This window comes from Grampus griseus (genome assembly GCF_964374135.1).
Source record: "Grampus griseus genome assembly, chromosome: 11".
Classification (NCBI taxonomy): domain Eukaryota; kingdom Metazoa; phylum Chordata; class Mammalia; order Artiodactyla; family Delphinidae; genus Grampus; species Grampus griseus.
In genome coordinates this window covers 7,194,152-7,455,816 of record NC_139005.1, presented here as the reverse complement: position 1 = coordinate 7,455,816, position 261,665 = coordinate 7,194,152, and the positions used below count along the sequence as shown (strand labels likewise).

At 39.8% G+C, this 261,665-nt stretch overlaps 4 protein-coding genes, 1 long non-coding RNA gene and 2 pseudogenes across 12 annotated transcripts; 4 read left to right on the top strand and 3 right to left on the bottom strand.

Annotated features, from left to right (window-relative positions):
• Positions 1-41,266: 41,266 nt before the first annotated feature.
• On the top strand, positions 41,267-81,872 carry LOC309829430 (alpha-2-macroglobulin-like). 2 transcript variants are annotated; one of them, XM_082665315.1, is made up of 36 exons: positions 41,267-41,384; positions 43,598-43,781; positions 46,360-46,519; positions 46,681-46,733; positions 48,400-48,420; positions 48,675-48,843; positions 49,289-49,373; positions 50,704-50,824; positions 51,589-51,703; positions 51,850-51,959; positions 54,017-54,178; positions 55,558-55,785; positions 56,028-56,091; positions 57,217-57,359; positions 58,397-58,546; positions 60,449-60,616; positions 61,792-61,900; positions 63,473-63,593; positions 66,664-66,892; positions 67,625-67,751; positions 68,104-68,225; positions 68,621-68,672; positions 70,609-70,692; positions 70,964-71,140; positions 71,462-71,549; positions 72,521-72,677; positions 73,441-73,515; positions 73,962-74,142; positions 75,414-75,637; positions 77,257-77,475; positions 77,635-77,762; positions 78,655-78,745; positions 79,847-79,915; positions 80,784-80,886; positions 81,320-81,361; positions 81,702-81,872. In XM_082665315.1, the coding sequence occupies exons 1-36, from the start codon at positions 41,293-41,295 to the stop codon at positions 81,716-81,718; spliced, it is 4,440 nt and encodes a 1,479-aa protein (XP_082521441.1). In that variant the 5' UTR covers positions 41,267-41,292; the 3' UTR covers positions 81,719-81,872. The 2 variants fall into 2 exon arrangements, with proteins under 2 accessions (XP_082521441.1, XP_082521442.1); XM_082665316.1 differs by having other exon boundaries at positions 41,268-41,384; positions 63,527-63,593.
• LOC309829432 (non-histone chromosomal protein HMG-14-like) lies at positions 44,319-45,578 on the top strand (annotated as a pseudogene). The gene has a single exon. The product of its transcript is annotated as a non-histone chromosomal protein HMG-14-like (transcript).
• Positions 81,873-84,877: 3,005 nt separating the features above from the next.
• Positions 84,878-122,295, bottom strand: LOC309829433. The gene is made up of 4 exons (XR_014297407.1): positions 121,939-122,295; positions 119,882-119,949; positions 117,486-117,646; positions 84,878-85,028 (listed from the first exon to the last, which is right to left on the bottom strand). It is a non-coding gene; the product is annotated as an uncharacterized lncRNA (long non-coding RNA).
• A 530-nt stretch (positions 122,296-122,825) lies between these two features.
• On the top strand, positions 122,826-133,469 carry M6PR (mannose-6-phosphate receptor, cation dependent). 4 transcript variants are annotated; one of them, XR_014297454.1, is made up of 8 exons: positions 122,826-122,980; positions 128,014-128,187; positions 128,975-129,141; positions 130,188-130,297; positions 130,574-130,704; positions 131,260-131,386; positions 131,846-132,023; positions 132,958-133,032. XR_014297454.1 is itself a non-coding variant. In XM_082666451.1 (8 exons), exons 2-8 carry the CDS (start codon positions 128,015-128,017, stop codon positions 133,115-133,117), a joined length of 987 nt encoding a protein of 328 aa, XP_082522577.1. In that variant the 5' UTR covers positions 122,826-122,980; position 128,014; the 3' UTR covers positions 133,118-133,469. The 4 variants fall into 4 exon arrangements, 3 of the variants coding, with proteins under 3 accessions (XP_082522577.1, XP_082522579.1, XP_082522578.1); XM_082666451.1 differs by having other exon boundaries at positions 131,846-131,964; positions 132,958-133,469; XM_082666452.1 differs by having other exon boundaries at positions 122,887-122,930; positions 131,846-131,964; positions 132,958-133,469.
• LOC309829970 (small ribosomal subunit protein eS6-like) lies at positions 125,430-126,185 on the top strand (annotated as a pseudogene). The gene has a single exon. The product of its transcript is annotated as a small ribosomal subunit protein eS6-like (transcript).
• A 94-nt stretch (positions 133,470-133,563) lies between the features above and the next one.
• Positions 133,564-154,973, bottom strand: PHC1 (polyhomeotic homolog 1). Of its 2 annotated transcripts, none has more exons than XM_082666087.1 (15): positions 154,860-154,973; positions 151,919-152,076; positions 150,705-150,815; positions 149,818-149,898; positions 149,178-149,327; positions 148,297-148,452; positions 142,080-142,569; positions 139,912-140,690; positions 139,195-139,342; positions 138,744-138,955; positions 138,028-138,142; positions 137,067-137,175; positions 136,709-136,859; positions 136,014-136,245; positions 133,564-134,550 (listed from the first exon to the last, which is right to left on the bottom strand). In XM_082666087.1, exons 2-15 carry the CDS (start codon positions 152,030-152,032, stop codon positions 134,396-134,398), a joined length of 3,003 nt encoding a protein of 1,000 aa, XP_082522213.1. In that variant the 5' UTR covers positions 152,033-152,076; positions 154,860-154,973; the 3' UTR covers positions 133,564-134,395. The 2 variants fall into 2 exon arrangements, with proteins under 2 accessions (XP_082522213.1, XP_082522214.1); XM_082666088.1 differs by having other exon boundaries at positions 148,297-148,428.
• A 36,272-nt stretch (positions 154,974-191,245) lies between these two features.
• On the bottom strand, positions 191,246-232,934 carry A2ML1 (alpha-2-macroglobulin like 1; the record flags this gene model as incomplete). The annotated part of the gene is made up of 35 exons (XM_082666973.1): positions 191,246-191,286; positions 191,719-191,821; positions 195,905-195,973; positions 196,280-196,370; positions 196,552-196,679; positions 197,062-197,277; positions 199,867-200,081; positions 201,993-202,149; positions 202,327-202,401; positions 205,024-205,180; positions 205,546-205,627; positions 205,790-205,966; positions 207,590-207,673; positions 208,035-208,086; positions 208,655-208,776; positions 209,920-210,046; positions 210,214-210,442; positions 211,058-211,166; positions 211,800-211,887; positions 213,168-213,359; positions 213,943-214,092; positions 214,552-214,697; positions 214,926-214,986; positions 217,360-217,587; positions 219,119-219,286; positions 220,293-220,402; positions 220,737-220,851; positions 221,334-221,460; positions 221,954-222,038; positions 222,677-222,836; positions 223,557-223,577; positions 230,951-231,003; positions 231,728-231,890; positions 232,201-232,384; positions 232,870-232,934. 35 exons carry the CDS (start codon positions 232,932-232,934, stop codon positions 191,246-191,248), a joined length of 4,350 nt encoding a protein of 1,449 aa, XP_082523099.1.
• Between the last annotated feature and the right edge of the window lie 28,731 nt (positions 232,935-261,665).

Here is a 261,665-nt window from a genome sequence, read left to right as displayed (position 1 = left end):
GCTGGAGGAATCAGGCTTCCAGACTTCAGACTATACTACAAAGCTATATAAATCAAGACAGTATGGTACTGGCACAAAAACAGAAATATAGATCAATGGAACAGGATAGAAAGCCCAAAGACAAACCCACGCACATATGGTCACCTTATCATTGACAAAGGAGGCAAAAACGTACAGTGGAGAAAAGACAGCCTCTTCAATAAGTGGTGCTGGGAAAACTGGACAGCTACATGTAAAAGAATGAAATTAGAACACTCCCTAACACCATACACAAAAATAAGCTCAAAATGGATTAAAGACCTAAATGTAAGGCCAGAAACTATCAAACTCTTAGAGGAAAACATAGGCAGAACACTCTATGACATAAATCACAGCAAGATCCTTTTTGACCCACTTCCTAGAGAAATGGAAACAAAAACAAAAATAAACAAATGGGACCTAATGAAACTTAAAAGCTTTTGCACAGCAAAGGAAGCCATAAACAAGACAAAAAGACAACACTTAGAATGGGAGAAAATATTTGCAAATGAAGCAACTGATAAAGGATTAATCTCCGAAATTTACAAGCAGCTCATGCAGCTCAATATCAAAAAAACAAACAACCCAATCCAAAAATGGGCAGAAGACCTAAATAGACACTTCTCCAAAGAAGTTATACAGATTGCCAACAAACACATGAAAGAATGCTCAACATCATTAATCATTAGAGAAATGCAAATCAAAACTACAATGAGATATCATCTCACACCAGTCAGAATGGCCATCATCAAAAAATCTAGAAACAATAAATGCTGGAGAGGGTGTGGAGAAAAGGGAACCCTCTTGCACTGGTGGTGGGAATGTAAATTGACACAGACAGTATGGAGAACAGTATGGAGGTTCCTTAAAAAACTAAAAATAGAACTACCATATGACCCAGCAATCCCACTACTGGGCATATACCCTGAGAAAACCAAAATTCAAAAAGAGTCATGTACCAAAATGTTCATTGCAGCTCTATTTACAATAGCCCGGAGATGGAAACAACCTAAGTGCCCGTCATCGGATGAATGGATAAAGAAGATGTGGCACATATATACAATGGAGTATTACTCAGCCATAAAAAGAAACGAAATTGAGCTATTTGTAATGAGGTGGATAGACCTAGAGTCTGTCATACAGAGTGAAGTAAGTCAGAAAGAAAAAGACAAATACCGTATGCTAACACATATATATGGAATTTAAGAAAAAAATGTCATGAAGAACCTAGGGGTAAAGCAGGAATAAAGACGCAGACCTCTTAGAGAACGGACTTGAGGTTATGGGGAGGGGGAAGGGTGAGCTGTGACAGGGCGAGAGAGAGTCATGGGCATATACACACTAACAAACGCAGTAAGGTAGATAGCTAGTGGGAAGCAGCCGCATGGCACAGGGATATTGGCTCGGTGCTTTGTGACAGCCTGGAGGGGTGGGATGGGGAGGGTGGGAGGGAGGGAGACGCAACAGGGAAGACATATGGGAACATATGTTTATGTATGACAGATTCACTTTGTTATAAAGCAGAAACTAACACACCATTGTAAAGCAATTATACCCCAATAAAGATGTTAAAAAAAAAAAAAAAAAAGAGTCATGTACCAAAATGTTTATTGCAGCTCTATTTACAATAGTCAGGACATGGAAGCAACTTAAGTGTCCATCGACAGATGAATGGATAAAGATGTGGCACACATATACAATGGAATATTACTCAGCCATAAAAAGAAATGAAATTGAGTTATTTGTAGTGAGGTGGATGGACCTAGAGTCTGTCATACAGAGTGAAGTAAGTCAGAAATAGAAAAACAAATACCGTATGCTAACATATAGATATGGAATCTAAGGAAAAAATAAGGTCATGAAGAACCTAGGGGCAAGATGGGAATAAAGACACAGGCCTACTAGAGAATGGACTTGAGGATATGGGGAGGGGGAAGGGTAAGCTGTGACAAAATGAGAGAGTGGCATGGACATATATACACTACATTTGTTTTTAAAGTAAAAAGAGTCATGGAAATCCTGTCTTGATCCACTAGTACAGTCTGAAAGTTGTCTAAGGAATAACAGCTCAGAAACCTGAATCCAAGAGTCTATTCTCTGAGGTATCAAAGTTCAGAGGATGTAGTAGAATCCTTTCCAGAATCCTTCAGCAAGCATCAAGAAGCAGATACCTGCTTGATAATAAAATTACTTAATTTATCACAGTAACCAATAACATCACATGAAGGATGGCAAAATTTTCTGTAGTCATACTGCACATAGCTATTTTATAGTTTTCATCAATGTTTTCTTAAGAAAACATTTTCTTAAGTATATACTATTATCAGGGAAGACATTGACAAATCTCCAGAACCTTCACATAAAAGGTACAATTTCTGAAATATTTATATTAATAATATTCTACCTATACAAACTTAACCTAGGGAAGGCTGAGTGTATCTTCCAATTTGATCATTTTTCCCATGTATCTCTTACAACACTAATAAGCTAATTAATAAATATAATGAAAACTATGCTGAATTTAATTGTTTTTAATTTAGGATTCAATCTTGGAAGGAAAAAGAGAGTTGCTAAATTGCAACTGCTATCTAGATTAAACAGGGGAAGCAATCCTTTATTACCTATTATTTAATCAAAGTGATAAAATATTTTTAACTTAAAAGAAGATAACATGATTGTAAAGCCAACACAAAGCAGAGAGAAATATTCTGGTGCAATATTGAATAAATGTTATCTGGACACATTGCAACAGAAAAAAATAATAAACTCAACCATTGTTAAGAGCAAAATCTACTAAATTGAGAGTTAGATACAGCATAAGTAAAAGAAAAAGGACTTTTCTCAGATTCATTAAAAACACAATATATTTAAATAATACCTACTATATTCCAGATAAATGACCACAATTTACTTTCTGAAACCAATATACCATTTAACAAAGAGAAACCCAAATTTTAGCTTCACATTAATATATTTTATAGTAAGTTTCACAAGCTTTTTAAAATTCTGTTAGTTGTTTTCTTGCTGCTTTTATAGTTCTTCTCTGTCCTTCTTCTACTCCGTTCCTTTGTGGTTCGGCGACTTTCTTTAGTGTTGCGTTTAGATTCCTTTCTCATTATCTTTTGTACATCTGCTATAGGCTTTTGCTTGTGGTTAACTTGAGGTTCACATATAACAGTCTATATATGTAACAGTCTATTTCAAGGTGTTAGCAAGTTAAATTTGAACACATTCTTAAAAACTCTACCTTTTTACTTCCCTTCCCACAGTTTATGTCTTTATGCCATATTTTACACCTTTTTATTTTGAGTTTCCTTTAACTTGTTAACTACCTACTTACTGTGGTTGTTAATTTTACTCTTTTGTCTTTTAACCTTCATACTAGCTTTATAAGAGCTTAACCCACTATCTTTACTATATACTTGCCTTTACCAGTGAGATTTTTACTTACATATGTTTTCTTATTAGTTAGTACCTTTTCTTTCCAGCTTAAGGAAGTCCCTTTAACATTTCTTGTAAAGTTGGTTTAGTGGTGATGAACTCCTTTAGCTTTTTCTTCTGTGGAAAACTCTTTATCTCTCCTTCAGTTCTAAATGATGGCCTTGCTGGGTAGAGATTCTTGGCTGGAAGTTTTTTCCTTCACAACTTTGAATCTATTGTGCCACTCCCTTCTGGCCTGCAGAGTTTCTGCTGAAAACTCAGCTGATAATCTTAGAGGTTTCCCTTGTATGTAACAAGTTTTTTTTTTTTCTCTTGCTGTTTTTAAGATTCTTTAACTTTTGATATTTTAATTATAACGTGCCTTGGTATAGATCTCTTTGATTCCTCTTATAAGGAACTCTCTGTGCTTCCTGAACCTGGATGTCTCTTTCTTCCAGGTTAGGGACGTTTTCAGCCGTTATTTCTCAAATAAATTTTCTGTCTCTTTCTCTCTCTGTTCTCCTTCTGGGACTCCTATAATATGAATGTTATCCTGCTTGATGTTGTGCCTCTTAAACTATCTCCACTCTTTCTAAATTCTTTTTTCTCTTTGCTGCTCTATTTGGGTGAGTTCTGCTGCTCTGCCTTTCAGGTCACTGATCCGATCTTCTGCTTCACTTAGTCTTCCGTTAAACCCCTCAAGCCTATTTTCAGTTCATTTATTATATTCTCCAGCTCTGTGGCTTCTGTTTGGTACTTTCTTACATCATCCATCTCTTTGTTGAAACTCTATGTTCATCCATTCTTTCCTAAGTTCAGTGAGCATTTTTTGACTATATGAACTCTTCTTTTCAGATAGATTTCTTACCTCCATTTTATTAAGGTCTTTTTCTGAGGTTTTGTTTTGGTCTATCATTTGAAGCATCTTCCTCTGTTTCCTCATTTTGCTTGACTCTCTGTGTTTGAGTCTACATATTAAGTGAAACAGCTAACTCTCCCAGTCTGGAAGGAGTGGCTTTGTGTAGGAGATGAAACTTAGCATTTATCCTTGCCCTAGTTTTTGGTTATCTCTCAAACCTGTGTGATTGTCTAAGTTTTGTTCTTGATAGGTCCCAGTTGTTGAGGGTGTTTCAAGACCTGTCTGTGTTCCAAAAAGAGTGATCTCAGTCAGCACCTAGTTTCAGGCTGATCAAAAGCCAGATCCTCGGGCAGCAGCTTTAAACTATGTAAATATATATAGTTCTGTGGGTCTGCAATTGTTGACCCTGCTGACCTCCAGACCAGGAGATCTGGGGATATTTCCCTAGGCAACAGTTGCAAAATTGAGGTTTCATATGAGTGTATATGCTCACTTCTGGAAGATACCAGCAAGCCATGGCAAGGCCAGGGGAGGGTGCCACGATGATGTCTTCCTGCCTATGTTCCCCACGAGTGGGTCTGCAGCCTCTAGATGAGTGGCAGTCCTGAAGCATGTCCCCCAGGTTGAAGTTCCAGGACAAGTAAATGCCTTTTTCACAGCAGACTGTGGGTATGCTTCTTTCTGCTGTCTGTGCAGTGCCCTGGGTGTGGTAGCCTACCTAGAACTGTCTCTCTAATTGTCACAGACTTGTGGGGCCCAGGGAGGTTAGACCCTCTGGCCACCAGCACCAGGTGATCAAGAGGTGTCCTGTGCAAACTGTGCTTACCACCCCCCCAGACCCCAGCCTTAGCAAGGCTGCAGGAGAGCATTGAGGGTGGGGCACATCTGCAGCTTTGGTGATGCAGGGGAAGAGTGCTGGGAGCAGGGCTTGCCTGCAGCTTGAGCGAGGCCAGGAGAGAGTGCTGAGGGGAGGGGTGCAGGGGGCTTGTGGGGGACACCTGCAGTTTTAGTCATGCGCAAGCACTTCTTTTGAATTACATTCTCCCAGGGCCTCGTACTCAATCCTCTGTCAAGAAATCCCCCTAGGACTTCCCTGGTGGAGCGGTGGTTAAGAATCCGTCTGCCAATACAGGGGACACGGGTTCGATCACTGGGCCGGGAAGATCCCACATGCCGTGAAGCAACTAAGCCCATGTGCCACAACTACTGACCCCACATGCCACAACTACTGAAGCCTGCATGCCTAGAGCCCGTGCTGCACAACAAGAGAAGCCACTGCAATGAGAAGCCCGTGCACCGCAACGAAGAGTAGCCCCCGCTCACCTCAACTAGAGAAAGCCCACGTGCAGAAACGAAGACCCAACACAGAGAAAGATAATTAATTAATTAATTAAAAACAAAGGTTCTTTCCTTAAAAAAAAAAAAAGAAATCCCCCTAAAGTTAAAGTTATACCTCACTCAATCCCAGACATGAATCTGTATTATGAGTTACTGGCATAGTGACATGTCCCGTGACCTTCAAAGATAGCTTTCTTTGACACCTGCTTGTAAGAATTTTGAAGGCGTTGAAGAAAGGTGGATTGAAAGTTCCTCATCAGGAGCTTTGCTGTCAAAGTTAAAGAAAGTTCATTCTCACTAGAACATAAATTTTATCCTCTGGAAATGACTCAGAGCCTGTCAGACAGAGTTTAGCCTTGAGAGTAATGAGGCAATCGCTGAGAGCATCAACCCTTTCAAGGGACCTGTGCCCAACTAGAACTCTGTTTGGAGGCATTGGGGTGGAGCTTGTTTGCAAATAGCAGCCACATAAAGCCTGGTAAATTCGAAAGGTCTCAGGGACCAGGCTGAGAGCTGGGAGCTGGGCACGATACGATACCTGTGATTTGTCCCTCACTATGGGGAAAGGCAGACTTCTTCACTCGTGTCTCATGTTATTTCTTCTCGTCCTGCTTTCTGCCAACACCTCAGATTCTGCAGAACCGTAAGTCTCACCGAAAGTCCCTTCCTCAACAGTCTGTTTTTTATTTCAGTCTCTCCCTTATATGTTTGCTTTGCCTTTCCTATTAAATGCTACCCTTCCATTCCTTAAGATATCTTAAAATTATAATAGAGTAATACATTTTGTCTTTCATCTATCTTACATTCTTGAAATAATGTTTTTCATTGGGTCAGTAACAGTCATAAACACAATATGTAGTCATTAGGAAGCATGATTTGATTAGACACCAAAATCTCAGACTCCACCCTCACAGAATCATTCTTTCAGATGGAAGGTATTGACTACAAAAATACTTAAAATGTACAGTCAGGAGTAATTTTAACTCATATTGTAGATTATATGTGTACAGAAAGTAATGAATGTGTTAAATTAGATCATGAGCATATAATTTGCAAAATCCATACTGTGGAAAACTGACAAACAATTTGATTTATCCAACAAATAAAATGTCCCAGAAGGAGAAGCAGAGAGAGCCTATGGAGTTAAAAAGATATAAAAGGCACATCAATCAATCAATCACAATGTATAGACCTAATTTCGATCTTGATTCCAAAGACATTTTTTAAAACATCATGACATTTTAATAAGCAGTTATAAATTTTTACTGGCTGAATATTTAAATATTTGTGATATTAAAATATTTTGCTAAATGTTTATGTATAATAATGATAATGTGTTTTTGCTTAAAAATAATCCTTTTCTTCTGGAAATACGTATTGAAATATTTACAGGTTTTGCTTCAAAATTATAATGGGAAAGGTGAAGTGGTTAGGTGAATGTAGATGGGAATGTGGCTGGGATTTAGGTAAGGCAAGAGTGTACATAGATTGTTGGATATTAGAACTGCGCATTGTGAGTCTAGTAGTTTATTATATTAATATAATATTGTGGATATTTTTGGATTCATTTTATTATTTTGTCTAATTTTATGTATGTTTGAAATTCTCCACATAAAAACTTTAAAATTAAAAGGAAATAACAATAAAAGTTACAAACATTTAGAATTGAACAAAAATTAAAACATTACATATCAAATACCTAATTTATTTGTTTAAATACCTGATACACATAGAAGTACATTTTATAAACCTAAACTAACTATATGTATGGAAAAATCAAGAAAGATTGTTAAATGGATGAAATGAGTTAGAAGAAAGGCTAGAAAAATGAGAAAAAAGGTAAATATAAAGAATGTTGACAGAAATTGTGAAGAACAGAAATTAATAAAGTGGAAGTCAACAAAATGATATAATCAAGAAAACAAAGAGTCAGTATTCTAAAGTTTAATAAAACAGATATCTGGTAAATTTGAAAGCCTCGATGAAAATTATAATGCTCTAGAAGAATAAAAAATTATACAAATTATCAATCATTAGAGAAATGCAAATCAAAACTACAATGAGATATCATCTCACACCAGTCAGAATGGCCATCATCAAAAAATCTAGAAACAATAAATGCTGGAGAGGGTGTGGAGAAAAGGGAACACTCTTGCACTGCTGGTGGGAATGTGAATTGGTTCAGCCACTACGGAGAACAGTATGGAGGTTCCTTAAAAAACTACAAATAGAACTACCATATGACCCAGCAATCCCACTACTGGGCATATACCCTGAGAAAACCAAAATTCAAAAAGAGTCATGTACCAAAATGTTCATTGCAGCTCTATTTACAATAGCCCGGAGATGGAAACAACCTAAGTGCCCGTCATCGGATGAATGGATAAAGAAGATGTGGCACATATATACAATGGAATATTACTCAGCCATAAAAAGAAACGAAATTGAGCTATTTGTAATGAGGTGGATAGACCTAGAGTCTGTCATACAGAGTGAAGTAAGTCAGAAAGAAAAAGACAAATACCGTATGCTAACACATATATATGGAATTTAAGAAAAAATGTCATGAAGAACCTAGGGGTAAAGCAGGAATAAAGACGCAGACCTCCTAGAGAACGGACTTGAGGTTATGGGGAGGGGGAAGGGTGAGCTGTGACAGGGCGAGAGAGAGTCATGGGCATATACACACTAACAAACGCAGTAAGGTAGATAGCTAGTGGGAAGCAGCCGCATGGCACAGGGATATTGGCTCGGTGCTTTGTGACAGCCTGGAGGGGTGGGATGGGGAGGGTGGGAGGGAGGGAGACGCAACAGGGAAGACATATGGGAACATATGTTTATGTATGACTGATTCACTTTGTTATAAAGCAGAAACTAACACACCATTGTAAAGCAATTATACCCCAATAAAGATGTTAAAAAAAAAAAAAAATGAAAAATTGAATAAACCATTGACCATAAATGAAAGTGAATTAGGAGTAAAAAGTATTCCTTCACTTACAAAAGAGAGTAGCGTAACAATACTTTACAGAAAATTTTACCAAGCTTTCAAGGAAATGATAATCCTTATCCTAAAAACACTATTTAGAGAGCAGAAAAAGAATACCTATACAAATCATTTTAAGAGTTTAATATCACAAGAATCACACACAAAAAAGAAAAGAAAATTAAATATCAATCTCACTTATGAACACAAATGTAAAATGCAAAATAAAATATTTCCAATTTGTTTCAGCTGTGTATTTAGTTAATTTTACATTAGTTGCTTTAACAGTAAACCCTAAAACTCAGTGACAAAGCACAGTAACCCAAGCAGATGGAGGCTTTGTCATTTTCAATGTGTCACTTCCAAATACTCATCCAGCAAGCAAACAGTGAGAGTGAAGGCGCCCACAGGAAGTTTTAGTATGGCAAACCTGGATATGATGTACGTCACATTTACTTATACTCCATTAGCCAGAACTCAGTCATATGATGAGACAGTCAATATGTGTATTCAGAAGGAAAAGGAAAGAAACTTGGTGCAGAACTAGCCAGTCTCTGCTACAAGTGTGTGTATGTGTATGTGTGTCTATGTAGCTATATGTTCCAGTATCTACCTAGAATGTAATGAATTAAAACAATAATTTATTATTTTTCTCTCACGGTTCTATGGTTTAACTGGGTTCACCCTACAGGGCAGTATTCGCTTTGACTCTCTCTTGCACTTGAAATCAGATGTTGGCTAGGACTGTGGTCCTCTGAAGATTCGACTGGACTGGGTATCCAGTATGTCTCCTCAGATGGCATGCTGTTCATGCTGGCCATCACCTGGTGGCTCACCTAGAAATGTTGACCAGAGTGTCAACACATGTCCTCTCCAGATGGCTCAAGATTCTCACAACATGGCAGCAGGATTCCAAGAGACTGTGCCCCAAGTACGAGCATTCTAGGGAACCAAGGCAGAAACTGAAAAGTCTCTTAGGACCTAGCTTTGGAAGTCACATAGTACCACTTCCATCATTGACCCTTTTTCAAAAACAAGCCATAGGGCAAGCTCAGATTCAAAGGAAGGGAACCACATAAGGCTGTGAATACTGGAAGGTGTGATTTATTGAGGAACAATCTTTAGCCACTAGCTTTCATGATCTTCCATAAGGCCCCTACTCATCTGCATCTCTCTTACATGTAAAAAACACTCATCCGTGTGCCCTTCCAACATTAGATGTCTTGTCATATTATGACATCAGCTTCAGGCTTGAAATGCAGGATCCTGTCATCTAAATTAGGTCCAAGTACAGATGAGACTTCTTGGGGTCATCTGCCTTAATTTCAGTTCCTCAAGCATAGTTCATCTCAATCTGAAGATCTGTGACCTAAAGAGAAAAATTATCTATTGCCACTCTGCTGGGGACAATCACAAGACAACTGTAACAGGTATTTCTGTTCAAAAAAGTAGAGAACAGGAGACACACATCAGTTAATGGTCCATAGCCACTCTGAAATCTAACCAGGCACATGTCGCCAGTTCTCTAATTAGGGTTCAGTCTTGCTTCCTCAGAGTGCTTCTCTGTGGCTTCAGAATCCATTCCACACTCTAGTTCATCCTTTATTTTCCACGAGAAAGGACGTGTTTTCAGCTGAGATATATTCTCAGTCTTCTTCCTGTCTATAGAAGTTTGAGGGCTCTGAAATCTCTTTTCATTTTGAACTGTGTCTGTTCTTTAATGTCCCATCTGGCAGTGCTTCTGTTACTACAACTGTCTTTTAAAATGTCATGGGTTTCATATCAGTCTAAATGAGATTTATTCCATGAGACAAAAGCAACACCCACAAATCGCTCCAACACAGGCACCTCTACCTTAGGTCACCTATGAGGCTTCTGTGACCAAGACTATTAGAATTCTTATTCTCTAGCAAATACAGTTGGAGAGGAATATTCCTAAATTTCTTAAAGTCATTTTTCTCTACTTAAAAGTACCTGTTAGGCATACCCTTATTTAGTTCTGAATGTTAATGTTGGATGCTACAGTCAAAACTCTGACTTCATTTTTATTCCAAGGGTACATTTATTGTCCTGGATTTGATTTTTTTCATGATGCCCAGGAATAAATGTTAAAGAAATGTTTAAAACATATATAAGAAAAACTTTAGTAATGAAGAACACAAAAAAGGACTTGAACAAATGTTAAAACACACTATATTTTTGGATAGGTTAAGTCAGCATTATAAAAATGTCACATGTCAATTCTCCCTAAATTTATTTATAAATTTTATGTAATCAGTTCAAATTACATTAGGATCAGAGATGCTGATTCTAAAATTCATATTTAAAAAACCACACAAGATATGTAAACCTATATATATATATCCCTGGTTCCTGGCACAGTGCTCATAAAACCCTTGTATAAGAGTACTTGGAGAATCTTTTGTTCGAATATTGGGTCTTTGACCCTAGTTTCTGACACAGACCTCCTAAATCCACTGGCATTTTTTAGGTGATAGGGTATCTTTTCTTCTAATGAGGCAACTTTTAGTGGGCTCCTGGATAGCTTCAGGATGGGGTCTGGTCACCGGAAAGAGCAAGCCATGATTAGAATCTATTCCTGCTCAAAATAATGGCTTCAATCTCTACACCTCAATGTTCTGGGCTGCTGCGCCCCCTGCTGTTTCATCCTTAGGTATATTCCTCATTCATTTCAGTTAATTTGCAAGAAACTTATCCATCAACCTGATGAGGTTGTCTCTCATTTTCAGCCCTACTGTGGGTTTCTATCTCTGTCTTCAGCATCCTTTAAATGGGCCATTAGTAAAAGAAAAGGAGAGAAAAGGATGCTCATTTGATTCAGAAGTCCAGTTTTGTTTCAGTTGCTATGCTTTTGGTTAGAGAATTCTCAACCTACACAACCTACTTGTGAAGGAATTTTATCCATTCATTTTTAATTTTTATATGGGTTTTCTTTTCTTTCTTTTTTTCTGGGGAGGAAAACAAATATTGATGTGATTTTATATTTGCATGGTATTTTAAACATCTCAGAGACTTTTCTATACATCTCATTTTATCTAAACTGTTCCAGAGAAAGAGCCAGAAGCAATGTAAGAAACTATTCTCCTTGGCCTTACTGTAGACCATAATCACAAGGCACAGGTTTCACAATGGAAAACTTGGAAGAAATCTTTGAAGATGATCCAAAAGATCCGATTTAGAATGTGAGAAAGAATTTTGTATAAAACAACGGATTCTCAATCACAGGGATTACATAGGCCAACAGGAGGGAGGGTAGAAGGGCAGGTCAGCCAGAAGTCTAAGAATTCTCTCCCCAGTTCAGACCACTTTTTAAATTTCATCTTCATATTTTCCAAAGAGAGAAGAAGAAACTGTGTACTAGTCCCTTTTCTCAAATGACGCATAGAGTACCACTTATTACTATGTATTTTGATCCCTTTTTCATAAGGTCAAATATTGCTGATGCATTTTTTCATAAAGAATGGTAGAAATAGGAAACAAAGATAAACACCTTTTCCCAACATCTTGCTGCTCCCAGAAAAAACAGTTAAGTTTCAATGCTAGTGCTCTTTACTGAATCCTGGGATTAAAATTCCAGATTTCCAGAACCGTATATATATATATATATATATTTTTTTAAGCGGTACGCAGGCCTCTCACTCTTGTGGCCTCTCCCGTTGCGGAGCACAGGCTCCAGACACGCAGGCTCAGTGGCCATGGCTCAAGGGCCCAGCCGGTCCGTGGCATGTGGGATCTTCCCGGACCGGGGCACGAACCCGTGTCCCCCGCATCGGCAGGCGGACTCTCAACCACTGCGCCACCAGGTAAGCCCCCAGAACCATATTTTTGCTGGCAGAAGCAGAAAGAATATATATGTGTGAGGCAGTGATGGCATTATCATACAAGGACCAAAGAAGAAACTGGGAGAAGGGTCATTTTATTCACTATTGTATAAAAAATTTATACAGAACAACATAAGTCTCTACATGTTTTTATTCAATAATATGAGGTTGGGCTTCCCTGGTGGCGCAGTGGTTGGGAGTCCGCCTGCCGGTGCAGGGGACGCGGGTTCGTGCCCTGGTCCGGGAGGATCCCACATGCCGCGGAGAGGCTGGGCCCGTGGGCCATGGCCGCTGGGCCTGCACGTCCGGAGCCTGTGCTCCGCAACGGGAGAGGCCGCGGCAGTGAGAGGCCCGCGTACCGCAAAAAAAAAAAAAAAAAAAAAAAAAAAAAAATAATATGAGGTTATGGAGATATATACATATGAAAACAGGAATTTTCCAAATAATAACAAGACCCGCCTGCTCTTCCCTGTCCCTTTATCTTTTTTTCTTTTTTTTTTCAAAAAAAAAGTTACACAAACAAACCTTAACTGAAAGTATACAAGCCCACTTTTCTTTTCCCAAAATAAACAAAACATCTCTCAGTTTTCCCAGCATTTTCCCCTTCCTAATGTGGAAGAATAATTTACTAACGTATTAACCAGCGTTTTGGTTTCACTGCTGAAAAGGATTTGGAAAGAATGTGATCTGTGCTGATTCTTATCCTCTGGTATTTTTCCCTTCCCTGTTTCAAAAGTGTAGCCTAATCCTTGTGTCTTTTGCCTAAAGAACTTTCAAGGTTAGAAGCAGAGGTTGCTTAAAGATAACTTTGTGAAAACCCTGGCTACTTGGACAAATTACTCTAGGTGCTCCTGAGGAAGAGGAAAAAGAAGTCTTTTGCAGGGAGGTTAGAGGAGAAGCCCCAATGGCAGGAAGAATTCAAAACCAGGAGGTGGGTGGAGGTTTATGGGACCCAGGATAGTGGGCACCTGGGGCCCCTCCATCATTGTACCCAGGGTAAAAGCTCTGAGTTAAATGGCTGTGTGAGGCCAACTCTCGACCACAGAGCTCCCAGTCTCAGAAAATATTCCTGTGTCCAAATATAGCATAGAAGCAGCCAAGCAGCCAGGCTTCAAAGTGGCTGAGGGGTTGGACAATGGCATGGTCATATGAGGAGTAACCAGTTTCAAGCAAAGACTAAAGCAATTTCTGCAGTAGTATATTTCTCTTTTTTAAATTGAAGTTTAGTTGACCTACAACACTATGTTAGTTTTAGATGCACAACACATCTGATTTGATACTTCTATACACTACAAAATGATCACCATGATAAGTCTACTTACCATCTGTCACCATAAAACATTCTTACAATATTATTGACAATATTCCCCATGTTGTACATTTCATCCTCATGATTCATTTATTTTCTAACTAGAAGTTTGTGCCTCTTAATCTCCCACACTTATTTCACTAATCCCCCTACACCCCTTCCCTATGGCAACCACCTGTTTGTTCTCTGTATCTATGAGTCTATTTCAGTTTTGTTTGTTCATTTTTTTCCAAATTCCACAGGTAAGTGAAATCATATGGTATTTGTCTTTCTCTGCCTGACTTATTTCACTTAGCGTAATATCCTCCAAGTTCATCCATGTTGTCACAAATGGTAGTATTTCATTCTTTTTATGGCTGAGTAATATTCCATTGTATTTATATGCCATATCTTCTTTATGCATTCATCTGTTGATGGACACTTGGGTTGCTTCCATATCTTGGCTACTGTAAATAATGCTGCAATGAACATGGGGTGCATACATCTTTTCAAATTAGTATTTTTGTTTTCTTTGGATAAATAGGAATGGAATTGCTGGATCATATGGTAGTTCTATTTTTAATTTTTTGAGGAATATCCATACTATTTTCCATAGTGGCTGCACCAATTTACATTCCCATCAACAGTGCACAAGGGTTCCCTCTTCTCCACATCCTCACCAAGACTTGTTATTTTCTTTTTGATAACTGCCATTTTGACAGATGTGAGGTAACATCTCACTGTGATTTGATTTGCATTTCCCTGATGATTAGTGATGTTGAGCACTTTTTCATATACCTGTTGGCCACTTGCACATCTTTTTTGGAGAAAAGTCTATTTGAAGAAATAGTCTTTTGTCCATTTTTTAATCAGATGATTTGTTTTTTTTGCTATTGAGTTCTATGACTTCCTAATATATTTTGGATTATAAACCCTTTATCAGATACCTGATTTGCAAATATGTTCTCCCATTCCATAGATTGCCTTTTCATTTTGCTGATGGTTTCCTCTGCTGTGCAGAAGCTTTTTAGTTTGATGTAGTCCCATTTAGCTATTTTTGCTTTTGTGGCCTGTGTCTTTAATGTCATATCTAAAATATCATTGTCAAGGCCAATGTCAAGAAGCTTTTTCTCTATCTTTTCTTCTATGAGCTTTACAGTTTCAGGTCTAATGTTAAAGTCTGTAATACATTTTGTGTTGATTTTTTTGTATGGTGTAAGATTTGTATATGGATATCCAGTTTTCCCAAAACCGTTTACTGAAGAGACTATCCTTTCCCCATTGTGTATTCTTGCCTCCCTTGTCAAAGATCAATATACTGTAAATGTGGGGGGTTATTTCTGGGCTCTCTATTCTGTTTCATTGGTCAATGTGTCTGTTTTTATGCCAGTACCATCTTCTTTTGATAACTATAGCTTTGTAATATAGTTTGAAATCAAGAAATATGATGACTCCTGCTCTGTTCTTCATGCTTAAGATTGCTTTGGCTATTCAGGATCTCTTATGACTCCATGTGAATCTTAGGATTTTAAGTGGCCAATTCTAATATCTTGTCGCTCAGCTAGTCCTAGAATTCCTACTTTAGAAATATATTGTCAGAAAGTTGATAAATGAAAAGACTTTTATAAATTTTCTATATGGCATTAGTAGTCTTTGCATCTTTTAGAGAACATAAAGGAGTTTCTGAAGGAGAAAAAAATTAATATAATGTTTCTTTCCTAAAATACCAGCAATGAACAAGTAAAATATAAATTTGTAGGACACAGCAAACACAGTGTTTAGAGGAAAATTTATAGCATTGAATGCATATATTCTTTAGAAAAAAATAAGCATCTAAAATCAGTAATCTAAGCTTTCATCTTAGGAAACTAGAAAAAGAAGAGCAGATTAAATCCAAAGCAAGCATAAGAAAAGAAATATTTAAAAATTAGAGCAGAAATCAATGAAACTGAAAAGAGGAAATCAATAGAGAGAATCAATGAAACAAAAAACTGATTCTTTGAAAAAATCAATAAAATGATAAGCTTCTAGCAGGCCACCTAAGAAAAAAAGAGAGGTGACATGAATTGCTAATATAAGAAATGAAAGAGGGGACATCACTAGAGATCTCACAGACATTAAAAGGATAATAAAGGAACACTAGGAACAATGCTATGCCCACAAATTTAATAACCTAGATGAAATGGACTAATTCCTTGAAAGACAGTTCTGCCAAAACTCCCACAAGAATAAATAGACAATTCAAATGGACCTATATCTACTGAAGAGATTGAATCAGTGATTAATAACCTTGCAAAACAAAAACCACCAGGGGTTCACTGGTGAATTTTATCAAACATTTATGGAAAGAGTTACACCAATTCTCTACAATTTCTTCCAGAAGATAGAAGAAGAGGAAATACTCTCTAACTCATTCTATAAGGCCAACATTAACATAATACTAAAACTGTACCAAAATATACAAGAAAATAAAACAACAGACTAATATCCCTCATGAACATAGGTGCAAAAATCTTCAGAAAAAATTAGTAAATCAAATCCAACAATGTATAAAAGAATTATACACAATGACCAAGTGGTATTTATCCCAGGTATGCAAGTCTGGTTCAATATTTGAAAATCAATTAATGTAACCTATCACATCAACAGGCTAAAGAAGAAATTGATATTACATGATATCAATAGATGCAGAAAAAGCAGCTGACAAAATCCAACACCCATGCATCCAACCCACTCTCAGCAAAACAGAAATAGAGGGGAATTTCTTCAACATGATAAAAAACATTTACTAAAAACTTACAACTAATATCACACTTAATGGCAAGAAACTAGAGCTTTCCCACTAAGAACATGAACAAGAGAAATATATCCCCTCTCATCACTTCTTTCCAACATCATACTAGAAGTCCTAACTAATGCAATAATACAATAAAAAGAACTAAAAGTTTCACAGATTGAGAAAGAATAAATAAAGCTCTGTTCAAAGATGACATGATTGCCTGTGTAGCTATCTGAAAGAATCAACAACAAAAAAAACCCTCCTGGCCTTCCCTGGTGGCGCAGTGGTTGAGAGTCCACCTGCCGATGCAGGGGACACGGGTTCGTGCCCTGGTCTGGGAAGATCCCACATGCCGCGGAGCGGCTGGGCCCATGAGCCATGGCCGCTGAGCCTGCGTGTCTGGAGCCTGTGCTCCGCAACGGGAGAGGCCACAACAGTGAGAGGCCCATGTACCGCAAAAAAAAAAAAAGAAAAGTAAAAAAAAAAAAAACCCTCCTGTGACTAAGATCAGATAGCTACATAGAGTGGTAATAATAAGGTTGCAGGATATAAGGTTAATATAAAAAGTCAGTTGCTCTCCTATATACCAGCAATGAACAAGTAAACTTTGAAATTAAAAACACAGTATCATTTGCATTATCTACCCCCAAAAATGAAATACTTAGGTATAAATCTAACAAAATGTATACAAAACCTATAAGAGGAAAACTTATCAAACTCTGATGAAAGAAATCAAAGAAGAATTAAATTAACGGAGAGATATTCCATGATCATGGTTAGGAAGACTCAATATTATCAAGATGATAGTGCTTTCCAATTTGATCTATACACTCGATGTAGTCCCAATCAAAATCCCAGAAAGTTAGTTTTTGGATATCAATAAACTTATTCTAAAGTTTATATGGAAAGGCAAAAGACCAAACACAACATCTAAAGAAAAGAACAGAGTTAAAGGGCTGACACTACCCAACTTTGAGACTTACTGTAAAGCTACAGTAATCAAGAGAGGGTGGTACTGGTGAAAGAAGAAACAAACAGATCAGTGGAACAAAATAGAGAACCCCAAAATTGACCCATATAAGTACTGTCAACTGATCTTTGAGAAAGAAGTAAGGGCAATACAATGGAACAAAGATAGCCTTTTCAACAAATGATGCTAGAACAATTGGACATCCATATGCAAAAAAAGAAAGAAAAGAAAAGAAAAATAAGGAATCTAGACACAGACCTTACACTCTTCATGAAAATTAACTCAAAATGTATCATAGACCTAAATGTAAAATACAAAGCTATAAAACCCTGGAAGGCAACATAAAAGAAAATCTAGGTGACGTTTGTTATGGGGATAACTTTTTTAGCTACACCACCAAAGGCACTATCCATGAAAGAAATAATTGATAAGCTGAACTTCATTACAATTAAAAATCTGCTCTGTGAAAGACTCTATCAAGAAAATGAGAAGACAAGCCACAAAGTGGCTTTTCTATTTATTTTAACTAGATACTAATTAAGCAACCCCTGAAGGAATTGAACTTAATTTCCTCACAGAATAAATAGCATTTACCAAGATAATCCTGTTTATCTGTCTAGGCTTGTCTGTTTGTTTATTTTTCTTTCATTTTGTTTATTTTATAAACAGCACATGGCTACTAAAGTAAATTTGAAAAATGTAGCAAGCCACAAAAGAAGTTAAAAGTCAGCTCTGCCTCTTCCCTTCATTTTCTGAATAATCCAGCCCAACACCACTAGATGGGGCTAGATAAGATAGATATCACATGGGGTTGAAGAGAATTAAGACAGTAGATGGTGGGGTGTACAACTTGGACAATGGTGAGAAGAAGGTTCTCAAAGGAGGGTAGCCTGGCTCAAGCTGTCAGAGCCAGAGCAAGAGGAGGAAGGTGTCCTTATGGAGGGGTAGTGTATGTGTGGGACATCAGAAGCCAAACAGAGGATGTATGAATGTGTGTACATGTTTATGTGTTTAAACATACATAAACTCTGCAGCTCTATTTGCTGAGAAAGCCTAGTAGGGACACCATAAAAATAATGGGCATGCCTGCAGCCCAGTTCTTGATTTCTAATGTCATTTGCTAAAAAAAAAGAGGAGGAAAATTATAAGATGAGCCTGAAATATCTTGGGACAGAAGATAATTGCTCAAGAAGGATGAGGACATGTCAAAAGGACCCAGAAGCCAGCTTAAATGGACTTTTACTGGCCAAATCTGAGACTATTTGAGCATCAAAATAATGAAATAACAGATGATAACCCATTAAATAAATTAGGAAAACATGACTATACTGGCATAAACAAATAAATAAATACATTTACATAGTCTGATAGTACCTCCCCATAAAATATTTATTAATTACAAAGGAAAAAAATAACTTTATAGACAAGAAGTCTGGCACATATCACCTTAATCAAGTGATTGAATTTAATATCACCCAAAATGGGAGAAATGGAAACATGTGCCACCTGATAGTTACAATAAGAAGAACACAGCATCACCCTGGGATATCCCTGCTGAAGAGGTAGGACGCCTTCTGGACATCTTCTACCTGGATGTCTTATAACCACATTGCCCTCTTCTCACTTTTCCTTTCCTCCTGTATGAACTATCTTGGCAATGGCATTATCATCACTAACTCAGCTAAATTTGCTCTCCCTATCTCCATTCTAAATCTTAATCTGAAGCACCATTATCTCCCACCAGTGCAAGAACAATCTTTTTGGTGTGACATCAGCATCGTGGTGGTGTGAGATGCTCTCTTTATCTCTCCCCTTCAGTCTACAACCAGTAAAACATCCACAGCTAAACAAAGGTGCTTCTGTCCAACACACCAGGACATCAGAGAATTTCAAACATCTATACATCTAAAGGTGGGTGGACTGGGACACATACAGGAGGCAGAGCCAGGGCAACACTGGAAGCAGTGCCTGCAGTCTTGGACCGTCAGCCTTAATGGCTGAGCCCGCAGCCCCAGACAACCTGGTAGCATCAGGGGAAGAAGCGCACTGGCCTCCTGGCTGCAGAGGCACCCGCAGTCACAGGGTATTGGACAACAGTGGCAGCAGGGACGGTGACTCTGTTCCTCCAGCCACAGAGGTGCCTGCAACTCGACTCCCACACACACACAGTGGCAGCACCCATGACCCAAGAATCCCAGCCATGGCAGAGACACCCATGACCCTGGATCCCCACCTCTCCTCCCCTCACAGCACCAGAGCTTACAACCCAGGAGGCCCTGGATGTGTCAGAAGCACCTGCCATCCTGGTGCTCCAGGTGGTGATGCCAGTGACACTGGAGCAGCAAGGCACCCATGATCCTGGAGGCAAGAGCGGCGACAATGAGGGCACCAGGCAACACCTCTGACAAAGGCAGTGGAGGGTGGAAAGTGCCCATTCTCAGATACAACTGGAGGCAGTAGTTCAGGTAAGAAAACGCAAAAAACTTGTGCTATAGCGCCACCCACTGGAAAACAAAAGAAACTCCTCGAATTATTAACCAATTGAATCTTTCTAATTAAGTTAAAAAGAAAAAAGTTTTACTTAAAGAAGAAAGGTGTTTGCTACTTCACGTGTCCTGGCAGAGGAACAACTCATCAAGTACCATGAGGAGCCATGGTAACATGATATCAGAAAAGGGAAATGACAATGCTCCAGAACCAAACTTAAAGTCATGGAATATTGCAGTCTAACTGATAAAGAATTCAAAATAGCTGTTATGAAGAAACTCAAGGAGCTACAAGAAAACTCAGAAAGGCAGTTCAATGAGCCCTGGAATAACATTAATGAACAGAAGAAATACTTTATCAAGGAGGTTGAAACTCTAAAAAGGAACCAAACAGAAACTAGAGCTGAAGAACTCAATAAATAAGATGAAGAATGCATTAGAAAGCACTGGAAATAGAGCAGACCATATGGAAGAGAGAATTAGTGAGCTCAAAGATGGAAATCTAGAAATGATACAGGTGGAAGAGGAGAGAGAAGTAAGATCTTTAAAAAATGAAGAAATTCTAGGAGAACTATCCAACTCTAGTGCTTTTATATTTTGCAAGTATAAAATTATCTTGTATTTAAATAATGCTAACTTTACCTTTTCCTTTATACTTATTACCTATTTATTTTATTTTGTTTTGTTTTGTTTAGTTTTATTTGTACTGAATGAAACCTGTAGAACAAACTTAAAGAGTAGTGGAGATACACTTTTTGTCTTACTTCTGAACACTTTTTGTCTTACTTCTGACTTACTGTAAATACTTTAATGTTTTCTTATTAAGCATGGTACTGACTTTCAGTGGATATTTAACTTTGTCAAATGCCTTTCTACATCTACGGAAATAAAATGAACTTCGTCATGGCATAAAATCAGTAATTCTTTAATGTGCTGCTGGATTATGTTTACTAAATTTTCAGTTAAGACATTTAATTGGTATACATAAGTGAAATTAGTCTCTTTGTGCTATCTTTGCCAGGTTTGGAAATCAATGCTATCCTCAGTTCATAAAAAGAATTTTGAGTTCCTTGTTTTTCTGTCCTCAAACAATTTTGATATTATTGGATGTGTCATTGGTACTTTGCTCTAAGAAATTGCTCCAGCAGTGTCACACTGACTGTCATGTTTGTTCAAGTAATATCCAGGCCCCAGTTGTCAGTGCTTTCTTTATGTCAACATTTTACACCCACATGAGTTCACAAAGAAAGAACCTCATTGCATTTTCAGGAAGAGTTATTCACCTTGAACTCAGTGTGTGTGCAATTAATGTTATGGATGGATAGACGGAAATAAAGGAAAGGAATAAATTACTGATAGCATAGGATGATGAAGTTGCCATTGTCTAATGTAATATTGGCAAGGAATCTAAAGAAACCATGATGTCTTTATAAAAAACAGAGAAATGTGAATTACATAGCTGTTAGTAAATTCATAGCTTAATTCACAATCAAATTACTGTCCCTAGAATGTTAATAAATACATTTTAACTTGGAAAATGTTCTCTAATAGGAGACATCAAGTCCTCAATTCTTAGCTTTTTCAGCTCTACATGTTCTATCAGTGACTAAATGCACAAAAGGAATGCTTATCAGTTTTGCAAATAACTGTGCTGGGAAAGACAACTCTGTGGACATTGGAATCACATTTGAAAAACTGAATATAAAGACCAACATTTGCCAAAACAGTATTCTTTTATATATTAATTTTAGTCCTTTTTTCCTTCAAGAATTATTTATTGGGCACCTAATATAATAACTGGGCACTGTTCTGGGTATTAATACATATATATACTATATAATAGTATAGTATAATAGTAAATATATATGTGCACATATATACACACATAGTATCATATAGTTACATGTAATATATTTTATGTCATATAGTCACTTATATTTATATACGGTGTTATATGGTCACATATATATGTGTAATGAAATATGCTGTGAAGAATAAAAAAGAGGGTAAGGAAATAGAGGACAATGTGCAGAGGACTGCTATTCTAGTAGAGTGGTCAGGAAAGGCCTCTGTGTGGAGGCACTGGTACAGAGAAATGAATGAAGTAGAGGAGAAAACGTTATGCATATTCCAAGTGCCCCAGGAAGAGAAAACAGGGAGTGCAAAGGTCCTGAGAAAAAGCAGGATTTATGTATTCTAGAAACAGGAAAGGGACCAGCGTGAGTGCGGCAGAGTGAATAAGATAGGGTCAAGAAGTGAGAGAGAGGCATGGACATATATACACTACCAAACGTAAAATAGATAGCTAGTGGGAAGCAGCCGCATAGCACAGGGAGATCAGCTCGGTGCTTTGTGAGAATCTAGAGGGGTGGGATAGGGAGGGTGGGAGGGAGACGCAAGAGGGAGGAGATATGAGAACATATGTATATGTATAACTGATTCACTTTGTTATACAGCAGAAACTAACACACCATTGTAAAGCAATTATACTCCAATAAAGATGTTAAATAAATAATAAACTTAAAAAAAAAGAAGACAGGGTCAAGCCATAAAAATGAGATCTGACCGTGGGAGGGAAATAGCCAAATCCTGTAGGGTCTTGTAGGCTTTGATAAAAATTTTGGACTTTATTTTCAGGATCATGGAGCACTGTTAGAGGAGTTTCCCAGGGCATGATGTAATTAGATTTTTATTTTAAAGGATTTATTTTGGCTTTTGTGAGAGTTAGGAGACCCTTGCACTAGTAGAGGCAAAGGATGATGGTTGTTTGGACTAGAATGGCATAGATGAAATAAAGAAAAGTGAGCATACTAAAGATATATTCTGACTTGCTGTTAAACTTTAGGTTGGAAGTAGTAGAAAGGAGAAACCAAGGATGAATCCACATATTTTTGGCCCGAGCAACTGGTTTAATGGAGATACCACTTACTGAGAGGAAAACGACTGGGAAGAGAAGAAGAGTGCGATGTTTAATTCTGAGCTTGTTGTATCAGGTGCCTATAAGACTTCAGTGGAGAGTCAGAGTAAGCAGTTCTAAATACAATTCTGAATCAGAAGGGAGCAATCAGGGATAGATACTTTGCAATGAGAAATTGTTTGAGAATGAGAGTTTAAATAATCTCTAAATACAGCATTTAAAGCCCTAGGACAAGGAGAGATCCCTTTGGAGAGAATGTGACTTGAGAAGGGATGAAATTAGAAGACTGAACTTTGAGACACGACAACGTTTAAGTGTCAGGAAAACAAATAGTAAAAGACTCTGAAAATGATTGACAGAATCAAAGTGCAGGATGTTGAAATTCAAGTGAAGATATTGCTTCAGGAAGGATTTCAAGAACAGAGTGAGCAACTATGTCAGTTGCTTCTGAAAGATAGAATAAAATGAGAACTGAGAATTGACCACTGAAATTGGCAACATGGAGATCACAGGTGACTGATGGGTGGAGATAAAGCCTGATGAGAGTCAGTTCATGAAATAATGGGAAAAGAAGTGGAAGTAGTAAGTTTGGACAAATATTGAGAGGAGATTTGTGGAAAAGGGAACAAAAAATGGGGAAGTAGATAGAGGGATATGTATAGTCGAGAATTTGTTTTCTCACAGATGAAATATATATTTATATGCTAATGAAAATAATAAAGTTATGGTGTAGTAGAGAGAGGTAAATCAATCTAGTAACGAAGTTTTTGAGTATGCAAAAAGGAACAAGTTCCAGTAAAAAAAGTAAAATGATGGTTTGGATTTAGATGCATATACAGTTCACCCAGTGCAACACAAGAGAAGACAGAGTGCATAAGTACACATGCAGATGAGCTTGGTAGTTTCAGTATTGGTGAGCTGATCAGAAGTTTTACTTCTGATCGCTTCTATTCTCTCAGTAAATTAAGAAGCGATGTCATCAGCTGAGAGAAAAGAAGGCATTGTTTACAAAAACAATGACATGGGAGAGTGAGAGGATAAAATTACTTGAGCAATATAATAGCACTGCATGGAGGCTGTGTTTGTACCAAAGTCTATAGTTGTGAATTTAAAGTGAGATCTGTCAGCATGCTCACATGCTTTTCACAAGCCACATTCTTAATTTTGATGCAAGTGAATGTAAACTCCCCAATGGCAGAAACATATGGTCTCTGTTAACCACAGAACAGTGTCTGGTACAAAGCATGCATTAAAATATATGTGGACTGATTAAATAATATCCATCTTCTCCACTTGACTGCTTTGCTTCACCACATCCCAGTACTTAATACAGAGTCTGTTTCATAACAGGCTTAAATATTGACTGAATGGATGAATGACCCAATTAATCAATCTCTTTTTTTTCCTTCACTTCTGAACTTTACACCCAACTCCCTACTGAATAGCTTCGCTGAATTTCACGAGAGCCTCAAATCCAACATATCTAAGACTCTACCTGATAGTTTCTCTACATCTGTTACTAGCAAGATCATCCACTAGAGCCCTAGTGAGAAACCTATAGTCATTCTCTATTTATCATCTCTGAAATGGATAAGTCCATAACTGTTTTATAAATTTCTGAGCAAAATAAGTGAAATACAGTGCTTAGCACAATGCCAAGCATATAGTACCTACAAATATTAGCTATTACCAGCTTTTAATGATTCTAAGATACACATCTTTTCACATCTCTTTAATCATGACATATTTTACAATCAGTAGTGTATCATAATTTAATCAGATGAGGTTTGTTTAAGTAGCATATTAGATAATGGTGTCATTTATATCAATAGTGTATCAGGCAAGACAAAATGCAGTACTGTAACTTTTCTCTGCAATATGCTCACCAATATTAAACTAGTAATTGAGTCATGTCCAGTACACTTCAAATCCATATTTTTCTCCCTCTCCCTATTGTAAACTTACTTTAAGTCCTTGCTTTCTCTATCCATTTAGAATGAATTTTTCATCTGTCTGTGTATCAGCTAGGAATCCCTCTGGCAATAAATAACAGAAAAGCAACTAGCAATTGCTAAACAAATAGGGAAGAAGTCCATAGGTTGACATTCCAAGGTTGACAAAATTACCCAATAATACTGGCAGAGACCAAGGCCCTTTCTATCTTTTGGACTTGCTTTAGCATGCAGACCTTGATCCTCCTGCTTGTTGCTTTGTCAGCTCAAGATGGCCATTGAAACTTCAAGCATTACATCCATTTTCCATGCAGGAAGAATAAATAAAAATGTTCATTGGTGTGCCTACTGAAACTTGCTCTTTTTATTAAGAGAGCAAAAGTTTTCCATAAACCCCACCCAGAAGTTTTCCATTTATATGTCACTGGCCAGACTAAATCAAAGAGCTACCCATGGTTTGAAGATGGCTAGGGAGAAAGATGCTGTGTGAGTAGTTAAGCCAATGAGCATTGTCTGCCATATTTTGGCAAATATCTTCTCAATTTTTGAGACTTAGTTCAAGAGTTATATCTTATCTATTTACTTATTTGTTTACTTATTTGTTTGGTTGTTGGGGTTTATTATTCATTTACTATTTATTTAGCACCTAGCATCTAGTACATACCAGGTACTGTTATAGGCACTGGGGATACAACGATGAGCAAAATCCCTTCCCTTGTCGAACTTCCATCCCAGCCTTGACCTTTTTAAAAAAAATTTTATTGGAGTATAGTTGCCTCACAATGTTGTGTTAGTTTCTGCTGTACAACGAAGTGAATCAGCCATATGTATGCCTGTCCCCTCCCTCTTGGACCTCCCTCCCACCCCACCCCATCCCACCCATCTAGGTCATCACAGAGCACCGAGATTTCCTTCTCATTTAGCTCACCACAGAGCATTGAGTAGAGTCCCTTTGCTATACAGTATGTTCTCATAAGTTATCTATTTTATACATAGTATCAATAGTATATATATGTCAATCCCAATCTCCCAATTCATCCCACCCTCCCTTTCCCCTTGGTATCCATACGTTTGTTCTCTAAGTCTGTGTCTGTATTTCTGCTTTGTAAATAAGATTGTCTATACCAATCTTTTCAGATTCCACATATATGCATTAATATATGATATTTTTTTTCTTTCTGACTTATTTCACTCTGTATGACAGTCTCTAGGTCCATCCATGTCTCTACAAATGACCCAGTTTCATTCCTTTTTATGGCTGAGTAATATTCCATTGTATATATGTACCACATCTGCTTTATCCATTCCTCTGTTGATGGACATTTAGGTGGCTTCCATGTCCTGGCTATTGTAAATAGTCCAGCCTTGACCTTTTGATTCAATATTTCTACTTTTAGTAATTTACCATACAGACTACTCTGCAATGACAAGCATGCTCATTGATGCAATAACTAGAAAACAGAAGACTGACAGGTTATCTATATGATATTGATTTATTATAATATGTATATATAAGGTAATTATTCAAAAGAATATACCTCTCTTAATATAGATATTTATGCTGACATGGGAAGTATCTCCAATATATGTTTTAATGGAAAAATTGCAGAGCAAAATGTATGGTGTAGTAAAATCACACTTTTGAAAGAAAATTTATCCTAAAATTCATGTGGAATCTTGAGGGACCCTGAATAGAAAAAGAATAAAGCTGGAGGGTTTTCCCTTCTTGGTTTCAAAACATTACAAAGCTACAGTAACCAAAACAGTGTGGTACTGGCATAAAGACAGACAAATAGATCAATGGAAGAGAACAGAGAGCCCAGAAACAAACCCTCATGTATATGATGAAATGATCTTCAACAAGAGTGCTAAGACCACTCAATGGCAAAAGGACAGTCTCTTCAATAAATGGTGTTGGGAAAAGTGGATATCCATATGCAAAAGAATGAAGATGGACCCTTATCTTACACCACATACAAAAATTAACTCAAAACGATTAAAGAAATACATGTAAGACCTAAACCTATAAAACTCCCAGAAGAAAACACAAGGGAAAATCTTCATGACATTGGATGTGGCAATGATTTCTTGACTATGACACCAAAAGCACAGGCAGCAAAAGCAAAAAGAGATAACTGGAAGCTACATCAAACTTAAAAACTTCCATAGATCAAAAAACACAATAGACAGAGTGAAAAGGCAACCTATGGAATGAGAGAAAATATTTGCAAATCATATATTTGATAAGGGGTTAATATCCATAGTATATAAAGAACTTCTACAACTCAACAACAAAAAATCAAATACCTGGATTTTTAAAAAATGAGCAAAAGACATGAATAGGCATTTTTCCAAAGATGATATACAGACAGCCAATAAGCATATGAAAAGATATTTAGCATCACTAATCATCAAGTAAATCTAAATTAAAACCACAATAAGATATTATTATTATTGTGGTTATATCCATTAGGATGGTTACAATAAAAAAAAAAAAACCCAGGATATGGAGAAATCAGAACTCTGTGCACTGTAAGTGGGATTGTAAAACAGTGCAACCACTATGAAAAATACTATGAGAACTCAAAAAATTAAAACTAGAACTACCATATGATGGGGCAAACTCACTTCTGGGAATATATCCAGAAAAACTAAAAGTGAGGTCTCAAAGGGATGTTTGTACACCTATGTTCATGGTAGCATTATTCACAATAGCCAAAAGGTGGAGGCAATGTAAATGTCCACTGATGGATGAATGGATAAACAAAATGTGGTATAAACACACCATGGAATATTATTCAGTCTTAAAAAGGAAATCCTGTCACATTTACAACCTGGATGAATCTTGAGGACATTATGCTAAATGAAATAAGCAGGCCACAAAAAGATAAATACTGTATGAGTTCACTTGGTATCTAAGGTAATCAAAGCCAAAGAAACAGAAAGTAGAATGTGGTTATCAGGAGCTAGGACAAAGGGGAAAAGGGGAGTGGTTGTTTAATGAGTATAGACTCTAAATTTCAAGATAAAAAGTTCTGGAAATCCGTTTCACAGCAACTGAATGTATTTAATACTAATGAAGTGTACATTTTAAAAAGGTCAAAATGGTAAAAAAAAGGAAAAGGAAAATTTACAACTGCCTCTTCATATATATTATTATATACAATAATACCTAAAGACTGGAAATATATGGAGTGGAAGATCATGTGTTGTTTTCTATTTTCTTCATGCCTATATTTTTACATGTGCATTATTTTTATAATCAGGGAAATATTTGAAAAACTTGAAAAATGAAAAGTTACTTTCTTCTCTCCAATTCTTTTCTTAAATAGTGACTGTTTATTTGCGCTTACATTATCACCAACAGAATTTATCAATCTAATGTTTGCTGAATGAATTCATAAACTTATCATCAACTAGTGATGATGAATAATGCCTTCAACAACAATCTATATTTAGCATCAATTTAAGAATTAAATTTAATATGGTTCTTCATTTAATAAATATTTGTTATTAAATGTCTATGATGAGTCAGACTGTGTAGGTTTTAAGTAACTAAATATTATTGTTTTTTGTAACCATCTTCTGCTGAAATAAGAGAGGAAAAAAAGAGAGAGAAAAAAGAGGTTATGACTAGTTGATAACATTAAATAGCAAGCCACCTAGTGAAATTCTGTTAACAAGACAAGATAATATAGTCCAGGTGTGTAGTTTTCCAGTGGTTTGGTTTCACAAAAGTTAGAGCATAAATATACAGGGAAGTGAATAGATTCAACATCCTTTAAAAGTGTAACTGAAAGGATGAAATATCTTCTGACTCCAAACACTCCACCCCAGCTTCTGCCAAAGAAAACCGGTGGAAGAATAACTGTCTCTTGACTTAGAAATTAATTGCATTCTTAACGAATTATAAGAATTTTTGTGGTAAATTATGCATTCTTCTGTAAAAATTAAGGAGTCTATGTTAAGACCAGGTTAATACAAAGATGAGCCACAGGAGAAACAGCAGACAAAACTCAAATTTTCCCCTCAAAAGGTCCTATGTCACATGAAAAGCTGCTTCATAGAGTAAATTTTGTTCTAAACATAAAATCTTAACACTTGTTACTCCTCTGAAATAAAGTTTCAATGGAATATCATGTTTACATAACATTTAAATGAATTATAGTAAAAACTTTAGTCTTCACTTAAGAGACTCACCAGATGAAATAACATTCTTCATTTCAGAAAACAAAACCAGTGAAATGTTAAAGGCTTGTGGCAAATAATAATCTCTCAAAACCTCACAGTTTTGCTCTTAACAGTCAAGTTTACATGCTTACTCAGAATCATTGTGGTTTATTGCCAAATCTGCATTACTACAATTACAAATTTTAGTGATAAATTACACAAACTGATAGAGTATAAATATGAAAAAAATCTCAGTTTTTACATAAAAATTGGGTTGAAGTTGTTGGAAATAATCAAAGGAAATTAATATTTTAAAATACCATTAATTGGACCTAGAGGAAATAACTATAAATTTTAAAGAGAAGTGTAAAGAATTTAGGAAGATTCTTAACTCCAATTAATTCACAAACAAGAGAGAACCTGAAACTAGAAATGTAGTCAATGTATTAAGATGTGCTTTATGCATGATAGTGCAGCAGATTTAATCAGGTCATTTAAGCTCCATTTATAAAATTATATCATAAAATATTTATACCAATAACAAAAAATCATCAACTTATTTCATCCAATAAAAATTAACATTTTTTAACTTTCTAATAAAAAATAAAATATGTGAGTGCATTAGCAAGATGGCAGAACAGAAGTCCCCAGCCCTTATCCTCCCACAGAAATACCAATCTGAAAACCGTGCACAAATAAAAATGTCTTTGGGGGAGCTTTGGAATCCAGGTAGAAAGTTGTAGCACCCCAGTGGAGCCAAAGACTGAGGAAAGCTGCCTTGAGAAGGCAGGCTCATATCCTGGGAGCAGACCCATTGACCATGGCCCTGGCTGTAATCTGGTAGTAGCCCTATCTCCCTGTGGATTCAGCTCCAGTCTTGCTTGTCCATGGTCCTGCTACCAGACCCATGTGTCCCAGAATGAACTATGCCCAACTGTGACGCCAGTAGCAGGCCTACCTACCATGGACCTGACTGAAACTGGTAGCATCCCTGTGATCCAGATTCAGCCCCACTCAACCAGAGCCCCGAAGGCACTCCTGTCCATCCAGGGACTCTGGAGGAGCAACATCTGTCTGTGCCCCATGGTAACAGGTCTGGTGACCCTGGAGTCAACTGAAGATCCAAAGCATCCCTGAGACCTGCCTCCAGCCCACTTGACCATGACCTCAGTGATAGTCCCATCAGTCCAGGAACCAGGTAGGAGAAGGTCTTCACCTGCTAAAACTAGTCTGTAAAGACTGGAAGAGGTGACTGCTCATTCAAATGCAGAGACACAAATTCAAGTCTTCAAGGATCACAAAGAATCAGACAAACATGACACTACTAAAGGAAACAAATAAAGGTCCAGTAACCAATCCTTAAAAAATGGAAATTCATGGGGCTTCCCTGGTGGCTCAGTGGTTGAGAGTCCGCCTGCCGATGCAGGGGACACGGGTTCGTGCCCCAGTCCGGGAGGATCCCACATGCCGCTGAGCGGCTGGGCCCTTGAGCCATGGCCGCTGAGCCTGCGCGTCCGGAGCCTGTGCTCCACAACGGGAGAGGCCACAACAGTGAGAGGCCCGCGTACCGCAAAAAAAAAAACAACAAAAACAACCACAGAGGTGGTTATATATCAGACAAAATAGATTTTAAGCTAAAAACTGTCTTAAGAGACAAAGAAGGTCATTATAAAATGATGATCGTCAATTCCCAGTAAGATATAATGATTAAAATATATGTGCACCCAACATCAGAGAACCTAAGTACGTAAAGCAAACATTGAGAAAACTAAACAGAGAAACAGACAGCAATACAATAATAACAGGATAATTCAATACTCCACCCCCTACAATGGACAGATCATCCAGATAGAAAATCAACAGGGAAACAGCAGAATTGAGCAACGCCATAGACTAATTGGGCCTAAAAGACACATGCAGAAGATAAATGCATATGTATAACTGAATCTCTTTGCTGTACACCTGAAACTAACACAACATGTTAATCAACTATACTCCAATATAAAATAAAAATTTAAATAAATATATAAAACTGCCATGGGTGCTCGGGGCAAAAAAAAAAATACTGTGCAACTCATTCCTCTCAGGTGCACATGGCACATTCTCAAAGATAGAGGATAGATCTCTTACTAGGTTGCAAAACAACTCAACAAATTTAAGAAGTACCTTTTCCAATCACAATGGAATGAAACAAAAAATCAATAATAGAAAGCAAGTGGGAAAATTCACAAATACATGGAAATAAAACAACACACTTTTTAAAATAAATTTTATTTATTTATTTATTTTTTGGCTGCGTTGGGTCTGTGTTGCTGCGTACGGGCTTTCTCTGGTTGTAGCGAGCAGGGGCTACTCTTTGTTATGGTGAGCAGGCTTCTCACTGCAGTAGCTTCTCTTGTTGCAGAGCATGGGCTCTAGGCTTGCAGGCTTCTCACTGCAGTGGCTTCTCTTGTTGCAGAGCATGAGCTCTAGGCTTGCGGGCTTCAGTAGTTAGAGCACGCAGGCTCAGCAGTTGTGGCACACGGGCTTAGTTGCTCCGCAGCATGTGGCATCTTCCCGGACCAGGGCTCGAACCTGTGTCCCCTGCATTAGCAGGTGGATTCTTAACCACTGTGCCACCAGGGAAGTCCCAACTACACACTTTTTAACAACTATTGGGTCAAAAAAGAAATCCAAGGGAAATTAAAAACTATCTCAAGACAAACAAAAATGAAATGCAACATACCAAAACTTAAGGGATGCCGCAATAGCCATACTAAGAGAGAAATTTATGGGAATAAATGCCTATGATATAAAAGAAGAAAGTCATCAAATAAACAATCTAGCTTTACACTTCAGGGAACCAGAAAATGAAGAACAAACTGAACCCATAATTAGCAGAAGAATATCATAAAAATTAGAGAAGGAATAACCGAAATAGAGAAAAGAAAAACAATTTTAAAAATCAATGAAACTAAGAGTTGTGTTTTTGAAAAGATAAAATTGACAAACCCTTAACTAGTCTAAGAAAAAAAGAGTATTCACACAATCAGAAATCAAAGAGAAGATATTACAATTATTCTCACAAATAAAAAAGATTATAAGACATTATGAGCAATTATAAACCAAAAAATTGGACAATCTAGAACAGAGAAATTTCTAGACATAAAACCTAACAAGACTGAATCATGAAACACTGCACAAATCTTTTTTTGTGTTTCAGTTGCATTTTTACCTTTCTTGAAATAATAAAGCATAATATGCCAAAAATGTTGCTTTTTTTCCATCTTCAATATTAAAATGGCTACACAAAAATTCACCAATTTTGATGTTTTTGTTTAAATGCACGCTGATATGACAGCTGTCACAATACAATCTAACAAAATTGTTTCGAATGAAGTTAAAGATAACTAAGCACTACTAGAGCCATCTTACAGAAAAAAAAGAAATGAACTCTTTGGCCAACCCAATAGAAGACAGCTGCCCTAAAGCTTCCTAGGTTTCTAATATCCTTACATTAGATCAGCAAGGCCAGAACAGTCATCTTTTGGTCCAAATTCAAATTTCAAGATGGAGAATCCATATAGCCCTGTTTGGGTCAGGCATCCACCCCTGCTCTGATACACTGTGGTCAGATAGACATGATCAAGGTACAGTCATGACTTTTAGGCACCCACTTCTATGGAAAGTCCGCCTTCTCTGTAAATTGCCATCTACAACAAAAGGAGTTCACATCAACATTATGTAGCGCTTTAAGTTTACCAAGAACTTGCACATTCTTTAACTCATTCAATTCATGTAACTGAGCAGGACCCTATGAGGCCTTCCCAGAATAGACCCACACCCATGTCTTCTAACTGCCTTTTGTCTGTAGAAAAACTTTAGTCAAAGAATAAATCTAGGGGCTTCCCTGGTGGCGCAGTGGTTGAGAGTCCGCCTGCTGATGCAGGGGACACGGGTTCGTGTCCCGGTCTGGGAAGATCCCACTTGCCGGGGAGCGGCTGGGCCCGTGAGCCATGGCCGCTGAGCCTGCGCGTCCGGAGCCTATGCTCCGCAATGGGAGAGGCCACAACAGTGAGACGCCCACGTACCGCAGAAAAAAAAAAAAAAAAAAGAAGAAATCTAATCAGAGAAATAAGAAAATGCAGAAAGGAAAACAGTCAAGCAAGACAAAATAATAATACTTTAGCCATTAAACAAAGTCAAGAACTTTCAGTTCTTCCTCAAGGACTATAGATGATATTCTGAGCCATGTCCTTTGAGCTGTTTTGCAGATACTGAAACCCCCACCAGGTGAAAGAAGTTAACTGTGTGCTGCCCACAAAGCAGGTAGACTCCAGACTGATTGGAACCAGAAGGTTGATGATGTTGACTCCCAATTACATCACCACCAGCCAATCAGAAGAATGCCCACCAGCTGATCACACCCTGCTCCTTGAACACTATAAGACTCCTTGCCACTCTTATGGAACATAGTACTGGAAGTCCTAGCCAGAGCAATTAGGCAAGAAAAAGAAATAAAGGCATCCAAATTGGAAAGGAAGAATAAAACTATCACTATTTAAGGATGACATGATTTTATATACAGAAAATCCTGAAGATTCCACCAAAAAAAGCTATTAGAAATAATAAATACAGTAAAGTTGCAGAGTATAAAATCAACATACAAAAATTTGTTGCATATCTACATGATAACAATGAGCTAGCAGAAATGAGCCAGAAAGCTAAGAAAACAATCCCATTTACAACTGCAACAAAAAGAATAAAATACCTAGTAATAAATTAAATCAAGGAGGTGAAAGACCTGTAAACTGAAAATTATATGACTTTGATAAAAGAAATTAAAGAAGACACAAAGAAATGCAAAGATATTCCATGTTCGTGGATTGGAAGAATTAATATTGTTAAAATGTCAATATTATCTAAAGCAACCTGCAGATCCAGTGCAATCCTTATCAAAATCACAAGAACATTTTTCACAGAAATAGAACAAAAAAAATTCTAAAATTTATATGGAACCACAAAAGACCCAGACTAGCTAGAGCAATCCCGAGAAAAAAGAACAAAGCTAGAGGTATCACACTCCCTGATTTCATACACTTTGCTTCATAAATAACAATTTTACCTCATATTATATTTGATTATTTCAAATGAAGTAATAGGAGATTGTGTGTTTATAACTTGCTATGAAAACACATAAATTTAAAAAGCAATACCATTTAAAACTTAACAGCTTTAATAGTATCTTACAAAATATATTCCATAATTTTTCTTACAAAATTTTATATTACTAGAAATTGTGTGTTATTTTAAGAACCTGTGATTCAATAACATTTGGGCATAACAAAAATCAAATAAATTAGAGCATCTAAAGCTCTTAGAACATTACTCAGCACAGTCATATAAATAGTAAGCACTATGTAATTACGAGCTATCATTACTGTTGTTGTCCATATCATCATTATCATCTAAGTAATTAAATAAAACTTGACAAATAATTTTATCTTTTCCTATTAAAATCTGATTCTATTGTTCGCTCCCAGACTAAATATAACTCTCTCAAACAAAAGTTCTGACACTGAAAAGTTCCAGAGTGAACATGAGAGTCACAGAGAACAAAGTGGGTTCATAAAGTAAAGAGTCATGAAACAACCCTATGCGTGTGTGCATGCACACACACACTCACACACACATTTTCCATTCACCAAAGGAAAACTCACCCTGAAACATATTCCCTACCTAGTCTCATATTCAAAAATAAACTGTATAGGGTTAGAGATAAAAATATGAAGCACAAATATTTAAATTAGGAAAAACATGTAGCATAGTTTTACAATTTGGGGGTCCAAAAGGCCTTCCTAATCAGAAAATAAAACCCCAAGACAAAGTTAAAATACAAGCAACAGAGTTCCTACAAGTAACAGTGATATAATACATCACTAGTAATCATAAACTTGAAAAAGAAAAATATATGTCACGCACCCCTCCCTATCAGATTGGGAAATTTTTTAAAGGCATGGGAAAAATGCAGTTGTAGACATTGCTGGTAGAAGATAATTGGCAGAGTTATTTGTTTATTGGGGTATAGTTGCTTTACAATGTTGTGGTAGTTTCTGCTGTACTGCAAAGTGAATCAGCTCTATGTATACATATATCCCCTCCTTTTTGGATTTCCTTCTCATTTAAGTCACCACAGAGCATTAAGTAGAGTTCCCTGTGCTATACAGCAGGTTTTCATTAGTTACCTATTTTATACATATTAGTGTAGATATGTCAATCTCAAGCTCCCAATTCATCCCACTCCCCCTTTCCCCCCTTGGTGCCCATATGTTTGTTCTCTATGTCTGTGTCTCTATTTCTGGCAGATTCATTTCAGAAAGGGGATGTAACAGTACTATAAAAGTTTTAAATGTGTATACTCTTTTACATAGCAAATTTACAGCACAGGTTCATCATACGAAAATACTTCTACATGCCCCAAAGTATGTATATGTAAGGACAGACATTGAACTCTATTGTTTGTAATAAATTGTTTTAATTCGGGCACTAATTCCTCTGCATCACAATGTAGCGTCTAGTAAAAAAGATTAGATTTGTGAATATCAGTACTCTTTAGAAACTTAAAGGAACAAGTGGAGTTTAATTTAAAAGATAACGTGCTAGGGACTTCCCTGGCGGTCCAGTGGTTAAGACCACGCTTCCATTGTAGGGGGCACAGGTTCAATCCCTGCTCAGGGGAACTAAGGGAACTAAGATCCTGCATGCTGCACAGCATGGCCAAAATAGATAAATAAAGCTTGAGAGTCATCAGATCAATCTTAAAAAATAATAAATTAAAATAAATTTAAAAAAACAAAACAAGATAAAGAACAATTTAAAAGATAACACACTAAAATTTTGATAATTTTGAGAAACTATGGCAAGTACATTGTTTAGAAACGATCTGAGGATTTGTTATGCTTTTTATCTTTGTACATTCAAATATTTTTTCTCATTAAAAATTAGAAAGGAGCATTGAGATGGCATAAATGAGAAACACTCTGATCTTTGAGAACATCTCTGTAGATACACGTTGCCGTAACTCCAAGTTTGCCCTAGATATTTACGGAAAGGTAAAGCAAGTATACTGTCTGATAGAGCGAATGTGGTATTCCAGTAACTGAGCTTTCTGATTTTTGAAAGTGGTTAATATGTAACCAGCTGAAATGTCCTTCATTATCACTTATTAGGAACTACGGGTAGCGTATGTGTAACCAGTGGTGCCATTAGAGAAACTACATTCAGTCCCCAGCAAGCACTACAGCAATACAGGGGAAACATTTTTTTCTGTTTATTTTTGTTAAGGCCCAATACCTCCTAATCTTTTTTCTCAATTCCCAAATGATTCTCCTTGTTCTATTTTAATGGCTTTTTCCTGCATTTTGCTCCCTTTACCTTCTTTACCATAAACTGCCTTCCTTCTTTCCCTTATTTTCTTTTTTCTCTTAACCCTTTACCTCTTTGCTAAATGCCTCGAAACTGTGCAGAACTTGTCCAAGTTGTGTGCCGTCATTTCTGTCAAGGACTTGGTATTCAGGTAGCCTAACTTTCTTTATTTGGATGCTGCCCTACATCAAAGCCCACAGCAGACAGGTGAACTAGACCTCTTTCTCAGTCATTAAGATTCAAAATATAAATATTAATTCTGACAGGTACAGTAAGGTTCACAGTTTTAAAAACGGTTCCATATAGCATCTTGTATAAAAGTACCCCTTGGAGCTGACAGGACAGATATTATTAACCCCATATTTATCTGTGAGGAAGCCGAGGATCAGAGCAGTTAAATGAGTTACCCAGGACCTTATAATGAGTCAGAACTAGGGCTCAGGTACCCTGACAACTCATCCAGTCATTTTTTCCCCCCTCAAGCTCATTTTCTGTCTTCCCAAGAAGAGAAAGCTCTGTCTTCGTGAAGGGAGCATTTTAGATAAAACGTTCCTCTTTATCTGCGATTATACTGAAGTGGTGTCGCTTCTCCTGAGGATAATTCCGCCATCCACTTACTTAATACGTCCACCTCACGCAACCTCAAAGTTCTCTCTCTTGGGACTATCACTTCTCACTCACAGTGTTCAACCTCTCCCTTTTATTTGATCGTCAGCATTTACAGAAGCAGCATTTCATTTAAACTTGTTCAAGTCTCTCTCCTCTTAAAGAAACCTCCCTCTCAGCCCGACATCTCTGCTGAGTACTGCCCTATCATTCTCTTTCCCTTCACATAAACTCAGAAACCTCCCTCTCACTCCCCCTTGAGCTGCAGTCAGGCTCTGCTCCACACAGACCCTTAAAGCTGGGTCCCCATATTCTTCTTGTCCCTCAATTCAGCAAAAAAAAAAAAAAAGATCATTCGATCTATTATTTGATTTCACAGTGAGTGGCATTTGACACAAATAGCCAGGGATTCAGCAATAATCTTTACAGATGCCCTTTGTAATTTCTGATAAGGCCCCCTAATGAATGCTATTAATTATTTCTTTAAGTAATTAACCTTGCAAATAAGTGTTTAGTTATTTCTAGTTTCTTAAAATCCATTTAATTTCTGTTATGTTTTGAATCAATGTATTATAAAATGATGCAAACTTTTGAAATGATTTTTTTTAATTTTGTATGCTATTAACATTGATGTGTTGGCATAAAGCTCCAATCACTCTGACTAGTAAAAACCTTCTCTTGACCATTTTCTTAAAATGTCCCTTCTTTGGGACTCAGAGATCCCACACTCTCCTGTGTTTCTCTCTCTCTGTCTAGCCATTCGGGTTACATTTGGGTGCCCTTGCCTAGCTCTGTCCTGGACTATTTTCTATTTTCATCCCATATTATCTATTTCCATGGCATCAGCTCTCCCTATAAGCTGATAAATCTCTAATCTGTACAAATAGGCCAGATCTCAGTAAACTGGTGGTGTTCAGATTGCTTTAACTTTAACCTACAATAAGAATTTTGTATATTTTCATGAGACAGTTTGCAATGTAACACTGAAATCACATTTTCACAATGTAACCTTTACATTGTGACTCAGGACACTCATAGTTAAAGATAGAGATGACAGAGATAGTAATAAAGAAAGAGAAATTATATTAGTTAGGATACAAGTTTTACTGCTCGAACAAAGATATCTCAAAATGCAAAGGCTTTTAAATAAGAGAAAGTGTTTTTCTCTTACATGAAAGTCCAAGCTAAAATGGCCTTTGGATGATTCAGGGATTCAGTCTATGCCTCCTTTTTTCTTTTTTTTTTTTAACATCATTGTTGGAGTATAGTTGATTTACAATGGTGTGTTAGGTGCTGCTGTATAACAAAGTGAATCAGCTCTACGTATACATACATCCCCATATCTCCTCCCTCTTCAGTCTGTCCTGCTTGTTGTTCTGCCTCCCTTGACACATGGCTTCCATCTTATTACCTACAATGGAAGATGGGACAACCGCCCACATGTCCACATTCCAGCCAGTGGTAGGAAGCAAAGGGAGGCACAGAACCTAGCCCTTCCTTTTTAAATCATGAACTGAAAGTTGCATACATCACTTGCACTCACATGTCAATCACCAGAATTTAGCCGTATACCATGCCCAGCCTTAAAGGAGAAGGCTAGGAAATGAAAGTTTTCAGTGAGGCAGTTTGTGCCCAGAGAAAACTCAGGTGTTCTAGTATTAAAGACAGAATTGGAGAAGGGGTAATAGGACACAACCAAAGTTTCTGCTGCACAACATTGAAACGAATATTTCCAAAATCAATAGTTTCACTTATTCTGTTTGGTACACTGTGTTTTCTATTTTATTGTGTTCTATTACTTTTTTTTTTTTTTTTTTTTTTTGCGGTACGTGGGCCTCTCACTGCCGTGGCCTCTCCCGTTGCGGAGCACAGGCTCCGGACACGCAGGCTCAGCGGCCATGGCTCACGGGCCCAGCTGCTCTGCGGCACGTGGGATCTTCCCGGACCGGGGCACAAACCCGCGTCCCCTGCATTGGCAGGTGGACTCTCAACCACTGCGCCACCAGGGAAGCCCTCTATTACATTTTTAAAACTCTTGGTCATGACTCACTGATCATGACATTACAACTCACTATAGATGGTGACCCATAATTTGAAAAACATTGCTTTAAACCTGCTATGTCTAATCTGATAACCAGTAGCCACATGGGCTATTGAGCTTTTGAAATGTGGCTAGTCTAAATTAATATGTGTTGTAAGTGTAGAATTCACACCAGATTTCAAAGAGTATGAAAAAAGAATTTAAAGTATCTCATTAACAATTTTTATATTGATTAAATGTTGAAATGATAATGTTTTGGCAATATTGAGGTAAGTAAATTATATCATTAAAATTAATTTAATCTGTTTCTTTTTGTTTTTCAATGTGGCTACTGGAAAATGTAAAATTACATAGGAGGCTCACCTTATATTTTTATTAGATCACACTGCCTTAAGCTCTAGATGCAAATGTTAAACTCCCTACGAATATTATTACTGGACTATCCCACAAGCACTTTCTAAAACTAGACTCTTTCTCTTCCCAACCCTCAGCCCTCTGTTCTCCTTCCCACCCTGTTTCCTGTGTTTCACTCAACCAGTTAAAGGCAATGCAAGTCACTCACTCAGTGACCAACCAGGAAAACTGAAAAGCACATTCTCCTTTACCCATCACATTCATGTATTCACTGTGTACTATAATTTTACCTCTTAAATATGATATAAATCTGTCAACCTCTATCCAATCTCATTATGAACACCCTAGCTCAAAATATCATCATTTCTCACCCATATAATTGTGCAACTCCTACCCTGCCTCCTGGATTGCCTCCTTCCAATCAGTCTTCCAAATTTCAGTAAATGTGATCTTTCCAAGAAACAAATCTGGGGAAGTCACTTCACTGATTACTCCCCAAATACCCTAGTAGTACCAACAGGTTCCTTTTTAATTTGAAGCAAGCTTGCTTCACCACTTTTCTAAGTATACAGGCATTTTCTTCATACCAAACACTTTTCATTTTACCAAACATTTCATGATGGTTTTTACCTCCTGTGCCTTTGTTTATGTCATTCCTTATGTGCTTAGAATGCACTTTTTATCTCCTACTTCCCTCTGGCTAACCACCATCCACACTCTAGAACTTGATTTACATTTTGCTTTACCTTAGATTTCCTTTCCAAGGCCCAGGTTTGCATTGTGTGTCCCTGTTCAGTGCTCCCAGAGCATCCTGAACTTCTCCAATAATGATGTCTGGCTACTGTATTTTTATTGCTTATTTGTCTGCTTTTACACCTGCAAGAATGTGCAATCTGTTTCTTCATATTTGATCATCCATCTCCATGATTTTGTATGATTCCTAGACCAACTAGGCTCAATAAACACAAAACAATCAAACAGTTGGATGAATGAATGGATGAATGGATGGGTGCATGGATGGACAGATGGATGGATGAATAAAACAGTTAACACGATTAAAGATTGAAGGGGAGTTGCACATTTAGAAGGCAGTAACAAAATGTGTTTGTATAGTAGATGATAAAGGCAATTGGTATCTTTGTTAGGCACAGTAAGTCAAAGCTTGTTTCTGAGGTCCTGCTACTTCTCCTTTCATCTTTTCACTTCCTTAATACAGGAAAATATTTCTATCATCATTCTTCCACAACCTAGCTCTTTATCTGCAATCCAGTAAAAACCCCAAGCTCAAAAAGCTATTCTTTTAACCCAATGTCTTTTGCATAGAGGACTGCTGAATTCTGAAACTGCTTCAACATTTGAGGTAGACATATCTGATGGAGGACTTGCAGGCAGACTGACTTGTAGTGAAATACCTATTTTGAGCCTGTCTTGTGTTGCTTAAATTATAGCTTCCCCTGCCAGCTATTCATGCAAGAGATGTGAGGAAAGCCATACAAGGCACTATGGGGAAGTGGAAAGGAGGGAGTAAGAGAGAGAAGGGGTTGAAAAGCCGATTAGCTGCTTTACGGTAAAACCCAGGGAAAGTGAGCACTAATGGGAATGTGGATTTTATCCCTCCAGGAATCCTATTTAGCCCACCAGGAATTAACCTTGACTGTAATTAAGTCCCTGAGAGCAATGACCCTTTCAGAGAATGTTCAAAGACCTCTACTTTGTTTAGACACCTTGTGTGGGTGGAACTTCCTGTTTACACAGAGAACAGCATAAAGCCTAGTTGCTCTGAGGAATGTTTGGGACCAGACCAATTGCAGGGAGAAAGGCACAATACAGTCTGGTCTCCTCTGGTCCCTTCTCCCTGCAGCATGGGGGAGAAGAAGAACAAACTCCTCCATCCAAGTCTTACTCTCCTTCTTCTGGTCTTCCTGCCTACAGATGCCTCAGTCTCTGGAATACCGTGAGTTTCACATAGAGCATAAACTTGAAGAGTCCTTTCCTTTATTTCAAATCCTCCTTATCATTCATTCGTCTTCCCTATGGAACTGTCACCTTCTTATCTTTAAGGTGTCTTCCAATTATGAGATTTTACAAATCTGGTTTATTCAGTCTTCACTTATTCTTAACCATTTTTCTCCAACTCTCTGGATCTCTGAATCTCTGAATCTCTAAATTCTCTGGAGATATACAAAGACTTTCTAAAGGGCATTGGAAAGTGATTCTTTTAAAGGAATCAATTTTCAGATCCTCACATTCATATTGATCTGCTTGAGACCATGCTATTTATCCTTTCTTACCTCCCCTGTCTTAATTTCCTATCTTTCACTTTAAAAGAGAAAGACAAACCTCCCTCAATCAGATGTTACTGTAGAACACTGTTCTGGAGTATAAAAATCCCTAGGGTGCCAAATAAAGGAGCAATTTGAAATACCGATGTTGATGTTGAGAAAGCAAAGGACTCTAATGACAGGAGAAAAAATCCTTTTGCAGATCTTGTGGCGACGAATTCTTTGTTTCAACAAAATTGAAGGAAGATCTAAGGGAAATACCAGCTGATAAACAATTAGAAGCAATTCTTGATAATAGGGCACTGGGTGATCTTTGGCATGTAATGCAGAAGGAGTTACAAGAACTGGTAAAAATGATATAGTTGTTTCATCTGTCATTTATTTACTTTTAAGTGAACAATTTTTCATGGTACTTATATCTACACAAACGAAAAACAGCAACAGAGTTAATGTTAGACCTTATTTAATTCTTGCAATAAGGAATATCCATCCATGGATATATAAGAACTCATTATTTTCATTAAAGATGTACTTCAAAAGTATTTTGATTTTATATATAATAAATATGAATCATAATTTGTAATATACTTATTTTGTTTTGATCAGTTGTATACTAGTAAGACTTTTGAAAACAATTCAATCCAGAAGAAAATGTTTAACATTTACAGCTTTAAGGTCACATTAAATTTAAAAGAAGAGTTGAAGTTAAATTTATATACCCACATATAATATTTCATATATATGTGTATATATATATGCATGTGTGTATATACATATATGTATATACACACATATATATATATAAACAAAGAAGGAAGAGTGATCCATAAAATATTTTGAAGCATAGAAATGTTAGGACAAACTTCTGTGTGGTAAATGGCATGAAAGTTCACAGAGGAAAAGGGGGAAAGATGCTAAATTTCTGATCATTACAAAAAGAACATTTTGATGTATTTTTTAAATAGATCATACTGGATATCTTATCACTATGATATTTAAGAGTCGATGGGAGATGTACAAAAAAGTAATGTAAGTTTTAATTTAAAATTTCATCAAAAATAATATATTTTACTATTGTTTAAACTTGTGATAAAAAATAGATGTTTACTTGAATACATGTAAGGAGGGCGTAGTGTCTAAAAATAGGAATTCTGTGAGCAAAAATGTTAGAAAACTCAAGTGTCAATAAATTATATATGAGAGCATTGAGAAAGTTTCTGTTCTGTTCATGAGGACCCCAAATCCAATCTCTAGAAGATCACTCTTGAGTAGACCATTTTTGTCTACCCTGAGTTGAAAGGCAAATATTTAATATGCAAACATCCAGGGTTAGGGAACACACTAAGATTTCATTAGTTGCTTAACACGCTGAGACTTTAAGGACTCTCTTTAAGCCTCAGAGTGGAAAGCAAGAACTTGCCATTCCATTTTTACAGGCTTGTTTTATATATATATATAAATAAATAAAAGTTCTGTAAGTGGATTGGTTTCTGTAGTGTTCCACATGAGAACTTGCTTGCTTTTTACAGCAACCCTAATGTAAAATAGATTTACAGCATAAATATATATAATTAGCATATTTTTATTTGAATTCAGATGCTCACAGATTGATATTTGGGTTCCTTAAAGTGAGGTACACCTGCAAATGTTAACCTCTTAAAGCCTCACTTCAAGTAAAATGTTCACTGACATGGCACTGACGATGGAAAGGGGAGTAACTCCCACGCATGCCCTCCAACGGCAGAGATCAATTTCATGCTTATCAACATGTCTTCTCTTGGCATAGAACTAACGATAGTAACAAGAATTATGGCGGAAGATAGTGCTGCTGGTAATAATGCCTCGCCTCCTACACTCTCCTCTAACTGGATTCCCCCATCCCCAGGCACTACATGGTGCTGGTCCCCTCCCTGCTCCACACTGGGACCCCTGAGAAGGGCTGCCTCCTTCTGAAGCACCTGAATGAGACGGTGACCGTAAGCGCCTCCTTGGAGTCCCTCAGAGAGAACAGAAGCCTCTTTACTGATGTGGTGGCAAAGAAAGACTTATTCCACTGTGTCTCCTTCACTGTGAGTATGGCTGTTTGACTTAAAATACTTGTTTCTATCGGTTGGGAACATAGGCAACCAGAATTCAGTCAAGATAAGACTTTGAGAGGCTGGCATGGACTTCAGGAAGGAATCTAAATGTAGCGACTAAGTGTAGAAATTAAGAAGCAATGCATGAATTTCCAATATAAATAATAGTAGACCAATATTTATAGAGATTAAAATCAACTTAATGATTAGAGAAAATTCCTATTAACCAGAAAAAAAAGAAAAGCAGTATGCACTAGACAAAGGGAAAATATGAGTTCTCCTGAAAATTAAAATGGAAAAAATACTAACAAAGAAAACTAGGCCAGTGTTTAACATAAGCCCCAGTAGTGGGCTGACAGGAACACACCACCCCATACTCTTTCTAAGAGTGAACTTGTAGAAATTACCATGAGTGACTATCCAATAGCTCTTCAGAGTTGCCCATGTATAGAATCCTTACAGCGTACAGCCAATAATATGTTGCAGTTTCCTTTCTCATAGCCTTAAGAGATGCTTCTACCATGCTCTTTTACCACATAACATCAGTTTGGTAAAGTTCAGTGTATAAGTGAATCAAAACTGTATTAGCGAGCTCGGGCGGCGGGAGGACCGGCAGAGGCCAGGCAGCCCAGCTTCGCCAAGGCTCTCGGTGTGCGGGGCTCGCAGGCCCCCGGCACGTGCCAGCCCCACCGCCACCATGGCCAAGAGGAAGGTCAGCTCCGCCGATGGGGCGGCGAAGGAGGAGCCCAAGAGGAGGCTGACAAGGCTTTCAGCGAAACCGGCTCCTGAAAAAGTGGAAACGAAGCCAAAAAAGCGGCAGGAAAGGATAAATCTTCAGACAAAAACGTGCAAACAAAAAGGAAAAGGGGAGCAAAGGGAAAACAGGCCGAAGTGGCTAACCAAGAGACTAAAGAAGACTCACCTGCAGAAAACGGAGAAACTGAAAACGAGGAGAGCCCAGCCTCTGATGAAGCAGGAGAGAAAGAAGCCAAGTCTAATGAATATCACACACTTGGTCCTATCAGTGGTTCCCGTTTCCCTTCTTGTACAATACAGAGGAATATTTTTATCAACTATTTTGTAAATGCAAATTTTTAAGTAGCTTTAGAAACATTTTTAAAAAGGAGGGAATCCTACCTCATCCCATTTTTTAAGTGTAAATGCTTTTTTTTAAGAGGTGAAATCATTTGCTGGTTGTTTACTTTTTGGTACCACCAGAAAATAGTGGGATATTGAATGTGGCAGGCATTGTCTTGGGTGCCAGCTTAACATTCCATAGATGGGCGATATTTTATATCCTATAATACAAAGCATACTAAATGGCAGTTTGGAGTCAGTTGTGCATTTAATGCCTTGAACACTTTAAATTACTTCTCCTCCCATGTTGTTTTTGGTAGAATTATTTCCTAAAGCAAACCACTCACCCCTTGATCTTGGCTCTCCTGGTCAGAATTTTGTGCACTCTGTAACATCTTTGGTCGTGGTAGTCCAGTTCTTCTAGTAACTTTGTTAATGTGCTATGAACGATTGACAGTTTGGGTATGTAGTGTATATGATATTAAATTGTGAATTAGTGGGACTTACGATGTAACAGCATATCAATATTTGAAGGTATTGGTACTTGATAGCCTGTCAAGGAAAATTTGCCTCCAAATTTTAAGCTGGAAGGTCACTGGAATAACTGTTCAGAAAAGAATCACAACTACATGATTTTTTAGATTTTTGGTATGTATGTTAAGAATTGTGTACAAATTGAAATGTCTGTGTACTGATCCTCAAAACAACCAATAAAACATCTCAATTATGAAAGAAAAAAAAAACTGTATTAGCTGATTTGCAGCAACCTGGATGGACCTGGAGATTATCATACTAAGTGAAGTAAGTCAGACAGAGAAAGACAAATATCATATGATATTGCTTATATCCAGAATCTAAAAACAAATGGATACAAATGAACTTATTTACAAAACAGAAACAGACTCACAGACTTGGAGACAAACATGGTTATCAGGGGAAGGGTGGGGAGGAGGATAGATTGAGTTTGGGATCAACACGTACACACGGCTATATTTAAAATAGATAACCAACAAGGACCTACTGTATAGCACAGGGAACTCTGCTCAATATCCTGTAATAACCTCAATGGGAAAAGGATTTGAAAAAGAATAGATACATGTATGTGTATAACTGAATCACCTCGCTATACACCCGAAACTAACACAACATTGTTAATCAACTCTACTCCAACATAAAATAAAAATTTTAAAATGAATAAATAAAGCAAAAACATTTTTTAAAAACCTGTATTGGCTGATCTATAAGGAGATGTGAGTATCATTTATGACCTCTCTCACTGATGTAATTTCCTCCATCCTGTGTTCTGTCTTCCCATTTGTAAATGACAGAAGTCATTCTGTCTGTGAATTCCTGTCCATGCCAAATTTCCCTGATGAGAATGAGAGAGTGAAATTAAGTAAAAGGGACAAGATTCCCAGGGAGAAGTGGGACAGGGACTGGAGGAAGAAACTTGGCAGATGAACGGGTTCTCAGGATCTCTCCTATATTTCAGATCCCAAGATCTCCATCCAATGAGGAGGTAATGTTCCTCACTATCCAAGTGAAAGGACCAACGCAAGAATTCAAGAAGCGGACCACAGTGTTGGTTAAAAATGAAGAGAGTCTGGTCTTTGTCCAGACAGACAAACCCATCTACAAACCAGAGCAGACAGGTACAAAAAGGCCTATGGTCAGGACAACTTCAAAAAAGAAAGATCTTCCTACCCTGTGTATTCCCCAGTCAAAGGAATCCTGGTTCCCTTATAGTCTGTCTTACTAGCCTATAGGCCTGGCTTCAGGTTTCCGGGACTCATGAAAAATATTTCTGTTTCAGTGAAATTTCGTGTTGTCTTGTTGGATGAAAATTTTCACCCCCTGAATGAGTTGGTAAGTGTCCTAATATCCATCTAGAATTATTATCTATATAAACAGGCTGAGAGTTTGTTTTTGGTGTTGGGAGAGAACCAGGGAGAGGAAGAATCTGGTACTGAAAGCAGTACTTTCTGGCATTGCCATAGTGCAAGATCCTCATTTAAAACAGTATTCTGGGTCAAGAGAGTAGCTGATTCTTTCTTGGTACTGATACTTGGTCAGTTGTCACACAAACTTACTCTTTAGAAAATTCTCAATTAGCCAAACTAGAAAGATACACTATATAATACATAAACCATCAAAAAACTTAGGTTTAAATGACTTCTCAAAGATTCAAACTTTTTCTAAACACAAAACCCCTCCTATAAAGGAAGGAGAGTGTAATCAATGTTTGTTCCTCAAGACTAACACTCTCAATTTTAATGTAGACAAGAAACCAAAGCCTTAATTTTTCTCTCCTAGATCTACTCCTCAACCACATTTTCTTATCTCAGAAAGAGGCAATTTTCAATGAAAAGCCAAGGACTCTGTTGACTATAGCCCCTCCGCCCCCAACTTCCTTTTCCCCTCTTAAAAGTGTTCTCTTTCCCTTGCCATAGAGTTTGCAATTCCCTGCTGATTCTGATCAAACCCATCTTTGCTAGGGGGTGAAGAAGGGAAAGGGATGGGAGAGAAAGAAGCAACTTTTCTCTTCTAGCTCCTCAGGCAAAGGATTAAGGCATATTCCTTCGTCTCACCCACATCCATTTCATCAGAAAATCATGTTAGTTTAAATATATCCAGACCATGTTTTACCACATGAATTGCTACGACCTTGTCCTGACCAGTATCACCTCTAAACAAGACTATTACAATAGCCTTGAAATTGGTCTCCTGGTTTCCACTTACACTCCTCTATCTAAAATCAAACACCTAGCCCTTCACTCTATCAGCTTAACTCTGCTTTGTTTTTATTTCTTGACATTTACCACTACCTCAAATCTATCTATCTATATCTCAAATATATATATAAAATATATGTATCTCAAATATATATGTCAAACATATATATCTCAAATATATATCTATATATATCAAAAATATATATTTCATATATGACTGTGTTTCTCATGTATCCATCCCTATTAGAATGTAAGCTCCATGAAAGCAGATCTGTTGTTCTTTTGTGCATTGCTCTGTTCATAGCACCTAGAATGATACACAGCACATGTTAGGCACTTAATAAATATTAGTTTTAAAAATGAATAAGCGTTGATAGTAGAGGAGCTATTCCCAGTCGTCCTTATTCTTAGAACTACCTAAGAATTCTGTGACCCACCTTAATATTTGGATCTGAACATGGTTACTTATAATTCCATTAGTGTTGATTTCTCAATCTGTAAAATAGCACAGCAAAGGAATGTTCTTCACTGGGATACTGTAAGCATTTAAGTCATATCAGTAAATACCATTCCTAATGAATGGCACGTATGCATTTGTTGCTCACACCCAGTAAGTACTTAACATTACTTATTAATTGCTTGTAATGGATTAATCAAAAGTTCTGTAAAACTTAATCTGGAACTTTTCTGTGTTTTACTACAGATAAAGTTATTCTGCATAAGGCTGTCTTGCTTATAAATCAGAACTGCGAATATCTAAGAACAATTCTAAACTCCTTTCTCTCTCTTTTGTCTTTCAGATTCCACTAGTATATATTGAGGTAAGCAATGTGAAACATTCCATAATTAGACACAAATAATAAACTTAGGGAAAATGTTCTTATTTGAGAGATTCTTACAATATTTCAGAAACTTGTCATTAAGGGAGAAGACTTCAAACTCATGTAACACTAGATGGTTCCAAGTCATCTCCCTTCCCCACCTCTTTGTGGATAACATAGGAGTCCCCATAGATTTCCTTTATTGTCTCTCATGCTCTGGGCTCTTTTGTAAATTACAATTACTGTGTCCACAGGACCCCAAAGGAAATCGCATCATGCAATGGCAGAACCTCACGGTAGAGAGTGGCCTCAAGCAGTTGACCTTTCCCCTCTCATCAGAGCCCTTTCAGGGCTCCTATAAGGTGGTGGTACAGAAGGAATCAGGTGAAATGGCAGAGCACCCCTTCACCGTGGAGGAATTTGGTATGGATTATGCAAAACCATGGAACAGTTTTTTCATATTTAAACTTCTAGGGCCTAGAATTTGAGTTTCTTTGGAATTACTTTCTATTTCCCACGGGTGAGATTAGGCTTGGAGTGGAACCAATTACTTCTAATCCAATGAGGACCATCAATGATTCGTGAATAGGATGTCATATAGCATTTTTTGTAGCAATTTTTAATCTTCAAAAAAAATGTAAAACATTCTTAGTCCAGTGGAGTCTCCCATAATTCATTAAGGTTACATTGATCCATCATAGTCCTTCAACCAGGATCTCCATTTGAGAGAAAGGTGGATATATTGGAGAAGTGGGCTACCTTTTCAGGGCCCTAAAATATGATTAGAGAATTGTTATGAGAACCTGGAAATACCAATTCCCCAGAAGTTGAAAAACAATCACCAACTTCCTTTACCTCCAATCAACAGTGCTTCCTAAGTTTGAAGTGCAAGTAAGAGTGCCAAGGATAATCACCATCTTGGAAGAAGAGATGAATGTGTCAGTGTGTGGCCTGTGAGTTTATACTTTTAAAAAATCTTTGGCGAGGGGAATTATTTAAAGGAGACTCACCCTTTGGGATATTTTAACTAGCTTGTCTAGAAGCAGTGCAGCACAAATACCTTAAATACATGGGAGCATCCCCATCTCTAGAACTTTCCTCTCCTGTTGCTTTTCTATTTCCCTTCTTATTTTCTTTCATGTCCTTTCCAACATTATTATAACTATCATGGGGCAGGCAACTGTTCCTAGAGCTAAGCTATGCTAATAGGATTGATTCTGAAAGTAATAAAGCTACTCGCGCATGCACGTACACATGTACACACACAAATGAGATAGTGTTGAAGTGTAGTGATTTTCCCTTTACCAGGTTGTAAAGTAAATTCAATCATCAACAGATCATTTACTTGACCTTGGATACATAGTGGAAAAATAGCTCAGATTCAGAATTTGTAGAGATAGGCGTATTACAGAAATGTCGTCTAACTCATCTGTCTACCTAAGGCATGTCACATACTTCTCTGAACTGCCATTTTCACTGATGAGAGTAGACATGATCTCACAGTCAGTCTTTTCCAACCTTGAAAATTCATGTTTCTAGGATCTTATTGCTCCCATCTCCAGCAGCCCAGCAGTAGCAGTACAGAAAGAACAGCCAGAGTGAAGAAACCAGTCCTAAAGACCTTCAGCTGGGTCCCTGCCCCAGCACTATCTCAGAGTAAGGTCACCAAGCTCCTGATCCCACAGAGCTGGTGAACCAGTACTCTTGCAAATATAGATATAGAGGGTATTTTGAATAGGGAAGGAACAAATACCCTCAAAACCACAGCAATTATCAATGATACATTTATAGCACAATCCCATTTTTGTAAAAAGTAAACAAGTAAAAGTCTATATGAACAGAGATGGCTACACATAGGAAGAGGATGATGGAAGGAGAGATACCATCATATTAATAGTTTATATTCCTAGGTAGAATTGAGAGCATTTATTTCTTGTCTTTGTTTTGTTTTGTTGGTATTGTTTTTTCTCTTAAGATCTGGTGTAGCTTTGGCAAAAGAAAAATATTTTTTAAAAGATGAAACTGAAAATTAGAGATTAAGAAAAAAAAAAAAGACATGGTAAAAGAAGACTGAAGTAAATTCCAGCATGTTGCACTGGAAATTTCTAAAAGAGAAGGTTCGTTACTTAGTTTACTTGCCCTCAACACTGTATAAGCCCTGCAGAAATCAGAGGGAAGTACAGAGTCTAAAAATATACTATAGCTAAAGGGAAAATATAAACAGGTAGAAAATGGGGGTGTTCAATGTCTGATTTGATCCATTTGGCAATGTTCTTATGACAGATACACATATGGGAAGCCTGTCCCAGGACATGTGACTATAAACATGTGCAGAAAGTACAGTAACCCTTCTAACTGCTTTGGTGGAGAATCACATGCTGTCTGTGAGAAGTTCAGTCAGCAGGTATGTGGGAAACTACTCCTAGGGATTAACAGCCCAGGCACTGTTGATGAGCAGTGAGTTACAACATGGTGGTAACTCAAGAAGAGACCAATCTGTAAGAGAATTCTATGCTAGCTATAGTCGTTTTTTAAAAATCAGTGACTTACCACAATAGGAATTATTTCTTGTAATTGTCCATTGTGGGTATTCTTGGTGCACCAAGCACCCAGGATGATTGAAGTTGAACCATCTCCAGTACCTGGTACCTAAAGCCGCCTTGAGTATCCATCCAATTATGTAAAGGAAGGAGAAAAAAGCATACAAATCTTAACCACCTTGGCTGGGAAAGGTGTCAGTTTTTCTCTCTTTCTATGAGCAAGAGCTTGTCACATGGCCCCACCTAGATGCCAGGGAGCTGGGAAACACAGTGCCCAGATGGGCAGCCACTTCCCAGCCACAGCTGTAAACTATGGAAGGGAAGCCAGGCTTCGGTGAAGAGTTAGCTGCCTGCTACAGTAAGATCACCCCCCAAGTTTTAAGGCATTTCTTCATTTCTTCACCTCATTCACTCTGGGGAATATCAGATACTAAGGAATACACCTGTCAGTTATAAGCCAGAAACTGTTGTGAGATGTAATTATAATTAATCCCCAGAGAATATTTATTGTGTTCTCATCATACAAAATTCCTAGGTTATGTTGCCTCAAAAAAAAAATGCCACCAGATTAACTGACCACTGATTTGTCCAGTCTTATGTTTTTGTATTTTATTTCGTCCCCTCCTAGCTAAACAGCCAGGGCTGCTTCTCTCAGCAAGTAAAGACCAAGATCTTCCAAATGAAGAGACAAGAGTTTGAAATGAAAATTGAAGTGGAGGCCAAGATTCAAGAAGAAGGAACAGGTGTGTATACCTCATGGGTATGGGAGGAAGAACAATGGACATGGATTTAGTTCCTTTGCCAAACAGTGAACTGAAAGGGAGGAAGTAGTATAAGTTCAGGGAGAGCATCCTTCCAAAAGTGAACTTATTTTTTCCTTCTTTTTCAGAGGTGGAATTAACTGGAAAAGGGACCACTGAAATAACAAGAACCATAACCAAACTCTCATTTGTGAAAGTAGACTCAGACGCTAGACGAGGGATTCCCTTCTTTGGGCAGGTGAGGTATTTTTCAATTCACAAATCAAACTGTACTCTCACCTAATACGTACAACATATTCTGCTAAAACTATACCTGGTTAATATTATCTGTTGATTAATATAATCAAGGGTATAAACCCACATAAAATAGATTTGTTCCTCTAAATTTGTACATCAAATCTATAAAACCATTCTAAAGCACTATCAAAATTAGAAGGTTTTGGGAACAGCACTGAGTGATGTCACTCAATCTCTTTCCCATGGGGTTTACCAGGCAGTCTCAGATTTTTATAATATTTTTTCACAAAGTGTCTCGAAATTCCTGATAGCCAATCACATTATCCTTCTAACATTAACTTTGTATGGAAATGGGTGGGTAGGTGGCTTTCATTTTTATTTTGAAATATAAAAGATTCTGCTGTACCTGGTGTTTCTTTCATGGATATTACATATACATTACTTTTTCAAGTATATTTTATTTTACTCAAGTATACTTATTCAAATATATTTGTTTTATTTTAGCAAGTATATTTTAAAAACAGTACACAGAGGGGTAAAATACTGCTATTTAAAGTATACCCAGGGCTTCCCTGGTGGCGCAGTGGTTGAGAGTCCACCTGCCGATGCAGGGGACACGGGTTCGTGCCCGGGTCTGGAAAGATCCCACATGCCACGGAGCGGCTGGGCCCGTGAGCCATGGCCGCTGAGCCTGCGCGTCCGGAGCCTGTGCTCCGCAACGGGAGAGGCCACAACAGTGAGAGGCCCGCGTACTGCAAAAAAAAAAATAATAATAAAGTATACCCAGATTTTAAAGATATAAATTTTTTCTCTCAGATCTACAAAAAAAATCTGCTACTGTTATTTTTCTGCTTACTGTTATAAGCAGATGTGCTAATGGACCTTTCGGACTCCAGAAGTCTGAGATGAGAGTTGTATGTACCTCCATGCGTAATTACTGTGCATCCTGTTTTTAATGGAAATATTATAAGATGTCAGCTGTGGAGAGTGTAAAAGACAGAGGGACCAGGCTCCACAAAAAGAGTAGTGGAATAAATTTTAGAATGTCTTGATTATGCTATGACAGCAAACATGTTCAGAAACTTTGGTGACTTCCTAAAATGAAAGTTCACTTCTTTAAACTTCTCAGAAGTATATTGTACTTTTTTGAGATTTTATTCCTGCTAAATAACTATCCTATTATCATAAGACTCTCTCACCAAAAGTGAAAGAATCAGAATTTTGTACCTATCCTGGTATACAGCTGACATTTCATTAGCAAACTTAGATCTTGTTAATCAATTACAAATACTAATCCAAGTCTGCTGGTTGTGCTTCCTTCTACCAAAAGTAGTTTATACTGAGAAAAAAAATCACCATCTTTAAAATCTGAACTGAGCTACTAATCTTCTGGGTTCAGTATTAGCTGTAATTTGACTTTAGGCCCTTATTTAATATTCTATGCTTCTTTTCAATTTTACATTTTTCAGATGGGAAGTACCTCATAAAATCTACCTACCTTCCAAAAGTTTGCAAATCTAGGTCAAGAAGCAGATATCATATATAAAACTAGAGGAGCACACAGGACAATATATTAGCAATTACTAATATTAAATCTCAGAACACTAATCTGTAGAAAGGGAATGGTCTGCCATAAAATAAGTATTTGAGGCTCAATTAAATTTGACTAATGGGTTAAAAATTTTCATTATGGCTCTTGTGGTCTGTGACTTTCCAAAAGTTATATATAATATATAGAGTTTTCAAAATATCCACAGAATACATTTCTCAGGTCACCTCTATTATCTCCATCATTCTCTACCCTTTTACACTATTTTTCGTCTTAGGACTGATTACCACTAAATAAGTATATATTACGCATTTATTTAGCAGCTATCTCTTTTACTGGACCGTATGTTCTATGATAGAAGGAACTTTGTTTTGTTCACTGCTGTAGCCTCAATGCCTCGAACCATGTCTGACATATTGGACACACTCAATAAATATTTGTAATAAAATGAATGTTTGGTGTCTATTGGATATTAGCCACATAACTGATCTGCAGCTTTTAATCTTCAGGTGCGCCTAGCGGATGGAAAAGGTGTCCCTATACCAAATAAACTCATCTTCATCACAGCAGAGGAAGCCCACTATGACTCCAACGCCACCACTGATGAGCACGGCCTGGTGCAGTTCTCCATCAACACCACCAGCATCACGGGCACCTCCCTCACTGTCAGGGTAAGTTTGGAGGGAAGTTACCAACGATGTGAAGAAGTCTTGGAAGAAAGGTTGCAACCGAAAAGTGATGGCATTTCCAAGTTGTGTTTAGTCTTAGGAAAAAAAAATGCGAAACTAAAAACCAATTCAAGGTCAATTTTGAAAAAGTTTGTTAAAAGGAGGCAGTATAGTGTTGTGGCTAAAGTGGGGGCTCCACGTGTGCACATGAATCGTGCAAACGCTGTGGGAAGCAGCATGGCAGTCCCCCCAAATGAGAACTACCATATGATCCAGTATTCTAACTGCTGAGTATACCTTCAAAAGAATTGAAAACAGAATCTCAAAGGGATACTTGCACAGCCCTGTTCATAGCAGCACTATTCACAGTAGCCAAGAGGTGGAAGCAACCCAAATATCCATCAACAGATGAACAGATAAACAGAATGTGGTATATATGTACAGTGGAATAGTATTCAGCCTTAAAAAGGAAGGCTGTCACAGGCTACAGTGTGGACGAACCTTGAAGACATTATGCTAAGTGAAATATCCAGTCACAAAAAACAAATCGCGTATGACTCCACTTGCATGAGGTATCTAAAGCACTCAAAGCCATAGAAATAGAAAGTAGAATGGTGGTTGCCAGGGGTTGGGAAGAAGGAGAAATGAGGAGTTGGTATTTAATGGGGACAGTGTTTTAGTTTTGCAAGATGAAAGGATTCTGGAGATGGGCTGCATATTACTTAACACTACCAAACTGTACATTTTAAAATGGTTAAGATGGTAATTTATGTTGTGTTCTTTACCACAATTTTTTTAAGTGCAGGTTCCAGAATCAGATAAATTAGATTAAAATCCTGGCTCAACTCTATATTAAGAGCAAATAACTAAGAGCTGAGTATAGACTTCAACTACTTCACTAACTCAACTCTTGAACCAATGCTGTTTACAGAAAGTGTTCTCAGACCCCTAAGGTTGCAATATTACATTTATTCATAATACCCATTTGAAACCCATCATAAATGAGGCACCTACTCTCTGATATGCAATTCTTCCGTTTCTGAGGATTAGTCTCCTCAGTGAGGTTTCATAGCTCCAATGTCTCTGTCTGAATAGGTAAAGTAGCCAAAGAAATGTAAGCCAAGCTAATCAGAGCAAAGGATGCCTCCTTTTATGCTCTTCACAAATGTAAAAATCAATACCAACTCAAGGAGCCTCCGCCCTGTAAAGGCCTGCAATACCGATAAACAAAATAAGGGACCCTCCTCTCTCACTTTTGAGTGTGGAGCACCAGATTTCTAGGTACTAGTTAAGGTAGGATACTAAATGCATGCAATTCTGGAGCACACTGATTCTCTATGACATATAATCTATAAGATAATATTGTTTTTCTAATTCATTAGGTCAGACACAAGGATCATAGTACCTGCTATGGCTACCAGTGGCTGACAGAGGAGTATGAAGAAGCTTATCACACTGCTAATCTTGTATTCTCCCAAAGCAAGAGCTTTGTCCACCTTGAGCCCTTGCCTCGTGAACTGCCCTGCGGCCGAGCTCAGACAGTCCAAGCACATTATATGCTGAATGGACAGGCCCTGCAGGAGCTGAAGGAGCTCGTGTTCTATTACCTGGTGAGAAGGAAGGCCACTACTCTGACTCATCTGTAAACTCCTGTGTGAGCAAGGATTTATGAAGCTCTTTAGGCATCACAACTTTGACCTCTTATCCATGTTCCTTTTGAAAGTCTGACTTCTCTCAGGGCTAATTATTGCCAGCAGGGGCTCAATAAAACAAGCATATCACATAGAGAGCAAGACTTGGGGTCAGATCTCTATCCGGCAAATTAAATCCCTTTTCATTTCCTTTTTTGCAGGTAATGGCAAAGGGAGACATTGTCCGATCTGGGACTCACGTACTGCCCGTGCACCAGCGAGACAGTGAGTATTTCCATAATTCCCCATTTCTGCCATACTCAGTCACTTGCAACCTTACGCTGCAGAAATACCAGGAATAGCTTCAAATAAAGAGAGAGAATTTTCATCTAACCCCAATAAAGAAGTTGAAAGGGGAAAGCAATAATGTTTCTTTCTTTTTTTAAACCCTTTATCAAATATTTATTTTCTTTTCTTTCAGGTTATTCTGTTCAGATTATTTAAAGTGTTTAGTTGTTTCATAATTTATGCTTATTCCAAATTTTCAAACCATAAATAGTCATGGACCTCCTTCTCAAAATGACATTTCAAAATTGTTTTAGACAATGGAGAGAAGGTAAAACTTTGGAGTGTCTTCTATATGTTAGGTCTTGTGCTGAGTCATTTATATCTTTACATCATATTTCCCTTTTGAAGATAGCTATGATTTTATGAAGAGGTAAACTGGACTCTCCCCAGGAACAAATGTGGAACAATATAATCCTCTGAAGGTTTCACCTATCCTAAGGGAGTCTAAAAGTTCCCTTAAGAAAATTATCAGTGAACTACTCTTTTGTTGCTACTTTGTAGCAACACAGAAGCACTATAGTAGAGAAGTTCGATGCAACTTCTAACAGTTCTATGTAGGCACCAAAAAATAAGTTGCAAAGGAGCTCAGTACTCCTCTTAAGAAGAAAGAATAGAATATCTGGTTCATAGAAAGTTAAAGAGGATATAGGGGTAAATACAATGTGTTAAACTCTTACTATTACATCTCACAACTTCAAGTACTATTTCCCTTCTCTAGTGTAAAATCTAGATCAAATGGTAGCCAAATGGATGTCTCCACATCCTTAGATAGCATCAGAACTTTGTATAGATGAACTCAAGCTTAAAACTGGGGAGAAATCATTATGCGATTTTGAGAGAAGAGGGGGGCTATGATAAGGTTGTTGTTGTTTTTTTAAGCCAGGATTCTTAGAGATAGTCATCCATTTATTACACCTGCTATTTCTTATATCTGTTACATCTACTAATAGAGTCATCAACCAGACCAGGCTCCTAAAATGACATTGTACAGCAGAAAAGTGTTATTTCAGCCCTGAGCTGTCTAACCCATGACCACTTCCTTTCATTCTCTCTGTGCTCCAGTGGAAGGCCATTTTCCCCTGTCAGTCCCTGTGGAGTCAGACATTGCTCCCGTCGCTAGGTTGCTCATCTATACCATTTTACCTGATGGGGAAGTAGTTGGCGACTCTGCAAAATATGAGGTCGAAAACTGTCTGGCCAACAAGGTGGGTGTTTTATATCATAAATTTTTCAACATTTAAAACTAGAAGTTACTATCACTATCAATTATTTTCTACATGCAAGCACTGGGGCCAAAAGGGTTAAATGAATTCACCAGAGGTTTTCAGCAAGGTAATGGCAGATCACACTAAGAAGCCATGTCAAGAGAAAAATAAATATCATATATTAACACATATATGTGAAATCTAGAAAAATGGTACAGATAAACCTATTTGGGAATAGAGGGCAGGAACAGGGACACAGACATAAAGAACAAACATGTGGACAAGGAGGGGGGAAGGGAGGGTGGGATGAACTGGGAGATTGGGATTGACATATAAACACGACCGTGTGTAAAACAGATAGCTGGTGAGAACCTGCTGTATAGCACAGGGAGCTCAGCTCGGTGCTCTGTGGTGACCTAGATGGGTGGGATGGGTGGGGGGGGGGCGTGGGAGGGAGGTTCAAGAGGGAGGAGATATATGTATACATATGGTTGATTCACTTTGTTGTACAGCGGAAACTAACACAACATTGTAAAGCAACTATACCCCAATTTAAGGAAAAAAAAAAGAAGCTATCCATGTCACTTGACTCCTAGTGCAAAATTCTCATGCATTGTCTCTTACCATATGATACAGTTCAGAGTACCTTGTTCCCTTCTCTTACGATGAAATGTTGGGAAACATGTAACCAAGTTTATAAGACTACAAAAGGGCCAAAAGAAAAATACAAGAGCATCTAGAACCATTTGCATTCCGCCCACAGTTAGTTAATGAACACCTCACTATGTATCAAAGGTAAAAAATGGCATCTCCAATTTAATAACTTATAAAAACAGATATCATTATAATAGCTCAACTGATGAGAATCAGAGTGACAAAATAGGGAACCAAAGGCCTCAAGGCTTACATGGTGCCAAACATCAACAAAGTCAAACAAAGCGATTATGCATTGAATTTGCGGAGCACCCAGGAAATGCTGGTGAATGCATGGGTAAATCAGGAAATTTGTTTTTCTGACTTTGTCCCCAATTCCACAGGTGGGTTTGAACTTCAGCCCAGCACAGAGTCTCCCAGCCTCCCACGCCCGCCTGAAAGTCACCGCTTCCCCTCGGTCCCTCTGTGCCCTCCGCGCCGTGGACCAAAGTGTGCTGCTCATGAGTCCCGAGGCCGAGCTCTCTGTGGCCACGGTGAGTTCCGTCAGCCCCAGGGGTCAGGAAGGGCCACATCAGGGACTCAGAGCAAGAAAAAACCCTGAGTGGGATAGCATCCATTAAAGTTATATTTATCTAGGAGTTAATAGTTTTGAGCTCTTTCATGTGTACTTTTTCTTGGTGAGGAAGATATTACATATGAATATCAATGTATAAATCATGCACCATCCAAAATCCCTGAAATCCTAGAGCTTTATGAAACCAATAGTAGGAGTTTTCAGACTAGTTTTAATATTTCAAAAAGTCTAACAGAAATGGTACATATACCTGCACTTAGACTGCACAGGCTAAGTGAAATATCAAACTTCTTTTAATAAGAATTGTATCAGTTGAAACACTGCATGCCCAAGATGAACACAGTTTCTGAAGGAAGATCTGTATTGTCTCTGATTAATAAAAATTAGGAAAAATTAATTACCATGTGATAAATGACATTAATAAATGAAACCTTTTCAAATACAGGGTTAACAGGAAAAATAGCAAAAGGGTATGCTTAGTATAACAACGGGAAACTACTTAATGTGTCCTAATAGTAGTTTGCCCATTACTTCAAATTTTCAATGAGGGCAATTGGAATAACCTCTTACTGAAGTTTTTTTTCACTACCAAAATTTTATAAAGGGAAAGTTACGTTTTTACTTCCCTACAAGAGAAACTTAAAAGAAAAGATCTCTTACTTTCTGGTCCTTCCAATAGTATTTAATTAAAAATATTAGAATACTTCTAAAGGAGATATTAAGTGCATAGTGGAAGCAAGGGAATATGTGGAACGCTAACATTAATGTTTTATGTTTGTATAACATAATTTTATAGTTCTCAAAGTTGTTTTCAATTATAACAATCCTAGTGGATAGATAAGGCAGAAAATTCTATTAGTTTGTTAATAATAAAGCAGAAGCTTTCATGTATCTAGTAGTAGACCTGGGTTAGAACAAGGGTTCCTCTCAATCTTTGATAATGTTTCATTAATGAAACACTTGCACCTAGTAGCATAAGTCACTCATTCAACACATATTTATTTAGTGCCTACTGTGTTCTGGGTGTGTCCTAAATTCTGGGGATCTCATAGTGAACTACTAGAAAGAAAAAAATCCATGCACTCATAGAACTTAATAGGTGAGACAGACAATAATTATGTGATATGCTTTGGAGAAAAATAAAGCAGAGGGAGGAGATGGAGAATGCTAAGAAGGAGCTGCCTTTGAGAAAGTGCTTCATTTCATTGTGCTACTCACTTTGCTAATCTATTCTTATCAAACAGTTTTGAACTCCTATAAATATAAAACACCTACAGAATTTTTATGTTTGTCTTATTCTTCCCGTTGAAGTGAATTTGAAAGTATCATTTTCAGTATTCTACAAAGTTTTATGTATTTTATAAAGATATGGAGCATTTAGTTCCCATGAGTAATACTAAGAAAATACTGTCCTGACCTATACAGAGGATACATGCTTATCCATGTGCCTGTTTAGAACATGTTGTCCATTTACTTTGTTAAACACTGAGTCAGTTGCTAACCACCAGATAGAGACGAAACTATTACCTAATTCTGTCATCCTGAAGCGTTGCACAATGTCTCAAATATAGCAAACCTCAATTTCTCTTAATTAAGTTTTATTTCATTCCAGCAGAGTCTAGGGTTTGCCTCTGAATTGCATAACAAAAGATTATGATCCTGAGTACTTAGATAGGAATGTTTTAATTGTTTTTTTCCCTAAAATTGTTAAACGTTTTCAAAATCATCTTCTCTGTAAATTATCTAGGCAATGGAGCCACTCAAAGAAAGTCTGGTAGTGATTATTCTTTTCTTTCCTCCCTGCACTTAAGAAAAATAAGCCACAAGTAAGTTTGTCCTTTCTCCCTTTGCATTTGTACAGGTTTATAACCTGCTACCAGTAAAGGACCTCAATGGTTTCCCTGACCGTTTAAATCAACAGAAGGAAGACAATGAAGACTGCATCAGTCACCGTAATGTCTATATCAGTGGGATCATGTATTCCCCAGTATCAAATACAAATGAAAAAGATATGTATAGCTTCCTAAAGGTAAGTCCATTATATTGCTGATGGTCAGTTCTTAAGGTTCACAAAATATTATATATGGAAAAAAATATTTATTTTAATGCTTCCATATTATAGTTGAGGATAATGGGACATAGAGAGGTCAAGTGACTTCTCCAAGGTCACTAATAGTAGCAGATCTACTAATAACAACAGAGCCAGGACTGGAACTTTGGGGATTATTAAGCAAGTTTTTTTTCTTCATTCATTTCATTCATTTATAAATATTACACATGTAAAATAATTACTGTTGAAAAGGTTTAAAAACAGAATGAAATTATCTCTATAAGTATATCAATTTCCTTTCTACTCATGTGAACATTAAAAGTTTAATATTAGGGCTTCCCTGGTGGCGCAGTGGTTGAGAGTCCGCCTGCCGATGCGGGGGACGCGGGTTCGTGCCCCGGTCTGGGAGGGTCCCGCATGCCGTGGAGCGGCTGGGCCCGTGAGCCATGGCCGCTGAGCCTGCGCGTCCGGAGCCTGCGCTCCGCAATGGGAGAGGCCACAGCGGTGAGAGGCCTGTGTACCGCAAAAAAAAAAAAAAAAAAAAAGTTTAATATTAGGGAGGGCATATCTGTATGTGTATGGCTGATTCATTTTGTTGTGCAGTGGAGGCTAACACAACATTGTAAAGCAACCATACTCCAATTAAAGTTTTTTAAAAATGGTCAAATATCAGTAATTTCATATGGTTCTACCTGATTAGAATCATTAGACAGCTGAAAAACTGTAATATTTATACATCAAGTGAAACAATGCAAGCCTTTGTATTCCAAAGAAAAAAGTCTTTGCAGGAGAGAATGACCTCAGCTACTCTGAAATGTACTTAAACCACACATACTCAGCACCAGGGCTTATGGCGCTAGCTTCCCATGTTTAAGGATGCCAGTGGTGAGGCTCAAAAGTTGGATTCTGACTGAGCTTCCTCAGTGCACAGTAAAGACGGGTGTTAGAGCGGGTGTTAGAGTAACAGTTATAGGTAACGCTGGGGTGACAAGAGACAGGGACACTGTTTGAAAGAAACAACTTCCAAATCCAAAAACACAAAAAGATTAATATTAAGCTAGTTGGACTGTTTGTTAAATTCAATGAAAAGAAGTATGTGTATATACATATTTTATGATATTTGTGTACTGATTAGGTGATGATTTCCTTTACAGGATATGGGCTTAAAGGTATTCACCAACTCAAAAATTCATAAACCCAAAATATGTCCACAGCCTCAACAATATAAAATACAGTCATCTCAAAGACTGTTATCTTCTCCAGGTAAGAAATTAAGAAAAATTAATTGCCTAATATATTGAACCAAATAAAATAATTCTTTAAAAAAGATAAAATGTGATGAAATTAATTAAAAAGGACTTGTGATTTCAGACATAGAGAACAGATTTGTGGTTGCCAAGGGGGAGGGAAGAGTGGGGGAGGGATGGACTGAGAGTTTGGGGTTGGTAGATGCACACTATTATATTTAAAATGGATAAACAACAAGGTCCTACTGTAGAGCACGGGAAACTATATCCAATCTCCTGAGATAAACCATAATGGAAAAGAATATAAAAAAGAATGTACGAAAAAAAAAAAAGAAAAACAAAAAAAAAAGAATGTATATATGTGTATAACTGAGTCACTTTGCTGTACAGCAGAAATTAACACAACATTGTAAATAAACTGTACTTCAATTTAAAAAAAAGAACTTGTGATTTAGATATATTAAAGTTCTTGCTCAAGGTCACATAGTGATACAAATCAAAAAATTCTGTTTGTGTCCAGCTCCCACGTATGCAGCTGGAAAGAACACAAGGCAGGCTGTAAAAAGCGTTATAAGACAGGTGCAGATATGAAGAATAAAAGAAAGGATTGATTCTGATTGAGGAATCAAGAAGTCATTCATATAGAATTTACTTCTAGTAAATGGAGATGTGTGAGTTTTAAAAGGGAAGGGAAAGTTTCCAGGCATAGGATAATGTAAACAGAAACAGAAATTCACAAATTGGGACTATATTCTCACCAGTCAAGAAAAGAAGCTCTTTAACTTCCCCAAAACATCAGCTAATATCCATATTGAAATCACACTCATTTGTCAGTGATATGGGCTACTTCTTTGATGAATCATATAGTAATCAATCATTTATTTATTTATGGTCTGATACTGTCAAATCATGGTTGAATATAGGTTGAGTACAAACAAAAGAGTCTGTCAAAAATCAAGGTAATCTTTCAGTGAGAATCAAATGGCTATACGGAATTTAAATAAAGATCATTGTACATTTTTATTAGTATTTATAAATTATATCCTTTAATCCTTTATCAATAAGATTTGTAGTAAATTTATGTATGAACAAGTGTATAGATGGACAAGATTTGTCCCAGTGACAAATCTTGTCTCTTGTGTCTTATCTTCTGACACATTTGGGAATAAAGGGTCACATTAGGGAATAAAGAGCTTTTTAAATTCTTGATTCTCTCACTCCTACAAACGGTTTCTCAAAGCCACTGTCAAAATGTCTGGGTATGATTTTTCTTTGCTCTCACAGAGGTGCAGAAGCTGCAGAGCCTCCTTTCTGCCTCTAGGTTTCTTTCACAGGCAATCCAAGACTCGTCCTGCCTCTAGGTCTCACTGTTCTCTGATTGTGATTCTCTTCCCCCAGCTCACTCCTAGCTTACTGTAATGCTTCAGAATTCATCTGAAAATGCCACCTCCTCCAAGAAGCTTTCCCTTAATACCCAAGTGTCCTCTCCTGGTTCCTATCTATTTCATCACCCTATTTCTTTTGTAGCACTTACTACAATCTCTCATAAGCCTTATCTTTATATTTATTGTTTCTGTCTTCTCCGCAGTCGTAGCTGAAATGGGAAGAATTCATGAACTTATGCATATAATACATATTTCAGAGCCTCCCACAGAGACTGTGCGAAAGTACTTCCCTGAGACATGGATCTGGGATTTGGTGGCAGTAGAGTAAGTAACTTCTTTCATATATAAGATGCAACAATATAGATTCCTCACAATTTTCAATTTTTAGCTAGTTTTTCAATATCCAAGTATATCTTTTGGACACATTGCTGTGTTCAGGAGAGGTTTAGTATAATACTTCTGTCATGAAGTCTCACTAATCTAATTTAGTATCAGAAATTTTGCACAAATGTCATTCTAAGATTTCCAGAAAATGAGCATAAGGACTAAATATAACCAAGCACTGCACAGATTAACACCTATAAGAGATCCTTCATTGCTCGGCAGTCCTGAGTTAAGCACAGGGTCAGTCAAGCCAGCTCTACACAGTAGTAGTAGAATTTAAAATTATAAACCTTCCCTCAGTGGAACAGTATTTTAGAGAAAAAAATTTAATAACAATCTAAAACTACATATTTATCACTATATTGTCTATAACAGATTATACTACAGCTACATGTCTAAGGAGAGACTGATATAGACTAGAATTGAAAACAGATTTGGAAAAAGGGACTTATACATTCCCATTTCAAGCCTTGATTATACTCTCCATTATTGGTATTTCTACTAAGTGCATTCAAGTCATGACAATAGAATCATTTATATAGGGGTACTCTTCCTAGAAAGGATTTACAGGTATACCTCAGAAATATTACAGGTTCCGTTCCAGACACTCCAATAAAGCGAATATCACAATAAAGTGAGTCACATGAATTTTTTGGTTTCCCAGGGCGTATAAAAGTTATGTTTACACTATACTGTAGTCTATTAAGTGTATAATAGCATTATGTCTTTAAAAATGTATATACTTTAATCAAAAATACTTTATTGCTATGAAATGCTAACCTTCATCTAAGCCTTCAGCAAGTCATAATTTTTTGCTGGTGGAAGGTCTTGACGTGATGTTCATGGCTGCTCACTGATCAGGATGGTGGCTGCTGAAGGCTGGGATGGGGCTGTTCCTTAAAACAAGACAGCAATGAAGTGTGCCACGTCAATTGACTCTTCCTTTCACAAACAATTTCTCTGTAACATGCAATGGTGTTTGATAGCATTTTAGCCACAGTAGAACTTCTTTCAGAATTGGAGGCAATCCTCTCAAACTCTGCCACTGCTTTGGCAACTAAGTTTTTGTAATATTCCAAATCCTTTGTTGTCATTTCAACAACCTTCACAGCATCTTCCACAGGAGTTGCTTCCATCTCAAGAAACCACTTTCTTTGCTCATCCATAAGAAGCAACTCCTTATCCATTCAAGTTTTAACAGGAGATTGCAGCAATTCAGTCACATCTTCAGGCTCTATTTCTAATTCTGGTTCTCTTGCTGTTTCCACCACATCTGCGGTTACTTCCTCCACTGACGTCTTAACCCCTCAAAGTCATCCATGAGGGTTGGAATCTACCTCTTTCAAACTCCTGTTAATGTTAATATTCTGACCTCTTCCTATGAATCAAGAATGTTCTTAATGGCATCTAGAATGGTGAATCCTTTCCAGAAGGTTTTCAATTGACGTTGCCCAGATCCATCAGAGGAATGACCATATACGGCAGCTATAGCCTTACAAAATGTATTTCTTAAAGAATAAGACTTGAAAGTCAAGATTACTTCTTGATCCATGGGCTTCAGAATGGCTATTGTGTTAGCAGGCATGAAGACAACATCAATCTCATTGTGCATCTCCATCAGAGCTCTTGGGAGCCCAGGTGCATTGTCAATGAGCAGCAGTATTTTGAAAGGAATCTTTTTTCCTAAGCAGTAGTTCTCAACAATGGGCTTACAATATTCAGTAAACCATGTTGTAAACAGATGTGCTGTCATACAGGCTTTGTTGTTCCATTTATAGAGCACAGGCAGAGTAGATTTAGCATAATTCTGAAGGGCCCCAAGATTTTCGGAATGATAAATGAGCACTGGCTTCAACTTCAAGTCACCAGCTGCATTAGCCCCTAACTAGATAGTCTGCCTGTCCTTTGAAGCTTTGAAGTCAGACATTAACTCCTCCTCTCCAGCTATGAAAGTCCTAGATGGCATCTTCTTCCAATATAAGGCTGTTTCATCTACATTTAACATCTGTTATTTAGTGTAGTCACCTTCACTAATTATCTTCTGGATAATTTGCTGCAGCGTCTGCATCAGCACTTACTACTTCACCTTGAGCTTTTACGTTACAGAGATGGCTTCTTTCCTCAAGCCTTATGAACCATTCTCTGCTAGCTTCAAACTCTTCTTCTGCAGCTTCCTCACCTCTCTCACCCTGCACAGAACTGAAGAGAGTTATGGCCTTGCTCTGGATTAGGCTTTGGCTTCAGGGGATATTGTGGCTGGTTTGATCTTCTATCCAGACCATTCAAATTTTCTCCATATCGGCAATGCGGCTGTTATGCTATCTTATCATTCAAGTGTTTACTCAAGTATCACTTTTAATTTCCTTCAAGAACTTTCCTTTGTATTCATAACTTGGCTAACTGTTTGGTGCAAGAGGCCTAGCTTCCAGCCTATCTCAGCTTTCAACATGCCTTTACCACAAGGCTTAATAATTTCTAGCTTTTGATTTAAAGTGAGAAGTGTGCAATTCTTCCTTTCACTTGAGTGCTTAGAGGCCATCGTAGGGTTGTTAACTGGCCTAATTTCAATATTGTTGTGTCTCAGGGACTAGGGAAGCTCAAGAAGAGGAAGAGGAACAGGGGAATGGTTGGTCAGTGGAGCAGTCAGAACACACACAACATTTATCTATTAAGTTTGCCATCTTATATGGGTGCAGTTCATGGCACCCCAAAACAATTACAATAGTAACATCAAAGATTGCTGATCACAGATCATCGTAACAAATATAATAATAATTTAAAAGTCTGAAATATTGAGAGAATTACCAAAATGTGACACAGAGAGATAAGGCGAGCAAATGCTGTTCGAAAAATGACACCAATAGGCTTGCTTGACGCAGTGTTGCCACAAACCTTTAATTTGTTTAAAAAACACAGTATCTGTAAAGCACGATAAAGCAAAGTGCAAGAAAATGAGGCGTGCCTGTATTTAACTGCTTACTTTTTGTTCTGCACATTGCCACCTCCCCAGCTCCTCAGGTGTGGCTGAAGTAGGAGTAATAGTCCCCGATACCATCACTGAGTGGAAGGCAGGGGCCCTCTGCTTGTCCAGTGACACTGGACTTGGTCTCTCTCCGACTGCCTCTCTCCGAGCCTTCCAGCCCTTCTTTGTGGATCTCACGATGCCCTACTCTGTGATCCGCGGAGAAGCCTTCACACTCAAGGCCACTGTGTTAAACTACCTTCCCAAATGCATCTGGGTAAGGACTTCTCTTTATTAACTTGAACACAAGGTAACAGTCAAGTAAATTAAAAACTGCATTCCTGGGAATACTGACAAACTCCTGTGTGTAAGATGGGCTCACCAGGAGATAACACTGTCAGAGATACTCGTATGTTATATGACTATGGTTGCTGGTATCTCCAAATACCAAATGACAACTTAAAACAAGGTTCTGACCCTTATCATAACCCTTTAAAGTTAGGAAGTTTGTGTAACATGAAGATTTCTGACATGAACAACAAAAACCAGTATGCTGATTCTCATGTCTTATACTCTCCAAGGTTTCAACCTCTACATTCCCATATATTTAACTTTTCTTATATGACTAACTGTATTAAACTTAACTTTTAAAGTTATTTATGTGCATCTCCCCATAATTGTTTATAAATCTTGTATACTCTGCTGGGAGGGCTGAGGGTATGGTCAAGATCCTAAGCCAAAGGAGTAGAGCTTCCACAGGCAACAAACATACACCATCATGACTTTCCTCTCCTCTGCTCCTACCACGTGAAAGAGCAGATTATCCCCAAATACTAGTGTTTAGATGTCAGATCCACTTATAAGATGCCCAGTCTTCATTTATATTATCTTCAGTATTAGGCAACCTGAAATCTACCCAATCCCTCAATGTGCTTTATTTCAAGCCATTCTTCCTTTGGCCCCCTTTCCCTCTGGTCTATTTGTCTTTTTGTCTCATGCGTGGTTTCAGGTCAGTGTGCACCTAGAAGCCTCTCCTGCATTCCTAGCTGTCCCAGGAGAGAAGGAACAAGAGACTCAATGCATCTGTGGGAATGGCCGGCAAACCATGTCCTGGGCAGTAACCCCAAAGTCATTAGGTGAGAGACAGCCTCCTAGAGGCAGTTCTCTACTCAACGACTGTGTGTGTCTGTCTATGGGATCCTCATATCCAGGCAAAGACGCCCCCACCCCCCACCAAATGGTAGAAGTTTTTTCTTTGTCTTTCATTCTAGGATGTCTAGAAGGATATACCCGCTTCCCTCACCTCCGGCTCCACCTTGGATTCCCAGTATCATTAGCCTCTAGTCTATGTTGCTTCCATTCCTGCTCCTATATTTTTATAAAACAAAAAAATAAGGTCACAAAGCATTAAACATTTATAAATCTTGGGGTTTGGAGGCATAGAGGAAGAGAGAGATGGTGCTCATCTCTACTGGCCCCTTTTTCCAGGGAATGTGAATTTCACAGTGAGTGCAGAGGCACTGGAGTCTCAAGAGCTGTGTGGGACCGAGGTGGCTGTGGTCCCTGAACATGGAAGGAAAGACACAGTCATCAAGCCCCTGTTGGTGGAAGTAAGTAAGCCTGCCCATTTGATAAGTCACAGTGAGTCAAGAAAAACAATGGTGAATCCAGCTGGGGTTCCAACTTTTAGGTAAGAAGGGCTAAAAAATAGATATATGAAAAAAGAAATATATATATATATATTCATGGGATATTTCACAATATGATTCTCTCTCTGTGTGCTTCTCTGTCTCTCTCTCTTGATTTTACTTTGTAATTTTCTCCTCCCTTTCTCATCTGTCAACCTGTCTCCTTCATATTACTTATAGAATTTGCTTCTATAATATATTTGAAAATCAGTTCCAATCCTTCTCTTCATCAAGAAACCTGTAGTTCCCCTATTAACACACATGTCCTGAAAGTCAGTCCATTCTCATTTCTAACTTTTCTTTCTTTCCACCTAAAGCCTGAAGGACTAGAGAAGGAAGCAACATTCAACTCCCTGCTTTGTCCATCAGGTAAGACTCAGTCATCATAATTAAAACAACATTGACTAGAATATAATATTTGAAGTTCAAAGTATTTTATATATACCATTCCTACACTTTCCCTATGAGGTAAGCAAGACCCGAAGAACCATCAACCCATTTCGTAACTGAGGAAACTGGTTTTTAGAGAGGCCAAGTAATTTGATCAGCTGAATATCCGTATCCCAGGAATCCCGAGTCTTTATTTCTTAAGCACCTGTGCAAACATCAAATTGTCCTTCTGACCAGTGTATGATGTGGTTATAGGTAGAAAGTGGGTAGATTCAAAATGAATACTGCCAAAGGGGATATTTCCTTGGATATTTAGTAATACCACACATGGGTAGCTGAATTCAAGCCCCTTCAACACTGAGTTTTGCATAGCTAACCACACTGGATAATGAGACTATGCTATTTCCAGAAGAAAAGGTTGCCATAGCCTTTACCATTTGTCATGTCAATATTTGTTTGGTGCCAATCCTATACCTAGTATCCTATCAGTCATTGGGAAGGGACTAAAGAAGCTTACAGTAAAAGATACAGTTTTATCTTTGTGGAGAATTTCCTAAACAGAAACATTTATAGAAATTTAGTACACGAAGAAATTTATCAACACAATGTGTTCTCATCTCAAACCAATGTCTAATCAACATCATGTGTTCCTTACCTTTCTGTACCTACTAATTTCTGTTTATTACCTTTTTTGTCATGTCAATACTTAAAATATATAAAACATATTCTAAAAACATAATTGCCTTATTATTTAGCCTTATTTCTACATTTAAGTGAATTTAGTCCTTACTACCAAATCCATATATGTCATGTTTTCTTACAAAGCTTTTTTTGAAGAGAAGTTTTTGACATACAAATAATACATACATAATTAATATAACTATGTATTTAACACATAATTATATTATGTATTTAACTACATGATTAAACTTAATTATATAACTATCAGTAATTAATATAATTGATAATACACACATAATTAATGTATACAACTTAATGAGTTTGGAGATAAGTATACACCTGTGAAACTGTCACCACGATCTATACCATAAGCCTATCCATCACTTCCAAAAGTTTCCTCCCACTCTCTTATTATTATATTTTTATAATATAAGATCTATCCTATTAGCAAATGTTTAGGTTTACAATACAGTATTGTTAACTGTAGGCACTATGCTTTACAATAGACCTCTTGAATTTATTCATCTTGCATAACTGATAGTTTGTACCCTTTGACAAAAGTTTTATTATTAATCTTATGAAGACAGGATGCAGTATAATGATAAATACATTTTTCTTTTTTCATCTTCATGTAATTCACTAATATTAAAATGCCAGCAAATGTATGCTTATCAGCAGCAGTTAATTTATTTTCACTGAGTCAAATACTGTTCATCTTCACCCCTAGCCCCATGTCTAGCAGTTCCATTAAAAATACTGTCTTCATATCTGGTGAAATTTGATGGAAGTAAAGACGGAGCATTATGGTAGAATTCAGGAACTTTTTGAAGATTTTTCCTTTGCTTATATATACATAGTGGGTTTTTTGCATACAACTATTGTGTAAGGAGGCTGGGGATGGACATGAAATATATCACCTTGTGATAACAATCTTGTGTTAGCCATAGGATGATTACAACAGAATCACAACATCACAGGTACTTGTCAGTTTGTAGCCTTCTTTTGGAATGCAACTCCACATACAAGGAGGTTGGGGAAGGAAAGTTCTAGAAATCTCAGAATCCCATTCATATATGTTGAAGGTATTTTTTAAAACTGGAATATTAAAAGAGGGACAACTTTTCAGAAGAAGTTTAGGTACAAGGCATAGTTCTGGCTTCTGGGTCTTGGAACTCTTCAGGAAGATATACAGCAGAAATCATCTTCATTGTGGCTGATTTGTTTCTTTCTCTAGGTGCCGAGGTGTCTGAAAAATTATCTCTGAAGCTGCCACCAAATGTGGTAGAAGAGTCTGCCCGAGCCTCCTTCTCAGTTTTGGGTGAGTCTCCAGCCCTAGGGGACTACTGTACTATATTAGACAATGTCTACTATATTTTTTCCATAAATACTTTCTCAAAATAACAGCTATACTTTTAACTTCTTTCTTCTTTGGACTTATTTATTGCTTCCAATCATACTTCCGTTCCTTGAAGACACCCTTCCTAAAATTCCTCATTTCTTTACCTTAGCTAATTATTCATTTCTTCTTAATGATTCTGATAGATTATAATCTATAAGCTTTATGACTTCCCATCTCTCCCATTTCCTAGGAGACATATTAGGCTCTGTCATGCAAAATACACAAAATCTCCTCCAAATGCCCTATGGCTGTGGAGAACAAAATATGGTCCTCTTTGCTCCTAACATCTACGTTCTGGATTATCTAAATAAAATACAGCAGCTGACTGCAGAGATCAAGTCCAAGGCCATTCGCTACCTCAACACTGGTGAGTCACTGAATAAGGGAGTGAAAATTTCACAGTGCAATTTTAACAATAGGTTGGAATCCCCAATAGGCTTGAGTTACTTATCAATTCTATGATATGTAAATTTATCATACTATGATAGTTACAATAATAATACTATGACAGTTGACTTCATGGTACCTAGCCAGTGTCCAACCTCCAATAAAATGTTTAGGACTCAGAACCATCTAACACATTGCAGCAAAATTTAGGAACTATCACAAGATGCCAAGGCATTTTGTTTATTTCTCTGGCTACAGAATGTACAACCCGTCATGTTGCTTCATTAACCTTCCATTCCAGGTTACCAGAGACAGCTGCTCTACAGGCACTATGACGGCTCTTACAGCACCTTTGGGGAGCAACATGGCAACAATGAGGGTAACACCTGGTAAGGGAAAGACAGTTTTTTGAGCTCCTGTTTTTGTGTCAGATCTTTTACATATATTATCAAAATTATATTCCCAGGAACCCTATCAGATATGTATTATTAAGCCTATAGTTGGTTATACTAGATAAATATACCAAAACTAGCAAGGTAACAAGCAAAAAAGCTGAGATTCAAACACACGTATGTTAGATTTGTCCCCAGAATTCATCCTGTTCATAATACACCAAGGTATTCTTTCTGAAATAGCTATTTTTTTTTCTAAAATAGCCCCCATAACCATGATTTTTTTAATGAGATAGCCAGCAAACATATCATATAACTTCTAGATAAACCATGCTCACTTCAGTTTATGTTTTTAGATCATATTCATCTTAATCACTAATAAATTCAATAATAGGAGGAAAGAAATGAGATGGAGCCAGTGATATGAAACACCGTTTTAAAATCCCTAAGGCAAAGCAATGTCAGAAGTTACTGCATGTAAGAGCTGTGTATGAGAAGATTCTGCCATCTACAAAGAAAATCGCTAAAGAAAAGATTTAAAGCCTTACTCAAATAAAATAAAAAAATAAGTAACATTAGTACAGTTGACCCTTGAAACACATGGGGGTTAGGGGCACTGACCTTCAGCAGTAGCAAATTCACATATCATTTTACAGTCGGCCCTCGGTATCCCCAGTTGTGCATCCACGGATTCAACCAACTGGGGATCATGTAGTATTGTAGTACATATTTAGTAAAAAAGAAATCCATGTGTAAGTGAACCCATGCAGTTCAAACCATGTCGTTCAAGGGTCAGCTGTACGAGAGCTAGCAGAGTCATCAAGTAAAGGCAATGGGAGCTCTAAGTAAAGAATTCCTGTTAGATGACTAACGTCAGTGTGAGAAGTGTCCTATGAAGCCTGTTGCTGTGATGTGGTTATAAAACCACTGTAACAACGTAAATGTGATCATCACTTCCTCCCCTTCAGGCTCACAGCCTTTGTACTGAAGAGTTTTGCCCAGGCTCGAACCTATATCTTCATTGATGAAGCACATATTACCGAAGCTCTCACCTGGCTTGCCCAAAAGCAGAGGGACAGTGGCTGTTTCAGGAGTTCTGGGTCACTGCTCAACAATGCCATTAAGGTGAAGTGTTCTCGGAGCTAGTGTTGATTTGTCCATTACACTGTTCTCAAGGATGAGGAGAGGAAGTGATAACATAAGAATTCCTTAAGGAAGGTATCAGAAGAAAATAAAACCTGGGTAGCACCAAGAAAGAGGGGATGGAACTTAGAGTGACTGTGATACTTTGCTTCATGGGGATGTATATGGGTAAGGACAAATTCCATGACAGCAGAATACAAGGAGCTGATTAAGAGCATTCTCAAAAGTTACTGGGAGTTTTTAAATTACTGATTCATTTTCAGTACCGGTAATTGATCTGTTCATATTTTCTATTTCTTCCTGGTTCAGTCTTGGGAGATTATACCTTTCTAAGAATTTGTCCATTTCTAGATTGTCCATTTTATTGGCCTATAGTTGCTGGTAGTAGTCTCTTATGACCCTTTGTATTTCTGTGGTGTCAGTTGTAACTTCTTTTTTCATTTCTGATTTTATTGATTTGAGCCCTCTCCCTTTTTTTTCTTGATGAGTCTGGCTAAAGGTTTATCAATTTTGTTTATCTTTTCAAAGAACCAGCTTTTAGTTTCACTGATCTTTTCTATTTTTTTAATTTTCTATTTTATTTATTTCTTCTCTGATCTTTATGATTTCTTTCCTTCCTAAACCTTATGCTTTAGGCATAAGGTTAGGTTGTTTATTTTAGATTTTTCTGGTTTCCCGAGGTAAGCTTGTATCGCTATAAATGTCCCTCAAATTATTCAAATCTGTCTCTCTCTCATATTTACAGGGTGGAGTGGACGATGAAGTGACCCTCTCTGCCTATATCACCATTGCCCTTCTGGAGATTCCTCTCCCTGTCACTGTAGGTGCCCTTGCTGAAGCCTCGTTCTAGATGCAATGAAACTGCTGACCTGATGTCTGAAACAACACCCCACTAAAAACCAGTTGTCAGCATTCCTTCTATGCAATGTCAATGCTTCCCAGATCAATAGAGAATTTAGTTAGTCCATTAAGAAAGATTTACACTTCCCCAGTGACGACCCTAGTCTATTTTTCCCCTAGCAACCCTACTACCACCATCACCACACATGCAGAATGAATTCTAAAGATATGGTCTATATTCCTGCCTTATGAATGTGAGACTAACAGATTAAAAAAAAATACTATTCTCTCTATCCGTAAGAATGAGGCTAGAAAGACAAGTGCTTTCCAACAACTTCCTGACCTCTGTGCTGTGGTCTGTGTTTATCCGGGAGCACTAGCCCCCCTATTCACACAGCTCGCTCCCTTCTCGCTCTGCCTTCCCAGCACCCTGTCGTCCGCAATGCCCTGTTCTGCCTGGAGTCAGCCTGGAAGTCAGCCAAGGAAGGATCCCGAGGCAGCCACGTCTACACCAAGGCACTGCTGGCCTATGCCTTTGCCCTGGCAGGTAACCAGGAAAAGAGGAGAGAAGTCCTCAAGTCACTTGATGAGGAAGCCGTAAAGGAAGGTGAGAGCACACCCGGGATCTTTCTCCCACCCCACAGTCTCTGGATCAAGGATTCCATATCAAAAATACCCCATGACTACCTCTCAGGACCCCTTTCCCCTCTCTTCTTTTGTCTATGTCATTATGGACTCAAGGATTTCTTACTCAAGTCACACATCCAAAGATAAGAGGCAATGTACTGTATATATACAAAAAGGCATAAAGAATAATAAGCAAACACCTTTAATACTTCCCTTCCAGCTTAAGAAACAAAATATTACCAATGCTGGAAAAATCCCTTGTGTACCATTCCTACCTGCAAAAGTAATTGTTATCCTGAATTTGTCATTCCAAACTCCATGGATTTCTTTATCTTTTTACTGCATGTGTATCCCTAAATAATATTCAGAATGTTTACATTTTTCCTCTTTAGATAAGAAGTATCATCCTTCTGAGTATTTCTGCTTGATCCTTGTCTGTCTGTCTGCCTTTTGCTTTTTAAGTTCAACATTAGGCAGGCTGATAGGAGTCTCCTGTATGGGTATGTTCATTTTCACTGCTGCATGATACATTACAATATATTAAAAAGGCCATAATTTATTTAGAGAGTCTCTCCTCATGGATCTTTTCTTGTTTCTTATTTACTTCTATTGCAAACCATGCTGCAATGAATACTCATATACCCATCTCCTTGAGGGTGTGTGTGAGTTTCTCTAACTTGTACTTAGAAAGCGTAACTGCTGATTAGCGGGCTAAACACATCTTCCCCTTTGCTGGATATCATCAGATTACTCTCCAAAGAGCTGTTTTCTTCCCACAGCAGTGTAAATCCGTTCCCGTTATTTCACACCCTGTCAGCCTTTGCTATTTTGAGGATTACTCTATTTTTTTTTTAATCTAATGAGTGTACACTCCATTATCTCATGTGATCTGTGATCCTCATAAGAAACCTCTGAGGACAGGCTTTACAGAAAGTTGAACAAGCCCTAGACAGGGTCTGGATAACCTCAGATGTTGGAAATTACCACAACCAGTCAGAGAACTTGCTCTGCCATTTCTCTCTTCCACCAACGCAACCACCGCAACCATTTGAAAACCTAGTGGCACAGCTTCTGACTCCTTAGCCCAGATGAGACAAGCCTCGTTCAGCTGTCTGTAGGCAGGAAGTCGCCAGATAAGATTTAAGAGATTATCACTGGAAGGCAACCCGCACTTCAGCACTGGCCCTTGTCCTTTTACCTGAAGTTAAATATGAACATGTGGTCACTTGCAAATCTTTTTCTCATCTCCAGATAATTCTGTCCACTGGACACGACCTCAGAAACCCAAGGCACGAGTGGAGCAGTTGTACCAACCCCGGGCTCCCTCTGCTGAAGTGGAGATGACAGCCTATGTGCTCCTCGCTTACCTCACTGCCCAGCCTGCCCTGACCTCGGAGGACCTAACCCCTGCCACGCTCATCGTGAAGTGGATCTCAAGGCAGCAGAACTCCCAGGGGGGCTTCTCCTCCACCCAGGTCTGTGGTTAGCGAGAGCCTTTTACTTTACCTTCAGGTAGAAAAATGTTTGAACAAGATGCAAACACATACAAGAAGAAAAGAAATGAAGATAAGAATAACTTGAAATGAGAAGAATGTTATTAGTATTCAAGAATGGTGAGAAATAAGAAAAAATGAGAGTCAAAGAGGGCTGAGGGGGCTTCCCTGGGGGAGCAGTGGTTGAGTCCACCTGCTGATGCAGGGGACATGGGTTCGTGCCCCGGTCCGGGAAGGTCCCACACGCCGTGGAGCGGCTGGGCCCGTGAGCCATGGCCACTGAGCCTGCGCGTCTGGAGCCTGTGCTCCGCAACAGGAGAGGCCACAACAGTGAGAGGCCCGCGTACCGCAAAAAAAAAAAAAGAGGGCTGAAAAGAAAATGCCAATTCTGCCCCACCCCCATCCCATATTTTTATCACAGGCTCCTATTTCCAGTAACAACTCTACATCCCTAAAGCAATAGTGGGGCACCAGGACCCTACACACAATGGCCACAGCAGAACGAATTTAAAAATCCACCATTCTTCTGGAAGTTCTAAGAGTCCTTTCAAGTTGTTCCCAGAAACACTATTCAGAAACCAATCACCTCTCCTTGCAAAGCTCTCCATTTCTAGGTCCACTTTGACTGGCTTCTTTTAAGGCTGACACATTTCATGCTTCCTCTATCCACCTCTTAATATACAAACATTTGTTCATTGGGAGCATAAAGAACTATCTTTATTCATCCAACCTCCTGAGCCTAACTATATAACCTTATATGTAAAAAATTCATCAATATAGACAGAGCAGGGAGTTTCATCTCCAGAGAATTCAGAGGTTAGCGTATGCACCCTAAAAGAGAAGCAGAATGTGACAGAAAGACATTCCATCCTTTTTCCACTGTATTTAATCTCTTATTTTTCCATATAAATGGAGAAAATAATTTTGTTAAAAGTTATCATTCATTTCTTAGAAAATTATTATTTGAAGGATGCCAGGTTCAATGTGGATGAGAATTGAGAATATGACCTGCCCGCTGGAGGGGGATCCAAACTTCTGATGAAAAAGAGAGAACCAAATAAAAATGTCAACAAATCCAGAATATAATTATAATTATTCATTTTTTATTTCCTCTGGAGAAACCGAAGCATGACCCTGATCATGGCTGCAAAGGACCCTGGGTTTTCTCAGGGCACTGACCTCAGCAGCAGAGCAGAGTGTAGCTTGGGGTGAGCGCCAAACTAAACTTTGGTTGGGTGGTGACAGATATGACCACAGTTATCAAGAAAGACATCTTAGGCAAACAGCTAATGCTAATAAATAATTCCCATTCATATATATTCTCCACATTGTATACCTCACATATATTTATAGAGAGAAAAGAATCGATTTTCTGAGAAATAAATTTCTAAAGCATATAGTACAAGGCAGATATGTGAAGGTTATGGTTCTGTCATCTATCTAAGGATTACAATCAATCTTGAAATGAGAACCTCAATATTTAAGCAGTGAGGGAAACAGGAAATAGGAAATCAAAGCCCCTTTTGTGGCAGCTAACATGGGCCTTTGGGTCTTCAAAGGGTTGTCATGCCTAAGTGGGTTCCCTCACCTGTCTCTTCCAGGACACCGTGGTGGCTCTCCATGCTTTGTCCAAATATGGAGCAGCCACTTTCACCAGGACTGGGAAGGCTACACAGGTGACCATCCAATCTTCAGGGACATTTTCCACAAAATTCCAAGTGGACAACAGCAACCTCCTGTTACTACAGCAGGTTTCATTGCCAGAGGTGCCCGGAGAGTACAGTATGACAACGACAGGAGAAGGATGTGTTTACCTCCAGGTGAGATTCCAGGGGCAGGTGGGGACAAAAGGTCCAGAGTAACATTGTCACTGAGAAGGCCTAACACAGCAAATGATGGGGCAAATCAAAGAAAGAGTTGAGGAAGTTGGGAGGAATCCTGGGCAAGGGAAAAATCACAGATTTTTGTCTGTTCCACAGACATCTTTGAAATACAATATTCTCCCGAGAAAGGAAGAGTTCCCATTTGCTTTGGAGGTGCAGACGCTGCCCCAAACTTGTGATGGATCCAGAGCTCACACCAGCTTCCAAATCTCACTGAGAGTCAGGTAAGATCTCTGATTGCATCATGCAGTTCTGGGTATAACAACCAATCTTCTTACTGGAACTCCACATTAAGCAGAGCAGGGTGACAGTGAATGTTTGTTCTACCTTTATTGAAAAAGCAACGTGTTCTCGTGTTGACACAGAATCTCTCAGTGATGGGGCTTACATTGTACATCCCCCAACTCCAGGATCTATTAGTGTCTAGTCTCATTATTTACAGCTTATTAAGTCCCCTCAATAATAAATAAAGAACCTCTAACCTGAATTCCTGACTTTATTCTAATGTAATTATTCATCCTGATTTCATTCTATTGTAATGAAATCCTATATTATTCTTGCTTTATCTGGGACAGAAGTGGAGACTTCTTGAAAAGCGCGAATAGAAGGAAGTAGTGACTCTCTAGTTAGAATTCCTACTGGTAATAATTAAATCTCAGATTATATATAAAATAATCAATTTTGGGGAAAATACATACATAAGCAGCCATATTCAAATACCTACAGGGCTATTTGTGTCTGTCCTCAAGAATATTATAACCTGGTTGGGGATACTATTCAGGAAAAAAGACAAAGTATATGTAACAAATAACTGCGACAGACTAGCAGTCTCATGCCCAGCTAAGCATCACTTACAGAGCTTCCTTAAAATGCAGATCCTCAGAGTTCACACCCATGAAATTCTGATTCATCAGGTCTAGAGTATAGGCCTGGTCTCTGTGGCTTTAACAGGCTCCCCTGAAGATTCTAATGCACAGCCAGTTTTTTGAGCTACTTGGTAGGAAATTTAGGAAGACTTCTGGTACTTTTCAGGGCTGTTGAGTGCTTACTGTGGACATAGAAAAAAATATTTAATAACACAGAAAATCCTAATTCCTTTCTTCCCTGGATCTTTAGTTACACTGGAAGACGTCCAGCCTCCAACATGGTGATTGCTGACGTGAAAATGGTATCTGGCTTCATTCCCTTGAAACCAACAGTGAAAATGGTAGGTTTACTATAAGCCCAGGAGACCCTATTTTATTTAATATTTTATGTATCTCTAGACTAAGAAAACATTAATATAAAAATACTATTAAATTAACTTCTGTCAAAGACATTACTGTCTGCAAAAGGAGAAATATAATTTAGCACATTTATATGGGGGTTTGTTTGTTTGTTTTCTCATTTAACTTTGTTTAAATGGGTCTCAAAATTTTATGATGGATTTTTGGTCAAGTTTCCATTAAGGTATTAATAAAAATACTAATTTTAAAAACTAATAACTCAAAACTGCCGCCCACAGAAAAACAAATGATCCATAAAACATTCTCCTTTTCTTCTAGTTTTACGATACATTGTTATCATTAACCAGTCTTTCACTACTAAGTTCAATGGTCAACTCAGACGGTTTTGAGACTGGGCTTCCACCATTGATCAAACTGGGGTGGCAGGTATTAGGGATCATACTCATTTAGCCTTCTGAACTATCTGGGCAGACCTGGTGACCTTGCCAGCTCCAGCAGCCTTCCTGTCCACCGCTTTAGGGACACCCACAGCAACGGTCTATCTCTTGTCATGAACAGCACTTTGCTAGGAGCCACATCTACTAGGAAAAAATTGTCAGCAGGCTACTGCTTTAATGGAGCTTAGAATCTTCAGAAGATAAAGCATACACACATGAACTAGTGAAAAAAATATGAGAAAGATTGATTGACATAAACTAGAACTATTACAGAAGTACAGAGGAAACTGAGATTGCTACAAGTTATAATAAGCAAAAAAAGTAAAAAAACAAAAACCTCCTTCATGAAGGAATGGAATGTGAATAGAACCTTGAAATATAGGTAATTTCCAAGTTTAGGACATTTAGTTCCCTTTTCTTCAAATAAATCAATTTACACATAGGTCCTGTGTCGTATTAAAGTTAAACCGTGCATCCCAATTATCTTTCATTTTTAATTCTGCCACATTATTGCCTTTGCTTACAAAAAGCATTTGAAGAAATTTTACCCTCAGGCTTAATTTGGTAATAAACATTCTTCTTTTCTCTGGTTCCCCAGGGTTTTCTTCTGTTTATTAACATTTGTGATGTCTTAATTTTCTTCAGCTTGAAACATCTAACCACGTGAGCCGAACAGAAGTCAGCAACAACCATGTTTTGATTTACCTGGATAAGGTGAGAGCCCTGCCATCCTATCCAAAAAAAATATGGATAATGAGCTACCTGGGAAGTGAATGAAGGCATTTTGGAGACATCACCTCCATGCTAAAAATTTGAGAATTCTAACACTAGGTCCAGTGAATATTCTCCTCTCCTTCTCTATTTATATTTCATCTGGGACTATGGGAAGAAATGACTTGTTATAATATTGGGATATGAATATTTCTAGGACCCCATAAGCAAGAAATTCTCCACAAAAGGTGCTCATTATGTGCACAAGTTATTTTGAAGACACATATAAGGAAGTAACCATTATTAGTCAACTATTGTATCAACAGCACATCAAAAAGACAAAAGGGCGATATGCTATCAATCTCAGCAAGGACTTAGACCATAAAACAACAAGACCAGTGCACCAATAAACCAATCTGATTTTACAGTTGTATGTTGTTGCATAGTTTATTCATTCCTACATTGACGGATATTATAGTTTACGAATTTTATGAAACATAGGCTGCAGTGATCCACCTTTTATATTCCGTTTTGAGTCGACACAAGTATTTCTACAAGATAGAGTAGTGAAGCTGTACTAAATCTCTGATACTTAAAAATAAACACAGCTATTCAAACAATAAAAAGCCTGCACCATTCACCCCTATGAACAGAGCTATGCACTCACATTGACGGGAGTATATGAATAGTTTTAGTTATTTAAGAAACAATTTGGGGAAGTTTTCACCTACTCTGAGAGCTTTTGGCCCAAGTTAAGTACCCTGTTAGTTGATAAAAAGTTTTTCCCCAAAATAGATGAATACTTAAATTCACTCAAAGAAGAGAGAGGAAAGCTCCCTGGAGAGTCATTTAATTCCCTTTTGCTTTATAGGTGACAAATCAGACCCTGAGCTTGTCCTTCACGGTTCTTCAAGACATTCCAGTAAGGGATCTGAAACCAGCCATAGTGAAAGTCTATGATTATTATGAGACAGGTGAGTGAAAGCTAAGCTCACACAGAAATTAAATACCTGATCACAAAAATTTAGATTTGAGAGATGTGTTGGGGCAATTCATTGCACTAATCACTCTCATCACTTCATTTTGTCTCTATCAAGTCTGATATAAATATATTATTACTAATACAAAGCACCTGTAAGATATTTAGTTCCCTTTTCTTCAGATAAAATCAACTGTAGGACAATATGAAATTTAAATAAGTGTAATCTGTACTCTTACCCTTCAGGAGTTTAGGGTAAAGGAAAGCATAACATAAAGTATTTGAAAATATAAGACAGAAAGCAGCACATCAAATGAATTCTGCTGAGGTTTCTGATGCAATTCTTCCCACAATAAAGATTCTTTCACTGACCTGTAACATAGATGTTCACTTTCCCTCTCACTTCTCCTATTTTTGTTTTTATTCAGATGAGTTTGCCGTTGCTGAGTACAGTGCTCCTTGCAGCAAAGGTAAGCAATTCATACTCCTTCCAGATGGAGTCAGAACCCCTTTGGCTTGTCCCTCAAATCTCCTCCATAAAATTCTAGCTCAATATTTCTCATAGACATCATACTGTTCACAGTGCAACTTATTATAGAAAAATACATTTATTGGGAAAGGGCCCCTGATAGTCATACCTCAGACAGTTCACAGAATTGCATATTAGATAGTTTTAAGTAACGGATCTCATTTCCCACTATACTAATTGGATTTCCTCAGGAACCATGCTACCCAGATCTAAAGGAAGGAATATTCACTGTTCTGGAAACCCAAGTCCATCTTAATTTTCTATTCTTTCCACTATCACAGACACTGGAAATGCTTAAAGACCACATCAATGAAAACTGCTTTGCTGGAGTCCCTGTTCCACAGACTCAGATCTCCATGGAAGAAAAGAGTTTTTATATCTCTGAAGGCTTGTTGAATAAAGCTTTTTCTCTGGCCAGCCCATATTACTGTTTACTCATTTATTCAATAAACACTTATTACACTTCCATGTGATTCCCAATAGACTCCTGAGATAAAAATTCACAGCAATCAAGGGCTAAAGGATTTCAAAAAATGAAAAACATTACAGAGGTGGTGGTCACAGTAGGCTTCATTTAGAGGTTGCAGGGAAAAGAAGAAAGTATTGGATTATGTACTAGGAGCATGTAAAGTGAGTTTGGTTATAGGATTACCCTAATAAAAAGCTGAAGAGTGGATTTATGAGAGAATAAAAGGCTGACTTGACAAAGAAAGACTTTCTACATTAAAGGGAAATATGAAATAGAAAGTTGAATATGTCCAACATTGGGAGGCAGCATAATTAATTGGGACTTGATTTGAATTGGAAGTTACGTGACCTCAGAACCAAATCTGCCATTGACCAATACAAGTGATCAGTCAGTTAACCTTGGGTTTCAGATTCAAGAAAGGATGACAGATTGAAAATGCTGAAGAGGTGATTCAAGTAGAAGTGAGTTTTCCTAGAAGAAAGAATATATAGGATTCAAAGCCCAAATAGGACTGTTACATCTTTTTTCTGCAACTTTGAGCCAGAACCAAAGGATGGATACAAACTCAAGAAGGTATTCAGAGGCATTAAGTATTAAAATCATCCATTATATGGATGGAGGGGCAGAAGCTTCTGGAGTTTGAAGAGATGGTCCTGAAAAGTCCTAGAGTCCTAGTCTTCATCTGGTTGAGTCTGACAGAAGCCTGGATGCTATAAACTAAGAACTCTAAAGGACTTGAAGTTCAAGCACCCTTAGCTCTGTCTCCAGGCTAGGCAAAATTGAAAGATAAATGTTTTCACCTTTGTGCTAGATTCTACTCTAAGCACCTCAGAGGTATTAATATATCAACTCTATGAAATAGGTATTCTTATAACAAATGAGGAGAGTGAGGCACAGAGAGGTGTAACTTGCCCTAAGCTACTCAGCTAGTAAAGGGCTGAACCAGAATTCAATACCAAGAAGTCTGGTTTCCAAGTCCACACTCATAACCTCAAACCATGCTGTCTCTCCAGCCCACTTCAGACAAGAAAGCCAAGAAAAAAACATATTTCAGAGCTGAATAAATGTTATAATTAGTATCAATTAAGCATCCATCCAGGGCATGAAATATTTAAAAAATTAGGAGTATGACAAAAGAAAATAAATTAACAGGATTAAAATAAATTCTACCTGTTAGTTCTAGTCCTTTTTTCTTTGTTCATTGCAAATCATGACTGCAAATGTACTTGAAGAGTACACTTGTTGCAAATCAATCATTGTGTCTCCTTGGACCAAAAAGATTCATTCCAGAAACACTTCCTGATTACTTCCTGTGTGTCAGGCACTATATTCCATGCTATGATACAGAATTCAATAAAATGGGATTCCTTCCTTAGAGAAATTATACTGCAGAGTAAACGAAAAGGATACATATTTGGCTTATTATAATACTACATGATAAGAACTGCAAACTATTTATTACCAAGATGGACTCCAGGCACAGTGACCTTCTCAAGTTTTGACGTACCACATCCAAGGTCTGATATTCTTGCAATTATCAAGCACTCTCTATGAATTCATTTATAATTTGCTTCATTTTTCTTTCATTTGTATTGTAAGATTTTGGACACTATTTTTGTGACCAGGAAAACCTGGACCCGTGCATCCTCTTGAGCCATGAATTTTCACATTGTGTTCTTTACCCTGGGGAAAGGTCTAATTATAATTGAAAATGGATTTGCCACCAGCCTACTGATATAGGTAGAATTTTAAAGAGTGACATATCTTGACTACATCGAATTTTGTGAATTGAGATTTACTCTTTCTGTAAAAGGATGTGGAGACATGACAGTAAGTGAGATAGAGATGTTCAGGGGTCAGTTTATACAGAGTTTTATATTTTATTTTTAAAAATAATAAGGTCCGGTCTTCCCTGGTGGAGCAGTGGTTGAGAGTCCGCCTGCCGATGCAGGGGACACGGGTTCGTGCCCCGGTCCGGGAAGATCCCACATGCCGCGGAGCGGCTGCGCCCGTGAGCCATGGCCGCTGAGCCTGCGCGTCTGGAGCCTGTGCTCCGCAACGAGAGAGGCCACAACAGTGAGAGGCCCACGTACCGCAAAAAAAAAAAAAAAAAAAAAAATAGATCTTCCCGGACCGGGGCACGAACCCGTGTCCCCTGCATCAGCAGGCAGACTCTCAACCACTGCACCACCAGGGAAGCCCTATATGCTTGCATTTTCTCACATTTGCCTCATCACCAAACTCATCCTTCCCCACCTTGAGTGACTTGGTCAGAGGCAAACCTGTGCCTCAGGGAAATTGGGTGGTTATGGCAGGAATTCAAAGAGAAAGAAATAGAATACTTGATCCACCTTGCAAGAATAAATGACTTTTATGTTTATTTAAACCCCACTGATAAATCAAAAGTTAATCCTGGAAGATTAGAGTATGACAGTTTACTGTATGAAAGAGGTCACAAGAATTCAGAATATGTTAGGAAACATCTAAATGATGGCAAAATATGTGGCTGGAAGCAGAATGAGGAAGCACTCCATGTATCATTAAAGAAATATCCCCAGGATTATACTGTTAGGAGAAAACAGTAGAGCTAAGAACAGGGTACATATTATGGACTCATATTATAATAAAAGGGTGGGAGAGGAAATAACATGTCCTTTTTTTTTTTTTTGCACTTAAATAAACTAAGACTAGAATGATACCCACCAGAAAAAAAAAAAAGCTACTAAAAAAGTATTTATCTTCCTACAGAAACAGTATAAAGTAAGTGGAAGTTTTCAAGGATGGGAAGGAGACCACTTAGAGAATACCATTTAAAATTATTTGACTACTGAACTGTTTGAACATATTTACTATTCTGAAAAGTAAACTAAAATCCAGTGAATAAGAAGCTTAAGTCTAAGAAGAAATACTGAATTCAGTACCTGCCAATCTATACAAGGAGAAAGAATACTTACTCTATAAAGTACAATTAAAGATATCTTACCTCATAATCTTCATTTGGTCTTAAATCCCAAATACTCTTCGTATCTTGTTTTGTGAAAAGTATTTTCTTGCTCTTGCTTCCCTTTTTCCTCCTTGTATTTGATTTCTCCTCATCCTTTCCCCAAATGTTTATCCATTTCTTCTCAGCCTTTGTCTACTTAAGAAGACAAGAAACAAGTTCTTTAAAATTGAACAGCACACGTTCACCCTGATCCATCAAATAGTCTTACAATAAAAACCTAACACCTTTACTCCAGTCAGTTCCAATTATCTTATTAGGTTATTTGTGGTAGTAGTTCATTAGTTTCTAGTCATTTGGTTTTCAAAGTTTAGTGTGCATCAGAATTACCTAGAAGACTTGTTAAAACATGTCAAAGCACTTGAATAGATATTTCTCCAAAGAAGTTATACAAATGGCATATAAGTACATGAAAGATGCTCAATGCTATTAGTCATTAGGGAAACACAAATCAAACCCATAATGAGATACCACTTCATACCTAAAAAATGGCCATAATTGTTTTAAAAATTAACGAGTGTTGCCTAGGATGTAGAAAATTGTAACCCTTGTTCCCACAGCTGGTGGGAATGTAAAATGGTGCAGCCACTGTGAAAAAGTTTGGTGGTACCTCAAAAAGTTAAACATAAAATTATCATATGATTCAACAATTCTGGTCCTAAGGACACACCTCCAAATAATTGGAAAAGGGAACTCAACCAGTTGCTGGTACACCATTGTTCATTGCAGCATTAGTCACAATAAGGTGGTAATCAAATGTCCATCAACAGGTGAATGGATAACTAAAATGTGGTATATACCTACAGTGGAAAATTATTCAGCTATGAAAAAAGATAAAGTTCTGACATTTCTACAACATGGATGAAATTTGAAAACATTATGCTAAGTGAAATAAGCCAGAAACAAAAGGACAAATATTGTATGATTCCACTTACATGAAATATCTAGAATAGAAAAATTCATAGAAACAGAAAGTAGATTAGAGGAGACCAGAGACTGGGGGCAGGTGGAAGATTGGGGAGCTATTGTTTAGCAGGTACAAAGCTGCTCTTAAGAGTAACAGAAAAGTTTTGGAGATAAATAGTGGTGATGGTTATACAACATTGCATATATGATTAAAGCCACTGAACTGTGTATTTAAATGATGGTTGAAATGGCAACTTTTCTACTCTATATATTTCACCATAATAAAAACGCAAAAATAAAAAATCCAGTGCTAGGCATATCAGAGTGAAAATTTCGAAAACAAAGACAGAGAACATATATTAGAATGAACAGACCACTCAAAAGCAATAATTGAAGCCAGAAGATAGCGAAATAATATACTCAAAAGATTGAGAGAAAATAACTTCAAATCTAAAAATATATACCCAGATAAATCATCACTTACAAACAAGGGTCAAAAAAAAATTTTTAGATGAACAAAAGACAGACTGGGAGAAGATATTTTTAATTCAAATAAACAATAAAGTATTAGTGTCTAACAGAGAACAGACTTGTTTAGGGGGAGGGGGTCGGGGAAGGGATGGCGTGGGAGTTTGGGGTTAGCAGATGTAAGCTATTATATATAGAATGAATAACCAACAAGGTCCTACTGTATAGCACACAGAACTATATTCAATATATGATAAACCATAATGGAAAAGAATACTAAAAAAGAATGTACATATATATAACTGAATCACTTTGCTTTTTACAACATTGTAAATCAACTATACCTCAACAAAAAAAGTATTACTGTCTACACTATATCTTTTAAAGGCTATAAATCATCATGAATAAGACAAATCAATAGAAAAACGGACAAAGGACATGAAACAGCAGTTCACAACTAAAGGAAATATAAGTGGTTGGTAAACACAGGAGTTACCTAGCCTCATTAGTAATCAGAAACATGCAAATTAAAACATTATACACATCACATCAGGAAAAATTTTAAAGCTTGGTAATATTAAATTTGGCAAGGTTGGGACTTCCCTGGTGACCTGGTGGGTAAGACTCCACGCTCCCAATGCAGGGGGCCCAGGTTCGATCCCTGGTTGGGGAAATAGATCCCACATGCTGCAACTAAGAGTCCGCATGCCCCAACTAAGAAGTCCGAATACTGCAGCTAAGAAGGCTGCATGTCACAACTAAGAGTCCATATGCCGCAACGAAGATCCCGTGTGTCGCAAATAAGACTCAGCACAGCCAAAATAAAGAATAAATAAATAAATACTTTTTTTTTAAATTTGGCAAGGTTGCAGAAAGGGATTATATACATCGAAGGGCAATTTGTTAGTATTCTAAAATATGCATACACTGGTAACAATTCCACTTCTGAGCATCTGCCATAAAGAAATATTCCATATGTAAATAAGGAGACTACACAAGAATGTTCATTACAGTACTGTTACTAAGAAAAACTAGAAACCACAGTTGGAGTATTAAAATGGCTAAATAAAATGTAGTATTGTGCCCTGTAATACTACAGAGCAGATAAAATGAATGAACTGGCTCTGAATTAGAACATTCAGAAACTCTTCTTCCATTAGATAAAATTCTTAATCCTTTACACATAAATGGCAATTTTTACCCAGATGGATCAAGGAAGGAGAGAATCACAGCAAAATCAATGGAAAGTTTATATAATCCCTTAGGCAAAAAAAAAAAAAAAAAAATTGATTTTCACTTGAAATGTTCAATGAGTAAATTTGCTTAATTTACCTTAAAACTCAGAAGAAACAATTTAAAAAAAATAGTAAAGCCTGGATTTGAATTCCAGTTTTTTTGTTTTTCTGTTTTCTTTAATCCCTCTACAATGTTAACTGTATTAAAAGATGTCCTTCATGTATCCTTAAAAAAAATGCAGTGTGGCAGAGAAAGAACTTTAGCAGGGGAATAAATGAGCCATTATTTTCACTGGACAATGAGCTTGAGTCCTTTTTGGTATAACATTAAAGATACAAGATTTTAATTTCCAGAAGTTGACACTCTTACCGATGTACTTTATTTTTCAGGTCATTTTTAGAAATGAATGAAATTACCTTAATTACCAAGTTCAGCTAAAAAAATTAATGAATTATAATTTTATGGATAACAATAGTTTAAAAAGTGTTTATTATGTTTTTCACTTTGTGTATTCTGATTAGTTTCTAATTTAAAACTAGTAAGGGCTTCCCTTGTGGCGCAGTGGTTGAGAGTCTGCCTGCCGATGCAGGGGACACGGGTTCATGCCCCGGTCCGGGAAGATCCCACATGCCGTGGAGCGGCTGGGCCCGTGAGCCATGGCCGCTGAGCCTGCGCGTCCGAAGCCTGTGCTCAGCAACGGGAGAGGCCACAACAGTGAGAGGCCTGCGTACCGCAAAAAAAAAAAAAAAAAAGAAAAGAAAAGAAAACGCAGTGTTTATCGGAGCGATTAAAAATGAGGCTTGACAGATCAGTTGAGACTGATTTATCAAGGGTGTTCAAAGAAGTCTATGTTTTATCCTGTAAGTAATAGGAAGCCAATGGAATCTTTTAAAAACAGGATAGTGGCATGATCATATTTGATTTAAGATGGTAACAAGAAGCAGAAAGGGGCTAGAGTGGTAGGGACAGGTGGTAAGGAGACAATTACAGTAGCCCTTATTTCTCAGGAAAAATGTGTGTGGAAAATGGGCTGTGAATATATTCTACTTCTTAAAACTGATTCTTTCATTTTTAACACTTAGAGAAAGCCAGAATGCTTCGCATTAATATAACAAGTTCTAGACCAAAATGAAAGTCTACAAAGAAATTTTAATATATGGGCCTACTATAAATAGGTTCAGCTTCCTATGCAGTGTTTTTTCGAGTCCATTAAAAGCCATAATTGACACTAATGGCAAGTTAGGATCAACAATTAATGTGATTAATTATGCATCTTAGTTTGAACTAAGAGGAGGAATGGGGGACTACTAAGATAAGGTTAGACATAAACTAAAAGGATTTTAAAGGACAAATACTGATACATAAGAGACACATACAGCATATACTAGATTCATGCCTCAGATTCTGAGCATTATAGTGAAAGACCATCTCGGATGTTCTGCCAATTTTTTTTTTCTTTTTTAATGTGCTTCCCTTATGCTTGTCCCTAATCTGATACCTTAGCAGAAGTTCTTAGATGCCCTCTTTTCATGTACAGTAATGAAAGATAGCCACAGGGTGGCAGCAAAGGTTAAAAAATATGAGTACTGCTGCTTTATTAACTGTAAAAAAACTTTGTAAAAAAAGGCAAAGAGAAGAGAGAAGGAAAGGAATAAAATAATCATGGAAACTTATAGTGAGAAGACAACAAAATAAGGTAACTAGCACACAAATTGTCCTTACTGGTCCACAGAATTGCATTCTGGGAATAGTGATTTTGTTTGTGTGTGTATGTGTGTATGGCGGAGGGGCGGGGAGGGAGGTTGGTTGGTTTTCTTAGAATCAGTATATTCTACATGAAATATTACATTTCTTTGTCTTCTGTGAATGAAATGTGACTCTAAACCCCAGCCCCATTAGACTACAGGAAATTTATCTCAAATATTCTGGGGTTCTTCCTACCTGGTGATCTAATACAGGGTCAAGGTATTGCATCCCACCCCACGGCAGTCATCTGTCTTTAGTTTACATGACTGTTTTAGATCCACCACCCTGTGGCCTCCCTGTTGTTCAAAGGGATAGGAATATTTGACAAAGAACAAGTGGCTGGGCCTGGGATCCAGCCTTCCAGGTGCTCCATGCAAACCTTCTCTGTTAATTCCCCCAAGGAAATTACTGACCTCTCTGCCCAGCCTGGAAGAATTGTTTTGGTCTGGGGAAATGTTTTAAGCATTTAGTCATTCTAGTTAGAAACCTTAGTCTCTTAATTGGCTTTCTTCCTTCTTAAATTGTTATTCCCCTGTTTATTCTTTTAAAATCAAAAGACAGGAAACCCTGCCCCAAACCTCCCTTGAGGTTCAATTCTTTCAAATTTTCTACATAGACAATCACATAATCTGTGAACAAAGACACTTTTATTTCTTCCTTACTAATCTGTATAGCTTTTATTTCCTTTTCTTGTTGCATTAGCTAGAACTTTTGGGACAATGTTGAAGAGAAGTGGTTAGAGGGGACATCTCTCTCTTGTTCCAAATTTTAGGGGAAAGCATCTAGTCTCTCAGCATTAATATAATTAGATGTGGGGTTTGGGTGATTTTATTTTATCAAATTGGGGAAGTTCCCCTGTATTTGTAGTTTGGTGAGAATTTTTATCATAAATGGGTGTTGGGTTTTGTCAAACGCTTTTTCTGTATGTATTGTTATGAGCATATGATTTTTCTTCTTTAGCCTGTTAATGTGGTGGATTACATTCAGCGATTTTCAAATGTTGAACTAGCCTTGCATACCTAGAATAAATTTCACTTTTCATGATGTAGAGAATTATCTTTACACATTGTTGGATACAATTTTCTAATATATTGTTGAGGACTTTTGCATTTTTGTTCATGAGAGAGTCTGTAGTTTTCCTTCCCTGTAATGTCTTGCCCTGGTTAGGGTGTTAGGAAGTCTTCCCTCTACCTCTATTTTCTGGAAGAGATTGTAGAGAATTGGTATTATTTCTTCTTTAAATGTTTGGTAGAATTCACCAGTGAAAACATTTGGGCCTGGTGTTTCTGTTTCAAAAGGTTGTTAATTATTGATTCAAGTTATTTAATAGATATAGACCTATTCAAATTATCAATCTTCTGGGAGAACTGGCCCCTTTGGCATTATGGAATGCCCCTCTTTATCCTTGACTGTTTTCCTTGCTCTGAAATGTACTTTATCTGAAATTAATATAGCTGCTTCAGGCTTTTACAAAATTAACGTTAGTGTGGCATATCTTTCCTTTTAATCTATCTGTGTCTTCATACTTAAAGTGGGTTTGCTGTAGACAACATATAGTTGGGTCTTGTTTTTTTTTATCCTCTGTAGTAGCATCTGTCTTTTAGTTTATGTATTTAGACCATTCACATTTAAGTTGATTTTTCATATAGTTAATCTCTAAAATATTTAAACTCTTTTCTATTTATTGCTCTTGTTATTTATCTTTTATCATCCACTCTTTTTTCGCCTTCTCCGATTTCAAGTGAGCATTTTTTATGACTCCATTTTCCCTCATCTCTTAGCAGATCAATTATTCCTTTCTCTTTTTCTTCTCCTTCTGGTATTCCCATTACCTGTATGTTACACCTTTTGTAACTGTCCCACAGTTCTCAGATATTCTGTTCTATTTTCTTTTTTTTGAAGTACAGTTGATTTACTGTTCTATTTTTTTTAATCTTTTTTTCTTTGACCTTCAGTTTGGGAAATTTTCAATTCTGTTGACAAATGTTTTGAATATCCTGATACATGCCAGTTTATTGAGCTGTTTGATAATTTCTCTCAAATATACAGCTAGGATTGAAATTGTTGGGTGAAATGATATATACAAACTTAATTTCAGAATTCAGCAAGAAAGTATTCTAAAATGGCTGCAACCAATCTATACTCCCTCCAATAGTACATAAAGGATTCCCATTTCCATTATATTCTTGCCAACATTTAACCAACTTTCTAACTTTTGCACTATTTTTAAATAAAAAGTCTTATTTCTTGATTGCTTTAATTTTTACTTCTCTGATTACTAGAGAGGTGGAGCATCTCTTCATATGAGCCATTAACATTTCTTCTTCTCCAAAGTACTTATTCATGTAATTTGCATATGTTTCTATTTTTGTATTTCATCAATTCTAAATTGCATATTCTTCACACCTTAACCTCCCTGAAACTGGGATACATCCGACAGTTGATAACATCTATTTTATTTATCTGTTGCTGCATAACAAACCACCCCAAAATTCAATAAGTTAAAAAACAACAGGGCTTCCCTGGTGGCGCAGTGGTTGAGAGTCCGCCTGCCGATGCACGGGCCACGGGTTCGTGCCCCGGTCCGGGAAGATCCCACATGCCACGGAGCGGCTAGGCCCATGAGCCATGGCCGCTGGGCCTGCGTGTCCGGAGCCTGAGCTCCGCAACGGGAGAGGCCACAACAGTGACAGGCCCACATACCGCAAAAAAACAAACAAACAAACAAACAAAAAAACAAAATCACATCTCTCCCCCACATACAAAATACACTTAGCCTCTCCCCAGAAAATCTCATCCGATTATGGATGCTCTAGGATCTCACCATCTAAATCAGGTGTGAATGGGGTTTGGGGGTGAAGTTCCTTAGGTAGTACTCCTCAAGTATAGTTCCTGAAGAAATCTGTTTTTTTGTGTTGTTTTGGCCTCACCACACGACTTGTGGGATCTTAGTTCCCCAACTAGGGATCAAACCTGGGCCCTGGCAGTGAAAGCACCGGAGTCCTAACCACTGGACGGCCAGGGAATTCCCTAGTTCCTGAAGAAATCTGAACTTACAAGATATCTGCCCTACACGAAAACTCAGTAAATGATAGTGAGACAAAGAAAGGATAAGTGCAACAAATATTCAATCTAGAATGAAGAGTAGGGAAAATGTGCTCTGCTTCTTGATGTGGCAAGGACACAGTGCAAAAGAGCTTGTGGCTCACTATTTTGTACCCTTCAAATATGTGTAGTTTATGGTACATCATTTATACCCCAATAAAGGCATTTGTTTCTTTGTTTTTAAAGAGCATGTTTGATGGAAGACATGCAGCCACCTTTGGAAACACAGTCTGCCACAGTATTTTACACAGTAGCTGTCAGGCGGTCGTCATTCCTTGTTCATGTATGAACTTGGTTGTTTTCCCATTGACCTTTCCATTAAATGACTTTAATCTCTCAATGGTTTAGTTAATGAGTCATTTGAAAAAGGAACTGGAATTCTGATTGTTGTTTGAAACGCTCCCTTGACATCTTCTAGTAAGGTCAAAACAGTGTTAGCATGAAGACCTACTGAATGGTTGTCAGCTTGGCAAACAATCTCAGAGACAATAGTGAGGTCCTCTTTGAGGAAATGCTGCATTACCAGCAGCGCATGATGACACAGAACACAATATTGTATATAAGAACATGGAGTATAAAAGTGATTCAGGGGGCTTCCCTGGTGGCGCAGTGGTTGAGAATCTGCCTGCCAATGCAGGGGACACGGGTTCGAGCCCTGGTCTGGGAAGATCCCACATGCCGCGGAGCATCTGGGCCCGTGAGCCATGGACACTGAGCTTGCGCGTCTGGAGCCTGTGCTCTGCAACAAGAGAAGGCCGTGACAGTGAGAGGCCCGCGCACTGTGATGAAGAGTGGCCCCTGCTCACCGCAACTAGAGATAGCCCTCGCACAGAAACGAAGACCCAACACAGCCAAAAATAAATAAATAAATAAATAAATAAAATAAAAAAATAAAAATAGATAAGCAACAAGGACCTACTGTACAGCACAGGGAACTCTACTCAATATTTAAAAAAAAAAAAAAGTGATTCAAAAGAAATGCACTCTAAATGAAAATAAGTTTTAGGAACACTGAATGCCAGATGTAGGTATGGGAGGGAGGCACAGAACAGAAAAGGTAGCTGACATTGCAAATATGTCATTGCTATGTATCAACCAAATAGTGAAAGAGCTCCTGATTTCCAGCCAAGTGTTTTCTACAGAACACTAAAGAAAGATTTCCTGATTTGGATAACCCAACACAAAAGGCACTTAAACAAACAGAAAAATGGATAGCATGGCTTTTGTCTTTCAAAATGGGGTAGGGGGTTAAATTACATTTTATTCCTTAAGGACAGAAAAGGACTGGGGACCTAGCACTGTGTCTGTGGCTCTGATGATTCTGTGCCATATACTGGAATTATGTATATGTGACTATGAACTATTCCAAAATGATAACAAGATTAGCACTTAATTCTACCCTACTTCTCCTTTCTCTCCTACTTTTCAGAAAGCTTCATTTTCTATAATCAAATGTCATCTTTTTATTAAAAATATGATGTGTTTTTGTTTTATCCTCTTCTGTTCTTTTCTTCACTACTGATACTTTTTACTGATACTTCCACTTTCCTTGCTACTTAATGTAATCATGTTTTTTTGTTCTTATTCACTCACTGTCATTCTAGGACTAGTGTCTCTAACTGGCAGTGACCTGAACACAGTGTACAAGCAATCCTGTTAATCAAATGATCCTAGACTTCTATTTTGAAAATGTACAGTGACAAAGGGAATGATTTGCCACAAATGAACTCTTCGTATCTGAGTAAAGTCAAGGCAAGAATTTTTCTAGAATCAAGGTAATAAGAAAATGTTCCTTCCTCTAGTGATTGGATATAACAGATTCTACCCATGATTGGCCATTTAAAAACAAAACAAACAAACAAACAAAAACCTGGAATAATGGTCTTTAACTCAGTACCCTCTGAAATGGCCTTGAACTGAATGCTTTAGCAACTCTTAGATCACTGCAATCATCAACTTTGACCACAAGAGGGCAATTAAAATCACAAGAGATTATCACGCATGTTTTTAAAGTGGATGACTTGGGGAAAGAAAAGGAATGAAGGACAAGGTACTGTGATAGGAGAAAATGAATTTTGAATTTTTAAAAAAACCCTAAATTTATACATGTGCAAAAACCAAATAAGACCATTCTGTCAATCCTCAACTTCTGTGTATACAAATTGATACCTGAAAACTTTAATACAGTCTAAAACAAAATGTCGATCTTATAACCAATTCAAAATTTCTGCCTATGTTCCTCTCAGTTCTTAATATTTATTTATTTATTAATTTTGGCTGCACCGGGTCTTAGTTGTGAGACCCGGTTGTGCAGGATCTTCGTTGCAGCATGTTTAGTTGTGGCATGCAGGATTCTTAGTTGCAGCATGCATGTGGGATCTTGTTGCCCTACCAGGGATGGAACCCGGGCCCCCTGCATTGGGAGTGTGGAGTCTTACCCACTGGACCATGAGGGAAGTCCCCCGTCTCAGGTCTGATTCTTGTTTCCACAGACCAACAGTGGGGAAGTGAGGCATCCCTCTAGCCTCAGGAGATGGGGATTGGAAGAAAGAGGCAAAGTCTCTCTTTCTGGTACTCTGTTATCTGGCTTCGCTTTGTGTGAAGGATATCTGTGATGGTCGTTTGATGTGTCATCTCAGCCAGGCAACAGTCCCTAGTCATTCAATCAAACACTAGTCTAAATGTTGCTGTGAAGGTATTTTTTAGATGTAAGTAAAGTCTATAACAAGTTGACTGTAAACAAGGGAGATTATCATAATCTGGGTGGGATGGGTTCAATCCGTTGAAAGGCCTTAAGAGCAGAGGTGAAGCTTCCCTGACAAAGAAGAAATTCCACCTGTGGACAGCAGTGCCAGCCCCTGCTGGAGAGCTCTAGTCTGCCCTTCCTGACAGCCTGCCCTTTGAGCTTTGGACTTGCCTAGTTGGCTCCACAGTGGCATGAACCAATTCCATGCAATAAATTTTTAAAAATATATCCCCTACTGGTTCTGCTTCTCTTGTTGAACCCAGACTGATACGATACCCAGATACTAGTTATCTCTTGTGGGGCACTTCTGTGCGTTTTAGGAGATCCCACCCAGATAAATACACCCTTGAGGAATTTCTGCACTGCACCATTTCCTGATACAGGTGATATGCTCTCTGGAAGGCCTCTTAACTTTACCTTAACTCTCAACTTACGGTGAAACATTCCACAGGACCTCTTTCTTCTGGGGTCCCCTTGAGAATAAAGCCCTTTGTAGACAACTCAAACCCCATTACCTTCTTGTGCTTCCTCCTATACCCACTGAACAAATGGTGAAATTGTGATGTGCATCCACTGCATCTACCCCTCCTTACCCTGACATTAGGGGCAATTTCAGCTAGCTTCCCACCACCAGACCTCTCCAAGCAACATTCAGACAGAAGTTTCTCTGCCGTCCACAACAGGGTACTTAGGTCAAATTCTTCCAAGCACTCTTGTTCTCCAGTCAGCCCCGGATCTACAAGTTTCCATAGCTGAGCAACACAGACTGGGGAGTAAGACTGTGTCCACCTGCAGCAAACAGGGGCCCTCCAGTTCCTCCCCCACTTGGCCTGGGCAGAAGGAGGGGAAACAGGCCAGCAATCTCATCATCTACAAATTCCTTCAAAGAATTTGCCTCTGTAATTAGTCTTGAACTTTTCATTATGTGGGCTGTTGGTAACTGTCCCCAGATGAGTTTGGAAAGTCCTATGGGGTGTGTCTAAAGACTCTCTTTGGAACATAGGTTTAGATTTCAACCAAAATTTTGAGACCACAGAAAAGAAGTCTCTCTCATCACGGGGGAAGTTTTTGCACTCTCACAAAAATTGATTATTCATAGGTGAGCTCCTATCCAGAATTTTATATCTTTAAAGAATATTCCCAGGCTGCTCTAGTCTCTCAACAACATTTTCCACTAGTAGCTCGGTTCTGAGTCTAGGGATATTTGATGAGTCCCCGAGTCTGTCAGTGAATGCTATACACTACAGACTCTTAAAGTCTCCTGGATGAGCCTTCATAAATGTAATCACTGTGCTCATTTCAGTGTTTCACTAGCAAATGCACCAATTTTCTATCCTTTTTGACACAACAATGCTAATTCCAGTTAGTTCCTGGTGCTTCTGTAATTATGCTCTTCACTAGAGGTCAGTTGTCTTATACTTTCCCTTAACTAATTTAATCTTAGAACAGAGAATGAAGGATTTCAAATGATATAAAGAGAAAAATTACAAACTAGGACAAAATATTTTCAGCCTGTATCACACATAGATGGCTCATTTATTTAGTATATAAAAAACTTTTTCCTCACTAATTATTTAGGAAAAGATCTATCACCCAATTTCTTTATAAAAAAGGATAAAGGCTATAAACTGTCAGTTCACAGAAAAGGAAATACAAATGGCTAATAAGCATATGAAAAGATGCTCACTATAATTCTTAATAAGAGGAATACAAATTAAAACCACACTAAGTGGGACTTCCCTGGTGGCCCAGTGGTTAAGAATCTGCCTGCCAGCACAGGGGACATGGGTTTGATCCCTGGTCCAGGAAGATTCCACATGCCGGGGAGCAACTAAGCCCATGTGCCACAACTACTGAGCCTGCACTCTTAGCCCACAAGCCACAACAACTGAAGCCTGCACAGCTAGAGCCTTGCTCCGCAACAAGAGGAGCCACCGCAATGAGAAATGAGAAGCCCTCACGCAGCAACAAAGACCCTACACAGCCAAAAATTAATTAATTTTTAAAAACACAATGAGAAACCGTTTTTCATCTCTTTAATTATTAGCAAATATCAAAACATTTCATGAAAAACTGCATTGGTGAAGATGTAGAGGAAAATGAAACTATCATTGCTGGTGGGAGTGTAAATCTGCAGATTTATGTAGAGCAATTTGGCCTGTCTACAAACACTCAAAAAGCACAAAACTACATCTGTAGAAATATAGTCATTGTAGCATTGTTTGTAAAGGCAAAAGAGAGGAAATGATCTAAACTTCCATTAATAGGAGACTAGCTAAATAAATTGCTAAATCCATAAAATAGAATTCAGAATAAGACAGTACTAATGAGTATTAACATAGAAAGAGTCAAGATATACTGTTAATTGGGGATGGGGAGTTAAGTTCAGAACAGTGTGAATACTATGCTACAACTTGTGTGTATTTGTGTGTGTGTGTATGCACACTCGTGTACATAAATGCTTATGAATAGGTAACATCTGGTAAAGAACATAAGAAGTCGACAGTATTTTTCTCCAGGGAAAGGAACTGGTAAGCTGGTAATCAGAGGTGGAACAGAGACTCTTTTTTCATGGCTATATATCCCTTGTAACTTTTGAATTTTATACTGTGAGCATGCACATCTTCAAAACATGATAAATAATAATTTGAAAGAAGTAACACATAAAGAAGAGAATCACAAACTGTGACAAGAGCTTTGAAGAAACTAAACAAGTGGATGTTGCAGAGAGTTAGGAGATAGGCTATTTTGGATAGAACAATCATACAGTATGGCTCAATGTAGTCTCAGAGAAATTAAGCATTTTGCCTAAAGTCACACAGCAATTATTAGAAAAAGGATTTGAGTAAAAGTTGGTCTTATTGACTCCAGCATCAGTGATCTTCCTACTATGTTCCCACTGCTCTCAAGAGGGGACAGGCATTTTCTAAGGAAAAATATATGGCCAAAGAACCAGTGTAACTAACAATTTTCAGGAAAGCATTTGAGCATTCTATACCTGTCACAGCCAGGAGCATTTAGATGCAAATAGTTGGTTACAAGTCATGCCAGGACCTTGCAAGTCATGAACATTACTTAAGCAAAAAATAGGAAGAACTAAGGGGAAGAAACCCGCTAGCTCTTTACTGGGGATCTACAGAGCACATTCTAGCCAATATGTGGAGAGACATCACATATATAACAGTTTGGGACATGACTGTAGCTAAGACAAGCCAAAACCTAAGAGCAGTCCCAGCATCCATGACAAAACTTGGAATGTGTGCAGTGAGGTCACTGACCCTATGTCCATGTAACCAAGGATGTGGCCCTTTTCAAGACAGGCAGGACCTGTTCTGAGGGGACAAAGAAAGAAAATGCAACTTTTGCGAATAGATTTAAAAGCGAGAGAGAAAGGAGAAGGTGCGTTAAGCAGTAATCCAAAGCACAAATGGAGCAGCACAATTACAGTCTAAGCCTCCATCCCCAGAGCAACAGAACCAAACTAGTCCTCTGCCTGGGATGAGCTCAGAGAAGCCCCAGAGAACAGCCTAACACATTGTCAAGGCCAAGCTACCTCACCAACATAAGAGCTTGACAGTGGGGTTAGAGGGTGCAGACTGGTTTCGTTTTGTCTTGATTACTACTGTTTTCTAGTTGCACAGTTAAAAGATAAAAACATTCTCATTTTAAAAGGTTTGTTCTCCAGAAGAAAAAAGAAAGCAAAAGGAGGTTATTTATTTAATCATTTTGATATTGATAGATATTTGAATTGTTTCTTTGTACATAAATCTTTGTGCATTTGTACAAACAATTTTTTAGAATCTATTGTTAGCAGTGTAACACGTCTACACGCTGACCAGGCCAAAAGCAGGAAGAGTAACGTGGTATGAGATACTATTAGTGTCTAGTCTGAGTCTGTGGGAAAGGCTCATGCCTGTCCTTGGTACTTGCCCATGCCCTTGTCCCCATCCTGATCTGGGTCCCACACAGTTTGACCATCCTCTCACTGCCCCTGTCCGTAAACCCTATCTGGTGTGCTCACTATAACCCTTGGACATCGAAAACAGATTACCCTGTATTATGATCCTTTATGCAGAATATTCCCACGCTTCTTTGACTTAACTGCAACCCTGTTTAAACTGTTTTTTTTAAAAAATCATGTCCTCTCATGATGAGTCTGCTAAATTTCCCACAGAGTTGGAAGGGGAGTACAAGTGGCAAGAAGAGGAAAGTCTGCATTTTGCTGTTGTTGTGTGATTGTTCCCTTTGCTGATTCCAGACCATTATTTCTTAATCATATAAAAATGCCTCCTTGAATAGATAGTGGCAGATGGTTGCACAACATCGTGAACATAATTAGTGCCACTGAATTGTACAGCTAAAAATAGTTAAAATGGTAAATTTTATGTTTTAAATATTTTACTACAATTTTTTATTTTTTTAATATTTTATTTATTTATTTATTTATTTTATTTGGCTGCGTCAGGTCTTAGTTGTGGCACGTGGGATCTTTCGATGCAGTGCGTGGGCTTAGTTGCCCCACGGCAGGTGGAATCTTCGTTCTGCAACCAGGGATCAAAACCCACGTCCCCTGCACTGGAAGGCGGATTCTTAATCATTGGCCCACCAGGGAAGTCCCTACTACAGTTTTTAAAAATGGCTCCTTTAAGGCACATGCCATATGCCCACCTCATACTCAACTCCTTGTCACCAGCGTTCTCAAACCTGTTCTCTCCCTCACAATAATCCAGGACTTAGGCCCAGAACTCAGTCATCCTCTCAGTTCCAAGTTAGACCTCTACTCAGAACAACAAAAAAAATGTATTCATGATTAAAATATAAAACAAAATAACAATAATAATAATTATATAAATGTATTAGAAAAAATTTTGGAAAAATGTATGTATAATCCCAGGTAGGAGATTCTGGATGGAAAACCAGAATCCACAATGAGGGAAAAATAAGAGGCTTGACTTTATTAAAACTTAAAATGCATCAATAGAAAGAAAAAGATCTCCATAATGTTTAAAAACACAAATAACAAATAGAAGGAAAATAATCGCAAGACATATGACTGACAAAAGGTTATCCCTAATATACAAAGAGTGCCTACAGATTGATAAGAAAAAGACAAAAAAAAAAGAATGATAGCATAAATGGCCAAGGGATATAAACAGGTAATTCAGAGGAAATACAAATAACAGATTAATATAAGAAGATTCCCAAAGACACTAGCAGTTAGGAAAACACAAACTAAAACAGGGATATACCATTCCTACACCACTCCCCCAGCCCACACATTCACACTAATGATAATAACGAGCCAAAATTTAAGACATTGAGAATATGTGGAGCTGAGAAGGGTGGAGGACCAGTAACTCATCCATTGCTAATGGGAGTAAAATTGCTTCAGTCTTTTTGTAATCTGGTAATATCTATAAAAATTTAAACTTGCTATACATTTTGGCCCATGATTCATGTCACCTTTATGAATCTATTGTAGAGAAACAGGATATATGTACAAAAATGTTCACAGTACTATTTATTTCTTCTTCTACACTATTACTCCCAAATCTTTTCCTATCCGTATGTTCCTTACTTTGGGGTCCCTATTCTTTAAGTTTCTTGTCTACTTCTGGCGACTTCTATTTTCTGACACATTTTTTCTCCCCTGAAACCACCCTGTAAAATCCCCACCGTTCATCATTCCTACCATTTGACTTCTCTGTTATCACAACTAGTCTGACATGGGCTGTTGCCAATAATCATGTAATAATGCAGACTGAAATCCCTGAAAATGTGTGGCCTCTTGCTTCACCTGAGTGCTTGGTGCAGACCGGCAAATGCTGTGTCTCTAAGCGGATGTCTGTCTTTTCCCTTTGTGATTATTCTAAAATGCAGCCTTCCACAGATCCCAGACTTCTCACTACCTCCCTCATTCTTAGCTTTAGGACCTTGTCTTTTATCTCACTGAGAAGATGGAATTCACCAGACAGGAACAGTCTACATTTTCTTCCCTACCCCTTACACAAACCCTGTCAACATCCTCACCCATCCTCCCCACTTCCCTGAGAAAAGGGGGCACCCTTTCCACCCACGGTCATTTCTTCCAGTTGTGCGTTGGGTCTCATATTCATCGACTGCCTCAAGGATTTGTCCTGCATGTGTTTTTAGTCTCTCCCATTCAACTGAAATTTTCACGTCAAGCTGTAAACGTGCGCTACTCTCTCCTATCGATATGTAAAAATATATTGGCCTTACATATAACCCTTTCTTTAGATAACATCGCCTTCCTTCCTGCCATCACAAAACTTCTTAAAATAGACTTCTAAACTCATTGTTTCCACTTCCTTACCTTCTACTTATTAGTCAGTTCACTGAAATTTCACATCTTTCACCAGCACACCAATGAAGGATGTGAACAATGACCTCCACACTGTCAATTTCATTGACTAGTCTCCTCTCATTATGTTACCTTACATCTCTTTACCATTTTATACTTTGAATGCTCCCTCCACCTTGAAAATCACTCCTTCCTTAGCTTTTATCACATTTCTTTCACACTCTTTCCTGTATGCCAGCACAGGAGTTTTCTCCCCTCCCCTTCATTTCCTTCCCCATCTCAGTACTAATAGTGAAATAAAGACCTTATTATCATCGAAGTTTTGCTATGAGAGAAGACCATTACTAGCAAGGAAAAGATCTGTCTTATAGATGTCCTAACGTGAAGAAGATGAAAGACCTTCTCCTAAGTAAAAACTCATCACCTTTCCAGGATACAGCTGGGAGTGAAAAGTCATCATGATCTTGAGGATCCTGTGGTTCACTTCACCTTTGCTTGATGAGGGTATAGAGAAATAGGCCCTTTAATTCATACATTGCTGGGGACTTTAAACTGGTGGTCCCATTTGAAAGTATCCATTGACCCAGTAATTCCCTCTGATATATTCATACATGTACAAAATAACATATGAACAGGATATTTATCTAAAATCTACAGGAAAAACCATAGGACCTAGAAAAGCTAAAAGAATTTTGAAAAAGAAAAATGAAATTGGGCAACTACATGACCCCATTTCAAGACTTAGTATAAAGCTACATTAGAGTAGAAGTGAAACAAATAAATAAATGGCACTGAAGAGAAAATGCAGAAATTGACCTACATGTATGTGATAATTGATTTTCAACAAAGGTATCAAGGGAATTCAATGAAAAAAGGGGTAGTTATGTTAATAAATGGTGCTAGAATAATTAGACATCTTTAAGAATAATAAAAAAAAATGACCTCAACTCATACCTTATACCATACATAAAGGTAAGATCAAAATAGATCACACACCTAAATGCAAAACCTAAAACTACACAATTTCTAGAAAAAAACATAAAGGCAATCTTTGTGACCTTGGACTAGGCAAAGAGTTCTTAGACAACACACAAAAAATACAAATTAGAATACAAACACTGATAAACTTGACTTCATAAAAATTTTCAACTTCTGTTCTTTGAAAAACACTGTTAAGATAATGAAAAGGCAAGCCACAGACTGAGAAAAAAAATATTTGCAAAGTATATATCTGATAAGAACTTGTATTCAGAATATATAAAGAACTCTGACAACTCAATAACAAGAAAACAAATAAATTGGCAAAATATTTGAAGAGATACTTTACCAAAGAAAAATGTATGAATGATAAATAAGCACATGAAAAATGTTCAACATAATTAATATTTAAGGTAATGGTAATTAAAACCACAATGAGATACTACTAAGTACCTATTAGACTAGCTAAAATTAAAAAGAGACTAGCTAAAATTAAAGACTGTAGCACAGTACCGTTCTTGGCCCAGAGAGTCAGTGCAAAACAAAACAAAAATAAGTAAATGAACAGACCTATGTTTTCAACAATTATTTTTTAAAAGCTTTGTAAATCTAATCACTAGTCCAGAAAAACATGTATTTCTTCAGTTTCACTGGCACTGCTCCAAATTCATCTAGAAAAGCTACTTAAGTAAAGGACTGAGTGTACCTGAGTGTGTGAACATTTTGTTCCTTTGCCAGAAGAAAGAGAAAGATACAAAAGGACAGTAGGAAAATCCAGTCATCAGAAAGGAGAGAACCAAAGGAAAAGGCAACTGTTCCTGGCAAGATGAAGCTGTTTTCTTTACATCGTTTCTCTTCACCTTTGAGGAGGTTCAAATGATCTGCCCACAATCTTGGACAGCATGCCCTTGCTTCAAGTCAGTCACCTGGCCTCATGGGGAGAAAACTCACTTCACTACTGACTCAAATGCCAGTGCTATCGCTGGCAAAATTCTGTATTCCAAATTCAAACAGTAATAGAATTTACAACATTTTGAGCTAGGATCACAAAGCTTAAATTGAGAAACCAGCCTGGTGGACGCTTGGGTAATATCCTTTGTGTTTGTAGAAGTCTGACTAGCAACTACTGTCAATTTCTGAAAGCATGTTCACCCTGGAAAAATAAATACCTGCCAAAATGCCAAAAAAAACCGACTGACTATACCAAGTATGGTTGAGAATGTGAAGGAAATGGAACTCTCATACCTGTTGGAATAGAAAACGGTACAACCATTTTGGAAAAGAGCTTGGCAGTTTCTTAAAAAGTTAAACATATATCTACCAGATGATCCAGCCATTCCACCTCTAAGTATTTTTACTCAAGAGAAAAGAAAACCTATCTCCATACAAAGATTTGTATCTAAATGTGCATAACAGCTTTATTTTTAGTAGCCAAACACTGGAAATATCCATCAACATGTGAATGGATAAATAAATGTGTCACATCCATATAATAGAACATCAGCAATAAATAGGAGTAACTATTGATACACATGACAACGTGGATAAATCTCAAAATAATTATGCTGAGTGAAAGAAGCCAGAAAAAAAAAAAGAGTACATACTTAATGACTCTGTAAAACTCTATGTACTGTAAAACTCTAGAATACAATCTAATCTCTAATGACAGAAAGTAGGTCAGGGTTTTCCTGGGGTGGGGGACAGGAAGGAAAGAGAGGGAGGAATTACAAAAAGCATGAGGATTATATAGTGATATATTCACTATCTTGATTGTGGTGACAGTTTTATGGGCATATCCATTATGTCAAAATTTAACAAATTTTACTCTTTAAATAAATTCAGTTTATTGTGTGTCAACTGTACCTCCATAAAACTGTGGGGTTTTTTTCGGGGGGTGGGCAGTAACAAAAGAAGCTGTCATAGTAAGCTAGGTGAACAACCACTGTGGCTTGGACTAGTGTTAAAAGTGGAGATGGAGAGAAGTGATGAGATTTAGAATACACTTTGGTGGTAGAGATAAGAAAATGTGTTGAGGCACTAGTAAATGGAAAGAGAAAGGTATCAGAAAGCTCCGCAGTTTGGAATCTGAACAACTGAATGGATGGTAGGGCCGTTTCCTGAGATGGGGAAGACTCGGGAATAGGGACATGTAAGAGGACATTCATCCCCTTTGTTTGTGACAGTGAGGGGACAAACTAGGTGTCTGTATTAAGGGAATGGGTACATAAAATGGAGACTGTACAACAGCTAAAAGGATGAATTACGAGTACATAGTGCAACGTGGATAGATCTCAAAAACATAATGCTGGTGGAAAAAGTAAAGCAGTGATATACAGAAAAAACATTTAATTAAATATGAAACGAAGACTAAAACTACATATTTTTTAAGGATACAAATAAGCTCAAGGAATGTATCAAACATCAAAGTATATTCCTGTGGAGGAAAGAGGAATGGAAGTGGGGATACAGGAAGAAGGAGAAGGTGAACAGAACTTGGAGGGGCATATATGAACTGATAGGGATGGTTTGATGAATTCTAATCCCTGTACCTAAGGTCCAAAAATTATTTAATAAAGTACAATAATATAGCAAAAAACCAAAATGGACAAGAGTCCAGGTTGACTAGGAAACAAGCTATTTCTAATGTAACATCCTTAAGGGGGACAAACAGTGAGGAACTAGCCCCAGCTCTGATGACAGGTGGCAAAAAGCCTTACAAGAGAACTGAACCCTAGACACAGAGGAAAGCTGTCCACATCCCATCTGTTCAGGGGAGAATTTATGTGAATGCTGTACTCCTGTGCTTCTCTTTGAGTAAGTAAATGCACTGTGCACCCGGTAGCTGCCAAGCCAAGGCCCAAATGGAATTGGAATCATGACATCCTTAACCAAGTGGGAGTCACTACCGTTATATCCATAACTAAGAGATACCCCTCGGCCCCAGAACCAAAGGTAAGAGATTATAAGGAGATAGAAATTTGTTTCCACTACTTCCTTCTATGAACATTACACAGTTGTCCCTCCGTATCCTCATGGCATGGGTTCCAGGACTAGTGCTGTACACAGTGTGTCTCTAGTGCCGAATAAAGGGTGTTGTTCCCACACATATATGTATATAGTGTTGACTATATCTAGATTCAACTGGTCCTCTGCCTTCTTAGAGCCAGCTGTTGAATGCTCACATGAGTAGGGTTAAGGGAGGATTCAGATACACCGTGTTTTTTGCTCAGTTTCCCCTAATTAACTCGTGGGCTAATAGAAACAACTAGAATAAGAATTTTTAAATTCTTATTTTTTTATTTATCCATTCAAGTATTGAATATTCACTGATACAAGCAAACACTATTTTAGGTGTTTGGGATACAAGGGTGGATAAGATACAGTCCATGTCCTAAAAATACTACAAAAGGGAAAGACAAGTAAACATCACAATCCAGTGTCATCAACAGTACAGAATTATGGTTTCCTTCATCACTCCCTCCTATATCTTTAAACAACACCTTGCCTCCTTATCTATTCCCAACCTTACTAAGGAGAAATAATAAAGTTTTTCTCATTTTTGAGGCATTTGTGCCAAAAATAATTGGGGGATCAACCTCATAAACTGCTTCTGTACATTTTCCTCTGTAAAAATGCCTGACCAGATTGACCACTGTTGTGAAATTCATGTGCAAATCGCATTCAAAACATGGGAAAGACAGTCACACATTGGTTTATTCAACCACACCTATGCGTTCTCAGAAAAACTAAATTCAGTCAAGGCCAGCTCTTTAAGGAAGTGTGAAGAGCTGAGAATCAAAGCACCACCCTGCTCTCATTCACCTTCCACAACTTATTTTCTCACCATTAGCATCATTCTTTAGAATAAAGCTTTACCTGCAAAGGACCACTGTTAGGATAAAAATATATTATCAGCGAGGAGTAGCATGTCAACCCACTGGCACACATAAAAACCCTCTAGTACATTGGCAATAGTACATATTTGCACAGATTTCATCAGCCGAGCTCAGATATAGCGTAGAAAAAGTACATTTTTGACAGAGATGATGGGGTTGAAGGAGGCAATCTTAGTCACTAGAGTGCGAAATACTAAAAGCACACCTCATCTATTTCACAAATTTGCCTACATCCAGTCTTTAAGTGGTTAATATCTAAATACTCTCAGAAAGTCCAGCAAGAAACCATCAATCCCAGGGAGGCAGGATTAATCTCACATCTAATGTATAGCCTAGAAGGGTAGCACTCACTAAATATGTACCCATGACTAACCTGACACCCAGAGACCAGCTCCCTCTTTTTAGGGAGCCACATGACAGACTGACCATTTATCAATGTTTGACCTTCTTACAGACCCACGGTAAAGCAACTTCACAGCTAGAGGCTTGGAGACCACTTTTGCTCCCGTGGTCTCCCAGAGCTATTTTTGTTAGTAGATAGCTGTCTAATTGTTGTTCTTTGTGGGATCAGAGGCTGGAGTCTCCTACTCTGCCATCATTGATGTCACTCCTCTGAATCTGTACTGATTTATAAATAAATGACTGAATAAATAAATGGGGGAGAAGTTAAAATTTTCCTTACACAGATTCCAGACAATATATGGAGATACTCCTGCCTCATGTTTGCAATTTAATCCTCCTCCCCTTGAGTGTTGGCAATACTTAGCAACTCACTTCTAAAGAATAATGTATTGATGGGGAAAACAGTAATTTTACAGTGGAGAAACCTGGCAAACACAACCTCACCCATGAACAGGGTTAAGTGTGTGAACAACCAGTGATAAGTCTTGTTGATATCATGCACCCCCAACACGATGCAATGAGAAAGGCACCTAATCACTAAAGTATATTTCACCAAAACCCATAACCTCAGTCTAAACATGAAAAATAATCAGATAACTCCAAGTTGAGATCTGTAAATATCTGACCAGTACCTTCAAATTCATCAAGGTCATAAAAAGTAAGAAAATACTGAGGAACTATTACAGACCAGAGAAGACCAAGAAAATTTGAAAACTAAATGCACGGTGGTATCCTGGGTTACATCCTGGAACAGGAAAAAGAAAATTAATGGAAAACTGGTGAAATTCAAGAAAACCTGGAGTTATTTAATAATAATGTAGCAGTGTTTATTTCTCGGCTTTGACAAATGTACCGTGATTATATAAGATGTTGACATTAGGGACTTCCCTGGTGGCACAGTGGTTAAGAATCCGCCTGCCAGTGCAGGGGACACGGGTTCGAGCCCTGGTCCGGGACGATCCCACATGCCGCGGAGCAGCTAAGCCCATGTGCCACAACTACTGAGCCTGTGCTCTAGAGCCCGTGAGCCACAACTACTGAGCCCACGTGCCACAACTACTGAAGGCTACACGCCTAGAGCCTGTGCTCTGCAACAAGAGAAGCCACTGCAATGAGAAGCCCACGCACTGCAACAAAGAGTAGCCCCCTCTCACTGCAACTAGAGGAAGCCCATGCACAACAACTAAGACCCACCGCATCCAAAAAATTAAATAAATTTTAAAAAATAAATAAGATGTTGACATTAGGGGGAGTGGGGTGAAGGGTATAAAGGAATGCCTTGTACTATCTTTGAACTTTGAAGAGTCTCAGCAGAGAAGTAGAAACTATAAAAAAGAACAAAGTGAATATTCTAAAACAGAAAATAAATCCATAATTTTTAATTTAAAAAAATTTTTAAAGAATGTGACTAACAGCAAATTGGAAAGAACAGAAGAAGAAGTCAGAGAATGTGAAGATATATTGCTGGGAATTATTTAATATGAAGAAGAGAAGAAAAAGTGAACAGAGCTTCAGTGACCTGTAGGACAATATGAAGTAGTATAATATAAGTGCTACATTTATGAAGTCCCAGAAATACAGGAGAAATATAATACAGCAGCAAAAGAATTTGAAGAATTAATGGTCAAATAATTCCCAAATTTAGTGTAAAACTTGCAGCTATGAGAAAATGAACCCCAATCAGGATAAATATAAGGAATATCACACCTAAAGAACATCATGGCAAAACTACTGAAAACCAAAGATAAAGAGAAAATACTGCAAGCAGCCAAAGAAAAATAACACATTAACAGAGGGGAACAATGACATGAATGATAGCTGAATTCTCATCAGAAACCTAAAAGGAGAAAGACAATGGAATGCCATTTTTAGAAAGGTAAAAGAATAACACTGTTGGTGCAGCCACCATAGGAAACAGTATGGAGGTTCCTCAAAGAATTAAAAATACAACTACCGGGCTTCCCTGGTGGCTCAGTGGTTAAGAGTCTGCCTGTTAATGCAGGGGACACGGGATCGAGCCCTGGTCCGGGAAGATCCCACATGCCACAGAACAACTAAGCTCGGGTGTCACAACTACTGAGCCTGCACTCTAGAACCCAGGAGCTGCAACTACTGAAGCCTGCGCACCTAGAGCCCATGCTCCACAACAACAGAAGCCACCGCAATGAGAAGCCCGTGCACCACAACAAAGAGTAGCCCCCGCTCGCTGCAACTAGAGAAAGCCCATGCACGGCAACAAAGACCCAACGCAGTCAAAAATTAATTAGTTAATTAATTTTTAAAAATAGAGAAGACTTTAAAATAAATGAATAAATAAATAAAAATATAACTACCATACTATCCAGCAATTCCACTTCTGGGCATGTATCTGAAGGAAATAAAGTCACAATCTCAAAGAGGTATCTGTGCCTCCATGTTTATTGCAGCATTATTTACAATAGCCAAGACATGGAAATAGCCTAAGTGTCCATTGATTAATGAATGGATACAGTAAATGTGAGACAGATAAATATATATATATATTTCAGCCATAAAAGAGAAGCAAATTCTGCCATTTGTGACAACACTGGTAGACCCTGAACTCATAGAAACAGAAAGTAGAACGGTGGTTGCCGGGGACCAGGGCACGGAGGAAATGGAAAGACGCTGGTCAAACGGTACAAACTTCCAGTTATAAGATGAATAAATTCTAGAAATTTAATGTACAGCATAGTGGCTATACCTAACAATACTGTATTGTATACTTGAAATTTGCTGAGAGTAAATCTTAAATGTTATCACTACAAAAAAAAAGGTAAGTATGTGAGCTGATGGCTGTGGTAACTAACCTTACTGTAGTAATCATTTCACAATATATACATGTATCAAATAATCAGGTTGTACACCTTAAATTTACACAATGTTATACGCCAACTGTATCTCAATAAAGCTGGAGTAGGGGTCAGGAGGAGAATAATACTCCCAGTCCAGAATTCTACATCCAGTAAAAACATCCAGCAAAATGAAGAGGAAAAAAAAAAACATTTTCATAGTAAAGAAAACAGATAATTTGTCATGAGCAGTCCGGCACTACTAGAAATACTAAAGAAATTTCTTCATACTGAAAATGTCACAAGATGAAAATTTAAATCTACAAGACTGAAGACAAGAAGAATGGTAAATATTTACATACATATAAAAGATGGCGGTTTGTTTCCTCCCCTTAATTTCTTTAAAAGAAAGAAAAAAAAAGCAAAATAGATAAGATAAATTATACACAAATAGCAAAGGGAAAGACCTAAAGCCTACCATATCAATAATTGAATTCATCATAAATAGACTAAACAGAGAATTCCCTGGCAGTCCAGTGGTTAGAACTCAGCGCTCTCACTGCCGGGGCGCCAGGTTTGATCCCTGGTCAGGGAACAAGGATCCTGCAAGCCGCAGGGCCCAGCCAAAAAATAATAATAATAAAAGTAAATAAATAAACAAAGTGCATAGTGGGACTTCCCTGGTGGTCCAATGGTTAAGACTCCACACTCCCAATGCAGGGGGCCCACGTTCAATCCCTAGTCAGGGAACTAGACCCCGTGTGCCACAACTAAAGATTCCGCATGCCGCAACTAAAAGATTCTGCATGCCACAACTAAAAGATTCCACATGCTGCAACAAAGATCCCACATGCTGCAACAAAGATCCTGCAGGCAGCAACGAAGATCCCACGTGCCACAACTAAGACCCAGTGCAACCAAATAAATAAGTAAATAAATAAATATTAAAACAAACAAAGTGCATAGTGAACTACTCTTTTAAATAAATGAATAAATAGACTAAATGCATCAAATAAATGACAATGAGACTGTAACACTGAATGAAATAGCAAGAACCAACTATATGTTCTATATAACACACACAGTTTAAATATAATGACACAAAGAGGTTTACGGAATATATTGGAAAAGATATACCATGCAACAGTAAACAAGAAACCTGGAGTGATATATTAGTTTCTTATTGTTGCTGTAATAAATTACCACAAATACTGCGGCTTAAAATGATGTATATTTATTCTCTCACAGTTCTGTGTGTCAGAAGTGTAAAATGAATCCATTTCCTTGATTTTTCCTGCTTCTAGAGGCTGCCCAAATTCCTTAGCTTATGGCCCTTTTCTCCATCTTCAAAGGGCATTATCCCAATCTCTGTTTCCACTGCCTCATCTCCTTTTTCTGATTTTAACACTACTACCTCCCTCTTATAAGTATCACTGTGATTACACTGGACCCATCTGGATAATCCAACATAATCTCTCTTGCAAGATTATTAATTTAATATCTACAAAGTTTCTTTTGCCATATAGGGTAACATATTCACAGATTGTAGGGATTAAGACGTGGACATCTTTTGGGGGATGGGAGAGGGGGACATTATTCAGCCTACCACAATTGTTTATATTACAAGACAAAACTGACAGGTATGAAGAAGTACATTTCATAATTATATGAATCACAGCATTAAGCATACACAACTATAAATGAGCATGCATGCACCTAATAATACTGAATAAAACTTCCAAACATAGGAAGCAAAACTGACTGAATTAAACGGAGAAATAAATCCATAATCACATTTGTAGATATAAACATCCCTTTCTCAGTAACTGATAAAATAATTAGACAAAAAAATATCAGTTAAAAATATAAAAGATCTAAACAATACTATCAACCACCTTGACCTAATTGAAATTTACCCAACAAAATAATATCAAACAACTACAAAATACCCATGACTTTCAAGTGTAAATGGAATGTTCATCAAGTAAATTATATATTGAGTAATAATGTCTTGATAAATTTCAATATATTGAAATACTACAGATATGTTCTATGACCACAGTGGAATCAATTACAAAAAGTCTAGAAAATTCTTAAATATTTAGAAATTAAAACATCCCTAAGTATTCGGAAATTATAATCTTCAGGGATGTACATATCAAAGCTACAATGATATATCACCTCACATGTGTTAGAAGGGCCAATATCAAAAAGACAAGAAATGAGAAGCGTTGGAGAGAATGTGGAGAAAAGGAACTCTTGTGCACTGTCGGTGGGAACAAAAATTGGAGCAACCTCTATGGAAAACAGTATGGAGGCACCTCAAAAATTAAAAATTGAACTACCATGTGATCCAGCAATTCCACTTCTAGACATTTATCCGAAAAAGACAAAATCACTATCTTGAAAAAAATATCTATACCCCCCTGTTCATTGCAGCTTTATTCATAATAGCCAACACATGGAAACAACCTAAGTGTCCACTGATATATGAATGGATAAAGAAAATGTGATTTTATATATATAATGGAATATCATTCAGCCATTAAAAAAGGAAACCTGCCATTTGTGACAACATGGATGAAACGAGAGCATTATGCTAAGTAAAACAAGTCAGACAAAGAAAGACAAATACTGTATGATCTCACTTACATGTGGTATCTAAAGAAAAAAGAAACGCGAACTCATAGGTATAGAGAACAGGTTGGTGATTGCCAGAGGTGGGGAGTAGAGATGGGGGAAATGAGTGAAGGTAGTCAAAAGGTACAGTCTACCAGTTACAAGGAAGTCCTGCAGATGTAATATACAGCATGGTGACTATAGTTAACAATATTGTATTATATACTTACAAGTTGTTAAGAGAGTAAATTGTAAAAGTTCTCATTACAAGAAAAAAAATTGTAACTGTGTGGTAATGAATGTTAAGTAAACTTATTGTGGTGATCATTTCAAATTGTATATATGTATCAAATTATATACTGTGCACCCAAACCTAATACAATTGGTATATGTCAATTATATCTCAAAAAATAAATATAAAAAATTAAAATGTTAGAGAGAAGTGTTAAAAATCCACTATTTTTAACCTGAGACTTTTCCATTGATATAATAATAAAAATAATTTAAAAGGGGGAAAAAACCAAAGAAAATTAAGTTCTCTTAGAAGAATTAAGATGACTTTTTGTACATCTAAAAAAAATACACACATTTCTAAATAATACATGGGTAAAAATTAGAAAATATATCAAACTAAATTATTATAAAAACACAACAGAAAAATTTGTAGAACACAGCTAAAACAGAGGCTTGGAGGGAATGTTATAGCTTTAAATGAATACAAAAGTAGAAAGATTTTAAATAAACAATCAAGTTTAAGAAGATAGAAAAAGAAGAGCAAATTAAAACCAAAGTAAGCAGATCAGAATTTTAAAATCTGAAATCAATAAAATTTTTAAAAACCAAGCAATAGAAAAATTAACAAAGCCAAAATTTGGTTCTTTGATAAGATTACTGATTGATAAACTTTTAACAAGACTGATCGAGAAACAGAGAGGGCTCAAATTATGAATATCAAGACTAAAGAGAGTATAACTCTATAGATTTTAAAGACATTAAAAGGATAATAAAGGAATATTATGTCTATATACCAATAAATTTAACAATGTAGATAAAATGGAAAAATTCCTTGGAAAACACAATTTACCAAACTGACACAAGAAGAAATTTTTGAATAACTCTCTTTTCATTCAAAAAATTGAATTTGTTAGTACACACCTTCCCATTAAGAAAGCTTCTGGGGCTTCCCTGGTGGCACAGTGGTTGAGAGTCCGCCTGCCGATGCTGGGGCCACGGGTTCGTGCCCCGGTCCAGGAAGATCCCACATGCCGCGGAGCGGCTGGGACCGTGGGCCATGGGCCTGCGCGTCTGGAGCCTGTGCTCCGCAATGGGAGAGGCCACAGCAGAGAGAGGCCCGCGTACCGCAAAAAAAAAAAAAAAAAAAAAAAAAGCTTCTGTTTACCAAGGGGGAAGGGGGGGTATAAATTGGGATATTGAGATTGACATATACACACTACTATATATAAAATAGATAACTAAAAAGAACCTACTGTATAGCACAGGGAACTCTATTCAATACTCTGTAATGACCTATATGGGAACAGAATCTAAAAAAAAGAGTGGATATATGTATAACTGACCCACTCTGCTGTACAACAAAAACTAACAGTGTAAATCAACTCTACTCCAATAAAAAAAATTAATTAAAAAATAATATAAAAATTTAATTTTAAAAAAAGAAAGCTTCTGTTTTGTAGTCACTTTGCTGTACAGCAGAGACTGGCACAACATTGTAAATCAACTATACTTCAATTAAAACAAAAAGAAAGAAAAAGAAAGCTTCATGTTCAGATGACTTCAAACAGCATATTACATCAAACTTTAAGGAATAAATAACACAATCCCTTCAGAAAACAGAAAATGAAAGTATACCCTCCAACTTATTTTAGGAGGCCATGATGACCCTGAGAAAAAATTACAAGTATGTAAATTACAGACCCCAACCCTCATAAATATAGACATCAAAATCTTTAAAAAAAAAAAAAAAAACTATCAGCAAATCAAATCCAGAAGAACATAAAAGAGGTAATTCATCATGACAAAGTGTGGTTTATTCCAAGAACAAAGCAAGAATGTCTATTTTTACCATTTCTATTCAACACTGTAGAGAAAGAACTAGACAAGAATAATAAATAAAAGATCAAAAGATAGTAGAATTTACCAGTGAAGCCATCTGGGCCTAAAGTTTTCTTTATGGGAAGCTTTTAACTATAAATTCAATTTCTTTAATGGATAGTGAGATATTCAAGTTATGTATTTTTTCTTGAGTTAACCTCAGTAGTTTGTGTCTTTCAATAAATCTGTTCTTTTCATCTAAGTCAGGGGTGAGCAAACACTTTCTGTAAAAGGCCACACAGTAAATATCTCAGGCTTTCCTGGCAATATGGTCTTCTCACAACTACTCAACTCAGCCATTATAGTACAAAAGCAGACACAGATAAATATAAACAAGTATGTGTGTCTGTGTTCCAGTAAAACTTTATTCACAAAAGAGGTGGCAAGTGAATTAATGTCAATTAGTCAGGTTAGTTGATGGTGTTGTTCAAGTCCTCTATATCACTGCAGATTTTCTGACTATGTTAATTATGAGAAGAGGATATTGAAATCTCCAACTATAATTGTCAATTTGTCTTTTTCTCTCAAATTCTCTCAGATTTTGCTTCACGTATTTTAAAGCTGTTATTAGCTACAAACACGTGTCCTCTTGATGATCTAATTCTTTTATCCTTATGAAATGTCCCTCTTTATCCATGGTAATATTCCTTACTCTAAAATCTACTTTGTCTAATTAATATAGGCATTCTAGCTTTTTTTGGATTAGTGTTTGCATGGTATAATTATTTCCATCCTTTTATTTTGTGTTTGTTTATTTTCCCAGAGAGCATATACTTCGGTCTTACTTTTTTCTTTTATCTAATCTGATAATCTCTGCCTTTTAATTGGAGTATTTAGGCCATTTTAGATCATGTGATTATCATTATAGGTAGCCTTATATCTACTATCTTGCTATTTATGTGTTTGATTTATTCTTTGTTCATTTTTTCCCTATTTTCCTGATCTTTTTTATAAAATTGAATGTCTTTTATGATTCCATTTTATCTCCCTTATTGGTATATCAGTTATACCTTTCTCTTTCCTTGTTTCCTCTTTTCCTTCTTCCTTCATTCCTTCTTTCCTTTTTTAATTTTTTTGGCTGCTCCACGTGGCTTGCGGGATCTCAGTTCCCTGACCAGGGACTGAACTTGGGCCATGGCAGTGAAAGCCCAGAATCCTAACCACTAGGTCACCAGGGAACTCCCTTTTCTTTTTTTTCTTTTTTCTTTTTCTTTTTTAGGATGCTCTAGAGTCTCCATTATATCTTTAAGCACATTCTTCCTCCAAATAATATTATACCACTTCATGTATATCAAATGCACCTTACAATAGTATATTTTCTCTCCCTCTCCCTGGCCATTGTCAAACATTTTACTTCTACCTATGTTATAAATTCCACAATAGATTGTTAATATTTTTCTTTTAATCAGGCATTAATCTTTTAAAGGTATCTTTTAAAATTAGAACAAAAGTGTTTTATAGTTATACTCATATTTATCATTGCTAAACTTCTTCATTTCCTTACATAATTCTAAATTCCCATGTGGTATAATTTTCCTTCTGGAAGAAGAACTTCCTTTAATATGTATTTTAGTGGTCTGTTTGCAATGAATTCCTCATCTTTTGTTCATCTGAAAAAAATTTTAATTTGCCTGCATTTTTATTTTTAATTTATTTATTTTTATTTTTGGCTGCATTGGGTCTTCATTGCTGCACGTGGGCTTTCTCTAGTTGCAGTGAGCAGGGGCTACTCTTCATTGCAGTGCATGGGCTTCTCACTATGGTGGCTTCTCTTGTTACAGAGCATTGGCTCTAGGCACGCAGGCTTCAGTAGTTGTGGCACACGGGCTCAGTAGTTGTGGCTCACGGGCTCTAGAGCACAGGCTCAGTAGTTGTGGAGCACAGGCCTAGTTGCTCCGCGGCATGTGGGATCTTCCCGGACCAAGGCTTGAACCTGTGTCCCCTGCATTGGCAGGCAGATTCTTAACCACTGTGCCATCAGCGAAGCCCCTGCCTTCATTTTTTTAAAGGTATTTTTGTATGTTGACAGGGTTCTCCTCCCCCACAAAAGTACTTACAGGTGTCTAATTTTGTCTGACTTGCATAGTTTCTGATGTGAACTATGCCACTGTGTTTTTTCCCCTCTGGCTGCTTTTAGTATGTTCTATTTATCACTGCTTTTCAACAGCTTGATAATAATGTGTCTTCATGTTTCTTCTGCTTGATATTCATTGAATATCTCTGATTTGTAAATTTATAGTTTTCAGCAAATTCTGAAAAATTTTGGCCAATATATTTTCTGTCCTCTTTCTGAAGCTTTAATTTTAAATATATTTGATTGCTTGATATTGTACCATAAGTAACTGAAGTTCTGGGTTTTGGGGGGTTTTTTTGGAGGGGGAGGGTCTTTTTTCCTCATGTGTTTATTTTGGATATTTTCTAATGATATGTCTTCAAGTTAATTAACTTTCCTGGGACTTCCCTGGTGGTCCAGTGGTTAAGAATCTGCCTTTCAATGCAGGGGACACGGGTTCAATCCCTCATCGGGGAACTAAGACCCCACATGTCACGGGGCAACTAAGCCCATGTGCCAAAACTTGAGAGCCCGCACGCTGCAACTACAGAGTCCACGCACTCTGGAGCCCACTCGCCACAACTAAAGAGAAGCCCGTGTGCCGCAACGAAAGATTCCGTAAGACCCAGAGAAGATCCTGCATGCCGCAACTAAGACCCGATGCAGCAAAAATAAATAAATAATTTTTTAAAAAAATTTAACCTTTCCTTCTGTAGTTTCTAGTCTACTGTTGATTCCATTCAGTATATTTTCATTGCATCATTTCAGATATTGTATTTCTCATCTGTGGAAGCATAATTTGGTTTGTTTTTAAAATATCTTGCCTTTTTCTCTTTATAATGTTCAATGTTCGTCTTATCTACTGAACATATGAAGTGTATTTATAATAGCTATTCTAACATCCTTTCTGCAAATTCTTTCATCTTTGTCATTTCTGGTTCAGTTTCTAATGACTGATTTTTCTCCTGGTTATGGGTTGTATTTGCCTCCTTTGCATGCCTGATAATCTTTTGCTGGATTCCAGACACTGTGAATTTTATGCTGTTGGTGCCAAATTGTCTTGAGCTCTTTTCAAAATTGTTGGCTTTTGTTATTGGACACAGTTACTTGGTACCAGTTTGATCCTTTTGAGGCTTGCTTTTTGACAAGAATTAGTAAGCAGAGGCAACTGTAAGCAGGGATAAGCAGGGGCTCACCTTATTTTCCTTCTCTCAGGAATCACTGTCCTGTACTGCCTGTTGTCCAGTATCTGAAAACCGCTGTTTCATATATTTTCGTTTTCCAGTTGTTTCAGATGAGAAAATAAATCCAGTCCCAGTTACACCATGATGGCCAGAAGTTCAAAAGAAAGAAGCAACTGCCAAAATAAGTAAATTTAGCAAGGTTACAGGATATAGGTCAAAATACAAAACTCAACTGTATTTTTATACACTACTAGCAAACATTCGTAAAAAAAAACTTTCACAATATTTTCAGTTATAAAAGCATCAAAATGTGAGTACTTGGGAATAAATGTAACAAATGACATGTAAGACCTCTACACTGAAAACAATAAAACATAGCTGAAAGAAATTAGATAAGACCTAAATAAATAGAGAGTGTATCCTATCCATGGACTGTAAAATTCAACATTGTTAAAATGTCAATTTTCCTCAAATTTACCTTTAGATTCACATTAATCCCAATTATAATTCCAGCAAGATTTTTTAAACAGAAATTGACAGGTTGATTCTAAACATATTTATGGAAATGCCAAAACAATCTTGAAAAAACAGGAAGATTTACACTAACTTACTTCAAGACTTATAAAGCTAGAAGAATCAAGACAGTGTGTTGTTGGCATAATAATGAACAAAGAGATCAATGGAACAAATTAAGTCCAGAAACAGAATCACATGTATATAGTTAACTGATTTTCAACAAAGTTCCAAAGCAACTTAAGGGAGAAAGAAAAGTGAATAAACATTACTGGAAGACCTATACATCCATGTGGGAAAAAAGCTGACCTCGACCCTACCTCAACAATACAAAAAAATTAATTCAAAATTGATCACAGGGACTTCCCTGGTGGCGCAGAGGTTAAGACTCTGTGCTCCCAATGCAGGGGGCCCAGGTTTGATCCCTGGTCAGGGAACTAGATCCCACATTCATGCTGCAACTAACAGTTCGCATGCCACAACTAAGGAGCCCGCGAGCCACAACTAAGGAGCCCAGCTGCTACGACTAAGACCCAGCGCAACCAAATAAATAAACATAATAAATATTTTTAAAAAACTTTAAAAAACTGATTACAGATACAAACATAAAAGCTAAAACTATAAAGCTTCTTGGAAGAAAACACAGATACAACCTAAATACCCATCAAGAGAATAGATCAACAAGTTGTGAAATATTCATACAATATAGTACTATCTAGCCAAAAAAAGAGAAAAACCCTGCTACTGATATATGTAACAACAGAACCTCACAGACATTTTATTGAGTGAAAGAAACCAAACATAGTATATGATTCATTTTTTTCTAATGATTCAATTTTATATGAAATTCTGGAAAATACAAAATTAATCTATGGTAAAAATTTCAGAGCAATAGTTGCCTCTAGGCCTAGGAGAATGACTGGAAAAGGGCATGAGGAAATTTTCTTGGGTGATGAAAATCTGCTAAGTCTTGATTAGAGGGGGGTTACAGTTATGATGCATTTGTCAAGATTCACTGAATTCTATACTTAAAAGTTGTGGGACTTCCCTGGTGGTGCAGTGGTCAAGAATCTGCCTGCCAATGCAGGGGACACGGGTTCGAGCCCTGGTCCAGGAAGATCCCACATGCCACAGGGCAACTAAGCCTGTGCACCACAACTACTGAGCCTGTACTCTAGAGCCCACGAGCCACAAATACTGAGCCCATGTGCCACAACTACTGAGGCCTGTGTGCCTGGAGCCCGTGCTCCACAACAAGAGAAGCCACGGCAATAAGAAACTCGCGCACCGCAGGGAAGAGTAGCCCCCATTCGCCACAACTAGAGAAGGCCTGCGTGCAGCAACGAAGACCCAACACAGTCATAAATAAATAAATAATTTTTAAAAAGGGTTGTGAATTTCATGATTTATACATTTTACCTCAATAACAAAAAAAAAAAACTTTAAACAAACATTGAACTCTAATTAGTAGGCTTGGTTTACCAGTTATAAAGTTACTTCCTGTGTTTTCTCACGTGTGAACAAACATATAAATATGCTGAATATAATGGGAGCTAATTTCCCACTCTTGGAAAGATATATAGATTTCCTAACTGTCTGCTGAGAAGGACCAAAGCAAGGACACACAAGTAGCAATAAACACACACTGTAATCAGATCTTGGTTTCTCAATACCCTTCTCCACTAAGAGGAACCAGGCCACCTTCGAGATATGATTGATTCTAGGGTAAGAAAAGTTCAAGATCCACGTGGAACATCTATGTGCCCAAAAGTAAAGGACTGCTCAAAAAATGATGGGGACAAGTCCAAAGGACAAAGAAGCCACCATAAAGAGGCTCCCACTGACAGCTCAACAGTGACCCAGTGACCCACAGCCTCCAGCAATTTTCCTCTCACCTCATCAGTGGGCTGCATGTTCCTGTGGCAGGAACCACATCCTTTCTTCAGAGGTCTGAACCTCTCCCCTGTGGGTGGAAAAGTAGCACTTCGTTTAAGTTTCTAAGTTGCTTCCTTGTTAACCCATCTTCAGCCCTCAAGGTAGTAGCTGCATTTTGTAGTTCCTACTTCTGTAAGATTTGTGTGTAACTTACAGTCCTCTCTTACCCCTTTTAGTAATTATTTTTTACTAAAAAATGACTCTTTATACTAAATTTTTCCTTAAAATGACTCATGTGGTATCTGTCTTCTGATTGGATGCTGAGTGATACAGGATCATTATTTCCCTCTTAGTCCTATCAAGAAATGCATACCTAAATCAGGAGGCAACATCAGACCAAACCAAAATGAGAGACATTCTACAAAATAAGTAACCTGTACTTTTCCAAATTTCAAGGTCAAATAAGATAAAGAAAAATGACAACTAATTGCAGTGTGTGACTCTGGCTTTGCTTCTGTGGTTGGGAAAGGGTAAAAAAGTGCTATAGTTCCTAATTTTGATAATTATACTGTGGTAATGTAAGAATGTCTTTATTATTAGGAAATACACAATGATGTACTTAGTGGTAATGGGGAACTTACCCTCAGATTGTTCAGAATAAAAGTGTGTGTGTGTGTGTGTGTGTGTGTGTGTGTAGGGAGGATGTGGGGGGGAGAGACCAATAAAGCAAATGGGGCAACATGTAAATACTTGGCAAATCTAGGTAGAGTGTATGCAAGAGTTCTTTGTACTCTTTTGGCATTTTTCTAAAATGTTTAATTTACTGATATATTAAAATTGAAAATTACCAAAAACAAAAATATATTTAGCCTTTGAAATATGTTAAATATGATCATTTTTTAAAGGAGGGCATCAATAAAAGTTCAAAATTGAAATCTGGTTCAAGATGGCAAATAGAATACATGCATAATGGGTCTGAGAAACTACCAAACAAATATCAAAAGATTGCTAAGCAGATCAGAAAACGTGAGCAGGTAGAGTGTATTTGACAGTGAAACCACAGCAAAACCTGTAAAAAAAAAACTCACACAGGACAAAGCTCTTGAGAGGTTAAAAAAGGTATTCCCAACAGAGCTCCCACCTGAGAGCCGATAAAAGAGCAGGCCTGGGACAATTTTCAAAGCCATGAGTTGAAGCAAGCATCAGAATACCTAGCGCTTTCACGCACCCTTCCCTTTTCTGCACATACTAAAGAGGAGGCAGCCTCAACATTTGATTTTAGGAACCTCCTAGAAGCGCTTTCTTAATATTTTTATTGCAGTATAGTTGATTTACAATGTGTTAGCTTCTGCTGTACAGCAAACTGAGTCAGTTATAGACACACGTATATCCGCTCTTTTTTTAGATTCTTTTCCCATATAGGTCATTACAGAGTATTGAATAGAGTTCCCCGTGCCATTCAGCAGATTCTTATTAGTTATCTAATCTATATATAGTAGTGTGTATGTGTCAATAGACAAATTACTTTTATTATTAGAAAGCAACTCATCTTTCAATTTTCGTATTTTTTACTTAAGACACATCCAAACCCAACCCAGATATACCACCTAGCCTGAATTGAATGTACCAGTTAATAAACAAATACAGTTTCTTATAGTCAGTATAACGCAGTGTCGACAGCATGAACTCTGGACTGTATACACAACCTATATAACTAACTTATCCCTAAATGATGGAGCCAGAATACTGACTCCATAACTTAGTAGCTGTGGGGCCCAGGGTAAGTTAAAAAAAAAAAAAAAGTCACTTAGCCTCTGTCGCCTTTAATTTACTCATCTGTAAAATGGGGATAAGATACTTCCTCAGTAAGCTGGTTGTGAAGGTGAAGTGAACTGATACTCGTTTAAAACACGTACAACAGTGCCGGGTTTCTCACAGTGTCAGCTTCTATTATTATTCGATTCAAAACGCTGTTCTAGCTCTGGTGAACACAAAGAGGAATCAAAATCCAGTCGCCATCCGAGGAGACGTTGGGAGGCACACGCAAATGCAACGAGGAATCAAAGCAGAAACAAACCAGACTAAAGCCAGGTGCGAGCAGCCAGCGGGCACTGGGAGGACGGAACGGTTCCAGCTGAAAAGGTTGAGTCCAGGAGTCACAGGAGCCTCTGAACCGAGTTCTATGAACGGGTAGGACTTCCACACACGGCTAAGACGCCACACGTGAGAGACACCGCAAAGGATCTTAGCAAAGGCGCAAAGACCAAAAATTGACTTGTCTCGGTCAGCAGAAGTGGCTGCAGAGTGTTTATCACACAAAATGCCGGAGGGATGATAAGGCTAACTGTAATAGTAACCCCTGCCGCACCTCATGGTGCTAAACCGGAGACAGGACGTAAAGAACAAAAGTGACGGTAAGAAAGCCAGGAGGACCACGACCCAGTCGCTCTCCACTATCCTCCAGGGACAACGCGACTCGGGGCCAGCACACAGCGAACCGGCGTCCCCCTCAGGCGGCAGAGATCTGAAGCAGCAACCAGCACGAGAACTACAGCTCCCGCCGCGGCCTGGGGATCTGGCCCCGCCCCGCATTTCCACTTCCGCCGCCCTCCAGTCCGACCTACCAGGGAGCGAGCCTGGCGCCTGACCGCGCGTGACCCCCGCGTGACCCCGCGTGACAGGGGCCCGAGCCGAGAGGCCAGGAGGTGGGAGTCTGGGACCCCAGTCAGGAGAAAGGCGACCCGCAAAGGTGGAACTAAACTTGCAAATCTCGATAGGGATTGGAGTTGATGCCGCGGGGGCGGAGCCTAAGGCCCACGGTCCTGGCCAATCAGCGTCCGGGATGATCTGAGAGGCCGGGAAGGGGAAAGCAGCGAAACGGTTCTACCGTGACATGCCGCGGGGTCTAGTGGGAGGAGCAGTTGCCCAGCGGCCGCCCGGCACTTCCTGTTTCCGGTTCCCGGAGTGGAGCCAAGCGAGGCGCTCGTGGGGTCGCTGGCTCTGCCGCGAGCTCTGGAACCGGGGTCTGCGGCCGGCCCCTTGCTGGTGCTGTCTCCCAGCCGCGAGCAGGTACTCGGCCGGGGATTCTGAGCTGTGGCTGCTCCCTTTGCCTGTGACACGTGAGTATGAGGGGCGTGGAGGAGTGGGCTGGAGAGCGCTCACCCCTCGTGGCTGTGACGGGGGCCGGGATTGCTGAGTCTCCCTTGGCCCGGGTTCTAGCCCAAAAATCCAGCTAAGGAGCCCGAGGGTAGAAAGGCGGAGGCGTAAGGTTGGGGAGTTACAGAGTCGCCAAGGGAGTGAGGGAGAAAGGATCTCCAAGACCAGAGTTTGGAAGGCAGGGAAAGGAAGGTCGCTAAGTCTGGAGTCTGTTCGAGGTGTTACTGGATACCCGTAGACGGGATTTTGGCCCGCATCGTAGAGGGAGGTCAGGTGGCATCATTTGTAGAGGGTATGGCCCTAAGCATTTGCAAAGTCGGGAGACTAGACGGGACGCGAATGTCTGGAAGCCTGGAAGAAGTTTGAGGGAGATGAGTGTATGGTACGAAGAGTCGCCAATAGAGGGATTTGCGTTCCTTTTTGGAGAGAGCTTCCGCCCTTGGGCTAGAGCTGCTTTCTTAAGTCTTTTCAACCTTGGGCGGTTCAGCTAGTTAGGGCTGCTCTTCTGAAAGTGTGGGCTGCTGGAGACAGGAGATAAGGGCCGTCGCCATCAGAAATGAGCCAGAGAGAAGAAAGTAGAAATTCCACCGAAAAACAGAAAATGGTCATGGCTAGTCTGGGGGAAGTGAGTGGTACAGAGGCCTAGTGATGTAAAGTGTTTCCCAATTCCTGACTTAGTCATTGGTCATCCCATTGGAGGAGAATTTTTTAGCCTTAACTGTATGGATCTATCGTTGTAGAACAAGAAAATTGAAAGGGATTTTTCAAAATCTTTAAGTCCTGCCGCTTGTTTCCAAAGTATCTAGGACAAACTCTTGCATCTTGAGAATCTAATTGTAGCACAATTAGATGTAAAAGGGGACTACCCAGCCCTTGGATTTCATACTCTTACGAATACATTTTTGCACTCCTTTATTTATCAGAAAATAGCTTTATACCATGACTCATTCAAGTTGCCTTACTAATAACTTCATACACGTTTAATACTTGTATAACCTAAGGCAAGTAACTTAAGCTCTGTAGGAATCAGTTTCCTCATCTGTAAAATGGGAGAAATTGTATCTACTTTTCTGGGTTGTGAAGATTGATGAACATAATCTAGATAAAGCACTTAGAGCATATGCCACTGAATCAAAGAGAAGCAGCTCAAACGTAGCCAACTCTTAAGCAGGAAAGAGAAGAATATATCTCTTTTTATCTCCTATCTTTTTGAACCAATAATTAAATGAAAGCTAGTTCGACTCAACTAATGCTGGCTGCAGGGTGTTCAGCCCTTCATCCTTTTGCAGTTTTGTGAGAGTCTTTGTTCTAATTTGGGAAAAGAAATCATCAACTGTTAACAGATAAGGAACTAACTTTGAAGCCAAAGAACACAGTCTTGTGTGTGAGCATCCCTCCAGAAAATGGTCCTGGATAAAAGAATATTGAAAGCACAGAAAGTTGAAATTTCAAATTGGGTCCTGCAAGAATATAAAGGAAATGTCATGCTTAATCAATCTACTAAAAGGAGCCTCTTATTTTAGTCAGCTGGTCAAGTTGTGTGGATCAGTGAGTGAATTTAGAGAAGGTAGGAGTTTGAGGTCTGGGTTCTTTATTCTGCCTCCTGTTTAGTGAACCATGTGAGGAGTCACTTCCCCTTCTTGCTTTGTCAAAATGAAAGCAAAACTTTGACTGCCTACTCTGATCTCCAGAAAACTTTATGTGAAAGGAATGGTTAAGTGTAGACCATGAGCTCAGAGCTGCACTATCTGGTTCACGCCACTAGCTGTGTCTAGTTTTCTCCTCTGTAAAATAAGGACAGTCGTATTTACTGCATAGGGTTTTTGTAAGGCTTAACTGGTTAATGTATGTTAAATGCCTAGCAAAAGGCAAGCACTCTATTAAGTGTTTCCTGTTGATGCTTTGTATGTGTTTATGGGAGCCTCAGACTTTGTGGCTGGCTATACTTATTCTATGGAAACACCTTATTAATATTACTACAATGAATTGATGTTTGGAGTACACCAAGTCGGGGAGATGACTTCCCAAGTATTGGTTGCCCTAGTGGAATGTGGGAAACGGAATGTCAAATGTGGGACTTCCCAGGTGGCGCAGTGGTTAAGAGTCCACCTGCCAATGCAGGGGACACGTGTTTGATCCCTGGTCCGGGAAGATCCCACGTGCCGCAGAGCAACTAAGCCCGTGCACCACAACTACTGAAGTCCACGCGCCTAGAGCCCGTGCTCCACAACAAGAGAAGCCACCACAATGAGAAGCCCGCGCACTGCAACAAAGAGTAGCCCCCGCTCACCACAACTAGAGAAAGCCCGCGCTCAGTAATGAAGACCCAACACAGCCAAAAATAAATAAGTAAAATAAATTTTAAAAAAAGAATGTCAAATGTAAGTTCATTTAGCTTTTTATCATGGTGCCTCAGAGGCAGTTGGCCACTTCAGGATGAAGTTGAACATCTCTTTCCCAGCCAATGGCTGCCAGAAACTCATTGAAGTGGACGATGAACAAAAACTTCATACCTTTTGTAAGAAGCATATGGCCACAGAAGTTGCTGCTAATGCTCTGGGTGAAGAATGGAAGGGTTATGTGGTCTGAATCGGTGGGAACAACAAACAAGGTTTTCCCCATGAAGCAGGTGTCTGGACCCATGGTAGAGTCTACCCGCTACTGAATAAGGGGCATTCCTGTTACAGACCAAGGAGGACTGGAGAAAGAAAGCACAGATCTGTACGGGGTTGCATTGTGGATGCCAATCTGAGTGTTCTCAATTTGGTCATAGTGGAAAAAGGGGAGAAGCATATTCCTGGACTCACAACTTCGCCTCGTCAGCTGGGGCCCAAAAGAGCTAGCAGAATCCACAAACTTTTCAGTCTCTCTCTATGTCCGCCAGTATATTGTGAGAGAAAACCCCTAAACAAAGAGGGTAGGAAACCTAGGACCAAAGCACACAAGACTCAGCGTCTTGTTACTCCACGTGTTCTGCAACACAAACGTCAGCATATTGCTCTGAAGAAACAGCATACTAAGAAAATAAGGAAGAGGCTGCAGGATATGCTAAACTCTTGGCCAAGAGAATGAAGGAGGCCAAAGAAAAACAACAGGAACAGATTGCCAAGAGACGGAGGCTGTCCTCTGAGAGCTTCTACCTCTAAGTCTGAGTCCAGTCAAAAATGAGATGTTCTAAGAGTAACAAATAAATGAGATCAGACATCCAAAAAAAAAATGTAAGTTTGTTTAGGAGAGTGGAGAAAATTTATTCAGGTACCTATTAGTACCCATTAAATTCTGCCTGTTTTAAGTTTTATATGCTAAAAATGCAGTGGAGTGCAGTGGAGTCAGTGGAGTTAGAGGACTTTAAAAGAGTATTCAAACCAAAGTCCAGACTTGTAGTATGGAAGCATTTTATCATAAGTGAGAAAAATTTGGAAGAATTGAATCTTTGTATCAGAAAAATTGGTGATACTGTTATAAAATTAACAAGTAGTGATGGCCTAAGGGATCATTAATGGATACCAAAGTGATTTCTTTTGAAAGGGTAAATCAGTGTATCCTGGGTATAAAGATGGAATTAGAGAAAAGAAAATGAGTTTGGGAAACAGCCGCACACTGCCATTCCTAAAGCAGTACAAGCATCAGATGAATTGGATTTGCTAAATTGTAAAGTGACGTGATGAATTCCTAGAGTTATCAGCAATTGGAAGCTAGAAACTCTTGAGGTTCATGACTGTAGAGCCTGAGGTGGGTTTTGGAATACTTATTCAAACCACTCATTTGGACCTAGTGAATTTTGTTCTTCCTATCATTTAAATGATTGAATGGTTTTTCAGAGGTGAGACATCAGAACAGGTAGATGTCGAGTTTTAGGTGCTGTGGCAGTGTTTCTCTCTGTTTATCATTCTTATGGTGAATATGAACAAAGACTGTTAGATGCTCCTGAATATTAAAATGAGGACTTAGGTCCCAAAGTATTCAAGTCTTTTTCTCTATTTTACATCTTTCTTAATAACTTCCAACTAGCCCTTATCAAGTGTCAATTGTAATTCGAGAATTATCTTATGGAGGGCCACTGGTTTAAGCAGTATTTATGAACCAGTATTGAACTCTAAATAATGAGACATCTTAATCTAATTTCTTGCCAAATGGTAAAGAGGCAAGGATGTCTCCACCAGGCTGTCATAATTTAATTCTTTTTGTTCTTTCCTTTCCCTCTTCTCAGCCCCATAGTTTGTTCTGAAGGACTTACCTATGAATTAGACTGAAAGTGATTGATATATAGAGAGAGTTTCCTGACACAGGTGATAGATACATATGTGCATGTGTGTGTATATATATATATGTATATCTGTATATGGGTTTCCTAACACAGGTGCTCTTGGCACAGAGATATTAAAAGGTAATATTTGTTGCATATGCCAAAGAATCTTATAGTTTCTGCATAATCAAAATACTGTTCATTGGTCACACTTAAGTATTCTCTAGGCCATTGATTGGTTCTTCTGACAGTTTCTAGGACCAAAAATGTGTTTTTCTCCCAATACAGCTTAGAAGTCTAGATATTCTTTTTTTGTGCGCACCTTGCAGAAATCTCAACAACAATCTATAGACACTAACTCTTCACCAAGGCCAATGCTGTCCTCTTTGTTGAATGTACATGAAAGGGGCACGAGAAGGAGGTGACCAGTGGTGTCAAGCAAGGGAGTCAGCTAGGAAGAAGCTTTTGAAATAAGTTTTAAAAAGAAAAAGAGAAACCTGGAGATTTAAGGTTCCAATTCTGAATATTAAATAATGGAGAAAACAGAACTTGAAATGGAGACAAGAAAATAAAGCCCAACATCATAATAATGAAGAAAACTGGCTAGTGTAAAATAATAGGTGGTGGGTGGAAGATTAAAAGGTTAAAAAAATACCATTCATTTATGACACATTCATATGCTTTCTTTCTTTCCCTTCTCTCCCGATCCTCTCCCTCTTTCCCTAACACACGCACTTCCTCTCCCAAAAGGATGTTCCCCCTCTACAGCTCCTGGATGACTGGCCTGCTGCTGCTGCTGGCCGTGGCAGTAAGAGAATCCTGGCAGACCGAAGAAAAAACATGCGACCTGGTAGGAGAAAAGGATAAAGAGTCAGAGAAAGAGTTGGCTCTACTGAAGAGGCTGACGCCGCTGTTTAACAAAAGGTAAATGAGAAGAATCTTAAAGGGCTTGAGGAGCTAACTTTATTAAAGAATCTCTTCCTCCTCTTACTGATTTTATTTTAGTATTTTATTTAGTAGTATTTAGTACTGATTTTATTTCCCCCCCCCCAAACATAGGGGGGATACATGTATCATAACCTCCTCTGAGAGACAGTTCTAATGTGAACTTTAGCAATATTAGTCTTATTTGGCCGTGCTATCTTGCTTTCCTTCATGATATAGAGCACATGCTCAGCCCAGTGTTCAGCAGCCATGTGCAGGTACCTTATGCAGAAGAGTAGCGGTTTCCAAGACTGGACCCAAGAAACCAGCTCATAGGAACTAAAAAGCATTATTTGATGCCTCGATATTTACAAGTATCAGAATAACATATTTAGGCCTGCTGCATCATCATAAGTGTCAGGAATCTTCTGGTATATAAATCTGAAGATAATCTTTAAGGAAGGAGGGTGTATCTCATGAACACAGACCCTTACTCAAGGGGAAGTAGTAATGTTTTAGCATAGTCTAGAGCAATTATTCTAGAAATATCTAGAATACTAGCTGTCTTGGATGCTGTATTTTAATCAGTCGTCATCAACAGATAGGGTGTTCTGTCTGGGTCATGGATATCTCATGATGCAACAGATATTATTCACTAGGACGTTTAGCCGTGACATCAGATAAATAAGTTGAGTGCACCATTGTTGTTGTTGTTAAAAAGGAAACTGCTCTTCCTAAGGCTGACAGCTGTAACTGTCCTCTTCCTTCTCCTCACTTCTCCTCACAGCTTTGAGAGCACCGTGGGCCAGGGCCCAGACATGTATATCTACATGTTCCGGGTGTGCCGAGAAGCTGGCAACCAAACCTCTGGGGCAGGCCTGGTGCAGATCAACAAAAGTACTGGGAAGGAGACAGTAGTAGGGAGACTCAACAGCACTCAGATCTTCAATGGAAGTAAGATTCTCCCTGTTGATCAGTTAATTGAATCCCTCTGATAATCCTGTATGTCTCAGCCCTTCCCAGGCTCTTCAGTGTACCACACGGTATGTGTGGTTCAGCTCATCTGAGATACCCCCAAACCACAGGATACCTAGTTCCACAGCTCCTCCACAGCCAAGGCTCAGGACATTTATGTGTTTGTTTTAATGTGAGATCAAGCTTTTTTGCAAACCAGTCAGTCTACAAAAATTTCCCCACCATCTTGCGTTATGTTGATAATATTTCTCAAAAATCATAAAATCATATTGCTGGAAAGGACTATGTGAGCAACTGTGGTCTATTTTCCTCCCTTAAGCAGATAAGTAAATTATTCACTGCACATTGTTGCTCCTATAAATAACATAATAAAAAACAACGTCAAGAGTTTGGGGCTAGAGGTCAGAAGACTGGATTTTTGATCCAGCTCATATTTATTTGTCCTGTGACTTTGAAAAATCATTTCACCTTTTTGATTTTGTTTTCTCATATGCAAAATTGGAAGCACAGTCCTTACCTGATTCACCTCATGTGATTATTGATCAAATGATACTTTGCAAAAGAAATTTGAACACAGTAAATACTAAAGAAGGAAAAATGCCCCTCAGTCTTCAAAATCATCCACTTTGAATTTATCTGTGGTGACTTTACGATCTTAGGCTTTCCCTTGCCACCAAGTAATTGGATGGAACCTCTCCTTTTGATGTTAGCAGGTATTTGGAAAATGAGTCATGGTTAAGGTATGGATCATAATTGTATTTGCACTGTCAATTGCCTTAATTTTTGTGGAAAATTAAGGTTATTCTTGTATGACTGTCTGATTCTTAGTCGTCTTAATAAGGGAACACATAGCTGTTATAAAGGAGCAAGGTTTAGCTGCTGTTTCTGGTATACAGAGCTCATCCTGAAAGGGTTATTTTAATTACAGCCAATTTCATTGAACTCACTTCCACTCTACCACAGTGCCCAGGTCTGCCTCTGCTTTTCCCACACCCCAAAGCTCCGTTTTCCTTGTTCCTCCTCAGGTAATTGGATCATGCTGATCTATAAAGGGGGTGATGAATATGACAATCACTGTGGCAAGGAGCAGCGTCGGGCAGTGGTGATGATCTCCTGCAATCGACACACCCTAGCGGTGAGGCACCCTGGGGCCTAGGAGCCTAGAGGAAATGAAAGGACTGGCCTGAGGTGGGAGAGACTGTCCAGAGGGAACAAGATAATTGGGACCGAGGAGATAAAACGAGAAGTTCAGCTTTTCCCTGAGTCATAGGCACCCGTGTTCCATCATACATGGAAGAGGAGGTTTTGGACCAGGAGAAAGCAAATGTTTTGGGGGTTTTGGGGGTTTGTGGTTTTTTCAGACAGGTGTCAGACACAACATAAATGTTGTGTTCTGTCCTCTTGTCATCAGGACAATTTTAACCCTGTGTTTGAGGAGCGAGGCAAAGTCCAAGACTGTTTCTACCTCTTTGAGATAGACAGCAGCCTGGCCTGTTCCCCAGAGATCTCCCACCTCAGTGTGGGTTCTATCTTACTTGTCACGTGAGTACGTTTTCCTTTATCAGTCCAAACCTTTTTTTTTTTTTAACTCCACAATTACTTGGAGGTCTATAGGTACAAATAGTGTGTGTGCATGTATATGTTATACTGTAATTTGTAAAAATCCTCTTTAAACTCTGCGCAAGTTTTAAAAAATGACTTAATGTTTTGGCCCCAATAAATATTTGCATTTGGATGTAGGGTTTTTTCCCTACTGGAGGGCTGGACAGTTTTTAATATGCTGCCATTAGATTATTCGAACTTTTAAAGAAATGGAGTTGTGTATCTAATGGTGACTGTTCTCAGCCCTAAGTCAGAGTCACAAACTCTGTCTTATTTTATTCTGATCATTTTGGTTTTCTCAGACTGACACTCTAATTGGTTTTCTAAGGACCTACCAACCCCCTTGTTCATTCAACTGACTACCCTTTTTTTTTCCTTTCATTTTTATGGAACACAGCTTAGGAAATAGGTAACAATGAATATAGAGATTATCTTTAGTTTCTGAGTCTTACTATTTCTTGGTTTTTGAGTATAGATGTCTTTCTCTCTCAATAGGTTTGCATCGCTGATCGCCGTCTATATCATCGGGGGGTTCCTGTACCAGCGACTGGTGATGGGAGCCAAAGGAATGGAGCAGTTTCCCCACTTGGCCTTCTGGCAGGATCTTGGCAACCTGGTAGCAGTAAGTAACAGGGCAGCTGGCTGAGTCCGTGGCCTACAGACAAGGTTGAATGACCAGCCATCCTAGTTTGCCCAGACTGAGGGGTTTCCTGAGACACCGGACATTGGGTGCTAAAACCACAAAAGTCCCAGCAAACCAAGACAGTTGGTTGCCCTAGTACAGATAAGCAACATAGCATCTTAGTGTCTGGCCTTGTTAAGGCTTGGCTGGAAGAGCAGTCCTTTTCCTGAGATTTGGGAGCCTGATACAGCTCTTAAGGGGCCTAGGTGAGGAAAGGGTGAGGCCAAGTTAGAACCTGTCTGTTCTTCCCCACATTCAATTTAAGCTGATCCTTGGAGCTTTGGGGTTTTCTCTTCATTATCCCTGGAGAAAACCAGTTCCTGACACATTCTTGGACCATAACACCTGAAAGCTGCTGATTTCAAATCATTGTTTCCTTCCTTTCCTTTCCCCCTACAGGATGGTTGTGACTTTGTGTGCCGATCTAAACCCCGAAACGTGCCTGCTGCGTATCGTGGTGTGGGGGATGACCAGCTGGGGGAGGAGTCGGAAGAAAGGGATGATCATTTATTACCGATGTGATTGCACTTTAAATGTCCGGCTTCTTCAGCCCCCAAACCAAAGCATCCTCAGCCAGGTTTCTTAAGCAGCCTCCGCTCCAGTCTCTCATCTCACCCTTAATATTGCTCTTGCTTTCCGGTTTGCTTTTGGTTTGCATCCACTTGTCAGTAGTAGAAATGCCTTCCCTTTGTTCCCTATTTGTCTTCCCTCCTGAGAGGTACAGTTGTAGGACAGAGATAATATAATAGGGCCAATGACAGCAGAGGCTGTTGCACTGTCTTTTGGTATCAGAAAGTACAAGTAGGGGAGTTATCATGAGCAAAAGGGTATGGCAGGCTCCCTGACCCTTCCTTTTTTAAACACATTTTCACAAGTTTTTGAGACACTGGATTTCTTTAATTTAAAAAAAAAAAAAAGCAAAGAAACATTATTTATACAAGGTTTGATTGCTTTCATGCTGTTGCTCTGTACCCTACAGTATAGTCTCCATGAGAATCTGGATGTAATTTCTTGCTGCTTGGAACTATTTTGCAGTGATTACTTGGTTGTAGTCCAAGTACTGCCATTTGGTTTGAGCCTGGTGATGTCGTAGACTTAATTCTCCCACCTCTGGAATTAGGATGGGAAAATTTGAAATTTCCCAATTAGAGGATTACAAGGTACCATACATCATTTGCTGGCATTGGAGTGACTTTATAGCTGGAGCTAGGACCTGGATTGTAGTCTAAAGTTATTGGTCCATCTGCAGCCAAAATGCCTAATCCAGAAGTCCACTCCATTGGAAAGGGACATTGAAATTGACCTCCTGTGCTGCCGGGGTTCCAGAAAAGGGAAGTCTGTTTACCTTGGTAGTGGGATCTCCTTGATGACTTTCTTCTCCCACTTGCAGTCAAAGCTGGCGAAACTTTTCTTACTCCTAAAACGTTCCCTGTATCAGTATTTCTAAACATGTTGCACTTTCCTTCATAGGCATGTCATTTTGACTTTTTTTTTTTTTTTTTTGCCCCCAGTCTTCTGGAAAGGGAATGGAGGCAGAAGTGGGACATCCAGGGCTCTGCCACCTTCCGCCCTGGCTGCGGCGGCTGCAGCACTTGTCCCTTTTTCTGGCTCAGGGACGTGTCTTCCTGCCCACGACATTACTTCTGTGGGGAGACGGTCTTAATCTTCTGATGCTTCCACCTTTCTGTTCAGGCCGTGTGCCCAGAAACCTGGCCTGATCTTTGTGTGATAGTGAGCCTGGGCCACTGAAGAGTAACATGGCTCCACTGGACACAGGAGGATGGAATCAATAGGCAGGGGCCTCTTTTAGCCTTTAGAGAAGGAAATGAAATGATTTCATCTTTGGACTTTTAAATACTATTGGAATGATTTTTTTTCTTCTTTCTAAACAGGGAAAATAATGTTATAAAAGCATCTTTTTGTTATTTGTTTGCATCCCTCCCCCACACTCTGGTGTTTTAAAAATGCAAAAAATATATGTATACATTTTTTTGTACAAAAACACTTAAAAGATTAAAAAGAAAAACACGTTGGCCTAGTCATTTGTGTGAAAGAAGAGGGTAGATACACTGGAATGATGGAGTAACAGACAACTGAGACCAATTTTCATCCTTTTACTGAGGAGGAAAAAAAATATTTAATATTTTTGTTGTATAAGGTATAGCGCCTAAGGCAGGTACTTCTATTCCTGACCTCAGTCCCACGCGCTCCTGCTTTATAAAGCTATAGGACAGAGCAGAGTTGGAATGGAAAAGAAAGGTGGGGTAGGAGACAACAGATAAACTGGAAAGGAGCAGGGGGATGCGGAAAGAAAGACAACAGCCACATGTGTGCCCAAAACTTTTAGTCCCTGCAGCAAATCAGAATGATGCCAACCCAGTCTCTACCCTGGCTGGTGACCCTGCCGTGGATGCAGGAGAAAATATCCAATACTAAGGGAGTGACAACAAAACTCTGGGCCACAGCTACAGTCACACGATCCAGAGGGAAGAGGGAGTGCCAGATTTTGCTACTTGTGTCACACAAGCTAGAAAACCCTAGCTCCCCCACTGCTGAGGCACACCTACATTCCACCCACTTCCTTGCCTCACCATACTGTACATTCCTCCTCTAGGAGAATTCTGACCCTGGCTAGACACTCCGCTCCGGGATAAGGCCAAGCAGTCCTAGTTCTCTAGACTGCCTCTTTTATAAAGATTGGATTAGGGTAGGTGAGAATCGTAAAGATTTAAAAAATAAAGTAGAACCCAGAGAAATGTCAAAGCTGCCACCATGTAGCACCAGCGACCAATTCTTGCACTTGTCTTCCCTGTCTCAGTAATCCCCTCTACAGAAGACATACAGAATTGGAACAGCTCTGTCTTCCCTGTGAAGTCTCTGCTGGCACCAGGTTATAACCTGGACAGTGGGGAGTGTCTGCCTTAGGCTGGTTTGTGCAAGAGGGCCACCTTAGGTCTCCTTGAGGACGTTTATCTTGGCGCAGATCTTGAGGGCAGGGCCCAGCTTGATGTTCATGGCACTCATAAGATGTTCCTCTTTAAGTAATAAAAGGGCCTGTCCATCAATCTCCTGGGAACGAAACTCCTCTGCAATCTCTTGGCAGCCTAGAAGGAAATGATGGGAATATGTATGAGAAACTACACGGTAGCACCAAAGTACTTGTCCTAAATTCAGTAATACAGTGGCCTGACATGGCAAGCTTTGGAAGCAAAATGAAATCAGAGCAACTGGCTATTTATAAAAACAAAAAGAGCCAAGACATGGACTTCCCTGGTGGCACAGTGGTTAAGAATCCGCCTGCCAATGCAGGGGACGTGGGTCCGATCCCTGGTCCGGGAAGATCCCACATGCCGCAAAGCAACTAAGCCCGTGTGCCACAACTACTGAGCCTGCGCTCTAGAGCCCGCAAGCCACAACCGCTGAGCCCAGATGCTGCAACCGCTGAGGCCCACGCACCTACAGCCCGTGCTCCACAACGAGAAGCCACCACAACGAGAAGCCCATGCACCGTAGCGAGGAGCGGCCCCTGCTTGCCACAACTAGAGAAAGCCCATGCGCAGCAATGAAGACCCAACGCAGCCGAAGTATTAACTATTTTTTTTTTAAAAAAAGAGCCAAGATAAAACACCTAAGTTGTTCAACCAGAGAGATACCTTCATTCAGATAACCTGAGGGGGGCAAAGGGAGGGAGCAATATATATATGTTTTCTTTGACACTGGCAAGAAAATCAAAGTTAAGAGCCGTCTTGACATCTTTAAGGGCCCAGAATTCAAACAAAATACCAAGAAGGGTAGGATGGTTTTCCTGCTGGAGAAAGCCATCCCTTTGTCAAGAATAGCTTATCTGCCAATGCAGGGGACACGGGTTCGAGCCCTGGTCCGGGAAGATCCCACATGTCACGGAGCAACTAAGCCTGTGCGCCACAACTACTGAGCCTGCGCTCTAGAGCCCGTGTGCCACAACTACTCAGCCCGCGCACCTAGAGCAGCCCATGCTCCGCAACAAGAGAAGCCACTGCAATGAGAAGCCCGTGCACCGCAGTGAGGAGCGGCGCCCGCTCGCCGCAACTAGAGAAAGCCCGCACACAGCAACGAAGACCCAACACAGCCAAAAATTATAAATTAAATAAATAAATTTATTTTTAAAAAAAAAAGAATAGCTTATAAATAATCCTGCCTTGAAGAGAGCAGGGCAACAATGGCCCATTATTTCCTAATCCCCTTCTCCGCTGAGAAAAGTCTTTTATCCATGGTGGGTATCCCAATTAATCACACATAAAAAAATACTTTAAAAATTATTGGTTAAGAATCATAGATGAAAATCAACTGTTGCAAAATTACTGACATAGCAGAGGACAGTCAACCCAGGAAAACTGGGAAACCAGGCTGTGGACAAAACCGGAATAAATACCAAGAGTAGAGCCTTCGTCATACCATACTTAAGCCTCTACTGCTTAAGTCCGTTACATTTCCAGTTACAAAAGCCCCTGTGGGATGACCTAAAGAAAACTGTAGGAAAATGAAGCAATATAGGTGACCTGGGTCCTGGTGGACAGGCCTGCAATACCTTGTAGAGAAGCAATAAACTCATACACCTCCTCTACGCTCCAACGGCTAGGATTACTGGACAGGAACACAGGGTTGATGCCATGTAATTCTGGTGTAGGCGGAGCTGTATTGGGGTTCCCCAGGTCACGTTCTCCATGCCCTGCTCGCACGGATAAAGGCCCAGGAGATGTTGGAGAGAGTGCTTCATCGTAACTGGAATTATCTGAACCCCGGCTAGAGTCCTCTTGACCCTACAGAAAAAAACGCGAAACAGGTCACAAGTAACAGTGTCATGAGGTTTCCCTCTCCTTTCCCCAGCCACCCTGGGTTTGGATTACTATCGGGCACAGAGGAAAAACTAATCTTAGCACAAGTGAAATAAGCTGTACTTCACGTGCAAATGCCCGAAGTCACCAGTCCGCTCTCGAGTGCCTTTCAAGTATGAACTGTATCCCTCTCTCGGTTCTCCCCTTCTACCAACGACTGCCCTAGATTTTCCCTCCTCAAACACGGCATAAGGATTAACAGACAGGCAACCAGTAAGGTGAGAAGAGACACAGGTCAGGATCTCTTGGAATTTGGAGTAAGGCAATCAATGCAAAACCGGAGTTCTGGTCTCATACTCATTTTAGCTGGGCAAAGGAACTGCCCCGTGCGGAAGAGGAAGGAAAAAGGCCCATTTCTGAGGTAGTGCGCCCCGCACCGGCAGCTCACCCGGTGACGCTTGCCCTGGATCTTGGCACGGGCGATGTCGGAGGAGCTGCGGCGGGGTCCGCGCCGACGAACGCGGGCATAGTTGGCTTCTTGAAACTCTTTCATTTTTTTCCTCTTCAGCCGGAATTGGTGGCTACAGCTCACATTATACCTACAGGTCGGGGCACGTACAGGAGGTCATGAGTGCTACCAGAGAGGACCGCCTTGCTCCCCTGCACTAAATGTGAACTGGGATTTTAAGGGCCGATTTGGGGAAGGGAATGAAAGCCGAGGAGACATTAACTATGAGCCTTGAGCAGATCCTAGGGAAGGGGTGTAAGGTTAGATGGAGGGGGGTGAGGCGGGGTGCCTACAGTACCTCTTTGCGCAAGTCATGGAGCAGAATCTCTTGGAGCCGCGAAACTGCTCTGCAGGGGCGTACTTCCCACAGTACTCGCACTTCAGGAGGTTCGCCTTCTTATCGAGCTCTGAAAACAAGGCAGCGCGGGAGGGCTGCATCGGTTTCTGCTGCCACTCAGGCCCCCATCAGGCCCAGCGCTGGACTCTAATTACTCTCAGGGTTCCCCCCAAAGACCTACTCAACCTAATTGAGAATCTCCCTAAAACAAAGTTCAAGATCCAGAACCGTAAAGAACTGTCCCTCAAGAACGTCACAGTCTTCCTAACCTTAAGCCAGACGATTTCCACTTTAAATGACTAATATTATCCTGACTCATAATCTCAGATTTCAGACAAGACTGCATTTCTGAACAGGAGAGAGGAAAGGATTACTTAATGCCTGGAAAGACATAAGACCTCTCTCCCACAGAAGTTTCCAAAAGCAGGGGGGGAAATGTGAACAGGACTCCTTAACATGTAGTACAGAATCTAGAATAAGGAGAACTGGAAATTAAGATATAGCCTGTTTTTTTTTTTTTTTTTTTTTTTTTTTTTGGCCGCACCCTGCAACATGCAGGATCTTAGTTCCCCAACCAGGGATCAAACCGTGCCCCCTTCAGTGGAAGCGTGGCGTCCTAACCACTGAACGGCCAGGGAATTCCCAGAAATAGCCTATTTTAGATCGTCTTTTGAAAAATATATCCTCATAGTAAATAATTCAACAGATTACTAGCTTGATAAAATTCCCCTTAATTCTATCCTATGGAACAACTTTTGTGTGAGTCTACGTATTCTGTTATATGATGTGGCTTCTGGTTTCTCAGCGTGGATGGACTTCACGTAATTCCCACTTTAAATAGATAATTCCTATTTTACACTAAGTCCTCAAACACATCTCCATCAGCCTCCTTCCCCAGATGGGTCTCTAAATAAATACTTACCAGCAGATGGGCTGTCCCCACCTAAGGGGCCACCCGACTGATTCTCATTCAGCCCTGTCACGAGGCCAGTCTGCAGTGGCTTCTCAGACTCTTTCAGTAACTGAGAACAACCCACCTGTCCCAGAAAAAGGTTAGTTAAGTTAGCCTAATTCCTTTCTGCTTCCCTATAGCTTTCCCCACCATTTTTCACCACCATGTCTCTGCCCAGAGTTCTGAGTTAATGACCAAGTCCGATGCAGAGAAAACCATTTTCAATATAGCAATCAAAAGCCTCTAACTGGCTTTTTTCAGATAAGCCACTGGAGAACAGGTTCCTACCTGGGCTCCCTATTTTGTCCTTTTCCTTCCTAAATTGTAGGGAACATACTAGGAGTCAAGATACCTGTGTTCTAAGTCCTGGTTCTGCAACTCATGGTATCCAGAAAACTCTCTTAACTTCTCTACCACAATTTTCTTCACTATAAAACAACCTAATTTGTCTAACTAAACACGACAGCTTTAGAGGTCACTTTCTTCCTTTTCTTCTCCTCTTCCCAACATTTTCACTTTCTAGTCTACATATTCTTTCTTCTCTTCACTTCCTTCTTTACAACTAACCATACAAACAACAGAATTGAACCATTCGCTAATAATTAAATAGTTCTGAGCCTTTTGATTTCGTGGAGTTTGAAAAGACAACAATCAGACCAAGCCCCACCTTCTGGCCCTGCCCTCACCGGAAAAGGTTCTGCTCCTTCCTGGATAACGAAGCCTTCGATGATGTGGGTGAGAATCTGGGGCTTCACAATGGCCTGTGGGGGCTTGGAGTCACCCATCTGTCTGGACACCATGGCCAGCGTGGGAGGCGGTGCTGACGGGGCAGGAGCCAAGGCTACTACATCACTGCTCGGGGTACCAGCATTCACACTGGTCACTGGTTCAGCTTTGTCTGGAAAATAAACACAAGATTCAGGGACAGGTAGGGGATGACCTAGCTGATCCATCTATGAGCCAGGTCAGCCTGATCTTCCACAGTAATACATGTTCCCTTTTGATCATTCACCCTGGATTCCCCGTGTTTGGATCTACTCCACCAAGCCTACTGAGGCAGAGTGATCTTTCAGCTCACTCAGAACTTTCCTCTAATTTCTATGTACTCCAGCAGCACTGCAGAAGCCAGTTACTCACCTCCAAGACCGCCCTTCTCCTCCATGGCCTTCGGGCTCTCTACTACCGGAGACGCCTTCGCAGGAAGCATTGAACTCAACGTGGAGATATCGTCTCTCTCCTCCTCTGACTCAGCCTTGCGTTTGACAGGCAATGTCTGGGGTTTGCCCTATAAAGTGAAGAACAGGAAAGAAAAGATTTATGAGTGAAGGGTAACAAGAAAACACAATTATTCCCATACTGTCAGAGAAAATTTTCTTAGTTCTAGATTCCCCAATTTGTATACTTCCCACAGTACAGTAAAATTTCTGGTCATTCCCAAGAAGTGTAACTTCTACATCAAGACAAAAAATACAACATTTTCTCCAGGTCCTCACGTAGACCTGGAGACCCTGGGTTCATCAACAGCCCAACCACTAACTGTTGTTTTTCTAAAAATCAATTTTGGTGGTTAAGGCTATATCTTGATATAACTTAGTACAGGTCCAAAAACACAGAATTTCAGTGGCAAATTTAGGAGTATGAACTTCAGGTATTATCTACACTAATGTCTCCCTCTTACAAAAGGAAGAAGTGCGTGCCAGGATCTTAACCTTCCATGAACATGTCTCTCTCTTACAAAAGAAGCAGTGATCAATACCAGTATCTTAACCTTCCTAACTCCTTATTCCCCTCCTAAATTAAACTCAGGTCCTCTCAAGGATGATAGTGCCCTCAAAGCCATCAGGCATCACTCACCGGCAGGTGCACAGACTGCATGTAGAAGGCGGCAGGGACCTGGGCCACAACAGGCGAGGAGGCGGTAGCCGCCCCCTTCACCACATGTGCCGTCCCCTGCACAGGAGCCAGGGTCATCCCCGAAGCCAACGCGGGCGGGCCCTCCTGCAGCGCACCAGGGGCCTGGGATGAAGGTGGCGAAGAGGCCACGTGGGCCTGGCCAGGCTGCACTGTGCCTGTCATCCCCCGGGAAGCAGGCACGGCGGCTGCCAGCTGGGCCAGCCCCAAAGCCTGGGCCTGGGCTGTACCTGGCTGCCGAGTGCCTACGACTTGCACGGGGATGTGGGGCGGAGGTTGCTGGGTGGCTGACATCTTGGCAGCCCCCAGCTGAGGAGGCTTGACAGGGGCCACAGGTGGCTTGGACTGGATGGGGACGGGGGGCTTGGGGGCTGGGTCAGGAGGGAGCGACAAGGGCGAAGACTGCAGCATGGGCTGGACAACCAGAGTCTGGGCTGGCTGCTGGGACTGCGAAGGCGGGGCCTGCTGGGCAGGGGGGCCCTGCGGGGGCGGGGGGGCAGGGAGGGGCGCGGCCTGCTGCTGCTGCTGCTGCTGCTGCTGCTGCTGCTGCTGCTGGGCCAGCTGGAGGTGGGTGGCCGTGTGCAGCAGCTGCGCCTGGCGGTGCGGGAACTGCTGCTGGTGGTGGATGGCGATCTGCTGCTGGATCACCACCTGCTTCTGCTGCAGGTGGATCTGCTGCTGCTGCTGGATCAGGGAGTGGGGCTGGATCTGCGTGTAGGTGGCTGCGGGGACAGCCCCGAAGCGACAAAGAGGGAGGGGGGCAGAAAATCAGCAGTAGCCCCAGGAATGGGAAGCCAGAGCACCCTTCCGAGGCGGACCCAGACGGCGAATGGAAGGCGAGCCTGGAGGGGCCCGGGCGGCTGCTTGGCTCACACTCCTTCCTAGTCTGACGTTACCAACTACCCCAGTCTTAAAGGTTTCCAGGAGAGACCACTCTTGCTCGAGCAGTTAACAGTCCTCGGTAACTTCTTGCGTTTATCTGACTTTTACTTTTTTGCTCTACTTAAATTCTGTTACTTTGCACTCAGCAAGGACAACGGCGGGCCCATCCTCTCCACGATTAGACTCAGCTCCTCAAGCACTGAAGCCATGTTTCATTCATTTTTACATCCCTAGAACCCAGCCCAGGGCCTGACACATGAGAAACACTTAGCAGTCACTGAAATAATAAACATCCACAGAGGTAAAGATACCAACATCTTCCCGTGAATGCCTCGGTCTCCAACATGTATCAGTTTGGGTCACCGCCTATGAGAAGATGTCTTACGAGTCAGCAGCTGCGAGCTCGGACTTTACCCAGTTTCCTCCACTGTAAACTAGAGTTGGGATCTCCCCGCTCCATACTCTACCAGAGCGTCCAGAGGATATATGTGAAATGAAAGCACTTCGGTAACAGAAGTGCTACAGTGTGTAAATACTAGGTATTAAACTGATAATTAACTGTTACATTTTGTGAATACATTATTCAAATATAGCAACAACTAAAGAACTAGAAACAAGGAAGGCAAAAATAAACATTGCCAAGTAAGGTGCACACATCTAACTCTATACACAGTCTGAAATCAAGAACTATTTGGCATTATTTATTCTTTTTTATCCTTATCATTGATACAGATGATCACAAGTTGACTGTATTAAACCATGGCTCTATTTGCTCATCCTAAGTGCTCTAAGGCACCTATACAGCCTCTGCTCTACACTGGGCCAACTAACCAACATTAAACACATCCCTTATGCTAAACTGTAAGCTCCGTGAGCAGAGGAGTCTGTTTTTCAAAGGTGTGTCCCAGCACCTCCTAGAACATAGTAGGCAATTCAAAAAGAACCAAGTGAATGAAGGGTTCGAGTGAGTAAACTGAATAACTCAGGACCTAAGAAAGAGAGGACAAGGCAACTTGTAAACTGACTGCTGCCTGGTGGAAACAGACAAGATCCATCTCTGTTACCTGTCGTCCTGTCTCCCTGGACTAATATGATCAAGGTTGATGAGATTCTCTTTCCTTCCACTAGTCCGGGACCAAGACAAGCAGGAAAAATGGCAAAGATATGTACTCTGACGATTTCAAACAAGTCCCGAGAGAACAATGACATTATGAGAGGTGACAGCTTACCTGAGCTAATAAGGGTCTGGCTGGGAGCAGGTGTGGCTGTCCGTGTCAGGTTCATGCCCACGCTCTGCTGACCAGTCCCATCTGCTTCTGCCTTCTTGGCCGCTGCACTTTCTGCTTCTGTCTGGCTGCCCTGACTCACAGTCACTGCCTGGGCTGCAGGCAAGGGCTGCACCACTCCTGTGCCCTTCCTGGGACAGCTCCCACCACCACCCATTCCTGAGGAAGGCAACTGACCCAAGCCCCCAGGTGTCTGGCCACCTGGACCCATGGACCCTGGGATGCTATTCCCACTGCCTCCACCAGCTTGACTAAGGTTGAGGGACTGGCCTGAGGCCCCAGAGGAAGCCTGAGCCACAGCGAGGGCCTGGCTAGAGGCCTGGGAGAGGCTGGAGACAGGGGAGGCTCCAGGAGGAATGGCCTTCTGAGCAGAGCCTTGCATTTGGGGTCCTTGGGCTGAGGCCTGTTGGTTCCTGACTGCCAAGTTCTGCACCTGAAAGATAAGAAGCAAAAGACAGACTGAGAAAAGGGGAACAGGGGGCACTCAGGGTAAAGATTTCTGTGACTGATTCCGAAGCAGTGACGACAGCTACAGATATTCCACAGCCCCCCTCAACTCGTACCCCGTCCTATACAAACGTACACAGTGAAGGCCTTCCCAGGGAGGGACTCAAGTCATATTTGATTTTTCAGGCTCCTTCACTCACTATCAAATCCATCATCTAGTTTGGTTATTTTATTCCTTCAAAATGTCTCCGATTTTCCCTTTCCTCTCCATTCATTCATTCAACATCTACAGAACATCTACTATGCTTCAGGTACCACACTGGATACTGGGAATGCAGAGATGAAAGACACGAGCCCCTGCTTTTAATGAGTACTTTCTACTAAAAAAGACAAGAAAACCAAATTACACTATGCACAGATAGGCACACAGTGCTACATGAGCACAGAGAGGAGATTAACTCAGACTAGGGAGATTAGCGAAGACGTCCTAAAACAGGTGATGTCTGAGCTGAGAACCAACAGGTAATAGTGAAGGCAGGGGTTTGAAGACATAGGTGACAACACTGCAAGACCACTGAGCCAAGAAAGAGCACAGCATTTTTGGAAATTATAAATACTTCATTATGTTTGGGGTGAACTAGAGGAAATGGCAAGAAATGAAGCTAGGAAGGTAGGTTGAGGCTAGAAAGAGACAGATCTCGAAGGGCCTGGTGTGTTAAAATAAAGAGAGCCTGAACTTTACTTTGGAAACAAAGTTTCTCCATCTTCTTTGTTGTTATATTCCCAGCACCTAGCACAGTGCCTGACAGATAGTAAGTGCTCCAAGGTATGAACAGAGAGAAGGAATGATGAGCACTTAATGGATTACAGGAAGCCACTGAAGAATATGCATCAGAATCATCGTGATCAAATCTATAGTCGAAACTATTCTTTTAAACACTGCTGATGAAACTATAAATCAGTACAACCACTTTGGAAAACAGTTTGGCATCATATCCTAAAGGTGACTATTCACACACACTCTAATAACCCAGGAATCCCATAAGAGAAATGCTCGCCGTATACAATGGGTGGCTTGTGTTAAGAATGGTCACAGCAGCACTAGTCATGATAATAAAAGCCTGGAAACCAACTGAATGGCCATAATCAGAAGAGAAGATGAATTAAGATGTGTAGTATATTTACACGATGGAATATTACATAGAAATCAAAATGAATAAAGTACAATGACATACAACAATACAGACGGATTTTGACAATAAGCTATTAAGAAATCATTCCCAAAAAGACTACACACAAGTACCTTATAAATTTAAATATAAATTAGACATATGTGTGTGTGTGTGTGTGTGTGTGTGTGTGTATATATATATATATATATATATATGAATGATATGGTATCTGGAATTTGCTTCTGAATAATCCACAGGTGAAGGGAAGGGGGTCTGGAGAGATTGGCCACATGTTTATAAATGCTGACGCTGGATGGTTAAGTACATGGAGATTCATATTTCTTTATATTTTTGTTTATGTCTGAAATGTTCCATAATAAAAGTACATTTTAGAAATATACGTAAAGGCAATAAAACTATATAAAAAGGGACACAGGGAAGGATGAACCCAGGAATCATGGGTAAGGGGAGGCAGTGGATGGAACTGGGGATGGCTTATTACATGATTAAAACTTACTGAGTAAATATTTTTAAAAAGTAGACCATTGATGAGAGGAGGCCATGAGCCAAGGATTATGATTTATCAAATTCTGTACACCAGAGGTACAATTAAAAATAATGTTAGTAACAACATATATCTCCTTATTAAAAAACTTATTCTGTTAGTAATGTGGGAGAGGATTAGAAGTAGATATGGCTGAAGTCAAGAGACCAATTAGGAAACTAGTACAGTAATTCAGGCGAAAAACAAAAAGAACCCGAATTCAGACAACAGTAATAAAGAAGAAGAGGCAATAGCTTCTGAGAGAGATTTACAAGAACCAGCAGGATTGGGTGCTGGGGCGCTTATATACTTCTTACCTTTTCTAACCGGCTTCCTTTCCATAATGGCTATTTAAAACTTTCCTCCTCTCCTTGTACCTCAGAACCACTTCCTCTTTCCCCTGTCACTGTTCACTCCAGCAGAGACAATAAAACCACTAGATGTGCGCGATGCTTCAGCAGTTCCACCAAACCTGCCCCTGCACCTGCCCCCGTCACTTACCACCCCCTCTCCCTCTCCTTCCTCCTCGCCAAGGGCCGTCCTTCTCCAGGCTGAGGGTCCCATCCCCTCCTCCTGCTTCAACCTCTCCTCTACTGGCTCCCTGCCATCACCAAGCGGAACCCCATTCCCAAGCCCAGCTTCACCCTCCTCTCCTGTTCTTGCTAATCTCTTAATAATTGTTTACAACCACCGCACCGACTCCCACCACCCAGTCATTCCTCAAGTCACACCACTCCTCTGGCTTCAGCCCCCGACTCCCCCGGAAGGGCTCTCCACCCACAGACCTAAGTCCAGCTCTCCCGCCCTCTCCACTGAACTGGACAGAGGACCCCCTCCACTTTCATAACATTCGGCTCCCTTGTCTTCGTGACCCTGCACAATCCAGATCTTGTCTGTCACTCTTGCCTCCTCCCCTCTGCCAGCCCACCACCCTCTACTCCACCTGGAGCTGCTCTATTTTCTAAGGGCTCATTCTAAACCTCGGGGCTCCAGCTTGAAGGATTTTCTCTTCTCGATCCGTACCAGCTCCCCAAGCGGTTTCCGGTGCTTGACTTCTCTTATCTCCACGCACACTACTCCTGTCTGTTCATCTCCAACTCAGTCAGACTTCTCCGAGCTGAGCACTGTGTACATCAGACTGCTGACCCGAGACCTCCTCGTGGGCGGCTCACAAGCACTGCTAGGTCGGCACATCCTCAAGTGAACTTCACCCTGCGTCCACTTCCCGGCATTCTTCATCGCATTCACAGCGCTCCTGGCCCCTCAGGCCACGTCAGATCCCAGCTCTGGCACCTCCCCCCACTCCCCCATCCACTGGGTCAGGCCTCCCTTTCCAATGATCTTCGAAGTTTTTCTCCAATCTACTCATTTCTGTCCATCTACATTGCTACCACCTAATCCAAACGTCTTCCCCCTAAACTCTTACAACACTGTTTTCCTCCCTATATTCACACTCACACCATTTCCATTTATCCTCCAGAGGAGCCAACATAGTCCTTAAACTAAAAAAAAAATTTTTTAAACCCTCAAGTCTCCAAGTCACTGCCATTTCCCACTGGCCTTCACACAGAGCCCCCAATCCTACACACAGTCCCCAAGGCCCTGCAAGATTAGTTTCCCCCACCTCCCCAGTGCCATCTCCATCCCCCAGCGCCAGGCTCCAGGAACACGGGTCTTCTTTTAGTGACTCAAATATACAAAGTCCCTTCCCTCCTCAGGTCTCTGGACATGGGGGGGGCCCTGCCTTCACTCTCATTCCATGTCTTCCCCTGACTAACTTCTACAGGCCCCCATTTAACTGCCATCTCCTCGGGAACGCCTTCTTGACTTCTACCCCCATCCCAAGGCTAAATTAAGTCCCTTTCTATGTTTTCAGAGCACTCTGTACTTTTTTTTTTAATATAAATTTATTTATTTATTTTTGGCTGCATTGGGTCTTCGTTGCTGCGTGCAGGCTTTCTCTAGCTGCGGTGACAGGGGGCTACTCTTCGTTGCGGTACGAGGGCTTCTCGTTGCGGTGGCTTCTCTTGCTGTGGAGCACGGGCTCTAGGCAGGCGGGCTTCAGTAGTTGCAGCACATGGGCTCAGTAGTCGTGGCTCGTGGGCTCTAGAGAGCAGGCTCAGTAGTTGTGGCGCACGGGCTTAGTTGCTCCGCGGCATGTGGGATCTTCCTGGACCAGGGCTCGAACCTGTGTCCCCTGCATTGGCAGGCGGATTCTTAACCACTGCACCACCAGGGAAGTCCCAGCACACTGTACTTTCTAATGAAGCAATCACTAAACTATTCAGGTGATTATCTGTTCAATGTGCTTTGATGATGTGTCATCTCCATCAGTCCAGTGATCATGACCTTGGACATTCAAGGCCAAGGAACGTCTGATATCTGATCGTAATGAGGGCTAAACTCTTAAAAACACTCACTATGCTGTGTCCAGGCACTCTTCAAACGCTTACACACATCAACTCCCTTGGGCCTCACGACACACTCTGAGGTAAGTATTTTATAACAGCTATTTAATAGATGAAGAAATTGTGGCTAAAAATGTTAGGCCATTTGCAGGGGTCACACTAAGTCATGGAGTTGGAATCTGACCCAAACATCAGATTCCCACTTTCAACCACTGCTCTGTCCGTCCACACACTGACACACAAATATCTGATGAATAAATAGATGGATAAATGGAAGAATTGCTATGGAAGCAGGCTCCACCTCATCCTCTGATTCCACAGTTATCACTGTAGTCTAAACCAAAGGCCTTACCTTGTAACTAAATGACCTCAGCAGTTTCTTAGCAGGTCCCCTCATTTCTCTTTCTTCTCCAGGCACGTGTTCCTAAATGATTCTTTCTCAAGGAGTTTCCCGACCCTATCAATCTGCCTTTCAAGCCAGCAGTGCCACTGCTACCTGTGAAGTTACCTGGCTTTCAGACTTCTCCCTAACAACGACCTTTCCAGCCACAGGCCTGCTGTCTCCACTTTATTCACTCATCCCCAAATCATCTTCACGTACGTGAGATAGGCCTTTACACATACTGTTCTCTCTCCAGTGTTCTTCTTACCCCAAATCAAATCCTACCCGTCCTTTAAGAATCTGTTCATGTTCCTAAAAGTCACTGAAAAGAAATGCAGGCAACTCTTCCCTAAACTGCTGCATCACTCAAAGTTGGTACTGTTTACTTTTGCACTTCTTTCTTCTCTAAGCTCTTTGAAGACTTGACTCATTTTTCAATCCCCCAGTTTCTAGTATATACCTGAGCACATCAAAAGAGAGAGCGCAATATTTACTTGCTGACCGATAAACTAAAAGAATGAAACGAGTACTATGAGATCCCAGTTTGTATCCCACCCGTAAGAAGCTAAAACATTCAGGCTCTCTATATATGTACACACACACACACACACACACACACACACACACACACACACACACACACACACACACACACACACACACACACACACACACACACACACACACACACACACACACACACTGGAGATAAGGCATGGGAAGCAGTGGTGAGGAAGACCTTACTGCGAACACAGTGAGCGGAAACAGACTGCTGAAGGTTGAGAGCTACAGTGACTCATAAAGACAAGGAATCAAGTGTTTTGCCAGTAACTCGGCCAGGTCAGCTTCACGTGTGTCTAACTAGAATTCCCTCAACCATCCCTTATCTTACAGAGACAGTACTGCAAGAAGAGAGAACTAAGACTTCCTGAATGAAACTGAGCCATGGAGGGCTAAAAGAAGGGTAAGGACATATGTGCTGTATTAAGAATAAGGCTTCCCACATCCACAGGGCTGTTTTCAGTCAAGTCTACTTCCCTTCCTAACTCAAAGAACTAAAAAGGTGTAAGGTATTCAAGTTCTACAGAAATTTTTTTTAAAAAGGATTCTGAAAAGTGGTAATGGGGTGGAAGGGTGGGCCCTGGTCCGAGGCCATTCCCTTCACCCTCCCCAGCGTCAGTCCACAGGTCAAGTGGTCGCCACTGACCTGATCGGCATCTGCGTGAACTCCCGGAGGCTGAGCAGATGGCGCCTCCTGCTGGACCGCGGCCACCGCCCCGTTGGGCATCAGGATGAGCTGGGAGGCTAGAGGCACATTCCGGCCCAGGGTCCGGTTTACCTGCAACAGGTTTCCCAGCTGTGGCTGGCAAGGAGGAGGAAGAGGACGAGCAGAGGGAAGAGAGCAAGAGGAAAAGAAGAGAGACAGAAGAGACGGAAGGGAGGGACCACAAGACAAAATAAACAGAAGATACGAAACAGCTAAGCCCTGCCCCTTTCCACACCAACCCAGGAGACCCTTATTTTCCACGTGCGATGAAGCATCCGAAGAAAACCTAGAACGTGTATAAAACTATACACTGATAACAAAGAATCAAACGTCAAAGAAGTTGAGACAATGAGGATTGTGGAGCAAGTGTCTATATATAGTAAGCAGACAGGCCAAGACATAACACTTAGGATTCGTGTACTTGAGTCATAGGTTTAAAGATTAGACTATTATCTGACGCAAATTTCTCAAATACTAAGGTGAACATCTTCTAACTTAGGATCTCAATAATCTGCAGGCTACCTGTAAACACTAAGCATCACTTCTAGAGGTTAAGTAAGGCAGAAGAAGCAGATCAGCTTGTCTTAAAACATCTGGGTAACCATGATTAAATAAAACAGCTTTCACTCTGGGCATTCCCTGGTGGTCAGTGGTTAGGACCCAGCGCTTTTACTACTGCGGGCCCGGGTTCAATCCCTAGTCGAGGAGCTAACATCCCATAAGCTGCGTGGTATGGCCAAAAAAATAAAAAATAGCTTTCACTCAATAAGACACAGGACATTTATGCCCCTGGGGCAACAGCGACTGTGGCTTTGGCTTACCCGTAGATACATCTGGGCCTGGGACTGGTTGAGGGGTGGGGAGGTGGTGTTCCCCAGTAGCACAGATTGGGTCAAAGTGGTAGCACTGGGAGAGCTCACACTCTGGGATCGGCTGATGAGCTGGGCGGCCGACGTGGTGGCCAGATTGATCTGTGTGGTACAGAAAGGAACCAGGACTCAGGATTGGGGAGAGGTAAAAGGAAATATACACGACTGACAAATTCAGAGTGATGCGGTCAAGAACAGAGTATCTCACTTTCACAGAGTCAGGAGGAAATGAATAATACCTTGCTATCCATTACTGTCATCTGGCTACTGGAGGGTATCACCAAACCAGTCCCTAACCACCAGCGTAACAGTTGAGAAGGCAAAGGAACGAAACGGAACCGACCTTACTTCTCATTCAAGGCTTTGCTACCGCCTACGCAGGATTTTCCTCCTCCTTTCTTAGATCTCCTCGTTAAGACTCCTATACAGATCCAAGCTGGTTACTTTCCATTTTACTAATATTCTCTACGTAAGGGCAGTAAATACCACTGACGGCTCAATAAACACTCTCAGACCAGCAGCACAAAGTAGTTTAACCCAGAGACAAAGACCCAGAGAGGAAAGCCCCTCGGAGGGGAGGGGCAGTACTCACGGAGGCCTGGGTGGTGGTGGTCTGCTGCTGGGCAGGGCTGGTGTTTGGGGAGCTGGCCTGCCGACTGGCAGCAATCGTGGCCTGTTAGAGGGGAAAGAAGACAAGAAAGAGCAGAGACAATGAAGGAAAAGGCTCTGAATCTGCCAGTAATAGATCACAGGCACAAAATATAATAGAGATCTCAGGTAAGAACTGAGAGCCTCTACTATGGAGCAAGGACCAGTGTCTTCACAATCCCAATTACCCTCATGTTGTCACATATGCTAACCCAATAACTCCCACATACCCAGCCGGGGCAGGCAGGCAACCCACTCTCTTCCTCCCACTTTCTTTTAGCTGCAAGAAACTTTGGTCAGGTGACGTCATGAGTCACTGCTAAGTCCAACCCAGTGCTGCCCAATCAATACAAATATAATACGAGCCACATATATAATCTAGTATGAACATTTCTCGAAAAGTGAAGAGAAACAGGAGAAGTAAACTTTAATAATTTACTTTATTCAAGCTGATCTATCTCATTTCAACATGTAACCAACATAAACAAACTATTGAAATTTTTTTTTCACACTAAGTCTCTGAAATCCAAAATCTTTTCGCACACCTCCGTTTGCACTAGCTGTATTTTAAGTGCTCAATAGCTACCTGTGGCTAACGGCTACCATACTGGATGGTACAGGTCTAGCACAAAGCCATGCTACCTCTAAAAGGTAGTTTCCCCACAGTTCTTACTGAGAGCCCAGACACTAAGGTCCCTTCAGCCTCCTGCAGGAGGACAGGAGGCAGAGGAGACTGTTTCCAGCCTGGCTCAGCGGAGAAGGTAGCGTGCCCCGACCCACCTGTAGTGCCTGTTCCCTCCCTCCTGGGCCAGCTAGCTGCTGACCTCTCACCTGCTGGACGGCAGCCAGGCTGTGCAGCTGGGCATTGCTGAGCTGCTGCTGGAGCATGAACTGGTGGAAATACTGAGCCGCGTTGGGCTGACGCTGCAGTGCCTGCAGAGCCTAGGAAGAAAGAGCGGGGATCAATCCACTTAGAATGAATCACTCCTGGGACTTGCCTGGCGGTCCAGTGGTTAAGATTCCTTGCTCCCAATGCAGGGGCACGGGTTCGATCCCTCGTCGGGGAACTAACATCCCGCAAGCCGCATGGCGTGGCCAGGAAAAAAAGAAGAATCACTCCTAACTCCTATTCTATGGAAATCACTGTGATCCTCTGAAAGGGACATGTGGGAAGGAGGGAAACAAAGGAAGATGGGTATCTGGTTAAACTGTCAACATCTGATTTGTCCATTTTTATATCAGAACCAGTAAGTCCTTAAAAAGTAGACAAGCAGTTAATTCTGCTGTGCTCTATTCTTGAAAAGTAAAGCAGTGTAACTCACATGAACTCTTATTTCCCAAAAGGAATCTGTTAATATACGATATAACAAAGAATTAGGACTAAACTGGTTTGAAAATAAATGGGATGTTGATTAATGTAAAGAGAAGAAGAAAATAAAAGACCATATTCTAGGGATACAATAAAGGTGACAGAATCCTAAGGGGTTGGATACAATGAAAAATAGAGTAAACGGTCACTTATGAAAGATTGTATCAGGTAAAATTTTCAAGTAACTGGCATTTTCAAACACCTACAGCATAATACTAATGGGTGTTTATCAAGATGATACTGGTAATTCAGTTTTAACATTAACTTCAGGATACTACTGTATTCTTTTTAATAATTAGGACCAGTCTTAGGATGTGCATAGTTATTCTAGTAGCTAAAATATTTTAAGTAAAAGTTCTTAACTTCCATTACTCAGGATGATTTTCAAGAAAGACCAAAAATTAAAAACCTGACAATCCATAAAGAGAAATGGTTAGTTAGAATCTAGCAACATGAACTGAATGGCATAAAAACCTTAAAGACTGAATCTCATTCTGCCTCCTTGCTCAAACTGTTGTGAACTCCTAAGATTCTCAGAACTGGAAGGGACCTTAGTTGTCACCTAATCCAACTCCCCGCGTTTGCTGGAAAGGAACCAAGGGCAATTATCTTCCTGCATCCTTGCCCACCCCAAGCCAATGCTCACAGATCACAGCCCCTCAGAGCTAAGCCTCACCTGCACTGCTTGCCGTTCGTACAGTGACATCTGAGCTATCTGGGGCCGAGAGCTGCCCCCAGAGCCGGAGCTCCCATTGGTGGAGTTGGAGCTCTGCTCACTCTCAGTCTCCATGATGGAGGTCCAGGGAGCCCGAGGCTGGCGCTCCGACTCGAGACCTAGATGGAAGCAGCAAAGGATCCAAATTTACACCCGATCTCAAACTACTATTTCATGTCATTATTCAAGTTATCTAAGAACCTTCCTCTTCTTCCATAAACCATGATTTCTCCAGTTTAATAACTACCAGATCTTCAATATACTCTTATAACCATAACTTCCCCACACCACCTTTTAAAGCTAAGCAGTGTCTCAAAATAAACAACTTTTACCTATTCCCTCATGCCCTTAAATATAAAATGGCCAGAATGTAAGGCGGTTCCTCCTAATAGTAAGGCCACCTTATATCCCCATAACACTTTTAAATAGTTTAAAATCGTCCCATTTAAAATTTACTGTTATCTCATCTCTCTCCGCATGTGCAACACCATTATCAGCATTATCTTATTAACAGTGGTCACCATTTACTGAGAAGCCACTAGGTGCCTCCTCTCACTGGGCGAGGCTCTTCAGCTCCATTATCTCTCAGTGCTTTACAGTAAATATAATTATCCCCACTTTACAATTGTGGAAATGAGGTTTTCTGAAGTTAAAGTTGTCCTAGTTAAGTATCAAATCTTTACACTAGGACATGCTTCTTCAAACCAAAAACAATCTATGATTAAGGCAGTGTCACTCACTTTGAGTATTCACTGTCATCATTTTATGGAGGGGCTTAAGATACAGATATCAATACATTGAATGCATCATAGAAAGGCATAAAACTAGGAGACAGAAGAACTAGCCTACAGCCCATATCGCCCGAAGAGCTGCCTGGTTCCCACTCAGGCTACTTGTAACACCTTGGACATGTCACTTTCCCTTCTTATAACCTCAGTTTCCCTGTTTGCAAGGAAGGCTTCACAAATAAGTATAATACATCATTTTAACAAATGACTTACAGGTATTAAACACAGTAAAGACAACAATGAAAATCTTCAAGAAAATAAGATTCAACTTTTGAGTCCACTAAAGTAGTCAGAATTTACCCTCTGGGGTCTACACTAAAATTTGCAAAAAGACATGAAAACATTGCTAAGAACCAAGCAAAGAGACAGATGAGAAGTAGGAAGAAACATGCCTTTGAAGCAGCACTAAATGACAATAAGGTTTTTTTGTTCATTCTTTTTTTTCCCCTTTTCTGTTAAACCTAAATACTATATTGTCTACTTTTGAGGCGTGGAGCCGCTATAAATATCGGATCAGCACAGCACAATTTGGTTTTGGAATGTAAACATCAAACCAGAATTTCTGCTAAGGGGTGTCGACAGTTTTATTAGGGTGGATCTATTTTAATGACTGCATTCAAAACAAACAAAGTAAACAAAATCAAAACGCTTGGGCTTGGAAATAAAGTTGGGGAGATTTTTTATGATTCCATTCCCAGTATCATCTGATTGCATCGTTATTCCCCAAGAATTCAGTTGCACAGGAATAGCAAATGTTACTGCAAACACGGATATAACCCAAGAAGTACACAGAAGAAATCATACTGGCTTCAAGTCTAGTCTATCTTCTCCCCACATCTTTTGCCAAAATATTAAAGCACTAAACAGATACAGACCCATGAATCCTCATTATCAGCATGTGAAGAAAAAAAGTGGGTAAGGGTTAGAGGCAGCACGGCACAGCTGTATAGATCACCAGACTTAGTTCACTGGACTCAGAGACAGGAGGAGACCCTGGAGGGGACATTAATTCCCTTCATGGGTGAAAATGCTAATAAAACGTACGATCCCTCATCTCCCCCCAAAATGGAAGTCTTATTAATTTTTCAGAGTGAGAAACAGAAAAGAGGTGGAAAGGGACCAGCTTAAAGTTTTTAATAAAATCAGGAGAAACTGTCATCAAAACCAGGATTCCTGGATCCCAGGCACATAAATCTATTCATTAATGATCAGTGTTGGGACTGTAAAATTAAATACAGAAAGTGAAGATAACAAAAAGTTTGGGAAGCACAGTGAATTTAAATTTTCAGAATTTAACTGGAAGAGAAGCTGACCCATAGAGGTCCCCAAAGTAACTAAACCACGGTCATCCTGAAAGGCAGCATTTGGGCGTGTGTGGTTGGGTTGGAGCAGACCTTTGGCAAGGAGCTGGAAGAGGATATTGAAGTGGACCTGGTACTCGGCCTACCGAGCCAAGAGTTGGAGGAAATCAATTTCCCCAAGCACGAAACTGTCTCGTAGGAAGGATGGGGCATAGCAAGGGGGGCGGGAGGAGGGGGGTGGTTCGGGGAAGGCTGTGCCAAAGAAATGGAAGCCATGTGAAGAAGAGGGAGAGGAGACGCCCCAGGGGTCCTTGTTGTACCTAGAACCTGGATGAGAACGACGTTCGCAAGAGGGATCAATCACACCGCGGGACGGGGGTCGACTGAGCGGTGCCAGCAGTGAACCGACCCAAGTGAGCGGAGAAATGTGCTTACTGAGAGCGGGGAGACAGACAGAAGTCGAGGAACTGGAAGCTGAGGAACCCAGCGGACCAGAAAAAGCAGGGAGATAACTAGACAGCATGCTCGGATGGGAAAGCCAAAGTCAGAGACGGGAAAATGAATGAGAGAATGAGCGGTCAGAAGCAACTAGGGTGACGGACGGACAGCAGTGAGCACAGCGAAATGAACAGAAGAGCGGGAGGCTGGACAGGCAGAGGGAAGGACCGCAGAGCGAGCGCCAGAGGTAGGCAGGGAAAGACGCCGGGGGAGGTACCTGGGGCGTTCCACAGCCCGAGGTGGCGGAAGAAACATCCCCGCGCAGCCAAGCCCCCGGAGGTCCTGCCCCTGCCCGGCCCGCGGCCGCCCGCTTACCTCCGCGCCTGGCTCTGCACCCGAGCGCTCTCGGGGGGGCGTCCACCTCACGTGCCGGGGTCCCCCGGCGCCGGGCTGGGCGGGGGGCTCGCTCGGCCTCCGCGGCGGGCTCCCCTCGCCTCCTCCCCTTCCTGGAGGGGCGGGGGCGCCGAGAGCGGGGTGGGAGGCGCCCGGCGCGGCCGCGGCTCCCCGCCCCTCCCGCCGCTCCGGGTGCGGGCCGGCCGCGGCTCCGCCAGGCCTTCGGGGCTCGCTCGGGGCCTGTCACTTCCTGCCGGGCCGAGAGGGTGGGGGCTGCAGGCCGGGGGCTGCGGGCCGGGCTGGAGGAGGGGGCTGGCGGGGAGGTGCTTCCGGGGCAGCCGGACCCCTCCCCCGTCCCTCCCCCTCCCCTCGGCGCCCTCCCCCCTCCCTCCCGCGAGTCCCTCGTTTCCTGCCGGCGCCCGTTGCCATGACGACGCTGCTGCCAGGCCTCCGCGCTTAGGCCCCGGGGTTTTTTGTGTGTTTTTTCCCCTCTCTCGCTCTTTCTCCTCTTTTTTCCCCTTCTTTCTCTCCGAGTTCTGCTCGCCGGTGGGAGGGACGAAACGGAGAAAGTGCTGGCCTCTAGCGGGGAACTCACCTCTCACAGAGAGGGAGAGGGAGATGGGAGAAGGGAGGGAAGTGACGTGGAAAAGGGGAAAAAAGAAGGTATTTTTCTGGAGCTTCTGGGAATAAGGGATAGAAAGAAAGGATCAAAGAGACCAACAGGCTGAGCGGGAGAAAACCAAGCAACAACCCTAGAGAAACGGCAGACGGGAAAAGGAAATAAAGCCGAGGAAAGGAGAGAAAAGGACAGAAAAAGATTGAGGAAAAGGAGAGAGAATGTTGATTGTTTCATTCCTCATCCCTCACCTCCACTCGGAGAAGGCGGGAAAGCTGTACAGAAACAGTAAACCCGTTAGGAGTTGACATTCCTTTAAAAGCAACAGCCCAATATAACTTGCTTTGAATAACACATTTCAGTCTGTTATTTCAGGGATTTGGGTGTGTGTGTGTGTGTGTTCTTAGATTTAAATATGTATGTAAAAGAGAACGACAGAAACAAGTGAGAAGGCTAGGGGTATAAAGAGAATAGAACAATGGGGCTGTGTTTGGGAAGGCTAAACATTTGGTGAAGCTGTGGCCTTTGTCATTTTTTATCAGTTTTTAATTCTCTTAGTCTTTGAACATTCGGCAAATATTTCTAGAGCACCTACTATGTGCAGCCTCGGTTCTGAAGGCTTAGATTACATCAGTGCACAGAAAAAAGATAACTGCCCTCATTAGCCTTTACGGATGGGGCGAGGGACTGCCTTGTGGATAAATAAGGTTGTTGCTTTTTCTGATATTATCGTGGTTGAGTAACTATTCTTACCTCAAGTCTTTTCCTAACTTCTGTTCTAACCAGTTATTTTCTCTGTCAACCTGCTCTTCATTCTCTCCTTTAAAAGCCAAGGCATGATTTATTTTTAGAAAGAAAATAGAAGTATTCTCTTTGTTTATATATTAGATCTATTTAGATTTTCATTGAGAGAGGTGTGTTTGGGCACCGGGCCCTTAATTTGTGGTAGCCAGATTTATGGCAGAGAAAAATCTCAGCCAAGCTTCTAGGAACCAGTCAGACAGGTATGTGAAGGAAGAAACAGGAGGGCAGCCAAAGGACTGGAAAAGCAAAGACATGAGGTGTGGGGAGGTGAAAAGGTACGTTGCCAGGATGGATGACAGCTTTGGCTGAGGATGAATTGAAAAGATTCTGGCAGAGAGAAGTCATGGTAAAAACTAGGTAAAGCATTAGTCATTTAATTCAAACCTAGATTTTTGGCATGCCAAAGAAGTTTAAAGCTCTCTTTCGTAAGCTTAGAATGGATATAGTGAGCCTAAGCTGACTTCCTGGCACCAGTGAAAAAGTTCTATCTATAGACAATTTTTAGATTATATGACATTCAGGTCAAGGAACATTATTCATGTTTCTATGGGAGAATTATCACTGTGAAGTATTTAAAGAAGTGTTTAAACATATCCCAAGGAGAAGGAATCCAGATGCCAGAGGGTATGCACTCATCTTTCCAATAGCCTATGGGATTTCGTACCTGGAGGGTACATGGCCATTTCAGCCCCCATTAGAAGTGGAACAGAATCACTACTATTGCATATAATTTCATTCCGTCTCTAAAGATTTTTTTCCCCCCTGGGTCATGGACCCCTACATCTACTAAAAGTTATACATTTAGATGATGTTAGGGGATAAGGTAGTGATGATGTGTAATTTTGTTGAATTTCTGATATAAATCTAGTCTACAAATACTCTGTCACAAAGCATGCTGTATTGATTATGGGCCATTATTTTAATTTTCTATGTTAAAGGCTTGTATCCCTCACTTCACAGTAATTCTTTTCAAGTTCATTTCTCCCTCCAAGGCAGACCAGACTTCCAGGGTCATAAGTCTAACCAATTTTCCAAAGACAAATTCAGCTTAAAAAAGAAATTTATTAACAGCAAAGTGAAGTATTAGGAAAACCTCCACCCAGAAGGAAATCCTTGTCAAAGACTCTATCAGCTTGGGAAATACTGAAAACCTTATCTAAACCTAAATAGAGCAGAACAATTTGTGATTCCTAGAAAATCTTCAACTGACCTTTCTTTCTTTCTTTTTGTTTTTTTTTTTTATTTGTGCTAACCTTTCTCATTTTCATTTAATGATTATGCTGGAATTAGCCTTTTCTTTTTCAAACCAAATTGTCTTCTGAATAGAAGCCAAATAATTTCTTTACTCTGCATAACACTGCAAAGCCATTAGCCTAAATAGGTGAAAAGGAAATGCATTCTATCTGGTGTGTAGAAATGGAAGCCCTCCCCCTGCAAACTTTTCTGAATAAAGAAAGATCAGGACTTGAAGGAAATCAACTGTTTGGCAGCAAATAAAACAAATAGAAAGTAATATAATTTTGCACATCAACTGAACATTGAATAAGCATTCTTCAAGCTTCTCTTCTAAGCCCAGCAATGTGCAATGAATTGTGAAGGAAGAGAGGTGTTACTGTCATGTATTTACAAATAACCAAGTAAGTAAGCATGTGTGATCTCATTTTTATGCAAATGTGGATGGGAGGAAGTAGGGGGAAAAAATCAAACTTTACTTTAACCAATTGTGGATGTGAACCTCCATACACATCCCACCCCTATCCCACCACAATTCTGTATGCCACTTCTAGGTCTAGTTGGGAGAAAATGAAGATTAAGAAAATTCACAGATGCTAATATTTTTAAAGCAAAAAAAAACCTTTAAAATTATGCAAGCCCCTCAATTTTAAGTGGAAAAAATTGAAGGCTAAAAGATGAATATAGAAGAGGGGCATTTCATAATCCCTGGCAAATAGAAGATATCCAATAAATACTGATTAACTGAATTAATTTTCTAGGTGCTTGCCCTTCTCTGAACTGAAAAAAAATATGTGGAATTAAAAGATATAAGAATACCTCTCACACAGTGAGAAGACACTGTCTTAGGAACCAGGAAGATGGGTCTTACCAGACACTGAGTATGTCGGCATCTTGATCTTGGACTTCCAGCCTTCAGAACCTTGAGAAATAAACGTTTGTTGTTAAGCAGAAAAGAAAAAGAATTCCTCTCACTTCTCATCACTAATACCCATAGTGGTGTTCAGGACACACTACCCCCAAAATATAGCATCTTGGCATATTGAGTATCTTAAGCTGAAGGAATTTGAGAAAATGACAGAAGCAGGAAAGTCAGTCTGATCTCCTTCTTTCCTCTCTCTTCTTCCTTAAAACAGATCATAAAACCCTCATGTGAGAGGTGCCCTGGGAGGGAAGGAGAATCCTTATCTCTGAAGACAAAAGGACACAAAGAAAAATCCTCACAGACAGGCCTTGCTAAATTTCGCCCAGTCGCTACAATCACCTCGTACTCTTTAACCTAGTTATCCCTCCATGCCTGTCACAGCTTCATCAAACCCGGCCTAAAAATATACCGGTCTGTTTCTTTGAGTCTTCATCTCTTTATGAAGTCTCCCGTTTCACATCAGAATTATACTAAATAAATCTTTTGAAATAAATTTCTAGGCCCAAGATGGAACTACTCCTGCCCTCTCCATAACCTTTTCTGGTAGCTATTGTTAATCCTTAATTTACAGTTTATCCTTAATTTGAAGCTAGGAAGTTCAGGTAAATTGCTCAAAGTTCATGGGAGTTGTAAGTAATTGAGTCAGAATTTAAATTCAGGTCTGTCTGACTCCAAAGCTCAACTACATCACGTCTTTCAGTGTGAAAAATAGAATAGTGCAAAAGATCTATTTAAAATGCTTAGCACACACATAAACATTTGAATAAAGATGTTTGGCATTTGCCATCATAAATACCCTTAATGGAAGGCCCACCTGCCTTTGGTAACAAGGGAAATAACTGGCGATCAGTCTACATAGATACTGGGGAGATGTCGAAGCAAAAAATAAAGAAGAGAGACGTATATATCACTTTCCTAAATTCTCTGTTTTCTCCTTTATCGGCTTATAAACTATGATAAGCAGGTAATGGCCCCAAAAGATGTCCTCGTCCATGAAGCCTACGACTGTGTTATGGTATGACAAAGGGGAATTAAAGCTGCAGATGGTATAATGCTGTGTGAAAGGAAAATCAAAATGGGGTTGCTATTGCTAAGAGAGCTCTCTAAAATGGAACTGGGAGGTCATTAAAGAAGTGTGACTTATGCACATCTCCTCCTGGATGGAATTTGACCTTTTGACCTGATGAGGTCATCCAAAACACCTGCTAGAAACTCAAGATACTTATGGGACCCTCACCCTAAAACAACTCATGATTCCTAAAGGACAGTGATTTTCTGACTTGCATCAGAGCCAATCACAATTCTCACCAGGCAACTTTTAACAATCTCATGACTTTTTGTCTTTAAAAAACCCTGACTCTTTCTCTTCCTTGGAACATCCTTTCGGGACTACCAGAATAACCTGTGTCTCCTGAATTGCAATTCTTAAGATCCCAAATAAACTTTTATTTGCAGCCTCCTACATTATTTTATTGGTTGACAGTTGCTAATCACCTGACCTTAACATAGGAAGATTATCCAAGATTATCTGGATGAGCCCAATGTAATTATAAGAGCCCTTTAAAGTGTTAATGGAGAGGCAGAAGACAGGTTGAGAGATGTGATGGGAGAAGGACGCATCCTGCCATTGCTGGCTTTGAAGGTGAAAGGGGACCATATGCTGAGCAATGCAGGAAGCCTCTAGAAGCTGGAAACAAACGAACAAGGAAATGGATTCTTCACTAGCGCATCCGCAAAAGCCTCCTGATAGCACCTTGGTTTTCACCCAGTGAGATGCACGTCAGACTTCTGATCTACAGAACTGTAAGATAATAAATTTGTGTTGTTTTCAACCACTAAGCTTGTGGCACATTGTTACAGCAGCAATAGAAAGTGAACACAGAAGCTAACCGGTATTTCAAAAAACAGAAACTAATCTTACACCTTTTCTGCTGCCGAAAGTCCAGCCAGCTGCCAACTTCTTTACTCCTTTGTTTGCTAACAACTGGAGAAGTTATTGTATCACATGCTTGGGCTAATCAAGGAGAAAGTGCTCAGGAATCATTTTGAGTGGCAGCTTTTCAGTTCTGTGAAAACGCCATTCAAGTGTAATTTTCAAAAAGGTAGAATCATAACTCTCATACAAAAATAAAATGAACATGTGTCAAAGATTTCATGTAACTTGTTAATTAATGAAAGAACCGGTGAGGTACTAAAATCAGTTAAAAGTGCATTCGAGAAGCTGGATGTTTAGAGGCAATTTAATAAAGGTATGTTAGAGAAGATTGCTGAGTTGAATAGAAAATTGGTTAATGTCATATTCGACCATGAACCATAACCTTAATAAGGATATCTTTTCCACTACTGGACAGGAACTATTTGCAGGTTTGAGTTAACCTCTGCCTCTTCAGGGTTGTAAAATAACTCAGTCAATAGGAAATCAATGCAAGGCCCAAGCCCAGCACTAAACTGAAAGAACACCTAGGAACCTCTTCCCTCTATTTCTAATTTTCGAATCATCTTTCTGACAACTATAAATCCGAGTAAAGAAACTGTCAGAGTTGGCAAAGTCAGGGAGAACAGATCTCCCCATCCAAGCTCCCTGCCTGAGTTTTCCTTCCTGACTGCATTCTCGAGACATAGATGGCAGACCACCAACAATTGCAGCAAACCTGTTCTTCCCTCAGACTTCCTCAGCTTAGAAAATGGCAATCCCAGATGTCAAGACGAAGACGTGTTGGAATCATCCTTAACTCTTTTCTGTAGTTTATACCCTACATCTAAGTCCTCCATATATCAAGTATTCAACAAAAAATAGTTTGAGGACCTACTACAACACAGTCACTTTTTTCTCTCATGCATGTCCATCAGTCGACAAAACAGGCAAGAATTCTTACCTTCATGGAGCTTGCATTCTAGTGGGGGAGAAGAACAGTAAACAAATAAAATCTAAAATCTATGGAATGTTAATGATGGCAAGTGCAATAGAGGAAAATTTTTAAATGGAAAAGGGTTGGGGGAATTTGGGTATAGGGCTAGAATTTAAATACGGTTGTCAGGGAAGACCTCACAGAGAAGACGGTACTTAAGAAGAGAGATGAAGGGAAGAGAGGCAGCCATGTGTATATTTGCTCCAGGAAGAGGGATCATGTGCCAGTGCGTTAGAGGAACCATGCGGTTCAGGGAACGATACTCCAAAATACGACATCTTGGCATATTGAATATTTTAAGCTGAAGGCGGAAACGAGAAGGTCAGCAGAAAACAAGAAGGAAACAGCAGAAACAAGAAGGTCAGAGTGAACTTCTCCCTGCCCTTCTCCCTTGAAACAGGTTATAAACCCTCATTTGAGAAGCGCTCTCCCTATACTGTACCTGGAGGAAAGGAACATCCTTACCTCTGAAGCCAGGGATGCCAAGAAGGGGCCGAACAAACAGGTCTTCCTGAGTTCCTCCCAGTTTTCGACATTTCCCTCATACCCTTTGACCTGTCGGATTTCTCCTAGACTGTCCACTCTTCATCAAACCTAGCATAAAAGTGTGTGGGTTTTGGCTTCCCTGGTGGCTCAGTGGTTGAGAGTGCGCCTGCCGACGCAGGGGACGCGGGTTCGAGCCCCGGTCCGGGAAGATCCCACATGCCGTGCAGTGGCTGGGCCCGTGAGCCATGGCCGCTGAGCCTGCGCGTCCGGAGCCTGTGCTCCGCAGCGCGAGAGGCCACAACAGTGAGAGGCCCGCGTACCGCAAAAAAAAAAAAAAAAATGTGGGGCTAACCATTTCTACAGGTTTTCATTTCCGTATGAAGGCTCCCTAGTCACATCAAAATTATATTAAATAAACGTGTATGCTTTTCTTCTGTTAATCTGTCAGTTTAAATTTCAGACCCAGCCAGGAATCTCAAAAGGATCAAGGAAACTTTTCCCTCCCCTACAGGAAGAGCAAGCGCAGTGTGTCTGGACCAGAGTGAGACAGGAAGAGAGGAGAGGGAGATGAGGTCAGAGGTGTAAAGTGTGGGAGTGCCAGGGGAGGACTGGAGGAGGGAGGGAGGAAGCAAATCATGATTGTAAAACCTGACATCAGCTTTTACTCCGGCTGAGAAATGTTGGGAGGATTTGAGTAGAGGAGTAATATGATCTGATTTACATTTTTTAACAGGATCGCTCTGGCTGCCGTGATAAGAACAGGCATGAGAGACAGGGATGGCGACCAGTCAGGAAGCATCTGCAGTAGAGTGGAGTGATAACAGTGAAAGAGGTGAGAAGTGGTCAGGTACTGGATATATTTTGAAGCTAGGGCCAATAGGATTTACTGACGTAATGGATGTGGGAGGTGAGAAAAAGAAAGAAAACAAAGGTACCTCCAAGGATTGCTGCCTAAGAATAGACCTTAGAGGTTATTCTATAAGAGGCTGCATAGAGCTGCCATATTCTTCTTTAACAATTGCGTAGTATTCCCTTGTGTAACTATGTTGAATGGGCATCTTTGTTATATAATATAGATACATTGGTAAACATTTTTGTTATTTGTAATATTTTACAGCCACAATATTCTTAAACATGTATCAATACACATAGATGCAAGCATAACTGTAAAATGAATTCCTTAAAGTGTAATTGTTAGGTCAAAATATGTGCATGTTTTATATTTCAGTAACTATTGCAAAATTGCTGTCCATAGAGGTTGTACTCTTATATTTTGTTAAGTGGGTAAATTAATGCTGGAAGCCAGAATTAGAGATAATCCTGGGTCTCCTTATAGAGATGAGTCAGGGCAAGGATGGCATGTGGAAATGTCATCTCATTCATGGTATAGTAGAAAAACGATTTAAAAACCTCAGTTTTAGATGACTTCTTATCTAAGCCTTGTAATTTTATAGTTGTCTTTTTCTATCTTTTTAACTTTTTTCTCTTTCTCTCTGCCTTTCTAACCCTCCATGCGCACTCCCACCAATCCACTTACCTCCACACACACACAGAAAACATGTCTCCTGTAGACACTTGTTAACTAAAGTTAAGCTATACCTCCCACAAAAGGATGATGTGTTATCAATAGAATACACACTTTTCTTTTTCTTTTTAGAGTACATACTTTTGGTAGTTTTTTTTTTTTTTTTTCTTTTTTGGCCACATCACACGGCTTATGAGATCTTAGCTCCCCGACCAGGGATCAAACCTGGGCCCCTGGCCGTGGAAGCACGGAGTCCTAACCACTGGACCGCTGGGGAATTCCTTGATAGTTTTTTTTTTCCCCCAATATTTATTTGTTTATTTGGCTGCTCCCGATCTCCGTTGTGGCATGTGGCATCTAGTTCCCTGACCAGGGATCGAAGCTGGGCCCCCTGCATTAGGAGCGCGGAGTCTTAGCCACTGGACCGCCAGAGAAGTCCCTCCTTGATAGTTTTGTTTATAGTAATAAATTTATGCTGAGCCTTTTGTTTTTCTTGAACCAACATGATACATTTACAAGATACTGGTTAGGGTTAGAAGTATATTATTTGACCATGAGTGAGTTTTCTGCCCATAAACCTGCACATAAATCAAAACTGCTAAATGAAAAGGCAAGCCCACATGGATTCTGGCATCAACAGTATTAGCGGGAAATTTGAGAGTATTGCTTCCAGGAGCTATCTAGGTATGCTCAGCTTTAGTAATCCTAAATACTACATAAAAATAAATACTTTACAACAGATTCAACCATTTGCCCAATAAGTTCAAAGTTGACATATAGATGAAGAGAAGTTTAGATTTTTGAAGCCACTAACTGTAATATCACATGAATGGTCAGTATGTCTCATCTTTGTACCGAGAACAGTATGTAACGATGACCCAAGTAGAGAAAGCAACAACATTGATCCTAGGCAGGGTATGGCTTCTGTAGCCTAATGGCTTGGTGGTCCTGCTAAAGGTGATTATTTTACTGTCTGAGTGTCATATAGGTAGTCTGATTTCTTAATTTTGAATATGTAGGGGAGAAAAAACTTCTCTCTACCCTCTTAAGTTCTGTAACTGGAACCTGTAAATTAGGCTGACAAAGACAGATTAACAGGAGAAAATGTTTATTTCATATGCACATGACAGGAAGGGCTCACAGAAAAGAAGTGAAAAATCCCAAAAAGCAGTTAGGTCTGGTAGCTTATATACCATTTTAACAAAGGACAATAGATTTGTAGAGAAATAAGACAAAGAAAAAAAGATTTGGGCTTCTAGGGGCGGTAAATTGTAAGAAGGTATATATATTGAGGAAACCAATGGAAAATAAGGGTTACTTTATTTATTTATTGGTTTGGCCCTGCCGCCAATAAATTTGCGAGATCTTAGTTCTCCAACCAGGGATTGAACCCGGTCCCTCTGCAGTGAAAGTGCAGAGTCCTAACTACTGGACCACCAGGGAATTCCCAATAAGGGTTACTTTAGTAAGATTTGTTTGTGTAGACCCATCTTGATGCCATCTTTCTCTTATTGTCTCTAGTGATTGAGAGTTTTTCTGTTCTTCCTGGTATGGGAGAGGAAGTGGGATGCCTTCACAAAGGGACATTTATGCCCTGATTTTAGATATAAGGAGAGTGTGGAGAGCTTTTCTTACATCTGTGGTTTCTCAATTGCCTTCAGCTGAAAACAATCCTTATATCAAAGTGGCATATTTCGTAGTGACATATTCTTTTTTTTTTTTTGGCCGTGCCATGCGGCTTGCGGGATCTTAGTTCCCTGACCAGGGATTGAACCTGGACCACAACGGTGAAAACACTGAGTCCTAACCACTGAACCACCAGGGAATTCCCTGTAGTGGCATATGTTAATAACTTTCAGATGCATCCCTTATAAAACCTGAATCCATATACCTGAATCTATAATTCTTTGCACAAATATAACACCCTTTAGAGAATTAGTAAATATTTCCTGTGATTTAATTATTTTACTCTGTTCAAGGTATTTTGCTAGGCATTATGGATGTACTAAGATGAGCAAGAATATTCATTCATTTCAAGCAAATTAATAATTAGGAAACAAAGTCAGGTATATATATTAAGTCTGTGGTTAAGGGCATGAATTGGGAGATTGGAATTGACATGTATACACTACTATGTATAAAATAGATAACTAATGAGAACCTACTGTATAGCACAGGGAACTCTACTCAGTGCTCTGTGGTGACCTAAATGAGAAGGAAATCCAAAAAAGAGGGGATATATGTATATGTATAGCTGATTCACTTTGCTGTACAGTAGAAACCAACACAACATTGTAAAGCAACTATATTCCAATAAAAACTTAAAAAAAAAAAAAGAGCATGAACTTTGAGACCTGGGTTTGGATCCTGACTCTGCTGCTTACTAATTCTGCCATTTACATGGTCCTGGGCCTGTAATACAACCTCTGTAAGTCTCATTTTCCTTATCTGTAAAATGAGGGATCTACCTACCTGTCAGGAATGTTGTGAAAATTAAGTGAGTAATACATAGAATGCATTTAGCCCATTGATTGTCCTTGGTAAGTATTAAAAAATATTGACTGTTATTATTTTTATTATTAATTATCAACTGGAGTGTAAGGCAGATTGTGATTAGGACTGTGTAAAAAGATTATACATACTCAAAGATACAAAGGTCGCATCTGGTCTCCAAAGGAGTTGCCCTTCCTACAAAAAAGAGAAAAATAATATTTGGAGTAGTGTTTGGTCAGAATATGAAGGAATCAGAGGGAACATCTTTAAGAATCTTCTCTCTTGATCAAACTGGCCAAATGACAACCTCAACAGTCATTTATATTAACCAACTATGCCAGATGATTTTTACTTTTTATACCTTTAATCTTCACATTGATCCTGAGAGATCATCATTACAGGGTTATAAAAAAAATTAATCATCAGAAACCACAAATGAATAGAGTTGGGAGACCAGAGGGGGAGATCTCACACCCCACAGCCATAGCAGAGCCCAATAGGAAGAAGAAAGACTCCTCTTTGTTCCTGGCAAGGACTTGGCCGATGAAAACCCATGGACTCTGTTTACTATAGCCCTCCCAACTTTCTTTTCCTCTCTATAAAGGTGTTCTCCTTCCTTTGCTGTGCAGGGACTTGCACTTGACTCGCCATGGTTGCAGACCCCGAATTGCAGTTCTGGGCTGATCCAGAATATATCCATCTTTGGTGGAGAAATATCTGAGAGTCTATTTGTTTCAGGTCAACAGTGTCTTGTCTAGATCTGGGGGTTATTAATGAGCCTGCACTCAAACTCTGTCCCTGGTCTGGCTTCCTGGAAGTCCTTAGAGAGAGCCAGATCCAGAAAAACCACTGCAAATAAGTAGCACATTATCCATTTTTCTGGTCTCCTTCTCCCTCAGCAAGCACGGCCCAAATCATGTCAGTGGTTTCTTGGATTATAAACCTCTAAGGTTGCTTGTGTCAAAAGGTGAACTGTAGGGTGAACTCATGAAATCTCCCCTAATTTCTACTCTTTAACTGTAAATGAGTATAATATCTCCTTTGTGTCCCCATGATATTTTAAGTATAAAATAAAATAATCAGTTGGAAAAGGCTGTAAAACAAAAGCTACAAGTGCTAGGAGAGGAAACTGAAATTTATTGGAAGCTTCATTTGAAAGTTAACCCAGTTCTCTAGAAGTAGGACACTTTTCAGGAGAAAATAATCAATATGTATGTGACCCAAATCATGTTTTCAACACCGTACTGGGCAATGTAAGAGATACAGAAGAACTATAAAACATTGTCCCTATTCTCAAAAAGCTTGTAGTATGGTAGGGTAGAAGAAAATTACTCATGTACATTGCAGCAGCCAACCAACACGTACAAATTTTTCTTTACTGAATGTAACTGAAACCGTATGATACATTATCGCTGGGCAGTGAATGGAGGAAAAGAAGGAAACTAATATTGGGCTAAGTGATTTCACATGTGATGTCTTAGTGGCTCCTCTCAAGCATTCATTGAATTAATGACTGTTTTCTCCATTTTTATAGACGAGGTTACCAAAACTGATATGCTAAATGACTTGTTCGTGGTAACATAAACATTAGCGAGAAGAGGGACTAAGGCTCTCATGTCGAATTCTAAATCTCTTATGTTTTTACCATATTGAGGCAGCCTTAAAATTTGTCACAAATGTTCCAGATCATTCTCCTTTTAGGCAAATGATAGGATTGTACTTCCCCACCCCCTGGAAGTTAGGTATGGCCGTGTGACTTGCTCTGGTCAGTGAAATGTGGGTGGATATGATATGCATCCCTTCTGGGCAGAAGCCTCAAGAGCCAGTGCACACAACTAACCTTATTCTCTCCTTTCCTCTGCTACAGCATATAGCAATAATTCAATACAGCAGCTGTTCAGTCACCTTGGGTCCTAGAATAAAGACAGCATGGAGCGGAAGCCCTGTCCACCCTTCCATGGACATGTAGAATGAGGAATGAAGCTTTTACTTTAATCACTCATCTTTGAGGTTACTTTACAACTTAACCTAACCAATGCTGGCTCATTAGTTCTAGGAGTAAGGTGCTTTCTCATTAAATTCCTAAAGTATGTAACTGTGGCTTAAGGACAAGTCTGCACGTGATGAGGAAAATTGCTGGAGACTGAAAGTCTGGGAAAATATGATATTATTTTGTCTATAATAACATAAAGTCAGATAACGAGTTTGATGATATTATAGCTCCAGAAGAAGTTGGAAAATAGAATATCAGTAGTGTGTATTGGTTATTGCATTTGACAGCATTTGAATAGGTACTGCAAGAAATGGCCATAGCAAAGAACTGGCCATTTTTCAATCAGGAGTGAAAGGGGAAAGAGTGCAGAAAAATGGAGTCTTATGGGATTGGGAGAGACAGCTGTGTGGAAAAGTTTTTGAATAATGAAGGCCAATTAGACCTTATGGTAGTCCCATTAGTTGCCAAAACCTCAGGCCTACAGTACCCACAATTAAATTAAGAGGTAAGTCTTTTTTTTTTTTTTTTTTTTTTTTGGCCACACTGCGTGGCATACACGATCTTAGTTCCCTGACCAGGGATCAAACCTGTGCCCCCTGCATTGGTAGCATGGAGTCTTAACCACTGGACCACCAGAGAAGTCTCAAGAGGTCAGTCTTGAAAGAAAGAAATACAGATGTGGCTGCTGACAAGAATAAAAAGATAAGAGGCTGACTAAATTTTGAAACCATGACCCTGGATTAAGAAATCTGTGAGTAAATCTACTATACCCCAATAAAAAATTAAAAGTAAATTTAAAAAAAGAAAAATCTGTGAATATTTGAGACTGAATAATTACTCCTGGACTCAGACTTCTTCAGGTGATGTAAAACCTGCTCAGTGGTCCAATGCCCTCTTCAGATGAGGGCAAGGAGGAAATTAGCAAAGAAAGAGCTCCCAGAGGGTGGAACCATAGCCACAGAGAACATGAACTGCTGAGTCCTTCCCGGGGAACAGAATTGAGACCTAATTAAGGAAATTCCTTATCCCTAGGGTAAGAGACCCTCTGAACATTTGTCTGGAATTTCTCCAGAAAACCAATTTTTCTGGTTTAAAAAAAAAAAGGATCCTAGTTATCTTATCCTTTATTTGAAATCATCTCCACCTCCCACACACTGCAGAAGTCTAATTGTTGGGGAGACACATCAGCACATCAGATTTTCTGTGAGATTACAACCTGTTTGGTTTCCACAGCCCTCAGGTCTCCCGTGCTGCTCGTCTCTGATATCACAAAGAATTCCGTACTTTGAGTCTGTTTCCTCATTTTTCAGTTGAAGAGATCATACTAGGTGATTTCTAGAGACACTTTCCATTCTAAAAAGTTATGTCTATCTTCTGCCAATTGTGGGCAGTTTTTGAACTTTATCCAAGATTCAGAAAATAATCTTCATTGTATCTCCTAAAAACTAAAAACTAGTACAGAGCTGTCTCTCCCTAGGACCACTAACATGAGAGGCCTGTGCTGATGAGGGACCTCATCACAGGATAGAGTCTTATGTATTCAGGATGATGACTTTGAACTGGAAAATTCTTTGTGTACATTCCTATTCAAAGTGTTTAGAAAGGAGATCACAAGATGCATAGAACAAACGGCTGGACACAGAAAACAAGAAAATGGGGAAAAATAACCTCCGTTTCCAGAGAAGGCATAAGCTACTTCCTCTGTCTGGAACATCCCTCCCACTCGTCACCCCTTTAGCTATATCTTTCCTGCTTATCCTTCAGTTTGTAGCACAAGAATCACTTCTGGGAATCTTACTTTGGCCCCAAGATTAGGTTGAGCTCCCATAATTCCCATCTTTTGTTATATTTATTTCACTCATAACTATATGTTCAGTGTTTACTTCCCTCACTAGGCTCTAGGTGAAGGCCTCTCCAATCGCATTCATATTTCAGTGCTATGGAGTAAGTATTTCTCTCCCCTGCCACACAGTCCTGTAATGTGCTTTGTGATGGAAAAGAGGAAACCAAGAATGAGAGAAAATGTGCCCCACTGGTTTTGCCAAAACCATTGTCTGTTAGATAAATTGCTGAAGGGGGAAAAACTACTCGAATACATACTTCGAACGGTAATTCCATTCAGTCATATTTTGATTAAAATATTCACACTCTGGGGCTTCCCTGGTGGCGCAGTGGTTGAGAGTCCGCCTGCCAATGCACGGGACACGGGTTCGTGCCCCAGTCTGGGAAGATCCCACATGCCGCGGAGCAGCTAGGCCCGTGAGCCATGGCTGCTGAGCCTGCGCGTCCGAAGCCTGTGCTCCGCAACGGGAGAGGCCACAACAGTGAGAGGCCCGCGTACCGCAAAAAAAAAAAATTCACACTCTGAAAAAAGTACATCACATATAACTACAAAGTAAATGATATTGGATAGCTATTATGTAAGGAATATCTCATACCCAGTCTCTGGATTTCTGAAACACCTGTTAGAGGGTAAAAGATGACATTTCTTAAATTTGTACATGTATGGTTTGAATATGCACAGAATATTTCTGAAAAGATATCCAAGAAACTGAGAACCAGACTTCCCTGGCGGTCCGGTGGTTAAGACGCCACACTTCCACTGCAGGGGGCACAGGTTCGATCCCTGGTCAGGGAACTAAGATCCCGCATGCCATGCTCTGTGGCCAAAACAAACAAACAAAAAACAAAACAAAAATAAACACAAACCAAAAGAAAGAAACTGAGAACCATTTACACCCACAAAATCTGCTGTCCATAAAACTTGACTTTACCATTCCACTATTTTCATTAACATGACTTCAGTATTCCAGGAACCTCTTGCCCAGAAAATAAAAGTTGCAAATAATCATATTGTTCATTTCAGAAACATCCAGAAAAACCATTTTAAACTGATCAGCTTTTCCATAGTCAATTATCAAATGATTGTTTATTCTTGAAGACTTTTTGAAACCCTCACCTTGCTGTGTCCACAATCCTAAAACAAGATCTTTACCCAATCTCAATCAAACACTACACTGATAGACCGCCCCCCCTCCCGCCTTAACCCAGACCCCAGAGCCTCATCAATCTCCTGACTTAGCCCTCCCCTCCCAGATGCTACTAAAATGCCTTCAAGGCAACATGCTCTCTTACCACAGTTTGAATTAACCCAGCTTTGCCTTATCAGTCGGTGTTTGGGCGATATTTTCAGGGAGCTGGCCTTAGACAAAACTAATAGCAGTTATTCCTGAGGAGGGAACTGAGAGAAGAGATGTGGAAGGTGTCTTTTTGTGCCCTTAAGTTTCTACATCAGCATGTCTTATCTCTTCCAAAGTAAATGATTTCTTTAAAAAAGAAAGAAACAAAACAGAAAATTTAAACACTTAGAAAATGCAGAAGACACCATTGTATACTCTCCTCTCTGACCAGAAGGTGACACTTCCTTGCCTAGGTCGGTGCAGGCTCCACCCTTACTCAGGGGTGGGCCAAGGGATGACAGAAGAGCCCAGGTACATGGCAGAGGCCCCAAATGGGACTGGAATTTTAGAAACCTGGAAAGAAGGTCCAGGATATCTACTCACAGTAATAGCTAATATTTATTGAATATTTTCTAAATGCCAAATAGTATTTTAAAAACAGTTTTCTTAAGGTAAAACTTGTGTATAATTAACTGCACACGTTTCAAGTGTGCAATCTGATGAATTTTGACAGATTTATGCAACCATGAACTATCAGCACAATCAAGATCTTGAACATATTCATCACCCCCAAAGCTTTTCCTCATGCTAATTTGTAATTCATTCCTCTAGATAAGTTTTCAAGTACTCTGAGGTATGTGCTATTACTCCCATTTTACAGAGGAGGAAACTGAGCTGTAGATAAATTACTTGCCGGGTGTCAGTCAGCTAACAAGCTGTTATTTAAACACAGGAAAGAGCTCTACTCACCACCAGTCCCTACCATCAGGAAGCTTGCACAAGCCTCTTAGATAGCCTTATCCACCAGAGGGCAGACAGCAGAAACAAGAAGAACTACAATCCTGCAGCCTGTGGAACAAAAACCACATTCACAGAAAGACAGACAAAATGAAAAGGCAGAGGACTATGTACCAGATGAAGGAACAAGATAAAACCCCAGAAAAACAACTAAATGAAGTGGAGATAGGCAAGCTTCCAGAAAAAGAATTCAGAGTAATGGCAGTAAAGATGGTCCAGGACCTTGGAAAAAGAATGGAGGTAAAGATCAAGAAGATGCAAGAAATGTTTAACAAAGACCTAGAAGAATTAAAGAACAAACACCTAGAAGAATTAAAGAACAAACAAACAGAGATGAACAATATAATAACTGAAATGAAAAATACATTAGAAGGAATCAATAGCAGAATAATTGGGGCAGAAGAAGGGATAAGTGACCTGGAAGACAGAACGGTGGAATTCATTGCCACAGAACAGAATAAAGAAAAAGAATGAAAAGAAATGAAGACAGCCAAAGAGACCTCTGGGACAACATTAAATGCACCAACATTCACATTATAGGAGTCCCAGAAGGAGAATAGAGACAGAAAGGACCTGAGAAAATATTTGAAGAGATTATAGTCAAAAACTTCCCTAACATGGGAAAGGAAATAGCCACCCAACTCCAGGAAGTGCAGAGAGTCCCAGGCAGGATAAGCCCAAGGAGAAACATGCTAAGACACATAGTAATCAAGCTGACAAAAATTAAAGGCAAAGAAAAATTATTAAAAGCAACAAGGGAAAAACAACAAATAACATACAAGGGAACTCCCATAAGGTTAAGCTGATTTCTCAGCAGAAACTCTACAAGCCAGAAGGGAGTGGCATGATATATTTAAAGTGATGAAAGGGAAGAACCTACAACCAAGATTACTCTACCTAGCAGGGATCTCATTCAGAGTCAATGGAGAAATCAAAAGCTTTACAGACAAGCAAAAGCTAAGAGAATTCAGCACCACCAAACCAGCTCTACAACAAATGCTAAAGGAATTTCTCTAAGTAGGAAACACAAGAGAAGAAAGGGACCGACAAAAACAAGCTGAAAACAATTAAGAAAATGGTAAAAGGAACATACATATCAATAATTACCTTAAATGTGAATGGATTAAATGCTCCAACCAAAAGACACAGGCTCACTGAATGGATATGAAAACAACACCCATATATATGCTGTCTACAAAAGACCCACTTCAGACCTAGGGACACATACAGACTGAAAGTGAGGGGATGGAAAAAGGTTTTCCATGTAAGTGTAAATCAAAAGAAAGCTGGAGTAGCAATACTCATCTCAGATAAAATAGACTTTAAAATAAAGAATGTTACAAGAGACAAGGAAAGACACTACAGGATGATAAAGGGATCAATCCAAGAAGAAGATATAACAATTATAAATATATATGCACCCAATACAGGAGCACTTCAATACATAAGGCAAATGCTAACAGCTATAAAAGAGGAAATCGACAGTAACACAATAATAGTGGGGGGCTTTAACACCTCACTTACACCAATGGACAGATCATCCAGACAGAAAATTAATAAGAAAACACAAGCTTTAAATGGCACGGTAGACCAGATAGATTTAATTGATATTTATAGGACATTCCATCTGAAAACAGCAGATCACACTTTTTTCTCAAGTGCCCATGGAACATTCTCCAGGATAAATCACATCTTGGGTCACAAATCAAGCCTCAGTAAATTTAAGAAAACTGAAATCATATCAAGCATCTTTTCTGACCACAACACTATGAAATTAGAAATCAATTACAGGAAAAAAAAGTAAAAAACACATACACATGGGGGCTAAACAATAGGTTACTAAATAACCAAGAGATCACTGAAGAAATCAAAGAGGAAATCAAAAAATACCTAGAGACAAATGACAATGAAAACACGACAATCCAAAACCTATGGGATGCAGCAAAAGCAGTTCCAAGAAGTTTATAGCAATACAATCCTACCTCAAGAAACAAGAAAAATCTCAAATAAGCAATCTAACCTTACACCTAAAGGAACTAGAGAAAGAAGGACAAACAAAACCCAAAGTTAGCAGAAGGAAAGAAATCATAAAGATCAGAGCAGAAATAAATGAAATAGAAAAGTCAATAAAACTAAACATCAATAAAAGTAAAAGCTGGTTCTTTGAGAAGATAAACAAAATTGACAAACCTTTAGCCAGACTCATCAAGAAAAAGAGGGAAAGGGCTCAAATCAGTAAAATTAGAAATGAAAAAGGAGAAGTTACAATGGACACCACAGAAATACAAAGCATCAGGGAGGGTGGGAGGGAGGGAGACGCAAGAGGGAGGAGATATGGGAACATATGTATATGTATAACTGATTCACTTTGTTATAAAGCAGAAACTAACACACCATTGTAAGGCAATTATACTCCAATAAAGATGTAAAAAAAAAAAAACAAAACATCAGAAGAGACTACTACAAGCAACCCTATGCCAATAAAATGGACAACCTGGAAGAAATGGACAAATTCTTAGAATGGTGTAACCTTCCAAGACTAAACCAGGAAGAAATAGAAAATATAAGCAGACCAATCACAAGTAATGAACTTGAAACTGTGATTAAAAATCTTCCAACAAACAAAAGCCCAGGACCAGATGGCTTCACAGGTGAATTCTGTCAAACATTTAGAGAAGAGGTAATGCCCACCCTTCTCAAACTCTTCCCAAAAATTGCAGAGGAAGGAATACTCCCAAACTCATTCTACGAGGCCACCATCATCCTAATACCAAAACCAGACAAAGATACAACAAAAAAGGAAAATTACAGACCAATATCATTGATGAATATAGATGCAAAAATCCTCAACAAAATACTAGCAAACAGCATCCAACAGCACATTAAAAGGATCATACACCATGATCAAGTGGGATTTATCCCAGGAATGTAAGGATTCTTCAATATACGCAAATCAATCAATGTGATACACCATATTAACAAACTGAAGAATAAAAACCATATGATCATTTCAATAGATGCAGAAAAAGCTTCTGACAAAATTCAACACTCATTTATGATAAAAACTCTCCAGAAAGTGGGCATAGAGGGAACCTACCTCAACATAATAAAAGCCATATACGAGAAACTCACAGCAAGCATCATTCTCAATGGTGAAGAACTGAAAGTATTTCCTCTAAGATCAGGAACAAGACAAGGATGTCCACTCTCACCACTATTTTTTTTTGAAGTTTATTTAATTTATTTTTTTATACAGCAGGTTCTTATTAGTCATCAATTTCATACACATCAGTGTATACATGTCAATCCCAATCGCCCAATTCATCACACACACACACACACACTACTTTCCCCCCTTGGTGTCCATACATTTGTTCTCTACATCTGTGTCTCAATTTCTGCCCTGCAAACCGCTTCATCTGTACCATTTTTCTAGGTTCCACATATATGCGTTAATATACGATATTTGTTTTTCTCTTTCTGACTTACTTCACTCTGTGTGACAGTCTCTAGATCCATCCACGTCTCAACAAATGACCCAATTTCGTTCCTTTTTATGGCTGAGTAATATTCTATTGTATATATGTACCACATCTTCTTTATCCATTCATCTGTTGATGGGCATTTAGGTTACTTCCATGACCTGGCTATTGTAAATAGTGCTGCAATGAACATTGGGGGCACTCTCACCACTATTATTCAACATAGTTTAGGAAGTCCTAGCCATGGCAATCAGAGAAAAAAGAAATAAAAGGAATACAAATTGGAAAAAAAGAAGTAAAACTGTCACTGTTTGCAGATGACATGATACTATACATAGAGAATCCTAAACATACCACCAGAAAACTATTAGAGCTAATCAATGAATTTGGTAAATTTGCAGCATACAAAATACATGCACAGAAATCTCTTACATTCCTATACACTAACAAAGAAAGATCAGAAAGAGAAATTAAGGAAACAATCTCATTCACCATTGCAACAAAAAGAATAAAATACCTAGGAGTAAACCTACCTAAGGAGGTAAATGACCTGTACTCAGAAAACTATAAGACACTGATGAAAGAAATCAAAGATGACACAAACAGATAGAGAAATATACCATGTTCTTGGATTGGAAGAATCAATATTGTGAAAATGATTATACTACCTAAAGCAATCTACAGATTCAATGCAATCCCTATCAAATTACCAATGGCATTTTTTACAGAAGTAGACCAAAAAATCTTAAAAATTTGTATGGAGACACAAGACTCCGAATAGCCAAAACAATCTTGAGGGAAAAAAACAGAGCTGGAGGAATCAGGCTCCCTGACTTCAGACTATACTACAAAGCTACAGTAATCAAGACAATATGGTACTGGCACAAAAACAGAAATATAGATCAATGGAACAGGATAGAAAGCCCAGAGATAAACCCATGTACCTATGGTCAACTAATCTATGACAAAGAAGGCGAGGATATTCAGTGGAGAAAAGACAGTCCCTTCAATAAGTGGTGCTGGGAAGACTGGACAGCTACATGTAAAAGAATGAAATTAGAACACTCCCTAACACTATACACAAAAATAAACTCAAAATGGATTAAAGACTAAATGTAAGACCAGACAGTATAAAACTCTTAGAGGAAAACATAGGAAGAATACTCCTTGACATAAGTCACAGCAAGATCTTTTTTGACCCACCTCCTAGAGTAATGGAAATAAAACAAAAATAAACAAATGGGACCTAAAGAAATTTTAAAGCTTTTGCACAGCAAAGGAAACTATAAACAAAATGAAAAGACAACCCTCAGAATGGGAGGAAATATTTGCAAACAAATCAATGGCAAAGGATTAATCTCAAAAATATATAAACAGCTCATGCAGCTCAATATTAAGAAAACAAACATCCCAATCCAAAAATGGGTAGAAGACCTATATAGACATTTCTCCCAAAAAGACATACAAATGGCCAAGAGGCACATGAAAAGCTGCTCAACATCACTAATTATTAGAGAAATGCAAATCAAAACTACAATGAGGTATCACCTCACACTGGTTAGAATGGGCATCATCAGAAAATCTACAAAAAACAAATGCTGGAGAAGGTATGGAGAAAAGGGGACCCTCTTGCACTGTTGGTGGAAGTGTATATTGATACAGTCACTGTGGAGAACAGTATGGAGGTTCCTTAAAAAACTAAAAATAGAATTACCATCTGCCCCAGCAGTCCCACTACTGGGCATATACCCAGAGAAAACCATAATTCAAAAAGACACATTCACCCCAATGTTCATTGCAGCACTATTTACAATAGCCAGATCATGGAAGCAAACTAAATGCCCATCGACAGATGAATGGATAAAGAAGATGTGGTGCATATATACAATGGAATATTACTCAGCCATAAAAAGGAACGAAACTGAGTCATTTGTAGAGACGTGGATGGATCTAGAGACTGTCACACAGAGTGAAGTAAGTCAGAAAGAGAAAAACAAATATCATATATTAACACATATATGTGGAATCTAGAAAAATGGTGAAGATGAACCAGTTTGCAAGGCAGAAATAGAGACACAGATGTAGAGAACAAACATGAACACCAAGCAGGGAAAGCAACGCAGTGGGGGGAGAGATAAACTGGGAGATTGGGATTGACATGTATACACTAATTTGTATAAAATAGATAACTAAATAAGAACCTGCTGTATGAAAAATAAAATTAAAAAAAAAACACAGGGAAAAAGCGAAAAAAAAAAAGAGACACAAAAAATAAACACAGGCAGATTCGACACCAAATATACTTTAAACCAGTAATTTTCAAGCTGTAGTACTTGTATCTTTGGGAGTGTATGGAAACTTTCCAAAAGGTACGAGGGCTGAAATTACCAGATCTTCAACTTCCACATGGGTTCTCCATCTGAACGCTTCACTGAGAATGGGCGATGTTAGTGGAAGCTTCGGGATCACTCCTCTGTCTTCTCTCCTTTTCACTTTACAAGAGGTATAAGACTCATTCATTCCGTGCTGCATTGTTCTGGGGGTTAAAAAACAAAAACAAAAAAAACACAACTCCTGGCCACCAAAAACACTTTGAAATATCGTCACTTTGTGTAGGTAAATTACATTACTGCAAAATTATTTTTCAAGTCAAGATTTATAACTCAACCAAATTTAAGGAGTACCTAATCAAGCTGAGCTCGGATAGATCATTAAGAATCATTTTTGATGAAAGAGTGTTATACAGTTTTTGGCATATAACTTGAAAGGTTTCAGAAAATTCAGTGACATTGCAAAAGTTAAATGCCTTCCATTCCTAGTTACTTGTTTATATAAGTGAGATTTCTCAAAGAATGTATCTATAGAAATTTAAAACAGAAGTAAAATTAATCCTAATTTCTATCTCATTCTAGAAATAAGTAATAATCATCTACAGATATATACACTAATTGAAAAAAATCCCAAACTATATCTATTCCATTAGGAATTGCTTTTCCAACATTATTTTACATTTTATGTTTAATATTTATTTCCCAAAATATCTAATATACGGTTAACTTTTTATTGTTTCAAGTTATGCTGATCTGTTGCATCTATTCATAGTTGTAATGTTAACTCAATCCACAAGAATTCTTGAATATCTTTGCACTTTATAAAATAAAAACCCTTTGATATTTCAAGTTATATATGTATTTTGGGGGTAGAAAATTTGATAACACAATCAATAAAACTTTTAAGCATAAAAATATATTAGGAAAAAGTTTATGAGGAAGGTGGATGGAAGTATTAATTAAAGAGGGAAAAGGAACAATGTAAAAATTCTGACTGTTGAACTTATTTGTGTAAATTTTTAATGGATAGTTGGTATGAAGTATAGATTACATCACATATTTCTTAAGTGATGCAACAGTTTTATTCTTTAAAAAAATTTATTGAAATATAGTAGATTTACAATGTTATATTAGTTTCAGGTGTACAGCACAGTGAATCAGTTATATATATATATATGTATATATATATTCTTTTTCAGATTGTTTTCCCTTACAGGTTATTACAAAATATTGAGTATAATTCCCTGTGCTGTACAGTAGGTCCTTGTTGGTTATCTATTATATATATAGTAGTGTGTATGTGTTAATCCCAAACTCCTAATTTATCCCTCCCCCTCAACAGTTTTATCCTGGCCAATATTATAATATCCAGAAATCATATCTTTTCAAGTATTTAAATTTAAGATGAAAATTCTAGATGTTGACTGCATATATTCAAAGGAGTATGTGCTTTTAAAAATTTCTTTTAGGACATATGCAATGAGAAATATTTGAAGTTTATGTTTCCTTCCCAATTTTCTTCATGGAAAACAAAATTAGTGGTCCTGATTGGTTGATCCGAAATCTCTCTGGCAATGTGTTATGGACTGTATTCTGTTCCTCCAAAATTCATCTGTTGAAGCTCTAACCCCCAGTGTGATTGTATCTGGAGTTGTGGCCTTTGCAGAGGTAATTAAGGTTAAATAGGGTCATAATGGTGGGGCCCTAATTCAGTATGACTGTTGTCCTTATAAGAGGAGGAAGAGACGCCAGGGAGGCACCCAGACAAGGCAAGACTGTGTGAGGACACAGTGAGACAGCCCACTGCAAAACAAGAGGAGACTCTTCAGAAGAAACCAAACCTGCAAGACCTTGATCCTGGATGTCTACCCTCCAGAACCACGAGAAATAAATTTCTGTTGTTTAGTCCACCCACTCTGTAGTATTTTGTTATGGCCGTCCTAGCAAACTAATATAGGATGCTTCAAGTATAGAGTATATGGTAGAGACCACAGCCCTGAGAGAGAGCCCCACCCATTATTTATGACCACAGAAGCTATTTTTAATATCAAACTACAGGATAGAGTTCTGAATTAGCAAACATCTCTGTCAAAGTCATATTTTGACCTCATGATTTTAATCTCCTGATTTGAGCATCATCAACTCTATTTCAAAGGGACAGCAGAATCACCACAATTCGTTCTCTACCCACAGCTTTAACCTCTGTTAAAGGAAAATGAGAATGCATTTTTTTTCCATTTACAAAATGTGACACGGTTCTTGCCCCAAAACTAATAAACAGATACACAGAGATAAATTTGCATATAACTTCATGTTACTTTTTCCTAACACTATTTGCAAAACCCAAATTCCTTTTATAATTATCATGAATTTTATGCCTCAAAACTCAGTTTGAGGATCAGCTTAGAAAATATTGGCTTGGGCTTCCCTGGTGGCGCAGTGGTTGAGAGTCCGCCTGCCGATGCAGGGGACACGTGTTCATGCCCTGGTCCGGGAAGATCCCACATGCCACGGAGCGGCTGGGCCCGTGAGCCATGGCCGCTGAGCCTGCGCGTCCGGAGCCTGTGCTCTGCAATGGGAGAGGCCACAACAGTGAGAGGCCCGCGTACCCCCCCCCCCAAAAAAAAAAGAAAAGAAAAGTATGCGCTTACACAGTGGTAGTTCAGTGGAACTGAGAAGGAGCTCTTCAGTATTATCGAGGAGAGGAAGTTCATGAAATTGAGGAATCCTTCAACATTACCAAGAAAGGGGTCTGGGGTAGAGAAGGAAAGAGAGCATCTTGATGAAAATTCTCCTCTCCCTAATGTCTTTTTTTCCACTCTTTAATGTATTTCCTTATTTATCCTTTATGCTTTTCATCCCTCCCTTTTTTTTTTTTGTACTTCTCTTTTTTCTTGTATTTCCTTTATCCCACCTACTTTTCCTTTCTCACCTATTCCATCAGGGAACTTAAGAGAAGACAAGTATCAAAGTAGCAGAATATATGAAGATAGACCAACCATGGCTGTTTTTTGATAGAAGGCAGTACTGTTCCACACATAGACTGACGTTATTCTTATCCATGATTTATTGCACTAGCTGCCTAAGGCTCTTATAGTCTAAGTCACATGCTTCTACCTTGAATACATATTAGAGTAGTCCCATAGCTTCTTGGGGGGTGGCTGGCGGGGGGGCTTCATTTTCCTTCCCTATTTTCTCATTTCCCTCCCACCTCAACTTATTTTCCCTTCTATTCACTTTCTCCTTAATGGAAAGTCTTCTTAAATCATGACTATCTGAATGGACACCTCAAATAACCACTTCAGATTTAAGTGTGAAGGGGTAGAGCAGAAAAGTGGATAAAATCCAGAGAGATTAGGTTGGTGTTTAATGGCCATTTCCTATTATTTATATCATAGTTACTGTAGAACATATATTTTGGTACCTCTCATCTAAAAAACACGACAGTTCCCAGCACCGGTTGTTCATATTTAACCTTGGTTAATATGTGGTACACGTTTCATTTATCAAGTAAATATTCTTGAGCACGTACTATGTGGTGGAAACTTGTCAGGCACTGAGGGGTCAAAGATAAATAAATCTGGCATGGTTCCTGTCCTGAAGGGTTTATAGTCTAGTAGGAAGCATCATGAAGACAAACACAAAAGTACGAGAGACATGAGCAATGCCAAAGGTGTGGCTGAAGTGCTAGGGTAGCCCAAGGGAATACTTGTAGTGCTAAAGCTCAAGGATTCCCCAGAGGAGGTGGCTCCTCAGTTGGGTTTTGGGAAAAAGAAGGCAATAGACAAAATTTTAAGATGCAGTGGAGGAAAGTTGGGTGACCTCCACCGCTGAATGACCTTGATTGTCTCAGTTGAGTTTATTCAACAAATATTTATCTATTTATTTTTTTAATATTTATTTATTTGGTTGTGCCAGGTCTTAGTTGTGGCAGGTGGGCTCCTTAGTTGCGGCATGTGAACTGTTAGGTGCAGCATGCAGGATCTAGCTCCCTGACCAGGGATGAAACCCCAGCCCCCTGCATGGGGAGCACGGAGTCTTAACCACTGTGCCACCAGGGAAGTCCCTCAACAAATATTTAGAAGACATTTATTTCAAGTCTGACAATGTGGAAAAGGCTGGGAATGAAATGATGTTTACACAACATCATTTCAATCTGTTTACAGTATAGATGCACATTGGTTTTCTATTGCTGCTGTAACAGATTATCACCAATTTGTCAGCTTAAAACAGTACCCATTTATTTTCTCACAGTTGTAAAAGTCAGAAGTCTGAGCTGGGCTCATCTAGTGACACTGTTGCAGATCACACAGGACTAAAATCAAGGTATGGGCCAGCTCTGGAGGACAATCTGCTTCTAAACTCATTCAGCTGGTTGGCAGATTACGTGCCTTGTAGCCATAGATGGAGGTCCCTGGTTCCTTGCTGCTTCATCATCATTTTGCCCCCTCCCTCTTCAAAGCCAGCAACAGCTGAGCACGTCCTGCTCTCACAGTGGATCGCTCTGTCTCTCTTCTGCTGCATCATTGCTGCCTCCAGCTACAGAAAGTTCTGTTTTTAGGGTTCATGTGATTAGATTGAGACCACCCAGGTAATCCAGGATAATCTACTTTTTTTAAGGTGTGCAAGCTTAATCATACCTGCCTAATCCCTTTTGCCATTAAGGTACCGTATTCAGTAGGGATTAAGGCATGAACATCTTTGGGGGCCATTATACCTACCACAAGATGAGATCAGATAAGTACAGAGACATTTACAACACACTATAATTGGCCCTCTGACACAGGTGAGTATAGCATTTTATGGGACCCATAGCACATGTAATCTTGAAGGGGAATTGGGAAAAACTTCCTTGTATTATCTATTGCTGCATAACAAATAACCTGCAAAACTTAGTGACTAAAAAATATGTTTGTTTTTTCACAAGTTTTCTGTGGATCAGGAATTGAGGAGCAGCTTCGATGTTGACTCTAGCTCAAGCTCTCTCATGAAGTTACCATCAAGGTGTCAGCGGGGGGAATTCCCTGGTGGTCCAGTGGTTAGGATTTGGAGCTCTCACTGCCATGACCGATTCAATCCCTGGATAGGGAACTAAGATTCCACAAGCCACACGGCACAGCCAAAAAAAAAACCACGTCAGCTGGTACAGTCATTTGAAGGCTTGACTGGAGTTGGGTTATCCTCTTAGAGTTTACTAGATGACTGTTGGTAAGAGTTCCTTACGGGATGGAGGCCTCAGTTTTTCACTATGAGGGCCTCTCCATTTGGTGGTTTGAGTGTCTTCATAACATGGCAAGAAACCATACTATCGATTATTTCCTGATCTCAGAGGTCGTACATCATCACTTCTGCCTTCATCTATTCATTAGAAGTGAGTCACTAAGACAGCTGACATTCATGAGGAAGGAAATTAAGGAGCACTTTTTAAAAGGAGAGCCCAAGAATGTTTGGACATCTTTTAAACCATCACACCATCTATCGGGCTCTAGGGATATTGTATCTATTAATCCTTTCCGTATCTCTCTGTAGGTTAGTCTCCAGTAGAATCCATGCTGACTGGTTGTTCTTTTTTTGTTTTTTGTTTTTTTAATATTTATTTATTTAGGCTGTGCCAGGTCTTAGCTGCAGCATGCAGGATTTTAGTTGCAGCATTTGGACTCCTTAGTTGTGGCATGTAGTTGCATGTATGCAGGATCAAGTGCCCTGACCAGGGATTGAACCCAGGCCCCCTGCATTGGGAGAGTGGAGTCTTACCCACTGGACCACCAGGGAAGTCCCTGATTGGCTGTTCTTTATGACAAATGTACTCACCTTGCTTCTGAGTGTGACGTGCCAACACCTGGCTTCTATCATTTCAGGAACCTATCTTTCTCAGTGCTGTCAGAGGATCCAGGTTTTTTTAGCACCTCCAATCTTCAGCCCACGCCTGCAACTGCAGCCATCACTTAGCTTCTCCATGATTCTGGTGCCTCACTCAACAAAGCATTCCTATTACTTTGGAAAACAAAAGGTGCTCTGTATCTTCCCATGGACCACTTCTCTGAACTAGTTGATCCCTTCTTCAACTATCTACCATGGCAGTTCTGTCATTTCTGCTTCTCTTAGTGTGGGCATCACTTTCCTCAAGTTTCCTAAAAGCCATCCTGGTGGTATTTTTTGTACCATCTCCTGATATCCTTACCTGGGTATAAAATGCTGTTTCCTCAGAAAGTCCCCCCATATTGATAGACTCTCCCTTATTCGACCTATGTTCTAGATCCCTTGATTCAGCACCTCAGAATTTATCTCATGTGCACTCTCCTGGCTTCTGCTGGTTTAAGATCCTACAGCTTCTTCTGGGTATAATCTTTTTCTTCCATTAGCAGGCCCAGCACTTCCCCAGTCAGACTGTTATGTGACTTAACCCTAGGTATTGGGCAGGAGAGAAATAAGGGACATAGGCTGAGAGGACCACATGATGTCTCATAAGGTAGAAGCCTCTGTCTCCTCTTTAAGCAAGGGAGAAATGATAGCATTTAACAGAGAGGAGATGGAAATTTTCAGGCCCTGAGAATTCAGGGGCATCTAGAAATTGAAAATTTTTGAGGGCATCAATTGTGATATCCCCATCCCAATGTCTCAGGGTCCCAGTCCTTCCCAAACAGTGCTTTGACCTTGGCATACCAGACCTGCAATGGCTGAGAGTTCAACCATCTGTGGAGCTATTCAACCTTCCTCTTATGACAAAGCTAATATTCAGATTTTCCTGCCCTTGGGCTGAAAATTTTTATATCTTGCCAAGAGGCCTTCTGACTTCATACTTGGCATTTAATTGCTTATTAATCACTCTTAACATGTAATTATCTCTCTCCAAAACATCTTTGCTCCTTATCAAAAGCCATCCAATTCCACTGCGCTTGTAAATACTATTTCCACTTCTTGATGCCTGGTACAGTACAGATGTTGTGACTTGGATGAACCTTGAAAACATTATGCTAAGTGAAAAAAGCCAGTCACAAAAGTCCACATATTATGTGATTACATTCATATGAAAGTTCAGAATAAGAAAATCTATGGAGACAGAAAGTAGAATAATGGTTAACTAGAAAAGATATATGTACCCCTATGTTCATTGCAGCATTATTTAAAATAACCAAGATATGGAAGCAACCTAAGTGTCCATCGATAGATGAATGAATAAAGAAGATGGGGAAGGTACAAGCGCTATAGGAACAGAGATTCCTTGGGGGCGATTTACTGATTAGAATAGAAAACACAACTTGAAGGCCACAACCTTTAGGACTAGTGGAAGTTCTCCAGGCAGAAGAGATAGGAAGGCTTTCCAACAGCATGATAAAAAGCACATATCAGGGCTTCCCTGGTGGCGCAGTGGTTGAGAGTCCACCTGCCAATGCAGGGGACGCGGGTTCGTGTCCCGGTCCAGGAGGAGCCCACATGCCGCGGAGCAGCTGGGCCCGTGAGCCATGGCCGCTGAGCCTGGGCATCTGGAGCCTGTGCTCCGCAATGGGAGAGGCCACAACAGTGAGAGGCCCGCGTACCGCAAAAAAAAAGCACATATCAAAATTATCAGAGAGCATAGTTAGGGAACTAAAAGTTGTCCGGTATTCCTGAAGAAGGAAGTATTAAGCTGGACGGCCAAAATTGGAGCTAGAGGGACAGAAAGGGAAAGTCTCCTGTGCCACAAAAATGAAGTAGAACTTTATGGCTAGGAGTCCCTGAAGGATTTTAAGTGAGGGAGAGACATAGTCAGATTAGGATTTTAAATAGATATTTCTGGAAGCACATCACCTGAAACAATTAGACACTCAGACGTGTTAGTTGAATGAACAGGGACAGCCATGTGTATAGAGAATATACAATATGTAATAATACACTTAGTGGTGGAGGAATGTTTCGAGATGGGGGAGCAGGATTTTTCCAACAGTCTGGATGATATGATACAAATTTGAGTCAGGGCTTCAGGAGGAGGAATGAAAAGTTCTATGTACTCTAAATTCGCCTCTTGTATATTTTGTTTATTAGGTAGGGCTCTTTCCTGATACTGCTTCCCTTCCTCAATCCTGTTTCCCACTAAATCCATGATGAAGAATGGGACTTAAGGGAGAAGGGAAAGCCGTCTCAATTAACTTTTTTTTTTAATTTTTAAAATTTATATTTATTTTTGGCTGTGTTCGGTCTTCGTTGCTGCACGCAGGCTTTCTCTAGTTGCAGCGAGCCGGGGCTACTCTTCCTTGTGGTGTGTGGGCTTCTCATTTCTCATTGAGAAGTGGTTTCGCTCGTTGAGCAACACAGGCTCTAGGCACGTGGGCTTCAGTAGTTGTGGCTCACAGGGTCTAGAGCTCAGGCTCAGTAGTTGTGGCGCACGGGCTTAGTTGCTCTGTAACATGTGGGATCTTCCTGGACCAGGGCTCAAACCCGTGTCCCCTGCATTGGCAGGGGGATTCTTAACCACTGCACCACCAGGGAAGACCCTCAACTAACTATTGTTTTTTGTTTTTTTAAATAAATTTATTTTTGGCTGTGTTGGGTCTTTGTTGCTGCGTGCAGGCTTTCTCTAGTTGTGCCGAGTGGGGGCTACTCTTCGTTGCGATGCGTGGGCTTCTCATTGCGGTGGCTTCTCTTGTTGTGGAGCACGGACTCTAGACGTGTGGGCTCTAGAGTGCAGGCTCAGTAGTTGTGGCGCACGGGCTTAGTTGCTCCGCAGCATGTGGGATCTTCCCGGACCAGGGCTCGAACCCATGTCCCCTGCATTGGCAGGCAGATTCTTAACGACTGTGCCCCCAGGGAAGTCCCCTCAATTATTGTTAAGAGAAGAAATGTTGGCGAATCCTGGGTTCTGAATTCTTTTCTCTTCCTCTGTCAGTTAAATGTTGACACTCCCTTTCCTTCTCTCCCCTTCTCTTTTCAGTTCCCTGGCTAATCCAGTCTTTTTCTTCAGTTACTGACTTGAGCCTTTATATCCCACGGGCCTCACAAATCCTCGAACTCAATGTATGACACTGAACACACAATTTTCCGTCCTTCTATATCTCTGCCTGAATGGATGGAACCACCCACATAGTTGACGAGATGCAGAACATGCCACCCCAAAATAAGCCACTTTGGCATAAGGATTGTTTTGAGCTGAAGGCAATTAAGAAGCTGCAGATTCAGGAGGAACTCTCTGCCCTCCCTCATTCTGCCTAAAAGCAGGGCATAAATTTCCCTTTCAGAGCTGCCTCTCCTCCCCTCTCCCACACCAGGAGGAGAACAGCATATCACAGGAGATAGAAAGTGGCAATGACTTGTATCTGCCTAAACAAATCTTAAAATAACCCTCATCTCCTATTCCTTTTGCCCATATATTTACCTTCCCACAATTGACAACCCCTAGAAGCCCAAACCCCTACTCCTTTGTTTTGCCACTCTCTCAAATTAGGCTTGACTTCTTCTTTGGGTTTTCCCTTTTTTCCTGTGAAGCAGTGATGTGCACAGGAAATAAGCCTTTTCTCCTGTTAATGTCTTTTGCCAACTTAACTCTCAGGCCCCAGTCACTGAATCTAAGTAGGTAGAGGAAAAGATTTTCCTCTCTTACAGTCTACAGCCCACAGTTTAGAATCCTGACAGTTTCCCAGACTCTTCCCTGACTCTCTTGTTTTACATCCAATCAGTCATTGACAGGAGTGAGCTTTATCTGAGCCCTGTGCTCCTGGAAAATAGGCTGGTTAGGAAGTCCCTCCATCCTTTTGTTTTCCAAAGCCCCATACCTTTTGTGGCAGGGAAAACAGCTAACTGTAAAGGATCGCACTGCTCTTGCATATTCCATGAAAAGACTCATGTCCGCCCTTGCTCATGACTCCAGTAAGATCCAGTCATGACTCCTTAAGTTTTCCAACCTCTGTAAAACCTCAGATCCCTTTTCCTTTCCATGAGACGCTCTTCATTAATGAACATGTTCTCTATTGCAACAGCCTGAATAAAACCATCTGCTTAATTATCTGGTGCATTTTGTCTTTGATATCACTGTGTCTTCCTGAGGCTATCTCCTCAGTGAGTAATTCTGAACATGCCCCCTCCTCTTCGCCCCCAATGCCGGTCCACCAGCTCTTACTTAGACTGTTGCAGTGCCTCCTGCACTTCAGGACTTCAGCTTTACTCTTCTCTACCCCATTCTTCACTCTGTTGCTAGAATGATCTTTCTTTCTTTTTCTTTTTTTTAAAATATATTTATTTATTTATTTATCTGGCTGTGCAGGGTCTTAGTTGCGGCACACGGGATCATTTAATTGCAGCATGCGGAATCTAGTTCCGTGACCAGGGATCGAGCCTGGGCCCCCCGCATTGGGAGTGCAGAGTCTTAACCATGGGACCACCAGGGAAGTCCCTAGAATAATCTTTCTAAAAAGCAATTCGTGACCTAACTTCTCTCTACTTACTCACAGACACACACACACACACACACACACACACACACACACACACAGAGACGCACACACACACACACACACACACACACACACATCATCCAGGAGTACATTGAACTACTCTGGGGAAATACCAGCCTTCTTCCACTGCTTGCCTTTCGCACGTAGCTCACTCTGCCCAAACTTGCTCCCTTGTTTTCTGGTTGCCGCTCATCCAGCTCAGGGACCAACATGGAGAAGCCTTTCCTGATCACCCCGTCGCCTCAGTCTGGGAAGGTGCCTCTGCTATGTACTCCCATAGCTTTATGTACTTTTTTCTATCATTATTTTTTGTCTCACTACAACATGACTGTCGATTTGTTTTCTTTTTCTCACTCCAATAGTCTGTGAGCTCCTTGAAGATAGAAACCTTACTCTTTTTTTAAAATAAATTTATTTATTTATTTTTGGCTGCATTGGGTCTTCGTTGCTGTGCGCGGGCTTTCTCTAGTTGCGGCGAGCGGGGGCTACTCTTCGTTGTGGTGCGCAGGCTTCTCACTGCGGTGGCTTCTCTTGCTGCGGAGCACGGGCTTTAGGCGTTTTAATGCTAAACACTACTTAAACCTTAAAATCACCTTGCTTCTCAAATATGCACAAACGTTTATATTTCAGTAAGTTGAAGAATGTAAATTTTCTCATGAACATTCCTTTTTTCAGTGTAGTTGATAATATTAAATCATAAGATATTCCTTCAACCCCAGAGACACAAGAATAGTTTTTGTAATCATCTGATATGTTTTTTTGGCCAGATATAACTTCTTAAATCTTGAGGACCACCACCTCCTTCCATTGCAAAAAAATGGGAAGTTTTGGCAGGAGCTACAGACCCAAAAGAACAGAGGGGTGGGGCTTTCACTGTGTGGGAGGAGCATTCATGACTGCTCTCTTTTCTCTAGAGTTCTCTGTTCTCTTCCCATCATACCTAAGGGTAAGGCAGGCTTAGGGATGACCTCCTTTGGGTATGTTCCCCATCTTCTCTCACTTTGGGAACTCCTAAGAGGAGCAGGGCAAAGTCTAGGGTGGAGGAGGTAAGGAACAAATAGTTTATGCAAGCGTGGCCTTGGGTTTAGGGAAATACCTACATCATGGACTTACTTTTCCCTGACCCTTTTGGTCAGAGTTTCTGATCAGTGTGTGGACTTCCAAGGTAAAAGGGTGTAATTACCTAGAGAATCGGCTCTGTTTAAATATCACTATTCGCTCCCCAACCCCCCTCCCATTGCCTCCAAACTTGTTTCCAAAACGAAAACATTGCCCCAAGGAAGAGTTTACACCATGATAAGTATCCCAAGTGGGAAAAGGCTGGGGGGAATCAGGCCGGAGAAAAGCAGAGATGATAGGGAATTGTGGCCAGCCACTTTTCTTGTTATCAATCACTGCTTGCCCCAAAGTGACAGACTGGCTGAACACAGTCCCTTAATTAGGATTCTCTTTGGACCTCTCTCTGAATACTTGACTCAGATTCTTTGCGAAGTCTGGGTCAAAAGGTTTAAGGAAGAAGCCAAATTGTGAGTTTTTGTTAAAGAATAACCATATCTTTAAACAGAACCTTTGGTAACCACAGAAATATGCACAGAGTCGAGCACACAGATTTTCTTTTCAAAGAAAAGAAAAAAATCTTTTTAGTCTATTCCCAAAGACCTAAATTACATCTTCCCTTAGATTTAACCTCCAGGAAGACATTTTTATCTTCCCTGGAGCACCCTCTACCACCATCTCCTCTCTGGAGAGTCTCCTAAATGGCCCAACAGAATGGTTATATCAATGACCCCTACCCCAAGGAGCTTTCCCATATAATTCCTCCTTTGTGTGATGATTCCTAGCCCATCCTCCTCAGCCCTGTATTCTGGCACCTGTGCATCTGTGAAGTCGTAGAAAGTAGCTGAGGTTCAGGCCTACCCATCTGTTACCCACTCACTAGTCAATCAGAGTGTTAAAGAGAAAAACCACAGGCCCAAAATGGTGTCACTTGTGCTAAAGCCCCTGATACCAAACCTAGATTTAATACCTGACCTGACTGCCATTTCCACCTTCCCCAGGAATGTAATCTTAATCAACTAGTCTGGAGTTTTCCAGTCAGCACCAACAAGGTCATCTGCCACGTGGGCCTTCTCCATCCCCCAGAGGAAGAAGAGGCAATCTATGCCGTAAAATCCTTGCCATTCCCTCCCGCTCATTCCCCCAAAAAAGATGTCGTGGCCTAAAAAAAATTCTTTCTTTTCTTTTGCTAATAGCTCCTTTACCCTACCCTTCTTTATATAAAAACCTTCAATTTTGTACAACCCCTTGGAGCACCCTTCTGGTTGCTAGAGGAAATGCTGCTCAATTCATAAATCACCTAATAGAGCCCATTCAATCTTCAATTTTATTTGGTTGCTTTTTTTTTTTTCTAATTTTTTGGCCATACCACGTAGCATGTGGGATCTTAGTTCCCTGACCAGGGATTGAACACACACACCCTGCAGTGGAAGCACGGAGTCTTACCCACTGGACTGCCGGGGAAGTCCTGCATTTTGTTTTTTAACAAGAGAAACCAAATTGTTTGATTGAACGGGTTCTGCTTTAAGAGACGGAAGAATGCTGTCCAGTAATGTCGTGGAGAATTCGTTTAGTCTCTTTCCATCTTCTAACCTGGAGGGAAAAAACAAAGACAGAAGACATCATGATACACAGAAAGTCTTCACAATTATAGAGGAGTTTTTTCCTGACTAGAAAAAAAAAAATCTCACAAAACACACGATGGGATTATTTGAGTGTTATCTAAGGGAAGTAGAATCAGGTAATCTTTACTTTTGTCTTAGTATTTTTATATAAAAAGATATATAATGTAATAATTAGGAAAATTTTCAGCTAAAAAAAGAAAATACTGTTTTTAAAAATCACATAGAACCCCTCACACAAATGCCACTATTAACTTTTTCTGATGTGAACTATGGAGATGATTATTCTCTCTTCAAGAGTTTAGGACATATTGTACAACAACTATACCTCAGTTTTTTTTAAATAAAAGAGTTCAGGACAAAAAAGGAAAGTCCACTTTATCAAAAATACGCTTCCAAAAGATAATATCCTTAACTCAGAAGAACGTCTCCTTAACTTCTGAATACTGCCACCCTACCCCAAAAGCCCAGCCTTCTTTCTTCTGGGCTTACCTCATTCACAGGGATCAGAATATTGAATTGTTGCCTGTTCATCTGTAAAATTAAATGACATATATTATTATATTGCAGGCCTAATACATTCAGAGAGAAAATACTACATAAAAGTTACTGCTTTAACCCTCTTCAAAAGATTTCTACAGGTTATGAGCACATTCAGAATTACAGCAAGTTTCCAATGACTAATATTTGCACACTTGTAGTAAATTAGTCATTACAGCAAAAATTTAAGAATAGTTAGTCTTTAGAGAACATCGTTCTTTCAGTCTATGGACCACGTTGTATAAAATATGTCTAGTGCAGAAGACTTTTTTAAGTGGCATATAATTGAATTAAAATGCTTTAGGAGATCAGATAATGTAATTATGTGCACTTGGCTTGGAAAGGAGTATCTGTAAAATTAGGGAAGATATCATGAAGAATGAAGTAGCAGTATGTTGCAAGATGCAGATAAATCTTGGCCATCACCTGGTAGGTAGTAGTCATAGACTTTGATAGTTGCTGGTTTGAGGTTGGTGACCAACAGGCTTTGGCTGATGGAGAAGGTATAAGTCTGAGACTTCTTACTAAGCTGTGGGGAAGACAGACAAACATCACATTAAAACAAAAGTGAAAATAACATCTCTGTCAGGTGGAGGTTAAAAGGCTCTTGCTGTCATCACACAGATTTTCTGAAGCCCTTCTACCTCTGCTCTATGCCACTCCTAATATTGCCTCCTGCTGGCTTCCTGGCTTTTTCTTCTTAGCATCTTACCGCTTCCTGGTCCTTCTGCAAAATGGGTCTGTTCTTGGTCTACTCTAACCCGTGGCTCCTCCACTGAATTAAATGAAGTGGCCAAAGGAACGGAGGCTTCCACTTCACTCCAACACCTGTATGCTCCCGATCGCCTTTCTCTCTTCATTCAGGTCTCTGATCAAATGACGTCTCCTCAGAGAGGCCTTTCCTGACCACCTTACTTTATCTATTTATGTTTTTAAGATTTTTTTGATGTGGACCAGTTTTAAAGTCTTTATTGAATTTGTTACAATATTGCTTCTGGGTTTATTTCTGTTTTGGTTTTTTGGCCGCGGCATGTTGGATCTTAGCTCCCCCGACCAGGGATGGAACCCGCACCCCCTGAATTGGAAGGCAGAGTCTTAACCACTGGGCCGCCAGGGAAGTCCCCTGATTGTTACTTTAAAACAATCACATCCTGGCCTACCCCCACCACACTCCTGCGTAGTACTGATTACTACTAAAATTATTCCTGAATATGTGTGTGTGTGTGCACATATATATGTACTTCTAAAATTTGCATATTGCTTGTCTCTCCATTAGAATATCAAATCCATGAGGGCACGGGTCATGTCTACTGTTTTTACTGCTGCATCTCTATCACGTCGAAGAGTATCTGGCATATATTGGTGGCTCAATAAATATTTGTTGAATAAATGAATAAATGGAGAGTTCAAAACAACTGCATAGATTAATCTAATATAAAAAGAAAATAAGATTTATGCTGTAAATTTATGTATTTATTTACTTTTATTTTATTTTTGCTGCATAGTGTGGCTTGCAGGATCTTAGTTTCCCAACCAGGGATCAAACCTGTGACCCCTGCAGTGGAGCAGTGGAGTCCTAACCACTGGACCACCAGGGAAGTCCCTATGTTGTAAATTTAGATAGGAAGTTAGAAACACCTAATTGGAAGATATTTCCAAAGAGATTTCTTTAGGTATAGTGCTTCTAAAAGCATGGTCCAGGAACTCTCAGGGATCCTTAAGACTGTATCTGGCAGCCTGTGAGATCAGAATTCTTTTTGGAATAATACTAAGACATTATTTGCCTTTTTCATTCTCATTCTCTTTCACTGTACTAGTGTAAGGTGGCTACCTGATGTGTGATATTGCAACAGATTGAATGCAGAAGCAGGTGGGAAAATTTTACTCTCTTTGATTAAGCTAAATATTAAAGCAAAAACATAAAACAATCTGCTATTCTCATTTTGTTTGTTTTGGGAAATACATTTTTCACAAAATGTTATATTAAAATGCAGTGAGTTTATTTTTGTTGTTTTTAAGTGACAATAAATATTTTAATATTTTTCTCAGTTTTAATTTCTAATAAGTTAAATGTCAATAGATGTAACCCACATCACCACAAGCTCTTTGAGGTCATTTAAGAGTAGAGAGGGGTCCTGGAATAAAATCTTTGGAACCACTGTTCTCGTTGGTCATTTAGTTACCATAAAGATTTAAAGTAAATGACTAATATAAACCAAAAGAAAGCTGGGATAGCAGCCTTAATATCTGACCAGATAGAATCTAAGGCAAAAAAAAAAAAAAAGTGCCTGTGTACGTAGAAATCTAAATATATATATATATATATATATATATATACACATACACACACACACACACACATATATAATTAGTGTAAAAGAAGCACAGTGTATACTAATAAAAGGAAAACTGAAAAAGATATGTTCATAACATATACATACCTAATTATATACTTGAAAAATATATCAAGAAACAACTGACAGAATTGCATAGATAAATGGGTAAAGGACAAATCAATAATTGTAATTATAAATTTTAACAAGCCCTTTTCCAAAACTGATAGATTGAGCAGGAAAATAAGCAGAGATAACAAAGACATGAACAACAGAAGTAATCGTCTTGGACTTTCAGATCTAGATCTAGATCAAGAGAAAGGGAGTGGACATTCTTCTGGAGCACACAATGAACATTTCCAAAAAGGACCATATATTAGGTCACAAAAGAAACTTCTATGCATTTCAGAGGCTCACTATCATGATCTCAGACCATAATGCAATACAATTAGAAATTAGTAACAAAAAGATGGCTTTAAATATCCCATGGATTTCCCCCAAAATTAAGATATAGAACTAAATGGTAATAAAAACAATGCTTGTCAAAAATTGTGGGACAAAGACAGAGTATACTTAGAGGGAAATTTATAGTTCATATTCATCAGAAAATAAGAAAGACTAAAAATAAACAAATCGGCATTCAACTTAAGAAGTTAGACAAAGAATAGCAAAAAATGTCCTTTCCCCTTCCCTTCAGCCCAAAATAAAGAAAAGAAATAATGAAGAAATTAAGGAAACAGACCCCCCAAACCAAGCAAGCAAATAACAAAAAACAATAGAGAAGAGGAATAAAACCAAGAATAACTTGTTAAATGTGAATCAGATTGTCCTCTGGTGATGCTGATCAAGAGAAAAGGGGAGAAGATACATAGAAAAAGGAAATAATCACAGATATAATCATGACGATTGGCTTTTAGACCATTAGACTTGATGTCTCAGATTAGAAGCTGACAAAGCTGGCTGGATACACTGACCGGCCTGCCATTGCAGCCTCAGGAATGATGCCATGGAAATTAGAATCCCCAGATGCTACTCCCAGCTTGGACACTGACAAACAGGATGACTTGACAAGCATACTCACTCTATCAATTCAGCCTCAGCCTCCTTACATAGAAGGAGGGGTGCCGTGTGAGACTCAAAGAAGGTGTGTATGAAAGCATCATAAACTTTGCAAAATGTTTAAACAACTACAATATCGTGATTTCAGGGGTTTTCCTGATACACTAACCAGAGTTGTCTCAAAAGAAACTATACAGAACTTACCCTAAAGAACCACCCCCTGGCAGATAAGAAAACCACAGTTAGATGAATTAGTTGGTGTGGGAGCAGAAAACATTACTAACAACAGTAAATTTTAATTGGAGATAGTCTTGTCTGTCAGTTATATAATAATGCTACCTTTCTTCCTTGCTAAATAGAGTATGATGAAATAAGCATCGTAACAGTTTTTAGAATACTACTAGTCCTTGAGAACTCCTTATTTGGTTGAAATGAAAAGTTACATACAATGTCTAATGAAAACTAATAACATTAACATTACATTATAAAATAATAATAATAATTGCTAATGTTTATTGAGGGTTTACTCCATACCAGGTACAATTCCAAATATTTTTTCATGTCTTAAATCACTTAATTCTTTCAACCACTCTGTGAGATAGGTAACTATTTTTACCACTACCCACCCTCATTCTACAGATGAGGAAACAATCATTCAACCATTGCAGCCAATGTTAGAAGCAGGATTTTAACCCAAGCACTCTGGCATCAGAGCCTCAGCTATTAACCACTCTGTTATTCTCCAGAGCTGTCATGTTGCATGTGGGTATTAAGCCCTTGAAAGGTGGCCAGTCAGAAGTGAGATGTGCTGTCGGTGTAAAACACGTACTGGATTTCAAAGATGTAGTAAGAAAAAAGAAGAAAGGTAGATACCTCATTCACACTTTTGTATATTAATTACATGGTGAAATACAAAAACATTTTGAGTATATAAAATTGAATAAAATATATAATTAAATTAATGTTATCTGTTTCTCTTTAATTCTTTTAATGTGGCTGCTAGAAATTTTTAAATAACACAGATGGCTCCCACTTTGTATCTGTTAGATAGTACTGTCCTGGAGATGCAAGGGGGTATTTTATGGTACATCTTGTGGTTGTGAACTCCCTCTCCCAGGTTCCTCGTCTTCGTGTATGTGACACTAGTACATGTACATTAGAAGGGAAGTTGAAAAGACATGTAAGCGATCAAGTTCTTTGGTTCAGTTCCTAATCCCTACCTGTTCCAAGTAGATGTTGAGTGTATCAGCTCCAGATTCAACCTTCTTCACCAGTGGTTGCTGGAGAAGCTGAATAAGAAAGGAGAAAAAAAAAAGGAGACTGAGAGCCAGAGCCTTCCCTATCCCCTAGAGTAATCTTCCAAAGCTCTGCCATGGTTTCAGAAACAACATATACTGTGGAAAAGGTAAGAAAAAGGAACCAAGACTGTAACAGTTTCCATATCATATATCCGGTGCACCTTTGTAGCCCATTTAGATAATAAAATCATGAGTTCTATGTATAAACCATGATGCCCATTTCACCAGCTTTTTAATGATAATTAAAAGCTATAATAATAAGTCCCCCCTCAGAGATAGAAAACAGAAGCAACTTACTAACTGATGGGTGCCTTCCATTGGACTGAACCCGGAAAGCATCTTTACTTCCACAATAACCATATTGGAAGAGCTGCGATTCCCCACATAACTGAGGGCAGAAAGAAGCAAACCTGTGTGAGTCCATTATCTTCCCTCTCGGCACACTGTACATCTGCCCCCCCCACACACACACACACATACACACACTCTCTCTCTCTCTCTCTCTCTCTCTCTCTCCAGCTCAGCTTCCATGGTCTAGGTGCCCCCCACCGCACCTCCGCTGTCCTCACCTGGTATGGATGTCCAGAGCCAAGGATCGAGGTAAAGTATGTTGCTCACACCGAGCTTTCCCTATGTCCACACTAAGACTAAAGGCCTCCACACTTTTAGTAGGGAGAATATTATATCTCAGCACCGTCTAGTTGGAGGAAACAGATAACCAGATCAGAGTTGGGAAGGATTTTAAAGCTTGTTCTGTTTGATAGATAACTAATGAGAACCGACTATACAGCACAGAAAACACTACTCAGTGCACTGTGATGACCTAAATGGGATGGAAATCCAAAGAAGAGGGGATAGATGTATACATGTGGCTGATTCACTTTGCTGTACAGCAGAAAGTAACACAACATTGTAAAGCAACTTTACTCCAATAAAAAAGAAATAAAAAATAAAAAGAGGGTACGGTTCGAACGACTTTCCTTGCAAGTAAGGTAGATGAGAGAAGGTTCTACTAGAGGCAGAGATGCCCTCAGACTCTCCTTCCCAACGCACACTAGTCCTCCTGGAGCCCTGCTTACCTGCACAAAGACACAGCCCCGGCCTGAGGCCTCCAAGGTGTACACCCCAGGGATATCGGGCAGAGTCTCTTGCTGAAACACCAACCGGTTGGCAGCTTGAACGTTGAAAGTGTGCTGGAAATTCTGAGCGGATTTTACAGCCAGGTTGACTTCCTCAGATGGCGCATAGACAATAGTGGCATACTTGGCAAGAGCTTGGAGAGCAACTACAGTATCCTAAGGAAAACAATCAGGCATCAGGCATATGCTTACTGTTTTGTGGGCCATTGGAACTAACCTCCAACAACCCTGTAACCTACACACCTGATTGTTGTTCGCTAGCTTGGATGATACCTCCTCTAAGTATCTAAGAACCACATTCACCAATGCTGGGGAAGCTGACATAGAAATCATAATATCTTACCTGCATAGAAAATCACCATCAAGTCATTCTTGAACATTCATGGGTCGTTAGGCTAATTTCATATATTTATATTCAGCAATGAAACCTAGCTTCAGAACTGGCTATTGTTAGAAGTGGATCGAAGGAAATCCAAAAAAGAGTATACATATCTATATGTATAACTGATTCACTTTGCTGTACAGCAGAAACTAATGCAACATTGTAAAGCAACTATACTCCAATTGTTTTTTAATTGGTAAAAAAAAAACTAAAAAAAAAAAAGAAGTGAGTGGATCACTGTTCAATATATATTTTGCAATTTCCTTATTTGGGGAAGAAACAGCAGTAACTTGATAACCCTAAAAATTGCATGCTCTTCAAAGTTATTTAATTGCATAATGATCTTCTGTGGCACAGGGTATCAGGGGATCCTTGGAAAACCCCTCCTTGAAGGACAAAGCTTCTTAGCCATTATGACATGTGACAATCTTTTCTTCATCTGGGAATAAGACAGATAAACTGTTTCTAAGAGAGCATGGCATCACGTAAAAAGTGTGAGCCTTTCCTTTCTGAAAACATGATTTATATAAATTACAACTGGAGGAAAGAAAAAAAGAATGAGATATTCTGCAAAACTGTCATATCTCACTCTGTGTTATGAGAATTTCTGTATGCTCGAAACTTTGTCAAATATCTACTGCAGAATAAAGGAACCCCACTTCTCCCTATCCCAAACAAAAAGGAACAGTCATATTTAGACATCACACTGTCATATAAAGATAGGAAGACAGGTATCACCCCAGGGGAAGCTGTGAACAAGTTATATCTGTGCAGCTTGGCCCTCTACAAACAACTTTTTGTCTATGCTCTGTGACCTGGAGCCCAGGAGGGCTTTATTCCTTGGACATGTGGAGACAATTCAAGGAATGGGACCTCACCATCACCTAAAAACCAAAGTGGGTGATATGTGACTTCTTGTAATAGCCAAGGATTTTATTGAAAAGCAACTCTGGCATGTATCTGTCACTGAGAATTCTAAACATTCCATCCTCTGCTTTCTAAAATTATATAATTATTTAGGGCTCAGCAAGAAGAAGGAAATCCTTCCTGATCTTTGGCCAAGAATTTCCCTGAAATAAGGAAACATAGTACCATATAACTTTTTAAAATTCCAATTAAGTCATTACCATATGCAAGGTCTTAACATCATCTATTAACATCTACACCAGACACTCCATCTATTAAAATCTGTTCATTCTTCCAAGTCTACTTTACATGTTACATCCTCAGTGAAACTGGCCCTAATTTCAACAAGTGATACTATGATCGCTATGAGAACAAAAAATGTGTTTTCTTGTTTACCTCTGTATCATCAGTGACGTGGAAAGAGTAGGGATTTAATACTATTTACAGAACAAATGAATTAATGGCTATTCTCTTTGTGATCATCAAAGATGACTTTTATGACATTATTTGAATTTATCATACAATTCCACCTCCTTTTTTCCCTACTGCCACCCCACCAATTCGATTTCTCTTTACCCCTAACCTAGACAAATGAAATAGTCTCCTGATCTCTTCAAATCCAGTGTCTCTCTCCTCTAAATCATCCCATATCCAAGGGACAAATTAATCTTTCTGAAACAAAGTTTAAAAAAATTAATGGCTCCTCAGAATTAGGCAGAAACTGAGTCTAACATGCAAGGTCCTTCATAATATGCAGCTACCCTACCTTTTCAACTAAGTCCCTTTATGCTTCAGCTAAACCAGTTTTCCCAACAGCCATTCTACGGTTTTGCAAATGGGTGTCTCTACTCAGACTCTTCCCCCTTCCTTTCAATAGTTGCCTAAAATTTTTACATGTCCCTTTAGATCTCCCTCAAATGCCATTCCCCTGTGAAGACTTTTCTTATCCCTCAAGCTGATATGAGGTCTCTCTCCCTCTTGAAATTCAATATTTTGTACCTTTTGTATCTTTGTTCTGTAACCAGACCCTGCTATGTAATATATACAACTTTTCCTAGCTTTCTTTCTAGATTGTAAACTTTTTAAAGACTATATCTTACCAGATTTCCAATACCTGAAATAGGAGGTATACCCGTAAAATCTTGCTTTTATGCTTACAGACCCCATAATTGGCTTTCTAATTTGTGACTATGTAATACATGTCCTCTTTTCATGTAGAACATAGATCTCATGATGTTTCATATTCTACAAAGAAAGAGACTTAAATGCATATAGTACTATTTATGTGCTCAAATGACCTAATTTTATGAACCCTTCTATATATTTTTCACATGATTTTCTCCCTTTCTATAGAATGATTAGTCTCTGGACCTAGAGGGCAAGGGCGATAGTTTTTCCTCTCTCTCCACATGGGATCTAATCCTACCTGGTAAGTGGCAGGAGAGCAGGCTACTTACCTGAGTGGAAGAGAACCCTCCATACGCATTTTGCTGCTTGATCAACCAAGCCACTATGCCAGCGGCCTTGTTTATCTCCTCTTGAGTCACGTTGGCTTTGCTAAGCCAGGCCAACAATACATATGCCGTAAGTTCCACATCTACAGCCTCAGGCTCAGACCAAGGGCCGGCATCTGATGATGGAGGAGGTTTGTGGCTCCAGTGAAAGGACTTTCCTATGCAGGAAAACACATAATTAGGAAACTCTTAGAAGGAAATGACTTTCCTATATTCACTTTGTAAATGCTACACCTTAAATCAGAGAAAGTACCAACCAAAAATTAATCGTGAGTTAGAAAAAAATATGTCTCAAATCTTCCGATTTATTGGCCACAATGCATATGCAAGGATGTGTGTGTGTGTGTACACCCACACATAATTCCCCAGGGTAAAGCTGGGAGCATCAATAAATGCATCCAGCAATAATATCAAAACCTCCCTTGTTAATTTATAAATTCTTATGTTAATGGAGATAGGTAAGTAGAAACTTCTTTTAAGAATTTATGTGTTTGGGGTCTTTTTTTTTTTTTTTTGGCTTACAAAATTAAGCCAAAAAAATTACAAAATTTTATTAATTTTAATAAATTTATTTAATTTTATTAATTTTCAGCATTTATTTTCCTTAATCCAAAATTTTATTAATTTTCAGCATTTATTTTCCTTACTCCAAGGTCTAACATTTTAAGAAGAATAAAAATGGCAGAACATGCGTAAGAACTCTGAGAAACCATAGAAGAAATGATAATGAGGGCGAGCAAATAAAATATGAGACCAAATCCCGACTCTATGACAGCCACAATGGCAGGTAACTTGAAGACAAAGCACGGCAAGTAGAAATGAGAAGAGTGGAAGCTAGAAGTCTAACTAAATATAAGGTTAGAGATAATAAATACATGGCCCACAGGAGGCCATCTAAGTGGAAGAACAAAAGAAAACATGTGAGCCTGCAATGCAAGGTAATGGAGAAGAGTTAATCACATTAAACTAATATACACCTGAGCAGATATAACTCCACCCACTGTCTGAGATCCCCATTCCACGACTAGAGTTGCTTATACACAGGCCAAAAAACTACCCAGAGCCCATATGAGAGGACAACTCGGCAATGACATCCGTATAAATGAAAGCTGAGATTAAATTTCTGCCTGGAAGTATAATTTTAAATAAACAGCTAGGTAAATAAAATTCATTAATAATGTATTTACTAGATCTGTTAGAATGTTGAATACTTTTTTTTTTTTTTTTTTTTTTTGGCCACACCACGTCACTTGCGGGATCTTAGTTCTCCGGCTGGAGATTGAACCTCTGCCCTCAGCAATGAAAGCGCCGAGTCCTAACCCCTGGACCGCCAGGGAATTCCCAGAATATCAAATATTATTCTAAATACATCCAAAAGTTTGAAAAGGACCTTGAGAAATCTCCAAGTTCAAGTCATACCCCATCAAACTCCATGATTTTTTTTTTTTTGCGGTACGTGGGCCTCTCACTGTTGTGGCCTCTCCCATTGCGGAGCACAGGCTCCAGACGCGCAGGCTCAGCGGCCATGGCTCACGGGCCCAGCCGCTCCGCGGCATATGGGATGTTCCCGGACTGGGGCACGAACCCATATCCCCTGCATCGGCAGGCAGACTCTCAACCACTGCGCCACCAGGGAAGCCCAAAGTCCATGATTTTACACCAAAGAATTGTTAAATATCTGCAAAAGGGTGGTTCTCCAATGCCAATACATTTTCTGACTAACTTCTACCATCTATTTTCTCTTCACGTTAAAAATATAACATGCCTTTGAGGACTTTCAGGGGCTTTCCCGCAAAACTGTTAACAATGATTTTATGACTTAACTTTTATTAAAAGGAATCCTAGAATTGAATATATGTGGGACTACGGAGACTAGGGAAATTTTTCACATATTTTCACAATTTCAAAACACTCCTGGGATTTCCCTGGCGGTCCAGTGGTTAGCACTCAGCGTTTTCACTGCGGTGGGCCCAGGTTCAATCCCGCAAGCCACATAGCATGGCCAAAAATAAATAAATAAAATAAAATAAAAACAAGAAAGCAAAAAATTCCTAACATGGCCAACATACCTGAGATGATAGCCTGTTGATCTAGCTTTTCAAGAAGAATCTTTCTGCTCTTCATATCCCCAGCCAGAGTGAAAGTATAAGCTAGTAGGGCCTGTGTGTAGGGGGTGGTGAAGACAGAACCCTTGAGACACTGCAGACCCTGACTCACCATCGTGTCCTAAAAAGTGAAGATGAAGAACTGAATTTATAAGGCATTCCTTTTAAAACGGGCAATGATAAGGAAATCATATCCTCTTTTGAGTTTAAAAGGCTGGCTAGGGACAAAAATAGGTGACTTTCTCTAGAAACAGGCATGATCAGGAGAGTGTCAAGGGGAGGAGCTAGAGGAACTCACATCTGTGGTCTTTCCCATCTCCAGCAACGCAGCCGTGATGTAGGCAGTCAAGGAGACCTTGTCATCAACTCCACCCTGGATGGAAACGGAGATAGGAAGTCAGGGCAGCAGCCAGCACATGAAGAATTGCACGCACATTGCAAAAAGGTGTCCCCTCTGAACAGATGAATTATTTTTTCTTTTTTTAAAAAAGCACTCCTGGGGCTTCCCTGGTTGTCCAGTGGTTAAGACTCCGAGCTCCCAACGCAGGGGACCCACGTTCCATCCCTGATCAGGGAACTGGATCCCTCATGCCTCAACTAAAGATGCCGCACGCAGCAACAAAGATCCTGAGTGCTGTAACTAAGACCTGGCACAGGCAAATAAATAAATAATTTTTTTTTTTTTTAAAGCGCTCCTTTCCACAGGCTGACCACAGCCCCAAGCCTCCAGGACACACAGTGGAGGGGAGAACTGGCTGGACTTCAATAACTGCACAGCCTTATACGGTAACCTGCAAGAAGTAACATGAGGTCTTCAGCTCTGAGTGGGTATTTAGGAAACCCAAGATAAAGTGTTAGGAAGGATAACAGGTTTAAAAAAAGGGGGGTGAGGAGGTGGGATAAGGAGAAAATCTCTTATTCTCAGATTTTTTACTGAATCTGAGATTCCCCCAAATGGACGGTCCCCTCGAGTGGCATAAAGCCCAGCTTCTTCTCCAGGGGAGAATAGGTAACCCCTTCCTTGATTAATGCCTTTCACAGAAGGATATTAGCAATTTTTAAAAAAATATGTGTAATCTAAATTACTATCTTTGTTCTATAGATAAGAGTACCAACACTTAAAATGGTTAAATAGTTTGTTCAAGAATACACACTGTGGGCTTCCCTGGTGGCACAGTGGTTAAGAATCTGCCTGCCAATGCAGGGGACAAGGGTTCGAGCCCTGGTCCGGGAAGATCCCACATGTCGCAGAGCAACTAAGCCCGTGTACCACAACTACTGAGCCTGCACTCTAGAGCCCACGAGCCACAGCTACTGAAGCCCGCGCGCCTAGAGCCCATGCTCCACAACAAGAGAAGCCACCACAGTGAGAAGCCCGTGCACCACAACGAAGAGTAGCCCCCGCTCGCCACAACTAGAGAAAAGCCTGCGCACAGCAACAAAGACCCAATGCAGCCAACGAAATAAAATAAAATAAATAAATTTATAATAAAAAAAATACACAACTAATAAGCTGAAGGACTGGGATTTGAACCCAGTGGGTTTAACTCTGGAGCTCCCCATAAGGACCGAACCACCAAGCTTGACAACATAAATGATGGGTTTCTTGAGAGACTGGCTGGCTCTGGTAAGATAGGAGGAAGAAAAACCTCTAGGATCTTGTTCTAGTCACGTCCTAGCTTGTACTACTCCCCCATATGGGGGACACTGGGAAGATCCTGCATAAGGAACACTAATGAATCATATAGAGATTTCGTTTTCAATGCTCAAGATTTTCTTTTAATTGAATTTTTTTTTTCGGCTGCAACGCACAACATGCAGGATCTTAGTTCCCAGACCAGGGATTGAACCCATGCCCCTGCAGTGGAAGTGCAGAGTCCTAACCACTGGACTTCCAGGGAAGTCCCAGTGCTCAAGATTTTTAATCCAGGTCCTGGAATAGCAATAATGATTCCTCTAGGAAAGTTGGTACAGTCTTTTTCTCACTCGGTCTGCTCTGAATTGAACAAGCTGCCCGCACCCGGACACCTTGCTGTGTTGGGAAAGGTCAGGCAGTGCAGTGAATGGGCAGGAACAGTGCCCCTGGAATCCAAGTGCTGTGGTTCAAATTACAGTCCTGCCGCCCACTAGCATTCACCTCAGGCAGTTTACTTAACCCCTGCACCTAGTTTCTTCATCTGTAAAATGGAATTTATAATGATATGCCAGTGCTTAGCATGTTGATTTGTTGTAAACATTAAATATGAATATCCGATAGAGTACTTAGTACCTGCCAGAGAGTAAACCCCTTACAAAAGACACTGGGCTGTCTAGGAGTCCCCACCAGAAGAAATGGCTTTGCTTCAGACTTAGGGAAACAGTAAAAGGCTCAGAGATCTTCTAGTCCAGTGGTTCTCAAACTTTAGCAAGTATCAGGGTCACCCAGAGGGCTTGTTAAAACACAATTGCTGCCCTTACTCCCAGAGTTCCTCAGAGTAGGTCTGGGGTGAGAGCTGGAATTTGTATTTCTTTTCTTTTCTTTTTTTTTAAGATTTTTTTGATTTTTTTTTTAAAGATTTTTAAAGTCTTTATTGCATTTGTTACAATATTGCTTCTGTTTTATGTTTTGTTTTTTTAGCCGCAAGGCATGTGGGATCTTAGGTCCCGGACCAGGGTTAGAACCCATACCCGCTGCATTGGAAGGCAAAGGCTTAAACACTTGGACCACCAGGGAAGTCCCTGGAATTTGCATTTCAAACAAGTTCTCAGGTGGTGCCAATGCTGCCGATCTGGGGACCATACTTTGAGAACCATATTCTAGTACATCTTCTCATTTTACAGATGTGGAAGCTGAATGCTCAGACTGGTTAAGAATAATGACCAAGGTCACCCAGAGCCAGGCCTGAGACCTGAAGAACCGACTCTCAGGCCAGTGCTCTCTTGATCCTTCTTACTCAGAGGTACAAGTTCCTCCCAGACACAGTAGTGGGCTGTGGGCCCCTGGGCAGGTCCGCACCTTCATAGTTGTGTGAATGAGCTCTCCCACATTGGCATAGCAGCCATTGGAGAGTTGGTTTCCCGCCATCCACCTGAGAGCATCCTGGACGTTCCTGTCATCAATGAAGATGAATCTCTGAGCCTGGTCGAAGCATTTGGTGACAAAGGCTGTCAGCCTGTATGGGTGAAGAGGGAAATGTGGCATGAGGGTGGATTTCCAGGGGAGGGTGCAATAGTTCCACAGTTTATTCTGTTGAATGGTTCCAGAAGGGGAGTTGAGGAAACATAATGCCATAGGAAGCTTGGAAAAGGGAGGCATTAATTGGCATTCATGGGGACAAGAACTGGGAGGTACAAGGTCAGAGAGAAGAGTAAGGGGCTTGACCATACATGAAGCTGAAATAAACAGTATTAAAGTTGTAGAGGATAGAAAGCAAGAAGGAATGGGGTTAAGGGGAGAGGTAGGGTTCAGGAATAATTCCAGAGGGTTCAGGAATTATGCTCTGGGGTACAGAACTCATGGGGAAGTGGGCAACATTACCATGTGTTTCCATTTTCATCCTGCTCCCCAAAGGCACTGTAGGATCCGTTCCTGTGTTTGTACATCAGCTCCCTCTGGTACCCTGGGAAGCCAGATGTGGTTTTAGATGACCGTGATAACTTCAAAAAACACCCCCATGGCTTTCAAGGATGAGGGGCACTTCAGGGGCTGAACTTCCCTGAGTCTTATCACCGATCATAGGCGCTAGACAAGGTGTCCAAGAAGAAAGAGTGAACCAACTCACCTAGCCTCAGGAAATCCACTGCTCGAGACTTGATTTCCTCAGTCAGCATCCCTGTCTTCTGCAGGTACTGCAAGACGTAAATGATGGGAGCGAACAAGAGCATGTTCTGCTCCCCACAGCCCTTTGGCATCTGCACCAGACTGTCTAGGTTCTTCAGGGCTGTGCCCATGATGTCCCCTGGGATCCAAAAGGAGAGGGAAGGAAGGTGGTGGCAGAAGAAGGAACCCTTAAGAGTTATTATCATACATTTAACAAACACGTATTCACTATCATTTAGTGAGTCCCTACTCTGTGACCTTGGGGGCAACAGTCTCCACCTCGAAGAGCCCATAGTCAGGGGGGGCAAACAATTACAATACACTGCAATGCTAATTTATTATAAGCAAGTATAACATATATAATATCGGGTATGTACAAGGTGCTGGAGTTCACAGAGAGGTATGTAGGCCACCTGAGGGCGTTCATGGCTTTTAAGAAGCTGATGAGGTTTGTAACAAAACCTGCAATGCTTAGTCTCAATCTCTAAGTGCCTCCACTGCATGTAAATACATCACCCTCCAAATCACCAAGTCTCTCCCAAACACACACACACTCCTGATACGCTTTTCCACGTTATGTCTCTTGACCCCTCCATTTACTTCACAAGCCAGTAAGCCTGACATAAGTGACTCATGAGCATCTGCACTTCAGTCATTGAGTTCAATTCAAATGTGCAAATATGTACTGAAAGTCAACTGCAGGAAATGTACTAAAAACAAACATGAAAAAGACATGGCCCTTGTCCTCAAGGATCCCTCAATGCAGTGTGGAAGAAAGACAGACAGTGAGCTATAACACAGTGAGGTGAGTGCTGTACCAGAGGTATGAATCAAATACAGCCAAAACAGAGACATTTTAACCTGGAAGGGATGTGGGTAGGGGGTTAGAGTACAGAAAGAACCTAACATGTATAGGCCTTCTACTATGTGCAAGATATTGTGCTGGGAAATTTATTATATTTAATCTTTACACCAATCCTGAAATGTAGGTTATTATCACTGTCTTACAGAAGGGAAAAGAAGGATCGAAATTTTGGGGGGGGTTTTTTTTTTTGCGGTACGCGGGCCTCTCACTGTCGTGGCCTCTCCCGTCGCAGAGCACAGGCTCCAGACGCGCAGGCTCAGCGGCCATGGCTCACGGGCCCAGCCGCTCCGCGGCATGTGGGATCTTCCCGGACCGGGGCACGAACCCGTGTCCCTTGCATCAGCAGGCGGACTCTCAGCAACTGCGCCACCAGGGAAGCCCCGAAATTGTTCATTAACTTATCCAAGTTCACATGGCTATTAAACGGCAGAACTGGGATCCTAAGCCAGTTTGATACAACTTTCAGGCTCATGTTTTTCTATTTGTTCCCTCTCCTTGCCTAAAGAAGTGGCATGTCCTATGTAAATATGGTTGAATCTTCCCAAAACTGTACTCAAATATATGAAGTCCTCATTTTTAAATGGTTCCTGCAAACATTTCGTCTCCCCTCCACCCAATTTATAGACCTAAACCTAAATACATATCAAGCTTCAACGACCTTTAACTTCCTCCTGCCCAGACTCTTTGCTGTTTTTAACCAGAGTATACGTCTATCTAATCCCACCTGCACTGCACAGGCTGTATTTGCCCACTTTGTAAAATAAGCTCTTCTTCCTTCACCACTTCTAATCTACCATACCTTCCTCCAGGTAGGGCCATAGACCTCAACCCATGCCACACCTTGGCAGCCTCTGGCCCCATTTTTCCTTTTTGAGCCGAGAATCTCTGGTTGCTTACCGTGAACAGAAACATAAGCCTTGGCTGAATCAGGAACAACATCCACAGGGACCTCCAGGGAGATGGATTCTGAAGCCACTTTTCCTATGAGGGGCAGAGAAAAGGTAAAACAATAAAAGGTGGAAATAGTGGGGGTTCTCACACCCAAACCACAGAAAAAATTGCCGTAATCCAGGGTTTTCTATACCCAGTGCTTTCCGTGGGTTGGAGGTAGATTTTTTTCCCTATTCACAGTGGTCTTTGCTGAAAATACATTCCAGCGAGAGATATAACTGTGCTGTACATTTTCTCTTCTTCATCCTGCCTTTCAGCTACTTGGCCCCATTGGGAATGGCACCCCTAGACTCTCCTATTTCTTCTTGTCCTGTATATTTCTCCTTTTGCCTAAGAAGATCTCCTGTTGCTAAGGGAATTCTCACACCAACCCCTCTCTGTGTTCACTCACCTTTGGGGCACAACAGTGAGCTGTGTGTCTTCTCCACAAGGACTCCTTCTGGCTGACATGGAGAGAGACAAGGATGGGTGAAAAAACATAGATGAGTATCAGGGCAGGTGGCACTGAAGGAATAGGAAGGGGAAGGGAAACGGGGAGAAGAGGCCCTGCCTGCGCTCCAGGGCTTCACTCAGAACTGGAGAGAACAGAGCTTCTCTTTGACATTCAGAAGGACTCCATTTCAACCCAGGGAGGGGTCTCTCAGTAAAATTCTTTCTGGGCTAGAGCTAAGGATAAGTTTAGGAAACTTCTAAGAGACAGGATTGACAATGGGGTTCATGATGACAGGAAGCAGCTAATGATGACATTAGGGATTTTCTTAGGAGAAACTAACATTCATTGAGTGTCTACAAAGTAACAGGTACTGTATTAGGTACTTCCATAGACCATCAGTATGGGTTAAGCAAGTAGTTAAGGGCAGAAGGGGGTCAGGGAAGGATAAAGATGAGCTACCTGATTGGAGGTGGAGTAAGACTGCTGCAAGAGACTAACTGACATGGTTAGACACACACTGAACATCCCTGGCTTGGTTGCTGCCTCTACCTCTGAAGTTAGGCCTGCAGAAAACTCACCTTGACCAGAACTGGTTTGATGAGTGTGTCACTCTGGCCCTTTTCTGGAACAAACCCCTTCTGGTCCCCACAGAGTTCATTTAAGTCCAGAATATTAGTGCTGATGGTGAAGTTTACATGACCTGAGAAGAAAGAGGGCAAAAGGAAGACATCAGCCCTATTGGCAGAGGTACCAATGAGGTCTCTTCCCCTCTAGACTAGTGCTTCTTAAACTTAACGGCAAAACTTAACGGCATACAAATCACCTGCGGCTCTCGTCTGTTACAATACAAACTCTATTTCAGTATATCCGGGGTGGGGCCCACATTCTGCGGTAGGTGGCCTCTAAGGGACCCCAGTGATCCCTGCCTCCTGATATTTACACTGTTTTGTAATCCCCTCTCCTTGCCTGTGGGCTGGATTTAGTGATTCGCTTCTAATGGAGAGGATAGGGCAGAAGCAATGAGATGTCACGCTGAGCTTAGGTTATAAAAAAGACTGCAGCTTCTGTCTCAGGTGCACTCTTCCTCTCAAGCCACGAACTCTGGAGGAAGCCAGCTGTCATGTCATGAGGCAGCCCAGTGGGGAGATTCATGTGATGGGAAACTGAAGGAGGCCACTAGCCAACACCTGAGGCCAAGAACTGCAGCCTTCAGTCTAACAGTCCATGAGGATCAAAGGCTTCGGAATGAGCTTGGACGTGGGTTCTCTCCTGGGCAAGTCTTTGGATGAGAACACAGCCCTGGCTGAACTTCATGAGAGACCTTGGGCAAGAGGCAACCAGCTAAACTGCACAAATTACTGACCCACACAAACTGTGTGATAATAAATGTTTGTTCTTTTAAGCTGCTAAATTTTAGGGTAATTTGTTAAGCAGCAGTAGATAACTAATACACCCAAAGACGGTACTTTGAGTTGCAAGGACTTAATCCAAGAGCAAATGACATCTCATAGGATTATTGTGATGATTAAATGAGTTAATTCATGTAAAACACTTAGGACAGTGCCTGGCCCATAGTAAGTATTTGACTAGTAACATATCTCTTGTCCTGGCGTAAATATTAAAATCTCCCTCTTTCACTCTCAAAATAGTCCAGTGTGGATAATGTTTTGGTCATCTACCAAAGAATATTCGCTTATTTTTTTATAACATAGACTTAGGAGGGAGAAAAACAGAGGCAAACACAAAGAAGAGGAAAGAGAAAACAAAGCAAATACAGTAGAGGAAAGGGTAGAGTTCTCAGTCTCTGTGCTTTCCTTGCCCATCTGCCACTTCCTTCTCTTACCCAGTTTGACAGCTGTGATATTCCAGTGATAGGATTCTGATTCATCAGCACAGAGACAGCTGGAGGCCTGAGAGTCTGTCCCTGGTTCCACCTGGTACTCCTCTGATTTAGCCAGGTTAGTCTGAACCTGAAGGGGATATTTGAGTGACAAAGGGTCGGAGTAAAGGAGACAATACACAGAGGTTTAGGAAAATATGGGCGCAGAGACACCGACATCTCATTTCTTTCTCAGGGAAAATTGGTACACTTCCAGTTTAGGGACTGACACCTGCTTCTTGCATCCCCAGCTCTTACCCAGATGCACTCCTTCAGATAATTGAATATGGTGGCAGTCAGACGAAAGGATTCTCCACGAACTACCGAGTAAGGGAGAGTCAGATCAACAAAGAATGGCTTGAAGGCAGTCAGTCCAACAGTGGGTGAAAGACCAAAGCCTCTGGACTGGGAAGTGCAAAAAGTCATGGCCTTCCATGTGGTGATGGTATCAGGAACTGTGACGCGGACAGACTTCTTCCCTGAGTTACTGTGAGAATACAAGAACCCAGGTGAAGCAGACAGCAGGAGAAAGGCATTTGGGAATTAAGCTACAAATTTGTCTGCAGAAGTGAATATTTCGTTGCTGTTGTGCGTGGGGGAAAAAGCAAAAAGGCAACCGCAATGGTGGCCCACATGAATCTCAGAGTGTGAATCTTGGAGTGAGGATGTACAAGTATGGGAGAAGGGGGGGTGTCTGAGGATGTGAGGAGGGGAGCCTGTGTGGGTGGGCATCTGTGTGCAAACATACCTGTAAGAGAGCCCAGTGCCCTCTGAATTGGTGAGAATATGCCTTCTTAGGGTTTGTCAAAATGAGGTGGTAAGCAGTGGGCAAGAACCAAACTAATATCAAGATGTGCCTTTCCGTTTGTGTGGCCCTGCAGTGAGAATGCACTGTCTGCACTGTGCAAATGTGAAGATGTGTGAATTTGTTTTGAGTGATTGTATGTACCTGTTTAAGAATCCAGGGAAAGAAACACGTTCCCATATCCCCATTAAACCTTCTTGGCTTGAGACTTAGGTTCATTAGAAATTATCTGAGTCAGTTCTCTGCTGAATCTACACTGTATGTATAATTTTGTTATACCTTTTAGGCATCACTTACCCAACAGGAAACAGATCCCAGAGCCAAGTCTCCGGGAAGTACTGACGAACCTGAGAATCCTCTGGCTGAATTGGTAGTCTCGTGGAAGTTGAATAGAGTTCTGAGGAGACTAAGAACAAGGGAAAAAGCAGAAGACTTATGTCATGTGATAAACTGAGGTGGAGAGAAAACCAGCAAGAAATTCAGAGGGAAGCAGAGAACATCCAGTCTGAGATAAGGACAGCTAGTGAGCCTGCGCTCTAGAGCCCGAGAGCCACGACTACTGAGCCCTCGTGCCACAACTAACGGAGCCCGCACGCCTAGAGCCCATGCTCCGCAACAAGAGAAGCCACCTCAGCGAAGAGTAGCCCCCGCTCGCCGCAAATAGAGAAAGCCCATGAGCAGCAATGAAGACCCAACACAGCCAAAAATAAAAAGATAAATAAATTAATTAGTTTTAAAAAAAAAGAGAGAGAGGAGGAGGAAGGACCACTGAGGAACTGACTGGTCGTGAGGCTATCGGGAAATGACAGACATGGACGTCTGGCCAGGGAATGAGTAGATAAGGGCTTCAGGCTTCAAAAGCCCTCCCCAGAGACAGAGAGAGAGTGAGATCCTAGGGAAACTGCCTTCATCTATAACCCACAATCCATTATCATTCTGGCTACTGGCTCAGTGCAAGAATAGGAGGCAAAGAGGGAGTTTTCAGAGTTCCATGATGCTAAATATCTCAGTGAATCTGCAAGCCACAGAGGCAGCTTACCTCTCGCTAGATCCCTGTATTCTGAAATTCGGTAACTGCAGTCTGTCTTCTTGATTTCGGCGTTGGACAGTATTTTCAGGCCCACATCCTGAGAGGCACCAAAGGCACCAGAGAATGAAGAGTTAAGGGGGTCCTCTCCCTTACTACAAGGGCTACTGCCTTGAAATTTCACCCTCAAAGGGTTAAACTAACACATTCTTTGCCTATTAATTGTAAGACCAATACTCAGCCACCAAGATTGGTTCACTTCTAGTCCAGCTAGTGTGAAAGCTTTTCAATTAAACTTATTTCATTGTGTTTATATATATATATAGAGAGATAGATGTATTATGCATATGTATGTACACACATATACATACGTTTTTGCAAAATGATCACCACAACAAGTCTAGTTAACATCCATTACCATATATAATTACAAAAAATTTTTTTCTTGTGATGAGGACTTTTAAGATCTATTCTCTAGCAACTTTCAAATATGCTATACAGTATCACTAACTATAGTCACTATGCTGTACGTTACATTCCCAAGACTTATGCATTTTATAACTGGAAGTTTGTACCTTTTGACTACCTTCACCCATTTTACCCCCCTCCACCTCCCACCTCTAGCAACTACCAATCTATTCTCTGTATCTATGAGCTTGTTTCGTTGCTGTTGTTGTTGTTGTTAGATCCCACATATAAGTGAGATCATACGATATTTGTCTTTCTCTGTCTGACTTATTTCGCTTAGCATAATGCCCTCAAGGTCCACCCAGGTTGTTGCAAATGGCAAGATTTCATTCTGTTTTTGGCTGAATAGTAGTATTCCATTTATTTCATCGTTCAATATGTTTAATACTTCTTCCAAACGTTAGTAAATGTATCCTTATTATTTGATTTGGATTGAATTTTCTAAGGGCAGAGACCATATCAGCTCAATCAATTCAACAAAAATATATTGAGCATTATGAAGGGTCAGGCATTATAGAGAATACAAAGATGAACAAGACCCACTTCCTGACCTCGGAGACCTCCTGATCAGATGTGGGCTAAAGCATCCCAAACTTCTGTGGATAAAATAGGTGCAGTATCTTTCATAAGAGAGACTTCTGGTCTACCTCTCTTCATTTTCCTTCTTGGCTGATCCCATGGAAGTCAATGTTTGGAGACCCCAGAGAGAGGACTAGTGTATAGCCTCAGACAGTAGGTGACTTCTACAAGCATGAGGACCAAGTGAGGCTGCCTTACCCGTCAGGAGTTTCTTTCAAGATTTTGCCCCTGCCAGTGCCCATATGACTCTGCCTGCTTTATTAGATGTGGGCTTTCCTTTCCCCCTCCCACCACAGTTGTTTCTATGAGAACAAAATGGGTAAGAATATTTACCCGGAAAAACTGGAAAAGAGCTATGCTTTGAGGGAACGAAGGCCTCCATAGATAAGTACGCCTGCCCCAGCGCTCCTCGGGCAGTACACCAATGCGGGGCTGGGAAAACTCCCGTGGGTCAAACGCTGGACAGTCATATTCAGCCACCTGATAGGGGTAGTGACCATACCAGAATGGGAACATACGATAGACCTGAGAAAAGACAGAAAAGGAAATAAATTTTTTTTTCTTAAGAAAATAAAATATTGACATAGTGAAATCAGTTGAGAAACTTCTCTCAGATTCTCATTCTGGTGGCACAGTTTACTGCTCTTGTATTATTTCTCTTCATTATTCCAGAATTTCTTCCATCATAACCCCTTCCTCTAGTTCATCTTTTTCATAATCTGTCACCCTCATCTCCTATTTCATCTTTCCTGATACTGATCGCTGTGACCGTATTAACCGTGTCCGTCTCATATCATCATTTCTTTCTCTTTTTTTTTTTCCTTTGGCCGTGACGCATGGCTTGTGGGATCTTAGTTCCCTGACCAGGGATTGAACCTGGGCCCACGGCAGTGAAAGCACAGAGTCCTAACCACTGGACTGCCAGGGAAGTCCCCATATCATCATTTCTACATTCATTTCCACACCAGCTTTGCTACCACCTTGTGGAGATGCAATATTTCCCTGAGACTCTCTTTCCCACTGCCTGGAATCCATCTCTTAATTCTGATGCTGTCAGTCTGTCTTCTCTGTTGACTCCCTCTTGCCACCACGTCAGCAGGCCACTCACAGAGCTGTTGCTCAGCTCACTCTCTGGTCTAAGGAGCAAGACACTCTCGTCCACGGCCCGGATCGCACACAGGGACTGGGGAGCTGCCTGCAGCTGCAGGTCCACATCTGCTCCTGGAAGCTGCTGGGAAGGTGAGAAGCCAAGGGAAACCTGGGGAAGAGAAAAGGATAATGTGGGGATCAGGTCAGCCTGGAGAGGAGGAGAAACAGTCATCACCCATATGCCCTAAGTATGGTCCCCAGCTCACTCCCTCATTTTTATACTGATTTTTCTTTGTAAAGTATTGCCCTTTAGAAACAGTGTCTTGTAAAACAATTGGAAAAACTAAGCAGCACGGTAGAATAATGTAGAAAGTTTCAAAGACAGAAAGTAGAAAGAAAGAGAATTTGTGGAATAGCTATACAGAACACGTGACTTCCCAGCATGACCTTTTAAAAGAAGCGGGAGAGCGGGAGAGTTCAACAGACCATGCGAAAGATAGAGAACATGATATCCAGCTTCAATATTAACTCCTTCTTTCCCCACCCCTGCCTTATCTCCAACCCCAGCATACACAGGCTCTCTCTCTATGTCCAGACATTTCCTTCACCCTCTTCAACGCCATTTTACCTGATTGTCAAAGCACATCTCCACTGAGAACTGAATTTTGTCTGCTATAACACCTCCTCCGGGAAAAATGGCATACATCACCAGGGAAGGATCAGGGGCTAGTCTGGAGTTGAAGGTCAATGAGAGAGAGAAGGAGCTTTTCAGTCCTGAAAGGGAAGAGGGGATATTCAGGAATGGGAGTACACACTCACCTACCAATGACATCCAACCCTGTGTTTGCATTTCTTCCTGAGCCAGCTGCAGGCCTCATGGTGCAGGTCTTCTGTGGTTACTGTTATGGTCTGTTCTCATTGCTCTTACTCTTGCTTCTAGTATAAGAACTATTTCTTGGAAATTTAAAGTTTAAGTATTCCAAGAGGTGCATGAACACTCACCTTTCCTCTCAGACTTCAGGCGTTTCTGCCCCTCCATCTCCAAATTCCCTTTCCCTATTAACTAAGGAAGAGAAAAAGAAGTCATCAACAACACAGAAGTTAGAGGAGCTTAGCCTTGGCCCAATCCCTGCATCTCTCCATAAGGAGAGGCTCCTTTCGTAGTTCTGGACCCCAGGTCAGTACTTCATGGAGCATCCTTCAGCTTGTCAAATGTTGGATGGTACCAAGAGCCCTGATGACTCTTCCTCCAGTTGGAGGTCTGTGACAACCACGGGGTGGGTGGGAGGAGACAAAGGCCACCACTGCCACGGAGCCAGAGAGAATACATAGCTGACACCATTTCTTGAAGATCTCTAAGCTTTATTCTTTTATAATCCTTGTAACATAAAGTCCACTAAAATCCATCCTTACAACCTTTTATTTAAAACAAATTTTTTTTATTGAAGTGTAGTGGATTTACTATGTCGTGCCAATCTCTGCTGTGCAGCAAAGTGACTCAGTTGTACACATACAGACATTCTTTTTTTATATTCTTTTCCATTATGGTTCATCGCATAGTTCCCTGTGCTCTACAGTAGGACCTTATTGTTTATCCATTCTAAATGTAATAGTTTGCATCTACCAACCCCAAACTCCCAGTCCATCCCTCTCCCTCCCCCCTCCCCTTGGCAACCACAAGTCTGATCTCTATGTCTGTGAGTCTGTTTCTGTTTCTTACAACCTTTTAAAACTTATCACTCAATTGAAAATTCGGTGGAGGATAAAGGGGTTGGGGATAAATTAGGAGTTTGGGACTAACATATACACACTACTATATATAAAATAAATAACCAACAAGGACATATTGCATAGCACAGAGAACTATAAATATTTTGTAATAACCTATAAGGGAAAAGAATCTGAAACAGAATTTATATATATACAAATTATATACATATATATATATATAAAAATAACTGAATCATGTTGCTGTACACCTGAAACTAACACAACACTGTAAATCAACTATACATCAATAAAAAATTATTTAAAAAAATTCAGTGGAAATGAGTATACCTTGAAATTGTCTTGAGTCCTTCTGACATTTGACTCTCTGGAGGAGAAATCTCTTTTTAACTCTCCCTTCCGCTTCACTCTCCCTTGAAACTGAATTCACTGAGACGCCTTCTAAGCAGGCAGGCATCTCGGGCTCCAGTCAAGGGCTCTCTGGCCAGTTTCTCAGACTATCTTCCACACCGAGCAGCCCCAACTCCACTTTTCTCCTATAGGCCTCGCCACACTTCTGTCCCGAAGACAGTACATGTATTACCACTCTGCCTTATTATTTCCCACCTACCTCTCCTCATTCTGTTATTTAGGATGATTGTTTTAACTTGATGAAGACACTGGAATGATTCAGGGGGAGAAATTCTCTCAGAGACTTTAAGGAGATGATATGGGAATAAAGAGACTCTGGACCATCAAACCCAAGGTTCACATGAGTCTAAGTTCCTCACGATCATCAAGATGACCAGTAAAACTGCTTGCCTTTATATTTCTTTCAGTCTACAAGTTGTGACTTTATTTCCCCAGCAGAGCTGCTATCAATGTTAATTTTTTTTTTGCGGTACGCGGGCCTCACATTGTTGTGGCCTCTCCCGTTACGGAGCACAGGCTCTGGACGCGCAGGCTCAGCGGCCATGGCTCACGGGCCCAGCCGCTCCGCGGCATGTGGGATCTTCCAGGACCGGGGCACAAACCCGCGTTCCCTGCATCAGCAGGCAGACTCTCAACCACTGCACCACCAGGGAAGCCCTCGATGTTAATTTTTAACCCTATGTCATCTATTTAAAAATACTGACCAATGAAACACAGAATGAAATTTATTCTGAGTTGCCATCCCCTCCTCAACCTCCCTCTTACCCCATCCACCGGGCTCCCTTTCAGCCCTGGTCAGCAACATTGTCTCATTTATTCCTAGTTTTATTTCCCCACACAATTTCCCTGGACTCCTGTTCAAAATCTCTTTATTCCCCATTTCCCCCCATCTTTTATACCTATATAAACACAGTGGCCACTGGCCACATGTGACTACTGGAGCCCATGAAATGTAACTAGTCCAAACTCCTTTACGTATAAAATACATACTTTGAGTTTCAAAGATTTGCAATGCAGCTGAAACACAGAATGTAAAATATCTATTAATAATTTTTTATGTTGACTTCATGTGGAAATGATCATATGTTGGATATACTAGGTTAGACAAAATATATTTTAAAAGTTAGTTTCCTCTGTTCTTTTAATTTTTTTAATGTGGCTTCTAAAAATTTAGAAATTATCTACGTGGCTTGCATTATATCGCTATCCAGACTGTCTGTTCACCCCGTCTAGCTCACTGTCTTTATTCCCTTTCCTTCCCAACACACTCTCACCCATCCCCATTTCCCAGTCTCACATAGTAGGAGAAGATGACTTCCTGGTCAGGTTCTGCATCAGCTGGATCGATGTAATACTCCACCAGCACTTCCTGGGGCCGGCCACATTCCAAGATGCCATTTGGCCGGTGGAGGGCAAGGAAGCTGCGAGTTGTGCTGTAGAAGGGGTCCAGGTCCAGGTAGGCATTGTGGTAGTAAGGAGGCATTTCTTCTGAATCATATGCCGTTTCTTCCAATTCGAACATGCCCTGAGAAAGAGAGAGAGAGAAAAAAAGGCCTTAAAATTCATGTACCCCAACCGTATTGACCCCATGGACTTGTTATGATTCTCAAATCTGTACTGCCTAAGAATGGCATGTAGGTATTTCACTAGAGGTTCAACCAAGAATATTTGAGGAGTCCATAATAGTGGTTATATGCAGCAGCATGTTGGTACAAAGGGGAGTAAAATAAGGGCTGAATTATAGTTGTCAGGAAGCAGGAAATTGTGGATGATATACCTTCACAGACTGAAGCAGGGAAGAGATAACTGTGACTAAGAAATTAAAGGATATATCTCAGAGGTAAGAAAACTAGTTATAGAGGATAATAATCATTTCTAAGTGGAGTGATTGAATGATGCCTAGAGTACAGAAATACATAAATTAGCCAGAGCAGAAATAATATGTATTTGCTTGAGTAGTGTAGCTGGATGATTGCATTAAAGGCTTCAATTCTTCATCCCTCCCCATAGCAACATCCTTTTTTATAGTTTTTTTTTTCTTAATTTTATTTATTTTATTTGGTTGCACCAGGTCTTAGCTGGGGCAAGCAGGCTCCTTAGTTGTGGCTTGCCGGATCCTTTAGTTGAAGCACACGTTCTCCTTAGTTGCGGCCGGCGGGCTCCTTAGTTGTGGCATTCGAACTCTTAGTTGAAGCATGCATGTGGGATTTAGTTCCACGACCAGGGATCGAACCCAGGCTCCCTGCATTGGGAGCGCAGAGTCTGAACCGCTGCACCACCAGGGAAGTCCACTTTACCAAGTGTGCCCTTTTAGTCTAACTGTGACTTGTTCTTGGGAATGGGTGTTAGCATACGCAAGATAAGTAGAGCCTTAGAAAAGCCCCTGAACGTCTGCTTTGCTCTTGCATGTCTGCTTTCGCTCTTGCATCGCTTCACTGCCATGGGAATATACCTGGGCTAGCTCGGTGGATTGTGAGACGTGTGGAGCGCCAGCCTACAGTCAGCTGACCCACAGACAAGGAAGTCCACCAAGATCGGTAGAGCTGCCCTTCTGTCTAACCAGCTACAGGAGCAATAAACACTTCCTGTTGTGTACACTAAAGTTCTGTAGTTGTCTGCTAAGCAGTAGTGTGTGGCAACTGATAACTGATACAAGTAACCTTCCCTATAAGTTATGCAAAACCTAGAATTCTCTTCTTTGTTATTTTAATGAGCAACAGAAAGAGGGAAAAGGGGAATAGGAGGAAGAAGATGACTCTGAACCACTTTTTCCTCCCTAATCTGATTTCAAATAAAGGATCAGATAGAGATGGAGTTAAGTTATAAAATGAATTAGTAGAAATAGCAATTTTTATCTGAAGGTCATTTATTTGATTGTTATTAAAAATGGGATCTAAGAAAAACTTTTTGTCAGCTGAAGGGCAGGACCGATGAATAGGGGAGATGGAATTCCCCAGGGGTGGTGAGTGGTGGTGTAGTAGGGGGAAAAGGAAAATTTTGACGTTTTCCTTCAGGGAGGCCTTCCTTCCTGGAAAGCTGGACCTCCCAGTGCTTACCTCCAGAGAAATGCCTTTCCCGTCCCAATTAGCCGTGTCCAGCTCGAAGGCAGCAAGACCTTCATCGTCAGTCGTTAGGGTCTGCTTCATGGTTCCTTTTTCGCCACGAATCATCAGAAACACTGTATGACGCTTGAGGGGGGAGTCATCATGGCCCCTAACTCTTATCTGAGGGGTGAAGGTCATTAGGGCATTAGAGTCAGGTTTAGTGTAAGTTTGAAACTGTAAGAATACATTTCAGGAAAGAGTCCAGAGAAAGGTAAATGTGGAAAGTAGGGGTTGGAAAGTAGGATCTATGAGGAATTGAAAAACACACAGAAGTAGCTTGGCAGGGAGCAGAAGTAGATTTGCCACATGGGTCATGAAGCGTCAGGGCCCTTCTTTTGCATACACCCCTGCCAAGCCTCTGTACATTTTTTTTGCTTTCATTTTCCTACAGAGAGACCCCTTCCACTCCTAAATTGTATAATCCTTAGGCTTTAAGAAAGTCTGGATCTACTCTTGGTCTAGAGAAAAGATGACTAAGGAATAAATGGATCTAAATATGTACAACATTCTTGTGTTCAGCAGTTGTTTGGGAAGTGAAGAAAGCTAAGCTGGAGAGAGGGGTAGATTGCTAGGAATCAGCAAGAAAACACTACCAATTTTTAAATCTCTAAAAACAATGCTTCAGGAGCTATGAATGGCTCTCTGTCACAGGAAGCTTGATATTAACCTTGCCTAGATGCAGAAGCTCAGACTAGATGATCTCTCCAGATAACTTGCAGCTCTAAAATTCAAAGATTTAAACATGAGAATGTGAACCCCTGGCATGAGGAAGGGCACTGAAGTCACATTAATATTCAAGGCACGTGTCATACGAGATTAAGGACACACAGTGCAAGGAGTTAAGCACATACTCTGAGGCAGGTTGCCTGGCTTTGATCATAGTTAACACTTACGAGCTTATGACCTTGGGAAAATCATTTAACCTCTCTGTGCCTCAGCCTCCTTATTTGTAAAGTGGGGCCAATAACAGTGCCTAACTCAGGATTGTTGTAAAGATTAAACAAGTGAATACACGTAAAGTACTTCGAACAATGCTAAGTTAGCTATTATCATATGTGTACCGGAAGGAGGTGACAGTGGATGGTTAAGCATTTTTTTGTCTGTGCAGAGACAAGTTTTAACATACCTTTCCACTGAAGGGGAAATTAGGGTAATAATAATAATTGGTGTCTTCAAAGGTCATTGAGCCCCTTCGTGAAGAAACGTCGATATACCGAGTGGTATTGGCCTCCACTCCTGCAGAGGGAAACCAGATGTATGATGATCTAAAAACCTGATATCCTCACCTTCATGTTTAACATAAAATCCCTGAAAGGATGGTGCCACTGGAAGTAGGAAGCTGAATATATTTCTGGCCAAAGATCCAAACCAACTCCTCCTCCTCAAACTTTTGGAGAAACAGGGAGTGGATGGCAGAGGGAATCTGGCATTTCCCTTTGACTGTGAACTAGGAACAGAGTCCCTTCCAAACAGCGATGAGGGTGGGTCTTGACTCCTCTGAGTAGGTCTGGCTCTGGGACAGCTCTTTTCCCTTCTCTTTTCTTAATGAACCAAGGAGCATCTCACTTACCTGTCCCTTCTTCCACCATAGTAGCCACAATACTGATGTCCCATCCGTAAGAATGATCAGTGAAGTTGAAGGTAGACATGGCCACAGAAGCTGAGAGGCATCCTGCTTTGTCAGTCTAATGACACAATCAGAGAGACAGAGAGGGAGAGAGAGGATGAATAACCTAATCTTTACTTCCATTTCATGATGTCCTGTAGAAGAAAATAAGTTCTCATCTCTATACTTTCATTTCTCCAATTTTAAGATAGAAACCCCATCCCATAACATGAAGTATATACCCACACATATATAATTATAAAGCAACTTGGAAGTTCCAAGATATGAGGAGAAAAGAACCCACTTCAGGACAGGAAAATTTTATCTCCCAAGGGTTTAGGTTAATTTCTTGATTCCAAGGCAGATTCTAAAAGGCTTTATCTTTCGTGGGGATAAAAAAGACTGCCTTGTTCTTTGGAACTGGGATAATAACCATGTGAAATGCTTTCTACTTTGGGTTTTTGTTTGTTTGTTTGTTTTTAACCACTTTTCTATATTGGTGCTTACTTACTCTTTAGGACATAAGAACTAAGGTTCCTTTTCCACATCCCATTTACTCACCTTTCCAGAGATATTCTTGCATCTGTCAGAGGGGAATTCCCCTTCTGACCTTGGAGACCAGTAAATATATGCCTTTTGACACACTGATACATGCACTATCCCAGGCACGGGCTTTCCATAGGTGTACCTAACCCAGAAAAGCATGAGAGTCAGAGTTGGGCAATTCTACTTACGATCCAACCCTCCTCCTCCAAACACCACTTTTCCTTCTCTCTCACATTCCCACCTCTGGAAGTACTCTGACAGTCCTAGCCTTCTCCAGCTCTCATTCACATCCCTGCTTTGCTCAAAGCCTTAGAGTATTGCCATTTCACAATAAATACCATCCAAAGGACAACAACAGTGTCTTTCTTTTTCCTTACTCCTATTTCCCCATGGGATTCAATATTGTGCTCTGTACAAAGGAGACACTAAATCAATAATGCTGGCTGAGACAGCAGTGGAAAGTAAGGACAGAAGCACAATTAGAACATGTGTTCTTGCAGAACTCTTGATTCTGGACTACATAAAGCATCCCAAGGTTTAGCTGCTACCTCCACAATCCCTCTTTCCATAACACTCCCTCACAACATCTCTCAATATAGCTTTAATCCTCACTGGATCCAGAGCTTTATTCTTACCTACAGCAAATTTTCACCAAGAAAGAATCGTCGACCATTGATAACTGTTTGGGTTCCACCACTTCCAACTTAAACTTAGGCAGCACTGGAGAGAGATGGAAAACGAAGAGGAAGAAGGTTTTACCATACAGGTAGTGGTCAAAAAGAGGTAGTTTAAAGTAGAGGGGTATAAAGCAGTGATAATTAATTAGCTAATTAAATTAACAGGGCATTATTAAGGTAAAATGCTCCTGAAGTTATCAGCCGGTTTAGCACTAAAAGGAATAAATAATCCCTCTGGGGTTTTTTTTGTTGTTGTTTTTAGACAAGAAGTGGATTTATTTAGAGAGAAACACACTCCACAGATAGAGTGTGGGCCATTTCAGAAGGCGAGAGGCCCAAGAATATGGGGCAGTTAGTTTTTATGGGCTGGGTAATTTCAAAGGCTAATGAGCGGGAGGATTATTCCAACTATTCTGGGGACGGGGCAGAGATTTCCAGTAATTGGGCCACTGTCCACGTTTTGATCTTTGATGGTCGGCCTGGGAACTGTCATGGCTCTGGTGGGTGTGCCACTTAGCTTACGCTAATGTGTTACAATGAGCGTATAATGAGGCTCAAGGTCCACTGGAAGTCAAATCTTCCACCATCTTGGACCTAGTTCCTAACAGATTTTACTTGACCTTTGCTGATTTTGACACAAGATTATGTCCAACACTTTGACCTACTAATTCTCCCACCTACCATATTCTTCCACACTGAAGGTGCCAAAGGTCTTGCCCTCTGCCACAGCCACACTGTAGGTGCCCAGTGTCGCCTCTGGTGCCAGTTGGAAGGACAGGTCTACAATGCCTTCCCTGGGCACCACGTTCAGCCACTGTGCAATCCTATTGTCGTTTGGATCCTGTGTCCATTAAAAAGAAATCCCATGACGTGCCTGCCTCTTTGATTCCCACCCTGCACTGCAGAAAGCAGGTAAAGAAGCAAAAAGAACCTAAAGAATCCCACCCATCGCTCGTGACCCCCATGGTCTGTGTCCAGGAAGAAAAGGGCCCTTGTGGATACAAACAATCAGACTGAGTCCTTTAAAATGTTATCATGTTTCAGAAAGTGGGCTTTAGGATGCCCTTTACAAAGAGTGATTATTCTTGGTCCCTTAAGCGGGGCAATGCTGAGGGGACTGATTGTAAGATACCTGAATGATAGGTAATTTGACAGAAAAATGGAGGGGAAGCTGTGAGGAATTTCGCCTTCTTAATACTTCTCACAGGTATTCTTGTCATGTTCAATGGTTGAGTGTCTGTGATAATAGCCAACCCAAAGACTAAGAGTACAGAACAAACCCTCGTTGGATTGATACAGTACAGAGAAGGTACAGGCATCAGAGTAGGAAGGTTCATCACTATAGAGGTTGGTGTCCTTATTTACAGAGGTTTAACACTGAGAGGGGCAGGGTGGGCAGAGGCAAGAGAACAGGCACAGCTTAGGCGGGATTGCAGGTACTTTGTGCTGGTGCAGAGTCTCAGGCTCTGGGCCAAGATCCCAGAGTCGTTGCTGACTTCAAGCTTTAGCACCAACCACCTTCTCCACAACTGACAGAAAAGAAAAAGAAACTTCTACTTACTTGCAGTTCCACAATGGAGTACTGAAAAGGAAAACCAGATAATATGGGTTAAAGAAGAACCATCAATAAGGGTAGGCTTGCTGAAAGCAAAAAGTTCACGAAGGCCTCTCTCTTCCTCTGTTGCCCACTCCTTCCTTTCTAAATGTCTCTTTTGTGCCCTGGTAAGAGTAACAGTGGGGCAAAGGCTTACTGGCTGCCGGAGGAGAGAGAAGAGCTTTCCTAAAGGGATTGCCAGTCTCCAAAAAATTTGAAGAAATGGAACTTCAGACCCTCAGCATCCGTCAGTGCTCTGTGACTGAGCTCTTTGCCCTAAGAGAAAATATTAGTATCTGGGGGCTCCACCGTGCTTAAACCTCTTCTTGGTAGCTGACGTTCTCCTGGCCTCCTCCTCCACTTTCTGAATGCCAGTGGGCAGGAACCTTTCAAGCATTGCAAAATAACTTCTTAAAAAAAAAAATGTTTAAAAGAGCTCCATCAAAGGGTCATGTACCATTTCCTCAAGCAAATGGATATTAAAACCACTAAGTTTAATTGGAGAATGAGTCATTGTGCTAGTTGTCAAAGTGTCACACCAAAATTACTTGCTAATTTCAAAAAAAGGACACACCTTATCGTTGGAGAAATTAGGCTGTCATCACCTTAACTAAGTAATCAAACTCACCATCACTAATAATGGGACAACCTGACATTATGTGCCTCCAGAGATGTATTTGAGGTTCACAGCATTACCTATTTTTCTTTCACCAAATATTTTTTACCGAAAGTTTAGCTTAAACCTAATTAAGACTTCAGAGCTACTTCCAGAAGATAAAGGAACAAGTTATATTACACAGTAAGGAAATAATCAGGCAAATCAAGAATATCAAATATTCCATAAGACAACTAGGCTTCCTCAAAAGTCAATATCATATTCCAGAATGCAGACATTCTATAAGTCATCTAGCCTGATCTCTCTCTCACCCTCTCTCTCTCAAAAAAAAAAAAAAAAAATCAATCTAATAAGAAAATAAGGGGGATTTGTTTAGATTAAGAGAAATTTTTGAAATGTAACAATCAAATGTAATGCATGAATTTGATCAGATCATAGTTTGGAAAAAAAAACTCAGTTATTTGGAAAAATTAGAACTGAACATTAAATGATATTAAATAATTATTGTTAATTTTCTAAGGTGTTATAATAATATGATGATTATTTAAGATACACTTTTAAAAGATGCAGGCACCTAAATAAATAAAGCAAATATTAACAGATATAAAGGGAGGAATTGACAGTAACACAATAATAGTAGGGGACTTTAACACTCCATGTACATCAATGGACAGGTCATCCGGAAAGAAACTCAGTAGGGAAACAGTGGCTTTAAATGACTTATTAGACCAAATGAACATATATATGTTCATATATATATGAACATATAGAGAGATATATTTATATATATATATAATACAATATAGAACATTCTATCCAAAAGCAGCCAAATGCACATTCTTTTCAAGTGTACATTGAACATTATAGCATGATAGACACATGACAGGCCACAAAAAGAATCTCAATAAATTTAAGAAAACTGAAATCATATCAAGTATCTTTTTCAACCATGACACTATGAGACTAAAAATCAACTACAAGATAAAAACAGCAAAAAACATAAACCCATGGAGGTTAACCAACATGTTATTAGACAACCAATGGATCACTGAAAAAAATCAAAAAATAAAATACTTGGAGACAACAAAAACAAAAACACAATGATACAAAATCTATGGCATGCAGCAAAAGCAATTCTAAGAGGGAAGTTTATAGTAATACAAGCCTACCTCAGGAAATAAGAAAAATCTCAAAAAACCCCCACAACCTAACCTTATATCTAAAGGAACTAGAAAAGAAGAACAAACAGAACCCAAAGTTAGTGGAAGGAAATTATAAAGATCAGAGCAGAAATAAATGAAATAGAGGCAAAAAAAAAAAAAAAAGAAAAGATCAATGAAACTAAGAGCCGATTCCTCAAAAAAGATAAACAAATTGATAAGCCTTTAGCCAGACTCATCAAGAAAAAAAAGAGAGGGCCCAAATTAATAAAACCAAAAATGAAAAAGGAGAAGTGACAATCAACACCTCAGAAATACAAAGGTTTGTAAGAGATTACCATGAATAATCACCCATCAATAAAATGGACAACCTAGAAGAAATGGACAAATTTCTAGAAATGTACAATCTCCCAAGACTAAACTGGAAGAAACAGAAAATATGAACAGACCAATTATCATTAATAAAATTGAATCAGTAATTTTTTAAAAACTCCCAACACACAGAAGTTCAGGACCAGATGGCTTCATAGATGACTTCTATCAAACGTTTAGAGAAGAGTTCTCAAACTATTCCAAAAAATTGCAGAGGAAGGAATGCTTTACAACTTATTCTATGAGGTCAGCATCACCCTGATAGCAAAACCAGACACAGATATCACAAAAAAAGAAAATTAAAGGCCAATATCACTGATGAACATGGATGCAAAAAGCTTCAATAAAATGTTAGCAAACCAAATCCAACAGTACATTAAAAGGATCATACAACATGATCAAGTGGAATTTATCTTAAGGATGCAAGGGTGGTTCAATACCCACAAATCAATCAACGTGAAACACCAAACAAATTGAAGAATAAAAATCATGTGACCATCTCAACAGATACATAAAAAGCTTTTGACAAGATTAAACATCCATTTATAATTTAAAAAAAAAACTCTCAACAAAGTGGGTATACAGGGAACATACCTCAACATAATAAAGGCCATATATGACAAGCCCACAGCTAACATCATACTCAACAGTGAAAAGCTGAAAGCACTTCCTCTAAGATCAGGAGCAAGACATTGATTCCCAAAGAAGTAAAACTGTCATTGTTTATAGACAGCCTGATACTATACATAGAAAATCCTAAAGATGCCACCAAAAAAATAACTAAAACTCACCAATAAATTTGGTGAGGTTACAGATACAAAATTAATATACAGAAATCTGTTTCATTTCTACACACTATCAGAAAGAGAAATTAAGAAAATGATCCCAATTACAATCACATCAAAAAGAATAAAATACCTAGGAGTAAATCTGAGGAAGTAAAAGACCAGTACTCAGAAAACTATAAGACACTGATGAAAGAAATTGAAGATGATACAAACAATGGAAAGATATAACATGTTCATGGATTGGAAGAATTAATATTGTTAAAATGACCATACTACCCAAGGCAATCTACAGACTCAAAGCAATCCCTATCAAAATACCAATGGCATTTTTCACAGAACTAGAATAAATAATTCTAAACTTTGTATGGAAACACAATAGAGGCCAAATAGCCAAAACAATCTTGAGAAAGAAGAACAAAGCTGCAGTCATCATGCTCCCTGATTTCAAACTATACTACAAACCTATAGTAATCAAAATGGTATGGTGCTGGCACAAAACCAGATACATAGATCAATGGAATAGAATAGAGAGCCCAGAAATGAGCCCACACATATATGGGCAATTAATCTACAACAAAGGAGGTAAGAATATATAATGGGGAAAAGACATCCTCTTCAAGAAATGGCGCTGGGAAAGCTGGACAGCTACATGCAAAAGAATCAAAGTGGTCTACTCTCTCACACCATACACAAAAATAAATTCAAAATGGAATAAGACTTAAATGTTAAACCTGAAACCATAAAAATTTTAGAAGAAAACATAGGCAGTAAACTCTTTGACATTGGTCTTAGTAATTATTTTTTGGATATGTCTCCTCAGGTAGGGGAAGAAAAAGCAAAAAATGTTTAATGGCACGACATCAAACTAAAAAGCTTTTTCACAGTGAAGGAAACTATCAACAAAATGAAAAGGCTGCCTACTGAATGGGAGAAGATATTTACAAATGATATATCTGATAAAGGGATAATATCCAAAATATACAAAGATTTCATACAACTCAACATCAAAAAAAGCAACCTAATAAAAAAAAAAAAAAGGGCAGGACTTCCCTGGTGGCGCAGTGGTTAAGAATCCACCTGCCAATGCAGGGGACACGGATTCAAGCCCTGGTCTGGGAAGATCCAACATGCCACAGATCAACTAAGCCCATGTGCCACAACTACTGAACCTGTGCCCTAGAGCCTGCGAGCCACAACTACTGAGTCCACGCACTGCAACTACTGAAGCCTGCATGCCTAGAGCCCGTGCTCCACAACAAGAGAAGCCACCGCAATAAGAAGCCCATGCAGTGCAACAAAGAGTAGCCCGTTCGCCACAACTAGAGAAAGCCCACGCAGCAATGAAGACCCAATGCAACCAAAAAATTTTAAAAAGAAGATGTAATATATATATATATATATATATATATAATGGAATATTACTCAGCCATAAAAAAAATGAAATCTTGCCATTTGCAACAACATGGATGGACCTAGAGGGCATTATACTAAGTGAAATAAGCCAGACAGAGAAAGACAAATACTGTATGATTTCACATATATGTGAAATCTAAAAAACAAAACAAATGAACAAGCATAACAAAACAGAAACAGAGTCATAGATACAGAGAACAAACTGGTGGTTGTCAGAGGGGTGTGGGGTGCAGAAAGGAAAGAAATAGTTGAGGGTGATTAAGAGGTGCAAATTTCCAGCTGCAAAATAAATGAGTCATGGGTATGAAATGCACAGTGTGGGGAGTATAGTCCAAATCTATGTAATATTTTTGTAGGGTGACAGATGACAACTGGACTTATGGAGATCAGTTTGAAATGTTTAGCAATATCAAATCATTATGTGATGTAACAGGTACTAACATAGTGTTGTAGGTCAATTATACTTAAAAAATAAACAAACTCATAGAAAAAGATCAGATTTGGTAATTCCCTGCGGTACATGATTAGGACTTGGCGCTTTCACTGCCGAAGGCCCAGGTTCAATCCTTGGTCAGGGAACTAAGATCCTGCAAGCCATGAGGCCTGGCAAAGAAAAAGATCAGATTTTTTGCTACCAAGTCAGGGGATGGGGGGATGGGGAATTGGATGAAGACGGTCAAAAGGTACAAACTCCCGGGCTTCCCTGGTGGCGCAGTGGTTGAGAGTCCGCCTGCCGATGCAGGGGACACGGGTTCGTGTCCCGGTCCAGGACTATCCCACATGCCGCGGAGCGGCTGGGCCTGTGAGCCATGGCCGCTGAGCCTGCACGTCTGGAGCCTGTGCCCCGCAACGGGAGAGGCCACAACAGTGAGAGGCCCGCGTACCACAAAAAAAAAAAAGGTACAAACTTCCAGTTACAGGAGACATAAGTACTAGGGGTATAATATATAACCTGATAAATATAATTCACACTGCTGCATGTTATATATAGAAGTTGCTAAGAGATTAAATCCTAAGAGTTCTCATCACAAGGAAAATTTTTTTCTACTTCCTTAATTTTGTATCTATATGAGATGATAGATGTTCACTAACCTTATTGTGATACAGTACTGTATCATACAGTACTGTATGCCAATTATATCTCAATAAAACTGGAAAGTAAAAAACAGTTATCTCAGGTAATAGCTCTCTTTCTGGCCCAATCCCACACATACACACACCCCCACCCCCATTTACATTCTTTTAGGCATTTAAGAAAGAAGTAAAAGTTTCTCCTGACTCTCTGGGACCTTGATTGCCTTCAGCTCAAAATAATCCACATGCCAAAGTGGCACATTTAGGGTGGCAGTTAAGGGGTGGGGAGAATATTCTGCCCTCCTTCCTTAAGGGAAGAATAGGACATGTACAAACTGGGCTCTTTATACAATGAGGAGGCAAGTATCACTGAGATTACTGTGGACTGCTATAAATTCTACAAAAAAACAGAACAAACAAAAGAAACCAGTTCCTCAGATAGCAAAGTACTTTTCTCACACAGGGAGTCAAGAAGCAGATTTGGACACCAGTCAGGCAGAAGCAGTCTCTGGAAGGAAACAAGTGTTCAACTAGGAAGATAGCATTTGCACTGGAAGCTGCCTGAGGTTTCTGAATAAATGGGTGTAGCAACCAAGTTAGATAGAATCAGTTAGTATCATGTATGCTTCAGTTGCTTGAGGATAAAATCCTGAACTTTGTAAACTCACAATTTTTGTCACTCTGTTACCGAGTAAAAAAATGTTTAGTTAATTTCAGTGTTTCATTTGGAGTTTCAAATTCAGTGTTTCAAATTTTCAGTATTTCAAGTTGGAACTTGGAGCAGGGGCTGACTAAAGAAATGGTGTGAGGAGGAAGGAGTAATTTGACAACAGAAATAGAGCATAGCTATGGAAATCAGAGCACCCCTCAGCAATTCGGCTCAATTTGAGCATAGGAAAGATAATGTAAGAGGGGTAGCTAATGAGATCAACCTCCAGGGGGCAGTAGAGTCTAAAATAACTGGCTGTGGCTACACTTTAACCCTTGCATACCCTCTTTTCAGCTCTGGAATCAACACTGTTTAAGATGTAAGTACTTAATATTACACCCAACTGATAAAGAATACAGCTGATACGAAGAAGAAACTGAAAAGAATTCTAAATCGGGAAAGAAAGTAGTGGTTGGAGGAGGCTACCAATTAATAATAAGCTTATAGCTTCCCTGTGCACTGGGAAAGGAAACAGCAGTTCTGAAAACATGGAGATGGAAATATAAGTAATGCTTTCTCCAAAATTATCTTTTAAATTTTCATTTGAATACATGGGCTGTAACTGAAGGAAAAAGAGGACAGCCAGGAGTGTCTGAGAGGTCTTTCAAAAGCACTTAGAAATGACACAAGAAAAAAAAAATTGAGAGCAAACCTATCATAAGGCTAATGATTCTAGCAATCAGGTAGTTCAAGGAAAATTTAAGTATTCACCAAATGTTACCACATTTTTACCTTTGGCAACAGAACTTTACCTTAAAAGAATTGTCTGCTCTATAAATTACCTTGCTTCATAGCAAAAAAAAAAAAAAAAAAAAAAAGATGGTGGGGGTGGATATTCTTATTTCTTCCTTCTGTTAAATACACTCCTGAATTATTTCTTAGTATTTGAACTGCAAAGCCACTAGGTGTCACTCCTGGAAGGAAAGTCTTGAAGTTTGCAAGAAACTCTTTTAAAAACAGCAGCAAATGGAACCATCTCTCAGGAATGTTAACCTAATTGATGTTCTCAGCTATCAAACATGTCAGCTAGATGCCTCTGCATGTTTTCAGGCAGACAAGGGCGGGGATGATTTGGATGTGTGCCCAGAGTCTAGAACTCCAGTTCCCACAAGCATTCTGCACCTAGAGGGCCTCCCCACCCCGGAAAGAATCTCTTCTCTTCTCTCTTCTCTCTCAGTCAGCCCTACCCCTTTCCCTTTCCCTGTCCCTCTTCCCAACTAAATTCTCACCTGGTCATTCACTGGAACAAAGTTGCTGGTGAGGGTGACGATGCGAAAATGCACTAGAAGGAAACAGGCATCATTAGCAAAGGAGATTTTTTTCCCCTCTCAGAATCTTTCTTTCTTCTACCCTTTCTGCTTCCTCACACATACTTCTTAGTCAGCAAAATCCCATCAGGTTTTACTTTTGTAATAAAACCTAGTCTGACAGAGAGCTCACACCCCAAACGGTTTTTCTTCCTGGCTCCTGACTGTGAAACCTCAGAATGGAATCCCCTTCTAAGGCAGAAGGAACAAATACGAATCACAGGGCTCCGGCCAAATGCCCTTGATGATGCTCTCTGATTTGTACACAAGCAGCTTGCTGTGAGAACCAAGGATCCAGTTACACCTGCCAAATTCCATTCCAAGAGAAATGTGTATTTTGTTTTATTTTATTTATTGACTTATTTGTGGTTTTGGCTGCACCACTCGGCTTGTGGAATCTTAGTCCCCCGACCAGAGATCAAACCCAGGCCCACAGCAGTGAAAGCACCGGGTCCTAATCACTGGACCACCGGGGGACTTCCCTGTATTTTGTTTTAGATACACACACACAGTAGCAACTCCACCAACTAGTCTTTTGCGTTTGTAGTACTGCATGTATTCAACACCCATAACCCTTCATCCCTCCAGACCCCCCTCCCTTCCTTGGTCCACTGGCCTGCCACCAACCCACAAAGCCCCTCTACCGATGGGTGCAGCTGTTCCCAGGCTTTTGTCTCATCCCATCTGTGTGCCTCTTACCTTGCTGCCCTGGGTTATAGACAGGTTTGTCCGTTTGTATAAAGATGCCATTGTGCTGCCTCTGAATTAGAACACTTTTCTTCTCCTCAAACTTGATTTTATTTCCAGTTCCTCTCACCCGGACCGTGGCTACTTCTTCTGTGCCACCAGAAGGAAGTGGTACCTGGCCAAGACAAGGGAGCTCTGGGAAGGAGTAGGAGACTGGGGGAACAGAATCAACCCGTCTCAACCCAAGAGGGAGAATCAAAGGAAAGAAATGAGTTAGATAGGGGTAGCAAGGGTAGAGCCATTAAAAAGTTGCCAGAGGATAATATCAGAAGTTATGTCCAGGAATTGAAGTTTAGGAGAGATAGGTTTAAAGCCCATGGCAAGAGTAAAATTACAGAAAACATACTTAAAGAGAAATTATAGTGAATACCCAGGAAGGAGAATAGGAAAGTTGAGGACTACAGTTGGGCTAAGCCTGTACTTACTGAAAAGGACTTGCAATGCAAGAGCTTCGTCTCCGATCCAGAATGTGTTAGCAATGTGTGGGTCTTGCCCTTGGTCTCCAGACTGATAGTAAATTTTACATCATCGTACCCAGGGCTCAGATCCAAACAAACCTTCTGAGTAGAAGGGAACTTAAGAAGAGCTGGTAATGTCACCAGGTAGTTTCTGTTGAAGAAGCAAAAGGATTTCAGGGCAGTAATGATACATCTATTTAATATAAAATTAATCCCTCTCCTGAGCACTCAGCATATAGCAATGAATTAAACAGACCAAGCCCCTGTCTTTATGAGCCTTATTTTCTATAAGGGAGAAGCAGAAAAGTAACAAATAACTCAGTTTACAGCCTTAAACCTCCCACCAGTAGACCATCATTGAGAACCTGGACCTAGGGTACCACGGAGGAAATTAGTTCTCTTACAGAGAACAGGGTACTAGGAGGCTACTATATTTTAATATCATTTTTTTTTAAGTTTCTTCCTGTCATCTTACCTTTTCTCTCTGGGTAAAGGAAAAGTGAAACCAAAGAAAGGAAAAGATGAGAAGGAAATTAAAATAAACCAGAGGTTATCTCCTGTTCCCCATAGTTATATTTGAGAAGGATAGACAAAGAAGCCGCCTGCCCTAAATCAACGCTGACACCAGCCACTTACAGGGGGCGTCTTTCTGCCATGGCTGGCAATAAGGCCAATATTCCTAAAAGGAGTTGAGCCCACATCTTTGCGGGTGGGACAGATTCCCCAGGACCAGGAACCAGAGGTCTGCTCACCCACTGTGGCATATATATGGAGCTATGGCTGATGCCGCAGCCAATCACCTTTTGGGGCCTCAGGCAGAGGTGGTATACCAGGGTAGGGCTTCTATTCACTTCCTCAAATTTATTTTTCCCTGAAACATTCACACTGGCTCAGCCAGTCTATAAAACCTGTTTGGGGGGAAAAAAACCATGCTGAGTATTCATAGCGGTAAAACTCTAAGAACAAGTTTTAGATCCTTCCCTTTTTTCTGGCTTTATTCCAAATTCCCATCCCCATTGGATCTTTTTTTCTCTTTTTATTATTCTATTAAGACTTATTTGGGGGACTTCGCTGGTGGTACAGTGGTTAGGAGTCCGCCTGCCAATGTGGGGGACACGGGTTCGAGCCCTGGTCTGGGACGATCCCACATGCCACGGAGCAACTGGGCCCGTGAGCCACAACTACTGAGCCTGCGCGTCTGGAGCCTGTGCTCCGCAACGAGAGGCCGCGACAGTGAGAGGCCCACGCACCGCGATGAAGAGTGGCCCCCACTCGCCGCAACTAGAGAAAGCCCTCGCACAGAAACGAAGACCCAACACAGCCAAAAACAAATAAATTTTTTAAAAAAACAAAAAACTCACTCACTTAAAAAAAAAAAAAGACATATTTGGGAGCACAGGAATGGGAGCAGTATCAATACAAAAGTATACATTTATCTAACTGGGAATTTTTAAAATTAATAATAAGTATTATTGTGACTGTATGGAAATAGGAACATATAAACTCATAGAAGAAATACAAAGTGGACAATCTTTAAGGGCAGTTTCACAATACACATCAAAAGCCTTTCAGATTTGCATACTCTCTGACTCCTATTCTGGGAATGTATTTTTATGGGGAATGACAGCAGGCACGTACACAGAAAACGTGTCCACTCTGAGTTTCTTCCCATTGTTCTTTATAATGGCAATTCCTGAAAGCCACCTAAAGTACAAATTAGTGAGGATACTTTCTAGGACCAATGACCAACCCAAATCAAGCCAACTTAAACGAAAAAGAGTTTTGAATAACTGGAGAGGATCAGACATAAAGAAAGAACTGAACCAGAGAAACTCTGAAAACTTTATGACCTGGAATTAGAGACTTGATCCTGCCAGGACTCATTTTCCCCCCCAATCTTTCTGTCTTATTTGTTCATCTCCTGCCGCACATAGGATTTCCTTCAAGTGGTGGGAAAGATGGCAGCTGTGAGTCCTCAATCCAGAATCTCCAGCTCTAGGATCCCAGTAGATAAAAATTTTCATCGAAGTTATAGAAATTTCTGAAGATTTTGTTCCTCCTTTCACATGCTCACTTCTGAATCAATCATTGTAGCCAGGCTACTATGACTGGGAGTTCCTGGGTCATTCTGAGGCCTTAGTGATAGGCTACTGTGATTGATAGCCCCATAGAGCCACGTGGAATTGGGGAGGAAAAATTCTCTAAAGAAAGAAGTGTTGTGGACTTCCCTGGTGGTCTGGTGGGTAAGACTCCACGCTCCCATTGCAGGGGGCCCGGGTTCAATCCCTGGTCGGGGAACTAGATCCCACATGCATGCCACAACTAAGAGTTCGAATGCTTCAACTAAAAGATCCTGTGTACCACAGCTAAGACCCGGTGCAGCCGGAAGGAAGGAAAGAAGGAGGGAGAGAGGCAGGGAGGGAGGGAGGGAGAAAGGAAGGGAGGAAGGAAGAAAATCACAGTTTGAAGAAAAGGAAGCGGGGCTTCCCTGGTGGCGCAGTGGTTGAGAGTCCGCCTGCCGATGCAGGGGACAGGGGTTCGTGCCCCGGTCCGGGAGGATCCCACATGCCGCGGAGCGGCTGGGCCCGTGAGCCATGGCCGCTGAGCCTGCGCGTCCGGAGCCTGTGCTCCGCAACGGGAGAGGCCACAACAGTGAGAGGCCCGCACACCGCTAAAAAAAAAAAAAAAAAAAAAAAAAAAGAAACTAAGGCTCAGAGATGTTTAATAAGAGCTAATGAGAGTCAGAGCCAAGGGTTGATTATGTGAATAAAAGTTGAATTAAACAATAAAAAATTAAAAAAATAAATAAATAAAGGAAGAAAGAAGTGAGTTGGGGTAAAGATGCTGGGAAAATAAAACATTAAGTCTATTACAATGCCCCATAATATGAGCTTGGTTGAATAAACTGCCGTATTAATACAAAGCAATTCTATTCAGGCATTTAAAGTAATGTTTTCAGGACAAAAGGAATTGTTTGCAATACTAACTGAAGGGGTGGGGGGAGGAAATATGATACAAAACAATTTTTAGGAATTTCCACTTCCTTTATAGATGTAAAAAACTGGAGAGAGCATTGCTCTCTCCCTGGCAGTGAGGAAAAGCCAGACAAACTGCAAAATCACAACTTTTCTTGAACCAAAAAGTTGAATCTGAGAGCTGAGTCAAGGCTGCAGCTCAACTAAGTAGCCTGAAATCTAAGGAGACACAGTTCCTCCAGAGCAGAGACTGGATGTTTGGACTGTCTCATCTGTGCCAGAACATGGGAAGTATTTGGGCCATCATAGAAGCAAATAAGAAGAATACAGCTAAAGTTTTAATGAACTACTAAAGGCCTGTGTGGGCTTGAGCGACTACCAACAAAACCTCTGTATGCCACAGAAGCAAGGGAAGTTTGTTGTTACTCACGGGTTCTTTTCCAAGACCTTGACCAGGTGCTCACAAGAAAGACTAGGAGAGGATGACAGACTAAATTAAGCCTCTCTTAGTAGTACAGGCAGAGTGGACAATATTCTCTATCACTGCAGGAAAGGGCCCAGATGCCCATACTCTTCTCTCAAAAGTCTTAAGCCTCTCGGGGGGAGCAGCAAATACTGTTGCCCCCATTGTTGCACAGGTAAAAACCCATTGTTGCCAAGAAAAGGATAGAAGGAAAAAAATTCTACCCTGGGGGAGGGAAAAGAAACAGTCCTCAGTCAAGAGTTCTAGGCCAGTATTTTCAGAGGTCTCCTGAAACTGAAGGAGGGGCAAAAAAAAAAAAAAAATGTATCGCAAAAAAAAAAAAAAAATGCTGAAAATAAAAACTATGGTATCAGAGATGAGCAGCTCCTCCTAAAGGCGCATTACTAAACCTGACACAGCTAAGGAAATAATAAACCAATATCTACCTTGAAGATAGGTCATTAGGATTACCTAAACTGAAACATCAAGAGAAAAGAGGAGAAAGAAATAGAACAGAGTATCCAAGAGCTGTGGGACAATATCAAATGGTTTAATGTACAAGTTATTAGAATCCTAGAAGAGAGAAAGAACAAGCAGAAGAAATGTCTGAAGAGATAACACATGAGAGTTTTCCAAAAGTAATGCAAAACATCAAACAATAGATCCAGGAATCATAGAGAAGTCCAAGCAGGATAAATGCTAAAATAAAACACACCTAATCCATCATGTTCAAACTTCTCTAAACCAGAGATAAATAGGGAGTCTTGGAGGTGGCCAGAGAATAAAAGACACATTATATATATATATAAAAAAAAAAGAATTACAGCAAACTCCTCATGAAAAACAATATTATCCAGAAGACAGTGGATTGACATCTTTAAAGTACTAAAAGGAGGGGGAAAAAAATGGAAATCAGCATTCTGTACCCAGGAAAAATATCTTTCAATAATGAAAGGGATAAAGAGTTTTTCAGACAAACAAAAGCTGAGAGAATTTATTGCCAGCAGATCTATGCTACAAGCAATATTAAAGGGAGTTCTTAATTAAGTTAGAAGATAAAACAGGGGTTGACAAACTATGGCCTGTTGGTCATATCCAGCCTTTCACGGGTTTTGTAAATAAAGTTTTATTGGAGCACAGTAATATTCATTTGTTTACATATTATCAGTGTCTATTTTGTGCTATAGTAGATTTGCGGGATTATTAGAAACTATGTGGTAATGCAAAGCCTGCATTATTTACTATCTGATTATCTACAGAAAAAAGTAAATGCCGACCCCTGGAATAACACACCATACAGAAACTGCACAAATAAATGAAGATCTCTGGAAATTATACCAAATAAAATATAAAAGGCATTTAAATCAATTTTCAATCACTCTAAAAGATAAATGACTGCCTAAAGCAAAAATATAATTCATTCTGAGCTGCAATGTAGAGGTAGTGTTTTACATGTCAAAACAAAGGAACTGAAAAATGAAGAAAGAAAGTTTGTAGAACCTGCTTAGCATACTTCCTTTGGCACCTTTTCCTTCTCTCCTCCTACTTTGAATTTTCTGCTTCTAAACTTTTCCTCTCTTCTTCCCTTTGTAACATGTTCAGGGCCCACCACTACACATGTCTACTTCTCACAGCTTTTCTAAAATCACAGAAATACACCTTCATTCTCTTCAGCCAAGAATCTTCTTTTACCCTGGCCCTTTGATTTTAGTTTATAAGATTTTTTAACTTTGGGATTCTGCTGAACATTTTCCAACCATGTGGATCTAAAAGAGAAGTGAGAATGGAGACAAGTATGGTTCCAGCTATGCACGTCCAATAATATATTAGCTATGCAATGAAAAAACAGTAATACCTAAGTTAGGGAGGGGTGCTTATTGACATGACATGTATTGAACTTGGATACCTAGGAAGTTAACTTCACTGCTAAGGGAGATTTAAAACATCTATTTGCTGCTCCAGCAACCATAAGACACCATGTTGCAGAAGAAAGATAATTGTACAAAGAATCTGTACAGAGGATGCCATTTATTAGTTGTGTGGCCCATGACAAGTTGTTAACCTCTCTGTGCTTTTGTTTATTCATCTACAAAATGAGAACAATAATAGCACCTGTATTATAGAGTTGGTATAAAAATCAAATGACTTGATGAATGGGAAGTGCCTAGCACAGCGTCTGGCACACAGTAAGCTTTCTGCAAATTTTGCTTTAGTATTATTAAAAATTATGACGGAGCACCCTTTTGTAGGGTTAGCAACTTTCAAGCAATTAACATGTTGAAGAGTAAAATAAGGCAAGATCTGTGGACTTGTGACATAACAATGTGAATACACCGAACTCTGTACGCTTAGAAATTGTGAAGAGGATACTTTTTTTTTTTTTTTTTTTTTTTTTTTTGCGGTACGCGGGCCTCTCACCGTTGTGGCCTCTCCTGTTGCGGAGCACAGGCTTCGGACGGGCAGGCTCAGCGGCCATGGCTCACGGGCCCAGTCGCTCTGTGGCATGTGGGATCTTCCTGGACCGGGGCACGAACCCGCATCCCCTGCATCGGCAGGCTGACTCTCAACCACTGCGCCACCAGGGAAGCCCAAGGGTACATTTTATATTATGTGTTTTAATGCAATTAAAAATTAAAATATAATAATTGATAATCAATAAAGATCTGGAGGTTGGAAAAAATAGGACAAATTAAATTAGTTCTAGTATTTCTTAAATTAAAAAACTTGCAGGCTTCCCTGGTGGCGCAGTGGTTGAGAATCTGCCTGCCAACGCAGAGGACACGGGTTCGAGCCCTGGTCTGGGAAGGTCCCACATGCCACGGAGCGGCTAGGCCCTTGAGCCACACTACTGAGCCTGCGCGTCTGGAGCTTGTGCTCCACAACAAGAGAGGCCGCGACAGTGAGAGGCTCGCGCACCACGATGAAGAGTGGCCCCTGCTCGCTGCAACTAGAGAAAGCCCTTGCACAGAAACGAAGACCCAACACAGCCAAAAATAAATAAATAAAATATAAAAAAAAAAAAGAAAAAGAAAATAAACTTGTTAAAAAAAAAAGTCTCATTTAAAAAAAAAAAACTTGCAACTTTCATTAAAAAGAAAAAGATTTGTAGAAAGATGTTTACTTCTGTTTGGGGCATTGAGGGTTCCACATGATCAGCAGAAGGCACAGAGTGACACAGCAAAGCAGATGGAAAAAACCTGAAAGACTGCTTCTTCATACATATGCTTTTGTCCATGCCATTCCCTTTGCCTGAATTGCCTTTTCTTCTCTACTGGGAGAATTTCTCATTGTCCTTCCAGATTCAACTAATACCTCTGTGAAGGCATTTCTAACCCACCTCATATACTCCAGTGCTCCAGATAGAACTAATTCCTTTCTTCTCTGCCCCAAACTTCAGTACCTAGTGAATTGACCACAGCACTATCTACCTTGTCTTGTCACTTACTTACATGCCTCTTTTCCCCACCTATACTGTCAAACTCTTTTGAGTGAGAATTAAAGCTTATCTGTCTTCCTTCTCCTAGCCTGAGTACTCAGTATAAACATATAAATGAGGAGTAAAGGGCAAAAGTTATCCCTCATCCTATCCATCTCTTCATTACCTTCAAAATAATTCACTTGGCTCCTGATCTCCCAAACCCTTTCAATGGTCCTTCCCTCTTTGGGGCTCTTGTCTGGTATGACTTTATGATTTGTGGCATTATTAACTAATTATTCTTTCTTATAGGTAACTTCACATACTTCATATACTATAGGGAGAAGAGCCCATCTTTTGTCTTAATTGATTTATTAATAAGGGAGACACAGAAAAATGTTTGTTGAAATACATCTTGCTGGGCCCCAGTCCCAGAGTTTTTGATTCATTGGTCTGTAGCTGGGCTTGAGAATTTGCATTTTGAACAAGTTCTCAGGTGATGCTGATGCTGCTGGGCCAGGGACCACACTTTGAGAACTGCGCTGTAATGTTGGCTCTAAGAGTAGTTTAGTCAGAAAGGCTTCCTGGAGTTTAGAGCAAAGCTCTGATAATAAAGGCACAGAATGTCAACCTCTCTTCTGCATTGCTCCTACCAAAGTCCAATAGAAAGAGGCCAAGAGACTCCAGAGGGAGGGGGTTAGGGGAGGGATGGAGGGATGGAGTGGGAGGCTGAGATTAGCAGATGTAAGCTATTATATATAGAATGGATAAACAAGGTCTTACTGTATAGCACAGACAACCACATTCAATATCCTATGATAAACCATAATGGAAAAGAATATTTTTTAAAAAGTATAAATATATATAGAGATAGATAGATATCTGAATCACTTTGCCGTACAGCATAAATTAACTCGACATTGCAAATCAACTATACCTCAATAAAAAATTAAAAAATAAAATTTTTTTTAAAAAAGAAAGAGGCCATGAAACTGTCTTCCTTCTCTCTTCATCCTCTGTCTCTTGTAGTTTGGTCCTCCCAGGACTTCTTTAGTTTGGTACTCTGCTACCTGGAATAAAATGAAAATAGTAACCATATGGGATAGAAGAAATAAGATGCCAACGTTAGTGAGGTCTTTGTGAAATGAATCCAAATGAACTCTCCCTTGATGGGAAAGGAGAATTGCGCAGAAAAATACGAAGGGCTGCCTCTGTGCTTTATTGTCTACAATTTTCTTTAAGATCTATCCATATAAGCAATGATGCATAAGGAAAACAATGAACATTAACTTAAACCTACACCCTGGAGTAGTTAGCATTTGAAGGCCCAGAATGTAAGAGTCACATCTAAATTCATTTGGAAACCTCTCCAGTATGCACAGTCAGACTATATAAGCTGTGAGGGCAGGGACTCTGTTTTGCTAATTATTGTAACTCCCACATTTAATATAGTACCTGGCACCTAGGAACCTTCAGTTAATCAGTCAATACTGGTGGTTATTGATGAGATCATGATTGGATCGTCCATAAATATCCCATCAGATCCTTGTTAGGAATGCACTAGGGAACTCCTATCTACAGTTTAAAATAATCCGTCCATGTTCCCCTCATTCCTACAGCCTCAGCTTGTCCCAGGCATCAGAATGGGACTTGTAAATTTTTGAGGAAAGCATTCCAAAGTTTGGGTCCAGTGAGGCACAGAACCTGGGCAGGAGCCCACTTCCCAGGGTCTGAGGGAAGTTCTGCTCACAAAGACCTCCTCTGACATCCATTTACTTGTGCAAATTCCTTTAATAAAATCTCTTACAAGTTTTTTGTAACACTTTTCTCAGTTGCAATTTTGTATTTGTTGCTGGTTTTTGTTTTTTGCTTTTTTTCCCTGGGCCGTGCCACTGCGTGGCTTGTGGGATCCTAGGACAAATACACACAATAGGCACACACACACATGCACATACCGAAGCTTTTTGTTAGGTATGGAACATTTTGTGGTTGCTTCTTGCAGGCCCTGACTGATGTGGACAGAAGGGGAAACCAGTACATCCAATTTACGTTTTATTCTACATTCAATAAGTTCTTAAGTAAATAATCAGTTTTATTACAAATACAATCATAGTCTACAGAAAGTTTATATGAAAATGAATACCAATTTAGAGAAACATGAAATCAGAATTCTGAGATATCCTGAACTATATTTCATCTTCTTTCTATTATTAATAACTACTTCCTTTTAAGTATATGCTTCTATCCTAAACCAACCCTTTCCTTTTCTATCTACCCGTCCCTGAGGTGACCATGAAGGGTTGTATCAGATAGCTTTTCAACTGCTGATAGGGCCAGTCGTGACTTTATAAATTTCAAAAAACAAATTATCTAAAAAAAAAAGAAACAATCCCATTTATAACAGCATCTAAAACAATAAAATACATAGCAATAAATTTAACTAAGGAGGTGAAAGATCTGTACACTGAAAACTATAAGACATTAATGAAAGAAATTGAAGAAGACACAAATAAAGGGAAAGATAGCTCAATACATGAATCAGAATTATTAATATTATCAAAATGCCCACACTATCCAAAGCAATCTGTAGATTCAATGTGATCTTTAGCAAAGTTCCAATGGCACTTTTATAGCAATAAAACAAACACTCCTAAAATTCATATGAAACCACAGAAGACCCCAAATAGCCAAAGCAATCTTGAGAAAGAAGAATGAAGCTGGAGGCATCACACTTTCTGATTTTTAAACTACATTACAAAGCTATAGTAAACAAAACAGTATAGTACTAACATAAAAACAGACACATAGACCAATGAAACTGAATTGAGAGCCCAGAAATAAGCCCATGCATATACAGTCAACTAATATTTGGCAAGGGATCCAAGAATACTCACTGGGAAAGATATAGTCTTTTCAAATGGTGTTGGGAAAACTGGATATTCACATGCAAAAGAATGAAATTGGAATACTGTCTTACGACACTCACAAAAATTAAAATTAATTAAAGACTTAAATGTAAGATCTGAAGCCATAGATTCCTATAAGAAAACATAGGGGAAAATCTCATTGACTTTGGTCTTAGCAATAATTTTTTGGATATGACACCCAAAGCATAAGTAACAAAAGCAAAAATAAACAATACATCCAATGAAATAGTTTCTTCACAGCAAAAGAAATAATCAACAACATAAAAAGGCAACCTATGGAATGGGAGAAAATATCTGCAAACTGATAAGGAATGAATATCCACTATATATAGGAACTTATACAACTAGCAAAATAGCAAAAACAATTCAATTTAAAAAATGGGCAAAAGAGGGAATTCCCTGGTGGTCCAGTGGTTAGGACTCCACGCTTCCACTGCATGGGGCACGGGTTTGATCCCTGGTCAGGGAACTAAGATCCCACAAGCTGTGCAGTACAGCCAAAAAAAAATGGGCAAAGGACCTGAATAGACATTTTCCCAAAGACATAGAAATGGCCAACAGGTACATGAAAAGGTGTTCAACATCACAAATCTTCAGCGAAATGCAAATCAAAACCGCAATGAGATATTGTCTCACACCTGTTAGGATGGCTATTATCAAAAAGACATAACAAGTGTTGGCAAAAATGTGGAAAAATGGGAACCCTTGTTCACTGTTGATGGGAATGTAAATTGGTGCAGCCACTATGGAAAACAGTAAGGAGGTTCCTCAAAAAATTAAAAGTAGAACTACCATATGATCCAGCAATCCCACTTATATATATCACATATATCAAAAGGAAATGAAATTATTATCGCTAAAGTTCATCTGGACCCCTATGCTCAGCACAGCATTACTCACAACAGCCAAGACATGGAAGCAACCTAAGTGCCCATCAGTGGATGAATGGATGTAGAAAATGTGGTATATATATATATATATATATATATATATATATATATATATATATATATATATATATACACACACACACACACACACAGTGGAATACTTTCAGCCATAAAAAGGAAAACCTGCCATTTGAGATGTCATGGATGTACCTTGAGGGCATTATGCTAAGTGAAATGTCACACGGAGAGAGACAAATACTGTGTTATCTCAATTATGTGTGGAATCTGAAAAACTCAAACTCATAGACACAGTAAAATGGTGGTTGCCAGGTGCTGGGGAGTAGGAGAAATGGGGAGATGTTGGTCAAAGGGTACAAATTTTCAGTTATAAGATGAGTAAGTTCTGGGGATGTAATGTACAGCATGATGACTATAGTTAGCAATACAGTATTTTGAAATTTGCAAAGAGAACAGATCTTAAATATTCTCACCGTATACACACAAAATGATAATTATTGTGGTAATCATTTACCAACATATACATTTATCAAATCGTCACATTATATGCCTTCATCATACACATTGTTATTTATCCATTATATCTCAGTAAGGTTGGGGAGAAAAAGAAATTTCAAACATGCTTCACTAGTTAAGTATTATATTAATACTAATACAGCCCAAATACACTACTTTGAGTTAAAATCAGGAAACCTCTACATTTCTGCTCTCAATTTCAATCAAACTACAGCTGAATTTGAATAAACTCCAGAGCATAAACACTCCCTGAAGTCCCCATAAATGTGGTTTGCCCGTAACACTGGCATGTGATAGGAACATGATTGAAGCTTGATTTTGGCAAGTTCTGTCTCTCCTTCGTCCATCACTCTGTCTCTGCTTTCTGTGTAAGGAGAATCGCCCAACTCCAGTAATACCAGCTCCTCTGTAGAAGCCTAACTGATCTTCCACTGGAAGTTGTTTATTTTCCTTTACCATTCTTGTCAGTCAAATTGGCCCACCAATTATTTTTTTCTTTTCTGATCCATTTTAAAATCTATGTAAATGTAGTTAACAGCCTGATAATATGCCTGGAATTTGGCGGGGGAAAATATTGAGGGTGTAAAAATCTCCAAAATTTAGGCTGCATAAAGTCTTATGGTTGGCATGTCATGTGGTACAAACAGAAAAAGCAGCTGTGTTAAAGGGTATTTTGTAAAGAGTTAGCTCACTTGGTTTTGTTTGGGTATTAGAATCCTGACTTGAGGGTGTTAGCCTAAATAGATGTCATAACATATTATCTGAAAGAGTTCTTGTCCACGGACCTTTTACTGTAAACAGTAAAAGTATTTCTGGAGTAAGAATTATATCAATAGTATATCATATAATTATAGATTATCTTATTATCTTATCCTAATAGCTTATTATAGTGTTCTATGTATTATCTTAGGCATAACTAAGGGGTACTCATAAAAATTTCCTATTCATCCTCAAAAAAAAAAAAAATAGTGGTAATAAGTACTCAGTACAACTAAGGAAAAAATTTGTCCTGGTGTGTTTGGAATTTTTTTTCTTTATTTCATCCCAGCTTTCCTGATCCTTTTCTATATATTTTATATTTTGTCCCACACCCTTCTGCTCCAGGATGTTATTTTCTCATTTCCAGATTATTTCCACTTTTTCACACATATTCTTTGGTCTTCCATCTGCTAACATTTTCTTTGAATACTTTGCTGTCCAAAATGAGAGTAGCTCTCTTTACTTGGTAGTCTCCTAGGATACACATTAGTACTATGATATTCTCAGCAAGCCAGCTTTCTGCTCTCCTCATTCCAGAGGAAGCCAGCAGAGAAAGGCCTGTTTCTGTCCCACTGTAGGTCTGCTGATCTGTGTAAGGAGAATCGTCGAGCTCCAGTAATACCAGCTCTTCTGTAGAAGCCTAACTGACTCCACCTCTGGAGAGCAGGAAGTAACCAAAGCAAGTCATACTATTGAGGAAAAGGAAAGGGAAAACACGCCTGGAGCTGGGGCCACTCCTTGCTTACCTCTGGGTCTCCTCCATCCTTCCCTACTAATTATAGACTCAATTCTTTCTTTTCCAAACCCATTCATCAAGTGAACTATGCAATATGTCAACGTTCAAATATGAATGCATCAGGGCAAATGCAGTTGCCACCCAACCCCACCCAAGCTTTGACAGTACCTGAACCAGCAGTTAGTTTCCTAAGCAAGAAGTGAAAGAAAACAGAAAGTTCCTAATAAAAGAGGCAAAGGAGAAACAGAGAGATCACGTGCTCAGATTATACTTGGGAAAAGGACTTTTTTTCAACAAATATCTATTGATCAATGTTATAGAATGGATTCTGTCCCCTCAAAATTTATATGTTGAAGCCCTAACCTCAATCAGTGCCTCAGAGTGTGACTGTGTTTGTAGCTAGTGTCCAGTCTGCCAGCTGACCCTGCAGAGCCAATTATAAATGGTGTGTGTGGTGTGTGTGTGTGTGTGTGTGTGTGTGTGTGTGTGTGTGTGTGTGTGTATTTGATTTATATATATAAAACACCTTCAGCATGTCAGACAATAGGGGAAATATTTGAAGACCTTTTCTTTGACTTCAAAGAAAATATTTCATAAAATAAGATACACACAAAAAGTCTAATAACAAAAATACTAAAGAAATGCCTTGAATAGCATGATTTAGTACCTAAAGCATGGCTACAGGTATTACTCATTTAGAAGACAGAACTGTGGGCTGGGTTAGAGTTATAAGGAAAAGTTCAAAGGAGTACAGTGTGTAATTGAGAAGTTTCAGGGAACCTCTTTCATACAGGTTTTCATTATGCCTTTATCGCTCTTACTTTTTAACTTTAAATCCTTTACCGCCCACCCCCACCCCCCTCCCCACCTCAACAAAAGAAAATCTTCTTTTTTGAAAGTCAGGACCTTCCTCCTCAGGCCTAACCATATTATTTTGACTATGAGGCACTGTGTTATCCATATTAAGCCACTCTTTTTGAATCTGACTGGACTATTTGGGGGAGGGGGAGGAGGGGGAGAGGTAGCAGAACAGATGTAAGTGCTTCCTGTGAAGTATAATCTTCCTTCTGGAGAAGTAGACTATAAGGGATTTACGTGAGAGTAGAACAAAAGTTTTCCTGGAAAGTCAGCAATGCTGGGCACATAGTAATCGTTCAATACGTTTTTGTTGACTACTTAACCAACAGGACACAAATTCTTCATAGCAAGATACTGGATAAAATTACATTATACCACCAGCCACTATTTTATTACTGTGGTTATATAACATGTGAGCCCCAGGGAAGAACACACTGTATCCTCAGGCCTCTTAGAACAGTGTCTGGCTGTGGTAGGCATTTAATAAATAGGAATGAATGAAAGAAATAATGAGAGCAAAAAGGCCTAATCTAATTAAGGTGATTTCAGCAAAAATCATACAGTAAGAACCTCCAAAAGTTTGTCCCTCCATAAAAGCAACCAAAAAAGCCTGGCAAGAATGGTCAGAATCAGCTCTAGAATTCAAAATTAACCTAAGGCATTCAGCAATCCAAGGAACATTTAGTTAAGAAAAAGAGCTGAACCCTGGTAACAGCAATGAGTTTTGTGGCATTTTAACTTACCTTAGTCCCATCCCCCCAGTTCCATGACAGCCTTAAAATAACAGTCTGCACTTCTAATACTGGCAGGGAACAGAAAGGATCTCATTCCCAAAGAAATGTCATTATTTGATCTATCTGCTAGGGGTTCCCTGTAAGACCACTGGAAAGGCTCTTTATTCAACTTCACACGAACTTGCCTGGTACTAACCACCTTAGGGAGGGAGGGAAGAGCTTTTCCGGAATGTTTCAACATCACAGCTGCCTGAGATGCTGACACCCACAGTAGACTAACCAGAAAGCTTAACAAGAAAAGCTGAGGCGTGAGATATCTATAGGGACTTTGAAAAACTCTGACACTGAAAAATTCTTTGGAATTATTTGAAAAAGTCACTGAACAAACAAATAACTAGTCTAAGAAGTTGCAAAATGATAAACCCTGAGGAGGCAGGAGAATTTGCTTTCCCGAGCTGCCACATATTATTATTTGAGATGTTTAATAAAAAAAATTATGAGAAACAAGAAAGTATCACCTATACACAGGGGGAAAAAAAAAGCAATCAATAGAAATAGTCTCTGGGATTTCCCTAGTGGCGCAGTGGTTAAGAATCTATCTGTCAGTGCAGAGGACATGGGTTCGAGCCCTGGTCCGGGAAGATCCCACATGCCATGGAGCAACTAAGCCCGTGTGCCACAACTACTGAGCCTGCACTCTAGAGCCCTCGAGCCACAACTACTGAGCCCGTGTGCCACAACTACTGAAGCCCGTGTGGCTAGAGCCCATGCTCCGCAACAAGAGAAGCCACCGCAATGAGAAATGAGAAGCCCACTCACTGCAACAAAGAGTAGCCCCTGGCTCACTGCAACTAGAGAAAGCCCACATGCAGCAACGAAGACCCAACACAGCCAGAAAGACAGATGAAGGAAGGAAGGAAGGAAGGAAGGAAGGAAGGAAGGAAGGAAGGAAGGAAGGAAGGAAGGAAGGAAGGAAGGAAGGAAGGAAGGAAGGAAGGAAGGAAGGAAGGAAGGAAGGAAGGAAGGAAGGAAGGAAGGAAGGAAGGAAGAAAGGAAGGAGTCCCTGAAGAAGCCCAGATGTTGTACTTACTAGATAAAGACTTTGGGTCAATTATTTTAAATACGATCAAAGAGCTAACAGAAATCATGTCTAAAGAGCTGAAGAATGTGTGGGAATGATGTCTCATCAAATAGAGAATATCAATAAAGAGATAGAAAGTTTTTAAAGGGACTAAATAGAGATTCTGAAGTTGAAAATCATATATTCTACCCTGAAAAATGTTTTATATGCACTAGAGAAAATGTATTGCTGCTGTTGGGTGTTGAAGTGTTCCATGGATGTCTGTTAGATGTACTGTTGTTCAAGTCTATTTCCTTGTTGATTTTCCTTGTGGTTGTTCTATCCATTATTGAAAGTGGGATGTTAAATTCTACAGCTATTATTGTTGAATTGTCTATTTCTTCCTTCAATATTGTGTGTTTTTTGCTTGTTTTTCAGACCTGTTATTAGGTGCATATATTTATAATCGTTATTTCTTCTTCATAGATTGACCTTTTGTCATTATGTCCTTTTTTTTGGTCTCTAGTAACAATTTTTGTCTGAAAGTCTGTATTGTCTCATATTAGTATAGTAATTCTAGCTCTCTTTTTACTTCTTTTTTTTTTTTTTGTGGTATGCGGGCCTCTCACTGTTGTGGCCTCTCCCGTTGTGGAGCACAGGCTCCGGACGCGCAGGCTCAGCGGCCATGGCTCATGGGCCTAGTCGCTCCATGGCATATGGGATCTTCCCGGACCGGGGCACAAACCCGTGTCCCCTGTATCGGCAGGTGGACTCTCAACCACTGTGCCACCAGGGAAGCCCTCTAGCTCTCTTTTGGTTACTGTTTCATGGCATATCTTTTTCTGGCCTTTCACTTCGAGGCTACTTGTGTCTTTGAATCAAAAATGACAATGTATCATTGGATCACTTTTTTCCTTTTATATAGCTGTATGCCAATTTCAGCCTTTTGATAATTTAATCTACTTACATTTAATGTATTAAAGGATAAGTTAGGTCACTCCCTGTTGTGAGAGCACCAGAATCACAACTAACTGCTGAACAATCATGGACAGGAAGACACTGGAACTCACCAAAAAAGATACCCCAATCCAAAAACAAAGGAGAAGCCACAATGAGACAGTAGGAGGGGCGCAATCACAATAAAATCAAATCCCATAACTGCTGGGTGGGTGACTCACAAAGTGGAGAACAATTATACCACAGAAGTCCACCCACTGGAGTGAAGGTTCTGAGCCCCACGTCAGGCTTCCCAACCTGGGGGTCCAGCAACAGGAGGAGGAATTCCTAGAGAATCAGACTTTGAAGGCTAGCGGGATTTGATTGCAGGACTTCGACAGGTCTGGGGGAAACAGAGACTCCACTCTTGCAGGGCACACACAGAGTAGTGTGCGCATCGGGACCCAGGGGAAGGAGCAGTGACCCCATAGGAGACTGAACCAGACGTGCCTGCTAATGTTGGAGGGTCTCCTGCAGAGATGGGGGGTGGCTGTGTCTCACCATGAGGACAAGGACACTGGCAGCAGAAGTTTTGGGAAGTGCTCCTTGGCGTGAGTCCTCCCAGAGTCCACCATTAGCCCCAACAAAGAGCCCAGGTAGGCTCCAGTGTTGGGTCACCTCAGACCAAACAACCAACAGGGAGGGAACCCAGCCCCACCCATCAGCAGACAAGGGGATTAAAGTTTTACTGAGCTCTGCCCACCAGGGCAACACCCCGCTCTACACACCACCAGTTCCTCCCATCAGGAAACTTCCACAAGCCTCTTAGATAGCCTCATCCACCAGAGGGCAGACAGCAGAAGCAAGAAGAACTACAATCCTGCAACCTGTGGAACAAAAACCACATTCACAGAAAGACAGACAAAATGAAAAGGCAGAGGGCTATGTACCAGATGAAGGAACAAGATAAAACCCCAGAAAAACAACTAAATGAAGTGGAGATAGGCAACCTTCCAGAAAAAGAATTCAGAACAATGATAGTGAAGATGATCCAGGACCTCGGAAAAAGAATGGAGGCAAAGATTGAGAAGATGCAAGAAATGTTTAACAAAGACCTAGAAGAATTAAAGAACAAACAAACAGAGATGAACAATACAATAACTGAAATGAAAACTACACTAGAAGGAATCAATAGCAGAATAACTGAGGCAGAAGAAGGGATAAGTGACCTGGAAGATAGAATGGTGGAATTCACTACTGTGGAACAGAACAAAGAAAAAAGAATGAAAAGAAATGAAGACAGCCTAAGAGACCTCTGGGACAACATTAAACACAACAACATTCACATTATAGGGGTCCCAGAAGGAGAAGAGAGAGAGAAAGGACTTGAGAAAATATTTGAATAGATTATAGTTGAAAACTTCCCTAACATGGGAGAGGAAATAGCCACCCAACTCTAGGAAGCACAGGGAGTCTCATACAGGATAAACCCAAGGAGAAACACGCCAAGACACATAGTAATCAAATTGGCAAAAATTAAAGACAAAGAAAAATTATTGAAAGCAGCAAGGGAAAAACGACGAATAACATACAAGGGAACTCCCATAAGGTTAACAGCTGATTCCTCAGCAGAAACTCTACAAGCCAGAAGGGAGTGGCATGACATATTTAAAGTGATGAAAGGGAAGAACCTACAACCAAGATTACTCTACCCCGGCAAGAATCTCATTCAGATTCAATGGAGAAATCAAAAGCTTTACAGATAAGCAAAAGCTAAGAGAATTCAGCACCACCAAACCAGCTCTACAACAAATGCTAAAGGAACTTCTCTAAGTGGGAAACACAAGAGAAGAAAAGGACCAACAAAAACAAACACAAAACAATTAAGAACATGGTAATAGGAACATACATATCAATAATTACCTTAAACATGAATGGATTAAATGCTCCAGCCAAAAGATACAGGCTCGCTGAATGGATACCAAAACAAGGCCCATATATATGCTGTCTACAAGAGACCCACTTCAGACCTAGGGACACATACAGACTGAAAGTGAGGGGATGGAAAAAGATATTCCATGCAAATGGAAGTCAAAAGAAAGCTGGAGTAGCAATACTCATTTCAGATAAAATAGACTTTAAAATAAAGAACGTTACAAGAGACAAGGAAGGACACTACATAATGCTCAAGGGATAAATCCAAAAAGAAGGTATAACAATTATAAATATATATGTACCCAACACAGGAGCACTTCAATACATAAGGCAACTGCTAACAGCTATAAAAGAGGAAATCGACAGTAACACAATAATAGTGGGGGACTTTAACACCTCACTTACACGAATGGACAGATCATCCAGACAGAAAATTAATAAGAAAACATAAGCTTTAAATGACACAATAGGCCAGATAGATTTAATTGATATTTGTAGGACATTCCATCCAAAAACAGCAGATTACACTTTCTTCTCAAGAAACGTTCTCCAGGGGCTTCCCTGGTGGCACAGTGGTTGGGAGTCCACCTGCCGATGTGGAGGACACGGGTTCATGCCCTGGTGCGGGAGGATCCCACATGCTGCGGAGTGGCTGGGCCCGTGAGCTATGGCCGCTAAGACTGCGTGTCCAGAGCCTGTGCTCCGCGGCGGGCGAGGCCACAGCAGTGAGAGGCCCGCATACCGCAAAAAAAAAAAAAAAAAAAAAGAAAAAAAGAAACGTTCTCCAGGATAGATCACATCTTGGGTCACAAATCAAGCCTCAGTGAATTTAAGAAAATTGAAATCATATCAAGCATCTTTTCTGACCACAACGCTATGAGATTGGAAAACAATTACAGGTAAAAAAACATAAAAAACACAAACACATGGAGGCTAAACAATATGTTACTAAATAACCACGAGATCACTGAAGAAATCAAAGAGGAAATCAGAAAATACCTAGAGACAAATGACAATGAAAACACAACAATCCAAAACCAATGGGATGCAGCAAAAGCAGTTCTAAGAGGGAAGTTTATAGCAATACAAGCCTACCTCCAGAAACAAGAAAAATCTCAAATAAACAATCTAACCTTACACCTGAAGGAACTAGAGAAAGAAGAATAAACAAAACCCAAAGTTAGCAGAAGGAAAGAAATCATAAAGATCAGAGCAGAAATAAATGAAATAGTAACAAGGAAAACAATAACAAAGATCAATAAAAGTAAAAGCTAGTTTTTTGAGAAGATAAACAAAATTGATAAATCTTTAGCCAGACTCATCAAGAAAAAGAGAGAGAGGACTCAAATCAATAAAATTAGAAATGTAAAAGGAGAAGTTACAACAGACACCACAGAAATACAAAGCATCCTAAGAGACTACTACAAGCAACTCTATGCCAATAAAATGGACAACCTGGAAGAAATGGACAAATTCTTAGAAAGGTATAACCTTCCAAGACTGAACCAGGAAGAAATAGAAAATATAAACAGACCAATCACAAGTAATGAAATTGAAACTGTGATTAAAAATCTTTCAACAAACAAAAGTCCAAGACCTGATGGCTTCACAGGTGAATTCTATCAAACATTTAGAAAAGAGCTTACACCCATCCTTCTCAAACTCTTCCAAAAAATTGCAGAGGCAGGAACACTCCCAAACTCATTCTATGAGGCCACCATCACCCTGATACCAAAACCAGACAAAGATACTACCAAAAAAAGAAAATTACAGACTAACATCATTGATGAATATAGATGCAAAAATCCTCAACAAAATACCAGCAAACAGAATCCAACAACACATTAAAAGGATCATACACCATGATCGACTCAACAGATGCAGAAAAAGCTTTTGACAAAATTCAACACCCATTTATGATAAAAACTCACCAGAAAGTGGGCAAAGAGGGAACCTGGCTCAACATAATAAAGGCCATATATGACAAACCCATAGCAAGCATCATTCTCAATGGTGAAAAACTGAAAGCATTTCCTCTAAGATCAGGAACAAGACAAGGATGTCCACTCTCACCACTATTATTCAACATAGTTTAGGAAGTCCTAGCAATGGCAATCAGAGAAGAAAAAGAAATACAAATCGGAAAAAAAGAAGTAAAACTGTCACTGTTTGCAGGTGACATGATACTATACATAGAGAATCCTAAAGGTGCCACCAGAAAACTACTAGAGCCAATCAATGAATTTGGTAAAGTGGCAGGATGCAAAATTAATGCACAGAAATCTCTTGCATTCCTATACACTAAGGATGAAAAATCTGAAAGAGAAATTAAGGAAACACTCTCATTTACCATTGCAACAAAAAGAATAAAATACCTAGGAATAAAACTACGTAGGGAGACAAAAGACCTGTATGCTGGAAACTCAAAGACACTGATGAAAGAAATTAAAGATGATACAAACAGATGGAGAGATATACAGATTCAATGCAATCCCTATTAAATTACCAATGGCATTTTTTACAGAACTAGAAAAAAAAAATCTTAAAATTTGTATGGAGACACAAAAGACCCCAAATAGCAAAAGCAGTCTTAAGGGAAAAAAAATGGAGCTGGAGGAATCAGACTCCCTCACTTCAGACTATACTACAAAGCTACAATAATCAAGACAATGTGGTTCTGGCACAAAAACAGAAACATAGATCAATGGAACAGCATAGAAAGCCCAGAGATAAACCCATGCACCTATGGTCAACTAATCTATGACAAAGGAGGCAAGGATATACAATGGGAAAAAGACAGTCTCTTCAATAAGTGGTGCTGGGAAAACTGGACAGCTACAGGTAAAAATGAAATTAGAACACTCCCTAACACCATACACAAAAATAAACTCAAAATGGATTAGAGACCTAAATGTAAGACTGGACAGTATAAAACTTTTAGAGGAAAACATAGGAAGAACACTCTTTGACATAAATCACAGCAAGATCTTTTTGGATCCACCTCCTAGAGTAATGGAAATAAAAACAAAAATAAACAAATGGGACCTAATGAAACTTCAAAGCTTTTGCAAAGCAAAGGAAACTACAAACAAGACGAAAAGACAACTCTCAGAATGGGAGAAAATATTTGCAAAAGAATCAACGGGCAAAGGATTAATCTCCAAAATATATAAACAGCTCATGCAGCTCAATATTAAAAAAACAAACAACCCAATCCAAAAATGGGCAGAAGACCTAAATAGACATTTCTCCAAAGAAGACATACAGATGGCCAAGAGGCACATGAAAAGCTGCTCAACATCACTAATTATTAGAGAAATGTAAATCAAAACTACAATGAGGTATCACCTCACACCATTTAGAATGGGCATCATCAGAAAATCTACAAACAACAAATGCTGGAGAGGGTGTGGAGAAAAGGGAACCTTCTTGCACTGTTGGTGGGAATGTAAATTGATACAGCCACTGTGGAGAACAGTATGGAGGTTCCTTAAAAAAACTAAAAATAGAATTACCATATGACCCAGCAATCCCACTACTGGGCATATACCCAGAGAAAACCATAATTCAGAAAGACACATGCACCCCAATGTTCACTGCAGCACTATTTACAATAGCCATATCATGGAAGCAACCTAAATGCCCATTGACAGACAAATGGATAAAGAAGATGTGGTACATACATACAATGGAATATTACTCAGCCATAAAAACAACGAATTTGGGTCATTTGTAGAGACGTGGATGAATCTAGAGACTGTCATACAGAGTGAAGTAAGTCAGAAAGAGGAAAACAAATATCATATATTAACGCATATACGTGGAACCTAGAAAAATGGTACAGATGAGCCAGCTTGCAAGGCAGAAATTGAGACACAGATGTAGAGAACAAATATATGGACACCAAGGGGGGAAAGCAGCGGGCGTGGGGGGTGGAGGGGTGTTGTGTGATGCATTGGGAGATTGGTATTGACATATATACACAAATATGTATAAAATGGATAACTAATAACCTGCTGTATAAAAAAATAAATAAAATAAAATTCAAAAAAAAGAAAAAGATAAACAAGCTAAAAGGAAAAAAAAAGGATGTTAGGACTTATGTCTGCCATTTTGCCATTTGCTTATTATACATCTTTTTGTTCCTCAATTCCTCCATTACTGCATTCCTTTTTGTTGTAGATATCACTTAAATTTCCTTGTTTCTTTACTACATGTTTCTTTTTTCTTTATTGGAGTATAATTGCTTTACAATGGTGTGTTAGTTTCTGCTTTATAACAAAGTGAATCAGCTATACATATACATATATCCCCATATCCCCTCCCTCTTGCGTCTCCCTCCCACCCTCCCTATCCCACCCCTCTAGGTGGTCACAGAGCACCGAGCTGATCTCCCTGTGCTATGCAGCTGCTTCCCACTAGTTATCTATTTTACATTTGGTAGTGTATATATGTCAATGCTACTCTCTCACTACGTCCCAGCATATGTTTAAATTATGTCTTTAGTGGTTGCTCTGTGGATTACTATTAACACCTTAAATGGTAGCAATCTAACTTGGATTAATATAAATTTCAACAGTTTACAAAAACTTTGCTCTTATGTAGCTCCACTCCCTCCTAAGTTTATGCTGTATAATCTCAATTAACCTATCTTCAAGTTTGCTGATTTTTATTCCTGCTCAAATTTCCTTTAGTGCTTGTTTCCTTTCAGGTGTTATATTTTTCAACTCCAGAGTTCCTGTTTGGCTCCTTTTATAATTTTTATTTCTTTATTGGTATTCTCTATTTGATGAGATATTGTTCTTAAACTTTAGTTCTTTAGACGAAGTTTTCATTTAGTTCTTTGAACGTATTTTAAATAGCTGATTTAATGTGTCTTAACATTTTGTCAGAAACTGGGCATTTCAAGTAATATAATGTAGCAACTCTGGCAGTCAGAGTCTCTCCTATTCCCAGTTCATTGTTGTTTCTTCTTCTTGTAATTGTTGATGGTTTAGTGACTCTTCTGTACTGATTCTGTAAAGTCTATATTCTTTTTTGTGTGCAGCCACCAAAGTCCTTACTCAGTTAGCTTAGTGGTCAACTAATAACTGGAGAGAGATTTCTTTAAGGCAGAAAATGTCCTTAAACCAATAAATCTCTCAGTCTTGCTGAGGAGCTCTGTGGTTATATTGGAGCATATCTTCAGATTTAGCCACGCAGTTTGCAACAGTATCTTAGTCTTCACGTCCTGCTTGTGCAGAGTCTCAAGGGCAGTCAGAGGTGAGAGCTTAGGGCCTTCTCAGGTCTTTCCTTTTTTTTTTTTTTTTTTTTGGTCATGGGGTGTGGCTTGCAAAATCTTAGTTCCCTGACCAGGGATTGAATCCAGGACCACAACAGTGAAAGTGCCAAGTCCTAACCACTGGACCACCAGGGGATTCCCTTTCTTTTTTCTTTTGTTTTTTTCCTTATGGTCTTTCCTGAGCATGTGCCCAGCCTGACTCATGCACATGGCCTCCTAGATTCCAGGAGTATGTTGAAGCTTTCAAAGCCCCTATGGTCAATTCATTCTTCAGCTTTTCCCTTTTAAGCTTTTTGGTTAGTCTGTTGTTTGCCCCAGCTGTGATCAAGGCTTGCTTTTTTTGTCTTTTTAATATTTGAATTTTATTGAAGTATAGTTGATTTACAATGTTGTGTTAGTTTCAGGTGTACAGCAAAGTGATTCAATTATACATATACATATATTCATTCTTTTTTAGATTCCTTTCTCATATAGGTTATCACAGAATATTGAGTAGAGTTCCCTTTGCTATACAGTAGGTCCTTGTTGGTAAGGCTTGGTTTTAAGCTTTGTTAAGTGTGATTGAATGGCTTTTGTTTGTTTATTTATGTATGTATGTATTTGGCTGAGTCTTAGCTGCAGCACAAGGGATCTTTGTTGTGGCATGCGGGATCTTTTAGTTGTAGCATGCAGACTTCTTAGTTGCAGCATGCATGCAGGATCTAGTTCCCCAACCAAGGATCGAACCCAGGCCCCCTTGCACTGGGAGCGTGGAGTCTTACCCACTGGACCATCAGGGAAGTTCCTGAATGGCTTTTAGTCTGTGGCAATTTTTTCCCACTCCTGATGCAATACCCTTCTGAGTTCTCTACTTTTTGTCCCATGATATATTTGGGTTTTCCACTGTGGCTGGTGGGAATACAAACTATTCCAGTCCTTTTGTGAGCCCCAGGGACCATTCCTACTAATAATTTCAGGTGGTTCTTTTGCTGCCCTTGGGTAGTTTCTTCACATGCATATGCTGGTAAGACTCATCTGAAAAACTCAGCAAGACCCTCTGCAAATCTCTACATTCTCTCTCTGTGGTCATCTTTCCTCTCTGGTACTCTGCCCTGAGAATTCCAGCAGGCTGGCCCTCTAACCCTCAACTCCATTTCTTCAACTCAGTGGGACCACTAACCTTTAAGATTGCCTTCCCCTGCACTGTGACCTGAAAACTCGCCATGTAGTAAGATGGAGCAATCACAGGGCTCACCTGAGTAGTTTTCCATCTCTAAGGGATCATTACCATGGGCTAACTGATGTCCAGTGCTTGAAAACCATTGTTATATACACTATGTCCTATTTTTTAGTTGTTTCAGATGGCAGGGTAAATTCAGTCTCTGGTACTTCACCTTGGCCAGAAGCTGAAGTCCTCTTGCCAGTATTACTGCAGTAGTCTTCCTGTTTCTACCTGTCCAGAGTCTATTATCAACAATGGAGTTACAATGATCCTTTAAATATGTAAGTTAGATCATATTACTTCTCTGCTCAAAACTGTCCAATGCTTCTCAATTTCTCTCAAAATAAAACAATGTCTCTGCAGTTATCTTAAGGCCCGTTTAATCTGGTCCTTAAATACCTTTCTTCTACTATTGCTCTCTGTGCTCCATCCATACTGACCTCATTGCAGTTCCTCAAACATTCCAGGCACACTTCCAGCTTAAGAACATTTACTATTTACTATCTGTTTCCCCTACTGTACCATAAAGCAAGTGATGGCAAGGATTTAACCCAAACATCTAAAATAGTGTGTGGCACATAGTAGATCCCTTAAATGTTTGTTGGATGAAACTCTGAGACCAATCATAGAGCATTTAGGGTAGTAGGAAAGTTACAAAACAGGCACTCAGCCACAGGAGACAAAACAGAAATCCAGTTATCAAAAATGGAGTATAATATCAGAGTCTTGCCAGTAACAAAGATCATTTGATGCGAAGTGTTATTGTTGGATGAGAGATATTTAATGTTTTACCAAAGAGCAGAATTTAACCTAGAGATTGGGCTGAGATGGGGATACAGTGACGCAAACTGTGGGAAGCAGGACCTGATATTAAGTTCAGTCTGAAATACCTCAAAAACATGATTTCAAAGGGCAAAAATGTCTAATAGCAGGACTTCAGGAGGAGCTTGGATGTGTACTTGGAAAATATTATTCCTACTAGAATTATTTGAAGACTTGTTATATAAGACCATCATTCTTCTTTAAAAACCGATTTGTCAAGATTTTTAATGCTGATGAAGATGTGAAATGGGACCTTAGAAACTAACGGTAGAACTGTGTTGCAAACTTTTCAATTTTTAAAAAATTGTGGTAAATTGTATGTAACGTAAAATTTACCCTTCTAACCATTTTAAAGGGTAGGGTTCAGTGGTATTAAGTGCATTCACGTTGCTGTGCAACCATCACCACCATCCGTCTCCAGAACTGTTTCAATACAACCATTTTTTTTTTTTTAAATTTTTTGGCTGCATCACCGGGCTAGTGGGATCTTAGTTTCCCTGACCAGGAATTGAACCCGGGCCCTCGGCAGTGAAAGCACTGAGTCCTAACCAGTGGAGTGCCAGGAAACTCCCTCAATACCACCATTCTTAAATGAAAACAAAAAAAAAAGTGCAACAAAAATTTTTTTCTAAAAGTATTTATCCACCTATATAATTGTTGACTTAAAAAGAAACTTCTTCCTTCAATATCCTGAAGAGATTAGTTATACAGTATAAGTAAAAGCAGGAGAAAACATGAATAAAGCCCAGAGGACCTCCTAATTCCTTGTGTGTACATTCAACCACATCTTGTGTTCTGTCTTTGAAGCAGAAAGACTTACAGGTCTCTTTGTCTAAGAAGAAAAACATGTGTCCTAGACTCAATCCTTTCATAACGTCAGATCTCATCTTTCTTTCAAATACACCTTACTAGGAAGACTGCTTGGCGGTTCCTCCATTCTTTCATTCTGTGATATCTGCCAATACCAATTCTCCTGGCCTTGACAAGGGTGGAGTTCTACACAGTGGGCCACCTCATTTGAAGCTGGAAGCAGTTTGTGGGCTGAGGTCTCCGTCTGCCCAAGATAGAGCAGCACGTAGTACCCATAGCAGTGCTAAAACATGTTTTTTGCTTTCCAAGGTAGTAATTATCTTGGTGTTCCCATTTAGGCCACAGAATTATAGAAGGTACACAATATTTATTGCCTGTCATCCTTTGAGTGGCCATAAATTGGCAAGTTCAATTTCTCACAACTCACATCTCAGCTGCGTGGAGAAACTCACTTCTTCCTCGATTTTCACACTCACCTCCTATAGATTCTCCCTTTCCATCCCTCCCCCCACCCCCAAATCTACCCGTCCTCATCCCTCATCATTCTCATAAATTTGTCCCTGCTGCTTCTCTTTTCGGACCTGGTCTTTGTACGCACACAGGACATTTTTGTTCTTGAACATTTTTGTGTCACCACTTTGGAAAGCTTATCCTCCCTTTCAGGTTTAACTACATCCTACATACAATATAACTGACACATTTAATATAAGTTAGAGCTAGAAGGGACATCAGAATTAACCCAGTCTAATTCCTTCCCTTTCCAGATGAGGAAACTGAAGCGTCTCAAAAGTAAGTGATTTATCTAGGGTTACTCAATTAGTCCATGGCAGCACGGAATACTATTTCCTGTCTCTCAATCCACTGCTCTTTCCATTACACAATGCTACTGCCCTAAATCATTCAATGTACTAGACCCCTGTGCCTGTGAAGCTATAAGCTATGCCCAGTACATGTTATCCCACCATCAGACAAGGCAGCACAAATCTGCCACAGCACCTATATACTATAAATATTTATATAGAAAAGTATATTTATACATTAGATTAAAACATTATTTATATTAAAAATATAATACATATAAATATATACTTATAGTAAGTATGTATTTATTTTACATACATATTTTTACTATAAAGATACTTGTATTAGGTTTCTATTGCTGTATAACTCACTTTAGGGATTTAAATTTAGGGATTTAAAACAACTCACATTTATTATCTCACAATTGTCACGGGTAGTGAGTCTGGGCACAGGTCTTCTCAGGGTGTCAGGAGGCTGCAATCTCATCTGAGTCTCAGGCTCCTCTTGCAAATTCTTGGTAGAATTCAGTTCCTTGTGACTCTGCTCCTCGCCCTCTCTTCTCCCCTCCACATGGCAGTTTGTTTCAAGGCCACCAGGGGTGTCTCTGCTGTTTCAAATCCAATGTCTCCTCTCTGTCATCTAGAGCTTCTTTTAACCAGCCCAACTGATTGGGTTGAGCCCACCAAGGACAATCTCCCATTTGATTAATTTAAAGCCAACCGATTAGAGGTTTTAAGAGTTGCAAAATCCCTGTACCTTTGTCATATAACATAACCTAATCACAAGATGACAGTTCATCATACTCAGAGGTACCATTTAAAGGGAGATAGAGCATGTATACCAGAGGATAGGAATCTCGGGGGTTTAATAGAAGATATATCATTCTTCTCACTTCCTGAGCATCCAGAGCTATTGCCATTAATTTCCCTTTACCAGATCACCATAAAACAGACCAAAGTGCTTGAAATCCCCACTCTGAGAACAGAGACTAAGAGTTAACCTAAGGGTACCTTTTTTAACATTTTGGCTTCGCTACTATGTAACCATTGGAAGGTCACTTAAACCCTCTAAAGCTATGTCTTAATCTTTCAAATACTGTCTCCAGTAAAACAAGATAACAGTCTCTATATTAATACTCCCCATTTTCATTCCATTCATTGTCTCTTCTTTTTAGGGAAGAAAACTGCCCTCCCCTCCCTCTTATTCTTGTGAAAAACTCGCTCTATTATGTATTAGGAGGGGCTGATCTAGCTCGCCAGAACTTATCAGCCATCCTAATGGATGTGAAGTGATATCTCAGTGTAGTTTTGTTTTGCACTTCCCTCATGATTAGTGATGTTAGCTAGCATCTTTCAATGTGTTTACTGGCCACTTCTCCGTGTTCTTCGAAGAATGTCTTTTCAAGTCCTTTGTCCATTTTTGAATTAAGTTATTTTTCTGTTGTTGCAATTTAGAAATTCTCAATTCTAGATATTAATCCCTTATCAGACATAGGTTTGTAAATATTTTCCCCCATTCTATGGATTACTGTTTTACTGTTGATATTATGCAAATTTGTTTTTAATTGTTCACAAGTATTTTTTCTTCTCTCCATCTCCCTGCTGAATTACAGGCTAGTGGAAGACAGAGATTATCTTTTATAGTTCTTTCATTATCCTTCAGTGCAAAGGGGAGAAATTCTAGGTGAGCTATTTATTTAACATCAATTATGTTCCAAATGCTATTCCGTTTACTTTTAAATCAAATTAAAACCTATCATTGATAATTTTTGCCATAGAAAAATTGGTGCAAAGAGAACTTAACTTCCACACAATCACAGAACTAGCATGTGGCAAAGCTGAAATTTAGACTCAGTTCTAACTTGACTTTGACAATACTTGTCAAGTGATTAGGCTAGCGTTATTAGACTATTGGACAAATCATAGGCTTGACTGGTCTCATTAGTTACTTCATTGCAAATTCCTTGAACTGGGCAATCTGTATAGATCTACTCCAAGTATAATATATTCATGTTATCCAAAGTCAGGACTGGTCCAATGTATACTAGACCCAGTATATTTCAGGCTCTTTGGCAGAGATGCCTTACATAAAGTGGTCTGGAATTATGCTAATTCATCTTACACATAAATTGAACTTATAAAATATCTATTATCTATGTCAGCAAATATATTAAATGTTTCTGACTAATGTTGGCATGTGTTTTCACTCAAATGTGTTTTCCTGGAGATGGAGTGGAGTATATACTGAAGTAAAATTATAAAACTGTTTTCAAAATATTGAATTGGTTGGCAGCCT

Coding starts and splice junctions, on each gene's coding strand:
- LOC309829430 (XM_082665315.1), top strand. CDS start 41,293: ATGGGGGAGAAGAAGAACAAACTCCTCCATCCAAGTCTTACTCTCCTT. Junction 41,385..43,597: donor GCCTCAGTCTCTGGAATACC/GTGAGTTTCACA, acceptor CCCCATCCCCAG/GCACTACATGGTGCTGGTCC. Junction 70,693..70,963: donor AGCCTCCTTCTCAGTTTTGG/GTGAGTCTCCAG, acceptor CCCATTTCCTAG/GAGACATATTAGGCTCTGTC.
- M6PR (XM_082666451.1), top strand. CDS start 128,015: ATGTTCCCCCTCTACAGCTCCTGGATGACTGGCCTGCTGCTGCTGCTG. Junction 130,298..130,573: donor GCAATCGACACACCCTAGCG/GTGAGGCACCCT, acceptor TCTTGTCATCAG/GACAATTTTAACCCTGTGTT. Junction 130,705..131,259: donor GGTTCTATCTTACTTGTCAC/GTGAGTACGTTT, acceptor CTCTCTCAATAG/GTTTGCATCGCTGATCGCCG.
- PHC1 (XM_082666087.1), bottom strand. CDS start 152,032: ATGGAGACTGAGAGTGAGCAGAGCTCCAACTCCACCAATGGGAGCTCC. Junction 136,246..136,708: donor TCCAGGGCAAGCGTCACCGG/GTGAGCTGCCGG, acceptor TTTTTTCTGTAG/GGTCAAGAGGACTCTAGCCG. Junction 134,551..136,013: donor GTTTATTGCTTCTCTACAAG/GTATTGCAGGCC, acceptor ATTTCCTTCTAG/GCTGCCAAGAGATTGCAGAG.